Source organism: Bombus vosnesenskii, unplaced genomic scaffold (genome assembly GCF_011952255.1).
Source record: "Bombus vosnesenskii isolate JDL3184/JDL3185 unplaced genomic scaffold, Bvos_JDL3184-5_v1.1 scf7180000013265, whole genome shotgun sequence".
NCBI lineage: Eukaryota > Metazoa > Arthropoda > Insecta > Hymenoptera > Apidae > Bombus > Bombus vosnesenskii.
In genome coordinates, this window is record NW_022882925.1 from 2,374,350 (window position 1) to 2,588,897 (window position 214,548).

A 214,548-nucleotide genomic window follows, 5' to 3' on the forward strand; every position below is an offset into this window, starting at 1 on the left:
TCTCTGTCTCAATTAACAACTAACTGAGAAGAGAGCGGGATAATCGTCACCCCTGTGAAACGAATCGCCGATAAGCGATGACGATGACACGGGCACCCCGTTTCAGCTAGTAAAATGTGGGAGGGTCTAACGGAGGGTTGAAGAGCTTGCGTGACGTCATTGGCCGACACAGCACCCTGGCGATTCTGCGCGGGGTGCAAGTTGACTTCGCCGTATCGCGCGTGGATATTTCCAACCCCCGGTACGAATTTCGAAAAATATTTGGTTATTCTGTGTCGGAGTGAGAGATCGTTCTTCGACCCCTTGGTTCTTTGTTTTCTTTATTAAATATTTGTTTAGAGATACATCGGGGGCTATCGAGGGCCTGCGCGTTAGATGTTGGAATTCTAACTTTTGCTTTTTGAAATCAAATGAGGGAACAATTGCGATTTTTTTTTTAAATGTTATAATTATACATGGACTAAATTGGAAAACATTAGCTTGGTTATTCTCCTAGAAATTCCAAGAAGGAACTCCGTGTGTATACGGTAGGTTACGATATACAAACACGTAACCGAGTCTGTATTATCTAAACCGAGACCAGGCGTAGTTAAACGAACGTTCCTATAACGGATATACGCAATCATTTGTTGGGCATCATGAATAAATTCCATATGCCAAAGAAAGAACAGTCGAACACGATACAGAAACGTCTGGTCAGTTTCAATTTTCCGAATATCAGCTACCATTATTCAAACTGATAAAGTGCTATTATTGAAACCGTCGGGTTATTCAAACCACTTTCCCTCCGATCAGTCCGGATATTGTTATACGTGGTTCCACTGTGCTTGTACTTTCTCCCTAGACGATCGTAATTTTCCTTATAATTCAGAATCTAACAATAAATCAGTTTACTTTTGCTTCTGCGAATTCCAAAGAACACAAACGTGTTTCTCGTAATATCGAGCCTATTTCTGGGCCCACCCACAAACCCCCTCCACTCGCACGGACTCGAGGGTGAGTCCGCGATAAGAAGAAGCACGTGGACGACGCATCGAAAGCCGCCCCGGGGCGCAGCACGCCGCTCGCCAGCCGGTGGACGAGTGCCACGACAGTAGACGAAGAGCAGAAGAACTTCGTAGGAGCGGTTTGTGTGCGTGGCGGCGGTGGCACACACGCTTCCTTCTCTTTTCTTCCCTCGTTTAGCCTCGCGGAGTGCGTGTATCCGCGGTTCTCTCTCGGTAGGCTCCGGTTCAGTCAGCGGCGCGGCGAACATCGCAGTCCGTTGGTTCGGGTGCGAGCGAGACAGAAAAGACAGAAAACCGCGTGGGGAGAACGCGAGCTGTCTGGGTTGGGAACCGGGACGCGGAGAGGGTGTCAGAGGCGAGGTGGAACGACGGCGGAGGCGGGGAGAACCCGACGTGTCGTTCCGTCTGACGGGGTGGGGCATCGTTCCAGGACAGCTTTGGTGGGGACAACGAACCGCAGCGTTCGTTCCTAAGCGGCGAAGGAAGGGGCAGAGAAGTGGCACCGCTCCCCTCCACTCTGTCTCTCTCTTACCCTTCGGAGGGGTTCAGTCATCTCGCGCCAGCCGAGCCACGCGCACTCGCTTGTTTTACGTTCTGGGCTCGGTGAAAGATTCTCTCTCTGCTTCGGACGCCTCTACGTTCTCACGCGTTCTCTCTCGACCACGGATCGTCCGACGTCGTTCTAATAACCCCGTGAAAAACGGGGGTTGAACCGTCGATTTAGCAGCGGACCGCGCGCGGTCTCGCGGGATCGTGCCAGCGTCTCCTCTTTTTTTTTTCCTTCTCCCTCGGATCGAGTCGGAGTCAGGATCGCCTTGGCCTATCAGCCCGGTCAGTGGACAGCTAGACACACGGAACCAGACCGCCTCCTCCGGACGGAAGCCACGGAACACCCCCACTTCTTCTTCTGGTCAACCTAAGCCTCCCCCACCAAGCAGCCGGAGTGGAGTGTTCCGCGGTGTAGAGTGGAAGGCACACCGGGTAGCGAGTTTCACGGGTGGAGAACCCGCGGATACGTCGCGATCAACCCCCCAGAAGAATCGCCGGTAAGGTGGAGGACGTTTTTCCATCGTTTCGAGTTGTTTGAACGCGCTGCTTTCGACGCGAAACGTTTTCCCCCTCGTACGTTTCTGCGTCTTATCGTGATCTCGCTCGTTTCGTCCGGTGGACGCGCGCATACCCCACCCTCTGCGGACCATTGCCACCACCAGTTGGCAAACAAACCCTCTCCCCACCCCCTCGGGCGTGAGTAGAGAGAGCCGAGCTAGGGAAGAGAGGACAGTGGCATCATCGCGCGCCGCCAATTCTCGACTTCTCTTCGTGAATTCGCGCTGGTACCGGGGACTTCCGGTTCCACGGCGTCGTCGAAGGGTCGCCGGAGTCGTCGTTCGTGTTGCGTCGAATTAAGTGATCCGTTTCGTGGATGTCCATCGGATGACAGTGCAACTTGTTGGGGGAAAAAGAGAAAGAAAAAAACAACAGGGCCAGTGCTTTTTTTCTCTTCGTGGACGGTGTGCAAATATACGATCGATGTGACAAGTTTTTCGTGACCAGTGTGACTCGAGGGAATAGATTACCGGAGACAAGCTTGGTGATCGATACCTGGCTCGCAACCTCAGTCGGTTCGAACTGATCGGTGTTAACGCGATGCCAAAGTGATACACTCCGCCACACGAAACTTTAGACAGAGCCACCGTACTATACGAGTGAGTGATGAGACACGGCGACGACACGCGATCGGGTGAAGTTTCCCTCTTCGTGTAGGAAAATCGACGTAAGGAAGTTACGACCAACGACTATCGTCAGACCCATCCACCTTTCATTGAATTCCGGGATCTCATCGCCGGGAGAGCGCTACTATGTTCACCAAACGAGAGACAAGAAGCGGAGGAAACGGAGATACTCGTTGAGAAAGGGAGAAATAGAGAGAGAGAGAGAGAAAGAGAGAGAAGTCGAGGTAAATACCTGAAGAGTCTTACCCTCTAACTAGACCTTAGAAGAATCGTCGAGAATAATCTCGCGCTTTAGGAAAAAAAAGCAAAAAGGCGCGGAAATATGGCGAGTCTGCCTCCGTCTAGTAGAAATATCGTTAGCGAGCAGAATGTTCCGTTGCTGAGTTTCGGGAAAGCCATTAAAACGGGTCGCGGAGCAGGTTTATTTATAATTTATACGAGCGAGTGAACATTGCCGCGCGCCTGCAGTAACAAAGTATTTGAATTATGTCAGGGAAGTGATGGGTTATTGCAGGGGAGGGCTGTAAAGTAGTTGGCAGCCACTTAGCCTCGGATTTTGAGAGGTGCGCGTTTCACAGGCCGGATTTAGCATGGACGCATTGTTCTTTCGTAGCAGAAGGAAAAATTTCGCGGCTGACACCCGACTACGAGAATATTCTTTCGCGCGAGACCGAGTTCATCCGACTCTCAGGATTATATTCTAAAAACGCACATGTTACATGTCTGTCGAATGGCGTGAATCCTCTCGACCTGCACAGATACACGTAATTACCAGTAAGAGAATATCGCGTTCGGTTAGAGCGGAAAATTAGCGCTGCTCACGGTCTGGCCGGGTGGAAATAACTGAGAAACGCTGGCTGATTTCACGCGACGATGCTATCTTAGCGGGATTTTAAGAAACCAACTACGGAAAGAAACACGTTATCGGAACCGGGGGTTGGCCGGGGGTGAATTTTTATGGCGAACCATGCCTGACGATTTCTTCGTCCCGAGAGCCTGTAATCAGAATCACGGCTCTCGATAAGCACTGCCCCTGTTCGTTTTCAGAACTTCCTCCTTCGTGTTCGATAAAGGTGTGCACACCGAGAATTAACCATCCCGCCTTGTATATTTCCTTCGCCTTTTTTTCTTCCTCTTTTCTTTTCAACCACTGCTGAGACGTTGAAAATGAGGCTTGTAATTTGCCGTCTCGAGAGAAAGAAAAAAGAACAAAGAGTCTTGGAACAGGTGGTGTTTTCATGTTCCATGCAGTGTCGTTTGGAAATTTTCCCCTTACACTTATCGGATTCGATCTCGTTTACGCTGGCCTCGCGGGTTTATCGTTCGTTTCTGTTCTCGCTTAGCTGCGATCGATTTGGTAAGTGAAACCATATGTATATCTATGGTGAAATGTTTGCTGGAAATATTAGAAGGATTAGCGTGACGTATCTTCTTCGTTTCGATTCACGATGGATGACAAGCATGTTGGTCGTATACCGAAATCTCTAGTGTTCTTTTCTAGTCCTCTGTGATTATTATGATTTGAATTATTATGATTTTGAATGATGATCCATACGATCGAAATGGATTCTCTATTTCAATAGATATAATCGGATACTGTACGTATATATAGTTTCTGTACGTTTGCTTTTAGTGTTTCTCGCCTTTCGTGTATTGCACGCTCTTTACGAAGGAAATATTTAAAACAGAAGAGATACAAACGCGGAGAAGAATCGGAGGAGAACATCAAGGTTGAATTATGATCTTTTTTCCGCTCTTTCGCTCGAAACTCTCCTCTGTAAAGAGACTAAAAACCGGCGTGCGAGTTGAAGGTTTTGCGCGAACCTTCTTCCTTTTTCAGCCTCGAAATACGTACAATCCACCCCGCGAATTCCTAAAGTAAATCGCAAGAAGCAGCTGCTCGTCCGATCGCTGCGCCAAATTAGACCCGCGACTCTTCTCCAAGGAATCTTTCTTATTACCCTTTAAACCGACAAAACCCCTCGCGATATAGCCATTTAGGATCGATCTACCGACACGTTCTAAAGTAAACAGGCCGTAGGAAGAAAAGAGAGGGAAGAAAAGAAAAAAGAGACGCGTAAGAAACCGCGAAGGGGAGAGATCGGTGTAAAAAAGACAATTGGCAAGAAAGACTCTAGATAAAGGAATGAAGAAATCAACGAGGGAAGAGTGCACACTTGTTGATACACGCGGATGCGAATCTGGTGGAAAGGAGGAAAGGACGAGGAGAGAAAAAGAGGGCGAGGAGGTTGCGGTGGCTTTGGCGAAAGAGGGGAGGAAAGAAAACCTCGAAACAATTGGAGGCGCGGAGGCGGCCGCATTTCATGTTGCCTGGCATCGGCTCCCTTTAAAGAGTCTCTTGCTTTTTGTTAGCTCTTCGAAAATTATGATTGTTTGTCCGCGAGATTTACTGCTGCCGCGGCCCTCTCAGTGCGGTACAACGTAGTCGAGGTGCCCTCCAGGGGCACCCAAAGACTCTTGCCTCCTCCACTCCGAACCGGCGAAGAGGTTGGGGGATGGTTTGCAGAGATTAGAGAATCACGAACGTCGTACTCCACTATGTCGCGCTACCGTCTCCCGTTTCTGCCTCCGCTGCGATCCGCTTCCTTCTTCTTATCCTTTTTTCGCACCGTTGTTTAGTTATCGCCGCCGGTCCCGCGTAATTTGCCCGCGCAAATTAGCGCTGTTTGAATTAGCTGATCTCAGGCCGCGATTAAAAATTTCCATCCAGTGATCGGGATTTAAGTAGGTGCTTTTCCTTTCCTCTTCTTGGTTTCTTCGTTTCGAGTATTTCTTTTCTTTTCTTTTCTTTCTTTTTGTTTTGTTTAAAGGATGCTTTGAAAGTTCGAGACTTTCGTTGGGATTATTGACAGGTCGGATGATTTGGAGGTTAAGAAAGTTTCATCAAGCTGAAGTTTCTAGTGTTGCTATGTTTTTTTAATTCGTTTTAAAAAGAAATTGGCCTGACGCGACGAATAAAAATGGTTTTCGTGTTTGATATTATCGGCGAGTTAAGTGATTTGGAAATTAGGAAAGATTTGCCGATGAAAGATAGTATAGGAGTACTTTTCCTTATTAGACTTAAAAAGTATCTGGTCTCGCGCAACGATGAAAAAATTTCCACCGAATAACCGGGCTTTTCCATACGTTTTTTTCCCCGTTTAGAGAGACAGTTTCTGCGTTTAATGCTTGGAATTATCGACGAATCAATGATAGTTCTATCAATGAGAAAGACGATAAGAAATGGTAGAGGCAAATCATTTTCAAGTAACTGCAGTTTATGAATCACTTAAAAATAATAGAGCAGGTACACGGAGAGAGAAGACCTTTTAAAAAGAAAACGATCTTCGACACAGAAGAAGGATTCCCTATTAGCACGTTTATTAACCTATTTTACATGACAACATGTAAACCGATTTTACACGACGACGCACGTTTCATTCGGACTCCGGTAAAAATAATCTAATGAATCTGTAATCGTTCGCGGAATATGTGATGAAATATTTATTGAAATCGATGACTGCGGTAAAGAGGAGTCGACGTGGAGAGGATGGGAGAACATCCCATTCGTGTTGTACGCGTATCACGAGCGAGGAAATGGGGAAACTGTAAAACTTGTTTCCAAGCTTTTTTTCTGGTCTCGATGGTGGATTCAAGGCTCGACGATCACGTTCGATCGTAAAACATCGACTTGCGAGCTCGATACTCACGGTATTTCCGTTGATTTATTCGGCATCTTATTGTGCCTCCGAACTAAACCCGGCCTGACCATCCCAAAATGTGACTTTCTCTCTTTCTCGCCCTCTCTCCTTTCGTTCATCTTGCTCGCGGACCTGGCGATCGCTCTATAAATTTCACGAGTCTTTCGAACCCTATATTTTCTCGTTATCCTCGCGTTTTGCACGACACGTTTTATTAAAGTACGATAATTTTACGAGGCGCAGCCTCCATCCCCCGTCATTCGTTCTTTCTACTCCTACCCGCCATACCTCGTCTCTCTCTCTCTCTCTCTTTCTCTCCATATTCGCCACTATCCGCCACCCAGGCGAACGCTCTTTTTCCCTCCGTTTCACGGTTTTGTCGGGTCACGAATTGTTGTTCGCGTGTGCCCTCGCGGCAAGAAGAAAAGATAAGAAGAATCAGCCGATAGATCGGGTTTCGCGTGGAAATGAATTCTTCTTGGTCTAACGCGTTCCGAATCGCTCGAATTCTCGACAGTTCTGGTCCCTTTAGATCCGCAAAGAAACGGGCTACGTGTGCCGGATTGCGTGTTTGGTAAATTGGACCGGCGAAACTTCTTGCCTAATCTATAAAATCGAATTAAGCGGCCTGATGTTCACACGGGCATGTTACAATATAATCTTCTTGCTTCCGAATCCCTTTCGCCGTACGTGTCAGTGGAAACTGTTGTTCTCTAGCTTCTTTCATTCCTGTGACTTATTCGTTTATTTATTTACGACGAATCGAGTATCGTTTAACGAGACTATCGACTGCGACATCTGTTGAACGGAATTAGCGTGATCGTCAAAAATACAAACTTCTACAAGCGTGAACCGGTAACGATGAAAATATTGAGAGATGGTGAGATACAGAAAGTTAAAGCAACGGCCCTCGGGTATTTGATCGGAAGTTCCCGAACAATTATTCAATTACCATCGATCGACAAAGCGTGGGGGGAACGAAGGGAAGATCAGAAGGCATCAGAGAGAGCGTTCTCGAGGCGGGTCGTTCGTATACGTCCGACTGTACCTTCCTCGGGAAGGCAGCTCGGCAGTAAAAGGCCTAAAGTTTTTAATACTTTCAGTTGTTTTTATGGCGGCTGGCATTTGCTCTTTTTTATTGTTCGTCTCCTCTTTCCTTCTCCCTCATGGCAACACGCACACGACCCTTCAACCACGATCAACGGAGAAAGAGAGACAGACAGGCAGACAGACAGACAGAGAAACAGTAAAGAAAAGAATGGAAGAGAAAACGAACGCGAACAAGAAAGAAAGAAAGGAGGCGATGGAACGCGCGTACACGCGGTGCAAAAGAGAAAGAGGGGGCATCCAAACGAGAGAAAGACCTCAGTCAGCCTTCTCTGATGTACGACTCGGCGGTCCGCGTGAAAAAAATCCCATAAACCAGTAAAAAAGCACGGGGTCTGTGGGCCAGAAGGGACGGGAGGGACGAAACAGGCGGGATAAGGGAGGAAGAAGAAGAAGAAGAAGAAGAAGAAGAAGAAGAAGAAGACGAGGAGATGGAGGGCCCAGTATCGCTAAAGGAATTCCTCTTATGACGAACCACGCGTGATTTTCTCTCATTCCCCCCTCCCTTCGAACCTTCCAGTCCGAATGTGCACTTCTTCACCTCCCTTTACAACCATTCTCCCATTTCTTCTTCTTCTTCTTCTTCTCTTCCCATTGCCTTTCTGTTGTCTTTGTCGTTACGCGTGTGCTTCGCTCTGCCCGGCCGTATTCTTCTTCTCTTACCCTCGGGCCGTGCTTCGACGCGGCCGTGAAACCGCGGCGATCTCGATGCACGAATTAAAAAGCGAAGACAGAAGAATTTCGAATGACTAATGACGGCCACATGTGCCGGCGTCGCGTCTATTCTTCTTCGTGCATCCTCGCCGCGATGCTGAACACGAGGATCTCGTGTTGCTTTGTAGCACCGAGAGAGAACACACTCTATCGATTTCGTATTCGTCGTTTTCCACGCCGCCACCGCTGGATACTCTATTAGGTGACTTAGGCCGAGGCACAGATCCATCGAGAGCGAGCCGTGTGTGCCGAGAAGAGGATTTACGAGCGTGGCGTACGTCTTTGATGCAAATCTCGCTTGACGTTGTCGACGTCTCGTCCATGAATATTCCCGTTTCTGTTTCGTAACGGATCTGAAAAATCCGACGTTAACGCTTCAACTACGAACGAATAAGCTATAAAATATGTATGAAAGAAACTAAGGTGCAACGTGTAGGAGAAAGCTTCTACTTAAGGAAAATCCGACCGAACCTTTGAAAATGCGTCGCTCCAAAATGGATGAAATTTCGGCGAAAAATTACGAATTATTCAGTTTGATTAATCTGGTGTTTCTAACATTAAGCGGAACCCTGTTTATGATGGTACGCGCGTTTTGGAAAGTTTTGGCGGCTACCGCATTAGGAATCGAGCAATTTAGACATCGTAAAGTCGTAGAATCTAAGTGGAAAGAATGTTAACGAAAAGAGTATTGAAGAAATCCTTGGAATTCTTTTATATAATCAGAGTGGCGGGAAACAATAAAATTGCAAATGACACGTTGAATTAATGCGACGTTGGTTCTTAATGAGTCAATTTGTGAATTGCAATTTTATAAATTAAGATTGAGATAAACGGAGTATTTGTGATTTTTGATAAATAGGTGACGCTTGCTCGTGGGCGTTTGAAACGATTAATTCAACGAGCGAAAGGATTTCCTTTTCGATTCGTGTTTCGTTTGTTCCACGTTGCGTTCGATGATTGTTACAACGCGTATATGTAAATTTACGCGAGTAAAACACACGCGTGTAATATTGGAAAGAGAATGGGAGGTAGAACGATGAGGAGAAGAGGGAAAAAAGCGAGTCGAAACCAGAGAATACGGATTGTAGTTTTCTGTCAGACTGTAATGGAATATCGCCGCGCACTCTATGAATAGTTATGGCTCCTTACGCATAAATTAGACCGTAGGAATTAATAGCTAATTCAACAGCTTTTCAATTATCGTCGAAGCGAGAATTCAGTAATACCTGCCTTATAAATATAGATAAGAAACGTTGTTGTAATTTTATCGAGAATGTAAGTCTCATTACTTATTAGCTTTTCTCTTTTCCCCTTTTTCCTCATCTACTAATCGTCTAATAGCGTTTTCACCATAAATTTTCATAATCGTACAGGAATCCAATTTTCCCAATTCCACTCTGCTTTACGATTTTTCTAATATCGTTTTGATTCTCTAAATTTGTCTAATTTAGTAAGTAGGTAGTCGGTAATTCTTTACAGTACTTAAATTCTCATTTCAGAAGCTGATACGTTACGTTGTGAATTTTTTAATAAATTTTCTGATTATCGGCACTTGAGTTTCTTTATTCGTTGCATTAATTTTCCGTTTAGTTACTGCCGTTTTACTTATATCATAATCAATCTTTCGTAATTTGAAATATCAAATTCACTATCACGGACATAATTCAACCTCGTTTTCTTCTACGTTCCCTCCTAACTCGATAGTAAGGCGTTCACATCAAACCCTTTTATTCTTGCTTACAGATTGTGTTGTTTCAGTTTCTCTAAAATGAACGAAGAACGTTCCGTATAGATTATTCAAAACGCTGATTTTTAAACTCAAAAGAAAATAGGTAAAAAAAAGTCATTATCCATGCATCGTTTTCCTTAAACGAACGTGTGCAACCTGCTTTCGATTACGGTACATGTCCCTGCAATTTGTCCAGAATAATAAAAAAGCACTCCGTGCAAATTACTGAAAACTCTAATTTTCGAAGACACTACGAAACAAGAAATCATTCTCCGCAGAATTGTTGCTTTTCTTTTTTCTTTTTTTTTTTTTTACGAAAGAACGTCCATTCCGACTTTGAATCGTATATCGTGCTCTTGTAGATTAAAAATTAAAAGAACCCACGCAAATTACTGAAAACGTCAATCTTCAAAGAGAAAAATAAAAACAATCGCTCTTCATACGTTGTTTTCTTAAAAAGACCGTCCACGGCCGATGTTGTAGCGTATCGTGGCGATCTTCGAACGGAGTTGGAAAAGGAGAAACGAGACAGAAAGAGGCCGAGATCGGAGCACCATCCGTAATTTCAGATAGAGTCGGTGCCGGGTGTTATTAAACCCGATAGGCCAGCGAATGTTTCTCCCTCGCGGGTGTTCCCCGACTTCAATTTAAATCGGTGACTTTGCTCTTCTGCCTCCCTCCGCTGTGGCCGGTTTCCTCTCCTTTTCCAGCAGACGTGCGTGGCTCGCGCATATTTCTGTCCTTCGAGGCAAGAATCCCTTCGGGATCCTTTCGGCCAACGAACGAAATGGAAAGCTGCGAAACAAGATCTACAGCCTATGCGATTCTTCTCTGGTTATTAAGCAACGATAATTATCAAATTGAATCGTCGATCCATTTGGTCAAGCCTCTTTCGTTCTTCTTTTTCCAGGCCAATGTGTTTCTTCCTTTTCTGGTAGCTCGTTCGACAAACCAATATCCGACCCGTCTGTACTTTGAATCGGGCAATGTATCTCAGAGACGAAGGTGTCGCGAGGAATTTACTAGAAAGTAAAAAGGTTTGTCGTGCGTCGTTGTGGCAACATTGAAGTCAAATTACGCGTGGGGTAATGATACACGGGGAATAAAAAATTGTTAGCAATTTGGATCTCGTATGTCAGTGAGATTGGAATGTCGGTTTATCACCGCTCGATACGAAACGCAGAATTCTGCATGCAACTCTGTCAAACGTGTATCAATAACGCCATTGCGAGCCCGTGGTACTACTTACGGTTTAATTAAGATCGCTCGAGATAAATCTAGACTGGGTCAGTTACACGTGAATTAATGATTTCCATCGATCACGTGCCACTAACCGATTAATAACGGAACGTTGGTAATCGGCCAGCTATCGGTTTAAATATTCCTAATTCGCGTTATAGCCAATAGGTTGAATTTTTACATACGTCGAACCAATAAACCGACATTTTTCATAGATCGAACCACTGGACAAAATTTTTCCGTAGATTGAAATAGTAGATCGAATTTTTCCAGAGATCGAACCATTCGGTTCAAGTACATCGAGATGAACCATCAGCCTCGTTCTTTTTCGAGGCACGTCGAATGTGTGTCTTTTTTTTCATAACATACGATACTGTACAATATTCGCAATTTTTTGTCAAATAAAGGAAGAGTTACATCATGTACAAAATCTTTAACAAAACCCAGAACGATTTCTATTGCAATTTACATAAACGCTCCACGATCCTAAAATCGTACAATTAAATGAAAGAGTATTTGCATTGCTTAGAAAATTTTTATAGAGACTCGGAAGAATTTGTGTTATAATTCAAGTAATATACATGAATTCGTTAAAATAATGATTTTGGCGGCTCAAGATTGATATTTCCATTGTAAAACATGCTACTTAAAAAAAAAATCAATGTTCTTGTAGCTTCTATGTACGTATCATGCTCGAATTATAATAAAATTTATTCCACGAGATCTCCAGGTTTGTTCAAAATTTTGAAAAACTTCAAAAACTTTCCCGGTACAATCATGATGCAGTATACAATGATACACGCTCATAAACTGTTTCCATAAATATTCCGCTACTTTTGCAAGCAACTGTACTTTCAACCATTTCTGTATAATTCGTTTCTTTCCGCGATTCGTAACAGAAATCATGTCGGACGATGTCTAATTACGCGAAGAGGAGGAGCGTGTCGCGTCGCATCCGAGATCGTTTGTCACGATGATCCCTCCGACAAGTCAATGCCGCGTTCTGGAGTCAAAGAAATCATTCATCACCTCGTGGCATGGCGACTCGAGGCGGTTTGCTGCTCGCGTGCTTCTCCCTGTCAGTCGATCCTCGAACGACGACAGGATGCTCGGCTCCCTCGAAATCCACCACTCGACTCGAGACCTTCCGGTGAACACCCGGAATACCACCTCTGTAGGGGAGAGATGATAGGACATACTCGAAGAAGTCGAGCCCTCGTGCGGTCGGCTCTTCGCACGATTTTACACCGCGCAATTAAGCCGGCTGATAAGAGCCGATAACGGCCTCGGTTCTCATTCCCTACGTTCAGACTCGAGCGTTCCTGGGTCTCTGGGTTTCCAACACTAATTCTGGTCGGGGGAAGTTGCTCGAAGTCGATAGATAACGGGGACAATTTAGGCAGTTTTTGTCGCGGCATTCCTGAAACAGATGTTAATGGTCAACCACGGTGTTCGGTTACGAATTAATCTGCCATTGGGAAATTAAGAAAGGTTTTTTATTACAGTTGGGACGGTTTGAAGGTTTAAGAGGCTGAGTTAATAGATTTGTTTGTATCGCCGGATTCGTCGAATAGATGTCAATGGTCAGACTAGTGTATTTCGTTACGACTTAACAGGGCATTGGGAAATTGGAAAATTGTGAGATCGCAGATGATGATAGATTATTGTATCATATTAGGTGATAGATATCGAGGACATTTCAGGCAGCTTGTGTCGCGGGATTCTCGAAACAGACGTCAGTGGTCAGTCGTTGTGTCTGCTGAATTAATGAATTAATCTGGCAGTGGGAAATTGGAAACGGTTTTATTGTAATCGAAGTGTTTTAGGTTTAGGAGCTGAGTTAGTAGATTTCATTGTTCATTTATTGGTAACATGACGTTGGAATAGTAAGCGCGATGGATGAAATAAAATACATAATGAAAATTACTGCAGCGTTTGATAAATGTCATCTTAGATACAACTTCGTGCAAAGAAAGCGAAAAAACGAAGTTAAAGTAGCGTAGATGAATATACTCGATGTGTGTCCTTGCTTTCCTTCTCGTGTCCATAATTTCTTTGACTAAAATGAAAAAAAGCAGGTCGAGATTTGCCAATATTTTCTGCATATTAACGTTCCTTTTCAACTATATATTGGTATATTGTAACAAAAGCTGATCTTTATACTCTATTTTCTCGTTGCTGGAACATGGTAATGTCGCAAACTTGTCGCAAACAAAAAATTTCCAAACTTGTTTATACACTTGGACATAACCGCAGCATTTTGGCTGCATACACGAGGATAAGCCCCCATCACACTTATCAGCCAAACCTAATGAATTCAATTACATCAACATAAATTAGAATATCTATCACAGTACGTTTTAACATTTTTCTCTTTACAATTTCGTATTTTCACTGTCAGACACTGTCCGGTCGTGCCTTTGTATGTATCGACGAAATACACGTCAAATCAAACATTGGACGATATCATAAATCCAATTATGTTCATGGAGACGCACCATCCACGATTAGTTCCTACTATAGTAGCGAATTAAGGATCAAGAGATGAAGAACCACGAGTGTTTCTTGGACCTCTCCGAAAAAAGGAGTCTCCATAAGACAAAGAAATTTTCTTTCCGAACGATAATCGAGAGAAATGGAGGAGGCGACAGAAAACAGTCTTCCTACACTGACGAAGTGTGAGATCGAAAACTGTAAGCCGAATCTGGTTTCAATCTGTTCGAGAAAGCTGCGCGAAAGGTTTAAGAATTTTCTTCCTGGACAGCGGCAGAGAAAAATGGAGGAAGTGACAACGAAACAGGAAACGAGCACAGAAGAGGACAGCACCGGGGCCGATGACGGTGTGCGACCGGTTCTCCGGATCGCGTTTTCATCAGCGAGCTCGTGTCGCACGGGTTCGACCGTTATTCAGGAATTAATTCATAATTAGAGCGGCCCACCTATGGGCAGCCTAACCCACATTCCAGTCGCCAGCTGTCCCCGCCAGCACAGCCTCGTTTCCAGCTTTTCTTTTCCTTTCTTCTCTTTTTCCCTCCTTGACTTCTTCCTCCCTCTCCCCCTCCCACCCTAGCGCATTTCTGCCTTGCCACGTCTCCTCTCGTGTCTGGCTCACCTACACAACTTATTTTGCATGGCTTCAGTCGCGTTACCTGCGAACGCACACCGCGTTCCAGCGCTGCTCTCCTCCTGAGAACTGGTCCCAAGTGGATCAGCTGATTGCCGCTGTTCTCCGCCATCCGACGTCGGCTTTTCTCCGCAACGGGGACCTCGACCAGGTCCTTGCATTGTTCCTAAGCGGATTTTCTTCCAGATCTCGAGACTTTATACGTCGACTCTGGTTTATTTTCTTCTACTTCTTAGGTTAGCTTCGCGGTGTTGCTCCTTTTTTTTTTGTAATTGACCGATTCCTATGGACGAGTATTAACGTTACAAATATTAGGATTTCTTCTTGGTGTTTTCTTAGGTTTCGAAGGGAACAGCGACGCGATGTTGTTGCGATCTTATCAGATCGTCAGTATGTGGTTTGACAGGTTACATGAAACTTCGTCATCTTCGTGTTGTCTCTTGAAGTAGATACAGTTTCTTACCAGATATAGTAGATAGCTAGAAATAAGTATTGTTTCTTTTTGTCGATATATCGAGTACTTCTCCGGGAGTAGCAAATTTTTCACAGAACAATTTTAGATCCAGCTTCCTTTCAGAGCATCCTACATTCTCCGGCTACTTCTTCGATAGCGTTTGACCGGTACAATCACATAGAATCGATAACGATCTAATGTAGAAGAAAGAAGCTGTTAGAACGCCAGAAAGTCTGTATGATTGTGACGAATTGTTTGTACGAATTCAAAAGCTAGAATCGACGTTAGATTTGACTATCGGCGAAAGAAATAATTTTTGTCCATAGAATTGACAAAAATTCTATGTAGAAAATCAGAGAACGAATTTCTTAACACATCAAAATTTCTATATGGCTGTAATGAATTGTCCATGCGAATTCAAAAGTCAAAGATAACAATAGATTTATTTCCCTATCGTAAGATAATAATTTTAGTTAATAATCGCTGATTGTCTAACAGTCTATAGAATCGACAAAAATCCTTACGCGAAATATTAGGAAAGAATCTCTTATTACTTTCTTCGTTAAGACGCCAAAAAGACGTTTCTATCGTCCTAATGAACGAGAGGGACGTTTCGCAAGGAACGCGTGGGAGGTTGGAGGTCTCGGAGGAGGATTAGAAAGTCGATTTCGCGGATCCAAATTCGTGGCGCTCGATCGAAGCCGGGACAAGAATTCGTATAGGGGGTCTTTGCACCCGGAGGATTCCAGCGGCGTCATTTATGGAACGGACAAGACACGCCATTAGATTTATGATTATGCAGCACGAGGCATATATTTATGAAAGTCACCAACACACGCTTCTGGCCAGATGTGACGTTAATCGGATTGCTCGGAAGAGACCGCCGCAGGACCCACTCGACTTCGATATTTGGTTCACCTGGTTTCACCAGCTTGACACTTTACCTTATGTATACTTAGCACACTCGATTAAAACTCTTATCTCGTACTATAATCTCTGATATTTTTCTACTGAAAAGAGAAAAGAGGAAACGAGTATAGCGGTCGTCGGTTAGGTAATAACACGGTAAAGTTACTTGGACACTTTTTAATATATCTCTGCTGTTCAGCGTAGAAAATTCACCTTTCAATGTACAATTATTTGTACTATCATGTTGCAATTAACGAGCTTGTAGAAGCAGAACCATTTGCTTTTGACAAGTTGATCGTCGATCGCGTAGAACTTCTGTTTATGGAAAGACGGAGGTATCTATCCGTGAAATTCGAATATCCGGTAAAATGTCCAAAACCGGTACGATGTAATCTTTCACACAATAACCATACAGTTAACGTGTATCAACTTCGATCTAGAATCCTAACGCGCGTTTATACTAAATCTCAAGCCTGTTAACTCTCCCATGACTTACGACACTATCAGAAAGTAGGATTACAAATGACAAGATCGAGAGAATTCAGAAAAATTCAATTCGTTTCTCACTCGCCATTCTCACTCGGCATAAAAACGAAATCGCCCTGAGGACCTCGTGCGATAATCAGGAAATCCAACGCGTGTAATGGAAACTTGGAACGCTGTCTCCGATTAGTTTTCGACCATTTAAACGGATAACAAAGCAGGCGAACTGATAAAACAGACATAGAAATTTAGCGGTGACGGCGGACAAATCGCGGCAGTAAAACGTCCTCGTTTATATACATAAAGGAAAGAAAAGCGACAGGCTGGCCGCGTGTTATCGATCGAATAGTCCGACTTCTCCAACGACTGTTCAGTTCCAGTTTTCTTGAAACGGACTTTTTGGTCGCGGTGCATGGCGGATCGTAAAACGCGAGATACGCGATACGAGCTTGGAACGCGCTATATCGCGCGTGTACCTGCGCTAACGGCGACGATAGCGCGCAGAGACACTGCAACGGAAGAATGCAAGTGGCAAGTAGGTCAGCTGGATTCTCTGTTGCACGATCCGGCCTTTTATCTCCGCGAAATCGGCCGATTTCTTCGCGCGGAACGACCCGGGGGATTTTTCTCATCCGAGCAAATGTTAAACCTCGTTCGCTTCCTTGTTTCTGTGAAACCTAAGCATGTGTTCGATCATTCGACGCTGGCTTTTAGTATGAAAGAGAATTTCGTGGGAGAATATTTCGGCTGTACCTGCTTACTTTCCCGAGAAGGATTTTTGATATTCGCACTCGTGAGAAAGTGGAGCGGGCCGAGTACGAAATTTATTAGGTTTATTAGGAAGCTCTCCAGTTCATTAAGATTTCTCTTTGGTTTCCCTCTCGATGCACGAAATTTGAACACTGCGTAGTCCGTTGTAAACCTTTGTTCAAGCACAGAAACATATTATCACGCGAAGAATATAATCAGGCGATGTCACGACTGACGTACTAGTTCCACGATTCTGCGATTCATCTGTCAAAATTGTGAAAACTGTTTTTATTACAACTCAGCTTTACATCAGCGATACTATATCGATCACCAATATTGGTCACCGATAATCTTCTATTCTTCCACGTTACGACGATCAATATATCAAACATTTGGTACCAAAGTATTTCGTTATATTTATCCCAAAGAATTTCGTCAAGCTCCAACTATTTCACACGTTAATATATATTTATTGAGAAGTATCTTTTTACGCTAATACAAACAGCTTCGATATTCTATTGGGCTGGCAACTAAGTGATTGCGGATTTTATCATTAGGTGGTACTGACAAAATCCGCAATCACTTAGTTGCCAACCCGATATACAAACAGGTCCAACAAGCTTCAACTTTTCGGTTCCTAATTTTTATTTAAGAAAACTGCCGATATGGAGTAATGGCGTTACGAGTACGTATCTGACTATCATGAAATGTTAAAGTCAAATTTATATGGCGGCAGAAAATCAAGACGATTGGTCTTTATTGACCATTCTGATTGCATAGAAAGGTAGTATAGTTAGAAATAACACGACGACGATATTACTACAGAAGAATAATATTAAAACAAAGTTCGAGACGATGAAAAATGATAGTCTTTAAGGATCGGCGATGCTTAGGTTCGAGGATCAAGGTTCCAATACACACATGCAGGTTGCATCGATTCGAGTGAAAACTTGCGACTCGATCCATTTTATAAAATATCTCGGCGCAGTTTCTAAGTGCACGATGTAACACGAATTTAATTCGGCGATCGAATGACGCTTAATCGGCAGGAAATTATTCTGCGAAAAGTCGAAAAAAATGAGGCGTGTAGGCGTTTGAAGTGGTGGGGAGTCGATGGGGGCGATGACTTTTCCGCGTCAGCAGTAATCGGTCTCGCGTACGACGTAACGAAATAATCAGGGATCGATTGCCGTGCAAGCAATTAATTTCCGGTCCCCTCGTCGAACTCTCCGGTTTCTCGCGTACCGTTGCGGAATACCGACGAAAGGAAAGGAAAGGAAAGAAAGGAAAAGAAACGCCGCGTGAACATGGACACGAAACGATATCGCGTGCGAGCAGCGTCACGTTCGGGCCGGAGATCCGATTAAAAAACCCTGTGACGATAAAAATTATCCGCGCGACGCGACGCCTCTTTTCGAACCTCGTCGATCGACCAGATTACTCTGTTTGGATTAACTCCAATGTTTTTATAAGCCGTGTACCGTTACTCATGCCCGTCACTGACGTAATAGTATCAATGATGTAGTTCCTGTGTTCAGTCCTGTAAACCATTCAATTACAATCTTTATGCGATTGTCATATCGTGGATAATTATTTATTGAATGGAAATCTCGAAGGAAGTTTGGGAGAATTTTTGTCAGAATTCGTGTCGCAGCTTCTATATTTTAAAATAGATTTATTACATCGAAGGGGAATAACATTATGAAGAATATCTTCGTGGAAATTCTGGACGACCTTTATCGTCATCGACGGAGAGAATTCGCAGTTGGTAGATCAATCTGATCGAATGAAAAAAAGAGTCACGTAATTATGATTGACGTAGATTGTAGAAGCTCTAGAATCTTAAAAGATTTACGTATCAAAGGCTCAGAACGATTTTTATCACCATCCAAATAGAAGTTTTACCTCGTACGAGAGCGCAATTTCTATTAAAATTTACATAAAATATTCACAATTTCGAAACCGATCTGTCGAGCGAAAGAACAGTCGCAACGTCTACAAGATCCTCACAAAATCCCACGACGATGTCATATCGTGGTTCACGCACAAATTGATCTACGAGACGAAAGAATAGTCACAACAGTCTGCGAGATCTTCGCGAGATCTAACGTTTTCCATACCATAACGTTTACCATAATTTACACGAAAGTTCTCTAAATCGCAAACCAGTCAATCAAACGAAAGAAGACTCGCAGCATCTACAAAATCTTCGCAAGCTCTCGCAGTGATCTCTGTCGTAAATTACACAGAAACTTCCCAATTCGCAGATCGTTCGGCCGAACGAAAGAAACAATCGTCAAACAAGAAAACAAGGAAACGTGATATCTGCGCCAAAATCGGCGCGGTGCCACGAGGGTGTCCTCGCGGCAAGAAATGGAAATTCTCCCAATCCAAAAAACAAAAAAAGGGAAAAGAGAAGCTTGGAAAGGGAGAAGAGGCGAGTGCACGGCGCTTTCTTTGCCTGGGACCAAGAGCCAGAACGACCTATTCGTCTCCTTATTGAGACGATCCGATGAGGACCGGCGATTGGAGGCGCTCGGGCCCTCGCGTGTTCCTCTTAAATATCCGAACAACTTTTTCCACCAAACGGCGGCCCGGGACAATTTACGACGAAAGCCGGTCAATCCGCGCTACATTTTGAATTTCAAATCGCAGCCACCGCACCGAGAGAACCGCCACACTTTTTCCCAACCGATCTGTTCGCGCTTGAAAACGGCGAAATCTGAAGACGCCCGCGTGAAAAGTGGGGGCGGTGCGCAGACGAGCGCGCGCCTGCACCAGCCTCTCTCTAAATTTAAATTTACGATTTCTCCCGGCCGCCGCTTGTCTCCGCGGATGGTGCTTCTTCATTTCGCTTCGTGAATCCTCGTCTGATCTCTTCCCGAAAACGGACGGCCGTTCCAACGTCTGCGGAAATCGTAGCTCGTGTTTGAGAGAGGGAAACTTCCCGCTTCCTGTAATGGTAGATCCTTTAGGCGTGAACGGGTTCTTCGGTGTCGAAGACTACTTCCGTTGTTCGCGTTCCCTTGCCGGTTTAGGTTACTCGCCAGCGAATCGTGAAATTATGCATAAAAGTCGGGCGAATGGAATATTCTGCTGAAGTATAAAAACGTATTTTGATTCTTCGGTGTGGAAAGCTGTGTATTCGTCTCCGTTCCACGCGCTTTCTTCTGTATTTAAGTTATTGGGCAGCAAATAGCGGAATGGGGCGTAAAAGTGGGTTACGCGGAGCATTGTCGTTTCGTTAGAGCGCGAAAATGTATTTGAATAATAGATATTTTACAAATTATTTTAAATTATAAATTATGATCGTAAACAAATTGCTACGGTTTAAAATACAGCTGGTTATTATATGTAAATACTTTTATTTCTTTAAGTTTCGCAAATGTTATAGAATCTGGAAGAAGGTGGAAGAAGACAGAAATATTAAAACAATTCCTTGGGATTTTCTCTTGGAACTTGAATATGCAAAACCGCGAATCAATAGCAGATGAAATTTTGGTTCTTGACGAGTTGAGTACAATGAACTTGGTTTTTCTATTTCCGACATATCAAACTTCTTTAATTCGCTCGTCATTAACGAAATGTCTTTTCACGTATGGGAAATAGATTTTATGGTAAATACTAGAGACAAAATGTCTCAATGATTTCCACTGGACGGCGATTCGTCAGGAATTTAGTGGAATAACGTTTCTTAATCGTCCGTACCGAACGACGAGCCGCGTGGTCACATGTTCTTGATTTAATTTAATTTAAGTATACGCTCGCGCCAACAAATGACAGGCATTTAGAGGGGACAGTCGACGATGGGGCTCTACCGTTTTAACCGGTTTAACGTGAAAATAGCAAGGAGACAAAGCGTTACAGCGCAATTTCTCATCGTTTCGATTTTATCCCTCGCCCAGAAGCAAAGACAATATCGTGTAACTCTTCTTTCTCATCATTCGTTTACTTGCATTTTCGTTGATAACATCGACGAAAAATAAAGCAGCTGAACGTTAACCTTCCCGGACAACCAGATGAAAGAACATCTTAGCACCGTTTATGTTAATTTTTGTATTATAAATTTCGTATTTTACGTCTTGAGTAACGATGACTAACTCGTTTTCAACACGTTTAAGTTTTTTTCAAGGACATCTATTTGAATCGGTAAGTTGCAGAGAAATATTTTACGAGTCCAATAACGTGTTACCTTAATTAACTGTTTATGAAAAAGATTTGGTTGTCGTAACTCGTTAACAAATGTCGAAAACAAATCAACCCGTCATTCGGATTGTCAATCGTATGAACGTGATGATTCGTTTCAATCCATAAATCTCCTGTTCTTTTTACGTTCCATTTCTTTTAGCTATAAACTATATCCTATTGACACAAACGAAATCTAAAATCCACTCAAACGATATTCATCTATTTTTATTAATTTCGAATTCCGTGATTGTAAAAATGCTCTACTGTTAACTGGTTAACTCTACTGTTTACTGGTTAAGTCTACTGTTCGAACGGTTAAAAAACGTATTGTTCTTATAGAACAGCATGTAGTAGCCATAAAAGGTATTAAGTATTAAGATAGTCTGATAGTCACGATCGAGTAATCGAAGGAGGAGAACAGGAGAAACTGTTAATCGATAATCGAGCGTTTCTTTCGAAGCGCGAAGGTGGAGGAAAACATTTATCCCGGTCTTCTAAGCCGTTCTTAGTCGCTTTATCTGCGGCTGGTGGCGTTAATTGTTCGATACACAGCCACCCACGCACGGAAGTCGACTTCCTCGCGTAATCGCCAGGCGGAATTTAGTTTCTTGATTCGGTATTTATGCGCGGCACATTTTTCAGCGGAATTTCCTCGAGAGACCGGCCGCGATATAAATCCTCCGCGATAAAACGCTTGTTGCCGACAAATCCGCGAACGCGAATAAATTTCATTTATTTACGTTCTCTAAACCCGAGAATCGCTGTAATATTTCCTTTCCCTCCTGCCTTCGATTAAACCTTCCAGAAATAAGCACTTATCAGCAACAAGCTTTGTTTCATAATATAAAAATTGCGAAATTTACGAGTTTACGTTTGCAACCTGTTTGTATCGCGTGTAAAGATGTTAAGTGGATGTTTGTAGATTCTCTGTCTGTGATGTATAACGCAATCGAATAACGATTATGTTATGAAATTATGTTATAACGTACGTGGAGTTGCACGACGACAGATGCAATGACAGTATGAAAACGATAAGCAGGTGGACGTAAAAAGTGAGGAAAACGACGATGAGACGGATGTGACAGACGATAAACAAGAAAAGAAATTAATCCGATTGTACCAAATTGACGAGAGTATCGTTGGATATATTCAGTTTATTTGTAATCCACGGAGGAAGCGGCTTATTTGTCGAATAAAGGAAATTAATTATTCATGTCGACTACTTACCTTGAACATTGACATCGTTGTGACATTCGTGACCATTGTGTCAGCCTGATAATTCCTGCAATTCCCTATATATTTGCTTTTTGTTCTCCGTTCAACGCGGTTGACAATTAATTCGCCCAAATAAATCTATTAAACAAATTATGACTGTTCGTTTTCAAGTACGCAATGTAGTTCTGATAAGAGTAAAATCATTAAAAAATTTTCAATTTTTATACAAATACGAGGCATAAGATAGGAACGCGACAAAGTCTAAGGAGATGAACTTGAATAAAATAATGAAACTTTTCGAAACTTTCGATAATACCTACTTTACTAAGCTATTGATACGATCTTGCTTTTTGTATCCCGAGTTTAATTCTTATTTAATAAAATATCCTGCATTACGTTGGCTCTATCATTTTTCCTTTTTTTCGTGAATATAGTCCTCTCTAGGGGAAAAATGATAAATTATTCCTCGGTATGGCCGCAAACACCGTACACCTCATTCCTTGTCACATTAATCACAAGATACAAAAATTGCAAATTATCTGACGTTTATAGTCATCCATATGAGGACTGCAAATTTTGATGCGTTTATAGTTAGACATATAAGAACTGGAAATTAACGTGAACGTATAAAAATCGAATCGAACGTAAAAAAAATAAAGAATTGTTTCCTTATTCGAGTGATTTAATTTGCAGTACCACTATTTTCTACGACCTCGAAAATCGACTTGTCCACGATCGTGAATGTGCGACAAGACTCGACAAAAAAAAAAAAAAAAACAGAAAAAAGAAAAGAAAAAATGACAAGCCGCGAGTGAACATGTAGCACTTAGTATTTTTAAACGTAACTCGGCAAAAAGATGTTTTGCGATTCACGACTCGCAGATATGGGTCTCTTATCTCGCTCTCCTATCTAATAACTACGCAATTCTTTATGAAATCGAAACGAATAAATGTTTCAATGTAAGCTCGGAATCTTTCGCGGCTGGCAAAAACGGTATGAAAAAATCGTGATTACAGGACAAAGTGGAACGCAATAATTCACGGTGTTGGCGGCTCGATCTGCTTCGCATCGTTTCCACGATTAAAACGTTATGCCAACAGCCTCGTAACGTTACGTTGCAATATGATGTTTATCGTAATGTAAAAATATTCTTTCGCGATATCCATTAAAAATAGGTCATTTAAATGGAAAGATCTATTTACGGTATATCACATGATCGAGATATGCATCGTCCCTCGTGGATCACACTGTTGCAGAATAAATTGTCGATCATTAAATTGGAATTATTTTATCGCGTTACGAATGAAACGTCAATGTATAAGCGAAATTCTAGTTTCTCTGTAGGAAATTACGCGATGAAGAATTGTTCCACTTAATTCAAAATATGATACGTTTTTCACATTAGGAACACCCTGTCAAAACGTCGCCAATTAAAAACCAATGGTCGATAATGAAAAATCTATTTTCCCTATAATTCGTTAAACGCTCGATTCCTCGTTTCTTATTGCTTTTGACCGTCTTATGGATGAAAAATGGATGGTGAAATTTGTCGGAAAATAAATAGATTTCCCTTGTAATTACTCTTAATGTTATAATATCGGCAATTATCTTCGGCACATAAAATAAACAATGAATAAACGATATATTGTTATCCATTATTCACTTATTATTCGTCGTGCATTGAAATAACTTGTCGATCTTCGAATTGGAAGCATTCTTGCGATATTATCGCTTGAAAAATCGAGCCGATACCAAAAGTGCTGGAGTCAGGGATCGAGTAGGTGTAACGCGGATAGAGAACCACAAGGGAACAGCTTTTTAATGTCGTGGCTTGCATGTAACTAGGCCGCGGTGTTCGGGTGTGGCCGTGTCGCGCATTGTTTCTGAAATTACGATATTGTAGTTATTAATATTTATATATCGGCGAGCGGAGGATCGTCGTGGGGCTGGCAGCGTCGACTTTCTAAAGTGGTCGAATGCCACCGTGGCGCGCGACGATGTACCTTGACCCGAACCCGAGTAAAATTATCGCTTTCGCGGCGAAAACGCCTCTCGGAAGTTGCACACTCTGACGTTTATTGATTGACCATCGCGTCTCCACCGTTTACGAATAAATGTAACGATCAATCCTGATCTCGTAGAACTGGGCGTTCCGTCTCTCCCGCGAGACTTTTCCCATCCAACGATCTCCAATCGCACAAGATATATAATGGCGAACAACGACTGCTCCACCCTCACAATATCGTTAACCCTGCTGCGATCCTCGAATTTTTACGGTGAAACCTTTTAGCTATATATTATGCGTGTTGTACGAAATATTTTGAATTATTGCCTTCTTTTGTTTAATTGAGGTTTAATATCGGATCAACTGCTTACGAGATTGTTGACGACACCATAGAAGAAGGGGGGGTTGTACATTATATTGCGTTATTCCATCGGTATAGTTTGTAAATCTTAACGAATGGTGGATCTTAAAATCTTGTTAGCTCTCTAGTGAGAAGATTGTGGGTTTTTGTTCACTTTTATATCTTTTAGTGAACATATGAAGTGGAATTTAAATGGAAATTTGTTACATGTAGACTAATGAGACTGGAGATATTATGATTATGATCATATCATTTCATTATCTTATATTATGATTGATATTTGAGACGAATCTGAAAATGTATGTAGTCGTAAAAAGATATTTCTTGACGTGAGAAAAATACAATTGGATCGAATGCTTCAAGGTTAAGGTGTGCCAGAGTTGAAAATTATTATATGAACAGAGACATTTGTGCTGGATGTTGAAATCCCTCGTGTAACTGCTTAGTTGTAGTTTGTCCGTCTTCGTCTAAATATACCGACCATTCTGCTCCAAAATTGTTCGCGACGAAATATGCTTCTCTTAAATCTCATACAATGAAGCACATATTTTGTTACGGTCTTACACATCAGCTATTACTGCTGATATTTTAAAATATTACGCTGGTTTGTCGTATTTTGTCATGCCACTACGAATCTACCGAAAATTGGCACACGAGGAACACATGCTTTTCCTGAAGTAAACGTCGCGTCGTGTCAACGAGTGAACGTCAGTATTCCCTCATCCGAAATAAAAAATACTTAGCAATTGTTTCTAAAACACAAAGAGTATGGTAAAGTAGAATTATACAGAATACGAAAACCAAATATTTAAAAACTACGTGAGATTTAATAATTTTCATTGAAATACAACAATCATTAACAATAACTTATTCGATTTATTATTTTATCTTATGGGACCTTTTGCGACAAAGGCGCTCTATTACACTGTTAACTCTGCTATGTCATTTTGGTTATTTTCCAACCAATGTTCCATATTTTGTAACACGAAAAAATACAAAAATTTCATTTTGCAGTAAAATAGGAAAAAAATTGCTACCTATATGCGCTGTTTCTCGTCTTAATTTTACGTTTAAACATTTTCTTAAAACACTACGAGTCTTTTTCGTTGCTAAAACGAGAGCAAGATTGTAGTATGAAAATTCGATAATGGCAACAATGTTACCGAGACGCAGCTTCTTAATCATCTCGATAAGGTTCTCAGGCGAGACAAGGTGACGAGGTTTATCAGAATTTCGCTGATAAAGAACACACACTGACCGGCCAGTGCTGTGGATCGAATTCCACGTGACTTGACTTGTGAACAGCGACGCAGCTGCTCGATATCTGCACGTCTAACCAAATCAGGTGGAGTAGCTCGGAATGCGCCAGTACGGTCGTTTGATTGACATTTCGGGGACGCTCGTTTGTCACAGAAAAGTCGAACTCCATTTGTTCCTCCAATTCCCTCGATTCCCCCCTTTCCTCCGCTTCGTTGTCTCACCCTACAATTCCACCCCTCAGCATTACCTGTCTCTTATTTCCATCCAAGCGATTTACCCTCTCTCGTCGCACCTTCCCTTCCTCCACTTTCTGTTTTATTTAATTATTCTGCGTGGTTCGTTCTCGTTTTGTATCGTTTCGCTTACCGCGTGCGTTAAGATAACAGAGCGCGAACCCATGCTGGGCTATCGGTCAAAGTCAACGAAACCGACGCGACACGTTCGAAAACTTCCATTTTCTACTTTTCAACCCTCTCCTGCGTCCAGCCATCCTGCTACGAATCCTAAATTATTTAATGATTGTTTGCCACTTTGGAATATGTTAGAACTTAGCAGATAAAAATTTTGCCTTTATCGCTGCCAAATTTTGATTCGATTTTACAGTAACAAATATAAAAACCGGATGAGTTTATGTTAATACAATTAATAATAAGTGATGATAAAACGAAACACTGAAAGTTCTATGCTCCGAGAAACCATGTTAATTAAATCCATGTGTTTCTCAAATATTAATCATGCACGTAGTTAATGTGAAATTGTTAATTACACAAAAAGCGAAATCGTCCAGTGAAAATGAAGAATCGTCAGCATCGAACGAACCCGATTCGTCCGAACGTTCTGAGGGTTGAGAATCTTCGATCTTTGGACGTTCAGAAAGTTTGTATTTTATTTCTCTTGAAACCTACCAACGTTATACGCGTGCAATTGCAAATTCGGAGATTTTGCCGTATTTCCATAACACGTTCGGCGATGTCATTCGCCATTATTTTACACACGATCGTTGCAGTGCAGTGATACACGCATCCCTTGACCTCCTATACTACGCGCAAGGCTTTTTACCTCCGCTGCTAGCATTCTTATCACGAACACGTTAAACAACTGTCGAACGAATTTCGGATCGATGGATATCATGGTTTCGGTGTATGGCTGTTTCGAACGTTTCGTCGAACGCTTATATTTTCGGCAAAGTCCGGCGAGGTCGGTCGCGTAGGTAAAATTGGAGAACCGGATATGCCAGCTGCTCGGTGCAGGCTCATTGACATTTCCCTCGAGTTCCGATGCGCGGCGATCGGCGGAACAACGGGCGTCATCGAGCGCACGATCGGTACGTGACATTTCCCCCGCTATAAAAATGCGCGTCCGGTAGCAATTGCAACCCGCGTGTCGCGCCTGTGTTGCTGCTCGTTTTAATAAACATCACGATGATCGGTGGCAAACCGTGGCTGGTGTCGTATCGCCGAAAAAGGCGGAGTTGCCTCCCTCGGCACTCTCTGTTCGTGTTCGCCTGTGGCGAAAGACAATGGAACGCACGAAAAAGGCGCGAAATCCAGAATGTCGACGGTCAGTCGGACGATTGCGAAGGTGGGACACGTTCGACGGGAGGCAACGTCTCACAAATAAATTATCAACGCTCTCCGGCATTCGCCGCGGAATCGACGATTCTATATGACCGGCTGCCGGACGGATGAATATGCTGCGGACACGCGGAACATGCCAAGCGTGCGATGCCTCTTCATTCACCCGTTTCGTCGTTCCTGGAGGGAATGTCGATCTCTCCTGGAACCAATCCCCGAGACATTTATCATTTTATTACACCGGGCCAACACCGTTCAACGTGTATTCGATCTTCTTGCAGAATGGAATATTTATGCGGCGCGTTGAAAACCGTAGCGATGCGACAAGTTCGACAATTCGGATTCGCTGGCGTACGCAAACTTCTTCAAAAAAAGGTGATCGTGTCCCTATGATTTTACGAGCAAACAAGTTAGAGATTTGCGGGTTACGGTAGCGGTGCGTTAATTAGACGTCGCCGTAACGTAAGTTGTCGAAATTGACTTGATTAATCCATTTTATTTTACACACGAGTAAACACCAGAGCCATAGTAAAGCATATATCGATGCTATAGTAATTGACAAGGTTAGGAAATTGACAAGTGACAAGTCGTAGATAGTAGGCTGTAATTGCGTAATTTTGTAGTTTTGCATTGAATAAGATTGTAAGTTAATTGTATGAAATTGACATTTAAAATGGAGCTTGACTTTTTTACCCTCAAACTTGTCGCTGTCATGCGGCAGTTATTAGCACGTATCACCTGTGACTTGCAAAATGAACGAATGGATCGTTGAAAAACTACATTGGCCAATTGCCCGGATTGACAAATATAATAAGAATCGCCGGTTTTGAAAATTAACTTATCGTTGCTCTTACGGCGAATCAGTTTACAGAAATTTATTTCTTGAAAGATACTGAGACTGATATTTGCAAAAAATGAATTAGTTGCTCAGGTGTTCAAATATCTGAAATATCCATATCTCGCTCTTACACGATGAAAAGGAAAGATGTCTAAAATTTGCTGAAAGTATATCTGTTTGAATAATTCACCGCATAATTTGTTCACTTTGCTAGGATATCTGTTAGGATATGGCTCCGACTCGCGACCAGTTAGCGAAGTACCAATGTCGTGAAAATTAAAACTATGTTAGCAACAGCTTAGTTACCAGCCTATTAACAATCAATTACATGATATCCTTTTGGTACCGGCACAAGTACTACAATTTCTAACGATGCCGCGGAACGATGTCGGGAGCAGCGGCTAGCGTAACTCATTCCGTAAGTTTTAGCCATTAATGGTAGTAGTATCGGCAATAGAGGTACAGTAACCGGTAGAACCGCTCGCGAACTAGTGGTAGCGCAACTATTATTAGCAGAACGATAATTATACTAGTAACGCACCTCGTTCCTTTTTCACCAGATGACGCACGAGATTCTCTCGCTTTTATCGCGATATTCCGCCTCGTGGTGGACTGGGACGCACGCGTATCGATTGATCGACAGGGCTCGACAGGCACGTGACCGATCGCGGAAAGGGAAAGTTCGATCGACGCAACGTGTGCGCGTTGATGACATCCGGAGTTCCGGTAATTATCGCCTGAAATCTTCGCTCTACCCTTCTCAAGCTGAATTCTCAGACATGAAACATGGAATGTTCCGAATTGCGATACCTCGTCTGATAGCGTTTCTTCAGCAAATTGAAGATCGCAATCTTTTTTTTCTTTTGTAAGGAAATCGAAATCGTGGATTCTCGAGGGAAGGGAGTTTTTGTTTCCTGTGAAAGAATTTAACTCTCTGCCTTAAGCCTGTTAAGAATCTTTATATTTCAATTTTACTCTTATTTTGGCAGGTTTCCAATGTTTTGAGATGTTTAACATAAAATTTAAACGAGAAATCACTCACAGTAGTAAGAATCTTCCTACATATTGTTGGATTATTTTGTACTGTTAAAAGAATACGAGTTATCTCGGAAGCAGGAAACTATAGAAAAATTGGTATCTTTTCTATTTTCTCTGCAATCACCGGCTTATCTCGATATAATCGACAATTTAATAAATATATGTGGAATAATCACACCAAGATATTTTCACTTTACATTACATGTTTCGCGTTACATGAATAATTACGTTAAAATATTTTTGAGAAAGTCTCAAAATAAAATCCGGGATAAATTTGTATGACAAAGAAACAGCAGCAAATAAAAGGCACACTGGTGTCGTACTGTCTATGCAGCAAACACAAAAAGACGCAAAGGTCGATAGAAAATTGTAACAAGTTGACGTTGCAGGTTAATAGAGGTATACCAACAGAGGAATAAAAGCGGGAACTGGTATCTCGGTTCGCATGAGATTTCGAACTAGATGATACCGAAAGGAAACGCACGAGTTGACCGCGCGAGCACACAGCAACGTAACAACACAGGTGTAACCTACGTGCGTGTTTTCATTGTACGAGAAACGCGGCGACGTGGGCACAGACACGGAATTCCAACGAGTGGAACCCGACGAAAATGTCAATGAGTCGATCGCGAACGATATGAAGAATTCGAAAGCAATAACCGCGAATGCTCGCCTCCGGTGGATCTGGAATCTTGTATGCAATTCCACCTTCGTGCTCGTTCCTAGACAATTATCGATTAGCTAGACAGAAGAATACTACGTTCGATGGTAACAGAAGGAAAACTGCCGGCTATTCTTGGAGCCTGCCTTTTGTCAGACATTAGCATACGCATGTTAAAAAGTCTTTTGGTAGTAGTTACACCTATTCAATTGAAAACTAGAAGAAATCAATGATACGACGAACGACTTATACTATACCGGGTGGCATGCGATTTTATGGAATACAAAAATTCATAGAAACGTAATGTGGCTTATTTGATCTTTTGTCCAGTTTTCGAGTTTCTTCAGGCATCCGACCAGAGACGTTTTATCATTGATATTATATTGTATTACGTTTAATAATATTAATAATAATATTTGGTATTCTTATATCATATTCAATGAGACGTACGTGGATCGATGAGTTACAGTTTTTTAGAAACTTAGGATCTTAACTTATGATCATTTGGTAGTTGTTATATATAAAAAGTTGAGTACCATTAAAAAAGATATTTAACAATACTTTTTGTAGCTACTGTACGTTCAAAACTGGCGAAAGTTAAGATTAAAATTATCGACTTGTCGTGTGTATCTAATTTTACGCATGTACAATTTTCATTAATATCTTACGATAGTTTAATAAACAGAGTCACATGGATATATCTGATTATCAAGGATTATCAGATTCGCGGTCGTTTTGTTCGAATGACGCGTTATTAACGAGTCTTTCCGTATAACGATAAATTTCAACAATCATGAGGCAAGCAACGTGATACGTGGTCCAGTCGATCATACTTGATTGTGCAAAAAACTCGTTTCAAGATAATTTACGAGCGGGCAGCAGCCACCGCAATTACGAATCGACGCGTTCTCGAAAGATTTCAATAAAACCGCGGGTAGAATTTACAATACTGCTAACGAGAAGCAGACTGCAAAGACATCGAACCATTTCGAACGCTCCTCCACGACCGATCTTTGGGCCAGATCCGGATCATCGTTTCGACGCCATAAAACCGATCGTTCTCGTTTCTTTCGATTCGTTTCTTTACTTCTATTAGCTTCTACGCAACATTTTGGAACGAAAGCAATTTCCTTTTATTAATACCGTTTGGCAGAAATGGATTTATTCTACTTTTATTTCGATATCATCGCTGTTATATTAGTACCACGAAGAGAGAAGCAAATTTTTGCTTCTTCTTAGTAAAGAAACGACATAAAAATTATCTTCTTTGTCGGTGGACTGGTAGAGAAGATGGTCCGACAGGGATAGACTTATTCTACTTTACTGTCGGTTTACTATGGTAGAACAATATAACACGAGAAATGATATTGATAGTAGGAATATGCAAATTTTCGCCTGTTGTGTGAAGAAATGGGATGAAGATTATTTTCTTCGTTTTATGATTGATAGAAATAGGATTGTTCCACTGCAGTTTCAGTATCGTTCTCAGATTTGTAAATCTTCGTCGTTACAAATGTGTTTCTTTCGTTCGTCACTGACGATTTTAAGATTGGACGTTTCTAGGACGCTAAGGAAATACTTTCCCTCGACGATTATTAATAATCGAAACACGCTTCTCTTCATTCATTCACGAGGGAGGCGTGACGCACCAAGATTAGGACCGGTATCGTCAAAAACAAATGTATCAATTACTAAGTTAGTCGACAACTCGTTTAAAACACGATATTTCTTCCACGCAACGAATATATAATAATTATACGAATTAAACCGTGACGTGACAGATTCAATAGAAAAATCTCGACGAGTAGCCTAAATTTCGTTCATTATCTCGCGATTACTTCACGTTCAATCCTGAAATTCTACAATCCGCCAACCAACGTGTTGCCCAATGCACGATGGCAAAAGGAACGAGAGGAAACAGCAATCGTTGAGGGGTGAACGTGGCCATCGAGAAACAGTCGGAGAATTCCATTTCCAAAATCGTCTCGGTTCGATTCCTCGGCGGCGTACGAAGAAAAGAAGGCAGATTTCGATCTGCTTCGTGGTATCGCGAGGCCAACGCGGACAGAGAACATCGACGGAGTGAAAGAGAGAAAAAGAGAGGCAGTGTGTGGTGTGCGTATGTGTGAGAAAGAGAGAAACCTGGCCAAGAAGTTGACCAGAGGGGGGTGTGGGAGAGAAGAAGGGGCATTATCTCCGAACCGGCCAGTGCCATTATCCATCGTCCATTTGAATTTTCAGCTCTCGTAATAACGACTAATACGAGACAAATGAACCGCGGGCGGGTGAAAGAAAGAGGAAACGGTGGGGGCAAAACGGCCAGGGCGAACAGAGAGAAGAAAAGGGGGATAGCGGGAGAGAAAGAGGAGAGGAGAACGGCGTGATTAATGGAGTCTCCGCGGCGAGCGAGAGCTCCGCCAGGATAAGATCTCCGATGGAATTCCCGTGGCTTTTATATTGGATTTCTTTTAAATTCGTTACTTTATCCGGCACTATGTTAATAGCGGGCCGATATGAGAGCTCGCGGTTTAAGAGGAGTTCATTTATCATTCGCCGCGTCGCTTCCATCCAGAGGATTCACGTACAACTTCCATCGCCTCGAATCTCTGCCTTGCTCTCGGTGTATCACATCCCCTTTGCCTCCCTTCGCGATCACCAACTCGCATTGGTCACCATTGTTGCGACGCAACGCGGGACTGTTTCCACCATTTTCACGGCGCAACGGTTCCTCTTGGTGGCGCGAGTTCCCTCCGCGGCGAAAAAAAACAAGTGTCTTTGAACTGTTGAAAAAACCGGTTCTTTACGTTGGCGAGGGATAAGGACGACGCGACGTTGACTGCTGTGGGTTAGTGGGGAAAACAGGAAAGAAAAGCGAAAGCTCTTGATTTCATCGATCGACGATCCGATCTTTTTAATCTGTCATCCCGTTTCTTCTTAAGACACGTGCATTTTCTGGGTCGTTGTCAACAGAATCCTGTTTCTGATTAGAGCTGAAGTCGGAGAGAGGCATGAAAGAATCATTGTATGAAAGCGATCTGTAAAGGATTAAGAAAGTCCCGTTTCGATCGAAACAAGAGCGAGACTGCACATCGAACAGAGCATTCGACGATTGTTGTTAACTACTAGTTACTAATAAAGTAATATTTCTTTACCTGCGTAACAATTGTAGCTTTTTAATAAACTACCTTTAGTTAAGCTTAGATATTTTCAACCATCGAATCGACACCTTGAAATTGAACGAATCGAGACGAATGAAACGTCTGATGAAATCTTCGTATTAAATGAATCGAATTGAACTGGTTGAAACGTGACTGAAATCGTATTCTATTAATTTGCTGATAAAAAAACTGCACTCGGAACTAGTCGGTCGTCATAAACTGAACGACGAGACGATAGTTGACAGGATTTTCGAAATATCTTGGAAATAGGTGGAAGAATCGCTTCGTAATTAGAGCCAGACAGTTGGGTAATTAATAAAGCTGAAAGAGACTTAGTGTTGGTCCTCAAAGTCGATGGAAAGACGGGTTTCCTCGGCAGTCCGAAACGAGGCGTCAGAATCTGAAGCGCGGATCGTTCGTCATCGGCTCGCAGCCAGCTCGACGGAGAAAAGCACGAGCGGATGACGCTGGAACACGTGTAGATGTCAAGGCGTTAATCCCTCGAGAGACGAAGACGCATTTCTTGGACCACGAGCATGGTTGTTCGATCGAGACGAGTACCAAACAATTCAGCTTCCACTAATGATACTGAAAACTTTCTCCTTTGTTCTCTTCTAAAGAAAAAGATTATCAAGGAAATGTTAGAAAAAGGATGTTTGTCGTTCTATGCTTATCAGTCTTCGTACTGATTTTTATTTTCTATATTTCTCGAGCGTGTTCGAGGAATATTATTTCGTTGTATTTCAACGGCCGTGCGTTAACACCGGCAGGACAATGCACGTGCTTAAGAAACGGCGACTCGACGCGACGTTAATGAGAGCCAATTAATCAGCCAGCCAAGCGAATCTTGATGCGAACAAGCGAAATCCCTGCCCCGTGAGGAAGCCTGTGCTATTCACTTCCGGTCCCTCCATAGCTGCAAACAGAGTTTTACGCAAAATATTCTTGTACCGTTTATAATAAAAAGCTAGAATTTGTATATTTTCTTCCATACAAACTACAGGAAGATCTCCCTCTTTTTCTTTAGAAAATGGAGAATCGATGGAGCGATCTCTTCGAATGTTGGTAATATAATTAGGAAATTTTTATGTCGATACGAATTAGATCATTAATACGATAACGAAACAAATGGGTTTTTTGAATTTTGGAATTGTTGTAATATCTCGGAAGAGTTCTGTAAAATATATAAATCCGATCATCTTAGAACAGGGCAGTTTCATATTAATAATCTTATTAATTAAATCACTGTAAATTCTCTTTCATGCGAACTTCAGGAAGATCGCAGATCCTTTCTGAGAAAAAATTTAAGGACCTCAGATGGAGTTAAAATGGAAAATCAAGTAATCTAAGGGATCGTCGTATCGCAACAGCGATAAAAAAGATGGAAAAATAGCAGAATCTCTTCGACATTACGAAAGGTTCCCTTGTGAGCGATACGATTGATCATCGACCTCGGAAGATTTCAAGCAGATTCATGAATTACTAACAAACCCGATCATCGTAGCCTTGTTAAATAAATTACAAATTCCATCTGATTGTCAATACTTTGTTCAAGAATCGATTTACTTATATTTTCTTCGTTGTTCGACGTCAAACTGAGACTTGAATAAGACGTTTCTTTTCCAAGTTCGATCAGGCGAAAGTCGAGTCCCGGTGGCCAGGTGTAATCGATCGCTGACAGCCAGTTTATGTCTTGTTCGATTAGAGAAATCGCGTTTGTGATTTCGCCGCTCCGTGGAAAACTGGTTTCCCGGATTGTTCCCATGGTTTTGCTCGTTGGCTATTTTCCGCTTTCGACGGAACCCACGCCGTGAAAAGTATCGTTTGGCGAAGAAAGACGTGTAGGCAGGAGACAGGCGAGCAAGTGTTCGCATCGTTCACAGTCACCTAAGTGTCTCCATCATCGCGACGGAATTCGGCTTCTGTCGGCAGCTTCGAGACGCCTCGAATTTGTCAGGCAAAGCTTCGAATAAATTTAGGGTCGTTCAAACGGAAAAGGTTCGAGGCGAAATTCTTCGGCCAAATTTGTCTTATCCTCGCAATGTAAAATCCTCCGTTGTTTCGACCCTTCGATGGTAATCATCTCCTTATGCTTCACAATGGCATTTTTTAATTTCTTAATATTCTTTGCTATTCTATTGGCAATTAAGTGGTAACATCGTTTACCATCATTTAATGTTCTTGCAATATTCGCAGTTCTCTTGCTCTTTGCGTGTTAAAATATTCGAAGTTGATCGTTCAAGTAAAATTATATTGTACAGGCTGATAGGGAATAATAAATAGATATTTCCAGCTGAACGAAGGAAAGCAAAAATACGAAGAAATGAGAGAAAAGAAATAACGTTAGTTTTCTTTAATCTCGAAACGATTTATGGAAAAGGGATCATAAGAGAAATGATGAATTGTGTAAACTGTACTGGAAACGTTACATCTGACTTTTTTAATGGTAGCCACTAAACTACTAGCTTAATGGTAGTTGCTCAAATACTTCTTCTTACTTGCCAAGTAAAACATGAAAGTCAGGAAATCAACAAAAAGGTGGACTCGTCATGTAATCTCCCGTGTGGTCTTCAACCTTGTTCTTTTCATTATTTACAAACTAAAGAAACACTTCGTAATAATTTTTTGCTACTTGACTACAAAATTCTTGCTTCGCATCCGTAAATCCTTTTTCCGGAAAGACTTTCAATTTGCTAAAAGATACTACTAAAGAATATCCTAAATGAATGATTAAGATCGATCTTTAAAACAGAATAACTATATGTATATACATGTTATATATGGAAAAAGAATCCACGAATGTTGGAAGAAGTGTGTTTAAAAGAGTCGCGATGGAAGCTCATAAAAATCGTAAAAGCCGAACGATGAAGGTTTTGGGGGAAAGCTTGGTAGCGTGTTCTAAAGCGCGTAGAAGGCGCTCTCTCTCCTGTGGGCCCGGCTCTATACCTCTTAATCCAGATTGAAAATATGTAAATAAATCCACTCGCGGCTCCGCAGGCTGGATGCCCACTCTGTATTCCCCGTCGAAAAAGTATTTTAATAGAAACGATTCATCATTCCACGGGGCCCCCTCGGAGCTTCTTTTTCTTCTTCAGAAAGAAGAAGAAGAAGCTCTCTCGCTGCTTCTGGCCCCCTTGGCTTCTCTCCTTCTATGCCCGAAGAAACGAACGCATCGGCAGGACACACGAATCTTTTCTCTCTCTCTCTTCCTTCTTCTTTCCTCTTCGGCTCCTTTGTCCACCGCCTTTCGCTTTCAATTTTTACCGGATTTCGCGGAATTTCGACCGAAAGGTTTTCGCTTTTATCTTCGAGACGCGGGCGCCCCGTGTCTCGGACTCGGCTCGTTTTGCTCGCTCGAAATTTTATGCGAGTGGATACAACGCTGGATTTCGCGGAATCTCAGCGTCCACCTTCTTTCGCATAATTTCTTCTTCGAGACCTCACCGAGCGTTCTGCTCTCTCTTATTCCGATGCTGCCAAGGGATTTTCAACGGTCTTGCTGAAACCTTGCTCGGGAGCCTTTTGTTTCCGAGCTTCGATCGCGATCAAAACCCTCTGGGGCTCTGCTGTTCGCGGCTCTATCCAGAGAGAAGGACTCGTCGTGCAGAAACGATCCGCTCGCTTTTTCTGCAGGCTTCTTCTCCGCGTTTTTTCGTACGACCACGATCTCGTCCTGGAGTTCGATGTCTCATTATGTCAGAGCTGCCGGGATTTCGGGGGAATTCCATACGCTCCCTCTGTGTACCTTCCTTCTCCTCCTCCTCCTCCTCCTCCTCCTCCTTTGCTTCTTATACCTGCTTGTTTCTCGTTTTGGACTGGACAAGGTCGTTCGGCTCTTGTATTTTAAACGACTCGGAATTTGAAGCAAACTTTTAATAAGCCCTGCTTCTATTGAACGAGGTGAAATGAGATAGAACGATGATCTATTTCGTGAAAGTCTCTGACTTCGATCATCATCATCGGAACAGGCTAAAACGCTCTTTGAAGCTACTGTGCTATGTAAGGTTTTATGCTTGTACAAGACCTTTTCAAGGTGTACGTAGAATCGAGCGGTTGGAATGTTGATAGAATTTATTACAATTACATAATACCGTACATACAGTAGTAATGTATGTTACATGTAACTCTGTAGACTGTTATTTAGTGATTGGTGAAAGAAAACGAATGAAATCGTGATTACTATCGGGGAAACATATTCAGTCGCTGATCGTGGAATTAAGACCACACGCAGAAATTTCATTCTTCCAACTACCAGACGTCGTTGAAACATATACAGATAAAAAAGCAAATTATGATTGATCGTCTAGATTGTTCCTAAACACGTAAATGATCATGTAAATATAAATCGCAATTATTTCATTTATTATCTTCCACGATCAGATAACACTCGGATGATCTGAGAGCCATTGGAAATATCTGTAAGTCGCTGCTCGTTGCTCGCCATCGCTACGTTACACGAGTTGGAAACAAAAATTCAGAATGTGGAAACGATATCAGCTGTAGCGAAAAAGAGCATGGCATGTATGAAACAACTTACAGTAATTAACAAAATTTGATACTATTGATTTTGTCATTAGGTGGTATTGATCACTTAGTTGCCAACCCAATAGAATTGCTGTACGTCTCTCAATTTTGCTAAAAGGATGAAAAACATCGAAAATTTTAAGCGATTCTAATTAACCCGTGATCAAAGTCTGTAGATGTATTTATAAGTTATTAACATAAAATAGAGACGGGAAAAATGAGGAGCAAGTGTACTGGAACGAGGTTAACGGTATCGACCAATAATTCAGAAAACTCGTGCTCGGATGAGCCGTGTCCGAAAGGAGAGCAAATTTTTCCATTATTCATTAGCCGCGGACGAGCGTTACATCTCGATTGGTTTCTTGTCGGTCGCGCTATTAGGAATCAATCAAGCCTTCGGGATCGTCGATGCTCTTCTCGACTGACAGGCAGCCTAAAACATCTGGTAAGAACGTAACGCAGCGATCTCCAGGACATCTATCCGACTCCTCCTTCTTCGATTCCTCCATAATCTTTCGTTTACGCGATATATTTCATCTCCTTGATCATGCAAAAACGATCGGCCGAGGTGATTTCAGACAAAGCTGTTCTTATTGCTTGTTTGTTCAATAGTAGAAAGAAGAAAAAAGAAAGAGTCGATGACACAAGACAACGATGGTCCGCGATATTCTTTTTGAATATCCGTTTGAGCGCCGATAATAGATTATCGAGCAACACCTGCTTTTATTCCTCCTTCAAAGACGACAGCGTTTGGAATTGATTACGACAGGCCACGTCTTGTAAAATTCTCTTCGAGTTTTCGTATCGTTTTATAAAGCAAAGATCGTAACACTTTACGTCCGACACTCTGTTCCTTGTATTTTGCTATCAGCTTCGTAATAAAGTGACGAGGGCTTTCGAAAAAATAATGTTCACTGTAAGCTAAATGATAATTAATCAATAGTCGTCGAACGACGATCATAAACGAGCGTTTACATCGCAGATGAAAACGAAACAAGATGTTCGCGGATAAATGGCCGATCTTACATGGCGTCTAGCGTCTTCTAGCGACTCGCGTATTTGGTAAAACCGTTTCTCTTCGTGCCGGTTTGATTTTTGCGAGTTACACGGCACAGAACTCATAGAGGGAGAGAGAAAGAGAGAGCAGACAGCAAACGTGTATCGTACGTTCCCATCTTTTCCATGTTTCATTGGCGTTCATCAGCCTCGAACACCAATTAGAGGCAGCCTGTAAACGTTACACTTGCCAAGCGAAACGATTGGCGCTTCCAGCGGGGTCTCTTTTTATGGACGAAACGTCTCCTCGGCTGAAGAAACGCGCGGAGCCTGAATGCTCGCTTTCTTCGGCAACTCGCAACACGATCGTTTTCTTCACCAGAGATTCCCTGGTGTCGGACCGACTATATTTCAGCTCGTCCCGGGTGCCACGACTCTGTGCAACTCCGATCGAATAACCAGCGCTTGCGACTTTTCATCGAAATCTTCAGCACTGAAGACGATTGCAGAATCATAAAACTTGCAAATGTCGACTTTATTTTCTCGACACTGCCAGGTGTATAATTTTACAAGAACGATTCTTTACGGAATAGAAATAACTAGAAATTGGAAGAGTGGTTCGAGGAATCCTTGGAATTGTCATATCGCGACCGAGATGAAAAGACAATTGGTTCTGCCATGGTCGTTGAAAGATAAATTGGAAAAATCCGACGATATCTATTACTCGTGCGAAAGAAAAGTTCTCCTTCGTTACGAATCGAAAGAAACACAAACCTAGGATTGATCGAGTGATGCAAAGAATCATCACAAGTTATATCGCAACAGAAAATTGATTCTTCCACGATTATTAGAGAGTAGATTCGACGAAATCTGCCCCTCAGAGAAAAACCATTTTTCACGCAAAGGGTATTCCTTCTTCGCGGAATGTAAAGAATTCGAATCATGGATTGATCGAATAATCCAAGGAATTATTGGAGGTGGCATCGCAACAGAGGTAAAAAGTATAAAGGATTGGTCCCCCTACAGTTGAAAGGAGTCCGGATTATACAAGTCGCCCTGTACTTGCGCATTAAAATCCTTGGAACGAAATATTACGCATCCCCGATAGTCCGCCCCTTCTTTGCTCGTTACCAGCAATATGGCCCCCCCTTTTTAGTGGAAGCTACCCCGAATCGAGCGAGGCCAGACCAGTCCGTGCCACTATAAATCTCGGAAGTTTTAATGCCTTGCAGCCTGCACGCTCGTCCCTTCTCTTCACCGACTGCCTCTTTTCTCTTCCCCCTTCTTCTTCTCATCATATCCTCTCCCTCCCTCCTATACCCTTTCCGTGGATTCGATCCACGAATTCATCCAGAACCCCGCCACCCCTTCCGTCCTATTTGCATATGCGCATAATAGCAAATGCAGAGCTACCCTTTACTATTAATTTTATAAAATCATTCAACCCGCTTTCTCCATCCCCCGTTTCGTCTTCTTGCCTTTTTTTCTTTCTTTGTGTGTGTGTGTGTATGCGCGCGCGCGCGTGTGTGTGTTCAATTTCATCCTCTTTCCCTTTCTTCCTTCTTCGATGTGTCGCTGGTTCCTCTATACTCCGTACCCTCGGGACCCTCCTTATTTAAATAACGGATTTTCGAAATCTCGTTTTCGGACAGATCACAGGGGTCGCGACGGCTGCGCCAACACGTGTGAGCATATTTCGCATGGGCCGACAGCGTTTATCCACGCATCGAATTTTCCATTCAACAGTTTCCTTTTCGTTTCTTTGTTTCGCGCAGAAGGGAGGGGGAAATTAGTTATTCGTTCTGTGTACGAGCATTTATGGGTTATGATCTCATTTTTAACGTATCTATATTTCATATACGTGTCATCGTATATAAATCGATCTATTCTTCGAATTTTCCGTTCATTAGATTCCTTCCAGTCTGCTGCCTTTGTTTAGAGCAGAGAGCAAACTCAGATACAGATATCTGCGAATCTTAGCTTCACGTTCGATATTTTTATCATTCGCACGCGATCATTCGATCCCACGCATCCTCTTTCTATCATTCAGCGTTTAATCGTAGAGCAAAAGAGAATTAACGATTCGTCCCATCTACGTAAATTCATGAATTTTGGTTTCATTCTCTGTTTGACAGCGCAGCTGCCAAAGTTGGTTCACCGACTTATATTTTCCATTAACAACTTATCAATTTTCTCCCATTTTTCTTCTATTACTAAGGATTATATTATAGAAAAAATTCATTTACGAATGTTCCTTTCATTCTTCCCGTGCTTATATTTCGTGCAGAAGTTTCTTGGGTTCCACAGCGTATCAAATTTTCCATAAACAGCTTCTTATCTTCCTTCTTTTGTTTAAAGAACAGAGGATAATGAGTTATTTGTTTCGTCTAGAAATCCTGGCTCGATTCGTGTACGCAGGAATTCTTGCTCGAAGAACATCGAAAGTTTGTACACCTGGAGAATCATGAAACGACTCTCGTGGGAGGTAGAAACGGCCAAGCCTTCCCTGTCCGCACGTCCCCCGGTCCATCCATCGATTAATTACCCGGCGCTCACTCGTTAATTAGCCTTGAAGGCCCGCGACGTGCATCGTCCATGCAGAAATCGAATCGTCGGTCACGATAACAACGCCTCCATTAAACGCGAATAATTGAAACCCGAAAAAAGGCGGGCCTCTGTGTTGAAGTCGTGAAACCGGTCAATTTTCATGTCTTTTTACACCAGGCTCGTTAAATCGAAACATCTACATTTCTTCCGTGAACAAACAAATCAGATATAAACACACTTATATATACCCTAAAATTATTTCTATAGGAATATAGTAGCGTGAAGTATCGTAGAATTATTTGAGCCAATTATTTTGCCTTGTAATTCGTTAAATCGATTTACGAACAATTTTTAAGCGATCTACATTTTCAAACAGGCTGTTGCATTCGTTCGTTGTTGGCGACGTGATAAACAGAGAAATACATCGTGTACTTACATCCAATAGCTACGTGGATATAATTCCACTCGCGAAAAGCACGAAAGTTTCTTTAACGTTTTAATATTCTCAATTGTAATTATGATAATTCAGTGGCGTGGATACGTCACTTTATTCCTGGAAATTATTCTATCACTGTGTCAGTTCTTATGTAATGCCCGGTCGCTGAAGCAAACAATTGCTGAACCTGAAATTACATTACATTACATTAAAATACCAGTTTCATACAGTTACATTAAAATACCAACGATGTCTCATGATATAGCTACGACAAGTTTAATTACCGCATGCGAACTTGATGAAGATCAAATTTTAAGACTAATGGTGCCGCGCGATATAAAACAAGCATGCAAAGTCGCAGATTGAATTTTAACGTGTCTTAAGAGGTTGAATCTCGGGTTGGCTCGAATAACCCCAGTTCCAGTGTACAGAGGTCAGAGAGAGAGAGAGAGAGAGAGGGGAGAGAGAGATCTCGAAGTCGCGTTTTTCCGCGCGAGCAGCGAAGCCATTAAGACGTTTTAGCGTGTTTCGTGAAACGAAGAAGAGTGAAGGGAAAAAAGAAATAGAAGGAAGAAGAAAGAGTAGGAGGATAGAAGGTGATCCCCTCTGGTCCTCGTTGGGTCTACTTAGAGCCGATAGAGGCGGCCTAACTACCGTAACCGTATCCAGGTCTAAATAGTTGGAGTTACGCTAAGTAGCCCTAACCAGATTAGTAAGTCGTTGCGTGCTCTATTTTTAACGGCGCGCCGCCGGCATTCGAGGCGTTTTACGTGGAACACAGAGAGAGCAGCAGAAGAGAATGCTGAACCAGAACAGTGTGAAAGCGAGAAAGAAATAAAGAGAAGGATGTAAAAGCTGGCCAGATAAAAAGCCAGCTGAAGCTGAGATAGAAAAGGACGAACATAAGGAACCGAGTAGTAGAAGAGGAAGGGCCTTCGTAGCTTTATCCTAATCCCCGTAAACGAGACACGTCCTCTTCGAAGCGTTTGCCCTTGTTTCCTGCTCCCATCTAGTCTTCTTCTCTTTGCCATCGCGTTTCGCTAGCTCCCGACGGGTTTTGTTCGAACCACGATCATTTGCATAGAGATTACCGATGCACGAGTTATGTTATAATGGCATGTACGTAGTTCCATCCAGTTTTCTAAGATTTCTTTCAATTTCCATCCTCATTACCGTTTCCATTCGCCCGATTCGTTTCGCTTTCCGTTCCACAACTAATTTTACAGTCGCGATTTCTTACAGTTAGGACAACGGTTTTTTTCTTAATGCATTCGTAATGCAGTGTATATGTTTACTCGAACGAAATAAACTCGATTTATTTGAGTAATATTTTTCTGTGTAAATGTCCGAATAGGCGGACATCTGTTGACTCTTTCTACTTGTCTGAATGTGAACTCTTATTTTATGAACGAAAAGTCGTGAGTAGTGGGAGAATTAACGTATTCGAGTTATATGTACAAACTATTTTTTCCACTACTGGTTCATAGAGAATAAAGTGCCAAGTATTAGGAAATTTAGAAAACGTACAGAAGTTTCACCTTCTTAATTTTATTCATAGAAAGCATGAGTATTCACAGATAAGAATTTTATTTGAGCGAGGTGTTGAGCGAATTTGTTGAGCGAGTAACCGTGTCTTATCTTCGATTCTTTAAAATTATGATATCCTTGAACTATTAGTCCAAGATTCATAGATGGCAATCACAGTTTCTTAAAAGGCATTGCTTCCGTATTTTTCCTGCTTCTTACGCTGTTATTAAGTATGTCAAATGTCTCGTGTTCTCCATTTTTCATCTTCCTTGTTCGTTGAATATTTCATTTTTTATTCCGTACGTAATCGTAGAGTCTCGGTTTCTGATCTTGTTTAATTCACAAGTAGTAATTACGATTTCTTAAGAAATAAAATTCCTTCTCTATTTTTCCTCTTTCCTAACGTCGTCACTGCAATAACCTAATGCCCTAGTTATAAGTATAGTTAACAATCAGAAAAACGTTTAAAAAATTTCTTTCATTTTTTCTACTCGTTATATATTTTCTATTTTCTAAGTATTTCATCTTCTAACCTACCAATTGTAAAGTCTCAGTTCCTCGCGGTATTCGATTCACAAGTATCATTCATAGTTCCCTAAAAGATTTCCTTTGTATTTCCCCTGTTGCTATTCGATAGTCGTATAGCGTTTTCAAAATATTAGAACATTCGTGTACGTATCGTTCTAGCGTTCGATACGCAAGTGGCTCATATATTTTATCAACGTAACTTCCTCTGTATTTCCCGTATTTCTCACGTGATTATTAATTAGGTCGCGACAGGAACGAGTAAACGAAGTGAATCTCTCCCTCCCACGGCGCGGCTCGATGTCAGTAATTCTTTTGACATCGTCGAAATCCAAATATTGGAGGCAAACATCGTTCTCTCTCCCGGTGCGGCGGCGGCGGCGGCGGCGGCGCTGCGAATTTATTTGCACGCCGCTCGAACCGTTTAAACGTTCCTCCACTTGTCGTATACCCTCTCTCTCTCTCTCTTTCTTTCCTCCTCTTTCCCTTTCTTCCTCTCTGTCGCTCGGCTATACGGCAGAGAAAAGCGAGAAGAAGAGGAGGGAACAAGCCGTTAGGCAGCTCGCGCGCGCGTGGAAGGGACCACGGGGCGAGACGGAGAGGAATTTTATTTCCGCTCACATTAATTTCAACGACGCAGAAGACGGTCGCCACAAGGCGCAGCTTGAAATTACGAATATTATGACTTCAACCAGTTCTCAGAATTCTATGTTTTTCATTCTTTAATCTCGGCCTCCTCGTGTTTCACACCATATCTTATGAACACACTCGCCCTCTTTCTAGCCCGGTAGCTCGTCGTCTCGTTTCTCTTCCCCGAGTTTCTCGTAAGAGAAGAAGCATGGTTGGTGTTCTCTCGCCTTCTTCACGATCCACCTAACCGTGCGCGCACGTGAATCGTCTCCGCGAAGCCGAGAGAATAGTTAGAAAACGATTGTTGCACTTGCTGGCCGCTTCTACGTGCCTTCCGTTGTTTCACCACGCGCGTCCCTGTCCGAGACACGGTTCCGACTGCTTCGAATACCGTTTGAACTGGTTGAGGTAATGCAGAGATGATTGATGTCAGCAGTTTAGCGATATGGTTAGCTTTGAACTGCTATTCGCCGGTACAGTGACTTTAAAAACTGTTCAGTGTGAAACAGATAAGCAAGTGTTTCTAGGGCCAGATGCTTTCATCTTGTAGGACCAGAACACAGAGGTTCAGGACGATTCGAGAATTCTTTGTCGTTTCTACGGTACGAGTATCGAAGCGCAACGAGATCTTCTTAAGCCTGCAATCCTCGAATTTTTATGTCTGAATCATCATCTTGGTAAACAAGAGAATACTTAATGTCTAAAGACCTGTAGTAAAAAAATCTGCAAAAGGTCATATCCTATAACGATTAAATATGATTAATGAGTTCGTCGCGGATCTGTCACATGACGTGGAACAACATAAATATGCAAAATACAGGACTCCTTACAGTGTTAAATAAACGAAAAAAATCTCTATCTACGTCTTACTTTTTCAATTATTTTCATAAAAGTGTGAATTCGTATAAATATCCACTCTATAATAGCAAACGTACGATCCACAGTGAACGAGAGTGAGAGAGCGAAGTTCGAAAGTGCAATTTTACGCCGAGCATACTGATACTCGAAAGCAATGTCAAAAAGAAGTAACGTCTCAGGAAAACAATTACACGCGGACCAGAGGCAAACGTCGTTTTCCCGAACGATCGAGACCCACTCGAGGAAATACGTCGGAGAGATAAGCAACGCTTATTTTAAGGCTTTAAGTCGCTGGCGAATTTGAATAATCTACCGGTATTCCAGCAGACACTTGAAAAGCCACGAGGCCCGTCCAGCCCCCAGGCCTGGCAACATTACATTCAAGTGTTTGACGAACGAACGCGTTACGTCGCCTGCTTTTTTGTTTTCCTGCTTCTGGTATCGGCATCAGCGTCGAGCTATGTCGAGTGTAGCCACCACTCTCACGACTCTGCTACTGTCTCTTCTGGCTTGCCTCGTACACGCGTTGCCAGAATTCGTGATCGTTCCTTTCTGCTACAGTGCCTTTTAGACCAGCGATTTTCAATCGCTTTTTCTACCAGACGAAATTCTCGATAAAAAGTATATTGTAAATAGATATGTTACAGTTGATTCCAGACAGGACATTCAACAGCTATCGTCGTTTTTTGGCTGCTGTCATTTTTTCCTTTAACGATCGAAGGGAAAAGAAGTCGATGCCCCTCGCTAGATAGTTGCTTATCGCATGTTTCAAAAATATACCAGTTACGGTATATTATTGATTATGGTAATTCCTGTGCAACAAAAAGTAGAAAAAATCGATAAGCATCGATCGACAGTTTCGAGGGTGAAATTTAAAAAATTGCGAAATGTGATGTTAATCGCATTTGGCTTGTGAACGATTCATCGCTACTGAATTTAAGCAAAGCGGAGGAAAAGCTACGGCGGTCGTTCGCTTTAGCTTGAACGCACCTTGAACGATCTTGTTGCACGCGAACGTTGACCTTCGATCGAATTCCCTCGGGATCAGAACGCCCAGTGGCCTGTTTCTACTCAATTTTTCTTCGCTACGATATATGGAGTCTCTGGTCTGTTGAGTCTGTTAGACGCGGTTTCTTGTACAGATTCCAAGGGTAGTGGCGGTGATCTGTTCGCTCGACGAGATGATTTACTGGGAAACTGGCAACGATGGTTACGCTCCGAGTAATTTATTACGAATATTACAATCTTCAGACAGATATGAATATCTCCAGAGATAACTGATTAAGTCCACTTTTTATGGATTTCTCAATTTCATTAACCAAGTACGTAATTAGTCGTCCGTAGGTAAATTGGATGGTTTGTATCCAAACCTAAATTCCACACCTCTAAAGAATCGTACGAAGTTTTTGAACACCTCTTAATGTTTCTAGAAAATTAGGCAATCGTTCCTTAAATCGACAGTTTGATCAATAAAAGCAGAAATCCAAGAGAAAGAGATTGAAACGTGAAATTTCTTTTGTGCCTTCGGCGATCTAATTAGTGCTCGATGTTTGATGAATTGATGAATGAATGATGAATTTTTTATCTGTCACGGAGAGACGCCACGAATGATCGTAAGTTTGTAATCGTCGCTGTTTATTTATATCTATCCCAATTCGCAGAGCTTAGCGTAACGAAAGAGTAATTTTTCGAAATTCGATGGAAAATTTCTCTGTATTTTAACGAATGGAATTGATCAACGTAACTTTTCTTCTTTTCGATCTTCTTGAAATAATTGAAAAAATTCCAACTATATCTGCTATCGGCAAAAAGACAGGTTAATTGATAGAAAATTCTAACCTAAGTAATAAAGTTTATCTCGTAAATGACAGCGCATAAAAACCAGAATCCCGAAGAAACACCATTCCCGAGTTGTTTCCTCAAGTGTGACAACGTTCATTAAGGATTCTAGGTTTCAAGTTTTGCCTCGGCGAAAGAAAAGGAAGGAGCAAGTCCTAGGAAAATGTCTCAATATCCATCGAGCATCGCGAGCCAGCCCCAACCGGCTCTTCCATTCGCGGTAACCAGCCTGAATTCATCATCGTCGAGGCGTAACGCGCGAATCGTTTGCTCGACTTTTTTTTTCCTAATCATCCCTCAGTCCACGCGCGCGTGCGTCTTCCATTCAAATTGAATCATTAGGAGCTCAGTCGTGGCTTTTTGTAACCGTACGCGAATAATAGTCCGAAGAATTTCAAGGTTTCCCGCCGTGGACACTTTCCGACTTTTATTCTCGATGGGTTCGAGACCGGCACCCCAAGAATCTAGGCCAACGAACCAGGAATTTCTCTTTCCTCGAAAGAGGAGACGCAGCAGACAATGAGTTCTCAGGCGAAATTCCTTCTATGTCTATATCGAAAAGGAATTTTGAAATCCTTTTCTTAATGTTTTAAGTTCCTTTTATTAATTAACAGCGATCTAGCTATTCTTTGTCTTTATTTTCATAATTTCACTTATATAGCTTTCGCTTATTCAAACAAAATCGAAACATAAAGATTTAAGAATCGCGTCAGACTTGGGCTTAGTTAATTTTCATTCGAACGTTTCTTTAACACGTTGACTGCCACGCGAATTTTCCGTATCTTGTCTTGGGAACCGTGGTAGATTGAAAAAGAAAAAAATACACCAGGATATTTCATTGTTGCCAAATATTCTATTTCGTAATAGAGTTGATAATAATGATAATAATTTATCCGATTTACACCCCGCAGCCAAGAAACGCGAGTTTTCTATTTTTATCATTTTCTAGCCACGCGCTTGGATCATCCTTCCGCGCTTTGCTCTTATGCCATCGTTAGCCTAGTTACTATACGCCGACACTATACGCTACAAGTAAATATTATATTACATTTGCCAACACCTTCTCCAACAATATCATGTGAAACGTTTTTCGGTACCGTGTACCTTCTTTGAACCATTTTACCACCGTTAACGTGTCAGCAGCGCGCAAGGGTAGAAAAATGGAAGGATTTCACGGAGAAGAGAAAAGATGTACCTTGCGCAGCGACGACAAAGACACTCGGATCCCATTGTTCAGGGTCGATCGCGCTGCACTCCGATTCGACGGCCCGGTTCTACGTACGTACATGTGCAAACAGGGTGATAATGTATTCAAGGTCCGCCCCGTTGGCGATGGTGGGGGTGAAACGGGGCGGCCCGCTCGCTATACGTACTGTAACAGATGTTAATTATCCCTTCTGTGTATAGTCAGCAAAAAAAGAGCCTGGTCTCTCGCTCGGACATATCGTCCACTCGTGTTACATCCCCGTTGAGAATGCCTCTTGTGTCCACGCTTCGAACAGACTCACGTGGCCCGCCTAGTACGCACGCTCCAATCGCGTTCAACTTCCGCCGTGCCCACTAGGGAAATTCACCTTAGATCGAATTCTTTTTGCTCAGTCAAGTAGAACACAGTACCTTCCACGTGTACTGGTTTTTCGGCTAGTCCGAAAGTCCTGAATAGTTCGTTAGATTTTGATTGAAGTTGGTTGGATTTTGGCCGTTTAGAGTCTGCGGACGAAGATAACTTTTATGTGACCCGGTATCGACGCGATGTTCGTTTAGTTCATTTCTTCAAATAATCAATGACGTTCAAACATTTCAAGCATCGCGTCATTTATGTCGAAGAAACGGAGATAAGATACCCTTTCCTTAATCACGAAACCAGTTTCGTTCTCGAGGGGTTAATTGGACGAGGATGCGTAAGAAAGTCGAGAAAGGAGAATCGCGAATGCCGTTTAAAGCAAACCGCAAATACCTGAATCCGGCGAGAATAAAAGGTCATTCAAATTGTACAATTTATTAGAACGAGGTCTCATTTTATGTGCATAAATTATTAAAATTATGTAAAGTATTGTTAGGAGTAAGAAATCGTAGGTAGAGGGAAATATCGGCGAGAATCGTTGACGAATTTACTTATTGTACGCTGGTGGCAAAAATGCCAGAAGCCACCACGACGCCAACAAATATAGTTCGTGAACTGCTTGCGTACCGTTCGCGAATAGTAACGTGGGTCCAGCATCAGGGTTGAGTTTGTCAGTGAACAAGTAGATCAAGAATGACAGCTCGTGTCTCGTCCCGTAAGTCTACGGTAGAATGGAAGATGTTCTTGTCGCGGAGGGCAAGATGGAATTTCGGAGCGACCACGTCGGGGGAAAATGGTTTCTTGTGGCGCAGCTGAACGGTCGCGTTGCCATATTCGTCGGGGATCTTTAATGGGGCAGTTTTAGTGCGGAAATAAATAACCGATAATGAACCAGGCAAAAACGGAACTAACGATTTTCAGGCCGAATTAGGCAGCGAGCCATGGATGCCTCCGGCGGAGTCATCCAAATCGATTGAGAGAGCTAACTGGTAATCAACAGCCTGAAATAAATGATTAACGAATGATGAAACGAGAAGAACGACTGCCACAGCTAATTCAATTCCTGCGAACAAGTTTGTTGGCTTTTAATTGCTTCCACATTAACAATTCTATGTAATAATTGAGATCGAGATAGTGAATTGAAAATATGTATATATCACACCACCTCTATTGCATCGCAGATCACAGAATTATCTACCACGTTAATAGACTACGTTTCGGCTCGCGAAACAAATTTCTTTCGTATCCTTGTGAAATTTGTACGTGATCGTTAATTACGAATATTTCACCCTTCATAGATAAACTGGGTTGTTCATATTTTTGTGAATATAACTTCAAAATATTTCGTATTATTGCGTGTATTTGCGTATCACCAAGTTACCCATAAATGCGTAAAAATTAACCGTTTCTGCCTATCGATGTCTCTGCTATATTAATCCAACCCTTCCTAAGTTAAATGCTCGACGATATCTTCTTTCAATGGACTCTTTCAATGAAAATAAAAATTTAGCGGAAAGAATGTTTAAGGGTGAAATTACGCTCGACTCGTGAACTATCCAGTTTCCAATTGCTCAAGTTCCACGAATTGGCGGTTCCGAGTGATCGACGACTAGTTCGAAAGGAGCATCGAGACGCTACGAAAATGGACGCGGTTTCACCAACGTAGAAACGAATTGTCCCTCGTTTCATGTTATCGCAGGCCCGTCTACTCGGCTGACCGAGCAGCGCTCGTATATCAGCGTAGCTTTTGTTACGGCGACGTGCCTTTGTTTTCGCCTTGTTCTCGCGTCTCGTTCCAGTGGTGCGAACGTGGACGGGTTCTTGGTTCGGCACTCGGCAGCCTGTAACAGGCCCGGGCAACACACAGGGGTTTCGCTGAACTTGCTTTAACCCACTTTCGCACTGACACAGAAATAGATAACCGAGACGTGTCGGGGAATTCTTTCCACGTTCCGACGATTGTGTCAGCTGTGCAGGGAACCACCGTTCCTTATTCTCATTGGTAGTTTATTAGCCAAATTTAGGGGAAACGTCGACTCGCGGTAGAAACTGAAGATATCAACCCTTTGGAGTTTGAGCCACGTTTAACATTTTGCGTGGTTCGTGTTCTGTTTCTTGATGGATTCGTATTCGATCGAATTTTTCAAAGATTGTAGCGAACAAATTTTTTTTGTTAATTACTGATAATGCAAATAGATTTCTTTGAAAAATATCATTTCTCAGAAATGAACTGCGATAAAACTCGTATAATGCGACGTGCTAGGAATTTTCACAGTGTTGGACTATCAAATATGTCGGATTATTGGATTGTATCTGTAACACATGAGAGCGAGGATAAGTAATTTAAGAAACAACGATGATTGATGTAGTAATGCAGCATATTAACAAAAATAAAAGCTACATAAAATAAACATGTAATTTCCTTAAGCACTAGAATCGCGAAATCAGTAAAAATACTTGCTATCAGATTCTGCGCTTCCGCAATTACCTAAGAAACACGCAAGCGTTTTTGATAATATTAGTAAGACAGAAATACAATTACATTGCTTCAATTCCAATTAATTATATACGTATAACGTACACGTACACGTTATAGCGTTCCTTTGCTTCCATCGTCTAAATATCAAATGACGAAACACCATCGTGATGAAAACTATGCGATCTATCAGAATTCTATTATGCATTGTCGAATTCAGTTCAATTCAAGGCAAGAAAAATTAGTACGATTAAACCATCCAGGTGTAAAATACAAATGAAAATGACGTTTGGTCGTGTTTTTCTGTTTCAGAATGCATTGAAGAGCCGGCCGAGTGAGGAGATTCGAGATGTCCGCCGTAACCAGCCCGTATGGCCCCAGTAAGACACTCCCTTTTGCTAATGTATCACCGCACAGCAACCCCTCGTTACGATACTTTAGCGAGGAAACATAGCCAGCCTTGCAATTGCGTCATGCGCCGTCCCGTTTGATCGAATCGTAATAGCCGCGCTCGGCTCCTTCAACGATTCCAAGAACGTTCAATTAACGTTCGTACGGACCGGTTGAATTCTAATTAATGTTAAAAATTCATTCGCGACAAGCGGGCAGAACGGCCTTCGCGTTGCGCTGCAACATACATCGCGTCCTCCAGTTAAACATCGCTCGATTCGAGATTCGCAAGTAACATTCGTAATTAACGAATTGATCCTTTGAATTCCATCCTTTGTATCTGTTCGATCGGAAAAATATTCAATCTTCTACTGGATTAAATAGAGAAGTAGAATAAAGCATCGAGAATTCGATTAATAAGGCCGATTAGGAAGAATCGAAGGAAACGAAATATATATAGAGTAACAGTTAGATTCGTCGCGTTGCAGCACACCTGTGTCCAGTTAGAGATCGCTCGATTCGCGATTTGTAAATAACTTTTGGTCCTTCGAACTGCATCCTGTTCGACGAGCCTCGACCGATCGTGGCAGCGGGGTCTGGATTCGCCCTAAAGCAAATCGATTCCCCCAATCGTGTGTCTCTCGGATTAGAAAAATCGAATCTTCTACTGGACAAAGAGCGGATCTCTTTATCAGGAAAAATTGCAATTTTCACTAGATCAGAAGTAAATCTCTTTGATCATAAAGATATTCGATCTTTCAGTGGGCCAAAATCAAAAAGTAATTTATGATAAATAGAAGCTGTAATACTTTGCCTAACAAGGATGATTAAAAAGAATTAAAGAAACTAAGCTAAGATTCCTCGCTTTTCCGGGTCTGTGGACCCAATATTCACCCCTGTATCAGTGTCTGATACCCCGGTTGCTTTCCCATCAGCGGAGAGTCGAGTGTGAGCTAAGATTCCTCGCTTTTCCCGGGTCGAAGGACCCGGAGTCTGCACCTGCCTCGGTGTCTGATGCCCCGGTTCCTTTCTCATCAGCGGAGATGCTTTCCGACTCGGTGTACAACTACGCGACGACCCGGCGGGGGACCGCCGATCAGGACAGCGACTCCCAGTACGAGGGCCAGGCCCAGCTGCAGATCACGAGCATCCAAAAGCCGCGTAACAAACGCAAGAACTTCAAGCCGATAAGCAGCCGGATGGTGGAAGTGTCCGATGAATCTGAAAAGGAGGACGATGAGTTGGAAGCGTTGGAGGAGAGTTCCAGTGAGATATTGGAATACGAGAGGAAGACGATGCTGTTGCCAGCGGAGGATAGATCGAAGCAAAGGCTGAACAACAACGAGGTCAGCCCCATGGATCTGTCCGTTGCCACCAGGCCACCATCTTCCGAGGCTGACGATGACAGTGGGGATTCACTTAGGCATAAGTTCATCCTGGAACAGCTCAGATCTCAGAAACTTTACTCCCCTGGTACTGAGGTGAGTATCTTCATCTATGGTGTTTCTTGTTTAATACATACGCTATTGATATTTGGCTATTCATATTTTATGCGTATCGATGACAGGTGTTTCGTATCTACTCTACGCTTAAGACACATTTTGGTAACGGGAAAACGTTAGCTGAGGCGAAAATGATACGAAGAACGCAGCAGGCTTAAAAGCGAAATTGACTTGACTCTACTTTTCATTAATTAAGTACACGATTAACAGTGAATTCTCAAGAAACAAATTATTTTCACGAAGATGATTAAATAATGGTAAATTTAGAAAACAGCGTTTCTAACGTTATTCTATTTTTTAATTTACGGAATTAATCAATGTGACTGCTGTGCTTTTCATGAAGCATATCAAGACTGCGGATGTTTATTCAAATTCATATTTTTATAACCATAGCTAAAGAAATGGAACCTAAATAAAGGATTTGTTTCACTCGTTAAACACGTATAAACGAATATCTGATTTTGAATGTTTTCATATCTGGAAATTTCTCATAATTAAACAAGCATCCGCACAGTCTAGGAATATTTTCTGTTCAATGAATAATGTTCCAATTCCTTGCCCAAGGAAGGGGATAAAATAAAACGAAGAACAAGAGAAACAAAATAGGATGCAAAATATAAATTTAAACAACCTGAAATTAAGTAACCTTACATTAAAACACAACCTGTTACATGTGTTATTATCAACGGTACTAATTAAGGGTTAGAAACTAATTACATGTAATATTCAGAGCGTGAGATAAATTTCTGTTCAAGTGCCATTTCCTTAGCTGTATTATTAACCGTTTATATAATACGCGCGCAACGGAATATTTCGTGTTTACTTTTACAACGCTTATCGGCGTGCAACGGGAAAATTTCGATGCAACGTCAAACGTTATGACGACTTCTAGTGGTGTCTAGCGTGCTTGGTGGAATCGCACGTCGGTTAACATGCGCAAAATAACTTGCATAGGAATTCATTCGCGTCATTTCATTCACGTGACATGTATCGATCGTCCACAGGCCAGGAGTCCGAACTCAGAATCGTCGGAAAAAAGTGGAAGCGGCGTTTTGGATACCGAATCGGGACGATTGGACGATACTCCGTTCGAGGATGATCGAGGGCAGGACGGTGACGGTGAGACCGAGTGCGAGGAGAGGAAACCCTTCGAAGGAATGAGGGAGTACGCTGAATCGACTATGCAGGAGTTGTTGGCGATCTACGGGCTGGCGGGAGGAGAATTGGCCAAGTCAGTGAGCAGACAGCTACCGCCGACCTTTCTGAACCCTCCGACTGGTCATCAGCCTCACGGTAAGTCTTCCTCCTGCTGATCTTGCTCTTTTAATTTACAATGTACAGTTTTCTTTAAAAAAAAAAAAAAATAGGTTCTCTATGCAACTGTTATAAATATGAGACACGTAGCTATATCAATTTCCCTAATGTCAGTGTAGTATTTAAATTTCGCGCAAGCCTATAAATATCTACAATCTGCTAACAAATCTCTTAATCAAATTTTTTTTGCATACCATTCGTATTATATTAGTACGATATACGATACGCATTTCAATTTATCTATTATCGGTGTACCATTTGAATTTCCCATAAACGTATAAACATCCGCGACCTAACAAATGTCCTAATCGAATTACAACTGCAACTCCATCACAGGCCAAGCTCGTTATTTGCAAACGTCTCTCCGACCATGTACATTTATTTCTATCCAAGACTCACCTAGCGAGCAATTAGAAGTAAGCAGGTTAACAGTTGTTAACGACCGTCTTGCGAGAACAAACTAGAACTTGTCGTTCGCCGTACAAGCTTCAGCTAGAGGCTATTAACGCGTGGGCGGTGCTCGAAGCTGAAGAGAGAAAGAGAGAGAGCGAAAGGATAAAACGGTTGGATCCTCGATTTTCAAGGATCCCACGAAATACCATCGGTTTGGAAGAGCATCGATGGTGGTCGCGTCAGGTTCCACGAATCGTTATTATTCGCGGCAGGACTTCGCACTCTTCGCTGAAGAGAAATTAAAGGCGCTCTCGGTGTTCGACGAAATCGTTAGTCGAGGCAACTGTCGCACGTTGGACGATTGGTTGGCATCGAATTCGGGGTTGGGCTACGAACAATTGACAACTGTAACTGGCTGGCATTCGTGATCGTACTTGGCGGAAAATCAATTTTATTCAAACGCATGGTATTCACGACCTCGGCTCTTTTAACGTCGTTTTATCGCCCGTCAGAGAAAAAGGAAAACTCGGCGTTAACGTGAAATTAGCTTGGTCAGATTAATTCAACTATGGAGATTCATTGTTTCTGTTATCGTAACCGGGCTTATCGATTATACGGCTGGTTATTCTCTCCGATAGATTCTTAAGTGAAACGAGGTTACCGCGAAACCACTCTGATCGATCGAGAAAGAATCGACTGCTTTTGTTATTAAACCGATCTCCTGCGCTATTATTTAGAAACTGATGATATTGACGAATTGACAAATTGGGAATCGTAGGGTGTAAACTTGTCTCGTACAATTTTACGCCAAATAGGAGAGCTTGTAAAATTTGTTTGTACAATTTCGTTGTCCCATAATCGAAGTTGGCGCAGTTCTTCTTCCTTGGCTCACAACTTTGGGCATAATCTAAATAGCGTTTCTAATTCGAAATGACTGCATCTCACTCTAATTGGCAATTTTTCCTTCTCGATGATTCTTCTTCTTATTCCGACAACTTTGAACCTGATCTAAATAATTCGAATTTTAAATAGATCTTATCTTAGCAACTCGGTGCGGTTACGCAAGAGAGGTCTTTTCTTTTCATTATTTATAGTCGTATCAACCGGTTGAATGGAGAAGTCGCAATTATACTTACTATATAATTTAGAGCATTTTAGATAATTTAATGGCTCTCGTAGTATCGACTTACGATCTTTCAAATTGCCCTTTATAGTACTTTTTATATTAAATTCCCGTATATGTATAGGCAGGATGTTTCTTGCGCCGAAGAACGAGATGTTCTGTTCTTAATAAAACGCTGAATACAATTTATTGCTTCAATTGTTCGAGAGATGTTCCCTCCGTTTGAAAAGAACAACGAGTAAAACAGTCACTCTGGTACGTGGTTCGTTCGTGTTCCATCCGTTCTAATTGTATTCAACTTTCTCAAGTCGAACGCTCCGATACCGAATGATCGAAGAATCGAAATGTTGGCGAAAGAAACGGTAACAGTCGCTGCAGTTTCCTAGGCCGCTGAAAATTATTAGCAACGAGGGAAGTGACGACCGGCGGGCAGACTAGTTTTTAGATTAGACTGTACGTATGCACCAGAACAGAATGTGGCACTTACATATTGCCAGTGCATCGCATATGCGCGCACGTGAATATGCGATGGCTCTCGCAAGATGGCCGACTTATAACTCATAAAGTCGGTCGGACTGCGCGAACCGTTGACTGCCTCGCGATCGATGGATGCCTTTGAGATCAGCCAGCGTCATCGTTTCCCGTTGCCGCGCGTCTCGCGTGGGTTGACAGTCTCACGAATTCCTCGCGGTGTGTATTGTATGTACGCCTCGGCTTGACGCGCGAGCGAGCGAGTTGGAGCGCACGCGCGCGCGCCCTCGTCCACGCCGCCGACTAACGAGTCAATTTCGCTATTCTTCGTCCGGCTTTTGCCTCGAAGATACTAGCCGTCGAGTTTTTGAATTACCTTCTGCCAGAGCTGATTGATTCATAGCCGAAGTCCTTGCCAGATTAACGTCTTCCTGGCGAATTGAGTTTTCTTCATTCGCAAAGACGCAACTGGTTACTGCGTCTTCTTTGTATCAATGAAACGCCATCGGCATTTTTCTTGGTTAGATGGAAAATTGAAAGGCGCATAAATGTAGAGAATGCGGCTAATAGGAAAAAAGATACATGAAACACGCGACGTGAAATACTGTTTATAATATCTTCCACGATAGAAGAAATCTCCGCTTAGATTCTATTTCTGCAGTGATATTTTTCAAAGTCTAAATTTGTATAAACATGTGCAATCTATTGCGTGATAGATACCACAATGCAATATTCCATCTGTACACAATTTATTATCATTATGTATTTATAAGTACAAACTCTCGATAATTAGATTATTTATACGAATGCATTGGTAATAGTTTGTTATAATGGTATAAATAATTAAATCTCGTTAGCTATTGCGCCTCCTTTCTATCAATGAAACACTACCAACGTTTTCGTTGGTCAGTAGAATATGGATATTTTATACATTTTTTATCGCACATATTTTTGAACATTACGTGAATTAATTCTCGTACTTTTAAATTCCCTTCAAACGCCTGAACATGTACAGTCTATCAATCACGAAATTTATTTTATAGATGACACGAGAGGTGTAGGTTAAAAGTGGCGTCGATTGTCGAATTCTAACACTTGGTGAAAATTCTTCGGCTATGACTCATCGTTTCAATCGTAAACCTTCCATCATAATATTCATACATTATGTAAGTTAATCTTACATCGATGTACGTAGAAGGACTGTCCATTATTGGTCGATCGAGTATATCGTATATCGCGTCGATTGACTCTTTCTTTGTATCGTCCCATTGTCCCATCCGGTTTGAGAATAATCTTTCGTCGTATTCGATTAAATTCACGGTCCGTTGTACGACGCCATCCTGCCAATTACCAGAAAACTGACCGCGTGAAATCGAATGCGACATGCCTCGTAACTCGTCACCAGAGTATGTTCCCTTCTCCTTCTCCTTTTCGTCAGGAATTGGGAATCTTTGCTGACACACATCTACTCTTATCCTTTCTTCTCGCTTGAGAATCTTCGAGAGTGTGGCAAATGGAAGCACTGTCACGCGTTATTTCTTCATCAAGAGCCGGTAACAAGATTAGAGATTGAGGATTAACCTCGAAGCAACAGAACCAACCTGTGAGAAGAAGAAGAGGAAAAGAAATTAATTTCTGTCGAGAAACTACGCTTGTCAGTCATCGTTCAAGAATATTCTCGGAAATTTGAATTTAAATAATTTAGCGAACGACCTAGAATCATTGAATTCGTTAGATTCAAATACCGGATGTTGTTTCGAGTGGCAGTTAGCGACGAAGATGAAACTTGGCTGGTATCACGGACAGAGTAGATGAAACTAAAACACGAAATGTTAGATTTGATAATTCGGCGATTACACTTAACCTATGCCTAATTGAAATTTAATTCAAAAATAATTCTAACCTCGCAAGTTTTCTATCTCTGTAAGCGTCTTTTCTAATGAACGAAACGCGAAACGATGAGAAGACCACTTCTTATTTGAATTTGAGATTAAATACATATTTTTACCATCGTCCTAAATAACTGTCATAGTGTTAATTACGTTGTTGCTTCTTTTATAAAGGCCAGTAGATGTATCACCTATTTCTTTTTCTATTTTCCGCATATTTCATATTAAAATGTATCCCTCGACATACATCAAGTAGCATGAAAATCAGAAAATCTATACAGTACGTTTATATTTTTCATTTGCTATCTGTCAAATTTCACTTCAACCGGCCAATAGAAATTTATTAACGCGATTAATTAAAGATTAACGCGAAGAAGAATAGAAACTCGAAAGGATGTTCCCAGTCAAATAAGTAACGGGTTCACAGCGGTAAAACGATGTCAAGTTGCTTCAGTTAAGATAACTTGAACGATTCGAATGAAATTTAAAACGAGAACGAGCGTAACATCGAAGGCGAGATCCGGCGAGAATCCCTTTGACTTTTCTTCATCTTCTTCGATGTTTCGTCTCCCACAAGTTTCGCCACCTACACACAGGCACACGATGGAACAAAAGACTACCTCTTGCGTTGTATCTTAGGGATTGATACGGAAAAAATCGGGCATAATTTATCATGTAAAAGCGACTCGAACAGAAACCGCGTGTCGCCGCGGTGAATCGGCTTGCCGGTAGAGAGACGAAGGAAAAAGGAACACCGTGGTTTCTTCTGCCTCTTCAGACGTCCGTCTTTTCTATGAACCTTGACGTTCCCTCGAATACGCCGCGTATCCATTTCTTCCGTCAGGAATACATTAACCATTCACGTTAACCTAGAAAACGCGCGCGAGTTTACGTAATAATTCTAATAATTAGTTAGAGAAAAGATCCTTTGCTATCTCCGACGAAGAAAGAAAAAGAAACGAGGGAAAAAGTTCCCTCTATGAAAGAACCGTGACGAGTTGAATCGCGAGGCAAAGAACGATAAAGTGAACATCGACTATTGATCGATCTATAGATCATTCCAACCTAAATACTTTGAGATATACGTATTAAATTATGACTATTCACCCCTGAAGTTGCATTATTTCTCTAGTTCAATTCAGACATGGAGGGAAGAATTGAGAATTATAGCGACGTGAATTACACTGAGTTCATCAACTTGCAAAATAACTGCAAGATTATTTTATTACGCCTCATTAATTTCCTTCAAACGCTATAAATTTTTTCCTGGATTGAAACTAAACAATTCGTCCACCCCAGTAGGGTGGTTAACCTTACCATTCTGCTCGCTTGCTCTTCGCGTCTGAATGCCTTCGGCGATCTCCTCCTTTACGATTTCATAATACTTCAAAGGCGTGAAGTACACGAGAAAGTAAGTGAAAAGTAAGATTTAGGTCTATTGAATGCAACTAGAACCAAATACTCGAAGACTGACCTGTACTTTAATAACATCTATCGAAATAAAAAATTTATATCGGGTCATGTGGTCCAAGAGAGGATAGAACTGATGCTTCTTCGTGCGTTTCAATAGCGAAATGAACGTGTTAAACCGGCATATTTATCGCGCTATTTATTTCGGGGGTGCGTGAGCGAACAACCAGCAACGGTTGAATCATGTTAGAGGAGCGAAGCGGGCAGGGACGGGGTAATCCGGCGCGAAGAAAAGCAGAAAAGCCGCGTGTGCTGTTGCTGGTGCTAGTCTCAGGGCACAGTGGGGTGGAGGACAGCGATGCCTCCGTGAACCCATTAATCATTCCAGCCGGATAAAAGGCAGCAAGGATGAAAAGAGAAGACAGACAGTCGGACGGACGGCGAGCAAGGCATGCAGGCGGCCAAGGAGAGAGAAAGAGAGAGAGAGAGAGAGAGAGAGAAAGCTCTTCCTTTCGTTCCTTCTGTCGTTGTTTCGCTTCGATCGCCTTCTCTTCCTCCGCTACGGCCCCCGAAGGATCATTTTTTATTTTGCCTCTTTTCGAAATTCGTCGGACGCTCCTATTGTCGGGGCCCACGAGAGAAGAGAGAGAGACTCTCTCGGACGAGACTGAACCCGAGGTCCGACCAGCGCTCATTTCGACGGGGAGAAGATTCATTAACTGATAACGCGATTCTTTCTTCGGTCGTTCTGTTGTTGAAAATGATATCCCGCCACGAGAAGGCTTTTGGACACCTGTTGGGACACAATGTACTTAGGAGATTTTTGTGCGCACCTTTTGGATCGCTATTACTCGGGAAAATGTACAACGAATGAAGTGGAAAATGATTCATCGATGCGTAATACAGCGTTCCACATTTTGAATTCGTCAAAATTGAGAGACGCGTTGGATTGGTGTGTTGGACGATGAAATTGAGACTGGCACTTGACGAGTTTGGGAAGTTCCATTCGAGGTTGACAGAGTTTCGAACTTCGACAAGAGGTTTGTTCAGCGATGACGAAGTATACAAAGTTTGTTGTACAGATGTCACGCTTTTGCTTTGAAGCCGATATATAACAGATGTAAATTGCTAGAGGAAGAATAGCATAGAAGAAGGAGCGTTAGTGTGCTAGCATTTGCATTAAATATTAATTATAATTAGACTGTGAATGTTACAATTTCACGAAGATATGGAATCTGAATACAGGTTGGTCTCACCTACTATATATCATAACTTGTTCTTTGCTTCAAATAGCTACAATTTGCATTTCTATACTCCCAATTTCTCGTAAAAACACTCAATTTATTCTAATTACGAATATACCGCGCTAAGCGTATTAACGATTAGTCAGTCCGCTATCTAACAAAAATACTTTCAATCGACAACTTTCACTGAGAACTTTTCATTACGATCTTTCATTGACAACGTTCGGTTAAGAACGTCTATTACGAACGAAACCCTTTCAGTTAAAAAAATATGAATAAAACACGACGAAATTCACCAGATGCGTAGAAGAACCGGAGAAAACTCGAAATCAGCTGGCTCGCTTTTCAACGAGCGTTACGAATCGCTTCCGATTTAATTCGAGACTCTGGTGGGCCCTGGATCAGCGGCATAAACGGAAGGGGGAGATCGTTCTGGTTACGAGCTTTTATGTCTCCACGTGTAGGCCACTTGAGCACGTAGGTAGAGTATGTACCGAGGAATAGCGCGATGTAGGTCTGCCACGAGATCGAAATCGGAGCTCCTTCTTCGTTGGGAGACAAAAGGGACCCTGGTCCGGATGACAGGAGGTGTCGAGAACCTTTGGGATCGGCGACCTGTTGAATCCCTTCACTCTCTCTCTCTCTCTCTCTTTCTCTTTCTCTCTCATAACCTTCAACGAATTCTGCATTATTGTGAAAGAAGAAAAAACGAACAGGAGAAGAGGGACCGTGCGCTTCTCGAGAGGCCGAAATACGTTAACCCTTATCTACCGTTTCACAAAGAAGGATTTCGGAATAATCGCGAGACTGTGGCCCACGTGGCCCATTATTACCCCCACCAGAGTCGAATTTAATTCGTTTGCCATGGCAAACTGGAATTATCGCGAGGATAGTTAACGTTAGTGATGGTAGTTCGACTGTAACTACTTGGCTGATTTTCTGCGAATTTTCCGCAGTACCATGGTCACCTGGAAGAGAGTAAAGGGTATATTCTGTGGTGTTTCGCGTCGTTTAAATTAAGTTTAGAAACGATGAAATCACGTAGTGGAACATTCCACGCTTGCAAACTGAGAAGGTTATTAACTGATCGCAATATCTACTGTGCATTCATGGCGAATTTAAAGACGCAAAAATTTGCAGAATGCGCACAATGTCCACAGAGTAAGGCACCCGTACCGTATTTCGTAGGTGGAACAAATCTTGATTCAGGTGAACCTGAAAATTTGTATTACCTTACTCGTAATCATATAGGAATTTGTATAAATGTTCACTATCTGTTCGTTAGATTCCTAGGTTCAGATAATGTGACTGAGTTTCTCAAGAGACATTTCTAACACGTTAATCGTTACGAAATGCACGCGTGGCCCGTTTTTGAAATCAACAAGAGAAGTGTTTCCATTATGCAAATTCATACTTTTTTACGCAATCTTAATACAAATATCCCACTATCATTGGAAATATAACATTATCCTGCTCTTATCTCTACTTATTTCTATTTATTTTCGCCTATATATATGTATACATTCTTGCACTTTAAAATTTCTAAATGCGTACAAATCCGCAATCTATCTGTCCCCAGCCAGAATCTACATTCCGTCTATTTCAACTTTCCAATCGCCAACATATATAAACGATTACTAATATGATCAAACAGATATTAATACTCCAAAAGCTTGTTAGAAACACCGAATAATAAATCGATATATTGGCTTTGGTCGTGCAACGATCAATCATTCCTCCAAACGACGGGAAACAGTGACAAGTGCGGTCTAATGTGTTGGAATTTCAACGCGCGGCGAGTCGAAGGAAACCGGAGGAATTCACGGAGACGTCAACTGGAATCGCGGAACGTTTTATGGAAGCTTTTATGAAAGCCTTTACGAGCCACGTCCCGAACTAGGCCTGCTTCTGTTGAACACGTGAGGCCTTCCTTCTTGTATATACATTTGCATCTCCTGCTTTTCTTCGTTACGTGCTCGATAACATCCGCGATGTTTATGGAAAAATCGAAACGTTGCCAACGTGAAGGAGAGGAACGCGTGTGATTCGTCTTCTGGTCGAGTCTATTGGTGATGTCCGCTTCCGGGTTAATTGAATCTTCTTTTTCTGTTCGTCAATTAAGTTCTGAGTCAGAGACTAACAGAGAAAGAGGTCTTATTGAGGATGGTACGGCCATTTCTAGTCGAATTGTTTTTCTGCTTGTGCTTCTCGTGAGAATTCTTGGTTTCGTGGAATTACAGTAGGATTCGGTAGATCTCAAGCTCTTCACAGTGTAATAAAACGACGATGAAACGGCGGTTTGAGAATGAACGATTTCTTTATCGTCACGATTTCCTGCATTTCTGGCGTAATGAAATTTAACTCTTTGACGGTGTAATAAAACGACGAAGAATTGAGAATGAACGATTCAGAAAATAATTCTTTCTTTATCGTCAAGATTTCTCTTTTTTCTATTTCTGGACTGTTTTACGCAATAATTTGTTAACTCATAATATCAGTGAACCGACGAGGGTTGCAAACTTCCCTTTTATAATTTTACAATAATTTGTAAAGCTTTGTCTACAAAATTACATAGAAAATTTCATTCGTTTTAGCGCTAAATTTCTCGGTATTAACAATTCGTATTAACAATTTCCGACTTGTCAAATTTCATTAACGATATTAGTCCAATTTTGCAATATCGTATAAGTACGTACGAAAAATACATACTTTCAGCTGCTTACGTGAAATAAATATTAAATAATCGTTGTATGTGTGACGAAATGCAAAATACGAAATGCAAAATACTTGACGTTTCACTCGAATCGTTCTCGTTCTAACGCGAGAGAATTGCTCGGAGATTAACCAAGCAATCAGTTGGTTTTATCTCAAGATCGTGGAGAATCGAGCAACTGTTCAATTTTTGTACTCTCTGGCCGATTTTAACTTTTGCGCGAGTACTCCGAGCGAACGAACAAAAGACGAAGGATGTAGAATTACCGTCAATTGTCCGACTTTTTGTCAAATTAACAACTTTCCATAAAACGAGGGAAAAAAGCGAGGGCCCCGCTGCCGTTCGTCCTCTTTTTCTCTAGCGAAATTAACACGATCATCGAGGTCAATGGGCGTTGAACGATGAAAGATGAAAACGAATATCAGACCGCGCCCGGGGTTTTTCACTCTCCACGATTCCCGCCTCTCTCGTTTTTCTCTTCTTTTTTTCTACTCCACCCGGCATCTTGTTTATTTTGCCCGTCATGTCAGCCCGCTGACACTCGGACATTCGTTTAAATTTAGAATTCAATGGGATCCTTTTTACCGGGGCGCACTTTGGTGCCATAACGGATTCCCTGGTTCCAGCACGGGGGAGATTATTTGTTTAATTCCGGTCCAGCGTCGATCACTCCTCCGTGTCTTCCTCTTCCTCCGACCTCACTCGAAACGCGATGTAAATATTTTTATTGCTTCTCCAGCGAATATTCTCTTCTTATACACTCGCTGTACATATCGTTGCGTTCGTTTTGGAATTTTTAATAAAACATGATAATAATAAAAATATCACATGGTTGCATTTAACGAAACTACATTGACTTGGAACTCTCTGTAAATAATAATTGATATATCTGGAACCAGAGATATTTTTCTGCTATTCAGAATCAATCGTGTTTGTATTACGTTGTACATATTTTCTCTTTGATATAATGTATACTACAGACCATATTCTTAACGAGTGTCATCTTTCACGTTGTAGATTATCGAATATAGAGAAAACAATTTGTGATGTCTGTGTTTCTTTGCCTTCGATTTATTTCTATAGTTCTACAGCTTCTAAGCGATACTAAGTTATATCAATTGTCTACACATAATTCTGATTTCTATAATTCGCTTAGCAATTAGTTTTTCCACATCCTAAATGATACTATCATACAATTTATATTTATTCATAGCAAATAATCTTTTCATACAACGCTACTTACGACGTCATTTTTCCTCATACAAGCAACCATTTCTGTGCTCAGTTAAAAAATTCCAAAACTTTCGTTTTGGTTCTAAGCGTCCCGATTGAAGGAGTATTCCACGAGATCAACTAACTTGCGTATAAAACTTTCTTGGCTTTTTCCTCCACTCGTTCGCTATTTTAGCTTCATCCCCGGTTTACATGGCTCGTGGCGATCTTTCTCCGCATTTTGCCCAGATCTTATCCGACAGAACTCCACCCCATCTTTTGTATACGATCGCGTTTCCACGTTCTTCGTACGCATGCGAACTCCCGCGTAAATCAGTGAAGCGCGGCGGACAGGTTCTTCCAGATCCTCGATAGATCGGCTCGAGATAGAGAGTTGCTTGATTTTCGCGTGAAACGCGTTCCACGGCTGAGCTTAGACACCTCTGTCGATGCTTATCTGCTTGCTCGACGCGAATACACCGCCGATCGATCGTCGATGATTACGTTATCAAGGATTCGACGAAACGAGACGATAAAAATCGTTGCAGCTGTGATTTACGATCAAAAAGCAGAAGAGTGTAGCGAAATGCGAGTATATCTAGACGAAGGTAAAGATTTTTTTGTTCATTTATTATCGTATTTTCATTCATTTATTTGTTTGTGAGAAGGAAACTATTGGCAAAATGTATAAAGCATGCAGTTATTGGCAAAGGTATTTGAACACTTGTATCGAAGTAGATCTTGTTTCTGGAATTTCAATCTGTCTTTGCTTTTCTTCATTCGCGTAAAAGATCGACTAGAAAGAAAACCGGTATTCGTAAAGATAAAGTGGTCTCGCGTGTCACGATCAATAAGGTGCAAAGAGGCGGCTATAAAATTCACGCTTTGTGCTCCTTGGGAAAAGGGAACCGACATTAAAGAAATAAAGCAATTAAAGGTTTGTTAACTGTCAGGAAATCAACATGTTTCATGTGTCTCCGTACTTTTACGTCTTTTTTATTTAATGTACGCTCGTTGTAATTCCACCAGGGCGTTATAATTTCTAGTAATTTAACTAACCATTTTTTTTCTCGATAAAAAAGTTTCAAAATGTCACGCCCTTTCGATTTCAATTTATTTGTTGTGTAGCTTGTTTATTAATTTTCCTAGTCTCTAAATGATACTTTTACACAATTTTGCATCGTGATTTCTCCTAATAACATGCAGAGGCCGGTAACAGAAATCGGATCCTTGGTAAACACGTTGAATTGAAAAAAGCAGGGAAAGAGATTAATAAGATGTTGCCATTATCCGCGACATTTCTGGCGGAGGGAGAGCGCGATCCTCGTTATCCCATGGGCGAAACGTGTCGGGTCAACGGGCTTCATAAACGATAGAAAAGACGACCGTGTCCATTAGCGTTTCCACGGAGGGCCGGCGCGGAGGGTCGATTAATTTTTCAAACAATCCCACTGGCTGGACTCATCGATTCGTGGCCCGAGATAGGGAGACCTGAACACGTCCCACGTTAGAGAAAGAGAGAAAACGAGAGGGCCCATTAGGCCCCGCGGCGCGGAGGCCCCTGCTGCCCCTTGTCAGTCTCCGAAAACCAGAAAGTCAGCTTGTCAAATTAATCACGGATGACCAATCCATCAGCAGGCATTCCTAGCCGAGGAGAATCTTTGCTTGGCTCTCTCTTTCTCTCTTTCTCTGTCCGTTTTCTGCCCAGCAGACCGATCCTCGTTCCGGACGAGGACAACGACAGCACCAGGATTTCGACGTAGTTTCTGCCCCCTTTTTTCGAGGAAACGTTATGGTATGCGTGTGTACCAGGCAACCTGACGCTTCTTCTGCGGCCTTCTTCTTCATATCTTTCTCTCTTTCGCTCGGTGTCTTCTGCTCTTTGATAGATAATGTTAATGCAGGGGAAGAGGACACAGCGCGCGACCACGATGCTTCTGGATGAGTAATGCTAACCCTTCTGCGTTGTCAGACCCGGATCGGGGGAAGTGTTTGCGCAGCCTCTAGGCCAGGGCAGAAAGGTTGTCGAGCTTTTTCTGACGGTGGTCTCTCGACGGATATCGGCGATTATTGAAATTATCGTGGATCGTTGGTTTTTAGTCCGTTGGCTCGATTAATGTGTGACGAAACGATTGATGTTGTGAAGCGAGCAACTTGCTTCATTTTTGCTTTCTACTGCGTAAACGTCTTTCGTATTGGGATAATTTAGAGAGTAACCTTGTCGTTCGATTACAGTGGAAAGTTCATTCGAAAATCGTTTGTTAGAAATATTAATTGACGCTCGATTGACTGGACTGTTTTGCATTGAATACGTTTGACTTAACAGGAAGTTTTATCGCGTGATAAAATAATTGGTAGTGGGACAATTTCGTAAACTTCTATTGTATGAATTTGCCATGAGTTCAAATACGCTATAAGTATTAAACAAATCTAAGGATACTCAGTAGACTACTGACTAGTTCACTATTTTTTATTTTCTGATTATTTTAACATAAATCCGTTACCTTCTGTCCTTAATATCTGTGTCTTACAACGTAAAATATACAGTAAGATTTATTTATTGGAATTTCGGCTGTGATTGCTCCACGAACTTGAAATCTGTGTCTTTTTAACATTTATAGCCAACGGTGTAAATGAACTTGTGTCGTATGCACAATCAGATTCTAAGAAGATCGAAATAATCTCCGAGCTCCAATTCTCTTCTTCTCTTCCTTCGAACACGATAGAACGAACGTTTGTAGCGTTGTATATTTTCTCAGACTGCCGTGGAAAGTCATTCAGACGATAAAATTTTCGTGTCTGTTTGTTGACGTGGCCGGTAATTACGAATCACTCGGGATTGAAGCGGCCCGTTTCTCCGGCAAAATTCGCCTCCACCAAACAGAAAGGGGAAATAAGAACGCAGACGTGTCGCCCGTTTCGTAGGAGTGCGTGCTAGACTCGAAAACACATGGCCAGTGTTGCGTACAGTCCTGGTGAAAAGTGCCTGTTGAGCGATCGATGATCGACGAGCATTACACACGGAACGATCGATCGGGCGAAGATTTCTTCGTGCATTCCGTGAGAACGGTCACAATGACACGCGTGACACGCTTTTTTACTTGGCGATTGCACAAAATTTCGCCAGGCATTTGCCAACTATTTATTACAGGCAATTGGCAAATTAGCGGTCACGCGCCACGGTTTTAGAATCGAACGGAAACAATGGGATCACCGATTATATTTAAATCGGCCGCCTCCTCCCGATCCTTTCTATATCATTTTCTAGAGCCCGCTAGAATTGGCACGATCATTCCGGATTAGGTTAACGCGGCTCTCTGGCCCTTCGTTTTCCTGTGTCGACACTATCGTTCACTTTCATCATGCGACAACGTAGGCGTTCGTTTTTAGAAGTCGACAGACCATTGAGGCGCTTTTAAAAATTTCACTATAAAGTAGCAATCGATTAACCCTCTATGATCAGAGTTATGTTTATTGTTTCCTATTTAATAATCTGCTTTCGAAACTTGGTTACAGTTTCTGTGAAGTTTTTTATACTTTCACAGTCAAAGGAAAGTTTTAGATTGGTACCGTATTGGTATTGGTAATTTTTGTACTACGTTGATAACAATCATCTGTTCTTCGATAATGAGGGTGTGGTGAGCTCGTAATGAAGCTTTGAATGATCTATGCTTAGGTATATAACACCCTTATTTTTACTTACTTTACCTACTCACTGTATATTGTACGTATTCGTTGACTTATCAAATATAATTTCGTTTCTTAATATCACGATGTACTGTTTTATCGTTTATCATTTAAATTTCCTTTTCGTTGCATAGAAAAATTGCCTTTTGTGCATTTCAATTTTATTTATGCATAGAAGAACGTGGTTCGTGTGTTGAAATTAAAAAGAATTGAATGAGATGGAAAGTATACTTCGACATAAAGCCTCAAAGGATTAAAAGACGATTAAGCATCGAAAATTCGTTGATCGAAGGGAAATTTCACGTAATCTTAGTTGCACGTGTTCAAACAAAGGGTTAAGGGCCATGCAAAGTCGCATGGCTCTCTTATTCGATCCCGATACGCCGGATGATGCAGGGTACAGAAAAGACCCGCGAAAACCAGTTTGTCGAACCTAATACGGTGACTGTGGCTTCAACGATCTTAATGAACTTCTCTCTTTCCGATGCCCACCTAATCTTCACCTCAAAAACAATCGCCGCTTTTCGACGAATCCGCGATTCGATAGTCAATTTGCATGATAGAGAGGAACACATGGAAAGAGGCTACGTATCGAAATCCTTCTTCAATTTCGTATATAAGAATATCGTATGACGTGTCTCGTGCTAGAAATAATTTATTCTCAAGCTTCTTCAATTCAAAATTTCCGTATTGAATTCTCTTTAATTTCCGAAAGAAAAAAGAAATTACCCAACGCGTCTGCCGTTGGCTGTAAAATAATTTATTCCGAGAAATCTTCAATGTTAAATTTCCAAATATCCTATGCTTGAATATCGAAGAAGACTACTTAAAGAAGTAAATTCTTTTTTCTGAGAATTTTTTTTAAAAACTAAAATTCTTTTCTTTTTCAACTTTCAATAAAAGAACATCTAATGACGTGTCTCCCATTGGCTCTGAGACAAAAGGAATTATCCTTGAATGCCTCGAATTTGAAAGTTGGAAAGTTTGCAAATCTCGAACTCGGATGTTTCCAATAGTCAACACTTGTCCGCTGGAGTGAACGATGTGCAAATAAGGCAAAGCAGAGGATGGCGATGGATAGTAGTTTATGAAAACGTTTTCGCGAGGAATCCTCGGTGTATCGGTGAGCCGAATACAGAGTGGAACGGCATTAAAGCTAGTCTAATCTTAATATTCAAATTCTGCGGCGAAACCTCGCCGGTTCGACGGGGGTGGGATGGCGGAATGGGGTGCAGGGACGTGGAAGGGGGATGGTAAAAGTGAGCCGAGCAAGCGGAGGCCGCGCATAACCGATTCTCGAACTCATAAATTTTAAATTATGTCAAGCAAAAAGAAAGGACGCGCGGATGGGACCCGACCTCGGATAAAATAAGAGTAGAACGAGAGAAGAGCGCCCTCCCCCCTCCCCCTCCCATGATGCTCTAGAAAAAAGCAGAAAAGCCTCGACAGGCCCCGAAGAACCCAAATCAGGCCCCTGAGGATTATTAAGCAGGCCAGATTTTCGTGAAACAATATTTTGATAACCACGTTCTATAATATAGTCATATTTCATAGAATAATACCCCCCTACATCTTCAAATACCACATTTTGTGCACGCAAACATATTTCATAGAATAATAGCTTTCTACATTGCCAAATACAAAATCACGTACACGTGGCTGTATTTCAAGAAGCAGCCATGTGCAAATCACGCGAGAAAAACGTAATTTTTGTTGATTTTCTGATTTTAATATGAAAACAACGTGCAAAGATGTAGATCGTTTAAAAGTAGCTTCGATAAGTCGAAGTTTCATGTAATTATCACGTCAGACAATATTTTAATGAACAGTGCTGCTGAATCGTTGTTATTGCTAATAATCAGATAGAAGATATTTATACACATCCGTATTTCTACGAAGATATGCGATTAGAAAAATGAAATCCAGTTGAAAAATGATGTTACTATGTGTTATAACGAGTACTATACACTGGATTGTATATTTCTACATACTACGTGCATTCGGCACATAATTGCACGTTCAAATTTCCCACGAATAAAAATCCGCAGCCTAGTAATAATAATTTGTTAGAAACGATAACTTATCAGCAAAATCAAATTGATTTAGCCAATAATCTCGTTGATTTCAACGTTTACAACAACCATGCGCAAAATATAGTCACATCACGGTCCATTTACGGTTGAAATATCTCGGTCGTTTAAGTAACACCCTTATCTCGTCGGAGGAAAAAGTAGAAGAACGAGTCTCGCGCCTCGAACGTTCGGGTTTCTGCGTTTTAAATCCGTTTTAAGAGTGTCATATCGTGGTGGAAAGGGGAAGACGAGGATGGGAAGAGAGAGAAGGGAGACTTATTGCCCTGGCACGTTTTCCATACGCGAAACAGCTTTATGGGGGTCGCCACGAAATTTCGGGGCCCCCACCCATTACCGCGTCGCGAGGGGCCCCACCGAGTCGAATTTCCGGCATTAATTCGACATTATGCGATATTCAAATCGGGCCCGGTGGAATTTTTCGGTCTAACGAGCTCCTACCCCCTTTTTCCTTAACCCCCTTCTATCCACGCCCCCCGGCTGCATTTTGCCTGCGCAGAGTCACGGCCGTTCCTCTCATGTCGATGAAGAAACAGGAGATTACGTTATTCCGCGCTGTATCGCAGAATTCCTTCTCGAATAGCAAACGCTGCGTGAATTTCGACTCGCGAATATTTGTTCTTTGTTCCGTTCTACATTATATTTATGCGTTACGAGTAATTTTGTTTTTTAAATGAATTTAGTTTTTATTTAGGGGTTGAAATTATTTTCAGTAGGCTCTTCGCTCTATTGCTGTAGCATAATATACTTCGTTCTAATGATTCGATAATGATTCAGCTAAATGATAATTAATCGCCAACTATTGTGTAGAATATTCTTTGCGACATTCTTCGCTGATTTATAGGTATTTCGTAAAAATGAACGTTCATTATAAGCATTGTGAACATTGAGCTAATCTCTATGAATGTCTCGCCGCAATGTTTCATTCGCATTTCAGTTTTAATTCGTCGATCAAGTTATGTGATTGCATCCTGTTTTCCGACAAAATCCCATGCATCTGTCGCCTATTGCTAAAAGACATATCTTTGCACCGGAAAGATTGTTCCCCTTTTTAAGCGCGCCATATGAAAGTGCGCTCTTTTAACCACTGAACAACATCAAAATCAGGAAATCAACGAAACTGCGCTCGTCGTATCTGTCTGCTGCAATCTTTCCTTAATATCCAATCATTAATTGAAATCTCGGTATCCTGTACTTCCATTCTCGTCTCTGTACAAACTTCGCATAACACGACTTTCCTTTGCCAAGACTCTCGTCACAATTGTTACTATTGCCATTTTAATGAACAACAAAAGGGTCAAGTCTCGGTCAATAATTAAGCGAAAATCGTTTACCTTCCAATTTAATGGCGCGTATCGAACGACGACGACGACGACGACGACGAGAGAGAGAGAGAGAGAGAGAGAGTGAGAGAGAAAGGGAGAGAGAAAGAGTGGTCTCGAACGAGCGGGAGGACAGAGGCTGCGTTTTCTGGCACGGTTCGGCGCGGCTCCTCTTTGTTCATGGCCGTTTCATTTTTCGAGTACGGCGGATAATTAATCTTGGGTGGGCATAAAAGGGTTTTCGGGTTCGGTCGCGAGAAAAAATGAGCGCAGCTCTGGCTTCGACCGTAGCCAGTTGTTCGCTGCCCCTTTTTTCTCTCTCTCTCCCTCTTTCTCTCTCTCCCCCTGTGCCCCGTTCCGCGGTGTCTTTCCGTCTTTATATTTCTCTGTTGGCCCGTCTCCCCTCATCCCCTTTTCTCCCTTCTATCTCTGCAGCTGATCCCGGTGGACGTCGCCTCCCACACCGTCGCGTTTCGTGGGGCACCGCGGGATTCTAAACCGGCATATCCCTGTTGCCCCCCACTTTCCTCTTTCTCATCCCCTCGTGTTCGTCCTCGTGTGTTGGCCGCGCTGCTGCTTGCTCGCCTTCCACCCGGGTGTTTTTTTCAGAATTTGAGTCAATAAAAAATCGCCTGGAACAAAGGAACGAACGGCCGCCAATTTCTCACAGGATAATGTCCGAGGCCCCATCGTGGCCCGGCGGAACGCTAATCACGGCCGGGCATCTTGACTTCTGTTAGGTGTTAAAAATGGGCCCCGCGGGGCCCTTCGGTCTTTATCTCGCCCCAGCTCCGCTTCTTCTACCCTCCTTTCCTTGCCTTCGCACGTCCTATCTATTCTACCTCTCCACGAACATCCGTCTCTTTCTTCCTATCCGTTCTTTTTACACCCCCTGCCCCCGCCATGCCGCTGACGCATCTCCTCTCTCCCTCTTCGCCACGGTCAAATATTAAAATTTGGGAAACGTTACACCCGGCCCCCGACGAATCCTCGTTTTTCGCAAGCCGCTGCGAGGCCTACGCTTAAAAAATTACGCAGATGGCTCATTAATTCGAACGCGGCTCTCGCTCCCCGTGGCGATTTTTCTGCCAGGGAATCTCGCGAGATCGGCATCGCGCGAAACCGAGAACCCCAAGGTTCTAGTTTGCCTTTCGTGGTTCAGTCCCTTCAGCAGGATGAGGCTTCTATGATTTGGTCGTCTTCTAATCTACCGCGATGTTCCTATAGGAGGGTGAGTTAGGGTTATTCGAGTGAGCAGGATATTTGAGTCGGCCTTAGTAATTTGTCTCGTAGGTCTTGTAATTCGCTAAATTTGGTTGTGAAGTATCTTTAAGCTATTTTTAAACTATTTTTTAATTTTCTACCTACATTTCGTCGATTATCGTTCAACCCTGCTCCGATGCTCGATTTTTTCGTGTCACGATTCTACTTTCTAGCATTTACCAAGCAACGATTTTTGTAACGTTCCGAGGAGAACTTTGACGTACGCTTAAGATAGGAAATTCTGCGTATCAACGATTCTTTTATACTTGTCTCAAATTGAGGAGACTTGTGAACAATTACAGAAACACGAACGTAGTAACATTAATCTTGTTCGTAGGAAGAGCAATGCTAATATTTCAACGTTGATGAATTTTTCCAACTCTTTTATTAAGAGCATCGAAATCCGAAGATGGAGCATGAAAAGAGAAAGAGATCGGTCGTCATGGAAGCTGAAAAAGCGCGCGGTGAGGTTGGAACGCCTTAATGGACGGTTCATTTGTTAGGCGAAAGCCAAGGGGGATATAATCCAATAATTTCGCGGCTAGGAAAAATGAAAATCGATTCGAGGTGGCCAGGTACCGACACCTGTTGAGGGTTCAAGGTCGCGCGATAAAAGACTCGATCCATCAAAGAGTTGCACACGAGGCCCGCGAGGATCGCGATGGAAAAGTCGGCCTCGGACGAATCTCCCTCATAAATCGTCGATTCTCCATCGGCTCGTCATCGCCGACGACGATATATCGACCGAGGCGAATCGACTGCCGTCATTAAAGCCTCTCGCAGCCGGTTCTTCGCCCGTACCATACCCGCGTCTCGAAAACGTACAGCTGGGAGGCGTTCGAAACCCGAGAAAAACATCCACGATAAAAATGTATCTTTCTATTTTTCAATCTATCAAGCATTCTAGAGCGTCCTTTAAAAACTGCGTTAAATCATTTAACGATTGATCTCGTGCAAAATATTAGGTCTTCCTACTAATATGAAACTAATATGAAAAACACAAAAGGACGGGACAGGGACTTTTAAGTATCAAAAATATGAAACAGAGCGAAAATCGAAGATTTGAACAGAATTGAAAATGTACAGCTACGACATATTTACATAAATATGCTTCGGTAAATACACTTCGTGCAGTTAATTAAAATTATTGCAAAATTCAATGAGTTAATTCTGCATCTCCAGTTTCTTCCTTTTTATCTGATTTTGGTATTAAATATATGTATACGTTCGTCAGTTTCTTAAACGTTTCGAAGATATTGATTGTCATATTATACCATTGGTTCGGTATAAGATGTCTTTCGATTTAACAAATCTTATTCCCAACCGAAGAGAAATATCGAAATATTTTTAATCACCGAGTAGCAGCAAAATTTAAAACTCGACGTAGGTAGACTGGCCGCATCTTTTCCCATGGTGTCCACACGATGTAAAATCGTGTTATACTTAGAAGAATGAAATTCCCGATATGGTACCAATTCGATGATCGAAGACTATCCATCGTTTCCCGATCCAAATCCCCGATTCTTGAATTCCAACCGTCATCATTAAGATTTTCTGCCTGAGTGACGTTTTATCGAACAGATAAAAATGTCTCAATCCGCTATTCTTCCAACTGTTAGATCGCCAAGATACCGCGTGCCGTTTTGAGCGCGACTGTTGCAAAGAGAAGAAGAAGGAAAAGGGAGGACACTCAGCCGATAAACAGGGTCGTGGAATTTTATGCGACGCATTCCAGGAACGCGTGAAATCCTCGCGTTTCGATGGCTCGCGCGAAAAACGATCGTTGTCCCCGCGGTAATATCGCAATTAGCGATAAGTCCGGCGCGATCTCTGTCGAGAGCCAGGCCACTCCGTTTTACGAGGAATCGCGTCGTTATTCGTGATTTAGGTATTTGAAACGCGCCAGGACGTCGGATTACGAGTGGCCGCGGCCTCTCGGCTTTCTTGTTTCCCATTAGAATCGAATTTCGTGCGTATCGTCGTGTAATGAAACACGCGAGCGTTTATAGTGTTCCTCGCGTTACGCATGCCTAACGTGCATACGTGGAAATCGCGACACGGATTTCGCGATCGGCCAACGTCGCGTCTCCACTTCCCACGGAGAGTCTTCGATTTACTGTTCACACGCTTTATTACGTCCGTTCGTTAACCCTTTCCCCGTTCTCTTATACCGCTCGTATTTACTTCTCAACTTTCGTTCAATCCTTTACGCCGGACAGATAAGAAACACATTAAAAATCATATTTCATATCGTGTTACTTCTACCATATATTTTTGGATTCGTTTCAAACTTTATTAAGAAAACCGCGATAGTTTGCCTCGCTACAATGTTAACGAAGTTTCCAAGATGTTTCATCCAGCACACATAATATAATGATATGACTTTTCTATCGTGAGTCGTTATATCAAAAAAAAAAAAAAAAAAAGGAAAAAATCGTTAAATTCTCAGGAAATCCGACTGCTGGTAGATTGACCGATAACTCGCGAATCTCTAAAATTTCACCATTTTCTCTCACGCTGCTATGCGAGAGTTTGCCCAGAAAAAAATACTCAAAGTCCCTTGCGAGGTACTCGACGAACCATCGCACCCGGAACGATTACTCAGATTTCTCAACGAAAGGAGTGTCTCGTGTCTCGGTTTTCCATTTCCCGTTACGAAACGGAACGATGATCCCTTTCCACCCCTCCGGCGTGTCCCGTTCACGACCCCTTTCCGGAAGAGGAACTCACGACAGTGAGAAAAGAGAAGGAAGAAAAAAAGAGGCTCAGCCCTAAAGGAGCCGGTAACCCCGTCGGGTCACGGGGTGAATACCGTTTTACCGACTATTAACTCACTTTTACCCTGTTTTCTTACCCCCTGCACCCTAGAGAGCGCGACAGAGGCCGCGTGAAAGGAACAGAGACGAAGAAGACGAGAGAGAAAAGAGGGTTTCTTCGAGCTGTAAGGGCCAGCTACTACGTGTTTTCCTTCCCCTTTCCGACGTTTCCTGCGTAATCTCTCCCTTTCTCCGCTCGGCGCTCACCTCCCTTTCTGCCTTTTATTTTATTCCACCTTTTTCCCCCGTTTTTTCTTTTTTTTTTTCTTTACTGGATTCTTTTCCGGGTTACTGGCGGACGTACGCGCGTGTTGCAGGTAGCTGCGGCTACCTGCGAACTCGTGGAGTGGATGAAGGGGGAAAAAACGCGAGTTTTTGGGGGCCACGGTCGATTTAACCCCTGAGAAAAATCGCGCGACCCCAGACGTCGATCGGGGGTTAACCGATTTCTCTCCGGCGAATTCGGAAATCGGAGAGGAGCCAGCTTTCGTTTAAAGGCTTAAGTATCTCGTAAAAATGGGTGCACACGATCCGGAAGATTTTTCGTGTTTTTCCTCTTTTTTTTTTTCTTTGGTATGTTCGTGCAAGGGTAAGCGGGTCAGATGTCATCGTCATGGTTCTTCGTTCCGCGTTTGTTTCGCATTGTTATTTGATTCGAGAAATTACATTCTGCTAGCATGAAATTAATACTTTTACAAGCAGTGTCGTATACTTAATAAAAATACATACAGTCAATAGTGGAAGTATTCGTTGAATCGATTCGTTTGAACTGTTGAATTAAATAATTAATATCCTTCAACGATATCTATCAGTAGTAATATATAGTGTAATAATGAAATCTTTGATCGATGTATTATTTTATCAGAAAACAGCGATTCATTGTAAATGTAATCATTTATCAGTACATCGTTCTTATTTCCAACTTCTACGTTATATTACGGACAAGTGTCCAGATACTTTTGAGTCGTAAGTATACATTTACCGTCTTGAAAATCATCAACATCTATAAATCTTTAAGATGTAATCAAAATTTCAAATAATGGGTCGACGTGCAATCATGTTTCTTCCAAGTGTATATATAATGTTTCGATTTATAAATCTTCTTCTTAAGTCGTTAACTGCGTCAATTATTTTCTTGGACGTTTCGATTTCACCGCCACCCTCAACCCCCTTTGCCATTTTTCTCGGGCATTCTTTCTTTTTTTTTCTTACGCTTGATTTTTATCAATCGGCTGGCCAAGACGATATGTGGAGCAAAGATGAAAGGGAGAACGTCGCGAAAGGAAAAGAAACACAGGATCCCCGCGGCGCAACCTCCTCTTCGGGTTGGACCTTAAAAATCGAGTCAATTTAAGGATCCGGCTCGGGATACAAGCATAACGCGAGCGTGCATGCGATTCTTCAGGAGTATCCCCTCGTAGAAATCCATTTACCGTTGAAACGTGTACGAAATCATTCCAAGTCGCTCCTTTTTTATCGCCTACAACCGCAAGATACACCTTGTATATTTTTTTAAGGTTCAGATATCAATAAGTAAGAAAGCAATAAGAAGCTTTGTCTGTTTAATTTTTAAAAGTTCCACGATTCTTAGCTACAGATGTTCCTTTGTCATATATTTCAGTATTTATATTATAAAAAGTATGCATTCATGAAAAATTCAAGAATGTGAAATATGCACAGGATTCGCACAGTACCAAAAATTATATAAAATATTCAAAGCATAATACTTGTTATGATATTTAGTGAATTTAGAAATACCAATTTGCATTTAGTATCAATATATCATTTATATTTATAAATTTTCTAAAATTCAAGGTACATATTGAATCAATATTGACACTCTTAAGATTCTCCATTTGATTATGGCAATGAAAAAAAAATCATTCTTTCAGAATATATATATATTAAAATTCTTCGTTTGAACATGGAAATAAAATAAAAATTCAATCCGGAATTGTCTATGATTGAAGGTTAAATACCATGTTAACTTTTTCACAAATGTAAAGCCGATGAAAAGTTATTTTTTTTTTTTTACCTTTCACCTTTGATTTTTAAAAAAAGGAATACTAAAATAACATTCCATTCAATTAAAAAAGCCAGTCAATCCGCCGGGACCCTAAAAATAATTCCGAAGTATTTTCCCACACGTCCGCGCCAGTCTCCTAAATTATCTCGGAGAATAGTCATTTTTCATCGATGTCGACGACGGAACCGCATATCCGTCTCGTTAAACGACTCTAGGATCGTCCCGTGGTAAAAATCGTAGAGAAGGAAAATCCTAGAAGCGATATAAAAGAAACGAAATAAGGGATGGTAGAGATGAAGCTTAAGGGGTTGCGTAATTTCGATAGACGTTATCGATTCGAGCAGAAGGGGGTCTCACGGAATTTTAAAGCCCTTTTCAGAGTTTTCCAATCTCCTTTTTTTCTTTTGGTTCACCTGGTTCACTTTCTTCCTCGTTTCGCGGCCACGAGATCGACTGGCCAGGTCGAAAGCTGCAGGTAAAAATTTCCTAGTCTTAGTTTGATGTTCTCATGGATCCTCCTCGGTGCGAATAAACCCTGTTGGATCTACCTGAATCGCAGACTTCTCACCCGGGGGTATTAAACGCTGCCCTAACTCCTTCCATCGATTTAAACCCTCCTTGGGATGCGCTGTCTTCGTTTGTCTTCTCTTTGGGAAAGAACGAGCAGTCATTCAGCTGTCTTTGCCCAGGATTTCGATCGCCAACTATCTTATTAATAACTGGGAATTTGTAAACAATTATTTTTCCAAAAAATTGAATAATTTTTGACAGGAATTATGGAATTATTATTAAATGGATTTTCAAAAGCGCGAACTACAGGAAAAATAGTAGCAACATTTTTGCAATACTGTTAGTCTTTCATATTAGGATATGGCAGAATAGAAGAAGGAATAGATATCTTTGTATGGTACAACATGAAAGTGTTCAGAATTCTAACAATGGAAAACAACGAAAGAACGCTTTGGAAAAGAAATTACACCAATAAAGTACGAAATAATGATGTTTGGAAAAATTGTAATAATTTTAGGGATATGAAACAGAGCAGAAACACAGAAGAAAACTATTTAAATAAAAGATATATTTTAAAAGGTACTATAACTGTCGTTTAAATGCAATTTGAAAGTATCTGGAGGGGTATGAAAATTCGTAACTGAGGGAATCAGCAGATGTACCTGCTTCCTGCAGTCGATTGCGGCTTTTTCACTATCGAGACGTCTCAATTTCACGACTCTCAGCTTCAACCGGCAAAAAACTTCCCCTCAGTCACTTTTTTACCTCCACAAAGTCGTCGCGTTTCTATTCGTTGATCCATGTTCCGGCTTTCGACCAATCGACAGGCCCGTTCCCCACCTTGCTTTCCAGAATCTTGGAAAATACAGGTCGCTCTGTCAGTCTCTTCGAGGTGTCACCGAAAGCAGGTCGAAGAGCCAATCCGATAGGTGAAAGAAGAACGTTTGGACCTCTACGGAAGATCTTATAGAATCTGTTAACCTTACTGCGTTCTTTTGGATCATTTTCGATTTGTCGTGCTTTTCTACAGTTAACAAGTTTGTCAAGTTTGAGGAAAGTGTCGTCCATCATACTTCTTCTCAATTTTATGCGAGAATCTTTTCTGAAACGATGTATTTAAAAAAACAGAATGAGACTGGGACATAAAAATAAGTGGACCGCAGCAGGGTTAATGCACTAATCGATTCATATTTATACTTATCAAAGTGACATTAACATTTAAGAGTGAAACTTTTTAATTTATATTTATCCTCGAAGAAGTTTTCAAAGTGATATCAACTGATCTTAATCATAAGAAGCAATAATGATAAATAATGAACAATTAAATACACTATCCGAATTAATAGTATTATGAAATTTATGCCAATCAAATGATGCAAATTTTTGTTACAGGGAAGGTGAAAGTGAAAGAGGAAAAGGATGCATCGTCAATGGCGCCGGGAAGTCCTCCGACGCCTCCGCACACCCCCCAAAGCCCACCGCGACACAATCCACCCCCTAGCAACCTGTCTCAATCCTGTCAGACTTCGAATGCCAATTCACCAAACTTACAACAGCAACAGCAGCAGCATCAGCAACAAGAATCGAATCAACAACAGCAACAGCAGCATCAATCGCTTCACGCGATGGCTAACACACCCCTCAGCCAGATCTTAGTGCAGAATCCGGCAGTTGCTCAACTATTGCAACAAAATCCAGCGATTCTGTCGCAGAATCCGCAATTGGCGCAGTTGTTGCAGCAAAATCTTCAAGTTCAGATCGGCAGCGTCCTTTTCCAGAACGTCAGGAGGGAGGAACCTGAAGAGCCGAGGGTGAGTCAGTCGAACAAATTAATTAGACGAGGGTCCCTTTCATCTCCCGCGGAGCGTTTCGCCGTGTCCCCTGCTCTCTCTCCGCCCTCGCGACGGAAATGGATTGTTTCGTTTCCTTTTTCCTTCTTTTCCTTCGCATCGTGCTCGTCGCCGCGGATATTTTCCGAGAGCAACACGTTCACAGTGAGATTTCTTTCGTAAATGAAATCTTTAAAATTTGTTTTTAAATGTAATGAAAATTGGAGAAATTCCTTTTCAAATTTATCATGTTTGTTCGTTTTAAAAGACGGCACGTTCACAGTGGAAGTTTTCGTAAATGGGATCTTTAAAAATGTCTTTCTTAAATGTAATGAAAATTGGCAAAATTCCTTTCTAAATTTAGTATGTTTATTTCTTTTTCAAGAAACCCATTTATGGTGGAATTTTTGGTAAATGGTAATCTTTTAAATTTCTTCAGAATTTTCTTCGAAGCTTAATGAAAAGTGGAAAAGTTATTTTTAAAATTCAGTGAAAAATATTATACCTCACATATGTGTTAGTATATACATTTTAGTATATTTAAATTTTGATACTACATTTTCCATCAGTAAAGTATTTCAAAATTTGAGAATGAAGTATCTAATGGTTACAAACGTGAAAAGGAAATAAGCAAAATATAATAAAAATAAATTAGCCAAATAACGAAGAAAAATATTTGTTCATTAAATTTCACACAAACGATAAAGCGCTTTTCGTTTGCTCAACGTAGCTTATTTAATTATAGACAGAAATAATGTGATGCACTAAAGATCAGGAAAATAATAGAACGAGCCGATTATTTTTATCGCTCTATGTATAATTTTATGAAGAAACAAGATAGTTTGGTGTAGTTATTCATACTTAACCCACTGTGAATCGAGCTTAACTCGTGACTCGAAGACGTAGATCGATTATAGTAGACCTCGTGGACACCGGGCCTGTTGATGATGACGTGACACCGGATTGTCAACATGCCGCGAGCATCTGCTACAGCGGTTGGATTTCGTTCAACTTGTTTCCACTTTAATGACCAACGCCAAGATCCATACACGCCGTGCCAATTATATGAAAATAATTATCTCAATTTATTGGTGACTGGCTCACGCAATACCCGAGATAACTAATTCACCGTGAAATCTTGTTCGCGGTTTAAAAGCTTTCCTTAATTGACTCGACCCGTTGATTGCCGTTTCCCTTGTAAACCAAATCTGCCAACTAATTTATTCTCATTGCGATTTCTTCGATGTTTTTACAAATGCCAACAGGTTTCTTTTTTTTACGCTTCAAATGAAATCAGGAAAAGATTTCTGCCGCGAAAAAGCTGCAGATGCAGATATCGAATTGCAGTTTATTTTCATTTCTATGTCTTTTTGTGTAGAAAATTTGCCACGATGCAATATAAATCTAGTTGGTCGCGGTTCGTTGTTCCGTGAAATTGAACTACATCCAAGAACATGTTACAGCACGCTGCATTGATGACTCGATGATGTATGCAGAGTTGACTCTGCGCGAAATCGTTTCGTTTCCATCGTTAGCTAGTTCTCGTTTCGTTTCTTCAACTACTTCGATGGCAATCGAATAGTTCTATAGAGAAATGAGTCGTATTTTAGCATCATATTTTAGATCTAGTTTAGAACTATAGTACCTGCTGTGCACAGGTTTGATGCCATCTGTCAAAATGTTTTGCTATTATGAATGAATACAAAGATACTCGATGTTGTGTTTAATTTTTGTTATTTTATTCGAAGAAGTGGTTAGTTCAAGAATTACTTCGTTGTTCGATGAAGAAAATATTAATTCATTTGAGGTAAGCAATATATTGTATGATCTTCTGGTCCCTCGATGACAAAAATATCTGCCATTCTGTTCTAAATTTATTTACGTTTTTGACATCCATTTTTTTGGCTCGCTCTAAAATTGTTCTATATTTGTTGGATATTTAATTCGATACGAATTAATTCGTATTACGATTTAGTTCGACACAATTTATTAAAATACTTTTAAAAAATTGAAGAGTCAGAGAAACTACGATCAAATGGCCATGAACTTGTATTAGTCATTCGTTTCTTGAAACTCGTACGTTAATCGTGTAGATATGTAATACGACTGAGAAACCATTAAAAAATAGAGTTGATCGATTTACTTTCCGACAAACGAAACACTAGGTGCTAGGTGGAATATTTTAATTAAGAAGAGCAGCAGTAAATAGCCAACAATTTTTGCGCACTACTGTACCTTCGTCGTTTTAAAATAACATTCTCCGAGCGGGTAAAACATCGTAGTTCGCCTAAAAATAATTGGAAAATATTATCGACGAAAAATAATAGAAGGTTCTAGCGACGATGGGCAGTGAATCATCGTGTCTCTTTGATGGCTCAATGATGACTCGTCGACAGACTCGTAAAAGTCTGTGGCATTCCAGCGGGAAACGCGTAGCTACGCTAGAATAATTCAGGGGTTCCTGGAACCACGAACCAACTAATCATAATTTGTCCCTCGATATGCATTGCCGTAATCTCCGAGAGTCCCTGATTCTTGACCTTAATTCGTTCAGACGTGTTCCCATGAAATAATCGAGAGAACAATGATTCCTTTCCCCTCGATTCGCACTGCGCACGCGTACAGAATCGTATCGAGGGGCAGGAAAAAAGGACAAGCAATTCGATTTTATCCAACGATAAAAAGCCCGGTCACCATAAAATTTGGACAGATTCTTCGGTTTATCTTATCGCGTGTAGGCTGCTAACAATCGTCTCGAAATTGAGTTCGCTTTGAAATCGCTTCGAAAAATGATGGACGACCGACTCGAACGGAAAGAAACTTGGTTTTAATGTGATTGCATTTTCACAATGACTAATAAAACGTCTGAAGTAGGATTGTTCAAATCGCCAGGCAAGAAAAGAGAAAAAATCGCCGATGGTTCGGTTTGGGTGAGAAACATTACGTCAGGCGTCGGGGAATTAACTTTCTAAAAGAACAATTAACATTCTACGCCATCCTTCGACACACCCTACATTCGATATACAAGTTTCATACACGGGTTATTCCAGTAACTTGGAACAGCCTCGTGAATATCACGAGGAATCTTCATGCATATAGTATCATATAGTATTTGCGAGTAAATCAAGATTCGCACCACACCTTGAATAGCCTAACAATAAGGAGCCTAGTATTTTGTCCTGTGATAAAAATTATACGAATAACGCAGATGTTGTAGATAGAATTGTAGGGTTCGCTGCAATAAGGAAGCAGCTCCAATATTTAAAGAAACACAGAACGGAAACCAAATTGGATAGAATAGAAGAGAATAATTGAAAATTATTACGTCACCCACTCCATTATCTACACTTAGCGCGGATAAATTTTTTTGTAGTTTGATCATTACAGAATGCCATAAAGGGTACAAAGTTGAACCCAATAGAGAACCGCGAAGCTATAAACGAATATGTTACGTCAGGATTTTATCGATTTTTCTTGGGAGGAATCGAAGAATTACTAAAAGTTACTCAACGTATAATACGATACGATACCACAATATGTAGATAGATAAAACAATTCTCAATTTCAGCCTTTTTATACAATTTATTCTCTTAAAAAGAAATCTGCAATTGTTCTAAAATCTAATAATGCTAAATAAAAATCGGAATTTATCGGACACGAAAGCAGTTTACTCGTGCGACGTATATTCCTATAATCTTAAGAAATAGGAACGCACGATAACAATAAATTGAACGATTTTACTAAAAAGATTGGGAAACGTGGAAAATGTAGTGGTGCAAATTCCTATGTAACTGATGACCAGGGATTCTAAATATAGAATGTAAACCGCTCGTGCAACCACCCCATTCAAACGATTCGCGAGAAAACCTCTGTTTATGGCGATGACTGTTCGAATGGAGGGAAATTCACGGGAAACGATAGGTCGGCGTTTGCATCGGTCTCGCTGTGTACCGGGCGGCGGTGTGCAAGTCGAGCTAAATATACATGTGTACGTGGCCAAAGAAGAGACACGAAATGGCCCGGGAGGCTCGGTGTATCGCCACGATGGAATCCCATACGGGGAGAATTGAAATTATTCCCCCGATTTTTGTCGTGTCGTTTACATTATTTTCGCCTTTGAATATTAATGGGCATATGCTCTCCGGCGTTATGGCACAAGAAGTAACAACGGCGTATAATACTCGACTCTTAACGTTATTCTATTGTTTGCAAATCAGCTCTATTGTTTTCTCATATACCTCTATACTCTCCCGGTTCCCTCTTCGCCCTCCCCCCATGCGCTCCTCCTACCCTCCGTATTCTTCTCTCTCTTTTCTCTCTCCCTCTAACTCTGGAACGCTCTTCTTTTACCCTCTCCTCTTTCTCTTGCTCGATTCTTCGCTCATTCTTTTCGTGGCCGATCTTCTTCTTCCTCCTCTCTTGTCGTCGTTGTCGTCTTCTTAACCAACATGCACATACATATACGTATACACGTAACCGTTGTATAGTATTTTCTATTTGTTTCTACGATCGTTGCTTCCTTCCTCTGGCTCTCTTCCTCGTCCTCCTTTTCTTCTCTTGCCTTTCTTCCTTATACATCGAGTTTCGCATGGTACCTCCTATGGGACTCCCTATGAAACCCCTATGGTGGGCCACTCTGCAATCGAAATCTGCTTTGTGGCGCACGTACTGACTTTTCGATGTCTGGAAAGGGGGCTGGTTCCTTTTCGCTGGTTTCTTTCCCCTTTGTGGTGGTCGCACGCTTCTTCCGGTTATCTTACATACATATGTTGTCTTCTCTTCTGAATATTCTTTTCAAACATTATCGCTGGCCATTAAAGGAAAGAAGCAACCGGGGGGACACGCTTTATGACACGGATTAGCCGAGTGTCTCATACGACAAAAATTCTCATGCTATCCGTGATTCCGTCTACCAGTCAAATTCTGTCACGTTTGCGCGGCATTCTGGCGACGTGAATCACCCAAGGATAGAACGCAACTACTCGGTAGAATCTGCAGAAGGTCTCGAAACCTTAATTAATTATTCCCCGTTTTAGTCATTAAACTGTCCACGACGAACATAAATCAAAATTGAAATACTCGTGTTCGCTTTCTGCGTTTCGATAAATCGTCGGAACGTTCGCGATATTAAAATTTACTCGCTTCTTTTCGAATTTGTTCACTCATCCATCGATTTTCTCTTCTTAGAATTACTAAAAAAAAAAAAAAAAAATATAATTTGGATACATATGGATTGTCTGTGAGTTTAAAACTCATCGAAAGATCTAGAATCGAATAAGTGTTCTTCCCAATACAATCTAGAGCATCAATCGATTTTTCATAGAAACGGTTACGAAACATACTGTGCATCGCGTCATCCGCGATAAAGTATTCACTCTGTGCGCGTTGAAAAATCGTCAACAAGCTTAGAATCTTGGAATTTCCGCGCTCTTCCCTGAATTTGTCGACTTATCGATCGATTTCCCGTGAAAATGGCCGCGAAACATTCTTTGTTGCGCATTGCCATGCGATCCGCACAGCGATCCGTAATATTGGGCATCGAAGGTCGACGATAATTATGAGCATAGAATATAAATGGTGGATCGTTGGCCACGGGATCGGTGGAACGCGATTGCCGTGCACGTGAGCCGCGTTCTCTCCGCGGGAAAGCAGAAACAGAAAAGAAAATCGACCCCTTTGGCTGAAAATGGAAATGGGAGGAAAAGAAGACACGCAAGACAAACACGATGAACACACGATGTGGCAATCGCTTTATAAATTCAACGACGCCACGGATCGGCATCGCAGATACGGCTTCGGAAATCGTACAGGATTCGAATAATTTGCACCGCGATGGGGCTTCCGGACAACTGGCGTCCCTTTCGAGCATCACACCGTCGATATTCTGATTTTTTTCTCTTCCTTCGTTTGTCCCACGTTCAAATCTTTTACAACGTTGTTCGAGAGAGACTTGACCAAACAGACGAATATAGCATTATAAATTTAATCTTTTATCCTCTGACGATATTTTAATTCTCTTTGAATTTTTCTGCCTCAGTCTCAAGCTTTTGAGATTTAACGTGTATGTGTGTGTTATTTGGAAATTTCTAGGATATGCGACAAATACATAAAACGAAAATATATGCAACAAAAACAGTAATAAAAGTAAAAAATGATATAAAGGTTTAAATTTCATCATACGTAAGTTCAATTATTTATTTCTATTTCCTATAAAAAATTGAAATTTTACGTATTTATTAAATCTGATACACGGAAATATAGGAAATTGTCAAAGGATTAGTCCGTAAACTTAACAGAAGAATTGTGATAGATGTGAAGGAAAACATCACTAATAAAATGAATTTGTTCTCCGAAATCAGAAATCTTAATCGAAAACGTGGTTTGAAACGCATTTTCCTGCAGTTGTTCTTGACACACATTTGCACATTGCATTTCGAAGGTCGATGACCCTATACCTCGTACTTGAAAGTTTTTGGGGAACCGGAAGCCGTTTCCGTTTCGCATAACGTCTCGAAGAGAGGATGTCGTAACGATAAAGGCGCAATTTCTGTCATCGCGAAAAATCGCCGACTAAAGGTTAATTCCTGGAATTTCTCACAGTACCTATCGTACACACGAAACCATCTTTAATTGAAGATATTCTAGACAAATGAAAGTTCCGCTACGAAGAAGAAGGGGAGACGAATGGTCCACACGGAGCTCAATTTAGAGCAATTCAAAGATTTATTTTATTACACCAAAGTGTACCGGTCTTATAAAAGGAAAAAAGCCTCTCAAAGAGCATCCTTTATTTAGGGCAGGATGCCCTATCGTTTAACAGGCAAAATTTATCATTGCGTTCTATGGCTATAATCAAAAGATGTTCATTGAAAATGACCATAAAGTGCTAAATAATAAATGGTCATTTACAATTTCGCTAAGAAATTATAATGAAAATACGAAATACAAAGAATTAATGCCCCTATTTCAATACTAATATCGTCTCGAACTTCACTATTTTATGTGTGGATAACTAAATATATATATATTTACCAATATAATTTTGATAGTCGGGTGTCATTATAGTGCTAATAAAATTTCAAAGTGTTCCGTATGACGCACATAATATATGTTATAATATATTCATAAAACATTTTTGCAAGTGTTCGAATGCTTTCATAACCTACCGTGCTTAGAACTTTCCCTCTTCGACTCATATGAGTCAGATAAGAAGTTTCTTAAATCGTAAACCAATTTCGTAAAATTATAACCAAAACAAGTGTGTCATAATATCCTTTGATGCACGATCATAATGGATCAGCCTTTCACTAATTTTGCCATTAGGTTACATCCTGTGAGAAATAAAAACTGTCCTCTTTACTTATACCCTAGGACACCCTGCAGATCGACACGTAGAAAGTCGCAGCCTCCTAGTTAGGGTAACCAGGTTTTCCCAAAAGATCTCGTGCCCCGGATAATTTGGAGGCATTCAACTTTTTAACGACACGTGTCGCGGATTCATAGAGGCGCGCTCCGTCTCTCCCCCATTCGTGTTGCGTGGGCGACTCCCCCCCTTTCGTCCCCATCGCGAGCACGGCCCTGAGCATGCTGGTGCATTGTACATCGTAATGTATTTTCTTTTAGGTACCGCCGACAATAGCGAGCCTGGCGGCGATGAAGGTGGAGGCAGCTGACCCGAAGGTTTCCGGTGAGTTACTATTTCCGCCTCCTTACGGAATTATCGGGATCGTAATTAGATTCAAATCGAGTCTCCGCCGTTCGACGACCCTGCGCCAACCGGCAAGCAGACAGGAAGGGAGGGATACAGAAAAAGAAAGGTGCAACGGGGAAAACAAAAGGAAAAGATATCGGTCGGTCGGCGACGCGGGGGTGGGCGGAGGGCAGGCAAGGGGTCGCGAGCGGTGCACGTTGAAATCGACAACGATCTGTGCTTGAAACCAGCCTATTTGTCCCATTCCTTTTTAATTATTCCAGAACCAGAAACCTGTTATCGCACCTAAGATGAAAGTCTTAATTCATTTACGCTCGAATGTCCGCATACTTGTTTAAATCAGCCTGTTTGCTCTGTTTTTTAATTGTTGCGATAAAATCCTGTTGCCATACATTCGATAAAAATGTTCGTTTATTTACACTGGGAAATCGCGTATTTTGTTTAAATCCATCAATTTGCTCTATTTCTTTTCAATTATTTCGATAAAAATCTCTTGTTACACCGAAGGTCATGCTCATTCGTTCGCGGTTTTGAAAGCTTCAATCGTTTTTCCAATAGTACGTTTGCATTTACTTCGTTAGAGGGATGAGTCAGACTCAACAGGTGGTTCATAATTTCGACACCGAATAATCAAAGAGTATCCGAGTCTGTGATTTGAAGTTTCTTGTACAAAATTGGACAGTTCATAACAAGAACTACTCTCGTCGGATCTTTCGACTTCTTTGATAACAATGTATTCTAGTAATTAGAAGCTAAAATTCAACATGGTAGAATTGACATTACGAGATTGACAACTTCACTTCTTTGTTATAATTAGATACAATTACAGATACATTGGAAATTATTAACAAAAATTTTCCCTTTAAAATATATTCAAGAGAAATTCTTTTGCTCTCCTGGATGAAGACAAACATGCACAAGGGTTGTTCTTGTCATGAGCTCTTCGATCATAGAAACTGTATCAGAAGTTCGTTTCCTACTTTGTTCCGAATCACGATTTCGAAGATTTTGGAGCACATTGTGTTTTCCCGAAATCGTTCAAATCGTCTTGGACACGATGGTCCCGTATCCCTGGACCAATTATCAATTCCCACGGCCACGTGACCGGTCCGTGAATCTCGTCTGGAAACGAAGGACGCACACGCGTCTCGCCTTCTATTTATTCGATTGAATCGGTGCAGGCTCGTAAATCGTGTGCAACCTGACGAAACGAGTCGTGTCCCATGCTTTCAGCGTTTTGTGGCCTGGGGCTCTTCCCCCTTTATTGGAATATCCGCCCACAGCATTATGGGAATTATCAAGGAAATGGGATGAGCGCAAGTGGGTCCCACGAGGGGGCTGAAGGGGGTTTGCGTGGCCGCGGACGATCGGGAAAGAGAGGAAGACCGTGCGTGGAAACGGATTCATGCAGGTCCCCCATACACACCCACCACCCCAATATACTCCGTTCAGAAAAATTATGTCACATATCGATGAAGAAACATCGTTATGGTCATTGACAATAGGGATGATGAGGATTTTAGAAAAATTCTATCGATTCTCAACGAGGCATTTTATCGCCCTTTTATCGTTAAAGATTTTCGTTAAACGATATGATAGATCGTGCCGCGTTTACTTACGATGTACAGTTAGGTTATTCTTGGATGATGAGGATTTTACAAATTTCGTAATTGTTTAAATTTATCTCTAAGTTTGATTATATTGATGATAGATGAAATGAGGATATCACGACAATTTTGTCGATTTTTAATCAGAATTTTAGATTTAGAGGAAGACTAATGGTGCGATGTATTGTCGCGATTATCTAGGATATATAGTTAGGCTATTCCTCGATGAATAAGAATGTTTCTAGAAGAAAGGTTACGTCAGATGTTGGAGCAAAGAGATTCCTAAACGAGCTGCATGCAACGAGACGAAAAAGTCCCTAGCAAAAGAGGTCCCAGTGACGTTCTAACGACACGAGTTAATTTTAGATCGGCCACGAAGCACCACGATCGATTGGCTATAGAATCGAGAAGTCAGTGACTCGATGAGAATTTCATTAATTATAGGACATCGCGGGGATAGGATCGAGACGTTACGTAATCCCGTCGATACTCGTTTATAAATACGCCAGCTTCAACGTCTGTCTACCTATTGCGTTGTGTCTCGTTGATTCCTTCGTTTTATTAGCAATGCGCGGATTCCTTGTCGCCTATTTCTCTTTCGCTTATGCTCACACGGTTCGATGTCTGCACTCGGGCGTCGAGTCGCGCGCTCGACGACGAGGTTTTCAGTTGAAAACGAAGAAACGAATCAGAACTGACAGCGGAAATTATGGTAATCGTTTGACAAAGGAGGGCCGAAGAAGGGGGAGGGGTGTGTGTATGTGTGAGGGAGAGAGAGAGAGAAAGAGAAGAGTGGGCGGCCTCGCTCGGTGTCTCTGTTATCCAGAGACACATTCCCACAATTTCGGATCGGCCAATCAACGTCTCTCGCGCTCCCGGACGATATTAAGCTCGTCGCGAGATCCGCGGTTCAAACCGAATAAAATAAAATTGTGCGTTGTTCGCTCGGGTTCGTCGTTGTACTACTCGCCCCGCAACGAGAAAGGAAAAAAAGGGGAGAGGGAGAAAGAATATGAGTCGGCGAGACAGAGACGGTGCGACAGATGGCCAGAAGAGAAAGAAGGAAAGAGCGAGGGAGAGCGGCGGCGCAGAAGGAGAAAGAGGGAAAGAGAGAGAGAGGGCAGCAATCAAAGCTGATTAAGCCCACAACTGGGGAATCTGTGGGGCCAGTGTCTCACGCCAATCTCGCCCAATCAACCGGTTGGCCGGGGAGATTTAAAAAATAGAATGCCTACTGTCAATTGTCCCATAATTTAAATAAATCGAATAAATGGACAAAGTGGCCAATTAGAGTAGTTGCTGCTTGCTGCTTTAACGCATTATTCTCTCTTTCTCGCGGTGTCTTCGGCCCCTCTCCCCCCTCCCCACCCCTCCCCACCCCGGCCTTCTTCTTGCCCCTCGTGTTACAATGTCTCATCGCTGGACCATCTTTTAGAGTCTCCTTCGAACGAGGGAAGTGCTTTCCTTCGCCCTCCTATCCATCTCGGTTCCTACCTCTCTGGACTCTCCGCGACTTCTCTTCACCACGTTGTTCCACGTTCACGTTACCCACCACCTTGCATTTACGTGCGCTCTTCAGAGCGCCGTTTACGCCACAGATGACTTAACCATCGGCGAGCGTGTGTGCAGCGCGTCGATGCAGTCGCCACGATAGTTTACCGCTTCCGTCGTTTCCTCTCCAACGACGTTCTCCAACAAACACCGTTTCTATAAATTTACCTTAGAATACGATTATTTATGTCATCTTCTGGCGACGAATTTACTTATTGAAGTAAGTCATTTGAGAATTGAGAATGCGATATCAATCGTGTACTCTATGAGCTGGTAATTCTAATGTGCAATAGAATCAAGAAAAGAGGAGTGCGATTCGAGATATATCAAATTGTCGTTTTCAATGATTCAGTGATGATCTTAAATGTCTATTATGAGGAGAGTTCATTTTCGTTAATTTCTTGATTGCGGACAACTCGCTCGCGGACTAAAATTTCTTGAAAACAGGTCTTTAAATATTTATATATCGTTCATGAAGGTAAAAGCGTTATAAATGCGATCGAAAAGTTTGCGAGATATCAAGTCGCTGTCAGTGCATGCATCTTGATCTTTATCATGTAGTCAACGATGACAAGATATTACGAGGGATTCGAAGATCCCTCGCTCTGTAAGCAATTGTTCCACGTTTATATACGACTACCATTCCCTGGATGTACAAACGAAGCTTAATTGATTATCCGCGACCCGCTGGCCCTCGGCTCGCCAGCCTTCGATTACGGTCCGCATCGAAATTTCAGCGAACACGCGTTACGTAGAATGCCACGGACGGGCTTTAAACAATTACAAGCAATTTACGACTGGAACAATTACCGCCGACATCCGTGAACCACGTCTGCCGTGCTGCACCTGTTCGACAATCATTTACGACGGATGGTTTAACAGGCACGATGATACGCGCGGTCATTAATTCGTATCAAATACAATTTAATTAACAGATCCCCGACTTATCCCGTGCATCCTTCTGTTGCATTAATATACCGAACATCCGCCGAAAATTGTCCCGGTTACGTACAGTTAGTGCGCGATAAGCATTAATTGAACAACTCCGTGCCACTTTACTGTTCTTTACGATCATGTTACGTAGCTCGTGTAGTACGCACGTTTCAAATATCGATCCTCGACACGACGTAAAATTCTATTAATCCAGATAAGAGTTTCCAATCGATGCACGATTTTACTCGTTGTCAAAGTGTATAAGTAGCTAGACTCGCGAGAAAAATGAAAATCGTGTTCCACATCGTATATCTGTCCGCTTTCCAAGAAAATCTCATTAACTTCGTGTTACGGTGATTAACAAATCAGACCCGCGAAGGATTTAATCATCGTGCACATACGGAGGAGAAGGAGGAGGAAAAAATTCTATTCGATCGGCGGGGTTGCACGTTCGTCGACCGGGATAAAAATGCACCGTATTAAGCGGCCAATTATGCGAATCTGGCTCATCTCGGCGAACGAACGGCTGTGTAACGCATGTCTGGAAGGTAGATAAGGTACCCTCGTAGAGGTTCTCGTACACCTACGTGGGCTGGCAGTCAAGCCGAGCCAGCCGACCAGGCAAATAACAAATAAAGCATAAACGGGAGCTACAATAAATAACTGGTGCACCGCGTTCTCTGCATATACTCGGAGCCACGGACCCTTCGGGGCCTTATTTCTCTTTCTTTCTTTCTCCATAGTCGTTTCTCCCTACCATCGTTCCTCGACGTTCCACCACCCCCACCAATGGGCCCCCCTTTAAGGACCATATATATGTCATAACGCAGTCGCCAAGAGAGCAGCCAGGCTTTGAGAAAAATCGTTCCTGACTTATGCGGTTGCCGTGAAAACGGATTTAGGGGACCACTCTCGCTTCCTTTTATTTGAAGAGCTGCATTTTTAAGGAATTACACCAGTCCCAAAAGCTGCTCGCTCCGGAAGAATGTAGTTCTGGGATGAAATGTGAATGACTAGTCGGATTTTCGGTAATCTTCTCCTTTCTGACATGCAAGTTTATTTATAGATTGGTTTATGCGTATACGGTGACAAATAATTCATAAATTATTTAGTGTTTGAAAGGAATGTTTCACATGTAAAATGAGTTGACGTAGAATTGTATTGACGGCGGTAATTTGATGTTAGTTTAGTATAGGTAGACGTGCAAGGAACATGCGAAGCTTAAGTTTCATTTTTTAAACAGTATCACATATTTTTTAGATATGCTGTATTAGAATCTTGTATTCTAAAAGTACGTATACGTTCCCAAGTATTGGGTAAACCGAAAGCTGACGTATACGTTCTCTGTAGTATAGAATTATGTTTATCCTTAACGAAAAAATTGAAGTGACCAAGGAAATACCATTTTTCTATTAATAAAAGCTATTTCGTACTATATATATATACCAAAAAATGCTGCCGGTTTTTGTGCAATGTTTCTGCAACTTGTCATTCCTGTAAAACGATATTAAATTATGTATACCAAAATAATGAATGTTATTTTAACATTAAAATGTCCAAGAAGTGTTGTATAAAAAGTATAACAGGTACAGCAATTTATATGATAATATATTACACTATTTGTGCCAAAAAATAATTAGTACAGAAAATATTCTAATTTCAATATTACAAAATGAAAGATTAATATACAAGACGGTCAAGAAATGATTGCTCAAGCAGCTCGATATTTAACAGGGACACCCTCGAACATGGAAGCGAATTTCATGGTTGATTAAAAACATCTCCGAGAAATATCTACGGGCGCCAGCCATTACTCGAAAAAGGGGGTTGAAATTCAGCGAATTAACGGTTAAGTAAATATTTGACAAGTAGATACCGGCGATTTCTTGTCGCTGGTTTCCTTCTCGCCTGGCTCTCTCGCGCCGGCCCCTCTCCGCATAATTGGTTACAGATGCATTATTCTTCGGCTCGGCTCGTTTCGCAGCCCATGCATAAACATTAAACTCTTACGACATGGGCGTCGTTCCTCTATTTTTTTTTATTCTCCTTCTCTTTTTTCCAACCCTTTTTTCTCTCCCTTTTACCTCGGCCCTCGGACCGATTGTGTTTCTAATTTCGCTAACACTCGTGAACCGTCTGGGACTGATTGAAATTCCTTGCGACTGTTTGAGGAGGACCGCGTTCGAGATCTTTGACTCGGTTGGCCCCGAGGTGGATGCGGCGCGATAAAAAATAATTAAAGACCCTTTTGATCTCGCCAGCCACAGGAGATCGTAAATTCAAATGCACTTGGTATATCGCAAAACGTACACAGCCTCTGTGTTCAACAAATTTATAATTCACCTATAATTTTATTTAAATCTTCGTACTCTCTTAGAACGCGAGCATACAGAGCGGTAAGCGGCAAAGCAAGTGATGGCACAACCAATGCCAATGCTCCGCATGCCAATATTGTTACTAACCGCTTATCTGTATGTTCACAGCCTTGGTCGCAAAAAAAGGCGAAGTGGGACGAATTAATGAAACTCTCGCCGAAAATCTCAGACGTGTTTCGTTCATTGTCAACGAAGTAAAAAGAATTCGGAGAAGGGACAAACTAAGCGAGGGTAGAACAGCGAATTTCACTGTGGAAGCGAAACAATGCGGTCGAGTTAGATGCATAGTCGGTCCCCTGGGAAAAAACTGCTCGAAAGCCAGGCAGATTGGAAATTTTATTATTTATATTTGAAATTTATTATCGCCCTGACTGGCCTGGTCGGTCCCCTTCTCGTTCACCGGTATTCTTTCCGCGGCGTCCGTGTTCCCTCCCCTCGTCAGCCGCTTCTCGCGCCGTCTCGTCGCCGGCCTAATTTATCGTTCCTCAACTTTTTATTAATTTCTTACTGCTCGCGGAATCGCGATCGCATTAAAAGGAACGTCCACGGCCGCTGAACGGTCACCGAAATGCATCGGTACACAAACGGAATGCCGTCCCTAATTTTTCGCTCTTCTCCATCCTCCCCCGTGTCCTCTTTCCTCTCCTCGTTCTCCTGTGCCGCGACCGCGAGGATCCTCCTCGTTCCGTTCTTTCAGCGCGCGGTGTCCGCTGATCCCCTTACTAGCTTTTGGCCCATCGATGCTATCGGGCATACCGACAAAAGAAACACATTTTTCCGCAAAATGCCGCACTGGTGGCGCTCCACCCACCCCCTCTTTCACTTCTCGTAAAAACGGATCCGGTTGGAAATTCCGCGCGCGGATCATCCCGCTATTTCATTCGACTATGTCCGCCCGTTGGGACTTTCTGGAATACAGCCGAATCAAATTAAATCCGTGGCATAGGTTGCACAGTTCTCCATGGATAGCTGAAATCGTGGATAATAGTTACGCATCTATGATGAAATTTAATTCTTGATCAGCCATTAACGAGAATAAGTAATGATGATGTATACGAGCCTCTTATTTGTCTAATCAGTTAATTGGATAAACCAGAAACTAAAGAAGATGGATGAAATTATACGCATGTAAGGTAATCAGCATCGATCAAAGCTCGCTAACATTTTAAGAATTTCAAAAAGCGAAGAGTTAATCACTTGGACCACTTGACCGGCTCGCACGCTATATATTATCGATAGAATTAGATTCTTTTATTATAAAAATATAACAGAATACTATTAAAAATAACACGACGTTATATTGAAATCGTATAACGAGTTTCCACTGGCTGAGGCTAAAAAAACTCGATCGGAGATACCGGTTTCAAGGTTCGCGACAGCTCGAAATTAGAAGGATCGATTAGTTAATCGACTGCGCGGTGAGATAAAGTCGTGTATTCTTGGCGGCTGAAAAATCGCGAAACGTCGGCCAGGAAAAAACGAGGACGGGCAAAACCGAAACGAAGCATGATGTGGATGAAACGGGGCAGAGGGGCGTGTTGCACATGATCTGAAATACGCTTGATCGTAGAAGGGGGTTAGAAGAAGGCGTGAAGGGGGCGAAGTATCGTTTGATCGAGCAACGATGGATTCCTGAGTTTCGAGGACGGCATGCGATTGCCAATCGTTTGTTTCCCGATACAAAGGCGATCGGGGCCAATCAAGCGGCCAACTAACATTGCGGTGCACTTGCTTTCGCAATTCCCTTTTCGAACTCGCCACTTTTATTGCCAGATATCTTAGCCTCTGTTACTCTCAACCCCCGCTCGCCTCCTTGGTCTGCTCTCGCGTTAATTATAGCGAGGGAACGGAGAAGCAAAGAAATAAAACTATTAGGTTGCTCAGAAAGCTTGTATAGCGTTCAATAGTTAATGTATCCTACGTCAGGATAGGTTTTGATAGAATTCTTCAATTGGTAGAATCGGAAGAAATTTATCATGAACACACTGCGGGTTTTTATGCAGATTTATGCTTTTGAGAGTATACAATTGATTTTTTTGACAGCGAAGGTACTTGATAGAAAATTGTTTCACTTACCAAATATTATAGAAAACATTATACTTCAGATATTTTATATAATCTTTTTTCATACTGTGTGCATTATGTGCGATCTTGTATCTTCAAATGCATAAAAATTCGCAGTGCCCAATCATGAGTTTCTCTGTTAAGTATTTAATTATTAAGTTTGGAAGCAATATCGTTTTTCGTTCGAAAGATTTCGGTTCTCAATAAGACGACATTTGTTGGAACGTTGAACTACCGGACGACGGCAACGCAGTGGTTAGCGCCTTAGGGTACGAACGTTCGGGACCCGGATTCGAATCCCGGCGCCCGTATTTTCCGAAATCTGATTTTTCGGACGTATAGCGTGCCTCTTCTCCTGAAGGGTGGCAAGGATGTGGTGGTCGTCAGTCAACTAGGCGCCTCTGTGTTTTGACTGCCAATTTGGCACATATCATGGCGGTAGCCCTCATGGCTATTAAATATTCCTATTTTCTGATGTGGAGAACCGCCGAATGAAAATGCCATCCGTAAAAAGAAGAAGAAGATGGGTCCCCCCGCTTTCCCTTTTGTATGCTTTAAGGGATTTTTATCAGCTGATTAGTTGATTGTGTTGGAACGTTCAACTATAACGCAGTCTAGCTTTTATCAAATTTTTCAGAGCTGAAGAAATTAGAATAGTTGTAAGACTTGAAAACTTGCATTAACTACTTAGAGGAATTCGTATTGAGAAAGACAAATGATTCTTTGAAGAAGTGAAGAACTGCTTGATTAGTAGGAAGACATCGAAAAAGACTATGTATTATTCAATAAAATATTGATTTTGTGAATCCTCTTCCATATCACTTCGATTTTTACATTCGTTTCTTTTGTCTATACATTTCTTCAAATAATCGTCTTAAAGTCAGTCCTTATCATAGTATCATACAAATGGTATATCGCTCTATCATGTTTGGCATAACTCCGCTTTTCTTCTCTCGAATGGTGCACTAGAATTCTACATAATGGCGATTCTCTTCTTGTTTTAAACTCTCGTAAGTTGTCTTTAAATTTTTCTTACAAATTTTCCAAACAGTACAACATCTTTCTTATCTTCGCTACTTTTCTTCCTCAAGTTATCCTCGAGCGAACGAAAGACCATCAAATGAGGGGAATTTCACGTTGCTGCGATAAACATGATAGTCCGCCGGCTCGATAATCGACTGTATCGAGAAGAAACATCGAATCCGTCTTAACGGGGAGCGAACCACCGTGCGCGGCTGAAAATTATTCACGATTATTCACTCTGCGGATGCCTAGGAATTGGCGCGAGATTTCCATTCGTAATCGATCGACAGACGTATCATTACGTTCGCGTTTCTCCTTTTACAGCGCGTTTTCAACGGCCGCGGTCGAGCCAGAGGAGCCGTTTAATTACATACTTAAATATTTATACGCGCGGGAATATAAATCGAATCGATTCATAAAAGGCGAGCCAGCATGCTCTCGAACGTGGCCCAGGGAAACAAGACCATCGTCGAAGGACCGCGATCCTTTGGATGGTTGCTCGTGCGCAAAAAAGGGGCGAAAACGAAAGAGATAGACAAGAGAGGAACGAGAAGACCAGAGATACCCCATGGTCCAACTATATCCTTCTCTTGCTTCCTGGCATCTCCCTTCTTCTTCCGTTTGGCTGCTCTATTAATTAGCTCGCGGCAGCTCGCTCTCCACTCTGTTAATTTACTCGAGAGGGGGAGGGGGCGCATTTTATTTTTCGTACGGGCCTGAGAGTCGTCGATCCTCCGCGTCGGTTGGCTCCTCAATCCGGCTCTATTAATTAGCCGGGGCCCTTTTTTCCCCGCGGCCAGGCCCCGTAAGACCCGTCGAATCCCGTCAGGAAAAAGGGAACGCCGGACAACGAGAAAAAGAACGCGCGCGCGGCCAGCGTCCGTCTCGGATTCCAGAATCACCGGAAAGGGAGAAGAAATATTCCGGTTTCGAGCAAAACGATCCTCCTCTCTCTCTGCCCCGACCCTGTTCGCGAATCCCTCAGCGTTTTCGTTGGAACTCCAACGATCCCAGGTCGATTGTTATGCAGGCGGTTTCGTAACGCGTGGGATCCTGCTTGGACGTCCATTTCCAAGATCCACAAATGATATAATTGTATGACTAAGTAGGTCTGATATTAAATAATCATTTACCAGAACAATTTATTGGGGGGCAAATATGTCCATATCAATTTATTTAGTATACTGGTACTTGAAATTATTCTTATATTCTGCTTATGAAACTGTATGATAGTTTAATGTTCCTTGCGTACATGAAAAGTGTAACTATACCATAATTTTCGAAAAATGATAACATTACGGTGTACTCCATAATATTGTGCCAATGTGTTCTTAATACGATGGAAAAATCATTTAACAATGGTCTAGTATTCGTTGATATCATATACATAATGTAAAAGTATTTATCTGCTAGTAAATGCTGTCGAAGACACTACAGTAGAATTCTGTTTATATGGACTTTTGAAAGACCAGATAGTTTATGTAATTGGAGATCATACACTGAAAGTGATCCTCCCACTGTTTATGATTTTTCTTCTTATACTAGGAATTCACACGCAAACAAGTAGATTCAGCCTCTAAAAGTCCATCTAATCGGACAGTACAGTTTCGTTCAAATAAATGTCATTTATATTGGAGCTTTCCCTTTGTACTGTGAAATTTTTTTACCGGGAATCGCTCTGCATTTCGCAAAGAAAATATCATCCCTTTGAATTCTTTCTGTTTAAAGAGCGATTTTTTTGTTATAGTGGGAAGTAGAAATCGAGGTTAGATACACCAAGCAGTTTTGAACCGATATGGGTGGATTCGTACAAAGGGGCGATTTGTCAAACACTTTAACAGCTGCCGTACGCCGACAGCATTATGGAGAGGAGTGTATTATCGATTTTCACGAAGTAATTCAGACGCCATGCTCGTCCAGCCACGCGGAAAGCGCTTAATCCGAAACCCTTCGAACAGTTTTGCACACGTTAAACCGCATAAAACGTGAAGTCTCGGGGTACACCTACGGGTTCTGGGATTTCAATTTGCAATTTTCAAGCAGAATTCTACATTCGTTCAATTAGCACATTAAAAAACACAAAACGAAAGCATATTAAATACACCGCTCGTAATTTTGTTTAATCATTTCCTCAATCTTCTACTCTGATTTCATGGTTTGTCTTCGTTTTCGTTGTATCTCTTTAATGAACCGAGCAGATGAATCGCGTGTCCGTATGAAGACAGCCAGTAGCCATGAGTCCATCGTCATGGATGAGCTTGGAACTGGAATCGAGAGAAGAAAATTACACGGTGTGTCGATCGAATCTTTCAATGCATGATTCTTCTGCAAATAGAACTCGTACAGATTCTTTTCCAAACTCACATTCCATTTCTTCTTTATCATACATTTTCCCATCTATATTGTTTACGTGTATTTTCAAACGAGAAGAAGGGGATTGTTTCTTTCAAAATCGACCCAGTCGGTTTTCTTCGTTTTCGTTGGAAAAAGCGTAGCCAGAAATATACGGAATATCCGCGAGCTGTCGGCCGGCATCCGGTTGACTATTTCGAGAATATAATCGCGAAACGGGAGGAAAAGGGGTCGGAAGATCGCGAGCCGCTCTTGGAAGAAAAGGGGCAAACTCCGTTGAGAAAGTGTTTTTCTGCGTTTTACTGGATTACTCGGTATACCTTCGTTCTTTATCCACTGTACCAGAGCCAGTAATGGGCCATTTCGTTCATTTTAAGCACGCGATGACAGGCCAGCTACCAAGAAACAATCTCGTGTACCATATATGAACCACGTACTTGAAATTCATGATTCTTTTCTGATTATTATGCTTGCTATGGACACATTTTTATTCACTGAACTATTCTTCTTCTGAACTACACACTTGATATGGAAGATTTTTATCCATCAAATGAAATTCTTCGTAATCGAAATTTAGAATGAATTTAAAGGGATGTATCTCTATGAAGTTGGTAATTTATTCAAGTGTATGTATTGTTTCTTTGTTATTTGTTAGGTAGCTTCATGATCGTTTTCTTAAGGGACTCGTTCTTTTGTCCATGAATTGTTTGAAGCAATTTCTGCACGTTTCTAATGCATTCAACGTATCGAAGATTGGAATATATCATAGATGAAACGATGGTCTATGACTAATAAATAGATATATCAGACGTGATTCAGAATTCTATTCAAGCTCTAGAATCTCTTGTTTGCTCTGAATAGATACATAAACTCTGTCATCATCTATTTAAAAAATAATGCCTTTGCTATTAATTAACTTAGAATTTTTATCTTTCTAATTGCTCCAATAGAAAATCATTTCCAAACTCAACTGTTCAACGGACTATCAAAAATCTGTTTCAACATCTTCCTTTACACCATCGATCATATAAAAATCTTTTTGATCTGCAATCAATTACCAATTCTTATCTCGAGTAGTTCATTTCCTCTCCCTCTCCAAATCACATTCCGCAATGGAATCACGTTGATGGCGAGGATTCACGCAAGAAGAAACGGGAAACATCCGTAATTAAAAGATACAGATCTTAACAGTATACGGATTAATAATTCATCGCGTTATTAGTATCCATTACGCTCGAGTTTTCCTTCTCTAAGTGGTGGCCGTTCGATCGAACAACGAAAACAACTACGTTCTCTCGATGGTCGTTCCATCAAAGAACGAAAAAACCACGTTCTCTCGACGGTCGCATACCTTCGTTGTCCATAACTTGGCCGAATTTCCGGCCAGTGGTACGATGATTCGGGGAAGTAACCCCGTAAATCAATTTCCTCGCCGGTCGAGAAAATCACAGAGAGCGAGAGAGCGTGGCGTCGCGTCGTGTCGTTAATAAATCGAGCTTTCTTCCCGGCTTTATCCCGCGTCGTTCCTCTCGGTTCGCCATAAGTCGCTTAAAGCCGTTGCTCTTCGGCGCTTTAGTAATTCGAGTTAGCTGTTGAAGCTGGCCCTCCGCCGCCTCTTCCTCTCTCGCTTGCACGGCCGCCGACTCGTCCCGTCCTCCTCTGCCCGCCTTCTCTGTTATTTCGCGCTTGGCGAAAAGCGAGAAAAAAGAAGAGAACGTCGCACCGTCGGTGGAAACGACCGAGCAAGAGGACCGAGACCAAGACCACGAACCGCGCCGATTGTTTTAGCCCTAGGCCAAGAACTAAAACGGCCGGAGAACTCCGGAGGGTCAGGGCCGTGACAGAGGGGTCTTGCAGGGGGCACGGGAAACAACCGCAGTCGAATCGTTCGACACATCGTTCTCCCCGAGGAAATTTCGATTTCAGGGAATATTATCCGCAGCAACTTGAATTAAATTATAATAGGAATTCCATTTCTCTGAACTTGTCCGGAGGCGAAGGTTCCAGGCAGCTGGAGTTCGTATAATAGTGATTCATCGGATTTCTTTATCATTGTTATTTTTTAGTCATGCAATAGGAAGTCAAATAAATGGATTCCGTTCGAACAGAATTTAGCTGGATGGATATTAATTAATGTTTCGTTACGAATGACGAAATATATCAATAACTGTATCAAAATGAGTTTTCGATCTTCGAAATGAAAAGATTCTTCTAGCTTATAATCAGAATTCCTTTTTTACTGCAATACATTGCATAATCGAGGTTTACCGCATTCTTCATTAGCCCTCCTGCTTCAAAATAAACTCTCAATCTTCGAATTGGAAAGAATTTATCATGTTAACGACTGAAAGTCGATCATCCAGAAAGTAGATCTGATTTTCTTGCGATATATTACATGATTGAGGGTTGTATCACCCTGTGTTATTCGCAGTATTCCTAGAGTATCAAATTCGTATAACGAATTGAAGTCCATTTAATGGAAGTTCATCAATTTTTCTCACTATATACATATATTATTTATCATTCGTATAATATGAGTTTATGTTCAAATAAGTGAATTCAACATCTACACAAATAATACGATATCATCTTTTTTAAACTTATAAAGTTTATACGAGAAAATGACCATCGCAACAACTACAGAGATTTTAATTAGAATTTCGTTCCAACAAATGAGATTCTGCTACGAGCTCCTTTCGAATTAATGAAACTAGTGCGTATCTGTGAAATTGGCCAGAAGATAGGAAGAAGAGTAACGCGTGAAAATAGTGCAAATCGTGTAGGTGTTAGTGAGTCATTCGCAAAGTCGCGTGAGATGATTCTTTTATTAGCTCGTTGGTTTGATATTGCGCAAGTAGTTCAGGTGTTTCGTTTAGGGAAAATTCCGTTTGCAAAATCGATGGTTACGCTACTGTCAGCACTCAACAAGGTTTTGCAAGAGGTTCGCGAAGAATCGATCCTCTGTTTTCCCTTCGCGCTTTTTCCCCTCCATCCGTTGATGGTTTCACTGCTTCTTTCTTCTTCTTCTTCTCTATACGAGGCGGAGACAAGAGAGCGACCACGTGCCAAATCATTCGAGTGGAATCGGAGAAATTTAAAAAATATTCTAAATTTAATTACCCCGACGCCGACCCTCGGTCTTTCGAAATCGTCCGGGCTGCCAATGGCTGGTTGAAAAATAGCCGATCGACGAACCGAACGGACAAGGCACTCTGGCGGGGTAGCATTTGTATCGTTGAAAAAAAGGGAAAGAAGAAAGAAACGCCTCGAATCTCTGAACCCTATCGTCAACGAATTGTCGCATCTAAGGGAAAGATGTTTGGAATTATTTATGTTTTCAACAATTAGAAGGAATATTTTTAATTTGAGCAGAAATATCAGACAACGTTGTTAGATTTCCTGTCATATCTACATATATATGAAGCACTAGTCAAAGGAAATGATTCATTAAGCAGAAAAGAGTTAAGAAGATTTAGGTCTAAAGCGAAATGTCTTGAATCGTTTAAATGTTTAACATTGCAGAGGAACATTCTGAGAGTAAAAAGATTTAATAATACTATTAGAATTCTTATAATACATAAAACTCACAAGGTGAAGGAATTGAAATCACTTAAGAAAGTCTGATTGTCATCGAGTTGTCCATTTAAAGAAAATAGCTTTCAGGAGCTTTTAAGTCTCCAACAATTAAGAGAAACATTTTCAATAAGAACAGAAATATTTTATTGTTATATATACATGTTGTTAAATTACCACGTATGAAGCACAAGTGAAAGGTTGAAGAGGGAAGAATATTTAGATTCTATTGTCATCGAGTTATCGTTCGAGTGATTTTGACTTGTAACAATCAGACGGAATATTTTATAGCAGGAGCAGAAACATTCGAATGCAATGAATGGAGTGCAAGTCGAAGGAAACGACTTATTATGAATTAAAGAGTTAAGAAGATCGAGTTAAAAAGCGAGAAGAAAGAAGACCGAGTCCGAGCAATGAAGAGGTCAACGAGAGCCCCAATTTCAATTTCGCTTTCCCACGCTTGCCCGTCGTTGGATCAATTCCCCGACTCCATATTTCACTTAATAACTCCACGATCAAAGAGCTCACGAATCAAACTCCTATCAAAATCAATCGGAATATTTACCATCATTTTGCAAGAAACGAAAATTCGTCGTAGGGACACGTACTTGAATACGTCGCAAGAAACACATACTTGGCCAAATTCTTCGAGTACTCGCTCTTTATTCGCACTTTAAAATTCGTTAGACATTCGCTGCGCTCTTTGAAAATTCTCTCTTACCACTGTTCACCCTCGAGAACCCTCGACCGCCCTTTCTATATATCTACGCTCGCAGCCACCCTTCATCCACATTGATGCACGAATATTCTCTATATCTTCGCTATTCAGACATCATAGTTACACTTTGCTCTTGAAATCTCTATAGATTCTAGAGTAATTCCTTCAGATTAAAATCTAATTTCCGAAAAATAGTTCAGCCGCTTCTTTTTTTGCGTCTATTCATTCGCAAATGGGTCTTCTGCAGGAAGCAGCTGATATTATATTGGTGAAATTGTTATGTCGCTGATATTTATACAAATTCATATTTTTCTGAAAATAATTCACCGTCTAGTCGTAAATAACTACACAAAAACTACTAATTAGATACTAAATTAAATTTCTCTTGCTTAAGTTTCGAGTAGTTATTAATTTCGTCCTAGATATTAGCAGCGTTGTAAATTTTGTTATTAATTGACAAGATGAAAGGAAAGAGTTCTGCGATGTAAATAATTGATTCATTGGTCGTTGAAAGAGGTGAGGCTCTTTAAAGGGTTAAAAATATGAGGTTTTTCCGGAAGAAGGTGATCAGAGGAAGGGTAGATCCAGTCTGTCGTGGCTCGGAACGGAGACAGAAACGCCACCGGGCATCGATAGAGCGTGGCGGTGCACTTAATAATAGTCCTCGCTCGTTACGCACTCGTCGAACTGCCTTGTTAAGGCTAACAGCCACTCGCTCTCGGGGAATATTCGAAAGTTATCGGACACGCGATCTCGTAAATCAATGCGCGTTATGGGACTTTGTGGAACTTTGGAGCACACGCTCTAATAATTTGTCATGAATCTTCGTTTCAAGCCAGCAGCAATATAATCGAACGGACGAAGTTATTTTCAACGCGGTGAAACTAAATTCCTTCACCAGGAAGGACGTGTTTCTTTAAAGATAATTTCGCAATTCCATCGTGACGGTTGCTTAGCCAATCTGGAACTCGTTTGGTCCGCTGCGTTAACTAATTCCCCCAATTATCTTAAGTAATTCTATTAGTCCGACAACTCGGATGTTGCCCCTGACTTCCCTGTTTCGCGTGTCGTCGCTGAGATTGTGCGATTTAATCAAAGATATAATGGTTTCTTAAAGTTTTCTTGGAAAACGAGGGCTCTGAAATCCTGGCCCTTCATCTGTGAATCGCCAATATGTATCTTTGGTAGGACCTGGAAGATATAATTAGAATTTTATAATATAAATATTGCTAGCGTTTATTAATTTTGATATAACTACATTATCGTATGGAATAAAAACAAATTGTACGTTTTATTAAAAATATCTTTTCACACGGAGACAGCAAGTAAAATATGATATCTTCGTATACAAGGGAGATTATGTTTAGCAATATTATGGGAAAGGATTGTGTCTCAAGAAACTGCTCTTAAAACCTAGAACAGCAATACAAATAAAAAAAAAAAACAAACGTATTCATTCGCAGTCTCTTCCCCCAATTATCCCAAAGCTGATTAATCATTTACGTCATCACCCCTGGAAAATTGACTCGGTTCAACGCTATCGTGTTTCCGTAAATAGCGTTCAATCGATCGCTCGATATTTCACCGCGGATACTATTTTATTACCGATCCATTTCGTCACCCCTTTCCTATTGCCGCTTTGGGAAATTTGTTGAGTGAAAAATCGGGGTGATGGCGAACGATCGGGCATCGGATTTCGTGTTTTGACAGCGGATCGTCGATCCGTGGCTATTTTCTTTCCTCGTCTTTATCCTTTTTTTTACGTGGTTCCTAGGCCGAGTTTTTCGAAAGTCGAGCAAATGGGGTGCGCGAGGAGACAAGGCACCCTCCTCTGGCTATTTGAATTTGTAGAAAGGGTTCGATTCTGTTTATTTTTGGCAGCTAAAGTGGGGGACAGGGTGTGCGTGTATATGTGCTAAGGGGTAGGAGGATACGCTCACACGTGAATGGCCGATATTACGCGCGCGCTCTCTTCACCCTTCGTGAAAAGTTTACGCGCGTCCCACGTAAGAGTCGGATTGGGGCGGCGGCGTAGAAACCGGGGGTGAATTCGGGGGTCGCGGCGATAAGTAGTACGCGTGTTTTCGCTCGAACTCAATTTACCCTCGCAACGCTGGAAACACCGGCAAAAGGGTGGCCTTTCCTTTGAAACGAAAAATCTTTATCCTTTGCCAGGATTTTTAAACGCCAGGGGCGCGTGACGAACCCCTTCGAATATCGCGCTAATAGGTACGCGTAGTTTGATAGATGTACTCTCCCTTTCTTTTTACAATGTATAATATAAACCATGGCTCTTTCTTGTAAATTACTGAATTTTAAATGTAAGAAATACAAGTCTTGAGTTAATTAAATACTTGAAGATCTGAAGCTATTCGTTTCTTTCAACAACTTCGATATTTTCTAGTGACGATATATCGTATAAATTTCATTTTTAGTAATCAGCGAGTGCGTGACCAACTTTAGAGATTTATGCAAGAGTTTTCTGAAGATAATTAAGTGTAACATAGGCAAAAATTTGTCTCACTTATCAAATATTGTAACGAGCATTGTACTTTGCATATTTTACATATTCTTGGATATTACGTTTAGCCATGCACACTCGTGCACTTGTTGGACGACCGTGTAGCATTGATTGCCTGCACAGGGATTAAACTGAAAGTCCTCGATGTTTCATAATTCATACACAGTCCAGTGCACTTGAATCAGCGTTAAGAAGTATTTCCATATCGCAGTTGCGTGTGTGTGCTTTGAAGAAAAAAACCAACTCGAGTCGACCGGACCGCTCGGTCAATAATTTCGGAAATCATTGTTCTCCAATATTCCACGGAGAGGTTTCCCCTCGTTAAATTTAACGCGGCCGCCATAAGTAACAGTAGAGCGAGAAAGAGGGGAAGGGGTTGGTCGACCCACGACTCCGTGAAAAGAAGGGGGCACCGCGTAGAAAAGAGTACGGAAAGAGGGGTGGTCGGTTGACACTAAGTAGTATGTCCGTAACAGTGGCCCGAAAAATCCATACGTCCGAGGGCAGGCAGGCTAGATTAAAATGAAAAAAGAAAGGAGAAGGAGAGATGGAGGAAAAAAATTCCGCGCCTCGCCGGAGGGGTAAAACGATACCAGCTATACGCGACATTAATGAATGTGCCTTTAGAAACGGCCACGCCGAGGGAGGAAGAGAGAACCAGGGAGAGAAAAAAAGAGAGAGCCGCGTAGCACGTGGCTCGATTGCTTTAACGACCGTTTGTACGCGCGCGCGTTCGTTCACGCACGCTGCGCCTCACGAAAGCCTCACGAGTCGCTTAATAATCGCCGTTGATGAATAATCTCGTTTTCGGAGCATCGACGATTGTTACGCGAATTTCAACACCTCGACGAAAGGGAAGAATTTCGTCGAACGAGGTAATGAGTCCCTTACGCTCTGATTCTTGGAAATCACGCGCCTCTGTTCATACCGTGAACAGATTGGAGGATACGAGGATGAATTTTGACACGCAGACGTTGGATAACTTTGTTTTCTGAGCGCCAGCGATCGTTGCACGAATTGTAACGCCTCGTAAAATTTTGTAGAATGGAGCAATAAGTATAGTCTCTGACTGCGCCTTAATCGTTGCAAGTTACGAGCTTCTGTTCGTACTGTGAATTGATTGGAGGACGAAGAGAGGGATTCCGACAAGCTGGCGAACAAGTAATTCCATTTTTAGAGCATTAATGATTGTTACATGCATATAAATAACTATTACTACTACGTCCTACTAACTACTATTACTTTGAACGACGAATGAAACATCTGAAAGCGGATGTGCATACACTCGTAAGAATCTATATGCATATTTGGTTGCTTCGACGTATTGAGTTCATCAGAATGACAGTTCGCCAGAACACTCATCCACTGTAATCATAGTCTAATTCTAGAAAATCATGCGCTTCTGTTCGTATCCACATATATGAGCAGATCAGATGATAGATAGAGGAATTTTGACAGGCGGCTGATTTATTTCTAACCAATCAAGCTTTCAAGTTGCCTCTGAAGAAAATATATATGATATTCGAGGATGAACGCACACGATTTACGTAGCCTGTAAGATTGGCGAATCCACGGATATCAGAACGCCCAGATCTATAAATACTGTCTATAAATCTCGCGGTACAGCTCGCTAGTAATAATTAGGAGGAACGAGTAGACAAAGGCGGGAATAATTCTATCGGCAGAACATGAAGGGAAGCTCGTAAATTGCCGGTTGGAAAGGGAGCGTGTCCAAGAATCTCGCCAGTCCTCTGGAAGCTGCTGTCTCTTCCCTAAAGTAGGAATCGCGTTAATTATAATGGCAGCGTGTAACCGCCGTTTATTCTGGTCGCGAACGAAATTTGATTTCCAACAACGAAGAAGATTCGAAAGCAGGAGAAGAAGAAAGGACGAGCTGGTACGGCATGAAAGAAGGTGCTAAACGGATAGCACCGAGAGAAACGGGACAGCAGAATGGCGACCATAACGTAATTTTGACAGAAATAACGCCGCCGTGCTCGCTAAGAGACAATAAGTCCGCGACACTCTCTCGCAGGGGATCTTAGAATAGTTTAGTGTCCGCTGGTCTCTTCCTCTCACTGTATTCTCCATCTCTATCCTCTGTTCCACCTTCGTCCGAGACTTTCCCGTTTCGTCTGCTTGCTTTGCGTGACCCTCTTGGCGCCACGATTTTCATGGTTGCGACCGGATTGATGATTGCGCTGTATACAGACGCTGCGCCATTTTAGTTGCACCCTTTCCGGGTCAACTTTTCGGTAAACCATGGTTTGCGTACTTTCGTGGAAACTTTTAGACAACTTCGTATATTTTCTTTTCTCTCCTTTTCAGAGCTAAGCATTTTTTATACCCTTTTGACGCTTACTCAGAAGAAGGTTATTTCTATTGATAATTTTGATGGCACCAACTGTTCATTGGTTTCTCCTGAGGAAACTTTTGAAGAACTTCGAAAGATTTCTACTTTCTTCCCTTTAGAACGAGATAGCTCGAACTCGTTTACTATTTATCCAGTAGAAGAGAATTTTTATTGATAATTACGATGGTAACAACTTTTTATTAAATTGTTGTTTGGTAGCGTTCGAGGAAACTTTTGGTGAGCTCCGAAAATTTTCTTCTTCTTTCTTCTTGGGGTTGAATAACATATTGTACCCTTTTGAGACAGTGAAAACGGGAAGAATCTTCCTATCGATAATTTTGAAAATAAAAGGTCACTTTCCAAGAATCGATGGAAGTTTCCTACACAGATCGATGGAAGATTAACGTGATCCTTTCTCGAAGTTTCAGAAATATTGGCGTGCAACGTCAAAATATTCCCATCGATCACGTTTCCGCACCACTCCTCCCCAGAGGTCCGTGAAATCGACGCAGCATCTCTATTCTAGCTCATTAAATCGCATCTGGCTGGTTACTCCTTTAACGGAGCCGTTTTTCCGGAAACAATGTTGTGACGAGGGCCGTCGAAAAAGGGGTAAAGAAGCCGTGAGGGGGGTTGCCCGTTGGGATTTTTTTTTTGTCGGTATTTAGGACCTCTCGAGAGAGAAAAAGGAAGGAAAAGGTTCAATGGACCCTTCGCGGCTGCCGCGTAGAACGGACTACGACGCAGCGGGCACTTGACGCATTATCCAAACACGCGATTTTGTAGGTTATGTTAATACGCGCCCCTCCCCTTCTTTCTTTATAGAAACGTTCCACAAATTAAAATTACAAATTTGTTAAGCAATGTTTATCATTAAGAAAAAGAAAATGTTCGAATATTCTATAGTTTATATTATATGTTCTATACAAAACATTCCTTTTATTACAAAAATATCTGCTCTCTTTTACAAATGCAAAGTTCATTTATAGATAATTTGGTAAAAATTGAGTCTAACATCTATCTTTCTCACTACACTTATAACTTAAAACTACAACTAATGAGAGCTTGTGAGTAATACGAAAGAAGTGAGTATCGACCGAGAAGATAATCATGATAATTGGTGATGAATTAAATAAAAATGAAATTTGCTTGGCTGTGAGAATAAAACTTATGTCATAATATTTGAAAAATTGTTTATTTCCGTAACATATAAGCCTGTTTGAAAGTATGTCGTGTAGATTTGGTTGGAGATCGTGCTCGGGTCGAGGATTTTCAGCTCACCAGATCACGGGACGCGTATAAAGGGTTATTCAGCGCGCGGATTAAATGATAAAAAAAGGAGGAGAGAGCCTGCGCGCTGAAATACGGGGCCTTCTTTTCAGGATTGGGCTTTTTGAAAATTTTAAACTCCCCGATCAGGGCCCGGGGTTTTTCATCCACAGCCGGATCGACCTCTCCCTTCCAGCCTATACGAGTTTCAAGAACTACGAATAAAAGGGTTCAGCCTTTGAAAGCTGCTGGATATTCGTGCAAAGGGGTAGAAAAAGAGGGATCCCGATTGCGCGTGTCGTTCTGTGAATTTCTCATATTTTTTAAGATTTGACCCTTAAGTCCCGTCACGTTTCTCGTATTCTTCATTTCGTTGCGCACTGTTGTCAGCATTTTTGTCCCACTGTATGGGCGGCACTGCCACTCCCTTCCGTCTTAAACTTGAAACAGTTTTTAATCGCTTCGACACTAGTTTCCAACGCAACTTTTACACCGAGAATTGACGAAATATGGCTTTTCTATCTATGCATATTCATATTGTTATCAACATAATCATAAAAATGATCCTTAAACGTTTTTTAAGAATAAACGAAAGACAGTAATGGAGATTATTCAATGTTCAATTAGAAATTTTAGTTCCCATCTAATATTAATGTTCACGAAATAATTCTTAATACTTGTTCGATTATTCAACAAATTCGACCATCGTATACCATGATAAAGAGATTTGTGAGATCAATGGCCTACTTTATTGATATTTTAATACTCAAATACTCAATTGTTTGATCAAATTTAGGATCGAATATACATCATTGTATCTTTTAACAAGATCCAAGGCCAGGTTCCGTTCGATGCCTAGCAGCCGTTTTGGCACGCTTCCTGCGACGCGGTACGCATAATTAGGCATCAACAAAATGTCTAACATTCCCGGATATTAAAGAAGAATCATGGACACTCTTGGTAGCACTCGCCATACTATGCGTTTATTCTTAATTAATAGCAACTCGATAAGAGGAGCCTTGACCCCCAACGTTCGTATGTTTGCAACTTTCTCACACGTAATGAGTTACATCGTGGATGTTGGCTGTAAATTCGCGCGAATAAGAATTTCCTCGACGGCTAGTAGTCAGAAGGTGCTCTAACGAGCTACACAAAACACGCAGCTGTGTTACATAATTACTGCACCGGAGGATAGATTAACAGTCCAAACCGAATGTTACGCAACAATATGCATCAACGTTCCCGGTTCAGCTAAACTGGATAATTAATTTAAGCATCCAGAGCGAAATGTAAATTTCGTAATTTGAGCACGTGCTGTCTTCGGCCTAACCCCGTTAAAGAAGGATATGCTCATCTTATTCGCGAGAAAATCGCAGTATGGTGCCATTTTTAGAATCCTAATTCTGTAATCACAGTTTCACGAATTCTTCATTTAATTTGTTAAATGTGAAGACCATGGTAGAATTTTAATATACCATAATTGGGAGCGAAAACCATTATTCGGACCAATAAATGTCTCAAAAAATGTCTGTGTGTCAAAATATCCCTTAAATCTAGTTGACGAATATTTTAATACTATTATCACTAATATTTTGATAATTTTGAAGAGGATGAACATATTTAATTCCGAAATCAAATACAAAGGCAACTTTGTTACTTATCGCATTCTTCTTCCGCAATCTTCTTATGGGATAAATTTTCTGGACTTCAATTCCGTAATCGTAGTTTCATGCGTTGCTGATTTCATTCACGAAAAAACGAGATCGATCCAGAAACTTCGTGCATTTGAGAGAACGTAATATGAAAGTATGGGAAGTATGTATAATGGTTCGCCTCTCCCTCGCAACCTTTACCATTTCGTCTCTTTTCTCGTTGTTCCTTTTTCTTTCGTTTCCCTGCCACACGGGGAACCCTTCTTCTCTTTCGCGTACACACGTGCGCATAAAACTTCGCTGGTACCTATCCCCACCAAAGGGTCCGATGGGGGGAACCCCTAAGAGAAATATTCGACAATTTTTAAACTCGTTTCTGAACGCATTCAAACGTGCACAGTCGACAAGTAGGAATTTCTTGGAATCAACCAAGCCTTTGGTAGGGCACGCCGAACGTGGACCATGGTTTCCGGCTAACAGAGGTGGGGTCTTTGCCATATATTCTCCTGGTGGTTATACATATATTTCGCGGCTATTCGCGAAATTCTTGGGAAGAGCGTGTTATTGTCACTTAAACCGTATGAACACGACAAACATCCTGGAAACTTCTAACGCGTCATGACGAGACTGCTATGGAACCAGAGAACCTTGTTAGAGATTCAGAAGTACGTTGGTCTTGTAGACATGATGTAGCATAGTGATTAGTACATTTTTAGATAGACTATAACACATTCATATTTGTTGAAAAATTCTAACAAATTTTAATTTCTTTGGTACATTACCAAATAGTGAAGAGTATTTTAAATTAAATATCAAAAGATGTCCTAAGGTCTGTGGACTTACGTTACTTTGGAGGTAGTCAGATAAAACTACAATGACGTGTTGCAATCATAAATCGCTGATAGTTCGATTCAGAATAAAATGTAGCGAATTTTGTCTCGAAAATGAAATTCAAAATAATAGGAAGAAAAATCGTCAAGCTTTCGAAATCAAAATACCCAATTAAAAAGAATTGGCAAGTATATTTGATGTACAAAGTAACTCCGTGCTTTCAGTATTCCTAATAATGGCAGTCCGCATTGTTCCAAGTTACAGTTCGCAAGTTCTCAATATGAATTACACGAGGCCATATTGCATCCCTATATCGATAATATTTTTTGAAATTCATTGAAAATTCGGCAAAACATTATAGTATCCCATAAGGACCTGTAATTAATTAACTAGAATAAGTCAATCATAAACAAGCTGTTGCAAATTGATAATTTAATGACTTGAAGTTGTAGGACCTGCAACGAAACTCGTTTTTATTTCACTTCTGTTCATTTGGTTTTGAAAGGCTATGCTATAACTCATATCTGAGATACTACAGTATCATTACCAAAGGTTTTTTAAAAGTCGTGGACATATTTATGATTTCTTAAACGTTACGGTTGATCGTTTAAATATTAATCATGTCACCGTTAATTGCTGCTGACATTTAATGAAAGACAAATTTCTTTTCTGTAATATCCATCAATTTCTTCGTGTAATTACACTTTAAACGTCTACATCAATGACAAACTCTACTTCTTACTAACCACATTAGACTGTCGCAGATAGGGTCGGTAAATCAAGCGCGCACAGTGAAGCTCTTCAGTGAACTCAGTGAACTACAGAACGCTTCTTTACCAACCATCCGATTCTTTATTAACAGCAGACGATACCACTCGAATCTACTATCGAAAAATTCAAGAATTAACTTGCCAGTTCAAACTGAAATTCCCTATATATAAAAGAAAAAGTTCCGTACATTCGATCCTGCTGATCATCATCCCGTAAATCCTCAGCCCGAGAGTAATCCTCACCTCGTCTCTTTGGTTTCTGATTTCAGCATTGTTGAGACAAAGCATGTCTCCGGTTGCGGACACCTTGATCGGTAGCTCGAAAAGCTCTGTGTCACAACCGATAATCGATTACTCCCGATACGTGAGGCGGTACACGTCGGGTCAAGAATGCGGTAGCTCGTATTGTAAGGAGCTCGGTTGCCGAGAGCATTTTCACTGTCTGGACTGCAGTGGTAGGGTCTTTGTGAAAAAGGAGGAAATGATCAGGCATTTCAAGTGGCACAAAAAGAGGGACGAATCTTTGCAGCACGGGTTCATGAGGTATTCGCCGACGGATGATTGCTCGGAGAGGCATCCGGGTCGTGCTTGCCCCCACAATAGAAAACAGACACACTACCACTGTATCCATGAAAATTGCGATAAGGTTTACATATCGACATCGGACGTGCAGATGCACGCCAACTACCATCGCAAGGACTCGGCTATCATACAAGAAGGTTTCCAGAGATTTCGCGCTACCGAGAGCTGTGCTACCGATCACTGTCCCTTCGTTGGCCAGCGGACCACGCACTTCCATTGTCGCCGACCAGGTTGCCGGTTCACCTTCAAGAACAAGGCTGACATGGGTAAAGAACTACTCGCAGTTCTCCCTTAAAATTAGAAATTATAGTCCTCTCTTTCCTAGATTATTCGTTGTGTTTACCGTGACAATATTAGCGATTTCTGTTTGCTTGCCGATATCTCTCTACAGTTAACCGTTTAGGTTGATCGAAAAGTTTTGTCGCCAGATTTTGCTGATACATGTATGTATTACAACTTCGTTCCGAGGGTTCCAGAGTTCCTAGGTAATTAAAGTGTACAGTGACCTACTTTCTAACTCGTGAATTGTTTCATGCTTTAAATGAGACCGAGGGGAGAATATATCAACAAGAAAAATAACAAATTCTACAACAACGAAGTAAATGAATTATCAGTAAATGAATTAACAATAGATATTATATTAAACGATTGATAGACATTTCAACTAAAACAATTCATTTCTATCCTTTCAAAGATCAAAAACGACAGAACTTTCCGATCTACCTAACACCTAATGCACCTAATACACCTAGTACCAATCTAGCCCAAGGTCCTTAACTGGTTTATTTAATAAGTTCCTTTCTCCGTCTTCTTCTTACAGACAAGCACAAATCGTACCACATCAAAGACGAGCAATTATCCCGCGACGGGTTCAAGAAATTCATGAAGTCCGAGGCGTGTCCCTTCGAGCAATGTCGTTTCTCACGCGTCTGCAATCACATCCATTGCATACGACCTCATTGCAGCTACGTTCTCCATTCATCCGGTCAGCTGTTTTCTCATAAACGAAAACACGAGCGTCATGAAACGGAATTGGCTTACAGAAAGTACAAGCAGATCAATGCTGTTGGCGGTATTCGACCGCCAGGATCATGGCCACCGGATGATCTCAGCACGCAGAGTCTCTCCTTGAGTCTTAATGGCGAAAGCTCGAACGAGGATAGAGGCTCGCCGTCGTATTATTCTTTGGATGATTCCTTTCAGAGTGGTAGCGACCTAGCGATGGATCTCACCGCGCCAACAACCACGGTCACTGCTAGTGGAAGTTCCACAGTGACTGTGGATCATCAGCATCAGCAGCAGCAACAGAGTCAGCAGCTTACTGCCACAGAACTTGCGTATCTGGTACCTGCGACAGCCGACTGTCCCTGTCACATAGGCAGGGAGCATCATCACTGCGGATTAGATCGCTGTGGTACAGCTCTGAAGGATCCTCGCGAAGTCAGGGAACATTTGAGAGAGCACGAGACTCAAGAGCGCATCACCGATGCCTTCTTCGAGGAAGGTGGCTGCGACGACAGTTGTCCGTATGCCGATAAGGAGAAACATTATCATTGTAATTGGGAGAACTGTCGCGAAGTAATCCTTTCGACTGACAAACCCTTCCGTCGACTGCAACATTATAAGATTCATGAATATAGTCGACAGTTAAATCTCTCTTGTTCTTCTCACGCTCTATCCTCTGATGTTACGTTAACGCACTTGACTAATATCGACGCGATGTTCAGGCGGAAGAGAGGCAGGCCTCCAAAAAATAGGGTTATCGAAATTTGGTCCGGCGGTGACCCAGCTACTCATACTCACGACTCTCCACAAGCGATCTTCACCAGTTTCAAGCTACCCAAACCTCAGACACCTAGTCTGACACCCAATCCTATGATCGAAGAGAGAGAAGGAAGTATCTCACCTTCGAACAGTCTCGGCGAACCAGAAGGATTCTCCACCTACAACCCAGACGGTTGTCCAGATCCGGCTTGTGTTCTCAGATCAACGAGACACCATCACTGCTCGCAGCTGAGGTGTCATTTCTCCACCGATAGACCCGACCAGCTACTGATGCATAGCAAAGACTTTCACGATAACGTCGACATACCGCCCGGCTTTGCCTTCTTCGATAAGATGGTAGATTGTCGACTGGCTGGCTGTCACAGTAATCGCGTTAATCGGCATTTTCACTGTACCAGGCCGAACTGCGGCTACTCCTTCGTCAGATACTCGACGATGGCGATGCACGAGAAACAGCACAGTAGTCACGACGATCGACCTGAATGCTCGTCGAACCAAGAATGTCAGACGCAAATTCAACCTATGGTTCAAGAAACGAAGCCGAGGATTCAAGTAAAGAATCCGGCTGAATTAATCGAAAAACCTGAGGAAAGCTTGGCCAGCGACATGGAGAACAGATCAATTATGGACGAAAAGGAATCGGAGATCCCCAGCCCAGATGTTAATAAGACCACCGGTAAGTGTAACTTTCAACATGGACACGAACCAGTGCACCTGTATAGTACTGTTTTATAGATGAGTTTTGTTTGGTAGTTACTTGAGATGTTTACCGAGACAGTTATCCAATCAATGCATGTCTTTTGCACGTACACGCACTCCAGCGTATATTACGATACACGTCAGCACTCCTTAATCCTTTCGATGTCACTATGAATTGTTAAGCTCGTCATTAGACTGCAAATATTTATGCAAATTCGTATTTTTATTTAATCCAATTAAAGAAATGGAATTTGGATAGATAAATGTTTTGTTTATCGAATATTATGATAAATATCATAATATTTTATGTTTTGAATACTTTATATATTCTTGCATGTTATCTTGCATTTTATGCATTTTTAATTTGTACACCTTTAAATTTTCTATAAATGCATAAAAATTCGCAGTCCACTTATAACAAAATGATTCTTGTCAAATTTTTCAATCATATCAATATTTTTTCTAATACTGCATTCTAATAGTGAGAAACTAGACTCACAACATAGTGGACTCGATATTATAAAAAATCCTTTCTTTAGTTAAAGTGTCTTATCTGGCATTTTTTCTTTTTCGAAATTCCCCGTGTCCTTACTCTTTTAAATAAAATTATAGTACACAGACTGTTATGGATAACTAAATATTAATAACTAAATATTATGAATTGAATAGAAATGACATTAAAATGTAAAACTTTTGTTTCTTCGGATATCTCAAAGTAGCAGCTGGAACATTTTAAGCACAGTACCGACGAATGAAAATTAGTCGGTTAATATTAAAAGAAATTAAACTATACTTTTGCTCCCCTGAGGAATATAAACCATAGATAAGGCTCGTTTTAGTTATGTGCCCTTCAATTCATTTAGCCTGCTCTCGAAAGGATTACAATACATTTCCCAATTATCCTTTATTTTATTCCTATTTTTGTTTTCATGTACATTATATTTTCTTGTTGCGTTTGATGTATCTATTGTACAAGGTGGTTGTAATTATAGTGGGAGGTATATTTGAAGTGTTGGTTGTTTGGTTGATTGTTGCTAGTGGTGAGGGCGGCTGGCACCTATTATCCGGTCAGTGGACCGCCGAGTGAACCCGCACTTCCGGGCGTCGTGCTATCCATGCGAACTTCCGTGCACCAAGGTTCGTGTCTCTTTCGACGACCAATTTTCTTGCCTTGAATTGTGTTCGATTAGTAATCAGTAAATAGTAAATCAGTCGTCGCCTTTCGCCTTCCGCATTTTTCAAAATTCGCACCTGTATTTACGCTAAACTTTTCCATTGCAGAGTCGCCGGTTCTTCCATCCACGTCTTCAGCGTCGCCGCATACCCTGTATGGACCAGAGCAGAGCTGTAGCAGGCCTTTCTGCAAATTAAAACGCAAAAACCATTATCACTGTAACGCCTGTAATCAAGCATTCTCCGAACTGGACCGACTGGTGGCACACATAGCGAAACATTCTACAGGCGCCATTCTCAGTCAACAGCAGCACGATCTAACCAGTCAGGCGCCTAGTCAAATGCAACACGACTATCTGACGCAATTATCGCAGAAGCACGACTTTATGGCGCAGAATGCTCAAATGGCTCAGAATATTCAGAATTTCCAGAATCAAATGCAACGTCAGATGCAGCAGACTCTGGGTCAAATTAGTCAACAGACCCAAGTGAAAGAGGTGAAAATCGAGCCAACGAGATGTGGCTCGGACGTGGGAGTTCAGAACGTTGCCAATGTTAAGAGAGAACCGAGTGAAGTATCGAGGGACGATGGAAACAATTCGGTGATGGATAACAACGAGAATGGCCAGTTGTCTCAGCCGAGTATGCCAACCAGTGTCCAACAATCGCCGGTTCCCACCAGCTTCGAACTCGACCTTAGCCACGGATTCCATTTTCCTAACCCTGCTGTAATGGCTGCTATGAATCAACAGATAGCCCTGATGAACCAAGCCCTGCCACCTTTCCTGCAGCATGGCGGCATGTACACTGGTGGTCCAGGGCTGATGTTTGCTCCAGGTTTACCTCCGACCAATTTTCTACCTCCAACCAGAGATGAAAATCCTTTGGCCTCGTTAGCTGCGAATCTTAATCTCAACAAGAGATCCCTGTCTCCACCTGATAGCAATTCTCCGGAGGCGAAGAAGCAGAGGCTTCACCATTCCATGCGGATGCTGAAGGACGAGCCTGTACCGGAGGGATACGTCAGGTCTGTGTTATGCTTTTCCTAGGTTGAAATTTTTACTGTGTTACGTTATATTTTATAATACAGGGTGAAATGTTTAAATAGGAATATCTAATTATTTTGTTATTTTATGAAATTTTTATGAAATTAATTTTACGAGAGAAATCCTTAGGACAAAGTCACATTATTTAAAGAGCCATATATAAGCATAAGACATACTTCTTCTCCAGGTCATTTTCTCAGATTTCAAGGTCATCTAGAATAGGATACTAGTGTCTAGAAGTATACTTAACGCTTACGAGTTATTTCTATTCTAATTTCATCAAATTTAATGCATGAATCAATTTCGACCCAAAAGCCTCTATGCTTTTTCATATACAATAAAAAAGACAATGATATTCTGAGAAAATTCGTCCCATCGCTAAATGTGTCCATTTAATACAAATTAATAATATTTAATACAAATAATTAAAATATCTAGTAATAATATTAGACACAACGATAAATAGTAATAGCGGGATGTAAATTTTTATTTATAAGTCACGTAAGTAACGATTTTAATTTCCATTTCAGGTTCAGATTCAACGAAGACTGTAGGTACCCGCACTGCGGCTACAGAGAGCACCAGACACATTTCCATTGCATGCGTCAAGACTGTGGCTACTCGTTCTGCGACAAAACGCGTTTCGTTCAGCACACGGCGAGACACGAGCGTCTCGACACTCTAATGGGCGGCGATTTCCAACAATATAGAGCCAATGTTCCCTGTGGAAGAGCACAGTGTGCCTACACCTCTTCGTTAGGCTCGATGCAGAACAAGGCTTCGCACTTTCACTGTTTGAAATGCGATTTCGTCTGCACAGATACGAACAAAGTGGTCGCTCACAGGCGACAGCATGCGAAATTGGACAGTATCGCGGCGGCCGGTTTTCAGAAATTCACACCGAGTCAGCCTTGCGGTGGTGTCCAATGTCAGCATTCCGGTAAACAGACACACTACCACTGTCTTCAGTGTCAGTACGCTGTTCTGGGCCTAGCGCAGATGTCTGCTCACAAGTATCGACACATGGATACATAACGACGTTCACCGGAGCTGCCACTCGTTGGAGAAGACTCAAGAAAGACAATTCTCTGGTCCCCGGTAGACATTCCTTGAAGAGTCCAGGCCCGAAGCCGAAGAAAGAGTAAGGAAGCAGCGGGGGGCTGGATCCAGCCGACAAATTCGGATCTCGCTGATGAAATCTGATTACAAGAGGACCGAGGGAGGAGTAAACTAAAAAAGACAATTTCATGCACCCTGTAGACATTCCCTGCAGAATTTCGCTCGCGATTGTCCATGCCCGATACGCACAACGCGTATGTACGTTTGTTCGTCGAGGCTGGATGATTAGGAGCAGACCCCGACCGCGGCCTAGTCATTAATCTTCAGCCGTTCTATCGACCAGGAGAAATCGATAGCTCTTGGCGGCGTATGTGTCTTCTCGTTCGGATCGAAACAGCATATGTATATATACATATATATATACATATATATCGGTCGATGCATCGAATAGAACTGTTCAGTCAAACTCGATGACTTCGTACTTACCAGAGGAGATATTTATTAACTGAATGACGATCATTTTTTTTTTTTTAATATTTTCACGATCCTTCTCGAATCGTCTCGGCGATGGGCGAAGAAGTGGAGAAGAATTTTTGAAGAATTTTGAATGAATTTCGTGTCACAGAATGATTTCGTGATGAAAGAGATCTATGGAACGACGGAAGAAACCTGGCATAGAACCGTAGACAATAAACATGAACGACAAGTCTATCTTATAGCTTTAGATCGCGAGGATAAAAGACAAACTATAATATTTAAAATAGAAAAAGACCTTGTACATTTCGTTTTCCTTCTTTGTTTTCCTCATATTTTTTTTTTTTTTTTTTTAGTATCGCTCGCGTACCCTCCGCGAAATTAGTCGTCACGACGATTTAGCTCCTAGAATATAGATAGTTAATATATGTAAAGAACTGATACGCGAGAGAGAAAAAGCTCGAATCTCTTTGCAGAGAACTTATTAATGAAATTTACTGAAACTCGAGTCCAGGATTATATAGTTCAGACTGTTGTTTTTCTATGTAAATGATCACCGGCAAGAAAGGCGAGTTAAAAAGACAAGAACATTGTGTCTAGTCCATCGCGTCATTGATGATCGTTGCTAATTAATGCCGAAGAATTTTCCAAAAATTCACGGTAATTGGTAAAATGAAAACATATAGCAAAGAGATCGTTCGTCAATGATGCAATGATTTTTCTACGATTGTTCACAGTTTTCCTTTTTTTTTTCTTTTTTCTTTTAATAAGAACTCACAGTTGTTTCCTTAGTTCCTCTTTTATATCGACAAAGGAACTTGCATAGCCGAAATGGTAGCGACTCGTACTAAAGATTATACGCTTTCTCGGGACACGTGCCACGACTAGGAGGGTATGCGTTTCTCATTAATCGTATTACGAACAGTATTGATAAAAAAAGGATATAAAGTAATAAAAAAAAAAGAAAAAACTGCAAGAAAACTGAGAGTTAACAAAAAGACTGCCAGCCAAGACGAGACAGGGCGAACACAGATCAAGGATGATTCAGTGACTCTTGTTCGCTTTTCAGGCAACCGTTGCTTGTTGTAATTTTAAAGGAGTTTTAAAGGAGAAGCATGTACGAAAGGTATACTTTAAAATGCGAATGCTCGAAATAGAAGATCGGCTGGTGTGCGTTTTAGATGCGGTGCGTATCGGAAACGATAGGAATTCTCGCGTTCCTGTTCCCAGGGGATACTCAGCAATGTTACGATATCATTAATTTGGTAAAGAAGTAGGATTTCTACTGGAAAAATATTTTCATTCGTCTCAATATCGGAGCGATCGTATGCAGCAAATTTGAGTAGAAAGAGCTTTTCCATTTTCCGAAATATCAATTAAAGAAGCTTCGTCTCTCTAAAAGTTTATCCTTTTAAAGTTGCCAAACATCACAGTATGCGTTTATCTATTAATTTAAAAAATTAATATTTTATAATTTTATTATTCTCTTTAATATCCTATAGGATACCAATTTTAACAATTCCTATGCAAATTTTCCACTTTATTTATCGTATCATTGGAGCTTCCTCCCCTGCTAAAAAAAAAAGACGATCGACGAGTAACACGACGGACCTAAAGAAGACAGTGAATTGCGTATTTTCTCGCGGAATACGATCAACTATGTAGCTTTTAGAGTGTGCATAATCCCACCGGGATGAAATGTAAGCGTGCGAGCGTTGGATGATGACGCGCTAGGGTGCCTTTAGAGTTTTCCCCGAACTTGTAGGACCGTGCCTTAGCAACAATGACCGATTATTTACACAAATTCTTTTAATACGAACGATAATGAAAAGAATAAGAAAAAAAAAGACACACTGCAACGATGTGAAACACGATCGTAGGAAGTTAGTGCCTTAAAGAAGCGCGTCGAAATACAAGAAAAACAAAAAAAGAAAAAAGAAAAGAAAGAAAGAAAATGAAAACTCAGTCGCCAAGAATTATCCTGTCATTATTTTATAAACAATATCGGAGATAATATTAGTTTGTTTGGAATTTTATACACCAATAGAAATTTTAGATGCTTGTATATGCGATTAAAGGAGTTAGAAACTTTGCGACTGATAAGGATTCTTCGTTTTTTAGACACTTTTTTCCACGTGTCGTGAGTCGAGAGTCACGAAGACGAGAATTTAGCTCGTCATTTTGGAGGCCCGCTTTTTGTAAATTTCGTTTGAAGATTTTTCAATTCCACACTTTTACAATTCAAGCGATTGAAAATTCCTAACATTCGAAAGGTTCTATCATAAAAGACAGTCGTTCGTTTACAAAAGAATTCGAGCAGGCTTTTTTAAAACCTTTTACTGCTACAGAAAACTGCTTCTCTCGCGTATTTTAACAATTTGCCGTAGTTCGTGTTAAAAATGAAATTTTAAGAAGTACGAAGAGAATCCTAAAAATTCTTCTATACGTTTTAACGATATTCTTAATAATTTATATGGAACGTCGAATTCCAAGAACAATCAGGAGAATTTTGAAAATTCTTACATTGTTACAGCAACGATTCTCCCACGTTTATTATTCTCAATAATTTGTATCAACCATCAAACTTTCACGATATTCAAGAACAAAAAGCGGGTGCTCGGCGATCCAGGACGAGCCTTCCCAAACTCAACCCCAATCTTTTCCCCTATTAGTCTCTACTAGTATATCATTCCACTAGCAAGGTTACGCGTGTCAACGAAGTCGATTAGTCATAAAACGGTCCCCGTCCTCTCGCGATCGAGCAAAAATCGCGCCAAACTTCGCGACCTCGATCTCTCGCTGTTTTATCTCGGTAATCGCGAGATTGTTCAAACTATTCGCGAGAGATCTCACGAATTGTACGTGTCGAAGCTTCGAGGAGAAGCGGAGGATCGTGGATAAGCTGCTTGAGAGCCGAGCCATTATTAAACGAGTGCCATAAACGATGTAGAGTCTCTCTCTCGAGCGCCTGTCGCTTTCAATTCCTCTTTCGCGCGCGATAGAAACGCGCGAAGAACGACGAAGAACCTGAACCGAAGCTGTAAAATATTTATTGTAAATCGCGATACGAGCGCGTTTTGTGGTCTGGCGAGGATCGAAGTCGGCGAGATCGCGAGAGGATCGAGCGTTCAGAGGGTGAACCAACCTCGATGGATCATCGCGAGAGACTTGGAAAGAAATAAAGAGAGAGAGAAAGAGAGAGAGAGAGAGAGAGAGAACGAAAGAGAGAGAGAGTGTATGTTTGGTGTAGCGACGATGAACTGAGGTTGCCTTATAACTATCGAGCCTATATTATATATATATATATATAAATATATATATATAAATAGAAATATATATTATTGTGAAGATTATCGATGACAATGGAGAAAAAATACTAAGTAACGATGGAAGTATGTATGGGTATGTTTATGCGTGCATGTATGTTTGTGTGCGCGTGTGTGAGAGGGAGAAATTGTGTAAAAGAGTGATATATGTATACCAGTAGAAAGAAAAAAAACGTACTATTGTTTGTGGAAAGTTGAGAGAAAGGAAAATTTATCGTACGGTCATTAGTATTAAAATACCTGCTGTATGGATGTAAGAGAAAAGAAAGCTATTATATAATTTTATCTATTATTATTAATTATTATTAATTATTAATTAATATTCTCTATTATTATTATTATTATTATTATTATATTATGAATGAATATCGGAAACACACACCTTATGTAGCTGTGATTTTGCTTTCGAACAAGTAAAGATTAAAAATATTTATAGCAACGAGAAGCATTTTGTCATTTCATCAAATATTCTGGCTATCGAAGAAACGAAAGTAGAATCAGATATTTTTCTAACAAGATAAGCCGTTGTGTCGAAGGTCCACGATAAAAGATTCTTCGTTTGGAGCAAGAAAAAAGATGACATAGCTATCGATATGTTTTTTTTTATACTTTCGTATCATCGAAAGAAAAAGCTGAATCGAAAGTAGACGAATTGACATTCCAAAGGAATTTCAAGATCACAAGATCTGCTGAAAGCGGAGTTTGACAAAATATTTTCGAAATTCTTTCTCCAAAGCAACCACTTTGCAGTCGAAGCAGCTTCCAAAACAGTTTTATTATTCAGCAACTGTTCCCATGAAATACTTAACTTCTAAGTATATACTTACGATAGCCAGTTTATATTCCAGAAAACCATCAATAAACTGTAGAAATTGAAACCGAATGAAGTTCACAAGCAACGAGGAAAGACTCACATTTTTATTCGCTTGTTTCATTCCGATGTCGCTCTGTGACTAGAAACGAGTAATTTAAAAACGTGTGCTTTCCACAAGCATCCTTTAATTATTCAGGCAAAGAATATTTCAATATTGATCATTTTTATATTGTAAATTAGTATCCGGTAAACAATATTTCTAAATTAAACGAAGGACGTTCGCCATGTTATCTCAGCGTCTATAAACCACTGTACGAAATTAATTTATTTCCATTTTATAGATCGTGCTCTCGGCAAAGGTACGCGAAACAGTTTAAAAATGACAAATAGAACATTGTAGTATATGATACGTATAGGAAGAGGGCAGAATTAATTCGAAGGGAATTTTCACCAGTTAATTAACATCGTAAAGCATCGTACATAGAAACGTTGAAGCAATCTTCGTGTCATTTATCTCCTCTGGCCGTTTCCTCCGCTACTATATCGCTTGGAAACTTTAATTACAAATTGGTTTAATTAATAGTTACTCGAAGGCTAGTGAAACAACACAATTACATCGTCTAAGAGAAAGATGGTAGATATTGGCAGAATTTTTCAGTTCTTATCTAATTTCAATGAACCAACTGAACCAATGAACACTGAATTTCAATGAAATCGAGAACGAGATCGTAATTTTGTAAATAAATCTTCGCGAGGCGAGACAAGCTTTGGTTATCGATTAGTTATCGAAAGATTTTGCGCAATAATTCAGTTTATCGAAAGTTTGACGTAATGACAACGACATGGGCGAACTAGTTATTTGCTTTCTCATTTCTTTTCCTTTCTTTTCCTTTCTTTTTTTTTCTTTTTTTTTTTGGATGCTGTTTACTGGGCGGTTTATCAACTGGTTTATCGCTCAATTTACTAAACATAATCTAATGAATAACATTGATTAATCGCTTGGCAACATGAACATGGTTAGCTCATAGTTATCTGTTAAAAATGTTAAGATAAATATACGTATTTATTGAAATAAGAAAACATTTGTATTTCGTAACGCTTTGGCATAAATAATAATATTTACCAAATACGCGGCGTATAGCAACAGCTAAACTTTGCCAGTACATTCTATACTCTATTTAAATGAGAAGGATACATTAGATAAATATAGAGATTATTTAAATTTAATTAAAGAGATATACAGGGTGATTGGTAACTGGTGGTACAAGCGTAAAGGGGGTGATTTTACGCGAAAAAAGAAGTCGAAAATATGGAATAAAAATTTTTTTTTTTTTTTAATTTTTCCATCGAGACAACGATCTACAGTGAGTTATAACGAGACGCGATAAAGTGCACGCGTACCGAGCGAAAATTCAAAGTCGATTTTCTCGAAAACAAAACCTCAAACGAAAAATGTTTATTCTATATTTTCGACTTCTTTTTTCGCGTAGAATCACTCCCTTTCCGCTTGTACCACCAGTTACCAACCACCCTGTAGAAGATAGAGTAAGTAAATAAAATAAATAGAAGAATAAGCACAAGCAATTTTATGAAAATATCGATTTTATAATATTATTTTATTGTTAATAAAGATAGAGAATTAGCAATATTGATAATATGAGTAATCAGTGATAAAGCGTAGAAAAGGAAATTAAGGGAGTATTATTTGACCAAAGTTCTACAATTTTATTTACGTACTTCTGTAATTTTATTTAAATGCTATTTTCTTCGGTGTAAATTAAATTTAAGTGAGTCAATATCCAATTACTCTATCTGAAAAGCAAACATAAAAAATACAATAGCGTGTTGCCTTTAATATTCCGCTATCTTGACTCCGAATGATTGATCGAAGGCTACTGATCTCTTCTTTAAACCCTCCATTTACGATGACTACAAAATCTTCCCCATTCTCAAATGCCGAAAGTGCATCTGCAAAATTCATATAAAATGCTAGAAAAATTTACAAAATTTATAATAAATAACAATTAATTAAATATTCTGCTCTTTTTTTGCCATTTTGCTAAGAATAAAGATCAAGTTGGTGTGCAGACTGAAACACACGACAGCCACGTGTGAGGTGGGTCTAATCGATCCAGGGGAAGGGTCAGATCACGTGCAGCGATAGCGATGACGAAAAACGAGCGAATACCCTCGGTGAATCAAACTTTTCATTGATCTACTGGCAGCAAACGCTAGTTCTCCTGCGCAACATCGACTCTTCGAGGTCTTTTGACTTTCCGATATAACTCCAGCGACGTTATTTTGGAAAAATCTTGCACGTGTGACGGTTAGTCGTGGTGGTGGTGACATAAGAACAGATAAAAGTAAGAGATTTTGGAAGATTTGTTGAAATTTGTCGATGTTTGACCTGCCAATCGTTTGATGGTTTGATCGAAAATTTCTACGTTTTCTTATGCAAAATGCAAAGGAAGACGATAAAATCAAAGAAATAATTAAAGTACAATAAATTGCAAATTAATAAATACAGGCAAATCAATTGATCGATTAGAGATTAAATAGATTTCTCTTGTTGCAAATGTAAATAGAACGTAATTTATTCTTAACAGATATGAAACGAGCTGTAGGAAGGGGTTGGACTTGCGGATAAAAGAATTAATTGTATCAAAGTGTCCTGTATTACTTGGTTAACATTTTGATGAAATTAGGATTAAATGACGATTATAAAACAATTTTTGTATATTCTGCAAGCCTTAGGAACATAGTTTGCATTTTAAATGACTCTTTTAGCCTAGCAGGTGGAATAATAAATTAGAAATAAGGTATAATATAAAAATGTAATTACTATATATCGGAAGGAACAAAGTATCAGTTTGAAAAATGCCATAAATTCAGATATCCGAGTTATTAATGATAGTAGTTAATTTGGATTTAATGGTAGTTTAATTATAGGAGAATACTTGAATTACTTTTTACACTACGACTAGTTTTACATTCACAACTCGTTATTCGTTCTAATTGAAGTAGAATTAATTTATGTTTCCTGTATGTTTACACTAGCATAGTAGAGAGAAAAAGAAAGAGAGTCTCTCTTTCTACAGGCACTTGCATCGTCTGTCTTTGTCGCATACTATATCCTCTCTTATTAGCATCACTCGTGATGTCTGTCTTCGTTGTACACTGTATCCTCTCCTTTCACCGCTCGTATCATTTGTCCTTATCGCACACTGTAGCCCTCCTTGTCTGCGGTCAAGTCATGTCTGGCCATCTATCAGATAATGAAGGAACTGAAACTTGAAGCGTTTACGCATAGATGGCAGGACATGGCTTGTCCAATACACGTTTCGGACCAAGAAGCTCGATTTCTACGTTCGGACGTGCCACGTTCTGCCATCTGTTACGTACTAAAGGAACTGAGACTTGAGGCGTTTACGCATAGATGGCAGGACGTGGCTTGTCCAACACACGTTTCGGACCAAGAAGCTCGATTTCTGCGTTCGGACGTGCCACGTTCTGCCATCTGTTATGTACTAAAGGAACTGAGACTTGAGGCGTTTAAGCATAGATGGCAGCACATGGTTTATCCAACACACGTTCAAACCAAGGAGCTCGATTTCTGTGTTCGGATGTGCATCGTTCTGCCATCTATGCGTGATCGCACAAAATTTCAGTTCCACCACCATGTACTAGATGACACTGCACAAGTTAACCGCAGACGAGGAGTGGGATAGATTAACTTTCGGTACTTATAATTTAATTTAATTGTGATTAGGACTATTTTTCGTGTTTCTCGTTTTTGTACATTGGTTTAAAGCTTCTGAACGTTGCTTCTCGTTTAAGCGTTGCGTTTGGTCACTCTAGGATAGCTGGACTGGCAATGCAACGGGTGGACAGTTGATTAACTATAGCTTAATGTTTATTAAGACCTTTTAATAATGTATACACATGCATTATATATATTTTATAGTCCTATCACTATGGTTATGGTATCTTAATTTAGCATCTAACAATTATCTTTATAAATTAATAATTCACGTTTTCTTCGTAGCTTCTCTAATTCAATCAGAATTTCTGCAATAATTCAAGAACAGGGAATATTTTTCTATTTTCCATATTGTTCGCTGAACAGCAAATCGCACTAGTTATTATAGTCAGAAATAATCTTGTTCGCTGCCTTATGACTCTTACTGTCCTCATCCTGGCTTATGAAGAAAATCCTGCAGATACAAAATTACACGCGTTAAATGAAGGATTTATGTAGAATGGAAATATTATTGGGTAGCTTGTAGAACGTGCAAGGATAATATGGAAGTGGTGAAGAATACAATCGATCCAAAGTTTAAAATTTAGAATTTTATGCGATGTGTTTAAATATGACGAAGCAAACGGTTTTGAAATAAATTACTATGCTAAATTATAAGGTCATAATCTATTTACATATTTCTTAGAATTTCTTGTATATAACACAATATATTCATGAGATATTCATAAGATATACAAGTTATCATATAAATATTGCAACAGAATATGAGATAATTATTGCAAAATTATATTAAATATGTGCGCCGTTGATTATCAAATGAATATATGTCCAGATATCTCATATGTTTCTTTTAAAACACCTAATCTTATACACAATTGCATAATATTATATATACATTTCCGCATGTTCTATGTCGACTTTGAATGCATCTACATCTATATATTTCCTTTTCTTTTTTTATATCTAAACGGTTGCAATAATTGCAAGTTATGTAATTACTATTTATATTTATCATATAATGATCCAATGTTCATACAAATATTGTATAATATCATATACTATATGATACGAATGTATAAGCAATACATTTATTCTTGCTGAGGCAGCAAAGCTCTTCACATTTTTCTGGAATTAAACGAATTTGTAATTGCGCAGAAATTATACAACGCAACAAGATCGAAGCGTAATAAATTAACAGCTGAATAAACATTCTATATAGATAGAAAGATATAAAATTTTTTAATACTTTATCTAGAGAAAAAAAATATATAGAGTTAAATAAAACATATACAATAATAAATATATAAGATTATAGTTTCTCTAACACTAGAACTATTGGGAATAGTACGTTGTATCATGCCGATGATAGTTTAGATTAAAATACGCTGCCATAAGTGTTTTACTGTCGCAATACTTTAATAAACTTTACTTTATTTAACGTTACTCGCCATAAGACACATACGGAGTTCTGAAGGTCATAGTAGCGTAAGTTAGTTTTCATAAATTAAAATTTGGTAAAAATTAATTGTACTTCTCCAAGTCACGAAAACGTATTGCGACGAAGAATAAAGTTATAACTTAATTAATTATGAAATTAGAGTGACGATACTTTTCAAGGTTGAGATATACATATATATGTGAGGGTGTGTGTGTAAGTAAATTACAGCGCTGAAAATTTTATCTTATATACACCATTATGATCTTTAGTTCGTCGTATGACGCGAATGAAATGACAAATTTATAATAAAAAAAAAAATGAACCACAAAATGAAAAGAGTGAAAAAATATTCAATTTGTACTAAAAGCATGTCCTAATACTTATGGCTGACAGTGTAAAAGAATTAAAATGAGAAGTATATGTAGAGAGATATTATAACGTAAAATGAAGAATAACATTTCATCTGCAGATTTTATAAAACGTCGCAAAAAATCCCTAAATACGTATCTTTTTAAAGGTATAAAATTTTGAAAAGATATATAAGATATAGATAAATCAATATCTCGTATAAAATTCTCAAAAATTTACCGCTGTATATTTATAAAATTCCTATGAAAAACTATCGATTGGACATTTTCATAATTCTGGTAGTTCTAATATTGAAGTTTATTGTAGCACGTCGAAGCTCGTTTCTAGTAACCGAGGTCATGGATTAATCGGAATTCCAAAGATCCTCGTCTATTTTAAAGAATAATTAGCGATTCTGCCAATCAGCTGACTCGAGACTTGTACTCGAGAAAAAGCTGCAAAGAATAAAATACATCCAGTGATTCCTTATCACAAAATGCAAATTAGATGAGGATAAACAAGTTCGAACAAACGAACAAGTATCTGTAAACTAGTTAATTTTATGCCAAAAATATCTATGCTATTGACTGTAACCGGCGATCTTTGCGTTTTTGATTGTACAAAAATGATTACCATGCGTCTTTCGTTATTATCGTCAACTACCTTCTGTAAAAAAGGAAAACCAGACAAGCTTAATGAGTTTTGTGTAATCTTAAGATATCGAATTCGCTTGATTAACTTACATTTTTCATCATGGGACATGTTTCAGCGTCTGTTGTTATCACACGTTCCTTGCCATCAAGTTGTGGTTCTCTGAAAAAATGCAGATAAATTTACACAGTGATAGCTGTGTTTTTTTTTTTTTTTGAATATTCGATTTTACGCAAATAACGTGTAATCGTAAAAAATATTCTCATGTCTTCAATTATGACATACTCGATTTTCTGGAAAGATAAGGACCAAATAAACTTACAATAATCTCTGCTGTTTAAAATATGTAATTCCTACAACTTACTTACGATTTTTATCGAAGAGGATATTTGCACGTTTCTAGTTACGACACGTTCCTCGTTATCAGCTAAGATGTCCTGAAAGTAAAACGAAAACCAAACAAAGTTGGAAGAATTTTAACTCGATGAAACATTCAATCTTCCTTCGAGATAGTATTTTTAATCATAGAAAATGTCTATACTATACTTGTATCTTACAATCACATTTTTGATTCTTTGATACGAGTAGACTGCATAATACTTGACTAATCTTTTCTTCTTGAAATATCAAACATATGCGATTAATTCACGTGTGTCCTTGTCGCTGCAATTCTATATATTATACAGAAATTGTTCACGCACTCTCAGTTATTATATATCCGCTACCTCCGACTAAAGAAAAGAAAAAAAAATGAATAAAGAGAATCAGAGAAATCTAAAACAATCTTTGTTCTATACAGTACCAAATACATGTTATCGATTTATATTTGCATTTTTAATCCTGTAAAATATTCACACACTTGCATCTACCATGCGTCTTTCGTCGCTTCAATTCTTTAAACAAAGAGAAACCTTGTTTAAAGTAATTTTTACTTCTTAAAATACTCGACGGACAGCTCCGACTGAAATTTTCCATCTTCCATCCATTTTAAACGACGTTAGAGAATATTAACGCATTCACGGTTATTACGCGTGCTTTCTCATCATCTCCTACTTTCTGATAAAAGAAGAAGTAGGAAGATATACATATTAAACTCAGAAGAATTTTTCCGCCATGAAATATCAAATCCACGCGATTAACTTACACGATCGATACGATATAACCGTTTCCCGGAACTTGGCTCGGTATCTCTTGATTTTTGCCCGCTATAGCGGCTCCCTTGCTCGTTCTGCCCGTCTTTAGTCTCTGCCATTTCTTCTGTTGGTACTTGGGTGGCGACGCGCGACCAACACGGAGCGGATTCTTTTTAACCGCGAGCGTAAACCGAGTCGCCGTGGAAAAATGCTGTTTGCGGGCTGGCCAGGGCCGTATCCGTGTGCCGTTCGTCGACCCGTCGACACATATAGGGACGAAAAAGCACACCAGAACCGTGGAAAATCGTCGACACGGGAATAGACGAGTTTCTGCGGCTTTGAAACCGAGTGCGAGGGGAGACCAGAGACGTTGACCGCGAACAGCTAATGATCCCATGCCGTACGATGATTCCCGGTGTATGTACGGAAAAACTATTACCCAGAAGTTCCTTCCTTTATTTGTTCTGTAAAACACGTCGACCTGAAAGATATTTCCAGGTAGAATATCAGATAGGAGAAGTTCAGTGGGTCTTGCTTTCTGGATACAAGAATCGATGTAGTGCGCTTGTACTTTTAATTTTCGAGGATTACAAGTTTGAAACGAGGAGTAGACTTTGTCGAGATTATAAGGTATTGAGGTCTTGTCGAGAAGTAGAGATAAAACAACAGGCGACACTGCTGAGAAAGAAACCACATCCAGATAGAGACGAAACGATATAACTAATTTAAATGTCCGCTTGGCGAACTTCGTTAGTGGTCGGTAACTTGTGGTAAAATTCTCTATCAATCTCCACCCGCGGCAACTTCCTCGTGGTAAAAGGATAAGAGATCTGGTAATCGGCAGTGCTAGTCGGCTGTAAAATTCATTGAACTTGAGGATATTTATGACAAATGAAACGAATGCTTGTAAAAAATACTGTAAGCGTTAAAAAAACAAGTCTTTCAGGGGGAAAAGAAAACTTACGCATCAATGTAGTTGAAAAGTGTGTCTGTAGGAAGCCCTGTACGTGTCATCTTTTAGATGGTTGCAGATAAAACTCGATCTTCCATTTATTCAGATGGATATGTCGCATTAAGGTCGGAATTTTGGGCGTTCGATGAAGCTTCACTCAATTTACCATCGCGGATATAGCTGATGTTTATTGGTACAAATGTGGACACTACAGGAGCCTATAAGTAATAGCGGCGATAGGATGGTCGAGATGTTGATGACAACGAATTCAGGTTCGATAACGAATCCACGGTCCACGGGATGACGAATGCGATGTGATACACGTATAACTCGACGTACAAGTAAAACTTATGTGCATGAACTCCAAAAAAAAAAAAAAACAAAAATCCAAGTGGAACTGCCCTTATATATTCCTCTCGGGTTAATCTTTGTTTTTAAGGAGAGCCATATAATCATTCCATACCTCTGTCAGGTCTCCCGTGACCGTGGCTACGTCCAGTGACTCGCTATGTCACTTCGGGCCCAAACCCATTGTCATAAAATCGGATTAGAACATTAAAACTATTTCTTTTTTTATTATTATTATTATTTAAGTGTAGCTATAGTAAAAGTCTGGACTGAGGTATAGGGATTTTCCTAATATTCCAGACGGGAAGTCCCGATGTCCTTTCATCTCCTTCAGATATTTGTGTATTTTGTAATATATTTGCAATGAATTATTTAGAAAGCTATAATTGTATTATGTTTCTTATTCCTAACTTTTTAATTTTACACAGCTTACATAAATACTTAGGAAACCATTATGGGTAAATGCTAACACAAAGAAACTGTTAATCAGAGGATAAGGTGAAGTAAAGAGGCACTTTGTATATCGGCTCGATATACGTGCCAAAGAAAAATGACGTAACCCCGACGAATTGTTCTATTTAAAAAGAAAAGCAACGACTGTCTTCTAGAACGAACAAAGACGAATCGAACAACTGTACGTCTCTCTTTTATCAATCGAATTCTTCTTAGATTAAATAAAAATAAACATTTCGTGACTGGTCGACAAAGTTTCGCGAACAATCGCAGAACAATTTTTTCTGGTCACTGGTTTACGCAATTTCACCTTCTTCGATTTGTCCTCCGCGACGATACATATCGAGCATGCGAAATTCCGCGCAAAAACCACGCGGATTCAATGCGAATTTGATACGAACGTTCGCGTAAGACAAGAGGGGGAAAAGTAAAAACGCGAAAATTTCCCTAAATGTCAGTGCAGAAGCACGGAGAAGACAAACAATCGCTGCTTATCGCGCCTTATCAGCGATTGCTTGGCAAAATAACGATCTGCAGATAATACCGATCCTGCGAAAACGCGTTTCTATATCTTGGGAAGCGAGAAATTTTAAGCTGTAATTAGGGCGCTTATCTGCTAAGTTGACTAATTCCACAAAGCAAAAAATAGAGAAAATTGATAGAATTATATAAGAGAAGCGTCAATCAAATAATTTGGCACTGAAATTTCAAGAATTTCACAAGTCGTGTTAATCACTTTAACCTATGAACGACTGCAATTATCGTTGCAATTGTCGAGATTTCGAAATTGGTAAATTATATGTAATTTTTATTCATTTTAAAGTGGGATATTCAATTTAGTTATTCGATTACCAGTAATAATACAATCGTAACTTTCGCTGTTGTTTTGAGCTACAAAAATTAAGAATAGAACGAAACAGAAAAAGAATGACTCGATAATAGAAAACATTGAGTTAATACATAATAACAGACGTGATTAAGGAGTATTAATTTGCATATCTAATTTTTACGTAATACGACTGAACTGTGATGGAAAAAAATCGCGATTATAGTAACATATGCGCTCGAGGTTACCATAATATAGCACCTAATATAAAAAGCATAATTGTCGCGACAATAAGACCACAACGATATGTTATTAATACCGAGTTATCGCTCCAGAACGAGACAGAGTTCAAAATCCCTTCAAATGGTTAAATGTCACGAATTCATAAAAATTCTGCAATTTCTGTTTCACTTTTGAGTTTTCTTAAATTCACTGTGTTCTTCCTTCATTTGTTTCAACTTGCTTTTTATCTTGCGACTTATTTTCCAAGAATAAGTAGATATCGAAAACAAAATTTGAGATTCCTTCAAATCACCAATCGTAAAGAATCTGTAAAAATTCTAAAATATCTACTCCATTTTCAATGTTTAGAAAGAGCAACAAAATGAAATTTTGCGCTCAAAACTGAATGAATATCTTCTTTCCTCTTTTGTCTTAATTTATTCTCTATCTAACGAATTATCTTTCAAAACGAATATTACAGACAGAATTGAAATTTCGATAGAGCATTCATAAAAATTCCACAAATTCCATTCGATGTTTCCACTCTTGTTGCTTTCATCGCCTCAAAAGAAAAAAAAACAATAAAAAAAGTAACAACAGTTCAATGTTCCTTTTCTTCTTTTGTCACAATTATTTGTGTATTTAACAAAAAAAAAAAAAAGAACTCAACGAAATACGTAAAGTAATACATTGCAATAATCGAAACAAACCAAAATAAGAAGAAAGAGGGAGCAGCTGCAAATTTGCACACATACTACATATATGTAGCTTCTACGGAGATGACTAATATCCGGTCGGCATTCTTTGGTTTGTATGTGTAATCAGGTTTATTTCGGATGTTATCGAGGTAATACGATAGAAACAATACTGTTTAAAAGTGTTATTGCTCGTTATCTGATCAATGTGTTTACCTCGTGGAATGTACATACATACTACCCCACTCAAAAAACCGAAATAAGGCAGACAGCGTCTCTTGTGCAATTACATAATCTACGTATATATTTATTATTTTGTCTAGCGCTACACGACCTAAATCTGTGAAACTCTCTCGGTGATCTTTGCCCTTGGATGCTAACGCAGCGACTGTCCATTCATTGACATCTAAATTGATTACAAAATATTAGGGCTGAACCTGTTGTCCTCGACATTGATTACGTATAGGAATATGTATAGGAAAAGGGCGACAACATCGCATAATGAATTTAATTGATTTTGAGCGATGAATAGAATATTCTAAGTTACTATGCTTTTATGTGACGACTCTTTAATTGCTACTGATTACGAAATTCCTGGAAGAGCCTCTCGTAGTTGGCGTTGACTACATATGAACGTAATCAGCCGCATGATTGTTACCTTTCAATTTTTAACCTAATATATTAAATTCAAATGCTGACTCCTTCATACGTATCGATTAGAAAATTTAAAAGAAGGATCATATTTGATCATTATATTGCTATGTAATGTTACTATAAGATAGAAGACGTTGTCCGAGAATTATTTGCAAAATTTCACTGGCAAAATTTGGTACTTTTTACTAATAATTTTTAATAATAAAGTTCTTGACATTTATCGATTCAGAATTCTCGAGAATTTTCCGGCCATTCAAGATATGCATGCATGTATATACGCTTGGTATATACTAAATACATACTAAAGGATATAGCGAGGTTGCAAACTTAATCAGACTTGAAAGAACACGAGTTTTGATCGCCGAAACAGGAATTTCAATTACCGAGATAAGGTGCTCGAGTTTCGACAAGAACGTAAAGTATCGACTCACTCAGAGCTATAAATTTATTTTGTAGCTGGAGGAACATTTTTATCAATTAACTATAGTAGTATTATTAACTATACTTAAAGTAGAAATTGATAAGGAGTTGATATAGTATGATCTTCATGGAAGATTACAAGTACAGATTGTAAATATCAATTCAGAAATAGCCTTTAAAATCTGAAATTTATCTTTTTTTAATTTACGACTTCATTAGATCCATTACTCAAAAAGAATATAAAAATTGATCTGTTTTAAATAATCCTTCGTAATAAAACGAATATTAAAGATTACTTTCATTTTTTACTGTTTACAAAATTTCAGGGAATGTCTCTTTTTAATCACCGTAATCTGAAAGTTATATGCAAAATTTCGTGAACAAATTGCTACTTTTATAACTAATGATTAATAGTGAGTAACATATTGCAATTTACTTTATTTCATTTGAATGGCGATTTCTTGACATTCATCGATTGCAAAGTTCGAAAGACTCATCAGAACTTCTTGCTCGTCATTGCCTAATAGATATCTAAATAGAGAATTTCATAATTTAAACTGAAGTAATTTGTAATACCGAGGCGAATATCGTCATTTACTTTGCCTTTTTCAAGTAGATAATTTGCATTACAAAATAAAACTACAAAATATATAATCAATGAGAACTAGACTTAAAATTCTAAGATACATATCTGCCTATTTCATTGCTGTTTTGCATAAATATCAAATTTCACAATCGCTTACAAAAATAGGTACATATTTACATAGCCAATAGCAAAGTTCCAAAGACCTCTTTACATCACGGCTACATGCGCGTAGAGAATTTATTTCGTGAGAATCAACCTAGTCATCATCAAGGTTTTTTATGATTCTTATATATACATCGTTTGATCGCTGTATATTAAATATCCGATGCGCTTGAATAACAAGCGAATGAAGTATTACGAATGCAAATCAGAACGACCACAATTTAACGAAAGATTATCTATCGTCGAATCGCCCACTAGTTTCGAGAATCGTTGACTGGGGTTATTGGCGTCTAATTTTTCGCTCACCCACGTTTCTTGATAGGAAGATACGCTAGAAAAAAAGTGTAGATAAATGGAGTCCAAGTTTCGCCGGAACCTCTCGTCGTTACATGGGCCAACGTCCATACATAAATGCGATTACTCGATAGGAAATTAGAAAATTAGCTCGAGTACATCCGTGTATCGAAATGGAAGAAATATACGTAGCGAGGTCGTAAAATATTAGGTTGTGTACCTAATAAATCAATTCCCATTCCTTTAAAAAAGCCAAATTCAAAGATTGTAATTTTTATGTACAACCTAGAGAAAATTATATGTATATATGTTTTCATGTAAATGGGTTAAGTAAATAATTTGTCCTGTTTTTCTAGTGATTACTATATAATCTCATAAAAGATTCTGATACATTTAATTTTATATTCTGGGAATTATTCAATATGAGTGATACAGTAAATAGTCTGAAATGTTGTACGATTTTAGTTTCTCAATTCCTATCATCGTCAAGAGTCCAATGATGTGTCATATAATCGGTATTTCCAGGATAAAAATGCTAAACGAGTCACAATTATTCCTTTTCTCAAGAAGAGAGTTTTTTTTTTAAATATACTACAGAGGAAGAACAGCTTTCAAGTTGACATCGAACAGTCTATAATGATGCTCTAAGTATGTTCTTATATCCCAAACTACAAATAACTAAAATATCCCAAACTACAAATAACTAAAATATCCCAAACTATTAAGTGAAAAAGGTGCAGTAAAGTACCTATAATATAAGATTATTAGTATATAGTATTATAAGATTATAGTATATAGTATATATTATCTATAGTATAAGATTATTCAGCTATTGATGTTAAAATAGGGCTGAAACAATAATTAAGATAAGTAAGAACATTAAGCAGGTAGGAACCTCATTCAAAACATCTGTCAACTATTTTTCTCATACTTTATAGCCTTATACCCAAAATCCTTTTACCAGATTCGTACAACGTTAAGCGCGTCTACCGACTAATTGATTTATAACCTTATTATATCTTTTCCACCAAATATTTATGAAAAAATATTTATGGAAAGTATGAATATACCATTGTATTTATTGCAGCACTTACATACTAATTAATTAGATCCAAGTATATTAAATTTCATACCATTTGAAATTTTTATATAATTAAAAAATTTAATACTATAAAATTGAAATATATAGAAGCTGACAAAGAAAATCGTTTAACTGGAAGATAAGAGTATTATATATAATTTTTACAGCCACTCTATATATCGGTCTACTAACCGATTTTTTACAACCTCACTATGTATGAAGTATTCCGCCTCCACTTTCCTACTATAATCACGCGAATAGAGCGTGAAAACTGGATACGCATCGTGAGCGGATGCTTCGCTGTCTACACTTCTATAATAACCGCCCATGTGATTTTACCGTCTCTTCTACCTCGCTTTACACTGCTACTAAGCCAGAGATCAATGAATTGTTACATAACGTTAGCGTTTATCGGCGCCAACGACACAATTTTTCGTAGTCAAGAGCTAACATACCTCTTCGAAAAAAACTGTGTCTCTGATAATCGACGATTGGCAAAATAATGACTTGCTAATATACTCGATAATTGAATCAGTAGCAAGTCCATTAGTTTTTTGATTTATACATAAAAGTACGCACATTAAATTGAGAAGCTTCTTTCAGTATAGTTTAAGTATTCTCTGACGTTACCACTCTTTTATTATTTTATAAATGTTTGGCTTGATTTATATTAGAGTATGGTTACGTAATATGACCTCCCTATATTAAAAATCGTATCGCAACAATTGAAAGTGTGCAGCGCAAATTTCTTACACTTGCTTCGTGCTATACCGTTTCGCCCATGTCAACCTATTGCCATAATTACGATCCTATTATTGCTCACTTGGGTTTGATGGCCGCTCCAACAGCGTTCTACCTTAGCCGATTTCTTGTTTATATACACTGTAATCAATCAGCTGATTGCTTCTCGAGATATTCTGCACATGCTCGACTTTCATATCTTCGCACACTATCTTAGAAGCCATACTTTTTTCAAGTTGGAAACACACCGAACTTTGTACAGTCAAAATAACTGTTTTAATCGGATTTGTCTATCTGCAAACCGTTTTTGTGATGTGCTCGATCTTTTTAATGACTCCCTTTCGTCATTCAGACGATTTATTACCTCTGGCGTTATTTAATTTATAATATAGGCTTAACTTTACGTTATGATATAAATTTATATGATACTTAATGCTGAGTTTGTTAAATCGTATTATAAGCCTAACTTCACTCTATGTTAATGATAATTGTTTACGTTTTTCAGTCAAATTTTCAACTATGATGTTGATATATGTTGATACTATAATAAACAATGTTGCAATAGAAAAAGAAGTAGAATAAGATAGAAACATAAAATGTAGAAGATAGGAAATAGAGTAAGAAGGTAACTGACTCCGCTTCATCGAGTTTGTGTTTCTACATAGTAGTTGGAAAATTTATTAGTTTTACGAGTTGCGAAGAAAGTTGTACTTTAGAGGTATGCATTATACTTGAAAGGCTTATTCGAGAAACTTCCTTGAGAAATGTCATTCAAGTATTAAGCTTTCCCAGGAAAGGAATCGAAGAAATTCGATGGATTTCGTGTTCTTTCCTAACGACGGAGCTTTTTAATGAGAAAAGAAATTGGAGACAACATAGATAACGGTGATACATTTGGATGGCAAATGACGTTGATACGAGTCAATGCCATATAGCACATTCAATTCCAATACTTTAATAAGCATACTTGTGGTGGACTTTATACCGGGTCAAAACTCTGATACATAATTATAATTACGAATTTTGTAAGCCACAGGGCGACCCATGGCTTTCACTCACGAGGACACGTGCTAGGCTGTCTCGTATTCGTCACGATCACATGCCATTACCATATTCGAATCACGTTTACAACTCCGTGGAATATTTAACCTTTATTCGATATAATTCACAAATTTTCCTACCACCGAAGCAATAACTTCATCACTAAATAAATCTGTACTATACTTAAACTATAATAAATCCATATCCTTTAAGCTTCGTCTTTCTTTAAATATTTTTCTAAGAAGGTCCAGGTAAACTTCACTACTAATAGACTACTAATAGAACGAGCTGCAGGTCATATCTAATATTCCCTTAGAAGTCCCAAATGAGAAGCTATTGTTTGTTGTTATTTCGACATTAAGAGGGTTAACGTCTGTGTTCTACCTTTTTTCCGAGACACGTCCGAATAATTGCTGCCATTGCCGTATTTTTTAATATTTCTCCGTGAAAATTTTACACAATATTCTTCGAATGTCATACTTTAATGTACTATTGGTTTTAATAAAGAGATTTTAACTGTGTCGTCACAAATAATTCACAAAAACATGCCTTATTTTTGTACGAATTAACCTTAGCCCCCCCCCCTTAACCTACGATTTACGTTTGAGAATTTTGGGCCGAAAATGTAAACAAACTCGCGCAGCCTTTGAGCCATTCGCACGACTTGTGTAGTACGTACTACGGGCTATACCCGTAATATTTACGTTTGGTCCGATCATCGTACTACGGGCTATGCCCGTAGCTGTAGGTTAAGGGGTTAAGGAACATTTAATTGAAAAATGAAAGAGTATGTACAAATACTTTCTGTAGCTACTGTATGACGATAAACAGACCGTAAATACTCATGCATTTATGTGAAACTTAAATGAACTTATACAGAATTTACATAATGTGCGAAACATACAAAGTTTAGGTAAATATTAGGCAAAGTATTCTTTGTACTATCTGTCATCGATCCATCTTTTTATTCGTGTCCATAAAAATATGAATTTGCTCGGCGTCTAGCGACGAGCCAACACCGGCTTCTCCTTTTGAAGCATCTAACGACGGAATCACACTGTATAACATGTCAATACAGCAATCGGACGCATCAGTAAATCTGTTCCCAATTCCTCACCTTGACACAGCAACGAAAGTTATTAGTGGCGTTCTATGGAGGTCATCCAAAGGGCCAGAACATTTCGAAAGATCACGTGGAAGCCTCGTGATGTAAATACGTGACAGATCTCGCGTTTCCATTTAAACGGCTCCTTTGTTACTCCACATATGCTCTGGCGTAGATTCTTTTAAGATGCCAGCCAATTGGTTGGGTCACTTTCGGAACTGAAGTGAACGACCAATCAGCTGTTAGGTTGCGGTACGGTTGCTCGAAGGAAACGTGAGGTCGCTGCTCGTGCTAGCTTCAACGATGCGCCCCGCTCCGCCTGGTGATCATAGTCGTTGTTTGTGTTTTGTCGTGTTCGTACGAAGTGATGAGCCGTGCTCCGACCGGATTTAGTTGTTCTCTAACTCTCGACAGAGGAAGCATGCGACTCTATTGATCTGTCGAGGGATATAGTCGCTGAGGCAACGAAGGATGGGCATATTCCGTGAATATCCGCTCGTTTTTAATCTTTACAAGAAATATAGTTAAACGTTCGACGAGGAAAGAACGAAGAAACCGCTGGAGGAAAATTGTGAGTGGGTTATATGTTCTACTAACTCAACGAAGTTCTACTAACTCAACGTTCGTCTAAATATTGCCAACGATCCCCGAGGTGAGTCAATAAAGTCGCAGAACTTTCCAGGAGAATATTCGTTTAATTCATTATTCCCCACCGTTCGATAATTCAAGCGTGGTCAATTGGCCTCATGGTCGATCACAATCACGCATCGTTTCCTCTCTAGATACAATTATCTAGGTAACCATAGCGTACATCGTCAAGGGCTAGTCAACGAGTTTTTTATCCCTCTTGTTTACCTTGTCGCGCTAATTAACCTCATGTATGTATCCATGGGAAAGAGAATTATCGAGAAGCTTCGTATTATCACTCACTAATGTATAATACATTGCGTTCCTCGAGTTTCTATTACCATAAGCTCACAGTGACGATTGTTATCGACGTATCGATTCGTTCAGCCCGTGTTCGATAGGGAAATCGGCTACGCGGACATTTATACAGATCGAGAGGGTTTATGCGTCAGCTTTGAGAAATTTGCACACGACGGAACGCACGTTCGCAGTACCCTTGAGATTCGCGTTCACTGACTCTATATACCTACAAACACGGCCAATTTACCGTGATAAGGGGCGCGCGGGAGTGATGCAGGAGAGGTATATTATGATCAGTCAACCGATCGGCGAGTGTGTCATAAAGTTTGTGTCGTTGCAAAACAGTGAATCGTTCCGTAATATTTCTTTAGTCCTGCGCCCATCGACAAATGAGAATCTTGGAATTTCGTCTGGAAAGTACGATCTTAGCCGATTTAAGGAGCATTCGGACGATCGATATTATTGTCAATATTTAGGTTTTCAACATTATCGTACATAACAGGTGGTTCTCTAAATGGTCAATATATATAGCCAGTACAATGTAGAATCTTTGAATTTTAAATATCGAAATAATATTGACAATCGCCTAAATGCGCCTTAAGGGTCGAAGTTGTTTAACGCCAAAGATCATTTTTTCTTTTTCATTGTCGAATTGTTTTTCTTAACGTTGTGGATGAATGAACGTTTCCGAGGATTCACTGAATATTTTTTTCACTACTATTTCGTTACCTAGATTCTGCAATTTTACGGAATATCAAAGAAATTGAACTACCTATAACGTTATTATAATAAAGTACATAATATATATGTTGCTTGGCTATTAATAGGCTACCGCGCTCTTGAGTTTGTGAGTACTTCAGGTTTTTTAAGAAATAGAAAACTGAACAATTTGCTCCAATATCTAAATTGTACTTGCTAGAAGAGAAAGAAAGGTATAAGTTTTATATTCAAAAGTGCAAGAGTTTATTATTATCAATATTTCTTATAGCATGTTTGAAAAAGTCATTTGATTTTTATTTGAGTTTTGTCTTGGTTTACTTATATTACTGGAAAGTGGAAGCGTCTCTTTATTGCAGCAGTTCTTTTAATTATAGAATCTAATTAGAAATGGAAGAAATAGCGATGGCGAAAGTATTCAGCAAATTCTTGCAACTCCCTTTCATAACTACTACACTGGAAAACAGAATTCAGTAATTGATTAAAAATAGTTGTAAATGTAATATCACGTTAATGTAGTATTGGCCCTTAATGAGTTAAAATAAACGATTTGATTGGTGGAGATATTAGTCGAGATATTCGTTGAAAAAGCAGCTCGAGCTTTAATCTCGGGTCGCAAGGGCTATCGAAACGTGGCACTTGTCTCTTTTTGCCACTCGGCTTTGGTAAAGTCGAAGGTCTGTTCAGTGCAGATCGAAGAGTTCCTTCGCGATTCTCGTCCCGAACAGAGGTTCCAGAGGAAAAGAGGTAGAACTTGCGTCCGAGACCATCAAAGTTTTCATTCGCGACACGAGATTCTCGGTTTTATATACTAACAAAAATTCGGCTCACGTCGAACCATGAAAGATAATAATGTTGTAATTGCCATTTTACAGAGAAAATTAACAAATAGTGCGAACAACAGTCTGATCGAATCATCGGAGAGTTGAAGGAAGGATATCTGGAGTAATTTACGGTTGTTGTTTCTACCATTGTGATAAGCGAAATGACCAAAGTGTCAGGAATGATAGAGACGGAAGACGCCGTCGGCAAGCCAACTCTGGTACGACGTATGTCCAATATGCTGAAAGGTAAGGGAACCTGGTTAAGTTATATTAATTAACAATTTTAAGATTAATCGCTTTGAAATTGCAAGGCACGATCGTATCGCATCGTTTCCGATAATATCATTGTTAGTTTGTTAATAGAGCCTGTGTGAGCTTATATATTGTTTTTATTCTCAACAGATGGAAGTAACAGTGGACCACCGATGCTGTTTCGCCATGCCTCAATGCAGAAGATTCGCCATTGCTGCCAAAACTTAAATCTCTTTCCATATCTGCTCTACTCCTTCGGTAACTCGAAATCGCATCCAGTTGCACGAAAGGTGCACCATTGCCTTGGTCAGTTCCTTCAGCTCATCACCGCGAGGATCTTCTTCCTATACAGGAGTTTCCGACAGTCGCTGCTACGCGGTATTCGTTCGAAGGAGTTTGAAGTAGCGGAGCCACCAAAGAGCGTCGAATTTTGCAAGTTGACGCCACGATTCCGAATGACCAGGCTACAGAAACGAAAACAAGATAGCTGCCTGTTCTTGACCCTAGCTGTATACTTCGCCCCTCTGCTGTTGGTTTTCCAACTGATCGGGCTGGCCAGTGCGATGGTCTTCGAAAAATACACGCCCGGTTTCATTTTTCTGTTCTTCGCCCTGTTGTTCCTCGGATGCATCTCGCTCAAGATTCTCTTCCACGAGAGCGCCGAGGAGAGCCGTAAAAGTGTGAAAATCAAAATGCAATGATCATGTTCCGGCTGTCGTTGCCATCACTCTGCGATCAGACTGTTTATCAGATAATAGACCAGAGAGTATTGAGAGTCTCTTTTACAATTCCCCATTGTCGCATTTGATTACTTAAACGACGCGATGCCAGATAGAGCTTACATATTACTTCTGTATATCGCATGAAACTAGTTTGTCCATGCTTGTTCATACCCTTTTTTTTATTCCCTCATACTCTGCCTTTCTCACTTTCTTTTTCTCTCTTTTTCTTCCTTTCTCTCTTTCTATAATATACATATGTATGTTAGTTGCCCATCGATGGCTTTCTAGTTAGTCTAGAATTTCGAGTCGATTGGTTCGCAAGTTCCATGTTTTTTTTTTTTTTTTTTTTTTTACATTTCGTTATTATCGGACTGATACATGTAATCGTACGCGTAAGTAACGTAGTTGCAACTTTAGAGGATAGACAGTTTGTAACCACGTGCTTCAGATTACGAATGCGGTCTTTTTTTGAAGAAGTTCGTACAACATATGTATTGCTTTTATCTACGCATAATCTTTATTCTTCCTTTTATTTCTCTCTTTTTTTTTTAGCTTCTTTTCGTTTTCTCGAATTCTAACTTCCGAGAATTACTTAGCATTTCATAGGCGCCATATGAACGCTGTGTACACATGTAAATGAAATGCAATTTACGAGTTACCTGGATAATGTATCGCGGTTCACCTTATCCTCTACGGCAGAAGACTGAAAATCGTTTTAACTTGTATATAAAAGAGGAGAAGATATATATTAAAATATACTACGTTATATATGTATACATAATGCGAGAAAAAAAATGATTTATTCTATATCGTAAGGTTATATTAGCTGTCGCTCGTCAAAATGACTTGATGTGTCCACTAAAACGAGTTAGGGTAATCTGTGATCAAGTGGATCCAAGTGTATTTTTCGCGGCCATTCGCTATCCTACTTACTTAAGTACGATAAGGAGACATGTAACTTTGATCTTTTTTTTTTTTAAATATACATTACATATTACATAAGACGTTGTGCTTTTCTTTTTTTTAAGATTGTACGCATTTGCGGTTTAATCTATTTTTATCGTCAATGAAGTAAAAGTAAGAGGAAGAAGCAAATGTACATGGAAACGTCAACCAGACTATTGTATTGCTTTCCAGCGCTCCCATACGCTTTCGGCTGCATACCAGCAGCGTGTGCAATCACACGGGCGACGTAACTTTGTTCGTGCACGCTATGAAACAAATGTGCAAACGGTCCTAAATGACAAAAGTTTGTCGATTAATTTAATAATTATCGCGTTACTTTTTTTATACGTAATATATAAATCATCGACACGTTATACCTATTGCATAGACAGCGACATCACCGCCTCCGTGGTAAGCTTCGTCAGATATGATAGTTGCCTGTTGACTGTACGTATACGCGGTTGTATTTTCTTCGGAAGGATCCAACCTGACGGCGGAACCATTCTTGAGCGTGTACGCTATGTTATTCGGCCCCCCTGTACTGTACGTCAGCGTTGTATATGGAATTCCATCGTGCTTGGACTTCTGAGATATACCTGTAAGACGAATGAATTATTAATTCATATTAAAATCTCATTTGAAATGTATTTAACATTAAAGTTTTACAATGTATTTCAGTAGGAAAGTTTAATTAGTTTTAACAAACAAAACGATTCGTAATATCTTAAAAAATACTTTGCCACAGAAATGAAATAAAGATTCATGAATATAAACAACGATTCTTTCGTTTTTCCTACAAATTTAATGGATCTTTTAACAATAAAGGAGATAAAATTGAGTCGGAAATGGTTTAAGAAACGCAACAGGATTTATCAGAAATACCTAGAATGTGCGAGCCCCTATTGCTGTAGCCATTAAAACTCATAGAATGAGTATGATCGCTGGTCACAATAATAAGAGTGTCTCGAGTGTCAACCATACCCAAGGTCGTATTAATTGCGTCTGAGAACCTAACAGTTTCTAGCAACGCCTGTGCAGCGTGGCCACGATGATGAGCATAATCAATGAGCCCGCCCTCGACCTAAAAATTACCATTTAATATATCTATTCAAAACGACATACCTTTTTTAGTCTAATAAATATAAAGAAGATAAGAACTAGACCATAAGAAAATAGCCATGTTTTGACTTTTGTAAGATCTTCAAGGCAGTCACGGTCATCTCTTCAAGACTTGGCTGTCCTTTGGGACCTTTTTCTCTATTCCAATCCATACTGATGTGGCCATTTGCAAAAACACCCAACAAATAATCAACTTTATCAGTATCCACGCGAAACAATTCTTCGTTATTTTGAACGATCTTGAAGGAAAGATTTCTAGCAGCTTTGTCCCGCTTCCATTCCTCCATTAAATCTCTACCATCGTTTCTTTGGCCAGCCCAATTGTCTATAGGATCGAATTCAGTGCCTGTGGCATTGGATTTCAACATTTGTCTACCTCCTCCCATGATTACCTAAACCAAATACACTTCTAATTAACATTTCTCGTCGTAATCTTCATTTGTCGCTGTCGAACGTTTCAAGCAACTGTACTGAAGAAAACGACGAAGAATATACTTAACAATCTCTTAAATTGAAGTGAAACATTTTACTGAACAATCGCGATATATTATAGTTTGCCTTGATATTTTTCCCTGGCTGATCCTCCACGAGTTGTCTGGCGATGTCTTTGCACTTTTCGGCGGTCTTCGGCATTGTCGACTCGCACTCCCATTTTCTGTTCGCGCTGTGCGCGTACAGGGGTGCCGGAGTCGCATGAGTCACCCTGGTGGTTGTCACGAATCCTGTAAAAGATCACAGTTTAGATTAGTTTACTCTTAATTTAGAATCGTTAAACGTCCAAAAGATTGAATTAATCCAAAAACACAGTACATATTCGAGAAAATCTTCGCGATAAAGAAATAAATATTTTCCAAAATTCTTAGCATTTTGATTTATGATATACATCCATGTGGATAGAAAAATCTCCAGATATATTAAGAAGCGACTTATCGCATTCCTACGATCTCAAAATTATTTAATCTTTTCCCTCCGCAAATTGTTTCACTTGAAAAAGATAAAAATTATGAGTGCCAAATCTGGTATTATAGAATCCTTCCCTAATGCCCGATCATTAAAAAACTAATGAAAATATTCTACTGTCGACAGTAGAAGCGCGATTTATCGACTTACATAGTAACGTCATATTCATTAATAATATTAGTGGCATTTATATATGAACGAAAAGTTGGACAACAGCCTAATATGACAAATTATCGTTTACAATCTTGGCATTTGTTATCGCTGACCTGTGTCTTTGCCAGCCGCCTGCGCCCACGAGATTATAGAGTCCACGTGGTAGTCAGCATTCAAGCTTGCAGAACAATTATTCATTGCTACGTTTGCATCCACGCCGACTACGTTGTAATTTGTCTTCACTCCGCCGAATAGAGCTGTTGCTGTCGAAGCTGAATCTGGTACTTGCTTGTCAGTATTGTACGTCTATTTCAATATATTTTAATTTCAATTTTATTTTAATCATATTTTACTTTTAATACTAGTTACTTATGTTTCTATAGCTACAGAAGAATTTTCTATACGTAGAATATATGCTATAGTATAACATTTTTTCTAATTATTTGATTACAGAATTTTCTATATGAACGATATCTTCTATATTATAAAATCTTTTATAATCATATGATTATAAAAGAGTTTTTCTGTATGTGCATAGAATACATTCGACATTATAGAATTATACTACGATTATAGAAGATTGTTGGACGTAGACCTTAAGAATTCCTATATGAGGAAAACTCTCCCAAGACAATTGGCTGGTCTCACCAGCACGAAATATTCTACTAGCGGTAATTGTATCAGGACTCATGCCATCGCCCACGAAAATGATCACATTCTTCGCTGTATTCACATTCCATTTGTACGATAAAGCCTTCTCCAATTCTCCATCAGCTAATTCCCGCCAATGTTTAGTATCTGAATACCGAGGAAGTAAGTGATTCATTAAAAATTATGGAACGATTGAGCCTCGCTCCTTCGGGAATCTATGCACGTATACATGCAGTCGTGGGCAGAATAAAACGGGCACTTTTTAAAATAGGATAACTTCTTCAAAATTGAAACAAACGACTTGATTTTGTTTTCGACCAGCTAAAAGGACTAGTTTACTAGATGAGGTGTAAACAAATTTTGAAGACATTGAATTTTTGAAAATTGATCGGAATCGGGAAGAGAAAAGAGCTAAGGTTACTTTTTTACCCGGGTCTGTAATGAAAATTTAAACAACACATTTTGAAGAGTTATATCAGTTATATACGTGCTGAAAATTTGGTGCTTGCTTCCGCGTCGATTGACTTTGATAAAATTTTTAACACATGACTAACATAACTCCAACTAATATAAAACGTGTTGTTTAAATTTTGATTACAAGCCCAGATAAAGAATGCTGTAAAAAGTAAGCTTTACTTTCTTCCTCGCAACTCCGGCCGATTAGAATATTCTGAATTTTATTACACGTCATTTAATTATTCAATTAATCGTCAACTAATTCTTTCAACTACTCCAAAAAAAAAAAGAAGAAAAAAGGAAAAAAATCAATTTGTTTGGCCCAATTCTAAAACAGTTATTCTGTTTTAAAAGATACTAGGTCAATTCTATCCACGATGTACGTGCGAAACACTTACACTTTGTATACTGATAAGATATGAAATTGACTGCGAACAAAATTTTATATTCTGACTGGAGAATCATCGTTGCTATGCATGAAAATTATTGTAAGCGCCTGAGATGAATGAGAGGAAATGTACGGAATATAAAGAAGCTGGAGAATTTTAAAGATGAGTATCGTTTCGATTATGTTGTCATCGACAGTAGTCGGCTGGTTTGATGACTAATGGAAGGTCACTGATGATCACAAAATAGATACATGCACGAATTGGAAATCGATGAAATTATTATACCTTCTTTAAGCGTGGTTCTAACGATCCCAATGTGCAAGAAACTGATGTATAACGTGACAAGCCTTATTTTTATCATATCAGTGAGATACATTGTTGATAGTTGCGTGTCACGTCACGAAAGAGACGTTGATAGGTGTTCATGCTAAGAGCGACTAAATAAAAGAGCAATGTAAGTACATAATTACCTTGTTTGCTTCGGATTAGAACGCTCTCTATTGGGAAAAGGCTGTATTAAGTCGATCATGAAGAACTCTGTTTTATTTTTTCCATTATAAAGATCTAGATTATCCTAGATCGTAGATCGTTGACCGAGGATTGATAGAACAGAGAATGATCAGGAGGATTTAATATAGGGTATTTCCAATTTCTCGGGCAAATTACAGGGACATAAGTTTGTAAGTGAAAGTGAGAAGAAAATAATGTAATGTCATAATAAGAGAAAAAAGTGAGTATTTTCTTAGAAAGTTGTAAGCAAATATTGAATGCAACGTAAAATATATGCTTGGTGAGAAAGATGAAATCTAAATAGAAATACTTTTACATATTTCAGGTTAAACTTGACGATCTTACAATTACAATTTTGTAATATAATATTTGCAAACAAAACTTCATATCTTTAAGTGAAAATTATTTCCCTGGGGTTGGCTGGGGAAGTTGGAAACTCCTTAGATTGGTGTAACGAAAAAATAGGAAGGGATTAGCTAACATTCACTGTAACGTTTTATTTGATTTTTGTTCATATTCGTCGTCTATTCGTACAGATCGTAACACGTCGCGTAATACAATCCTTGTAGAACTCTCTTCCACCTCTTCTCGCGTGTCTCACATTCTTAACGAAACTAGGAAAAATAGAATCGATAAAATCTACCATTCCAAAATGTCTCTCCACGCTCTTTTCGTCCCTCTTAGCTCGACGTCTGATTCTACTTAAAAAACGCACAGTAAAAAAGAAACCAGACAATCTACAAATCTAATTATCGAACCTCACTCTATCCAAGTCTTCACGCGTTCAAAACGATATCCACTAAAGGATTCACGAAGAAGCAAAGTTCCATTGCGTCTTATTTATTATTATTCTAATATTATTATTCTAATCAACCTCTTATTGTAATTAGTTATATAAGTCTGTAAATTTTGATTTTTCAGCACACGGAACCAGCTTCTTGTTCTGATGAATCCTTCCAAATAAAATAAATAAAATAATAGGAAATCATCTATTAGATAAACGAATCACGTTTACTCTAAATTGATACTAAACACAGTTCTATTAATCTATCTTTGGCCAAGAACAGGTATCTTGAAAACGAACGAAAATTATTACTACGTGTATACGTTCTTAACTGACATTTGAGGTATCCTTTGATGGTCTTAATGACCATACGAATACGAATTCATCTCGTCGAGGCAATTGTTACGCGAGTATTACGCTGGAACGCGACATGATCTCTTGTGGCTGTAGGTGTGGCCAACTATTTGGGCTGCTCGAGGTCGCTGCGTCACTTTTAGCACTTTGCTTCGTCCACGTGATGCTATTTCTCCAATTTGTCTCGTCGATTATTGAGCGTCGATCGATTGCAAGCTTCGTGGATAAAACTAGGGGGAGGGTAGGGGGAGAAAGAGAATAATATGAGCTAATTAAAACGGTAGATCAGACGCGAAGCAAAACGGCATTTCTTTTCGATTGGGAACGATTTTGAATAGTTGGCCACGACTGTTGAAGAAAGAACATCGCTATCGTAGAACTCTCGCTGTGACAATTGGCCTAATATAAACTCTCTACAAATCTCTCTTACACGATAAAGTACAATAAAGTTGTTCTCTGTACGCATTGAACGCGATACATGCACGTCGCGCTGTATCGACTACAGACGCCGCACGATTCGTCTCTCTCGTCTCACTTTTCCTTTCCCTGCTTCCTTATTTTAAGTTTTTTTAAGTTGAATATTATTGCCAACAAATTTCGTGTCTCTAGATATTTTAGTTTGCTCTCCATCTCCTTTCAGATGATTCTTTCGTTCATTCATGCGTGATGAACTCTTGTAGCTGAAGCCTTTCACAGTGTAACATAAGAGAGGCCATTAAATACTATGAAATATGGTACTGCAAATTTTACACGTTAAATATACTTATTAATGCAATTGTTAATATTTGTTTCTCGTAAGAAGTGTTTGTATCTGGTTCTATAAACGCAAGGAATCTTGATGATAAACAAATGTGTAATTATTTCTTAAATCGCTCGTTCTGAATCGTTTCGTTAAACTATTGTGTTAAAAGGTTCAATCCATCCAAAGTAATGAATTCGAAAAGATCTTGACGATAAAGAAATAATTGCTCATTATAATCGTTCATTTTCAATTTCTCGTTATTTTATCACACTGCCAAAGGATGTTAAACCCGTCTAGTTTGTTTCTTCAATCCTTATACAGCATCGATCGTATCACTGATCAAGGCTAGCGAATCATTATCTGTGCATCGTATTTTCCGGTCGTTTTGCTTCCAGATCAGTGGATCGAGTAAGACGTAGAATTCGTCATCACAAAAGGACCAAAATCTTATACAAACACATCAGACGCTAGAAGTCCAAATTATAGTCAGATCGTAAGATACTTAATCTTCTACGATCAAACTATGACAATAATAAAATCGCTGGACTTCGGCGATCAGTATTAACGTCTAGTTTATTCTTTCCTCGTTTCTCGTCTGTTTCGAGTTTCAGGCCACGTATACCGGAGAATCGTCCGCTGAATCTCAGCAAAAATATCCTACCTGCAGCGTCCGCTTTATTGGATGCGCGCGCGCGCGCATTTCAGACGATACATATACATACGTACACGATAAAATTGACTTTACGATGGCAGAAAACACTCGCACACTCTCTCACGCACGCACTCTCTTCCTTTCCTTCTCTCTGTTTCTGCGATCTCTTCTACTCAATCACTCTTTCCCGACACTTTCATCTTCCTCGTCTTCTTCCTGTTGCTTGTCCATCACTTCATTTCGTTATTCGATTCGAGAAAGTCTCACAAACGCAATGAAACGATCCGTGGTGTGAACGCGTGAAGATTCTCTCGGTTAGACCGCGGATTTTTATGTCAATTTATATTTTTTATGAACTTAATTAGAGATGAGAATTGAGCAGGAATGCCAAAGTGATCAACTTCGCTTCTCGTTAGTTTCCTTCGACGCATACGTAGACGATTAACATTGAATTCTCGAGAAATGAATTACTTTCCAAATTCGAATAAGTTATTTCTATAATTCATCTATCGCAAGAAAATAATACAAACCACGCTAAATTCTAAAGTAAATTTAAAAACCATTATTTATAATATCATCATTTTCCAATACTTTTCAGTTTATGGGACTGATCGATGTCACTTTTGGATGACTTTTATAAGAATTTAAAATACTTGATTCCTTAACGCACAATTTTTCCTCGGGCTTACTAATGCGAATCATTCAATTTCTTACACTGCAAATGGATATTATATGTTTTATGAGATATATATGTGTTTTTTTTTTCAATTTTTTAATGCGCATATAAGACAATCGTAGCTCTTGAATCCATATTCTTATATGTCATGTGCGTTAAGTGGTTGAAATATTTATGGTAAATTAAAATATTTATTTTATGTATTTTTGCACATTTAAATTTCGCATAGACACATAAAAATCCGCAGTGTAGTCTTGACACTCCTCCATTGAACCCTAAAGAAGCGTGCTTCTGCTTAACAGAGTTCGAGTGGCGCTCGAGTGGTTACTCAGAGAATTCGTCGACCACACAATGTACTTGTTCTCCAAAATGCTCGAGACTCGTTTACGGATGAAACCGATGTAACAGGTAATAATTGACAGTCTACATTACACGCTAATTGGTAGCGTCTTCGACGTTGTTACACTCCACTGTTCGCAGCCTGACGATGAAGATCCGACCTTTCGCTGGGTTTTTAACACATTAACTGCCTTTTATAGTGACTGAAATTTTTTTCTTCAAACTCATCGACCTCTTTCCGACGTCAATTGAAAATCATTTGCGCGTGACGCCAACGTGGCATCATCGGCAGTCAACATGTTAACCAGACGATTCGACATTTGAAGTTCGAGCAAAGACGCCAAGTAAAATTGCATTAATCACTACTGATATGTGCGCGATGTTTTTCTCGGATACAATAAAGATCGTCTGTCGAGTTTCTTCATCGCATTCCATCGAATGCGTCGCGATTAAATCAAAGGAGAGTCTCTGCATCTCCGCTGAAGCAACAGCGAAAAACAATTCCATATTTAACGTTCGATGTTTCTCGAAATGTTTCTCCACGTTTCTTCGCTTCTGTTGCCGGTGACAGAAGTTGTTGCTTGCTGTTGCCTGTTTCTATTCGAAATGGTAAAGATCAAAGAAAAGTAAGAAACAAGAATTCTTTTACTGCGTGCAATTTGTGGCTTGTTTCACGATACATTGAAATTGAAATGAAACTGAAATATTCCCGTGCTTCTGTGTGAATAAAATGTTGCTATTGATATTCATAGAACAAGTTTACCGTTTAAAAGTTCACCAACAACAGGCAACAAAAGATTCCTCGTTATCGCTACAGAGAGGACGCAGTTCGATTCTCGTCGAGATTCGTCTGTACGCGAGTCTTGCATGAGCTCGTTCGAACAGAGGAAAACTGGAGACTTTCTCGAGAGACCGTTTGTTCGCTCTGTGAGAAAAACCTTACCTACGCAAGACGAAAGAAAGATAAAGGAAAAGAAAGGGAATGAAAACAATCTGATCGGAACGAGGCGATTCCCTCACCTCGTCGAACGTGATCGATTTTTTTTTATAGAAAAGATAACGGTCGACTAAACTGGTTCGAATTCTACGAATGATCGCTCCTGGGAACACGCCCTTTGATAACAGTCACTTTTCCCTCGCAAGTTCGATCGTTAAGAAATAAAAATTACCGGCAGTGCATAAATTAGGTCAAGTTGGAGGAGGACGAACAACATTTGAACGCACGTTTCATGCGTAACAAAATGACACAAGAAGAACGAAGTAGGGTGTAATTTACAAACGAATTCGTATCGGAAAAATGAATCGACAAATCTCTTCTTTTCCAGAGATTATCATTTACCAATAATAGATGTCTGCAACTCTTGTTCTCTTTGTTCTTTAAGATTCTCACATCTGCGCGCTTCGCTTCTTCATTTTCGTATATTTTTGATATCGCGTCGTTTTTCTTTTTTTTAAATCATTGTCGCGCGCTGTAAAAAATTGCTTTTGATTTTTGGCTGCTTGAGCTGGCTCCGGAGCGATGCTGGCTTGTTTTCCAATCATCGTGAGACTAAAACGAAAACTCGAAATTACAAGTAACCGATCTCGTAGCAAGGACGAAGTGCCATCTTGTCTAATAATAATATAGAATATCGATTCAAACATTATTAATTCTACCCCGAGCATCATTTTATCCAGTATCGCTCATCGAACCGAGGGGTTGAAAAGTATGGGGGCAAGGGGCAGAGGGTGAGAACAGTTTCAAAGAGGTTTAATCGCGGATTAGTCTCGTAACCGTGAATCGTATACTCGTGATATTCAACCTACTTTCTCTCCTTCTTTCGTTCTTCTTATCCGAGTATAGTAGGACATTACGTATAATATTTAATATGTATACAGTTACTCTTTCTCTCTCTCTCTCTCTTTTTGTTGTATGTCTTTCTTCTCCGTAACCCTTTGACTGAAGCTCTAACCTTCCGATAAAACCACAAATTCTTAGCTTCTTGTTTGAATTTAGTCAAAGCTGTTTTTAATACAAGTTAGAGAATAATATCCAACGAGTTCTCGAATTTACATGTACAAACATCATCACACACGACTGGTTATTGTGAAACGAGTAATTACCTTGCTTCCGCCCAGTAAAAGGGTTACAAGGGTAAAAGGGGATCTCTGAAATAGCGTCTAGTGTAACGTGGCGAAGGGTAATAGTTTTGTAAGTTATAGTTCATCGATTAATTAAGCTTCTCGAGCCGCGTCTCGAGAGAGAGAAGAGGATTAAATGAATCGATAAAACGCTACGCATCTACGGTAATCACGAAAAGTCGATAAACGAGGCACGCACTGCACTCGAAACTCTGCTTTCGTCATTTCTATCTATCGGTATTGTACTATCATTATTTTTTTCATTTTCTTTATTTTTTTCTTTTTACTATTCCGCCGTAGACACACTTTCGCGTGTTCTTCGATTAGTCGAACCCTCGCTTAGGCTTATCGTAGTATATTTACGCGAATTGTTCGTCTTCCCCGAAGTGAAACGAGTACTCGTCTCGCGAATATGTACACATACACGCACACGCGCGCACACACACATATACACACACGCACGCACATGTGCGCGAAGAAAATGGTGAAATAATTCAATCGGCAGGGATGAAAGTGAAAAAGAACGTACATATGTATCTCTTTAGCTGTCGAAACTAGTACTTTTAATCAGTACTCGATGAAGTACCGCGGGAATTTTTTCGCGTTCAATTATCCCAAATTTTTGCATGTTTTCGTATTTTTGTTCTTCCTTTCGGAGTAGTTTCAGGGATGAAGAACGGAAACAGGAAATGTTAGAGTTTCTAACGAACTAACGATGATTACTACAAATCGATTGGAGGAACAGGATTATCAATTTCATGATCGCATGATCGGAGATTGCTAACGAGCAAACTGCGGATGTTTATTTCGTATTTTTACGAACATAATTAAAAAACTGGTCTTTCTAAACCTACGGAATATTACAAAGAATACTTTTTTGTTTTATGTTATACTTTATATATTTCTGCATATAACGTGTACTCTGTACATTCTTGCACTTCGGAATTTTTCATAAATTCATAAACATCCGTAGTCTACTGATGAAGAATTGTTTTACGTGTCTCTTTTTTTCTTTTTTTCTTTTCTTAGAACGTGACAAAGGGGAGATTTAACTGCGAATTAAACTACGTTTTCCTCAAAGTATTGTCCGTGAAGCGGAGTCGAAAAATAGGTCTCGGATCGGTGTGTTCGTTAACCGCTAAAACGACCGACGATTCAAGTTACGTTTAGTCAGATCGATGAGAATGATTCGATGGATGATCCTATAAAAAAAGTAACGACAAAACGTCACGAGGTTACTGTTCCTACAAAAAGGAAACGCCCAGGATAAAGGGTAAAGATTACGCGATAATCAAATAATAGCAACGTAGCGCTACGCTTTTCTCGAGTCTTCCTATCGATTAGTATTATTAGTCCGCGATAACTCGATATGACAGGTTACTAAGTTTGGCCGCTTCTAGGTTATCTTAGATATACGTCTCTATATCGCCGCTATACGTTCCTCGCGTCCCTCGGGATTGCCTTTGGTTCAAGCTGCCTCACGAAAGCAACACCTACGTCTCGCGCCCTTTTTATAAAATGTTAAAACGCCTTATCCTAATTGTTTGTCAAATAAAGCGATTAATATAGTTGATAAATAGACCCTTCCTCTCCGGAATGAAACGCTATCGTTGGCGACACCGTGCACTCTTCGATCTCAAAGAATCGAAAGAGATCGCACGTGCCTCGAGAAGAATACTAACTAGACTCTAAGAATTACAAAATGCTCGTGAATCCTTTGATTTCATTTTTTCATTTTTAATGACTATCGCGTTCGCGATGCAGCTTGAACGGACCCCGAGTGCGATCAAGATCAATCGCATTGAAAATCCTATGTTGAGGATTTTCGAATACTTTATTGATCGTTGTGAACTTCTACTTGTCGTTCCTATTCAACTCGAAGACTACTTTTACTCTCTAAGGAGAGCTTCCTCGGCCTCCTTTCGCCTCGCTTTCGCCTCCTTCTTCGCTCTTTTCTTCTCCTCCTTGGCCAATTTCTTGGCCTCCTTCTGTCTAGTCTTCTCTGCCTTTTCTTCCTCTTTCTGACGAGCCTTCTCCGCTTTCTCCCGCTCCTTCTCCCTCTCCTTCTCCTTCTTCGACTTCTGAATCTCCTGAACCACCGACAGCTTTGGAGCTGACTGAGGCCTCTTCGACGTGGACTTCGTCGATGATGAGGACGTCGAGCTGTTCACGTTGTTAGAATCTCTCGGGGTCGGCGACGTTTCCAATTGAGTCACGATTTTTTGAGCACATCTGGTGAATAGAAGTTGAGGGTATGTCGTATATTATATAGCAAACAAATTTAGTAATAGACAAATTAAGTTTTCACGAAGCAGTTTTATAAAATAGGAACTTGTGCATAAGTATTAGACACTTACGAAAATTTAGATAAACGTGAATATTTATTGGGAAACTAGAAGTCAAAGAATTACTATTTAAAGAACTGTATGGATCATTATTTCACTTGAAATCCCAATTGATGCGTACGAAACGAAGAACCTTGATGCTCATGAAGAAAAGATCGAAAATCTGTATAAAAGATTTAATAATTTATTACCTTATCCTAGTGGATGCTTTTCCTGCACGATAGTCCCTCTGGAATTCCTTGATCGGCGGCAACCTGCGATCCCGATTTTCCCTCATCACTTCTTCCTCTTCCACGACCTGCTGAATCGGATCTTGATACTCCTAATAACAATAATAAACGAAACAAATTGAACTCTAACATTTTATCAATATTTATTTCATGTTATTCTATTTTTTAATATACGTATATGAATTCGATTATTAGAATTTCCAAACAAATTTAAACAACCTGAATTCTCATTTTCATAGATTGCGTCTGCGAGCGTCTCAGAGTCGCGCCAGAAGGTTGCCTCACCCTCGTAGGTTTCCCAAGGTTAGAGCTTCCAGTGCTACTTGCAGAAGACGAACTCGAAGAAGATACGGAAGACACTCCTAAAACATTGAGATAATGTTATAGAAGAGGTAATTCATTTTGTGATTTGTTAGGAACATGGCGAACCGGAAATAGAGGATGAACCACTGGCCATAGAGTACAAAGAGGCGGAGGCTGGCACATTTCCGGCGACCCATCTACCGCCAGGTCCAGTCACTCCCACTGGCACTCCTGTCCCCATGTTATACTCTGACGCGCTTTGTGGCAGAACCCAAGACTTTCCAGACATCGAGTACTATAAAATACAGATATTGCAAGATTTATCATACGACGTTATAAAAATGTATTAAAGTTTGTAAAAGTGTTATAAAAGGAATTATAAAAGGTATCATAAAATGTAGGTAGTATGCCAGGAAGGATGAGAAGGTGTAAATGTTTTAAGCGAAATAAAGTTTTGATGCTAAAATAAAATTAGGATTATATAGATATATTAAAACTACGAAAGTAGAATGTAACGCAAAAAGGGTCCCTCAAATACAAACTAAGTAGCATGAGTCGCTCGCTTAATCCTTAATTCAACCCTCAATTTGAAGTAAATTAATTAATTACACCCTAATCTCAAGCATTTGGTCTATACAATATCTAGCGCTTGGAAGTCAAATATTTGTTAAAATATTCAGAAATTAATAAAATATTCAATTCACATCGTCCAAAATTTCCATTCATATGAAACTATCATACTAGCTATCAAGAAAGTTTCATCGATTCATTTTTATCAAATATGGCCAACGAGCAATCGCTTTGAAGTTATATTATAGAAACGAAATATCGGTTTCAGCAAGGTTGTACGAACAAAACCAATAATTTACGGATGGTATCCCATGTTCGTGTTTAATATTTCACGAAATTAATTGCAGAGCCGCTGGTGTGAAAAGAGAGTCGAAATGATATTTATTAAAACTGTTCCAAAAAAGAATGGTCATACGTCATGCCTTACGAGCCCATTTGGCCTCGCTAGCAAGGCGACAAGTGCTTTCCCGGTTCGCTCCAATTAACGACGATTTTACACCCCTGCAATCACATCGGCGAGCACGAAGACCGTTTTATTCTGGTTGCATACGTTTCTATGAAACTCCGAGTGAAAAAATTGCATCACGAAATAATCGTAAAACACAACACGTCGTAGGGTGTTCTTCGACGAGGGTGAGAAGTACTTAAATAGGTAGGTAGGTGGTAGGTAAGTAGGTAGTAGATAAATAGGTAGTAGGTAGGTAGATAGTAAATAAGTCGGTATAGCAGGTAGGTAGAGGGAGAGAGTGTGAGAACTGGAAGAAAACAATGTTCATTATTTGTACTACTTACATCCCGAGGGATGAGGGTTTGTTTCAGGCGTAGAATCTTTGCTCTGCATATGACGCATCTCAATGGTAAAAGTCTCTGTGACACCGCCATTTGTATCGTTTTGACGAAGCAACGCCTGTAAAATGATTCAAAGAAAAATGTGGTGAACGTAATTAAATTTGGTTGTAAATTATTATTGCTCATTTATGTATTTGTCTTATTGATAACGAGATAATGTCGAGATAATGAAGATTCTTCTAAATTGACACAAAAACTACCAGATAGTATTTCAATCAATGACATCTAGAATGAACCATTGACAGAGAAGATATATATGTATAAATGCGAGAATATTGTAGTATAGTATGTATGATATAGTACGCACAAAAGGATGCAGAAAAAAAATCATTTTACCTGCAAACAACCCGATGGCCGCAGGGAGCAGTTTGCATCGTGGCCCTGGCATTCACACAGATCACGCACTACGAGAAGGGAAAGAAGAGTAATTAAAATTTAATCTCGACAAAGCGCATTAGCCTGATCATTCTCCACCCCATTTGAGATTCATCGAGCGATTCGCACGAGGAAACGAAAGATAAATCCAATGAACTCCCACTGGGAGTTTCTGGTTGGTCAGCAGAGACTTTCAGTGGCTAAACAAGTAACATTTGATTCAGCAAAGGATTACAAATTTCCTCATAGAAGACAGTTTGCCTAAGGATCAGGATCTAAGGTCTAAAAATTTGGTTGATGATATTTCAAAGACAAGTTGTTTTTTTATCAATTGATTTATTTCAACGTGCTAATCTACACTACATTAGCAGTTTCATAACCATTTCTAGAATTCCATATATCTATCACCTTAAAGCTATGATGTTCGTGAATTTATTTATTCCATGCCACCTGTAACATAATAGTGCTCTAAAAACATTCGATCTCATTATGATCCTTATTATTATCACTAGAATTACCAAGCTCAACGAAATTAGCTGCTTTGTAATTAATAAAAAAATGCACAAGTGCTTTTGACAAAATGAATGTTCACTTTTATCAAAACAGAAACATAATTATCATATATTTTTTCATGTTTATATACCGTTTCCACGATAACAAGCATATAAATAAGTAAATTGTTGTTCAACAATTTAATTAACTTTATTATAAAAGCATCATGTGCAGAAACGGAAATAAAACTTTTCTATAGCAAGTGTTCAAATATAATTTCTCAACTCGGTGTAGTTCTAGTGTCAATTTATATTTTATTCGCGCTTCTTAACCCACCTCCATGTTGACCTCCAGCACCAACGTTAGCACCCCTGCCAACTCCAAATCCACCACCCATACCACCTCCCATATCACCACCTCCTCGCCCTCTTCCTCCACCACCGTCTCCACCTCCTCGAGTAGCCCTTCTGCTTCTCTTCATATCTCCACTCACGAATCCAGATGATCCAGACTGAGACATCATTGCGTGCGCCGATTGGGCCATATCGTCAGGAGACATACCTGGGGGTGGTCCTGGAGGTGATCCTGGAGGTGGCCCGCATGGTGATCCATTCGGTGGTGGGCCGCAATTTTGAGAGTTATCTTGGGGGCTGCGTTTTTCTCGGTCGCTGTGAAGGCTGGCAGAACTGGAGGAACTAGACTCCGAGGGAGCTCCAAGGACCTCGAATTATTTTTAGAGATAGTTTAGTTTAGGTAGTTTGGATTTTCAGTTATTATTTGGGTCATGATATAGCGAGGCAGTAGAGTAGGTAAAATAGATTGATTCTTGATTTGACAAAAATAAATTGATTTCACATCTCGAGTTCTAGGCTTACTTAAGTTTGGGAATATATTGGAAATACATTGGAAATACATTTGGAAATACAAATAAAAAAGATGACTGGAATGTAGATGTAATATAAAACATTCGAGATATGTATTGGTTTATGATATTTAAAGATTCAAGCGAATCTCTTATCTTTTTAGTTATGTCTATAAAAATGAAAATTTATATAGAAATCCATATACTGTAGATGTTTATGTAAATTTACACTTTTATGAACTATAACTAACAAAGAAATAGAATCAATAAAGGTTCGTTTTATCCATTGAATACTACAACGAGTAATTTACTTCACTTTATGCATTTCAGTATATTCTGTGTATTCTATACAATTTGGAACTTTTAAATATCTTATAAACGTATAAATATCGCAGTCTACTTATCGACTAAGTACTTCAGTTGCAAGTAGAAAAGCAGGAAATGTTTATTACCTTCTTAAATTATCCTCTCTTAATTTTTATGTCAACATGCTACAAAGAGTACATTGATTCTGTATAAAAGATTTGCTCATATGACTCTAATGTAGGTTTTAGGTCTATTCATATTGCTATCAATTCGTCAATTTAATGTATCAATTTAATTTAATTCGTGCAACCTCGGCATATACATGACCCAAATTATATGTATAAAAAAATGGATGTAAAAGGTTAGTAGAATTGAAAAAATAATTAAAATAATATCTTCTGTACTCGAAGCTTGATAAATAAAGGGAAAAGCTTGCTTACAGAGAGTCCCAGCAAAGCGACCACGCTGCAAACGAGGAGATACTTCATATTCACTGATATCTCGACACTCGACACTGTTTCTCTCGCTTTTGGCCCGTCGAATAAATAGTCACGACGTGATTACATGAAAAGGGGAGATGGAATGAGATGCATCAGATATTGCACAGGTGCATGAAAAAAGGATTCGCTGAAAAGGAAATGATGGTTGGGTGTCATTATCAGCTACCTCCATTGTCGCTTATTTTTCCACAGAAGCTACGATTCCTATCTTTTTGTTTTTTTTCTTACGTTCTTTGTCGCAATCGTAGCCGCAGATAATGGAAGAATCCTGATGGTTCGTGATGTTAGTTGAAAAAATATTATTCTACAACACAGATGCACGGAAGATAATTATTGTAACTCGTCCGAATGTTATCGTTTGCCGAATCGTTTACTTAGCACCGCCTTTGATGACAGTGATACTTATCTTCTCAGGAAACTAATTTGCTCACCGACGATAATAATGTCAACCATTGTCTCCAAATTATGTAACCAGCCGTCTTAAACGAAGCCTGTATGCTTTATTTTTCTACAAACAATAATCGATTATTTCCTCTCGTACGATGCAACTTGCAAAAGTTATTTTCCTAATGTTCTTGAATGATTTATGATCGTTTGGCGTTCCGCAATTATTTCAATTTTTTGATATTTTATTTCTTATATTTCATATTTAATGTGGCAGCTATTATTGATAATAAGAGTGGTGTTGGGATATAGATATTATTCAAAATATGTTTCGCAATGTTAGCACAAACTATGTCGCTCCGTAAGACCTCGAAGTACATACGAATACATGGTCCACTTGAATTTAAATAAATGGAAAATACTCCTTTTTTATAGTATTTCAAGTAATTAATCTTCTTGTCAACGAATCGTTCTTCTCAGTCATTAGGATTAAGTCTTTATTAAATCTCGAACCAACTGCTCGATGACATTTTGATACAAGATGATTTCTTTAAACAAGAAATTTTCCTCGTTAGTCAGTAGAATCGAGTCCAGCTAATTCTTTAATAATTTAGAATTTACAAGATGATTTCATTAAAAAACGAATTTTCCATCGTCACATAATAACATCAAATACTTCGAATAAAATTAACAATATTAAGTTGATCAGTTCTTTGATGATACCAATAGAACCAATAGATACCAATTCTTCCACATGATAAATTTATTTATTTAATAAATTATCCATTTTCGTCTAATAACATAAAATTCTTCAAGCATAATTACGAATAAAATATCCTTGTTTACCTCTTTGAGGCGTTATCTCCAGAGACCTAGAGGATTGTAATGGACATAACCAAATGAAGCGTCGATTAAATTGGAATATTAATAGCTGCTCGAGGGTGGACGAACATGTCAGGAGTCGCAGGGTCGTAGCAACCACTTTGTCAGCTTCGTTAATCGACTTTTTCAACCCATTGAGCGGCCTATTCGCTCGGAAATTGCAACTTTTCTGGACCAGCGGCTGTCTTTCGAACGAACAGAAAGGCTTCTCCTCTCTATGCAGCGTCCATTTGACCGTCGAAAATTCTCTCTGCAGCCCTTGTGTCGTCGCTCGTTTGGTGTATTAATTTCTTTCTGGGTCACTGTACCTGCCAGCTTCTCTTCCTTTTCTCCACTCTGATTCTGTCGTTGTTGAAAATAACTTGCATAGTTCAAAATAACGCGGATTTAGTTTTTAAGATCGAGGCCAGTCTCGAAATGCCTGTTTTTAAGCTTTTCCTCTCGCGCAACGATTTTTTCCCTAATGTCTGAAATAGTCCACGTTCGTTCACCTCAAAATTTATTCAAACTAAAATTAAGTCTGATATGAAGTTGACTGGAAGACCCTGACGATCTTATTGTTTGAAAAGAAAGAAATCTGCTTTCACTGAAATTGTTGTTAATTGGTCATTGATATTAATACTATTCATTTTGTTCATTTATTTTGTGGGAATTCATTTATTTCATTGCTATCGAATTTTTCGTTTTTCTTGCTAAAATATTTTTTCAGTACCTCTGTGTAGTCTAATTTAATGTACTGAATGATTTTTCTATCAAAAAGTTTTCGTTTGATAATTTGATAATTTAAACAAACCACCAATCTATCTAGGAAATGATATAAAAGCAGCCTCTTCATTATAAGTTGTATTTGTAACTCTTAAAAAATATAGCGTCTGTAATATACTTTATTATAAAACACTTAACTGATTAAATTAACAAAAACTTAAAGATCTTGATGAACTTGAATAAGTAAAGAAACTGCTCCAAAATGTTTGACGCCTCTGGCTGCCGATCTTTCGATTGCATATTAATTTCCAAAATTAAATTGCATCATGTCAACAACTCTGGTAAAGAATAGAATCATCCAAGATCCTCTCATTTGTAATTTCGTAATTAAATTACACTTTGTCAAAACTAGACAACTTGTCGCGTACTATCTTCAATCGTAGTCAATTACTGTCTCATTTATTTACGAAAATCTCCAGACAAAGTTACAAATATACAAAAACAAAATTTAATAACAGAACTTTCCAATCAGCAACGCTTCTCGATTAACTCAGATCCGTGAGAGATGATAGGTAGAAAAGGATGCTGCGTAAAAATGATCGAAATCTCATTGTCAATCGTGATTGATTTAATGAAATTTTTCCCCAGACATCAAAAGAGAACGATTTCTTTTATTCCGCTCTCTTTCCTCGCGAGGGTACCGCGCAAATCTCATTCCCTCGCCAATCATCGTCTCTCCTTCTGGCAAAATTACGAATTAGGCTTGATTATGCCTTGTCCCTGGCAATAAGAAAGAAAGTAACGAGGTTACCTCGAGCAACCTTGAAGAAAAAAAGGCGAAGGCAAACGCGTAAGAAAATGCAGCTGACCTAATCTCCATTGGGACCAGTCGGGGGGACCTCTCCCGCACAGTGTTCCAGAGGTATTAATTAAATCGAGGGTTACCTCGACATTTCACTGAAAATTTCTTTCATTTTACGCCAGAATTAAGTGGTAATTTCTCCCTCTGCGGCTTTCCACTCAATCGAAATATCCGATTTTTATGACCAACTGCCGAGTGGGCCGAGAATTTTTCAAACCTGATTGACCAGGGAAAGGTCGTGCACTACTAATCATTGCGAGTATTTTTTTCTTACTGTAATGTGGTTGATAGTCGATAAAATAAAAAAATTTTTTAAGTAGTTTTGCAGTGAAGATAAAGCGAAGCTTCACAGAGAGAAAGGTAAAATTTCTTCTTAGAATTTAGCAAGGATTGCTAATTCGTGAAAAAAATAACATTGTAGTTTATATTACAATTATACTGCTGATTTTTAAAAAGTGTATTTGCAGCATAAAGTAGAATTTTATAAAAGAAGAGAAATTTTCTCCTGAAATTTGCCAAGGATTAATAATTCGCAAAAAATGGAATTTTGTAGTTTGTATTATAACTAGACTGCGGATTTTTATGCATCTATGGAAGACAAGTGCAAAAGATGCATAGAATATACATAACGTGCAAAAATATATAACGTATCCAAAATATAGTACTCCTTATAATATTTAACAAATACAACAAATGTCTATCTAGTTTCCATTTTTTAAGTTATATTTATAAAAATATAAATTTGCATAAGTATCCACAGCCTAATTATTATAATGGTAAGACGATTGACATTCGATCGACATGTTTAAGTTTACGCGATTATTAACATTAAGAAAATTAGACATTTGAATGTTAGAATGGAATACTTTTAAAAAAGTATAAAGTATAATAAATAAGATGAAGATCTATCGAAGAGAATCGTTTACATGCTCACCTCGTCTTCCTGAGAGGACGCTAACTCCGGTTCGTTCTTCTCCAGCTTCGTCAATAGTTTGTCCTGAAACAAAAACATATTTGTTAGCAGAGATTTCGCTGAAAGTGACAGGTTAACAACTAACGTGAATCGATTTTTTCTCTGGAACAAACATGTTGAAGGCCTGGGCGTTTTCGTAGAAGGCTGAACAATTGTGATATAGTACTTCAATAATAGTTTCCGGTGCTATTATTGCACCGCGCGTACTAGGAATCGATCGATAAGTTATGTCTTTATCAGTTCCCTTGGATTTTTCTTTTTTTACAAACCACTTTACTTGATTAGATTCCACGATTGCAAAATTTTGTCACTACCATTCCCTTCATTTGTTAATTACGCCTAAAATAAAATTAGAGGATTCACAACAAAAATAATCAATATTGACTTTATTTATTTTCATGATATTTGCAAAACTTTAGTCCTACTTTTCTAATATTAGCTATGTATCTCCAATTATAATATACTGTTTCCTTGTGATAAATAAAACAGAAAGTATTTATCTTTTCCAGACATTGGAAATTAATTCCGGATAATAAAATTGCGAAGTTTATAAGCTGATTAGTTTAGTTTCTGAGAGACTGCAAAGAGAATTTCGTAGAAATCAAACTGTCCCCCGGAAAATTGCTAGGATGTCGATTGAAAGGCACGTTCTTCAGCGAAGTTTAAATAGAAAATTAGGCGGCCTGTGATTCGAGATGGTCCACGGCTAGTGCGTCACAGTGAAAAGTTGCTGTACCAATGTTGCACGGTGGTGGGGATATTTTGCGCATCATCCCCCTAATATCTAGAAAGCACCCTGACCCAGATACACGTACGTGCGGAACAACCGGACGGTCCTCTAGCAGGATCATCCGACATCAAATGAAAACCTCCGCGACATTCGCAATCGGGTTTTATGTCAGGCGTTTTGTAAGGATTGCCGCAACGAATCGTACGCGGCAATGTTCGTGGCGATACATCGGAAATTTCGTCCCAGTCAATTTCGAATATCTGCTTTATCGTCAGCGAAATTTCGAGCCAGTTCCAATCTTATTTATCGTTATCGTTAGCGATGTGGTCGAGTTCTGTATTTCCACGATTTCCAACCAATCGTAATCCTAATACGAAGTTTCACTTTACGATGTTTGATTTACTAGATATTAGATATTACGTTTTATTTTTGTGTATTTATAAGGTATTTTGATTTCGAATTTCAAAGCGAGTATGAATAGGGTTCGACTACGTGCGACAATTTTTAACATTTGAAAACGCTGCAGTTGGAGTACAAAAGCTATAGAGCTATTGTATGTTAATCGTTTTCGATTAACCCACAGATAAGTTTCTGGAAAATTGAATCTTAATTATGTATATCGTTATTAAAATAGAGGAATTTTGAAGGAATGGAGTTGATCGATTTGGATATCGATTGATTTAAACGATTCGTATAGGAGATTATATACAACGTGTTTTCAATTTTGTTCGGTATTATAAATAGGAAATTATCGCAAGAAACTTGATCCCATTGCTGTTTATTGTTCTTTTGGGTAGTTTCGCCATTTCTGAAAGTAGTTCGTAGCGTGTAATCACAGTCGATTAAACTCCTCAAAATTCTACAATCGTTAGGATAATGGAATTACCGCGAGGAAATTGTGCAATTTCTATTCGATACAGAGCCGATCGACAGCGTATTTGCAATCGTTTCCATCGGAGTGAAGAAGTCCATCAAGCATTCGATTAGTTTGCAATTTATTGCTTCCAATTTTCTCGGTAATTGTTATAGCGCGTACACCAAATCGATCGAGCAATAGTCTATATACATATTTTCTCATACCGATGAAATCTTCACGAAAGAGTCAATTTGTCAAGCTCGTATCTAAATGATCGTAGATTCCGGTTGATAGACTGCTCCTGGAGAAAATAAACCAGTGGTGTAAGACTTTTTCCAAACAGGAGAAAGGTATTTATGTTGTGCGAATTTAGATCAACAGATTAGTGGTAATTATGAAACACTTTTCTTTAATTAAATGTGTTTTTCTCAGAACCGTATTTTTCAATGGAGCCGACAATGTAATCGGTTTTCTTTTCATTTTCAATCTTTGCGCGTATTTTCGATGGATATATTATTTAACAGATAAAACAAAATTATCGAAAAACCATCTGTCTAGAACAGAAAACACAATAGAAAAAAATAAATATTTAAAATGTTATTTTAAAAAGTGACATTTTCTGTATTTTTAATATCTTTTATTTCATTCAGGCTCGCATCAGCCACGCGTTTGGTCAGTATCCTGTCAACCAATTGAACTCTTATTTTTTCCAAGGTTCATACTACTATACTACTAATAATAGTAGTTTCAAATTTGTTTATTGTGTTGGATGTTCGTCCATTACAATCTTAGAATTAGATGAACATTCGATGATAATTATACTTATATTTATTCCCAAGACTCGTACTAAGTGAGATATAATTGACACAATTCTGATTATGTTTGCTTCAAAATGTTAATGAATATTTCTAAAACGCAAACAGATATGTGCGCAAATAATATAATCGATTCCATAAAATTTTATGGTTTGTTCGTAAAACGGTTGCGAAGGAATGTAAGCAATGACACTTTAGGCTCAAATATCCCCGTAAATCTGATTGCTTTGAATTGTTCACCGGACACTAATGGCCCAGAACAATTTTACGATAGAAATTGTCTAAAATTGGAAGAAAAACGAGGCTAGCGTCATGCTCGAGATCCTCCATTCGAGGTGCTATAGATCTCGACTCTCGATTTCTGTCAGTTTTGCTCCTGCAGCTATCGCTGACAGGAATCCGGTTCTTTCGCTGATCCTCTTGTCTTAAGCTTCTTTTGTCGATATGATACCACTCTTTCTAACCTCTTTATTGTGTCGTGTAATCATCATCAGAAGAGGTAATAATCAATGAATAATGATCGTTCGTTAAAATCTTCGCGAGTGTTCGATGATCGTTTATGTGAATCCTTTTCTATTGATCTCGATTAATTCTACGAGCTAATTAATTAATTAGTTATATGGTTCGTTCGAATGAAATGCAGTGAATGCAGCTGAAAGTGGTAGAGTATCTGTTTTCCTTCTTTGTTCTAAAAGAGTCACTTTTCTAATGCGCGCGTATTCGGAACGAAGGAGGCGAATAACGGCATCCATTTAAATTTTCGGCGGATTGCCTTAGCCGACCACGTTTTACATAAAAAAGAGCCTCTGAATGGTTCTTTTCACGGATAGAATACGGTGTCTGTGGAAATTTCGGTGCCTTTTGTATGTTAAAAAATGTTATTCACCCGCTGAATTTTCTAGTTGAAATATATATTAATGTTTAAAGTTATCCATTTGCCTATTTTCGACGAAGCGTATTTTAATAATAAAATTTAGCATAAAAATTGAAACTGTTACTATTTTATTCTATATAATCACCGTGGTTCTGCATAATAGTATACCGACGGGATTAAACTGATCTTTGGAAGGCGACATCCAATATTGAAGGTGGGGATTGTATCACAATTATCAAATCTTATAGAACTATTTTATCATTCGACACACTCTTTATCTTCAGATTCTTTTTATTTCCTGAATTATAAGTAGGATCTTCTAAATTGACAGAGAGAGTTCCAGTGTTAATACAAGCGTTGCTATTTGAACGATACATATATGTATGTAATAGTGCAATGTATATAGTAACAGCAAAATTGCATTACTGCTCTTTTTTAATAGGTAGTTTATAGTCGTGTGTAGTCTAAATTTTGCCGATTTTTACGAATTATGGTGTATATACGCAATAATATCTTTCGTAAATATCGTTGTAACTGTTTAATACCTTAATTGAATGTCTTTTAATAAGAGGGAAGTTTTTGGTAGGAAGTTTCAGAATAGGAAACTTCCTGGGAAACAATTAAGGATATTTCAAAATAGAATGATCAAACTTTGAACAATCTAAAATGTTTCGAAACAACATAGAATGTTTAGGACAGAAAACTTCTTGGGAAACGATTTAGAGGAGTGTTTAATGCACCAACACATGTAACGTATGTACTGCTATACTTTCACTTTAAAGTTCGAAGAGTAGGTAACAAGCTACACGAGATTCAATGGGAATCCATTACCATAAATTAAACGCATTAATTAGAGCGTGCTATGCACCAGCTTTCTAAGATACTATTACTAAAAACCTACTAATCGACTAATAAATTCGCCTGAGCGTCGTTATCACGTGGAATAACGATTGCACGTTACGCTGTCGTATTATCGCGATGGTCGTAGTAAATAATTTCACGTTACAACAAGATCACGGCTATCAAGCTACTGTGTCCTATTAGATTAACAGTACTAATCGATATTACAACAGCCTAGCTTCCTTGAAGCGATTCCGTCTCGCTTGACTTTTCACACCACGGTTTATCGTCACGTCGCAACAATACTTGCAGTTGATTAACTTCTTCTTAGACTTTCGAACACTTTCACCGTCGTTGAAGAAACCTTCAGTTTCCGAGTTAGATAGACTAGGTTTGCAGAAAACGATGAGCTGTCAATTTTGTAGACATAAAAGAGAATCAGTTTACTGCGATGTTGTTATGCTACAATCTGTTTAATCAGTTATGTAATACCCATCGTTTTTTATTGTCGCGCCGTTGTGGAAGCCTATTTATTTCACCGTCGTAGAAAGAAGTTGCTTTTGATACAGAAAAGAATAGATAGAATATATAAATAATTTTGCAAAGAAAAATGGTAATAGTCTGGTGCTATGTATAGAGGACAGGCATTTTTAATAATGTGAAGAAGAATTTTAACTAGTTTATATCTATTTTGAAATGTATATCTCATAACTAACCAAAAATAGGCTTCGTCTTCTTCCATGTCTAATCGCTACGATTGTTCGACCTACATTAATTTGTACATACAACGCCATTCTTATAAAACGACTTTACCGTAAACTGCGGCGTATGATCCAGCTCGAAGCTGATTTTCTCGATACGATGAAAAATCAACGCTATTTTTTCCATCAACCCAAAACCTTTTTGACTTCAAAATGGAATGAAATTGTATCTCTAGCGTAGGATAAAAAAACAACTCAAACAAGTTACGTAATGACATATCGTTGGTCTAGGACAATTCACTATGACACAAAATCCTTCGTCGTCCAGCGATCCTGGAATCAAGGTGAGCCATTTTATTACACGTTTATTCTGCTCGCAGACAATCTATTATTCGGTAAGTCTAGGGTTGAAGTTAGAGAAACATTCATCGTCGGTGCGGTCCGTTTCGATAAAAATTTAATCGCCAGGAGGCACGATAGTGGATCACGCGATAGATCGGTCTGTAACGAGACAGAACAGAAACACTGGGTATCCTTCGTCCTCGGCCGAAATTACGGACAGTATCTCGGGACGGTAAGCGACGTGGCAAAATTTACCAGGCCATAAACGCCGTTGCTGATTTACGTTCCACTCGCGCATGGAATTCCGGTTTGCGACGCTTTGTGAATGTTCGTCGTTTATGGTTTCTACTGAAATATTAAACCACGTTGCATCTGTCACTATGTATCGTGTGCGTGACGTTTCCTTCCTTTGACTTGATGAAACAACGATAAATTTGCGAGTGGATACAAGAAATTCATGGTCAATGTGATTTGCAATGGTGAAGAGAAACGTTCGCTAAATGTATCAAGTGCGCTAATTTTTATTATATTTATTTCCAAGCCAAGGTCCAAGTTAGTAAGTTTAGTGCTTCCAGTGTTGCTTTGAGTAGTTGCGTGCAGCTAGATATCTTCTCAATAAGTTTGGTTGAATACAAAAATTCGTGGTAGTCTCAATTAACAAGACGGCCGTAATGTGAGCTACGCTTTGAACCTCGTCGTTTCATCAAACTCGAATATAAGAAACTCAGATTTTTGTAATCTTCCAAACGATGGTCTCCGATCGGCGTGTTCTACCTTATAAATCTGTTGTTCTTACAAATCATCCTACCGTATCTCTAATGGAAATAGTGAAAGAATTTCTCTGTCGGGAGAAAGGAGCACCGAACAGGAGAGAGGAGAATTTAGATCGTGAAGTGGAATCGGTAACGCACGCGACATCACGTGCCGTTTTCAGGTTCAATGACGAAGACCGCGACGATTGGTCGAGGCCAAGCGTCGCCATGCAAAAAACAACAACGAACATTCCAAGTTACGTTCGCTTTCTGCCACCAGGTGAGAATCCACTGCACGTAACGACGTTGCCAGCTGGTACCTGTTCTTATTGTTGTCCTATCGACGTGGACCAAGATATAGAGTACCTGCTTTTTACCAGGTGCGTCGGTAATTAATTAAAAAATTCTTAGGACTTGTTCAATCTTACTAACGACAATGTAGGAAAATAGAAAATTGTTTTATTAAATTATTATATATAGAATTCATTAGGTAGGAAATGTCTAACTAACTATCTTTAATTATCAAATTTTCAAGTAACAATTTTACGATATAAATAGAAATATTCCACTAACGATGGTATGAAGAGGCCTCAAACTTCATCTAAATCATTATTCTCTGTTATATTAGGAGGAATCCAACTTGTGGGACGACGTTAAATATTTCAGACCCGTATTCCTTGCGGAAGAGTAATTTTAACGACAGATATCCAACAGTAATTTTCATTCACGGATACAGCGGCAGTGCGAGGGCAGGAAGTGCCACGGCAATAAGAGACGGTACTCTTCATTATTCAGTTAGTTATTCATGTGTTATAGTCACCGTCGAACCATTTTTAATTAAATCCTCCTCCTCACGGATCATTATTATGTTCCGTTTTCTCGTTTAAAATTAATCCCCTAAACTTTAAGATATCTAACAACATACGTTCGTTCCTTAATTCATATTCAGTATTTATTTTCTACTCGAATAATTTTTTACTTTGAAATTGTGTTTTACAATTCAAAAAATTCACGGAAAGTTTACTTTTTGAAATTAAGTTAAATTGTATTTAAAAATTCAGGAAATTTACTGACTGCGATAAAACAATTAGCATACATTGGGTCAAATAATATTGAAATATTATACAACAAGTTTGATCATTACGTGCAAAGTTTAAAATTGAATTTTAAAATGTCGAAGCTTGGGTGACACGAATAATCCTACTTTGCTATATTGGACGTATTTAGTAATCGTCTCGTAACGACTAAATTTAGATCATTGAACATTATCGATTATCAAAGTGTTCGTTTCGCAGACACAGAATTTCTGAATGAATTTACGTGAAATATTCCGATATGCATACGTATATTATCAGATTTGCCAAGACAGAGCTTGGTAGACAGAAACTGATGGAACTAGGCTGGGGACATTAGTAGCTACAAGAATCAAGTAGACAAGCCACTGTAAGACATTTTGACAGGATGATAAATCGTGAATCTCTTGAAAGTTCACCCTTTCACTATGGAAACTTCCCCGTACACGCGGGATCCATATTTCTGGCCCGACTATGACATTCACTCTGCTCCTTTTCAACGGCGAACTCTACTGTGCTGGCCACAGACAAGTTTCCAAATCGTTGGGAACTTTCCGCGACTCGTTTCCATACCAGTGGAATTGAAATGAGTAAACTTGAACTTGAACTACATCCATCAGATGACTAATATCTTTTAAGAAAAATATATGTATATTTATGCCCTCTGGCCATTGAACTAGGACCACGTGCTAAAATTTAAATTTCTCATCTATGAAACTACATCATACAGATGGTAAATTTCTTTTTTGGACTGTAACAAATTATTCAATACGTAAATAATTATCTATATGCAGATACATACATAACAATTACTTGAGAAATTTATATAGAATTAGTTTACCAATATATATTCTTATTTAATCGAGATTTATTATATCATCATAATTTATAAGAAGCTATGCATTTGAAACGTTTTAATATTAACTTTAGTGTTAATAAATTAAGTCTTTAGCGTTAATATTAATCGTATGCTATCGTAGAATGAAATATTACTTGATATTGACCATTGAATCAACACGACGACACTATATCATAAATAGAAAATTGTCTTTGGCTATCCAAATTATTATTACCATAGAATTTCCTTGCATCTTTTAATTCTATAAAAAAAATTTCAAAAATATTGAGTGGCTCTAGCTCAATCGGCAAGATACAATAGGTCTCTTATTCACTTTCAAAAATACAATTTTCCTTCTGATAAAAAATTATTGGCCATCTTTCAGTTTACCTGAAACGAGGCGAGTACAATATAATCTTAGTGCACTGGACCAAATTGGCCGGTCTGCCATGGTACGTGACAGCGGTTCGAAACACGAGAATAGTCGGACCTCAGGTCGCTCGTCTGGTGAATTGGCTGGACGCTCAGGGAGCGATATCCCTAGCCAGCTTGCACGTAATTGGTTTCAGCTTGGGAGCTGAGATCGCTGGTTTCATGGGGAAAGCTCTTGCTCCGCGGAAGGTATGGAAATTTCGCTTATCCAGAGTAAGAAGAAATTTCACTTTCACCAAAGACGTTCAATCTGAATTCAGGTTGGAAGGATCACAGGATTGGACGCCGCCTATCCTCTTTACATGAACACGGGCGGAGACGGGCATCTGACAAAGACTGACGCCATGTTCGTCGACGTGATTCACACCGATGGTGGAAACTTTGGCTTCCCGAATCCTCTGGGTCATGTCGATTTTTATCCGAACGGTGGCAAACCTATTCAGCCTGGATGCAATTTGGATAGTGTTATTCGGAGAAGTGTGTCGAGACTCATCAACCAGTATAGTATGTACTGAATCTTCTGCGAATTATGAACTCATTTTTTATTAAGATTCTTCTTTATTAGGCCAAAAATCTAAAAAAAAGTCTAAGAAGATTGGCGTAAGAGATATAGTGAGATCAACGATATTGGTTATAAAGTTAAGGTTTACCAATATCGAGGACCGAAGCGTATAGTTTCAGACCCTTTCAGTCCATAAACTCTATCATGAAGGAAATTTAACCATAGTAATATCATTGTTATGTTTTTTGTAATTATCGCAAACGGTAACTTTACTTATTAAATTATATTTAATCGTGGTAAAACACAACATTTGAAGCTTTAATACTTAAAATTATTCTATAAATTTTGATAAATAACAGAAATATCCAAAAATAGGCATGCAGGGCAATTCCATAATATTTTCAGCAGGGAAAAGAAATAAAAAGAAAATGGCCAGTGACTTTTTATAAAAAGGAGAATTTTATTCTTGGAAGGGAATAAATTATCTATTATATCGTGGTCTTTGAACTAGAAATTACAGATTAGTTTTTCTTTGCAAAAGAATTCTATGAATAAATATAATAAAATAATCATTAAAATAGTAATGATTGTCCACGATAGCGTTAAAGCTTTATATCACAACCTCATTATATCGCTCCCATAATTTAATTTCCCTTAATGAATCGCTATTTCTTTCTGTCTAGTCGTCTGTGGACATAACAGAGCATGGATGTTTTATGCGGAATCCGTGACAAATCCGTTTGGATTCCCTGCCAGTCAGTGTCCAAAATGGCACCCGAATATCCAGGCACAGTGCACCTGGACACCTGATGTCTTAATGGGCTTCGCGGTGGATTCTAGAGTCAGAGGGAAGTTTTATCTAAGAACCAACGCGCAAGCACCCTTCGCGAGGAACGCAACTGGATACATGAGAAAATGATATTAGTTTGGATGAACCAGACGAGCAAAAAATCCCAATTCTTTGAGTATAGTCCGAGAAAAAAGAGGAAACGAGGATTCTAACTAACTAATGGACGCTCAAAGTGTAACGACAATATTCACAAGAAACTGCACAGTTCATCCTAGTTTCATTAAGTCACAAAAAACGGCGAGGAACATCGTGGAATAATTTTTTCGTAGAAGAAGATTAAAAGTAGACAAATTTAAAAGCACTGAAACCATCGAAGTAAGAATATTCAGTAAAGATATTCTTACAGAAATGGCGAAATAATGTTGTGGAATAATTCCTTGACGAAAAATATGGAAATAAATATTGATAGATTATAATGATCCTGAAAATCGATGCTCGAAATTAGGAATAATATTATCGAGAAATGGCAAAGCATTCTCACAAAAATGGCAAGAAACTTTATAAAACAATCTCTCCGCAGGGGAAAATAAAAAATCGATAGGTTGATAGACAAAAAAATTGATATAAAGGTTCCTGTTATCAATTGTGAAGAATGTCAATAAAATTGACTACCATCGAACGCGTAGTTTCCCTCCTTTACGACCACGGATACGGGACACGAGGCAAAATGGTCTGCAATTTAGCATTATTTCCGATGCGCCTTGGCTACTCACGAAATATGGAAATTCCAAGGGCGGTCTTCTTATTTTCTATTTTAGACAATCGATGAGGATTGGAACGACTCCCCGAGACGGGAGTAATTGTGTTAAACATTGCACAATTCATCAATTCGGAAACAGGAGCACAATGAGGAGCGAAGATCACGAAAAAAAACGGAATTGGATGATCTCCAATACTGTTCTGAACTTTTGCTTTATTGTAATATCACTGGGTCAGAGATGTTCAAAAATTATACAGTCTTTGGAAGATAGTTATAAATAAGAAGAGAAATATCTATAATATTCGATGACTAACAATATCAAACAATTCTCCAATCTCCAAAATATTTCATACATAATCGATGATTTTACTGGGTAATTAAAAAAATGAAGAAATTTTAACTTAGACCTTCATTTGATAGGAACAATTTAGTCATTCTAATATGATTTTGATTAACATTCTTTGTGAATGACATTTATTATCTGTTAATGACGAAATTGTTTCTGTCGACTGAAAATATCGATGATGTAATGATATTTGCACGACAGAAGTCATTTTTAAATCGCTGGTGTTTATAGGAGTACACTTATGGGGGAGTATAAAAATGCACATAATGTACATAATGTAAAAAACATACATATGCAAAATATCCAAGATAAAGTACCTGTTGCAATATTTATTAGATGAAATAAAGTACCTAAGTCTTTTTTGTACGTAACTGCATGACCAGAAATACTCCAAAATGTCTAAATATTTATAAATAAAAAGGAACGTATCAACAAATTTTTCATATTCTACGTTATAGACGAATCACTTGTCAGATGCATTTCAAAGAAATTAAAAGTTTCCTATAAAACTCGAACGTATCCTGTTGGCGTCAAAGACTTTCCAATTCGTCGAGACAACAAAAACGTTTCTAGAAACGGAAGCTACTATCCTCCTTCACCTTTTTTGCCTTTACCAGAACACACAGAGCGTGGATACTTTCCAATGATCCAGGCATCCACGCGAGACAATGCTTTTCTGAGTTTTTCACCAGCAGCGTTTTCCACGTCGGTTTCGTGTGGAGAATGGGTGCAGTCATTTCCAAGCACGAAAGAAATCGAACCAGCTTGAATTGCATCGTGCTATCAGCCTAGTTTCTCCCTTCCTGATAATTAAAAATTAACGAGAACCTCTTACAACGCTTATTGTTAACGATTCTTCCAACCTCTCCTTTATCTCAAGGACGACTGAACTTTCCGATGAGAATTTTTGGTATCCCGAGCGCGAAAACAGAAGTTTCGAAAAGCTGCCACTCTAAAATCCAAATGTTTACCCGGGAGTGCATCGAATCAGCTAGTATCTGGTATTTTCGAACGAATCCAGAGTTCGAGTGGTCTGAAGTGCTCTCGAAAAGTCGATGGAAGCGCATAGTGGAGACTTTCGTAAGGTGGTTACGTAACGGTGGTGGTCTAAAACGATTATCCAAATACCGGTCGAAATTTGTTAACGATTTAGCTGAGCTACGAATAGAAGAAAGTGGACCAAAGAAAAAAGAATCCAAGCAAACTCGAGGAGCGTGTCTTGAGAAGTAGTCGAGGGTGCACTTAGATGAATCGTAGACGTAGCTCACAATAGAGTGCAATTCCGAGGAATCGATGAAATGATTTATGTAAAGTGGTGAACTGTGTTTGTCCGACTCCTCTTCCTCAGACTACCTCGACCGAATTATCTGCAATACAGTGAATGACACTTTTTCAAGCGAAGTATTGTTATTTTTGACGAGTGGATACCAAAGAGAAGGATCGATTTTTTAAACTCAGAAATGGGTATTATATGTATGTGTAAAATTATTCAAAAGTATTCTATATACTATCTACATATTATTTAGACTGAAGAAATCTAAAGTTCCATCATTTTCTGCGTGTCATCTTTGTTTTTCTTCGGCTAATTTCAAATATTTAGTCATTACTTCGTCGTAAATTATTTGAACAGTCAATTGTCCTTTATATTACTCATTACATCGATAAACCTTCACATTTGAACATTAATTACATAAATAATACGCCTCGGTATTTAACGAGATCATTTTTAATGTTAATCATACGTTTAAAGTAACTATTCACTTGCCTTGCTTTCTAATTTTATCAATATAATATAATTTAATTGTATCAATCATTATTAATTTTGAAAAGTTTTGTGTAATACATTTAAAATATTCAAATACTCTTGTGAATCACAGTAGATAGGATATCAAAATGAATTTAGCAAATCACGTACTTAATTGTAATATATCGCATCTACGTTTATCAATAGATGATTCAAGTTTCGCTCCTATTCATTAATTCTCCACTAGTTGTACACTTTGGGAAAATTCACGTAAGCGCTGCTACTATGAATCGATCAAAATGTCCGGATACTTATAAGCGTTGAGTGTACCTGCACGCGAAATCTTGCAATCTGTACTGTCGGTCAGTCAACCCGGCACCGTACGTTAAAAAATTCACCACTGACAGGTCGATAACGATCGACGACCTATGGCCAGGGTTATAGATGACCCTAGTCTTGAAAGACCACCGGTTGTAAAGACCGGACACGAACGCGCCGTGCATCGTCCACGTTCGACCACATTTCTCTCTGCTGTCATGGAAATCCCACGAGTGTCGTGACCAGCTGTGTTCTCGTCACCTTCTGCGGAAAACCAAGCCGAGTTTCGCGCGAGAAACCGATTATCCCTGTTGTTATCGACGCTAATGGCTCTTTAATTAAAGTTTCGCTGACGGCGATCATTCAAAGTCCGATCGAAGACGTTCGAATTACCGGAAGAAACTCCACTTTTTTGCCGTAAGCTAGTCCGTTCTTTCACTGACGTTCCAATTAAGTGAACTTAAAAATTCTTCCACGAGATTCAACTATATAACGGAACTTAAGCCCAAGTGTTGAAAAGTACGCTCCAAACTGTAAGTACCGGAATACTTATGGAAACTTAAGCGAACTTGAAAATTCGTTAAGAAATTATTCAAACATTTAAGAATTATTATCTCGTCCGAAACGGTGTTATTTCATTTGAATCGTTGATCTTGCTCGAGCACAAAATTCTGGTCTGTTGATCGTCTCTTTATTATTTTAGGTTAACATTCGAATTCCGCGTGAAGAAAGTAGGAAATCTCAGTATTGGTGAGTGGAAGTGTAGAGTCGATGTTGGTTTTAAAGTCGAAATTCCATTTTCTGCAGCAGATTTCCAGAAGCGTGAAAAGCACAGGTTATTTATGTGGCGACTCAATAAGTGAAACGACAAGAGAATATCTAGGAGCCGGGGAAACTCTCTGTGGTTTTAAGACACGTTTCACTTCCACCTCGAATATCCCCCGGAGAGTCTAATGTTGTACTCGTTAAATCTATGCTTAGCTTTCTGACTGAGCGAATTGAAATTTATTTCGAGACTAATTTCCGAGAAGCTCAAAATACCAGCGGTCGCATATTTCTCCTTACATAGAAGTTTGTTACTAGGATCGATAAGGTGAGATTGGATTTGCTAAATGTTAAGTGAGGCACAAAATTGCTATTCAAAAATATGTTCCTTCTATGCGAAGATCTGTGATGTATGATCAATATATAATAGCTATCTAGAAAAAAATGAAACATCAAATACATGGAAATGATATAATGATAAGGACTTGGAAGAACACCGATTATCTTGATGTTATAAATAAGAAATTCATGACGTATTTCATTGTAGAGGAGAGTTTATGAATTTTTTAATAAAAATTATATATATTAAAATTCAATTCCCATATATATATCGAGTTCAATTTCCATCGTACATTAATATAATACAATATTAATGCCTGATATATTCTAACGAAATCGCTGACTATGTTCATCACAGCGACTAGGTTTCCCAGAATAAAACGAAGTGGAATCCAATAAGTGGAGTTTTAAATATAATATATATTGATGATAGTAATATCATTACAGGGACTCAAATTCACCCTACATACGCTATTCTTGGCAAAATATCAATAAATCCAATAATTATGTAATTATTAAATAATAAAACATATCTGATGATAGTGGAAACATACATATGTATTGGATAATAAAATAAAAAATATTCACGATAACGAAAAACTTGCATCGATGCATCGATGAAAAGTATCCAGAAATTTCTCAGCAAATTGATTCCAATGAGACATCATAACGTTATTGGGTTTACTATCGCTGTCAGTGACAGTGTTGAAATCGATGGAATGGAATGAAGTCTAGTTGGCGCAGTCTCGGCTGCATTCAAATCACAGCGGTGTATCGAGGCTTCGATCCAGCATCGATGAAGGTGCATTGTCCCCCGCGGAAATAGAAAACGAAACACGAAATGTCTGGAACCTCTCTCCAGAGCAGAGACAGGGCGCCTATCTGAACTCGCTCGTATCGATTTCCACCTTTGTTCCTTTGTTCTTGGCGACTCAGATTATGAACACGTCAGTACGATACCAGTCGATGCGTTATTCCGCCCCCGCTGCATTACTTTCCGTCTGTACACGATTGTGTTCCTAGAACAGCTCGTGTGTCCAAGGGGTTGTCTACCCCTTCGGCCACCCTCTCTTTACTCAGCGTTTCCTGGCGTGTTGCACGCCACGTGAAATCTAATTTTTTAACGGAACTGGAAGTGAATCATGTTTCTACGATATGAGTTATGTACCTTCGGAGCTGAGAATTTTACCCTTCTAGACAGCTTTCGCATGGAAATACCAATATACTGTGTGAGGCACGTATATGTCAGAAATTTTTGATAGCTGAGTGCGGTATACTGCTTGGATGAAACATTTAAAACTGTATGCAACTGTATGAAATTGCATTCGACTTTATGGAATTCTATGGAAATACGAACAGAGTATGTGAGATATGTGTACGTTATTCTATTAATTCTATATAGCTGTATACGATATATGTATACGTCTTGGACGAATTATACAGAACTGCATAGAACTGTATGGAATTCCATAAAAAATTTGTGGAATTGGATGAACAATTCTTACAATTCTAACATAAATGGAATAGAGTGTTTCTCAGTCTTCTTATCAGAAGCCTTGACCCTCGATGGTGTCATAAATTAAACCCTTCCCTGTACCGCGTCGTGGGCTAATGGAAATCAATGGTTTTGCGAACATTTCGTCGGTTAGAATATTCACTCACTCTTAGCAGCAGAACGTTAGAAGGTATGCTGCGTGTTCTTTAGCTTCTTAAATAAATCTCACTGACTTCTACGAACTCTATGCTTTATTCCGTTGGGACTTTTTTACATGAATAACAATGGTACAATTTCACTGTACTGGAAGATTAATGTGCGACAATGTCGAGTATGTTCTGGTGACGTCACGTGATTATTTCCGCGAAGGAAAAACTTACGCAGCCGGCAGTGACGCTCGAGGCAGTAACGCCTCATTAACGCTTTCCATAAATGACGTGATCTTTCGTCACGTGCCACCACTTGTTTCCACATCCCTTGTGTCACGCTTCATCCTCCGCTTTTTCAGTCTCATCCGGTTGCTCTCATAATTTTGTATGTCATTCCGTGTGACTTCGCCCGACTCGCACACGTGAGATAAAGATTTCTTTGCTTTTTTTCCATGAAATTTTTAGATCACAGATTTCTCGTCCTTAAATCGAAGAGGAAAGAAACTGAGAAATCTTGTTGCTTCGTGTATTCCTCCATGGTCCATTTAATGCTTCTTCTGAAACGAAACGGCAGCCTAACGTTCAGGAAATGTAACAAGTCTCTGGAGGTTGCTACCGGTTGGAGACCGGTCTATAAACGTTCATCTTCGCCAGAATAGGTTGTCATGCTCCGCTATCAGCGTAAAGACGCTTGTAACAGTAAACAGTTCTCTCTAAATTTGTACACGAAGAGGTACTTTACAGTGTAATAGGTAGTGTAATACAGACTGGCTGTTACTCATTGAACATAAAACAAGATTTAATAACGCTACATTTAACAACGTTGTTCACCGTGAAATCTATGCAGAAACTAATGTCTGCAGTCTGTTATTTTCCACATAATTCTGAATTTCATTCCCCAGCAGCAGGAATGTCATGCTCAATATCAGTATCGATCCCTAAGGTTTCCTATCTTTCAGTTGCTTTAAAATTCACATCGTCTACATAAGAACTATATTTTTAAAAAATATCATCTTCTAAATCAATAGCATCGTTGCTTGCACAATTAAATAAAATATCTGCATAAAATTCATCGTCTTTTCATTTTTAATATTTTTTCTTGCAGCACCTAAAGTACACGGTATTTCCTTATTCTTTTATCGTATATTAAATGGTGTCTCGTAATATACAAACTTGTATAATCTGTGCAAACTTCAAGACTGCATCTCAATATGCTGTAGCTTAAGCGACTCAAATAACCCTACCTTACTATAATCTTAATTATAGATACGACGATTATGGTATTACCATATTCCAGCACGAAGACAAATTACGCCACAGTCTACTTATACATGGAGCCTCATTAAGCCTGAAGGCAGACTGAAATATCATGACTATTCTATTTCTGCCGTGTGCTGTAGTTCGTCCAGAAATCTCGCCTCCCAGTAATTAAACTCTTCGTTTCAATTGCACTGGGCTTCCCAGCTTCGGTCTTTCTCCACGCTATTTCTGTCCCCTTTCTGATTCTCCGAAAGGCGTCGATCTCACGAAATCGAGATGAATTTCCGATTTAAAAAGCTTCGTTCGATGTAACGCGATTTTCTAAAGCCTTGTCATCTTCGAGGTTAGGTTAATTTTAATTGGTCTCCAATGCACCAGTTTTACGGCGAGCTTGAGAAAATTGTAGCGCTCGGAATAATCATGATTTTTTTTCTCATCCCTTCACCTTATTCCAAACCCATTTTGTCTCGCAGTTCCGTTCTAACGACCGTTTTCCTTCCATTACGGTGAATTATACGCGGTACAGTTTCATTCATCCTTGAAGATGCAACCAGACAATAGCTGCGAATCCACTCACGCGTTGCAATTTCGCAGGAAGTTCCTCGGCAGCCATTAATGACAACGGGGAGAGTTGCATCGTCACGGAAGCACCGAATTATGTCTTCCAGCTTGAACGAATCTCCATTAGACAACATTTTATCGTGTCGATTCAGCGATTTTATCCGAAACTCTTAGCAAGCTCCAAGAGTTGGAGATTTTAAGAAACTCGGCATCCTTTCCCTCTTGCTTTCAACTTGGAAGTTCTTTTTTACGTAATCTATTCGCGAAATAATACGGAATAAAATATGACAATACGTTGAAAGACATTACGATCCGGTGATTGCGAAATTTAATTTAAACTCGATTCGATCTAAAACTTTTAAGGCGCTTTGAAAATTTTAAAGACCTCCATGATTTATCTTTGCTTTTAGTTTCAAAGGCTGTTTACAACTACTTCATTGCAAAATAGCACAAAATGAATTCAACGGATATATAACAAAATATTAAGATTCATAGATTGTGAAATCTCATATAAAACCTTCGGTACGTTTTAAAAATTCGTTTGCTTCTATCTGGCATCAGAAAATATTGCAAAACTATCTAGCCCAAAAATAACGTCGAATGAAAATCTATCTGAGATCCGAAGACTACGAAAGTGAATTTAACTGATTAGATAAACATCGAAATTATACAGAGTAGTTTCCGTTAGTGATCGATTTGCATTCCGTCGGCATTTGCAAGCTTCAGTCGGAGATTAAGTTATGTTCGGTGAAATTTTACGATTTCAATTCGATATCCGTCGATGTATCGCAGTATGTCTATTCTAAAAATTTCAACGAAGATATTCCATGCAGGTTCTAAACTCTGACGAAATTGGAACTGGAAAATCCTCTGGAGTTAGATAACAGAAACTCTAAACCGAAATGCTCGGTTACACAAGTAGCGTGGGACTATTTGTCGCGAGATCCGAAACGAAGAACGCTTTCAAACTCGTAATCCGATTTCGTGGGCGTTTTAAACGTCCCATGATTACCCTCCATCCACGTGAAAGCTAACAAACTTTCCTCTTCTTTCCCTAGGGTAAATTTCTCGTTCAAAAATACTCCGTAACACGTATCGAAGAAAGATATTAGAAAAGTTTTTAAGTTTTCGTGCTTCAATATAATATTCATCGTTATTTATGGTTGTTTTTCAACTATCTGACGATACATCTAACTCGACTCATTTTTGCTGGTGAATTTTTAAATTTCTGTTATCGAACATACTCTGCCAGCGAATATTTAAATATTGGAAAATTTGTAAAAGATATTTTTAAGAGTTACAAGAGAAACACGATAAATTAAGAATCATACGTGTCGACCTACCTTGACTTGTACTTCATCGAAGTAGCTCGTATGAATTTCGTGGAAAATTCTGCGAGATAATAGTCAGATACTTAAATAAATTTAATCTTCGTTGCGAATGTGGAAATTCAACTGACACAAGTGTTGCTTTAATGGAATATAAAGGAAAATACGTGCATGCAGATGGATAATGTCATTTTGACGATCATTACGAACCACCCTCATCGTTCTAACCGCAGCACAGAAACACGAAGATAAATGGCGAACATCCTTTACAACAACGTCGTTAATTTTTAAGATTACTCCAACGTCCAAGTGCACGGTTGAGAGGCTCTTGTAGAAGCTTTGAGAGTTAGGTCCAGCAGTAATTAGGCCTGCGGAATATTTAACTACCGAACCATTCTGTTCTGTGCGAACCTGAACCGATCTATCAATTACTTTCGCTTTATTAGAAATTCCTATTAATCGTTGGATTTAATTGTTTATTTAATATTAATTTATTTAATCATTTATTTAATAATAATAAAGATAAACCGCCGGACATAAGCATTAAGCACGCCACGCAAAACATATGTCATGTACATTTATTGGGAAATTCAAGCAAATTTTATTTAATATTTAATCTTGGATTTAATATTTTATCTCATATTTAATCTTGAATTTAATATTTAATCTTGGATTTAATATTTTATTTCATATTTCATGTTATAAGACAAATGTGATGCGGGGGAAATAATAGGTTCACGATAAAATAATTAGAAAAATAAAAAGAGCAGTGGGAAGTATTTTTATGTACCGAATATATTTTGTGCAGACACAGCAAGTATCCAAGACGTATGCCCAACAATAATAACAGAACATGTGTTCTGATGCATCGTAGATTAAAGAAGTTTTACATACAGGTTGAGAAATAGAAAGAATGACTGTAATGGATGACGATACGTCGCAAGGTAATTCTTAAGGAGAATACTGGGTTGCTACATGCTACATATAGCTTTTGTGGCACCATTGAGAGCTATCGGCAAATAGGATTCCATTATATATAAATGGAACTACACATACTACTTAGAGAATAGTAATTAACTCATACTCTTCCAAAGAAGAATGCATTACAGTTTGCGCTATTACATTATCGTGCACGTTGTAAAAATTCTTATTTTAAAATATTAATCAACACACTGACTCTTGCTATTTTCTTCTTTTCACACTCTCATTCCAACACTCATGCGCTCAACGATAAATCGATTTACGAGAAATTTCGGGATGCAAAAGCACAGAGATTGCATGTAATACGCGAAAACATATTAAATATTCAAGGTATAATAATTATAACATTCAGTGGACGAAATAAATTTCTGCTTAAATTTCACTTCTTGAATTATATACATAAAGCTACGAATTTATGTAAATGTCCCCAGCCATTTAATTAATTATAAATGAGAAGAAACTACCCACGTTTCATGAATAATTGTACAAGATAAAACAAATATACATGCAATACGGAAGAAAAAGGAATGGATCAGCTAGAATGCGCTTGGTATTCGAGAGAGCTGGGTTGAACGTGGCGTGAACACATGCGATATTCAACGAGTACCGAGAAAATGCAGCCGGGGATACTCATCCCGGGACGTTCGAGCAACAGTTTTTCTTGCGAGCAACCCCACTGGAGCGTATTCGAGTCTGCCTGGAATCCAATAAAAGGAGCGAGGCCGATCTTCGCCGGTCATCGCTTTAAAACAATAGCACGAGACAGGAGAAAAATGCAATGGAGAATGTTCAAGATACTCTCAACGATGGAGCATGTTCTCTTGCACGATCGATATTTCCTTTGCCTTTTTATTTCACGATGAAAATACTCGTCTAACTGTTTCGTTTAATTAAAGACTTTTTCTTGTTGCCTGTCAAAAAAAAAAAAAAAAAAAAGAAGAGAGAAAAAAGAAAAAAGGGGACCAAACTAAAATACGTTGACGTCGATCGATTATAGAGATAATCGCCGAAACCTGTGTTCTGGAAAGTGAACAAGCCTCGTAATCTAACGGAAGCAGAAAGCTGCATCGATCGGCATTTCTAAGGTCTGCGCATTATGGGGGTTTATGCGGTCGGTCTAATGGTATTATCAACCCTTAAAGCTGGACTGCTTTCAGGTCATTGGCCAGTCGGCTGCATTCTTTCCACTTTTTTTTCTCCCTCCTTATCTTCCTTTCTTTTTTCTCTCTTTGTTCTTCGTCCGCTTCGCTCTCCTTAATTAACTTGGTTTCATTCGAGGAAATTAACACGAAAGCGCTCTAAAAATGGCACGACCCACACATGCACAGGATATACATTACCGCCCGGTTCATTGTCACAAAGGGAGAGTTCATTGGCGCCACCCGTGCGTTACGTCGCTAGCAGCTTCGGATAAGGTCACAATAGAGACCCTCTTGAACTGCAATTTTCGACAAGATGTAAGTTCAACGCTAAGAATATTGCGAGGCTACTTATTCACACGAAGTTACGGGGATTCGATTCTGTGTAATCGAGCAGCAGGTTAAGATTAAGAAAATTCCTAAGTTACGGAAAATTCTATGCAATGAGAACAGGGAGTAAGGGATAACGTAGGACGTGGTCACGCAACAAGAAGTATAGTTTTTTCAAGAAAATTAATTGGATGTGCTTATCTGAACCCTTCAAGTATTGAATTATATCAGTGGAAGAATATTTTTATCGTCAGTCTTCTTTTAGATATTTAACAGCCGATAACAATTATTCTAAACATAAATATTTCTTACATATTCGTAATTCGTTATTTTTACTCAATCAAATAGCTATTTTGGTTTCTATCTTTTACTTTCTTTACATAAAACGTACGTAGAATGTTTTCAACGTGACATAGAAAGTTAAAAATACCAGTAGACAAGTGATACTGCAGTTATTATATATTGATACGTTCACTACTGCATATGGTGCATCGATTCAATTATTTAAGTAGTGCGACTGATACAACTGTTGCATTTTAATTTCTGTGTATTTCGACGAAATGCAACTCCAATAATAGTCGCACTCTAATAATAGTGAATTTATTAAACGCGTTACTGGAATGAATGTTAGTAGTTTCTAATGTTGGAATAAGGCTGAAGCAATTACGAAGTATTACTTTACTGAAAAAAAGAAAAAAAAGAAAAGAAATTGGTTCATTAATAAAATGACCAATTGAAATGGAAAGTGGCAAGAAGAATTTGCAAATACATAATTGGTCGACTGTTAATGGGAAGGAAACCCGCTTTTTTCCTTTTTCCACGTAGCAAAGGTATTCCGGCAGGTCAGACGAACGACGTTAAGGTTCACGTACACCAGGTGATCGCGATCTTAACGCGGAGTTGGCGTGCACCTTATCTGGCACAATGTCTAGCTGCCAGTTGAGTTACGAAGTCCTTCGAACCAGCAAGAAGGACTTGACTTTCCAGCAACTTTTACCTGGCCACTTCCACGTGCTACTGTCAAGGTTGAGGTTTCAGGATCAAGACTCGTGGCTTCAAGATCCAAAAACTATGTCGACTCTTGTTTAAAACGTCTCCAAAATCAAAAACTTTATCTTTATAAATGGCTATAAATGCTTGTTTATTATCAGAATTTACCAATATATCGCGAGAGCCTTCATACCCTCTTATTACTGGAATTTGTTAATTACATGAAAATGTGATTCATTAAGAACGGAAACATTATTTGTCCTAAGAATCTAAGGAAGATGTAGCAAAAGAGACAGCCAGTCACTATGAAAATTATTTTTATATATCCATTTCATAAAACGAGGTAAACTTTCATCAAAAAGCTGTATTTTAGCATTAAGTTACGTCATTTGTTCTTCACTAGTCACATTACAATGATGGTTCAGACGACAACGTGATTGAAAAAGATATTATTCGTCGTTTATATGATTTCTATGCAGCGATCTATAAAGAAATTTATTACACAAAAATTCGCTACCCCTGAAACCAATTTAAATTCTCTTTATGACATTTCTCTCTAGAACTGAACCATTTAAGATTCTAATCTTAAGTGATTTATCCTGAACTATCTACACGTCCCAATCCGATTAAAAGTAAGAAAAATGTTTGAAGTTTTCGCTGGTCCTAATTCGATAATGAAAGACTGTACGTTCTATTCGACGATCGGACAATTCACGTGGCGAAATGATCAATGCCAGGGTGTCTACACATGCAAGGTCAAGACCCATTCTTCGATCACTATACACACACAGACATCGGTTTCGAGCGTTTACTCGCACGCGAGCGCGTTTGGAATATTTCAAAAATTACAAAAGCAAGACCTGCACTAGCAACAGTGCCGATAATCTAACGATTCGTTGCAGTCATTAATGATCCTGAGGTTGGTTATTAAGGTCGCAGCAGGCTGGATATCGCGATAAGCTCGAAAAATTCCAAGGCTCTCCCAGTCGTCGTTTACCGACACGCGAGTTCCAGCAACGGGTCCACGACCAATTCGATTTTTCACTGGAACTTTCGTGACTGAAGGGTCTGATTAACCCTTTAAGTGCGGATACATTTTCATAAATTGCTCCCTTCAAACGTAGAAAAGGAAGAAATGACGAAAATATAGTAGCTCACGAAAGTATCCGAGCAATTATAGAGATCTTTTATGAATATATTGTCTGTGTTGTACGAAACGTTTCGAAATTTCGTTAACGTTAGAACGAGACACAATTATCATGACTAGATCGATAAAGTTTGAAACAAATATGAAAATGTCACGATATTTTCTAATTCTTTCGTTATTACATATTGCAGACAAATAAATTCCTCATAGTCAGACCGCGAATTTCCATGCATTTTTATATCTTTATATTCAAAAAGATGATATCTAAGTAAAAATTTGTTTCACCTATGTTCGTTACAACGTTCTGCTTGGAATACTTTACAATATTCTTGCATAGTATACATGAATTTTTTACTTTTTGTGCTTTTACACTTCCCATCAATGCACGAAAATCCGCATTCTTCTCACAACGTACAACAAGCTTCGCTATTCCCTGCAAAAGGTTGAACATTGAATTTTGAGATATAGAAACTTGTCTCGAATAACCCTATCTTACCGTGTTCCCTTTTCTACCAGCTGAATGGTCCGCATAATATTCACGAATTGAACATTCGAACCGATAGGAATATTCCTATCATATCCTTGTTTCCAGTCACCGACAGGAGGAATCGAGACAGGCAGTAAATCAGAGTGGTGACGGTGGCTAAATGGATTCGAGAAATTCCAGTTAGGTGGGACAGAAATGTTGGCCATAGTAACCGAACCAAATATCCAGGCTATCCGACCAGTCGTCGATCCAGAGGCCGTGAATATTGCTGCTTGGCATCCATCCTGACAGGGACACTTTTTCCATTTTCATTTTCCACGTACCATGCCAAAACTGCGACTGACCTACTCAACTCTGCTGGGTGGAGGCAATTTCCCAAGGTGACCTTACGATAATTATCTCCGGATGCAGAAACTTCAGTTCGCCTATTAAGAGTCGGACAAATTGCCTTCATAAAACGCTATTGGGCGTGAGTTCAAGAGTACACAAGATAATATCGTTGGTTCTTTAAAGGAAGAGAAGAAATCGAATCTCTGATGTACGATCGGAGCGTGATACAAATCAGAGTCTTAAGTTGGGAGATTAAGTACGCTGGGTATACTGAAATCGATATTTGTTCAACGTGTGCGACTATCGTGGCCTGTTTTTCACGATTAAAACGATTCAAAGAGAAAAAGTAAGTCTGATTAATTATTGGCATTTAGACTGGTGATAGATTGCCAGTTTTGTTGGGTTCCGAGTAGTCAATTTAGTGCGATGCTTAAAAATCTTCCAAAGAGCTTACATTATTTCAGAACGACCTGTGTGTTACGGACTTTGTAGCGAAAATCGTCTTGCTTTGGACTCGACATAGATGAATTTAATCCAATGCTTGTAAATCCCAAAAATACGTTAAAAGACAAACTACACAGAAGAAGGTAAAAAGGGTATGTGTTGGGATATAAAATTGAAGGCAGGTTTGTGAGCAAAGCAGGACATTCAATACGGCTGGAAATATATAGTAATAAATGGCTTTAGCCTTTCGGAGGTGTTACAGAGGCTTTCGAGTGAGGGATGATCGCGTTAACCTCGGGTAATTGAACCCTCCTTCCCTTTCCCTTGCTTTCCTATAGTAAAGGTTGTCTCATCCTTTCGAGTCTACTTTCTCGGATATCGTGTGTTTAGATACGCCTCTTCCCGGCTGTCGTCCCTGGGTAATCATCGCGAGAATGTCTTGAAAGCTTCTTAACAACGATGCAACACGATTATACGAAAGGGCACAGGTTCATTGAAAGAAGAGAATCGACGAAGCTCTGGATATTTAGGGGAGGCGTTCTCTTCACTTGCCGAAACTCGATGAAAATATAATGAACACTGGATGAAGCTGCGCTATTTCCAACGAAGAAATCAAGTCGCCCTTTCTTTATGCAGACGACAGAACCGTGGAAAAGCCACAACAGGTGGAATCAGAGAGTCGCATAAAAGGATTATTAAGAGGAATAGGAGATATTTTATGAATTCTTCGATTTTTAGTGTAGTTTACTGGTATATCTGTAGCGATAATATCCTTTGTGTATGTATCCTTTGTGTATTCTTAAAGACACACATTAAACACTTGTTCAAAAAGTAAGCACAGATAAGCGACAATTTGCACGACAATCACAGACTTGGTGATAGTAAATGAAATTTACGAATTGCAAGCTATTTGAGGATCTTATTTGACGTAAGGTTGTAAGAAGCCATAGTCATCTACGTACTTGTAACTTATCAATTCATTAAATATCATTAGTTGATACATTATTTAAAGGACCCAAGTATCCCTACGTTCATTGCAAAACCTTTCCTTTCAGTAAATGATCCAAGACTTTTGTACAATGCTGTACACTTTCACAGAGATCTTCTTGTGAAAGAATTTCAAATATCGGATTGCATCGTCAGTCGGTAATTTATTGTACAAAAGAACTCTCGAGTATCTTTACATTCATCCGTAACAACGAAATCTTTCCTTTTAATAAATGGTCCAAGACTTTCGTAGGTACAATACCATACACCTACAAAGGGGGTTTCTTTCGTAAGAATTTTAAATATTTGATCGCATTGTCAGTTGATAATTTATTGTACAAAAGGGTCCTCAAGTATTCCTACATTCACTCGTAATAACCAAATCTTTCTTTTTAATAAATGGTCCAAGACTTTTGTATTGTACATACCCTACATTTACATATTAAATTCATCTTTCATTTAAATTCGCCAAATATTGGACTGGAACACTCTACAACACTAATATTAAAATCCAAATTACTTACGATCTTATGATGAAGATGCTGAAGCTCCCTTTCGGTGACTCGCCTTCGAGACAATTCGCGTTGTTCCCTTCTATATTGGCTGTACTTGTAGAAGAGATACATGCCAGGAAGCGCGAGAACAACCAGGGGTTTCATCAGGCTGGCTCTTCCGCTTCCTCCGCGAACACGAGGCTCTGGAGGCTCGTCAAGGTCCTCCAGTTGGCCAGCACCCTCGGCCAAAGCTGGCACCACCGGCATGATTGATTATCTAAAACAGAGAAATTTGAAAATTAGTATGGTTGTTGTATATTGTTAAAATCGATATTCACAGGACAAGGAGAAAAATGGAATCGAGTGGATGAATAAAAAAAAAATTAGATTCATCGTTATACTTAAACCTGCTACGTTCTTTCGATCACCTTCGATTTAATTATATTTTCCTAACGTTAAAAAATATCTTCATAAAGTTGGTATGCATAATGCCTCGTTTTATTTTCATGTTGAAACATTGCAAACATTACAAACATTCTCTCTTTTTGCTGAAATGAAAGCAAATTTGAAATATAAAAATTATTAAAAATATAAAATTGAAATGAAAAATATAAGAAAGCACTATAAATTTATATCTAATAAGAGCAATGAATAAATATAATATACATCACACAATAAACAATTGTTAAGGAATATGATAAGCAAATTAGTCTACTACAAAAGTTACTAAAATTCAGTGTATCGATTTTAAATTTTCTTTTATTCATCACTGTATTCCTCCTTAGGAAAATTAATCCAGCCATTCATGATTATTCACACCACTGGAAAATAACTCCTTCGAGTGGTCTGATTGTTCGCAACTATGTACACGCATTGCGTCTTGTATAGTGAAACACGCGTCAAAGGGAAATCGTTTCGGCGCTGATTAATTAATGACATCGCATCCGATTATTACCGTGTCGGACAATAGCTTGTACCGGCGTATTGTACTTCATCGAGGATATTGAAACGACGCGGCTACCATTTCAATTGGCCGGAATGTAGTTGACAAGAGAAACGCAGCTCTCCGAGTCTCATAATGGATCATTTGTTCGAAACGCTTAATTAGTCGCAACACTGACTCTTCAACGTTAAAAACTTCTACATACTCGTAAATACGGTGACTGGCGAAAGTGTACGAACACTCCTAGAAGCCTTATATGTATATATTATAAAAAAACATTTTGAAATTTATTGCCACTGTAATCGCACATGGCTATCGTAATTATATTGGTAAAATTTGAAACTGTGAATAAACTGAGAATCCATGTAGCAGATACAAGATATTTCTTGAAAGCATAGACTTTACAAAGACCAACAAAGTATTTGAACAGTCCATTATTTATTGTTAATAAGTAGATCGCGAATTTGTACGTATTCCTGTGAAATTTGAAGATGCAAAAATATACAGAATGAACTAATATGTAAAAATATATCCAAAGTAGAATACTTGTTACGATATTTGGTAGATAGACAAATTTTCTATCTAAATTTCACTTACGTATTTATCTTAATGAAAATATGAATTTCCATATACGTTTGCAGTTTATTAACAAGGCGAAACGATCGAGGGCAAGAAAACGATGTATAGTGAAACCATCTGTAGCACTAGTTGTATGTTTAAAACTACTACACAATTTTTCACTGAATGTATACTTGCAATAAATGTCTTGTATTATAACTTTTATACACATTTTCGGAATGGTTTCGAACGTTACTGTTCATAGTCACGATAGTCGTGTCTCATTTACACTGGTCACGACATTTAATGCACATAATATATTGAAAAAAATATTCTGTAATAAATATTTGAATATTTTCGTTAGTCACTGTAGTCTATCAGTCTGTAAAAGGAAGAATTCACTGGATGCTGTGTGCAGTCCTCGGGAATGATTCTTTATAGAGTGATCGGAATTTTTATATGTTTCGCGAAGAATTTCAATGTACTGATAAAAGTTCAGCAGGCGAGCTGGAAGAGTTCTAGGTCAGCGGGAGATGACTATTGGGTATTGGTTTTCCATCAAATCGTTTTTTACAATCCCACGTCCCTTGTCATCTGTATTTCTTCCCCCGTTTCCCGATATTTATAATCCTCGTTAATGTCTTCCTGAAATACGTGGAATGAAACAGTTCTCTGTTGCAAGTGATTAGAGTAAAAAAATAAAAAAGGAAGGGAAGATATGCCAATGCCCTATCTTCTGCTCTGTGATGCTTTGGTTATTGGAAAAATTGAAAGGAAAAAAAATTCGAAGCCTTTCATTAGAATGGCCATATGTGCTTTTCAGAAGTCACTGATCAACTCCATTTTGTAGGATGCTCACAATTTCATTAGTCAGATCCATAATTAATATTCAACACCTCAGGAAGCAGAGCACTAGTTTCTATGAATTTGTTTATTACACGCAGAAATATATATATATATATATATATATATATATATATATGTGTATACAATATGTATAAATAACGCGTATGTACATGTGTATAAATAATCGCCAATTTCGAGGTACATTTTGAAAAATCATGCTAGTAATTGTAATTTTCCCTAACATTACGGTTTACGAAAGTGATCAGCGTCGCTTCTCAGCGTCTCATATGTAACCTCTTATGACAATCGACGTTTCATTGATCCCACGTATTGATTATTTTGGTGGTTCGAAAAAATTTGTCTATCAGCTGGACAATGTTCTGACGGATTTCCGTGACTTCAATGAAATTTCGTACTGTGCTAGCCGGTCGTTCACCGACTATATTTAATTCAGCCGTCTACTTGCCGTGCTATTCTTAACCTGCTGCTCTAGAAATACGCGAGCTGTTACGTCACCCGTGGCTAGGTCGTGTACCCTCGCATCGTTGCAATTTGCACCCGAGATGCTGCTATCGTCTCTATCAGTGGCGTTAGGATAATAGTAGTCTTCGTAGTATCTTGAGATCTTGAATTAAAACATCGAGTAATGTTACTATCCATTGATTTAGTAACAATGATGATAGCATGTAAGATTCTATATGGTTTTAACGGAGCTTGGAACTAGGGTGAGATATAGTACTTCATCTAACTTCGAGATTCTGAATCACTTGAATCTTCCTAGATTCCTATTAATTTGTAGATCGAAGTGGTTGAATAAATATAGAAGATTTGAAGCTACGTTGCTTCATTATAATCTTTGTGATTTATTTATCAATTATCTACGTAAGAGTAAGAAGATTAGATGATACAGCATCTCCAGTGATTGATGGACATTGTAATATAAAGGTCTTACAACGTTTCCTACTTTTAATAAAACTTTGGTATTCAATGCACATACATTATGAACTTTAAATTGCATTTGTGTTTTAAAAATCATATAGTATTAACTTTACTAATTGCTATATTTTGTCATGTTACTGTCATATATCTAAATACCAATTCCTGATGTCTTTGAGACATACGTAACTTCTTCCAATTGTGAAGCTAGTATAATAACTGTCGGAGACTTATGAATGGGCGTGTTTCTTATTAAGATGCAGAATCACAAATATGAAGTACCTAATTAATTTATAGAAAAAATAAACATCTTTTGGATGATTAAAACATATTGTATTAATCAGATTACATTTATGGCAGAATGGGTGACAGCAAATATTTCAAGGGAAACCTCCATTCTCCAGTTCGATTTTTCTGCCATTGTCAAGGTGTCCAAGGCTGATATATGCTATCAATTATCTTCTAGTCGATTACTTGAAGAGAACGACGTTCATCCTTTGTGGTCAACCAGTGGTTACTAGCGGATCACTTTCTCAAAAATTGTTCCTAGCAACTATCTGATTGCTGTATATCTCAGGAGTGTTGTAGCACTACTCTTCCAGATTCTGCTCTTCCAGATTCATGGATAATGTTTATCAAGGTGGTCGGGGAATAACGAAATGGGGAAACTAATTTATTACTCGAGTTCTTGCTATACGGTCTGCCATGATGAAACTGGGACTTGGAAAAATTTCCGCATTCCTTGAAACAATTCTACCAGGATGAGGATTCTCGAATATAGAGAAAAAGTTCTAGCATCGATAGAACTTTTAAACTTGAGAAGAAAGAAAGATTGAAGAAAAGAAAAGGATGCAAGAGTACTGAGACAAATTTCAATGGAAAATAGAAAGGAAGGAGGTTAGAACAATCAAAAAGAATTTTCCAGTAACTAAAAAGATAGTAGAGACACCAAGCAGGAAGTACTAAAAAAGAAAATGTAAAAATGAGGAGTAAAAGGAATCCTAGTCATAGAAATAACAATACGACAACGTTAGGAAGAAATTTCATTGATTAAAAAAAGCAGCGCAGGAACTTCAAAAAAAAAAGTAGCTGCAAACTTAAAAACAACACAAGAACGTTAGAGAAGGAATTCCACGGCTAAAAAAAAAAAAAGAGGAAAGTGAGACGTAAAAATATAAAAAGGAACTCCATTTACACAAAATAGTGCAAGGACGTTGAGGAAAGAATTCTAACAGCAAAAAAGAAGGAAGCATCAGGAGGAAATGAAGAAGGATTTCCAACCATGAAAAAAAATAATGCAACGCCATGAGAAAGGAATCCAGCTATGAAAAAAGTAGATCAAAGGCAGAAAAAAGGAGTCGTAATCGTAGAAAGCTGAGTTAGGAATTCCAATAATTCCTTTTGTTCTAATTTTAGAGTATGTTACTGGATCACAAAAGATTCAAATCTCATAAGATTTCTGTCAATTTGCTTACTCTGACGTCTCTCACATGAAAAATTTACGATGGTCTAATTTTCGATTTCGATTCGATCGTGGATGTAGCTTATACAGATTCATGCTATTACTAACATAGCTAATTTGTAAAGTCTAAAGATTTGTTACATATTTACTAAGTAGCGAGATTTGTTTCTAACGATTTACTAATACATGTGATAATGAATCACATTATCCTACCAATAATCATAGAAAACAGTGATTATATTCATGTTTCACGAATAAATCTAAAAAATAATGGATCATTTGACGAATGGGAACAGAAATCTACTAATCTAACTTAACCTATTTACACTTCATTTTCTCTGTGTTTCGCAAATACTCATTTCCGTGTTTGTGGACTATGGAACAATTCCAAATCGAACAAAGCTCACAAAAAATGGACGCGGTCTTCCTAACCGTAGTAAAGATAATAGTGTGTAAAGTGTATACGCGAAACTCGATACCGTTCTCTCGAGATAAGAAGGCGTATCAAATAGAACGCGCGTTGTTCTACTAGCAATTGAACGAGCCGTTAAAAAAGGTTGGTACATGGTTTGTAGTATCTCGAAACCGGGTAAAAAAAAAAGAGTAAGAAATTCGATACGAGGCAAGGCGTTTTCGACGTGTCATGTACGTGTAACATAATCTAAGCGTGTGCTTTTGTACGTGTTATCGCTTCGAGTGGCAATACATTATCGGAAATGAGTCGATATATTGACTGACGTGGTACATCCGACACCGTAGAAACGCACGCCACCTTGGGATTCGCTGTTTTTCGAGCAAGGGCAAGTTCACGCGTTTTTTCGCAGACTCCGAAAAAAACTCCAACGAGCACGGTTACACGGATACTGCGGCTCTGCTTTTACGTCTTTCAGCCGGGAAAAAATGAAGTGATAAGTGAGAAAACGCGGCAGCGTGATATGAACAATTTGTAGTTCTTTAAAAATTGACGCAGATTTGAATGAGAAAAGAGAGAAAACAGCGCTATAAGTATTAAGATCTACCATATAAAATGTTCTACTTTATAGTATCAATTTTCCCAATCTTCATTCTTTTTGAATAAACATTTCTGTTTTTGAAGATACATTATTACATACTATTACATTTTAGAGCGGAGAATTCTCTTCCACATACATATGTATAACCTTAATATTTTTTAATTAAAGTCATCCTTCTTAAAATTCACTGAAGCATGAATAGTAAGAAATCATTGAATGTTATATACAATCTAATACACAGAAGGGAAAGATGAGAGGAAGAAAATGTCAAGGAGCAGTGTATCAAAAATACTCTTAGAAATTGTATGCTATTATAGTGACGATTGAAGGAACAACATTCAATACTCTACAAACATCTGAATAAATTCCTTTGGAAATTCCAAAGAGAGGGAGAAAAGAAGGAGAAAGAAGGGGAAACACAACACCATATATGCATACCAGCTCTTAGTACGCGAAACATTGAATTTTCTTGTATCATTTTTCTAAATCTTCTTTGTCTTCGATAAATACCTGTGCAAATGTATCTATGCGTATCATTCTAAAACTAAGAATTCTTTATTGCATACGTAACCTCAACTATCTAAATTAACCGTATCTCTCTTAGAATGCAACACAATACGATCCTTAAAAGTTAAACGTTTTATGTTATAATCTCATATATATATACAGTAAATTCCACACAAATTTCTCCAGACATTCCAAGGAAAAAAAGAGAAAGGAAGGGAGGAAGGGACGCAAGGAAGAAGATATCGTCGAGAAACGGTCGAACCTCGAACCGCGCTGTTAAAAATTATTACGCTATTATCACGACGATTATCGTGCTCGATCTAATATTACACGTACATATGCGTCTCGCCTTGACATGTCGTAATGGCGGTCGCAAGAACAAGGACACCCACCGCGGCAGGATAACATCGTATCGCATAGGCTACACGGCCAAGTACACGTCCTGTGCTCTGACTTCTATTTTTATGCCACTTTTCCTCCCTCTGTTGTTCACCGTTGGCCCGACTTCGATTGTGCCGTGTGTTGCACGATTAGAATCGATCTGCCCACTCTTTTCCCTCATCCTCACGTGACTCCACGCGAAACCTGATGCCGTGACAGAGAGAAACACACACGCACGCACACACAAAGAGGGAGGGGGGCGGGGGGTCGTTTTCTGATTTGGTCGCGAAACGTCATCGACGCCTATACGCGTTTTAATAGAAAAACGCTTCGAATAGAACACGAATCGACCATTCATTAAGCTCCATTGTAGTATCATTAACGTTTCGAGTACGCTAGCCTAGTGTTATCGAATTGCAGCGAACGTGTAACTTTAGACAGGCTGAGAGGGGTTGGGCAGACAGAAATAACGTGCGGTTTCGTGCACAATTTTACCGTATTACGGATACAAGCCTTTAATTAAACAAACGGGTAAACAACTAGTCATCGTCCCGCTGCGACTGCCACATCCATTATATCATCGAAATGTTAACAAGGATCAGAAATAAGAATTTTATTTTTACACTCGAATATCCTACTTTCTTATTTCAATTTGTAGTAATATTTCGATTACTGTAACACGTATATTTTTGATAAACAATGTTCCGAATGTCTGTGGTGCGAGCAAGACATGTATACCGTTGAAATACATATATCGTTCGACATGATCGTCGCGACATTTTCAGCAAGCGGTTACCTGATTAGGCTCGACAACACGTTTCTACGAGCCCGTGCGAATTTACGAGGCGAAGTTACGAAGGCCGTTCATCGTCAAGGATAGAGCACAGCGATTCGACCGCATATGTAAACACAGCCGGCGATTGGTCGAAGGCACCAGCGAAAACACATCGCAAAAAAGCCGCCAATTCTTAATAAACACTGACACAAACCCACCCCTTAACTCAACCTTCAAATCTAACCATTGACACACGTAATGATCCCCCGTAATAAACCAATTCTCGTATGCAATTCCACCAAAAATTCACCAAACGAGATTCTACCAAACAGCTCCTATTCACACTGTCTACCTCTCCCCGATTCCTCCCTCGATATACATCGTGTCACAGCGAAAGAATACGAGTATAGTATAGTATCTAAGCAACACCGTGATAACTGTCACAGAGCACTTACGTCGTGGTCGGTGGTTTCGTTCGATGGTGGATCGCGCCAGAGCCCGGTGTCCACGGGGTTAATCGGGAACGTGCGCGTGAAGGTGAATGGAAAGGCGGCGAGAAACGAGCGGAAAAAGCACGAGAAGAGAGACGAACGCCAGCGCCGGCGACACGAGCGTTCCTCGTGCGCTCAGCTCAGCTGAAACATCGCCGAGCAGCGACTGCGAGGCTGCTTCTACCGGCGGCTGCACTGTGCGCCTGCAACGAGGCAAACCGCGCAACGGGTCTGGCTCGTGGCTGTTCGCCGCGGCCCGACAATTTCCGCCGCAACTCGGCCCGTTCCGCCTCTAGCCGGCCGACCTCGATACTTTTTGGCGGTCTTCGAGGAACTTCGACCGCCTGCGCGTACGAGCCACAGGGTTGCAACTCCACGACTCTGGTTCACGATTCTCGCCGCTGCTGTTCGAAGGCGCATCCATGCACTGCGCATCTACACAGGTTCTGTTCTACCTGTGCGAGCGTTCCTACCTTCCGAGTTTCTTTCTTGGCGTTGGCTCGGGTGCAGAGCTCTGGCTATATTCCAGGCGAGTTATACCCGAGTAGGTTTAGGTTATTGGAGGGGAATTTGTCGGAAATTTTGGCCGATCTACTGGAATTTATTTCGTAGGTTTAGAACCTGGAATAGAATAGATTTTGACGAGGATTGGTGGGAACCTTTCATTTGTGTAATACGTTCTAAAGATGGTACTGTGAGAGGGTGTTTGTTGAAAGACTTTGTTAAATCTACTGGAATCTATCGCAGGTTTATAGAGGAGTATATGATCCATAATGATAAATTCTGACGATAACTATCGCGAGGCTTTATCCTGTACAAAAGATTCCAACGTAGTGCTTGAGGATTGTTAGTAAATTTTGGTAAACGTACTGGAATTTATTGTAAAAGGTGGTTAATAATAAATTTTGTTAAATTTAAGCGAATTTATAACCTGTAACAAATGGTACTCTGACGATAATTAATCGAAGGGTAAATACTGAGTATCATAACGGTGCATGACAATCCATTGTAATTATGAAAATTCGTTATACTTTTTCAGACCGTAAAAACGTATCGTGACAAGAGAATGAGGTTGCGCGTTAATTAATTATGAAACTGAAGGGATGATACCCTTTATGGTCGAGGTAGATATCTAAACCCAAGTCCTCATTATTCTGACATATACCATTAGGATTTTTATTCCATCAATTACCCTCAACCCCTAAACTACCGAATCTATAACCCGCGTAACAAATTATGGCAATAAAGTCCTAACCTCATTACGACGTTCATTTATGAAATTTTGCTTGAAATATTCCGCTGACTGTTACTAACCGATCAGTAAGGGATTCATCGAATCAATCATACGCGTGACTATGCAACTAGGGAGTGCGTGACGCAATGCACGTAAAAGCTAGAATCGAAGCATTTCTGTCGGCATAGTGGCCGGGTATTCACTGAGGTGGTACATGGTCCCCGTTGCTGATTCCTAGCGACGATGTTGCGCTACTGCTCTGCTGGAGAAGGATCGATAAAGGGAGGAGGGATGGAACCACCCGGGAAGAAACGACGGAATCTGCGCTCTTCCTTCCCCCAAACCCCTCGAGCACGTTGCTCACCCACAACGCATGACTGTTCGGTAGATTCGCTGATGTCGGTCTATTCTTCGGTTCTCTCTTCCACCTGGCTCCCAACCTCTTCTTACCCCTTTTTTTTCTACATCTATCTCCTCTCCCCTTTCTCTTCCTACCTTTGGAATACCAGTTCCATCTAGCCGTAGACGTACCGCTGCAATATTAGGGTTAGTGAACTCTGAATCGACGCAGATAAGCGTCCGAGCTCTTTTCACTAGGCAGCTGATTATTTTCCCGTGTGTAAAAGCGACGATTCTAATTCTTTCCTTCCTTCGTTAACTGGCCTAGCTTCCTTTTCCTGGCCAGCGTTTTCGCTGATTGGTTCGTGGAATGGAATTAGGTTAGGTCGCCCCTTTATTTGGTATTCAAGCATATGATAATTACAGACGTGGACGCAAGGGGTTAATTAACCAGTCGTGGCCATTCATTGATGAGCGCATGGTCTGGAAAACCTAATATATAGGAGTACCTAGTTTGCGATCCACTGTGAGAAGAAGCTCGGAATGTTCCATACCCCGTTTAAATAATTCATCAACAATTTATCAAGGAACACCTGTATGCAGCCAGCCTTGAGGAGTTCCTGGAAAATAAATGATTCTGCCTTGGAAGAGGTTTAGAAAGAAAATAGTACAAGATACCGTTCCTTGGTTTCCTACCAAGATTCGAAAATCTATTGTATATAATTTCATGCTTTCGTTGATACCCTTCCTCGTTTCTCCCTATTAAAGGTTTCCCGGTTATTATTATTCCCAAATTGGAGTTTTGTCAGAGATTTTATCTACTTAACCACTCTCGAGTACAACGTAATACTAAATCGGATTCTATCGTGTTAGTTGTACAAAACTGGCTGATCCCAGAGGCAGGCAAAAGGTCAGAGTAGATATACGCCCTCGCAATGCCGGTCCAGAAGACCGTGAGTCACTTTGATATTTTGCTGATTACCAGTGAACGTCAGTCATAAAACTGGCATTGCCTCTCGATTTGGAAGCGGTGGGGCGCTGCCTTTAACTTCAACTTCACGGATTAAAGCGGGAAGAAATAGATACAAAAGAGCGCATCCAGAGATCGCGCGCACCGAAAAAAATCCGTGAATCCCTCTCTCTCTCTCTCTCTTTCTTTCTCTCCGGTTTATGTGTCGCAGCCCGGCCGTTTCAATGCAGGGTTGGTAACGAGTACGAGCTTCTGACGTCTCCTCGAAATAACGAGGCCTCCGAACAAAAGTGCCCAGAGGTTCTTCTACGCCTAAGCTAGGGGTAAAAGAGTGTCGTTACGTAATAATATCTCTGAAAATCCGGCGTGTTACCTCCTTGCGAGTCACGCTGCCAGAAACAAGCAATTTAGTAGTCTTCTCTTTTGCTGCGAGGATCTCTCCAGAGTACACTACTCCTTTCTTCTTTCCCTTTATCTCCTGGTGTACGTCTACCAGGGACGCTTTGCAATTTGATAGAAAACGAAATTGGACAGTGTCAGTTTCTCTTGAATTAAGCTTAAATTTTTCAATGAATTTGTATATGTAAATTTTATGACTGGAATTCGTCTGGTTGTTTCGTTTATTATTTTACAGCAAAGGGTGTATTGTATGTGATATTAGGAAACATAACTGCTCGTTCCAAGCAATGCACAAAAAATACTAAAGAAACGTAATTTAGCAACAAATAAAGATACTATTACTACGAGAAGTTAGGCTATGCATAAAGAATAATGGAAAGTAGTGACTTATTTTAATGTATGGCAATTTTGTCACATGCATAGGACATTTTATACGACTGCTGTGTTACAAAACGCGCTTGCATTAATAGGTCATATATCAGATCCCAACAGTGGTATCGTGAAAGAATATCTATTTGCGACGAATAATTTATCGCGAAAGTTTACATCGACTTCATAACGAATAACAATGATAAATTCTGACGATGATTGAAAGATTGAGAATCAATAATGCTGTGAGTCAGACTATTTTCATTTTACATCTTCAAAGCTGTGATTTAACTAATTATGAAACTAAAAGGCCGATACATTAAAAAGTTGAGAAATGTGACAAAACCTGAAATTTTAGTTATATATGGAGTTATATAAGGTGACGACTGTCGATTGATGAAAGTGAAATACAGCGACTTTTCATCTTGGTAAATGATTCGAGAAAGATACAAAAAGTCGACATCCTTGAATCGTAGCCAACGTCGTACGAGCATAGCCATTTTTCGTGACGTTTGACCCGTTTCTATTGGATGAGCATGACGTCACCGCAGGGAATGTCAGATCAATGGTCCCCAGGGGTTGGTGGCACTGCTTTCCTACCTTTACATCCTCCGGTACCTCGTTCAACCACCGTTCCTGATAAACACGTGCACACAGACTGCCCACGCGAGTTACAATCGAAATTATCGAGGATGACGACAGATACCACGTACGTTGCAAATTCTATGATTCACAGTTAGTCTAACTTGTTCCTTCCATATCTGTTAATCCAATCTGTCCGCTACCTTTAACATTTTCCCGTACACGTGTGCATTACTGACACATTTTTTTTTCAACTGCCTCCTGTTTCTGTCTTTCATACGCCGGTTAATTATAACGTAATCGCCAAAGAGGAGAACATTCGCTTTCAGTAAACATATTCTACCCCCTATGAATCCTTCACAAACCCATTACCACGAAATTGTGTCCTCTCAATAAGGCATCAATCTCGGCTTAATAGTTTCAGTGACAACACTCATCTTCGAAAATTGATGCTCTCGTGGTGGTGCTCAAACGTGCTTCCATTCTTTCTTCGAGACGTTCGATCGATTCGCTTAATCTCGATACGATTGCTTCGTTTCGGTACAGTTTGTATCGTGGAGAGCCATCGAAGAGGCTTCTAGCTTGGTCGATGACACGGCCGAGAAAAGTTACTTTCCTCCCGGGTTTCGTGGGTGTTGAGAACCACTGGCATGACGTCACAGAAAGTTCAATGACGTCATAGACCGTTCGATACACCGCGATCCGATGGTGGGGGTTGGTTCACCGAGAAGCGCTCAGGACCACGGTAGGGGATAGAGAGGAAACGAAGCTGTGCACACATATACGTACACAGCGTCAAAGGGGAAGTCAGCGTGGAGAACGAGAGACTTTTCACGCCGTTGCAACTGAATGCTACTACTACACTGGCCTCGTAGATCAAAGAACTAGGCTGACAGATTCGGCCGTGTTGTTACCATTTCCTCCCAATCCTTTTCTCTCTCGACATTTCCACGCGGTACTAAAATTCTATATCGCATGCCTGACGAATTTTTTCCACGAGATTTTTTCCCACAAGTTACCTAGAATTTTTCTTCGTACGTGTTGTATAATCTTTTGCGAGTTAAAATAGATGGAGTATTTGAACGCTTACTACTACCACTGAGAACATTTATGCATATGACACGTTTGTGAAAATTCGGATTTCGATCTTGCCTTCAACGACACACCGCGCTTTCTGCTGACATTTCGTATCGTGGATAAACTATTAAAACATGATCGAGATATGAAAAGCCACAAATGTGCTCTAGTTATGTTAAATAGTATCTCGAAAGCTTATTATCTAGAAACACTACTAGACGAAACGAAATTTAATATATTGAATCTAACTGATTAACACGTAATTACTATAAGTACAGCAGCGTGCAACAACATTCCGTGACCACTTATTATGGCCCGTTCAGAAACTGCACTGACTAATTTTATAAACTGAGAAGCAAGGAAAAGGAATGACATCTTCCAAGTACTTTTCCCAATTTTTCTTGGAATTTACTATTACTTACTGTTGTATCCATAAAATAAGTGAACCTATGGAAGTATATCACCCGTTTCTCGAAAATCGAACGTTTATTGTGTACCTGAATGACCAGTTCGAGGGATTTAGAAAAGGAGAAGTTGATCAGTTTGATTTCTGAGACGCTCGTAATAATTAGAGTGTTGGTAAAAATGAAGCTGCAACTGCAAAAGAAGAAGTAGTTCCAAGTTGATATTCTACGTTCCTAATAACGCACGATCACCTTATTTTCCCTTTGAACTTGCCAAACTCCTGTTTTGCCGATCAATACCAACATTTGGTATACCTTCAAGCCTCATTAATTTCACCAATTCACCATATTTCCGCTTTCCACTGAGAATACATTTGCGAACGAAAGCTGGAATGTCGCGTTCGAAGTATATAAATAAGTGGAAGGGACGATGCTCGAGCAGCAGCGTTACGTAACGCGATTTAACGGTCAAGAAGGGAGCGTTGACGATGGTGTTTCCGGTGTTCCGTCTTCCGGCCAGTCGGAAACCGCAGAGTGCACCGCGTCGCGGAACGAAAATTACAAGCGTACCTTTTATAAGCAGCCCTGACTGATAGTAGGGGGTGGCGCAATGCGGCTACCCTGAATTGCATCCCCAAGAACGGATAAACAGGTCGCTGGAGATCTCGCAGAACATTCGTTCTTGAAAATTGCCGGCCTTAAAGCAACCTATTCCATACACGAACAACACCCACAGATCGTTTGCCAATTAAAAATCAAGCATTCCACAGAATCAGTGAATCGCGTCTTAAACAAACATATACGCACAGTATTTGACTGTGAGTGGAAATTGAAATAGAATTGTAGGCGGTAGTGTCGCGAAAATATTTCACGGCTCGTTTCGAGTCGAATTACTTCTCCGTGATCTTTTTCAACTTCTTCGCCGTAACGTCGCGTAAAAGACAGAACTTTCGTAGATGCAGCGGTTCGAACGAAGCGAGATCTTGTCTCGTGTACGAGCCGGAAAAGAAGTTTCAAACGAGAAGAGGATCCTTCAAGTTGGCTTCTTTCGAACGATAAAAGAGAAAATTCAGCTTTCGGGAACGCAACGACTAGGGTATATGTATGTCGAGAAAATCCTCGTTTAGATGCCGAGCCACCTGCCTCTTCGAGGCTCGGTATCCACTCAACGCGCCTCTTCTTCGTGCTCCAGAATCAGTCGACATAGCGAGCCTCTGCTACCCTATTGCATATGCAAATATGCATGTGCTCGTGCAATCTGGACTTCCAGGTTAATTTGTCGCTTCTTCCTGGAATAACCTTAATTATCTTTTGATCGTTCTGCTTATCCTAATTAAAATTATTAAAAGATTTTATTTTTATTCGGCGTCTCTATTTATCTCTAACCCCTTGCTCTAATTCTATATCGAGCTGAACTTGACATTGTACATTCTTTTATTCCTTCTACTTTTAGTATATAAAGATTACAGGGGGATAATAAGTCACATTTTTTAAGTTTTATAGGAGGGATATTTTGAAATTCAGTACATTATATTAATTAATCTAGTATTAACAATATTATATTCTTTATTGGCTTTTTCTGTATACGATCTCTACCATATGACAGAAAATTCAGAAAAATTTCACTGCTCCGAGATGAATTAAACGGCATTTGCAACCTAAAATTCTACATGTTTTCATGTCAGGATATTTCAAATTGATAAAAATCGACTGAAAATGCACATAATTTTAATGACTACAATAACTGATGACATATTCGTGGTTCTTCGGCTTTTTGCTACTAAAAACCCAAGAACTACAAATACGTCATCCAATCACCGTAAAAGTTTAAAATCTAAAGATTAATCAGCGTTGCTACTGAATATTTATGGCTACTTTAATTTATGGCTACTTTATATTCTTTCCACTAAAACTAGATCATCTGAATCATTACATACGTCGCGTGGAACGATTGCGACTCTCCATCCATCTATATTCCACTTCCTTTTCCATGGATCGTTAAATCTCGAGGTAAATTGATTTTTTAGCAATAATAAAACTGGCGAAAACGCAGTTTTCGGTGTTCTACTTTTACGTGCGACAGCCGATTTCCACATTTAATTACCCGGGCAAGATGAATGAGGATTTCCTGACTCTCGAGCATCGATTTCCTTTCCGTTTAAACAATGTCTGGCCAGAGCTATTCAGAAATTAGATGGAGGCCAACGAGAGAATTTCATAGGAATGTCTGCATTAATCAGCAAGAACCTTATTCCACGGGCAGGGGAAACTTATAGTTTATGTAGTTTGTTAACGTTTGAATATCCACGCAAGAGGAGAAATTATAGTGAATTAAAGAGCACATAGCTCTTGCGAACAACAGATCTTTTTCTGAAATGTAATTCGCATATTGTTCTTACAATTGAGGAAATCAATTTGTAAAATGAGTTAAGAATCACTTGGATTCATTAGAGAAGGACATTCGAATATTTTAAAGTGGTATTCAGTAGGATTTTTTAATCATCTTACCCTTCGATGAAATACGTTTAATTGAAAAAAATTCGTGTTTCTTGTGTCGCCCTCGAAAGCACGTGACAAAACCAATTGTACGTTCCTTACTCGGTAGGTAAAATCATATGAAATATTTCTATATTCCATCGATAAAGCGGCAAAAATTCCCATGGGGAAAGCAAATATCATTGTTCAGCCATTTGTTGTAGGCATAGAAGAACTCTATTATAACATTACATTACCATGCATATATTTACTCGAATCACAGATGAGTACGCAAAATTGTTATGAGTGAATGAGATGTATGAATGCGTCTTAGGAGTACAACTAGTTTCTAATTTTAAATACGCGAACTATATATACAAATTGGAGATAAAATAGGTAAACAATGTGCACAATATATACAGAGTACAAACCATTGACTATCGACAAACTGTGCACGTAGTCGATGCAGTGATGGTATTATATATTTTAGTTACACTTTCCGCCACTGTAGTGTTGCAATCTTATTCTATCCCTAGTCGGTATTGTTGGAAATGACACGACAACGATAAGAATTTCCTATAGAAATCCTAATTTGTACTGGATTGATATATGTATATATCTACCACTTAACTATCTATCAGTAAACCTTAAACTCTCCAAAAAATTCTAAAGTATAAAATTGTGCGATGCATTTGATGAATTTAATAAAACTATTGTACACGAATCACATAATTGCATAAATGTTAGTAATACGAAACGATTCGCGAAAATATATTATCCTTGCATTCTGCCGATTACAATTCAATTAGTCAACGCAATGATTCATCGTTGAGCCGTTTTCGAGTGTCGTCGTGGCTCGATTCGTTTGCGAGGATGTAACGAGCAAAACGGCGCGTGGGTTCATCATCCGGCGAGGAGAAATTGCATCAACACCTTGCGCCTCTATTAAATCTTTTCCGCATAAGTTAAACAAAGATTTGTAGCTCGCTGATTAACTCTTGGGTTAGTCACGTTCCGCGTGTGTCAGAGTTCATCAGCGCTATCAAGCTTGTGTCGGTGAGTGCGTTTGACAACTGCCACTTCTCTGGTAGGAAACGAGTTTTCCCTCCAATGTGCAAACCAAAATAATATTTCTGCAGAGCTTCGATTATCAAGATATCGATTAACACAACGATTATTGTAACTTCGATTAATTGAAAATTTTAAAAGTAGTGCCTTGTATCGAAGATTGAAAAACGAAAATGAAAACTGAAAGAAGTTGTTACGTTTTTACTGAAAAGCTTTTGTTCCTGTTTGATCTCTGGAGGGAAGAATTTTTTGAAGACAGAAATAGACTAATGTTTTCTAAAGAAGTAGGAATATCCTAAATACTCTTCAAAATCTGCATTCGTGAATCTAAATGTGTCTTGCATCAATCATGATATTTTTCTCATCAAAGATTTTTTAAATGAGAGATTAGAAACTGATATAAAGCTATACAATAAATATGCTACGTATATAATAATTAACGATCTTAATTATCATATATTTACTTTTTTCGTTATCTTCCCAGAAAACATTTACTCCCAACAGTAGCCACTCGGTTTTTTGTAATCGTGCATGAGTTGAAGAAAAATAACTTAAATACGAAGAATTATAAAGCAAGCTGGTATTGCAGCATGTTGAGTTTTTTCTTAAATTCACGCACGACTGCAAAAGACATAATGAACAGTTCGAAGTAGATATCAACCGACTAAATAGATCTTATGTAAAACATCTGTTTAAAGATCACCGATACACTCTTAAAGAAATACAAATAAATCTGTTACACAATCAAATAGACAAATTAAAGATATCTATTTCAACGTCTTTTGAATTTCTGGAGCACAGAATTTCATTATTATTTTTTATTCGTTTGATCTAGAAAGATTTAGATACGAATTGGTGCATGGTAATCTGAGCCTGTTGAATTTCCGCAATTTCATCGTCTGACTATCAGGGAAATTGAGGAGAATTGCGAGTAATGAAACTTAAATGTTCATTAGACTACTTCGACGCTCCTTTCGCAATCTCGTGGATTCTTTGTTACGAATTTACGAGTTGCTAGCGAAAGCATCGACAGTAATAAGCGTGCAATCTCCACGTCGAGTGCATCCCACGATAACGATCTAAAAAATACTCGGGAACAATACGGAGAACGTAGGATTCTAGGTCTCGAGAATTTGCTCATAATCCGACTAAAAAGAGGATTGGTCTCGAAGCAAGCTTTTGCAATTCACCGATGAGTCAACGAAAGTAAAAATACATTAGCGAGAGAAGAGGAGCAGTCTTTCTCGTCTTATCGTGAAAACTTTCCTCGGTGGCGCCTTGTCATAGAATGTTACAAAGTCCTCAGATAACCGATGAGATTCCTGACATTTGTCAATTCTATCTGATCAGTCCAAAAATTTGGAAAGAATTTCCGTCAAGCTAACCGTTCAAATTAGTGACGTATATGGTGCGCCTGTATGTCGCCAATTGGTATCATTCAGTTTTTGAGTTTCGATTAGTATCGTTAAGTGACTCAGAAGGGTTTTGGTGAAATGTTATGTAGACTTTGGAGTATTTTTTACTTGAAGTTGTATCCTATCTTTTACGCCATGAAGACTATCCTAATGCAATTATCAATATAGTTAAAATTAAGATAAAATAAGCTAACTCGACCGTAATTTGAATCATCGTGGTCGCCTATGATTCAACGATACCAGTTGAGGGCTAATTATCTAAAACTTTATTATTAGATTGTATAATTATTAACGCAACAATTTTTGTTTCTATATTTTTTAATCTTGCAGTTCGCCTTCGGTGTGTATGACACAAAATCAAAATCATATTTCGATAGATACGTATTAAAATATAGATAGTTTATAAATATTCGTTCTTAGTATTCCATTAAATCAGGCAAATCTTGCTACTTTACCAACATTCTTTTTCTAATTATATAACTTTCATAAATAATGTTACCGCTTATTATATGAAATAACGAAGATATTTTACGTGGCCATTTATGCATTTCCTGAATTATTTCTTTCTTCCATCTTTGCACTCTTCAGATATTCGAAGTTATCGAATTTCCCTACAATTAGATCTATATTTTATTAATACACTTGACACGAGAGACATTAAACCGTCAGAGTGTTACACGCGAAAGCGAAACATGAAAATGGACCCTGATCGTTGCAACGTTTCCATTTCCGCCAGTCACGACGCAATATTGGTATTTATCAGTAATAGAAAAAACGGTGGGATTGAAAAAATATCGTTAAAAATATGAAAAATAAGAAACGAAGGAGGGACATTCGGATTTCACGGAAAAGATCAGACGGAGAGCGTGAAGTCTCGTGATTGCTGTCACCGCAGTAGGAACGTTGAAACGTGCGGATCGATAAGAGCTGAGTAAAACGTGCGGTTTTACACAGCGTGAGCTAAGTGTTGGGCAGCTTTTACTTTCACCTTTGAGGAAACGTGCGCCGCTCGTGTTGCGGCAGCCTGTCTTTATGGATCAATTATAATACGTCGATTAATTATTTCGAAATCCGAACCTGACCAGTTCCGCCAATATTGTTTTCCGCTTTACTCATTCGATAGCTTGCATCACTACATTTTTAGTCCCGATTGCTCTTTCCAAGTCTATACAAAATTCTATAATTTCTCCTTTGTCTCTGGATCTGTAATATCAATTATTTTCTATTTTTTAAATCATCCCTTTTATATCAATTTCAAAATGATTATTTCAACGACATAGATGTTTTTAATTTGATTTGATAATGATTTTTATAAAGTGATTAAGCATGTGATTAACGAGAGACATTTTTATGACGCGTAGGTGAAAGAGATTAAGAAAATTCCACAAACAGAATTCATATACGTCCTATCAGCGAGATACACCCCGACAAATGCGCCAAATTTAGACGTCCGCTTAGTAAGTCGTCTGCGCACTCGTTAAGTCGCTCTCGCGACCTTTTTATGTTTCAAATGTTGGAATTTTATATTTCTTATATTAGCAGAAAATTTTGTGAGTCTCGTGTGACTGTAGAAACTGCAGAATTTGGGACATCTGAAGGCTGTTTGCCTTAGCACATTGGCTGCTATTAAGATACAGCTACTACTTCTTAGGATTATACATATTTACAATGACTCACCAAAGTATTCGAACATTCATCATAGAAAACTTTTATACTGGTTTCTCTCGAATAGGCTATTGTATTTTATAATTTGTTAGAGAAAAATGAATATTAACTCTTCCATAAAGAGGCACACCAATAGACACACTAAGACAACTGTAATGTTCTATTGCAATTCTATCAAAACATTAATTATATTTTTCTATTAACTCTGTTTTTACCTCTTCTGTATGTCCATCTAACTTCAGGTATATTCTTTTAAAAAATTGTGGAATATTTCATTCGCGAAATAGTGAATTACATGAAAAGCAGAAAAATATAAATATGCATATTGAATTCTAAAATATTCAAACACAATTCTATCTCCATCAGCTGTGTCCTAATAATATCTATTAAACAATGATTGTTCTAATAATATCTATTGTATCATAATTGTTCTAATATTATCTACTGAATTATAATTTTCATTCTGAGTCATGTACATAGATTAGAGGAGAAAGTTCGATTAAAAAATGGAATATCTAAACTATTCTAACATATTCGATAAATGCTGTACACATTGTGCACATACATGGTTGTACTTACTGTAGCGTGCCCGGTCATCATGGTGTTAACATCACTTTACACTCATGTTTAATTAAGCGGGTTGTGTGGCAACCGTGCATGGTCTGCATGCACGCGTTTACGTTAATCTGCATCTATATCGTGACTCAGGATCCGTCTAGTACTATTTTCTAAACCGATTGCGAGACCCATATACCTATGTGAAGCCACGGTTTAGGTAGCTGCGGACATTTTGGTCGGTGTATGTCCAGCTTGCGTTTATGCGAATATCGATCAAGGTAGGGTCGGGTTAAGCGCCACGGTAAACTTGGTTCTCATCGACTGAAACGATACTCGAGTCGATTAGAACGTAGTTAGACGCCAGTATCAATTCCCTCCGGATTAATACTCGAATAATCGACGATCGACGAAATCCACTTTCCTATATTGATCAGCGTGATACATTCACGAAATGAAAAGGAAATATCTAGTGTACGAGAAATAAACATTTATTGTATTTTTAGTTAAATAATCAGGAACTCAAATCTATACCTGAGCTGTGTTCTTAAAAACTAATGAAAAATTCGGAAACACATTGGTATGGTCGAAAAGGAGAGATCAATCAGTTAGATGCAAATATGGAGATATTTAAAAAATAGCTGATCTGTAACGTTTGGAAACTTTTATTGGAATTTTCAGCCTTGGAAGTAGGAAGTAATTGTACGAGGTTAAATTATATAAATACAATGAATGATCAAGACTTGTTACGTTATACTTTTCACTCAACGATTCTGAACTGCAACAAAACTGCATTAGGTGAGCAGGTGAATCATCGTACAAAGGAAACCAGATGTACTAAGATACATACTATCAACTGTATAGTATACACATATATGTACATGTTTGATTTTTATGAAAAGTTGCTATTTGTATATCTAAACATAAGTTTAAAACAACGCTAATAATTACATTTAAAAAATCATAAATCCCACTACTATTAGTGTCAGGCGAGCTGTACATGTATATACTCTGCAAGAAAATACGAGTCTATCGTATGGAATTGACGTTGACGATCCATTAACTCAACTGAACATCAAACAACTCCAAATTCACCTATTTTCCCATTTCTCTACCAAAGTTATCGTTACCAAGACTCTTTCGATCTGAGAAGCCCCAACAGGGGGAGCTCAATTTTATTTCAAGCCACGGAACGTTCATTTCTACAGCGTTAAGAATCGGAACAGCAAGACGTCGCGTGTGCGAGCTACGCGTCTGATATTTTTGGCGCCGTCTCTTTTCCCTTTTTCTCTTTCCTCCTCTGACTTTCGCTTTGGGCAGTCGTTTCATCGCAGCAGCCGCATTTTTTCCGCTCGATGCACGTCGGATAAAAATATCTTCTTTTTTCTATCCTTTTTGTTCCTTAACATCATTATTCGTATTGGTTCACGAGGTGTCACGATTGGACGATGGCCACGAGCCTCAATATACTCCGTGTCTCTTTGTGCGACCGTAAATATGCGACGAGAATACTGATATCGAGTCGCAGGGGACATTCGAGAGGTCTCAATCGCTGGGCACCATTGTCGATACAATGCAACCTCGATATGGATCGGTGCATTGTCCAATTACGTCTGACGTGCTCGGTTGCATTGCCGATCGATAATGTTAAAACGAATATCGAGAATA

At 39.4% G+C, this 214,548-nt stretch overlaps 6 protein-coding genes and 2 long non-coding RNA genes across 15 annotated transcripts; 3 read left to right on the plus strand and 5 right to left on the minus strand.

Annotated features, from left to right (window-relative positions):
• The first annotated feature begins 1,547 nt into the window (after window positions 1-1,547).
• On the plus strand, window positions 1,548-124,261 carry LOC117243443. Of its 4 annotated transcripts, XM_033510946.1 has the most exons (11): window positions 1,548-2,964; window positions 51,484-51,551; window positions 52,600-53,042; window positions 54,068-54,356; window positions 79,939-80,357; window positions 87,999-88,062; window positions 113,948-114,526; window positions 115,081-116,721; window positions 117,783-117,881; window positions 118,026-118,944; window positions 119,494-124,261. In XM_033510946.1, exons 2-11 carry the CDS (start codon window positions 51,521-51,523, stop codon window positions 119,996-119,998), a joined length of 4,989 nt encoding a protein of 1,662 aa, XP_033366837.1. In that variant the 5' UTR covers window positions 1,548-2,964; window positions 51,484-51,520; the 3' UTR covers window positions 119,999-124,261. The 4 variants fall into 4 exon arrangements, with proteins under 4 accessions (XP_033366837.1, XP_033366836.1, XP_033366838.1 ...); XM_033510945.1 differs by lacking the exon at window positions 1,548-2,964 and having other exon boundaries at window positions 52,497-53,042; XM_033510947.1 differs by lacking the exons at window positions 1,548-2,964; window positions 117,783-117,881 and having other exon boundaries at window positions 52,497-53,042.
• A 6,606-nt stretch (window positions 124,262-130,867) lies between these two features.
• LOC117243307 lies at window positions 130,868-131,313 on the minus strand. The gene is made up of 3 exons (XR_004495437.1): window positions 131,202-131,313; window positions 131,075-131,126; window positions 130,868-130,993 (listed from the first exon to the last, which is right to left on the minus strand). It is a non-coding gene; the product is annotated as an uncharacterized LOC117243307 (long non-coding RNA).
• Window positions 131,314-141,198: 9,885 nt separating this feature from the next.
• Window positions 141,199-141,793, minus strand: LOC117243414. The gene is made up of 2 exons (XR_004495459.1): window positions 141,559-141,793; window positions 141,199-141,481 (listed from the first exon to the last, which is right to left on the minus strand). It is a non-coding gene; the product is annotated as an uncharacterized LOC117243414 (long non-coding RNA).
• A 134-nt stretch (window positions 141,794-141,927) lies between these two features.
• On the plus strand, window positions 141,928-145,769 carry LOC117243412. 4 transcript variants are annotated; one of them, XM_033510876.1, is made up of 3 exons: window positions 141,928-142,198; window positions 144,066-144,260; window positions 144,417-145,769. In XM_033510876.1, the coding sequence occupies exons 2-3, from the start codon at window positions 144,176-144,178 to the stop codon at window positions 144,965-144,967; spliced, it is 636 nt and encodes a 211-aa protein (XP_033366767.1). In that variant the 5' UTR covers window positions 141,928-142,198; window positions 144,066-144,175; the 3' UTR covers window positions 144,968-145,769. The 4 variants fall into 4 exon arrangements, with proteins under 4 accessions (XP_033366767.1, XP_033366771.1, XP_033366768.1 ...); XM_033510880.1 differs by having other exon boundaries at window positions 141,928-142,117; XM_033510877.1 differs by lacking the exon at window positions 141,928-142,198 and adding an exon at window positions 142,702-142,890.
• LOC117243409 (alkaline phosphatase-like) lies at window positions 145,541-150,115 on the minus strand. The gene is made up of 8 exons (XM_033510872.1): window positions 149,947-150,115; window positions 148,761-148,963; window positions 148,279-148,471; window positions 147,611-147,774; window positions 147,097-147,444; window positions 146,816-147,014; window positions 146,311-146,529; window positions 145,541-146,224 (listed from the first exon to the last, which is right to left on the minus strand). The coding sequence occupies exons 1-8, from the start codon at window positions 150,035-150,037 to the stop codon at window positions 146,052-146,054; spliced, it is 1,590 nt and encodes a 529-aa protein (XP_033366763.1). The 5' UTR covers window positions 150,038-150,115; the 3' UTR covers window positions 145,541-146,051.
• Window positions 150,116-155,170: 5,055 nt separating this feature from the next.
• Window positions 155,171-200,642, minus strand: LOC117243410 (fl(2)d-associated complex component). 2 transcript variants are annotated; one of them, XM_033510873.1, is made up of 9 exons: window positions 200,293-200,642; window positions 192,447-192,693; window positions 166,439-166,501; window positions 160,473-160,540; window positions 160,080-160,194; window positions 158,844-159,012; window positions 158,634-158,776; window positions 158,376-158,506; window positions 157,729-158,071 (listed from the first exon to the last, which is right to left on the minus strand). In XM_033510873.1, the coding sequence occupies exons 2-9, from the start codon at window positions 192,681-192,683 to the stop codon at window positions 157,729-157,731; spliced, it is 1,269 nt and encodes a 422-aa protein (XP_033366764.1). In that variant the 5' UTR covers window positions 192,684-192,693; window positions 200,293-200,642. The 2 variants fall into 2 exon arrangements, with proteins under 2 accessions (XP_033366765.1, XP_033366764.1); XM_033510874.1 differs by lacking the exon at window positions 200,293-200,642 and having other exon boundaries at window positions 155,171-158,071; window positions 192,447-192,683.
• Window positions 160,831-162,866, minus strand: LOC117243413 (translation initiation factor IF-2-like). Its single transcript, XM_033510881.1, has 3 exons — window positions 162,612-162,866; window positions 161,340-161,724; window positions 160,831-160,961 (listed from the first exon to the last, which is right to left on the minus strand). Exons 1-3 carry the CDS (start codon window positions 162,657-162,659, stop codon window positions 160,948-160,950), a joined length of 447 nt encoding a protein of 148 aa, XP_033366772.1. The 5' UTR covers window positions 162,660-162,866; the 3' UTR covers window positions 160,831-160,947.
• Window positions 172,396-177,564, plus strand: LOC117243411 (pancreatic lipase-related protein 2-like). Its single transcript, XM_033510875.1, has 5 exons — window positions 172,396-172,767; window positions 173,016-173,164; window positions 174,684-174,919; window positions 174,991-175,234; window positions 175,916-177,564. Exons 1-5 carry the CDS (start codon window positions 172,454-172,456, stop codon window positions 176,149-176,151), a joined length of 1,179 nt encoding a protein of 392 aa, XP_033366766.1. The 5' UTR covers window positions 172,396-172,453; the 3' UTR covers window positions 176,152-177,564.
• Window positions 200,643-214,548: the final 13,906 nt, after the last annotated feature.

What these genes read in the sequence shown, in the direction of transcription:
- LOC117243410 (XM_033510874.1), bottom strand. Translation starts at nt 192,683, where the DNA reads ATGCCGGTGGTGCCAGCTTTGGCCGAGGGTGCTGGCCAACTGGAGGAC. An exon ending in TGGTTCATCCTCTATTTCCG is followed by an intron (nt 158,777 to 158,843) that starts GTTCGCCATGTT and finishes TCAATGTTTTAG; the next exon opens with GAGTGTCTTCCGTATCTTCT. An exon ending in CTATGAAAATGAGAATTCAG is followed by an intron (nt 158,507 to 158,633) that starts GTTGTTTAAATT and finishes TATTGTTATTAG; the next exon opens with GAGTATCAAGATCCGATTCA.
- LOC117243409 (XM_033510872.1), bottom strand. Translation starts at nt 150,037, where the DNA reads ATGTATCTCACTGATATGATAAAAATAAGGCTTGTCACGTTATACATC. An exon ending in TAGGGGCTCGCACATTCTAG is followed by an intron (nt 146,530 to 146,815) that starts GTATTTCTGATA and finishes TTCGTCTTACAG; the next exon opens with GTATATCTCAGAAGTCCAAG. An exon ending in TGTCGCTGTCTATGCAATAG is followed by an intron (nt 146,225 to 146,310) that starts GTATAACGTGTC and finishes TTTGTCATTTAG; the next exon opens with GACCGTTTGCACATTTGTTT.
- LOC117243411 (XM_033510875.1), top strand. Translation starts at nt 172,454, where the DNA reads ATGGAAATAGTGAAAGAATTTCTCTGTCGGGAGAAAGGAGCACCGAAC. An exon ending in GAGTACCTGCTTTTTACCAG is followed by an intron (nt 172,768 to 173,015) that starts GTGCGTCGGTAA and finishes CTGTTATATTAG; the next exon opens with GAGGAATCCAACTTGTGGGA. An exon ending in GAGACTCATCAACCAGTATA is followed by an intron (nt 175,235 to 175,915) that starts GTATGTACTGAA and finishes CTTTCTGTCTAG; the next exon opens with TCGTCTGTGGACATAACAGA.
- LOC117243412 (XM_033510876.1), top strand. Translation starts at nt 144,176, where the DNA reads ATGACCAAAGTGTCAGGAATGATAGAGACGGAAGACGCCGTCGGCAAG. An exon ending in TATGTCCAATATGCTGAAAG is followed by an intron (nt 144,261 to 144,416) that starts GTAAGGGAACCT and finishes TATTCTCAACAG; the next exon opens with ATGGAAGTAACAGTGGACCA.
- LOC117243413 (XM_033510881.1), bottom strand. Translation starts at nt 162,659, where the DNA reads ATGAAGTATCTCCTCGTTTGCAGCGTGGTCGCTTTGCTGGGACTCTCT. An exon ending in TCGCTTTGCTGGGACTCTCT is followed by an intron (nt 161,725 to 162,611) that starts GTAAGCAAGCTT and finishes AAATAATTCGAG; the next exon opens with GTCCTTGGAGCTCCCTCGGA.
- LOC117243443 (XM_033510945.1), top strand. An exon ending in CAAGAACAAGGCTGACATGG is followed by an intron (nt 114,527 to 115,080) that starts GTAAAGAACTAC and finishes TTCTTCTTACAG; the next exon opens with ACAAGCACAAATCGTACCAC. An exon ending in AGATGTTAATAAGACCACCG is followed by an intron (nt 116,722 to 117,782) that starts GTAAGTGTAACT and finishes GATTGTTGCTAG; the next exon opens with TGGTGAGGGCGGCTGGCACC.